The sequence below is a fragment of the Stegodyphus dumicola genome, chromosome 5, assembly GCF_044657685.1.
Source record: "Stegodyphus dumicola isolate Sdum_Otavi_A_Nest chromosome 5, ASM4465768v1".
Classification (NCBI taxonomy): Eukaryota; Metazoa; Arthropoda; class Arachnida; order Araneae; family Eresidae; genus Stegodyphus; species Stegodyphus dumicola.
The window spans coordinates 206,823,945-207,112,302 of NC_140772.1; the positions used below are offsets into that span (position 1 = coordinate 206,823,945).

The 288,358-nt window shown below is 32.9% G+C and overlaps 4 protein-coding genes across 7 annotated transcripts; all 4 read right to left on the minus strand.

Annotated features, from left to right (window-relative positions):
- Positions 1-8,474: 8,474 nt before the first annotated feature.
- LOC118196048 (cystatin-A2-like) lies at positions 8,475-25,281 on the minus strand. 2 transcript variants are annotated; one of them, XM_085817584.1, is made up of 4 exons: positions 25,096-25,187; positions 18,463-18,521; positions 12,324-12,425; positions 8,475-9,055 (listed from the first exon to the last, which is right to left on the minus strand). In XM_085817584.1, the coding sequence occupies exons 2-4, from the start codon at positions 18,469-18,471 to the stop codon at positions 8,933-8,935; spliced, it is 234 nt and encodes a 77-aa protein (XP_085673710.1). In that variant the 5' UTR covers positions 18,472-18,521; positions 25,096-25,187; the 3' UTR covers positions 8,475-8,932. The 2 variants fall into 2 exon arrangements, with proteins under 2 accessions (XP_085673710.1, XP_035223309.1); XM_035367418.2 differs by lacking the exon at positions 18,463-18,521 and having other exon boundaries at positions 25,096-25,281.
- Positions 25,282-43,428: 18,147 nt separating this feature from the next.
- Positions 43,429-91,152, minus strand: LOC118196051 (organic cation/carnitine transporter 2-like). Of its 3 annotated transcripts, none has more exons than XM_035367420.2 (10): positions 91,019-91,152; positions 82,836-83,230; positions 77,974-78,204; positions 71,638-71,834; positions 67,789-68,025; positions 62,515-62,649; positions 56,904-56,995; positions 51,029-51,152; positions 46,707-46,779; positions 43,429-44,041 (listed from the first exon to the last, which is right to left on the minus strand). In XM_035367420.2, exons 2-10 carry the CDS (start codon positions 83,160-83,162, stop codon positions 43,472-43,474), a joined length of 1,986 nt encoding a protein of 661 aa, XP_035223311.1. In that variant the 5' UTR covers positions 83,163-83,230; positions 91,019-91,152; the 3' UTR covers positions 43,429-43,471. The 3 variants fall into 3 exon arrangements, with proteins under 3 accessions (XP_035223311.1, XP_035223312.1, XP_085673712.1); XM_035367421.2 differs by having other exon boundaries at positions 82,836-83,191; positions 91,019-91,136; XM_085817586.1 differs by lacking the exon at positions 91,019-91,152 and adding an exon at positions 87,496-87,621.
- Positions 91,153-109,504: 18,352 nt separating this feature from the next.
- On the minus strand, positions 109,505-190,642 carry LOC118185719 (centrosomal protein of 95 kDa-like). Its single transcript, XM_085817587.1, has 17 exons — positions 190,483-190,642; positions 188,342-188,473; positions 182,638-182,850; positions 174,304-174,425; positions 174,118-174,193; positions 170,050-170,174; positions 161,548-161,681; positions 160,741-160,852; positions 154,387-154,479; positions 146,244-146,313; positions 141,229-141,330; positions 137,271-137,452; positions 136,611-136,685; positions 127,506-127,658; positions 117,459-117,592; positions 111,497-111,581; positions 109,505-109,784 (listed from the first exon to the last, which is right to left on the minus strand). The coding sequence occupies exons 1-17, from the start codon at positions 190,523-190,525 to the stop codon at positions 109,632-109,634; spliced, it is 2,004 nt and encodes a 667-aa protein (XP_085673713.1). The 5' UTR covers positions 190,526-190,642; the 3' UTR covers positions 109,505-109,631.
- Positions 190,643-200,713: 10,071 nt separating this feature from the next.
- Positions 200,714-230,395, minus strand: LOC118185720 (uncharacterized). Its single transcript, XM_085816377.1, has 4 exons — positions 230,250-230,395; positions 222,742-222,836; positions 205,765-206,113; positions 200,714-200,926 (listed from the first exon to the last, which is right to left on the minus strand). Exons 2-4 carry the CDS (start codon positions 222,815-222,817, stop codon positions 200,797-200,799), a joined length of 555 nt encoding a protein of 184 aa, XP_085672503.1. The 5' UTR covers positions 222,818-222,836; positions 230,250-230,395; the 3' UTR covers positions 200,714-200,796.
- Between the last annotated feature and the right edge of the window lie 57,963 nt (positions 230,396-288,358).

Here is a 288,358-nt window from a genome sequence, read left to right on the forward strand (position 1 = left end):
TTACATTATAACAAAGGTCTTCTTCAGGTAGCAAGAATTCTGGGAATGGCAAACTCTGAACAATTAAGGCATGTAAAACCCAGTTTGGAGTACTGGGAGTCGAGAGGGAATCGGAAGGAGGATGTACTACTGACTCGCTTACGAATTGGCCATTGCAGACTGACTCATCAGTACCTTTTGAAAGGAGATAATGATCCTATTTATGGCACTTGGAACGTTTCCGTTTCAGTCAATCACCTTTTAACCTGCTGTCCTACTTTTAGTCAGAAACGTGAATTTTATTTTAACTCTACGAATGTTAACTTAACAGATCTCATTGGAAGAAACCCTCACATCAACCTCATAAGTTTTTTAAAAGACATCTCTTTTTACCATATGATTTGAATTACATTTTATCCTGCTCTACCTGTTGCTAGAGCATTTTTTAGTCATTTCTGCCTGGACATTTTAAAGTCATTTCTCAATGCCTTCATCAGCTTTTCAGGTTCATTTCATCAATCCACTTGATACAGTGTGTTTATGCATCTTGAATTTTACTCACCATTTGTCTGGCGCATAATAACCCTCGAGGTTTTGTGCCATTTAAAAAATCAAACCAACCAACCAATTATGATTGACTGTAAAAAATTTCTCTTGATTTGTCCTGCAAATCTGTAACAGCTGCTTCCAGAAAATGCTACAAAAAGAAGTCGGGTACCAGTTGTGTGAAAACATTTTTCGTGAAGAGGTTCAAGCAGAATGCACAGAAAAAGTTGTGTTAGGTAGATCCAACCTTGTTCACTCCTTGACTTTAAATTTCTCTTTCATTGTTGAACAGGAAAGAGCTAAATCATCATGCACATATTCCAAACGTTGTTTTATTTCTTTGGGGCTAAGACTTTCTTTAGACAAAAATTTAATCACAGAACGATACTCAATTTCAAGACCTGTGTAGAACAAATTAGGTACCTTTCTCCATTCAATAAACAATGAAAAAAGAATGCAGCTGATTTCATTAACGAAACATTCATTTTTATTGCATTCAATATTCCCACTACCTGTTTGCTAGAGTAATTTACTGCCAAACAGTTTTTTATATGTAAGGCTGGAAAATTTTGGATCTACCTACGTACAGTAGCATAGCTTAAAAAATGATTTTGTTCTACATAAACTTCAGAACTATGTTTCAGACAGAGTCGTAGCTAGGGTTTTCAGCGCCCAGGGACAACTGAAGATTTCGCGCCCCCTACTGCTTGCCAAGGATGGAAAACATTTAATTCTAAAATGTCGTAACATCAGTTTGGCGCCCGTTGGATTCTGCGCCCGGGGACAGATGCCCCTGGTTTCAGAAGACCGTAGACCATAATGATTCAATGGGCTTCTGGCATAGTTATGCTTTAATACTCTAAAGGCCCTTATTTTCGCGAGCGCATCGTAATCGCGAAAATTTAAACTTCGCAAAATACTTTTTTTTTCCAACTTTCTCAACTTTACTTAGGTACTTTTGAAATTTTTTAACTTTCGGTTCTGTTCATATAAAATTCGTGAAGTTTTCAGCTCGCGAAATCCCCGATATATTCATTTTCGCAAAAATTACGGCCCCCGAAAATAAGGGCCTTTACAGTACATAATTTGGAATTTGCCCTAAGACAGCGTTGAATGTAAAATAATTTTTTGGAGCGCCTAGCGCTTCGCCGAAGAAATGGTGAGCTCGTGCCGCCATCTAGCGACATGAAGATGAAATGTCTGATACTTTTGAGGGAAACTTGTTCTATCCATCTAACATTCCGAAAACACGAAAACTACCATACGGTTAGTCCGCTCGCCAAGATTCGAACTCCAGACCGAATTACCCATGTTCAGAGACTTTTACCACTTAACTCGAAATTGAAACCTATCCTTTTACATTTATGTTGTCATTACAGTTTGTATACATTTTCTGAATCCTATGCATGTATACGGTAGTTACTCGTATACTTTCTTTCTTTCATTCTTTTAAAAAATATTATTCCTTAAAAATCGACAGCTAAAAATTACACAATATATGCCAATAATGAAGGGAGGGATTAAAGAAAATAGATATACTAATATGACTGCCTTTTTACACTTCTAAGAAATCAGTTAAAATTATTACGACCAGTATCATTAGATTTTGCTTATACATTGTACTTCGTCATCCATTCATGCCTGTTAGGTTGCTACCATAAAACCGTATCTTCTGAATAATATACTGGAAAGGTCAAGTTGGTGGCAAATCCAGGGAAAGGGTTCCTATGGGCCTGCAGCTTCACTCAGACCTAAACCAGAATCCTTGATTTTTGTAATTCACTACACTTGTTTGTTCTTAATCTCCTTTCAAATAAAAGGAAAAAACGAGGCAACACTGCTTTCTGGCTTGACAGGCTCAGAAATTTACCCACTTTTGTATTCATTCCACTTGTAGAGTTGACATAGTCGAAAACAATTTTTGGCTAGTTGTTTTGTGTTTTTATTAAATTTTCGAAAGTATTGTGTGTCCTTCATGATTTTTATTGTAAATTTTTGTTTTAATTCTGTAAGTCTGTGTTTTGATTTACATAACAAGCCACAAGATTTGATACTCAATAACTTTGGTACTTTGGCAATAAAGCTGAATGTTTTGCCAAATTTCTTAATTTCCAATATGCAACATTGCTAAAAATAACTATTATTATGATTGAGCATGATTTTATGGGAATTTAAGTATGTTATTATTAAATTAGTATGGTTACTTAATGGCCTCAAAAATTAAATTTTTCATTTTATGATAAGACTAATTCCTATGTGATTAACTATATTAGCATATTATTGTGATTCTAGGAAAAAAAAGGGGGGGGAAGCTTCTCTGTGTAATTTTTTCAAGCCCCCCCCCCAAAAAATAAAACTTGCAACGAAAAGTTTTCCAAAACATTTCAGGATGCATGGTTTAGAAAATATTCCTTGCTGGTGTACTCTAAAGTAGAAGATGCAGCATACTGGAAATTTGCATATTTTTGGCTATGCATTATGTTGGACACATATACAGTCAAAAGTCGTTAATTCGGACACCCATAATCCAGACCTCAAAGCTAAAATCTTTTTGCGCATGCGCCGCGTTTATGCGTGCGCGAAAGACCTTTACGACTGCGCATATGCGTCTGCGCAAGCGCAGAATACGTTTTTGCGTGCACGTTTAATGTATAACGGATGGTATAAGCTAAAATTATCTAATTATCTATTTCAGTTAATGTTGATGATTGCGTTGTTCTTTAATTTTCGAATTGGATCCGACTTATTATTTTTGCAGACTGTTAAGAGCCATTTTATAAAAGTAAGCTTGAACTTTCAATTATGTCAAATAGAATTTCCGATGCTGGAGCTCCCAAAGGATCTAAAAAACGAAAGTATGTTTCGATGTCCATCAAACAAAAAGTGGAATTGCTACAAAAAATGGATAAAGACATATCCTTTGTTTATCTAACCGTTCCGAAATCTGTTTATCACTGCGCGCGGAGGGGGTGGGGAATGTCGCGGCGCGCAATGAACTGGAAGTTGATCTGTCAGCACTATCCTTATCTTCAGGGCAGATGTTTTTATTTTATTCGGCTTATAATTCCTTACTAAATCTAGTATTTTATCTCGATGTACTCCGTCTTTGATATGATTTAAATCAAATTCCTCGTCATTATAAATATCACGAATACAAATCAAATAGTTTTCTGGTTCCAATTTTCTAATTTCGGCTGTGCGTAATGTATGCTTTACGCATGTGCGCATTGAAAGAAATGTTAAATAAAGCAAACAAATAAATATTAAGTTTTTTTTTTTTTTTTTTTTTTTTTTGTAAATTATGATACTCTTTAGATCATAATTGCTCATTATTTTATGAATTACGGTTTCATATTTTTAATTTTATAATTTCTGCATGCCATCTTACCAGATTTAAACTGATGATCTATAATCCGGAATCCCCCCCCGGGGGTCGACGTAGAGCATTCTGCGAAGCTACTGGCTAGGATCTGTAACTAGGCAGTCTCGGCCACGGGGTTATAAAATTTATGAACTTGGTGGTTCTGAAGTCTCCGGGAAAGGTCACTTATTGGCCGGCCTCGGAGTCTGGCACGTCCTAGCGCAGCGTAGTGCTAGTAACCCGGGGGTTTTCCCCCAGGGTCGCTGGGTAATGTCCCGCTGCAACGGGCTCGCCCGAGCGACTGGCAGTACCATTAGACGACCGGTGCTGCCTGGTGACATATCCAGGTGGTGCGCGGCTCTACTGGAGGGTAATAGTGGAGGTTGAACCTCCACGACGTGCCCAAAGGTAGAGTCGACCTGTAGTGAGATTGAGTTACTCGGAACAGGGCAGCCGAAAAGCTATAATCCGGAATCACGGAAGTCCCGACGAGTCCGGATTAAAGACTTTTGACTGTATATAGCCTACGGGCTATTTGGTGAAAGGAGGATTTAAAAAATGGGAACACATTCAGTACCTATAATACCTTGGGGTATCATCAAAAACTTGTTTTTGCATTAGGCCAACTTAAGACAATACACAAGAACAGACGAAAATCTGTGGATGTTTCATTGGATCAATATAAAATCAAAGAAAATCGACAGCAACTGAAGCCCATAATAAAAACAATATTATTGTGTGGAAAACAAGGTTGGGCTTCATGTGAGCATGTGGATCAGATCAGGACCAATTGATCTACATAACTTACCCTCATTGAAAAAAATTTCAGGGCTATCTTAAGATTTCCATTCAATCTGGAGACAGATATCTGGAAGATCATCTACTACAAAAAAAAAATGCGTTGTGAACTTTCAGTTCTCTGATACAAACAAAAATTATTGAATAAGTAATAAAATCGGGATCTTTCTCAGTTTTGATTAACGAAACAAGTGATGTTGCAACTATCGAGCAAATGTTTTACCTTGTATAGTTTGACCAGAAGCAATTTGTGAACTTTTTTTTGTGTTTTTCATTCCTCTTACTTTTGCAACTGCACAAAGTATTTCACAGATGATTTTGAAAATTTAGATGCAGATGATCATTTTGAGACACTTTTTTTCTAAAGCAACAAGTACATGTGAGAAACATGAGATGCTAATCATTATTCTGAGGACCAATAAACGATAAGTGGATTGGTCCAACAATACCTAAATCTTACCATCTGACAACTATTTATATTACTGATCTTACTATCATATCTCTTTTTGTCTTCCATAGATATCATGATAATAGGTTTTTAATTCATAAACATATTCTATCTTCCTTTTCCTGTTTGGTTATATGGCTCAGGCAATATCAATGATTTCAACATATTGACCAAATTTTTTTAGGATGACATTGATAATGGCGACTTCATCACCACCGTAACAAATACATGCTGAATATTTAATCTACTAAGGAAAAGACAAATGAGTAATTTTCCAGACATCAAATCATCAGTAATTGAAATGTTAAATGGATGTGAAAAAGAGGTTTCCCAACATACATGAGATATTTAGAATAGTAATAACACTAGTGACAACAGAGAGGAGCTACAGCACCTATAGAAGAGAGAAGATGTATCTAAGAAATGCGACGGAGGAAAACTGACTTATCTTCTGGCATTTATTAACATATATTATAACACAGTTAACAATGTGCGGGTTTGTAATAGCCTGAATACAAAAGTACTCGTACAGCTCTCCTCAGTATGATAGAACACAATCAATAGTTACCACTTTAAACTAATAAGAAAACTAAACACAAAGCATGTAAAACCAAAGCTCGTCCAACGATCTCTCAGTATTCCAACTCTGAACTAAAATCTGAAAACTGATGCTGTCTTCTGTCTTACATAGTTTACCATCAGTTGTTGAGAAATTTCCAGTACCAACAGTTTCTTGAAATTCCTAGAAGGCATATACAGTTACATGCATAGATAATTATAGTTACATAGAGTTCAGACTAAAATTAGTCACCCAAATCATCACCAACTTGGGACTATCATGCCAATTTCAAAAAATAGTTATTCACACACGCATGCGCATAGGCGTTTATGCGTGTGCGCAAGACCTTTACGAATGCGCATATGCGTCTGCGCAAGCGCAGAATACGTTTTTGCGTGCGCGTTTAATGTATAACGGACGGTATAAGCTAAAATTTTCTAATTATCTATTTCAGTTAATGTTTATGATTGCGTTGTTCCTTAATCTTCGAATTGGATCCGGCTTATTATTTTTTTGCAGACTGTAAGAGTAATTGTATAAAAGTAAACTTGAACTTTTGATTATGTCAAATAGAATTTCCGATTCTGGAGCTCCCCAAAGAATCGTACAAAACGAAAGTATGTTTCGATGTCCATCAAACAAAAAGTGGAATTGTTGCAAAAAATGGATAAAGACATGAAGAATGTGACAGAGAGGTTAGTGAAAACAAAAAAAATTTTGATTGACAAGTTAGTCGGTATTCTCAGCACAGCAATTAAAGGGACTTGAACAGCGGAACTTTGTAACTGAACAAGAAATCATATCTGTTTATAGAATTAAAGAGAAAGTATTATCACACAAAACGAAGCAACTTAAACAACTTACATTGAAAGAAATGTTTAATAAAGTAAACAAATAAATATTAAGTTTTTTTTTTGTAAATTTTGATACCCTTTAGATTATAATTGTTCTTTATTTCATAAATTACGGTTTCATATTTTTAATTTTAGAATTTCTGCATGCCATCTTACGAGATTTAAACTGATGATCTATAATCCGGAATCGCCGAAGTCCCAATGAGTCCGGATTAACGACTTTTGACTGTATTATAATTTGCAGTCATTTTCTAACTTGTCAGGTTAATGTTAAATGTCAATGTATTTTGTTGCAACATTTAATAATAAATAAAATTCGACACTATTTTCTATATTTATATCTTCATTGTCAGGTCTTTAATATAGGACATTGATATTTTTTCAGTTAGGCTAAGCACCTGATATATGAATTTAAGATACCAGATTAAAAGAAACACCTTCATTCACTCTAATAAAATTTGGGAACGTCACAAATATGCAAAATTATGACCTCAGACTCCCACAGACTTCCCGGATTCACCACTGGAACAAGTAAATACAATATATTTTAAAAGTGTGTTTGCATATGTATTTACAACTGTCTAAAATCTTCTTTTTAATTTGGTTGTTTGTTTTTTTCAAAATTATACAATATTTGTAAAGAATTATTTTGAAATACTTCATTTTAAAATTAACCCATCATGTGATTGTCATACAATACTAGTAACACATTAGTGAAGCTTAAGTTTTTATGCAATCATAAATAAATAACAATTTAGTAATAACCAATACTATTGTTTATTATTGTTGTACATTTAAAACTATGTTCCTCTGCTGAGAAATATAGTAATTTCACTATTCTTAATCTAATATCAGAAACACAATTAAGCTATTTTAACAATGGCCATTGATCTGTTAAAATGCAGTCTGTCACTTCTCTTTATTTCGAATTGTTATGCTATGAATATATGAAACATTTGCTAAAATATATGAAACGTAAATTATACTTAAATAAATTAAAATTAGTTACATGTCAATGATTGTGTATCAGTAGAACAAAAATGCACCAAACCATTCAGCTTCATGTTCATCTATATGTCAACATCAACTTAAATTATTACTGAAGATAGTATTATTACTGTACATCAGAGTTTGTTAAACTGTGGGTCGTGACACCCGTGGGGTAACGAGACCTGCAGCAGGGGATCACGAAAAATTTTAGCAGTTTTGATATTTTTTAAACTTATAATAATTTTACAATTACCAAGTATTTTTACACAATGTATCTGAAAAATAGACAGAGATAAGACAATACAGGCAGAGGAGAAAAAACGAAAACGTTTCGACACATTCTTTTTATAATAGTATAAATATTCATTTTACTTGCTTTACATGTCATGTTATCGTTTCGTCTGTAACTTATTAAAAATTTTCACGGTTCTATGTCTTAAAATTACAAATTAATGACCTAAAACTGTAATACTATATTACAGTACAAATAAAAAACTTGACTGTTTCACTCACGTTTGTGTCGAATTTGCTCAATGCTTATGGGGTCCCAAGAAATTTTTCGTAAATATTATGGGGCTCCTGGGGCAGCAAAAAAAATCTCAGTGATAAAAAGGGAAAATTTTAAGAAGCCCTGCTGTAAGTAAATCATTATTTTTTATTTATATTTTCATTATAACAATTTACTGTATATATATATGACTGAAGACAGTACATTTATTGCACATGACTATATCTTTCACAACCCTATAATTTGTCTGAAAAAGTCCACCATGAAGACATTTCATCTCAAGCAGATAATCCTTATGCACTTTGACCAATATTGATAAGCAGTAAAATTATTTTGATACATTTTTGGATTTGCCATTTACTGAAATTAGCCTATGCTGCTTATTTCAGATTTAAAGTACTTCAGTATATATTTGAAATATTGCTCACACATGCTTCTATAAAAATATTTATTTTTCTCATTCAAAAAATACACTGAATTCTTAACTGCCAAAATGCCCTATTAATTTACGAGGGCCTTAAAAAATCTTGACTAATAATTATTATTTACTATACACATACATACATACATATATATATATAGTATATAATAATAATACATATATATAGCATAAAGTTTTACTTTTATCATGAAACAAAATGTGTTTTATAGTAAAACATATGTTGAATACAAATGATAACATACATTTCAATTAAAAAGAAATCCATCTAAGAAAGTTAAATTTTTTAGTATAAATAGCACAAATAAATTACATAAAAAAATAATTGCATTTTCCTTTTGATACACTTTCTGAGTAACCATAACTATTTAAGATACTTCTGCATAATAGTTTTTTTTTTTAATTTACTTTGAAATAAACCCAGCTTGAAAAAAAATCCCATTTAAGTTTTTATTGGAAGTACTCCAATTCATCCTCCAATGTTTTATCCAATTGGAATGCAGCAAGAGTTACAGCACCCTGGAAACTCCTGTGGACACGCAAATGCATATGTTGGTTGGGTCCATATTTCACCTTACAAAAGCAAAATAAAAACAAGTGAGGGAAATATGAATTATTTATTATTAAACAATCAAACATACTATTAAACCATATAATGTAATAAACTAAACAACTGCTAAACATGGAAGTGAAATCAAGCCATAAAATCATGCAATTTTATAAGATATTTCAAAGGAGTCTGAGATTATATATATTTTAATCTAGATAATAGACACATAGATTTTTTCATAACTTATAATTTTTTTGAGTGCATATGTTCCATTTTTCAAAGATCTACTCTTTCAACATGTGTCAGTTATATTTAGAATTAAATGTTTTATCTACAATTTGCCTTATTTTTCATGATGATTTATAAATTCAAAGATGAAACTCCTCTTCTTCTAGTTTTTCCCCTTCAAATTTTATCGTAGTTTTGCATATTTTATTTATCTTTCAGAAGCATTCATAAGTAATACATAGAATGCAACAGGTAACCCTCGAATTACATGGCATTTGATTTGCATGATTTAAGTTAAGCATAGCTGAAGAAGAGCAGAACTTATCATTTACATGGCCTTGAATTTCGCTTTGACATGGTTGGATACAGCAAACGTAAAAATTATATATATATATATATGCATGCAGTATTACAACCATCAAGTTGGTACTATTAAAAGAACAGACATTTCTCAAAGATGCTTAAGTAAGACAGAAGCTAAAAACAAAAAGCAGATAGGGAAAAAAGTGTATTCGCATGGCACATCATAGTTGTAAATATTAAAATGCAAAAAAATTCAGAATTCTATAGAATTGAAAATTTGTCTGTCAAAAATGATCCACACATGGGAAAAAGTTTAAAATTTGGAAGGGAATTGTGTAATTGCTAGGATCCATATCAGGAACTTTATAAGCTGAAGAAAGATTTGAAATTATTTTCGATTACAGGTTTTATAAAATTCATTTTATTAAATTGTCATTTTTCTGAATTATGATAAAATATGTTTTTCCTGCCATACTGCAGGAAAATGAATTAGAAGCAAACCTTGAATTTGAGCAAATTAGCAGCAGCAGCAGTAGCCTAGATATACCACCAAGAAACAAAAGAAAAGCTGTTGTGTTAATACAAAATTAAAAACAGAATAAAAATAGTAAAAAAATTCATTCCTATATGCAAAAGATGTTGTATAAGTTAAGTAATGTTTGTAGCAAGATATTTCAGCCTTCCATATGACAGAATATTTTATACACCATTCAGTGTTCTGTTTTGGGAAGCCAAAGCCAAAAAAAGCATCATAACATAAAGCAAGCAGTGGGCAGAGTTTTGTTGTGGTTATTTTATTAGGATTGAAATTACTTCTAATTATTCTGTATTGCAAGATGGTATTTCATTATATGTAAATTTACTACTAAATCTTCCAAACTGTAAACGATACATATATGTTAGCCAGCAGCAAAAAATACAGAAATGGAAACTAGTACCTTGGCTAGAAACAAATAATTACAAGCAAACAATTCATCCAATGTCTATGAATTTCTAGTAAGATGTTCAACCAATACAATAGGAGAATCTGATAAAACAAAAGTCTGATGAGTCCGTCTTTGTAAAATGTCAAAAGAAGAATGCAGAGAAAGTATCGCCATGGCAATGGATTTTAGGTGGCAACAAGAAATGCTTCTTCATTCAAGTAAAAACCCTTATAGAGAGTATTCCAGAGCATGTGAGTGAGTTACTGGTGCTTCAAGCAGACTGATGGATTAAATAGAATAATAAATATAGTTATGTTATTTACTTATGTTTATAAGAAACAGATTTTGCACTATAGTCACTAATGAATTGCTTGTTTATATGAAGGGGAAAAAATCAAGACAAACTATAAGACATAGCTATTCTCCAAACAGCACAAAAGTTATGGGTGATTTCACCTTTTTAAAAGCAAGAAAAGCCGAGAAAGTAATTAGAATAACAATGATGATAATAAAAGAAAGACTTCAAAATCACTGCAACACTTTTTTATATTAACTGAAGAAGAGATTACAAAATATATAAACATTATGTATTAAGATTTAAAACAGTTGTCCTTATTGAATATAAAAAGTATATTGCAGGGGTTCAAAAGTATATTGCAGAAAGCAGTCAGCCTTTTATTTAGCTGTTATGCATTTAGTTTTGATTTTATGAGTACAAAAAACTTCTTTTATTCAAATTCTCGTATTTATCAACATTGGTTAATCTTTGAATTATGGTAACTTGGCGAATTTTTGGCGAAAATTTGGCAACCAACCTTGCTTTAGCAACCTGCTAGTTTTTTTTGGACGCCATTTTGTTTTCACGAAATAAAGGCATGTTTTTATTTTATTTTATTTTATTATCATTTTTTTTTTTTACTCAAAATTTTTTTCCAACAATCTGTTAGCCGAATTACGCTTATGCTAGAACTTTTATGGAACAAAAGTGCTTAATCATGATGAAGATTAGGTGCGAAATTGGGAGAAAATGCAGAATTGCCCACTGCTTGCCGCGTTTTTAAGAATTGCACATTCACAGTATCAAGTGTACGTCGACCTATTTTTACTTAAAAAAACATCCCAGAATTGCACAAAAATGGCATTGCATACACACTTGACTTTATCCATGTACACTGCTGAAGTCCTAGCTAGTAACCTTTATTGCCTTACCAAAATGTCGCCAAACTACCTGTTACCATATTCCAAAGATTAGCCTCAACATTTTCTACACTTTTCATTATTTATTTTATAAAAAAAAAAATTTCTAAAACTAGGTAAGTGTATATATACTGTACAAAGTCAGTAATCCGGACTCGTCGGGACTTCGGCGATTTTGGATTATAGATCATCAAATTAAATCTGGTAAGATGGCATGCAGAAATTATTATGGTTATTTAAAGACAACATTAAGATATTTCATTGAACAACTTGAATGTAAACATCACAAATTTAAAAATTCCAATGTATTACAATAATTTATTAATACATTTTATATCACAAAACATATTCAGCTATTCAAAGATACTTCACATATTTAAAGACTCATAATACAGCATATACATGTCTAAACATGAGGCTTGCTTAATTTTTTATAAATGCCAAATACTTTTGAGATTTAAAGGTTGTATGACTAAATATATGCAGAGCATGATGAAAAAGAATTTTACAAATACATAAACACAAAAAATTATTAGCCCTCCCAAAAAAATAACAGTTTAGGCAAAACTATTTGGCACAAAATTTTGGTGTAAAAAGGTAGGAAAAAATATGGGTGATTGAAACAAAAATTATGTACCTTAATAAAATAATTTGTCCCATTTACCAACTGACTTCGATACTTTAGAGGGACAAACTCTTCAAACAGAAGACCTGTTTTAGACTGAACTTCATTTTTTATCTGCGAAAAGATACATATTTTTGAATCAGTATAAAATATTTAAACAAATACTTTGAGTCATTTTTATAAAGATGCATCTCAGTATTATTAAGCGCCTAAATTACAGTAGAATAATAAAATACAAATATATCTCACAATAAAGAATTCAAAAGCTCAGTAAGTAAGATGGTAGTCGTCCATTATCAGGACCATATTCAGAAGTGTATGTATGTATGCACATGTATATGTATGTATGTGCATATATGTATTCACATATATACATGCACATACTCATGCATACATATATTTCTGGACCTGGTCCTGATAACAGAACAGTACCAGTAAGATTAAGTCATGCTTCATAAAAGTTTATCTGAGCCAAAGGTTTTATAATAATCAAATACATTTTTTGATTTACAGTGGCTCACAAAAGTGTTCATACACTAACAAGTTTCAGTGAAATATTGTTTTATTCATTAATAAAAATTAATATTTTAGAATGAAAATTTTATAATAACATCTATGAAATTCTCTTAGCAAAACTGCATTAATTATTTTAGAAACACGTTAAAACTTTTTTTTTTTGAAAATCGATAATAAAAAAGTAACACAAAAGTTACCTCACAAAAGTCTTCGTACACTTTAAGGAAATCTGCACAAATTAGTAAATATTGCAATATTTTGTAGTATATACTGCACTATTTATGACACCTCACAAATGTCTGGGTATAGAGTTAACTAGTTTTTTTTTTTTTTTTTTTTTCGTAATATGTCCATCAATGTTCCTCCATTCATTGCTGTATTTAACTGGGTTTTTGTTTTAATGTTGCATCTTCGCACTCTGACCTCTAATTCTCTCCAGATCTGTTCTGTTAGGTTTAAATCTGGTAGGTGGTGTTTACAGAACTTGTGGACAATTATAAGATACCCAAAAAGCGAACGTTGATGGCCATGTGCTTAGAATCATTATCTTGATAAAAAAAAAAAGGAAGTTGTTTTCAGTATCCAAATTTTGGGCAAATAATTTTAAATTATCTTTTAATATATTTAAATAAACAGCATAGCTCATTGTACCATCAATAAATACTAAATCATTTAATTCTTATGCTGGCATGCACCCTCACACAAGAAAATCTCCACCGCCATGCTTTACTGTACCAACCAAAGTCTTGGGATTAAGCTCATTTTTTCCCTCCATACAATTATATGCTCATCGGAATCAAAAATGTTAAATTTGCTTTCATCTGTAACTAAGACATGATTCTAATATGCTTCGGGCTTATTTACCGTTGATTTTGAAAAGAAAAGCCTAAGCTTTCTATTTTTTACACTTCTAAAAAATTTTCTTGGAGCAGAGCTCCCTTGTAATCTAGCTGATCTGAGTACTCAGTTTCAAGTGAAACTGAAAGAGAAAATGTTTTAGCAAATTCTACAGAAATCTTTAAAACACTTAAAAATGGATCTTTTACAGATTTTCTAACTATACATCTCTGATCAAGCTGAGTTACGTCGAGTCCTCTTTGCCAGAAAACCTCTTTTTTGATCCGATTTTCTTCTTTAAAGAATTTTATCACATACTGCATGACAGAATTAGAGAAATTTACTAATTTAGTGATATCCCGAATCGAATATCCATACTTTTGATAAAAAATTATGAATTTCCGAATGTTGTTCGGTTTTTCTTAAGACTACAAGCCATTTTTAAGCATTAAATAAAATATAACGAAATAAGCAAGCAAAAAATAAATCCAAACAATTTTTTAAATGTCACCAGAATGCAAAAATAAAAAAAAGTGTTAGATGATAATTTTATTTATGAAATTTTAAGAAAATGTTTTGGTGTAAGATCACTTTAGCGGCATGTTTTATCTATGCCTCCTTACATTTTCAATTTTAGAAAAAGAAAATAAGTCAGTATTAAAAATTAAGAAAATTGGTTTTATTCAAAGTCATCTGGAGATGATATGAAAAAATATTATGTTTTATATTCAAATTCAGTTCCGGGTTACAGCGCTTTTTCTGCAAATTCCTAAAGTGTGCAAACATTTTTGTGAGACAGTGTATCATTAAGCAAAGCTATGATGTAATCATAAACTGATATAATGATCATATTGTAACAGAACTATTTAAGTGTAATTAAACTATTTTATTCAACGCCATGAACTCATGAACTGTAACCGAACTATTTCATTGAAACGTCATCTAGTGGCGTAGTGGAAAACGTCAGTCGACCTCCAGCCACCATGATGAGAGTTTAATATGTCTCTGTTATTCTAATGTTTGATGTTCCATTTGGTATATGTTTTCTTTTTATGTATATTTATTTTGCTTGTAACCGTTCCTGTGTTCTCTGTTAATAAATCCTTTTAAAGCTAGCCGACATTAGTGTATATTGAGGAACGGCTACATCACAATATTAATAATGCAAACCAGTAGAGAGCAAGTTAGCCAGATACAATAATAATTTGCTAAATATGATTTATCTTCATGTATTTGTAATAATCAATATAGGAGAAAACATTTCAAATCTTTTGCTTTTAAGAATTACAAAACATTCTATTTTTGAACTAACTTAGAAGTATTACAACATTGGTGAAAACTTGAATAAATAAATAGGTACAGTAAGAATCTATACAAGCAATATGAAGAAGAACAAATATTATGGCTGTGTTTGAGCTGACAATATTATAGCTAATTTGCTAAGGCAACTTGAAAAATACCTGGTACTGGTATCATTTTGAAATTTAGATCAATACCAAACCACACGGTAGAATTCCGAAAGCTAATTTAGTTTTTAAACAAAAGGCAACTGATTTCTTAAAAGTATGCAAAGGAAATACTTTGCACAAATACTGACACATGTTACATTACATATTTGCTTTACTGTCAAATGAGTCTACTTTTCTTTCATTTACTGCAAAGAAATAATAACTACTGCATTGAAAATAAATGCATAATTAGAAAAGAAAGTAGATATTAAATGTCATCCTCTCTTAGCTTCAACCATATGTCCTTACTGCATCTGCTTACAATGTGTAACTAGGCAAAAGGAATATACATATAAATGCCTGACAGACATTTAGGCTTTTCTAATAACACACCGTTTAAGGAGGAACTGGTTGCCAGCATTCATCATATTAAATAAAGAATAACCATTAAGCCAGTGCCAGATATAATTAATTTAACAACTGTTTTGAATTTTATCTTATACTCTTGATGTGAATCTTGTCTTACACTCTTGATCATTAATTGAAACTAATGATCTTTTATTGCCATTACTCTATTTTCCATTTCTTAGGCACTTTCTAACTTGTATCTCTTAAACTAGACATACAGGGTTCGTACACATTTCCTTACATGAAAATTAAGAACTTTTAAGGATCATCAAAGAAAAAATTAAGGACCTATCAGCAAACAACAACAACAGCAAAAAAAAAAAAAAAAAAAAAAAAAAAAAAAAACGAATAGAATAAAGCACTTATCCATACAACCGACTTCATGCTTGTAATTTCACTTTAAGAAACTAACAGAAGTGTGTATTATGCACTATTATTAAATTCACTTTAATACTTACCATAAAACAATTTTGAAAATTAAACTAACTCCCTACAAGTTATGAAGTAGATAACATTAAATTAGGAACATAATTTCTTTAAAAACATGTATAAGTGTATTTTACACTAATAACAGTCACTATTTTAGAGATTTACATGATTATTATTTAACTTATTTGATATTTATTTAAACACAGTCAACTACTATTATAATCACAATGTAAGAATATTTTGCAGATTAAAATAACTGATTTGTAAACATACAATTTATTTCCTTGGTTTTTTGAAAGATACTAGAATAATAAACTGTACAATAAAAGATACGAAACATTTGTGCTTTTTTTAAATCTGAAATCTTTTCAGCTATTTTAACATCTAATTTATTTATGTCTATTTCCTTTTCTTTAACTATTCTTCTAAGTTCATTTGCTTTGATAAACAAATCAATGTTCATGCTGGTCTCAGCTTCATCTGCTTCTACTTCTTCAGCATCTACTTCTTCATTAATATCTCTAATGTCCCTTTGAAGAAATTTTTTCTTCTGCTTCATATAATCAATTTCTTCCTCAATGATATTTCGTTTCCTCTTTGAATTTTCAGATTTAGTTAAAGATTTTTGTTCTTCTAAATACTGCATATATTTAGACCTTGCAGAAGCTGCTGCTGATCTCATTTCTTTATTAATTTCGATATTAAGAACACCTCCAGAAAATTTTATGTAATCAAATACTGTGCGTTGAAAAATGTATGATGAGTCACTTAAATTTTCAATTTCAATTGCATTATTTACAGAGAAGCCCCTTTCCACAGAGGCCTGTCCATGTGACAAGATAAGAATCATTTTCACTATTTTCAATACTTTTGAATAGTGAAAATCATGAAAATAAGAAGTGAGAAATGTGTCAAGAGAAAGATTTTGAGGATCAAAAGTAGAAAATTCATGTAAATTTGTCTTAACTACTTTGTCTAGAAACTCTCCAAACTGCAGCAGAATTTCATCCCAATCATCTTGTAAAACACGTTTATTCTGCATTAATACCGTTAGAACTATTTTCATTTTGTTCTGGGCTTTTTCTGGACTTTTAACCATCAATCGCGGGTCTATACAAGATGCATTTCGAATAAGAGAAAAATTTATTGGACATTTAGACATTAAGTGTTGTACTATTGTTAAGACACATTGTTGACCTTCTTGTTTCAATGCAAAACTTTCAGCTTGTGAAATGTCCTTCTTGCGGCATTTATCATTCATTAACTGCTCAGCAATGAATCCCAAATAAACTTTACTTTTATCATTATAACAATTTGGATCATTAAAATTTTGAAACTAGAATATTCAAAAATAACTAAAGCAGAAAATCTTTATAAATTTAATTTTAAAGTGAAGGCAATCATTTACAAGTTTTAAGATATCTTCAGCAAAAAAGGGAATAAGTGGTTTATCGCTTTGATAATATTCAAGGAAAGGCAATAATATTTTCGACAGAGAGAGAAAAAAATTTAATTTTATAAGAAATGTTTTATCTTTAGTTGCCTCCAAAATATTTGAGAAGGATTTCGATGAACTTTTTTAAACTTCCCCATTTCAACTTTAATGTACAGTAGCAAGTCATCCCATATTTCAATGGCTCTTTCAACTGCTGGGACATTTTGCAACCATCGGTAAAAGCAGAACTTCACAGGTAGCTTCTTTAAGCCAGATATACTTAAAAAATCTTCACGTCTTGCAGGAGAATCTTTAAGAATCCAATATAAGGAAGATAAGAATGATGGAATGTCCCAGCCAGTGGATGACATCCTATGCTTGAAAGCATTGTTAAGAATGTGTAACTACATGTCCCTAATGTCAAGCATTGAATGTTATATTCCTTGTCAAGTCCTGTTGCAATAAATCATAAAATTTCCAATTTACTGCAGGACCATCCATCGATATTTGTAAGAGTTTTGACAAGTCTAGTTTTTCAACACATTCATAAAATTTGGATAATAATTCCACTTGTTGCATGCCCTATAAATGCAGAAGTAAGGTACTGAGTTCTGATCTTATTTTTGTGATGCCAGTACCTCACATAAATATCTAGTTGCTTCTTTTGATTTGTCAGATTAAGAGTCTCATCAAATAGTAATGTAAAAAAACTCAGCATTTTTACAATGCTTTAGTAACAAAGTTTTAAAATAAGGGCCAAGACCAAAATAACAGATATAAGCACACTTCTTTTCACCACATGAAAACTATTTTGCAATAGAACTATCCGGGAACATTTTAGTGAATAACGGCCCAATATCATCACACGATTTAAAAGAATAGTGGCTTTTGATGCACTTAAAAGCCCACAATATTTCTGCATCTGTAACTTCAGATTTGAAAAGAAAAGAATTGATTTTATTATTTTCTACACTTATTGATGTTGAATTAGCAGTTACATCTTTTTAGATGTAAATGCTAATTCAACATAGATCAACATACATCCAGTAGATGGTTCTTCTAACTTCATGATACTTACAAAATTCATGATACTGTTAGAAGAAACTCTGCAGTTGAGAAGGGAATGATGTTTTGCAGCTAAAAGGGGCATTACATGAAAGGCATTAGTAAAATTAAGTATCGCACATATATGTATATAATGTATATATATATATATATAATAAGAAATCTATATATATACAGTACATATATATATATATATATATATACAGTACAAATTCCGAGATCCGGACATCCAATATCTGGAATGATCTAAAATCCGAACCTCAAAGCCACCACCAACCAATTTTTTAGGGCTTTTTTGGAGGGAAGGGATATGCTTTACGCATGCGCATTAGATTTTTTTCCTCATCATAAAAAAACATGCCGGAAATCCCGATTCTTAATCTCAGTTTGGCGCTAAATAAAATATCTCATTATTGAAGAAATAATTATTTTAGCATAAATTTGTGTGATTAGTAACTTGACTCCATAGCTGCGTATCTGCTTGGCATAATCTCATACCGAAACATTTATTAATTTTACAGCAACTAATATTTTATATCCTTGATGCCGAAATCGCGAATCATTATTTATTGTATTTTGCTTTCATCACCGCATGACATCTTGAGTGATGACTCATGCAGCGACACCAAATAACAGAGTATTATCCGATTACAGATTTAAGTTTAATGCGCTAAAATGTTGACAAGGGGAGATTTAACAGAAATTTCTTTCCTTATGCTAAAAATAAATTTTGTTAATGATACTCATAGGACAAATGATTATATTCAGTGCTATCTGACTTAAGAATAACTGATTTGTTATTCACATAAAGCCAGAACCAGCGCCAGAGTTCGCATGACCGCAAAAGGCGGCAGAATTTAGGGAAGTTAAACAGAAGTTTTTCATTGCGATGACAATGCCCCAATCATCAATCAATTAACGGAGGGTGAAACCTGTAGTATGGTTCTAAATCCAGAAAATACAGCTACCGATAGTGAAGAAAGTAACAGAGAGGTTAATGAACGAGAAAAAATTTTGATTGACAATTAACGAGAAAAAATTTTGATTGACAAGTTATTCGGAATTCTCGACACAGCAATTACAGGAACAATGGAACTTAATAACTCAACAAGAAATTATATGTCTATAGTATTAGTCTAAAGTATCAGCAGAGAAAACAAATCAAACACCTCACATTGAAAGAAATGTTTAATAAAGTAAACATATAAATATTAAGCTCTTTTCTTTTGTAAATTTTGATACCCTTTAAATCATAAATGCTTCATTATTTCATAAATCACGATTTCATTATTTTCAATTTTATAATTTCTACGTGCCATCTTACTAGATTTAAAATGATCTAATATCCGTAAAAATCTCAAATCTGGGATCACCGAAGTCCCGACCTCGGATTTTGTACTGTATATATATATATATATATATAATACAAAATGTATATTTTCAGTTAAACTTCTACCCAATAACTTTAGTAATTCATGAAAGTTAATTTTGCGTCTAGTTAATTCAGGAAAATTAGTTTCAATTAGTTGTTTTCAACTTTAAAAATATTAAAAATTTTTTAATTAGTTGTTTTCAACTAATAATTGTATCGCCATTAGCAAAAATAATGCATTACTATCAACAGCATAGGATTAAACCAAATACTTAATTGTCTATTGAAGCTTCAAAACGTATTTCCGAACTTCACTTTTTCTCGGCTAGCGTTACCGAATTTGCCTTTGGCGACCTAAAATCGAAATGGAGCCAACAGATTTCCCGCGAAATTGATAACAGACCCTCTGCAGAAATAAACTCATAATCCCGATATCCCATACATATAGTATGTGCAAAAGAGAATAAACTCCGTAGAAGGCGATAAAAAATTAATTTATGGCTTAATTGAAACAAACACAGAAATTAAGCTAAGCAAAACCGTGTAAAAACAAATTGAAATGATAAAACGAAACTTAATTTTCATGTGAATTTTCAGCGCTGATTCTCCCATTATAGAAATTTCAATTTGTTTCAGACAAAGACCACATTTAGCTTTATAAGGATTGTCATCCATCAATATCCAGTCTTTGTAGTCAGCTTGATGAAGCCACAGTTTATTGAAAATGCACTTTCCAGGCATCTTGTTCTGAGATTGCTCTAATTTTGGCAAATATTTTCAGAATCCCCCCCCCCTTTTTTTTCTTTCTCGAGCACCTTCATCATCACTTTCGCCTCTTAAAGAACTTCCGGCTTCACGCTTTCGTCACAATCTGCCTAAATTTATGGATAATACCTGTTTCGAAAGATTGGGTGAATAGCCAATCAGACACCGATACTTTCGTTCGGGTAGCTAATTGTTTTTTTTTTTTTTTATCGTTTGCAATGCAAATCCACCAACAGATTGGCTAAGAGCCGTGCAATTTTAATTCCATATTCACGAGAAATCGCAATTCACACATAGAACGGCAATCATTAGAAATGATAAGAAATGTCAAATGAGCAAAATTAAGGACGGTTTATTAATTTTGGCCAAAATTAAGGACTTTTAAGGACCAAAAATCATTTTTGACAAAATTAAGGACTTTCAAGGACCGTACGAACCCTGGACATATCATAGATTGGAAATCAATGTATTAGATTAAACAAAGATTATGGACTATCCAATTAACCCTATTTTCCCTTAAAACTTCTTTTACTTTTATAGAACTATTATTGGTACTATTCCGTTTTGAGGGCCGTAAAAAATTGCAGCAAAAATGTATGCGCAAAGCGCCAAATCTAGCAAATGTGTCCATTTAACATCACGAAAAATCTAGCGTACACGCTGATTTCAGATTGCATAAGTTTATATAGTTCTATATTTCTTAAGATGCCATTGAAATACTAGTTTAATTTTTGAATCCTTTTTTGATTTTAAATCCTTTTTTGATATCCTATGGGTTTAACAATTTGGGAATTGCCCATGAGGGAAAAGTCTGCAATAGAATTTTGGGTAAAGTGCCGAATCTTCCATTTCTTGACACGTTTTTAAGAATTGCACATACTCGTTATCGATGTACACATTGACCTATTTAACATATTAAAAAAAATCCCAGAATTGCACAAAAGTGGCACTGCGCACACCCTAACTTTACACATCAATGTATTTTCACTTACAAAGTAAAAGAAAACTGACAAAAACCCAATTGTTTTTACCCTTGTAAAAAGGGTATTTTTTTTCAAAGAAAAGGCATCATTCATTATAGAAAATTATGTTTGAACAACCAACAAGATGAAAATCCATTCAGCTATGTTTAGCAATTTTTATATAAATTATAATAATGATCTGAAATAGTTATTTACTCTTATGCTTCCATTTAGTCATGTTTAGCCTTTTTTATATAAATTATAATAATAAAAAAGTGTTATATGAGATTAACCTTTCATCTAAATTAAAACATCAATCTTAGATAGTTATTTACTATTATACTTCCTTTCTTGCATTAGGGTTGCTACAATTATTTTTGGCAGCACTGGCATCAACAATAGTTTGGCGATTTTTAACGGCCCTCAAAACTGAATAGTACCTTATTATTTTTTGTATTCTGTGAATTGAACACAAGCGTCTCTTTTTTTACAGAACAATAATATTTATAAATATTGAAATTTTGCTCTTGAAAAAGAATCTGCATCAGATTTTCTTAAATTGCAAAAGGTTCTATAAAATTAATGGCAAATTGAAACTGGAATTTTTTGGGATGGGCTTTCCTTACAGTTAATAGCATTTCATGATTCATTCACCACAATTCAAATCTAAATAACTATAAAACTAAAGATTACTGAATTTTTATATAATTAAAAAAATGCTTCATTAAAATATCATTGTGTTTTAATTTTACTTAATACCCTTAAACAAGAAGTAAAATTACAAATAATTATCTAATTGGCTTCATAAAATCTTGCAGCTATGATATTTACTGATGAAGAAATACTTCTTTGAAGATTTAATGAAACAAATTACAATACTCATAAAACTGAACATCATTGTTTCAAAAACTAAACCAACAACACACAATAAAGGCACATTTAGTTTCCTCGCCCAAACAAGGGAAGGAATTAAAGATGATAATAAAGAACTGTAAAAAGACTAATGCTATAAAGCTGTTCCAAAACATGCCTTACTCAAACTGCTATAAAAGCACGATTTAATAAAACATAACATACTGAATTGTGAAGAAATAATAGTTCAGCACAAACAAATTCACAGTAAAAGTTAGTTTAAAATTTTTTATCAACTGATAATAATTTTGTCATACTATAATAATCACACCTTGATATTGTCATTAATTATAGAGGTTACACTGATTCTAGTTCACTTACTAGGAGTACAAAAAAAAAAAAAAAAAAAAAAAAAAAAAGAGTGACCATATCAAATCAAACTACTTATATCGACTTTCTAGGTTACTGTTACTGGCCAGAACTAATAACGAAACTCTTATACTACATGTATTTTAAGCATTAAATATGCAGAACTGAATAGTACAATTATAATAAAAACGAGCAGGCTCAATTTAATAGATAAGTCCATCAACTTACTTTAAAACTCATTAGATTCAATCTGTGGCGTTAATTTCCACGTAAAAGGTTTAAAGTTTTCGAAAACTTTTCTATCCGATTTTTCCTTACAGGGGTTTTCATCCGCAGAGAACCCGTTGGCGCCGTTCCATTTTTACTCGCCAAGCTCGCGTTTCATCGACGCTTGAGGCGAGCCGTAAACGTGATACTTTGTAAACGTGATTTTTAGTGCATGTAAATTCTAGTTAGCAGACTAAACAATATATTAAGCATATGGTAGTAAAAATTCACAGATAATAAGCATGTAGATGTAAAACTAACAGGTTAAACGTGATATACGGAAATAAATTGGTATTAAATTTAAACAGAAATTAATTATTAAATTATTAACTTTTGTTATGAATTTTGCTGATTATGATACTTCTCATTTTAACCTATGCCATTTGACATAAAATCAACCTGCTACTTACTAAACCGCTAGCCTGACCAAGTATGTGACATTATGAGACAAAAAAAAAGTTACATAAAGTTAGTAAAATGTAAATGTCACTTCTTTCAAATATGCCCAACTATTATAAGTGTAAAATATTTAATGCTACTTGATCAATTACTTAAAGTTTATTTCATTTTCAAACTTATTAATAATTATGTTAATTCATGTTTAGTAATAATACATACTACTTATGGATCTATTTTATTTTTAGGATGGTATTACAAATGTGAAATGCAGGCATCGCTAATATTTTTAATTGAATTTATTCAGTTCGCGTTTACTCATAGGTCCTGAATTTTTTTTTCATTAATGGTCCTTAATTTCTGTGTGCAGAAATGTGTATGAACTCTGATTAACAGTTTTCCGTATTTTTTTTTTTTTTTTTTATGTTACTTGCATGCAGGTTAAAGCAATTTACATTGAAACAAATACCCATCCTTTTCATAATTTATTTCACAATACTAATAACCTTCAACAGTAATCAAATTTTCTTCAGTAGCATTGTTAATAAAACGTGAACATTACACATTTCATTACTTTTCAAGAGTCATTTGAACTATATTCCTTACAGTGGTTTGCTAATTTTGATGACCATGGGAATACATCAAACTATTCTGTCACAGATAATCAGTAATAAATAGTATTTATTATTAAAATTTAATAATCTATTTATGTCACACCTGCCATCCTCTGAAAGGTTATTGTAAGAAAAGCATTAACAATATATTGTTACAATTTTACGCCATAAAAATTGATTTATTATCATAGTTTTAGGTGAGAATAAACAATAATAAAAATAAAAGCATTACTTAATTATTTAAAACGCACATTTTTGCGGAGTACGAAAACGAATTATTTGAGCGTTTCGAACCTCATGGTTCTGCGTGCGTACAGCTGTTAATAATTAAGAACACAACGTGAACAGCCGTGTTACAAATTAGCGTTCACCCCTCCCGCTTTATTTTCTTCCTTCATCCCGAACCGAGAACCGGGATCTACGAAAATATTTCTATCTATTCGTTGTTAAAAAATTAAGAAAAAAAGTAATAAATAAAAGAAGAATAATAGAAATCTGCAAATGCGAAGAACCACAGTGATAACGAAACAAAATGGATGCAAAATGAATGGTTGCAACAAGCGAATAGGTTGAATCCGCTGGGTTACCAGATTTTAACTATTATCGCCAAATTTAGCAATGTTTACATTCACCGGGTTCTCTCCGGAAGTGCTTCCCATTAAAGATCAAATTTTGCCTTTTATCGTGGATACTTAAAGACAACATTAAGATATTTCAATCGATATACTATAACTAATGAGTTATACAAGCATATGAACAACCGAATATTTAACGTAAAACTGCAGCAAACATTTAATTCGAAATTAGATAACAACTATACCCATTAAAAGAATTTAAAATTTATAATTTAATACCATCGAGGAAAAGCTACGGCAAAAACAAACAAAAATAATTTAGCAATGATTGGCAAAAACAAATAAAAATCATTTAGCAATGATTAAGTTTATAATTAATCTATTAATAATTAATTATTAAATAAAACCGTGAAGAGAATAAACACTGCTATTTAAATGTACAGCTATCAATATTTATACAGATTTAAATATTACTTCTCTAGTAATCTGATGAATATTTTCGTCTGGTTCGCGAACTTCTCCAGTTCCTCCTACCATCGCCGACATTTTCAAGCTTCGGCTAAAGTTTACCGCACGAAATAAATTCTTAATACTGGCCAAAGAACAATTTAAATATGAAATCACTAAGCCACACCTATCCAGACGTTACTCACAAGCATGTGATGTTTGTAAACAAGACAAACAGACACATAAAGTAGACTGATGTCTTGTTTTGCATCCGCTAAGTCTTTCTGCACCGATGGGCGAAAAATCAAGCATAGGTGCGAAGGAAAGGTATATAGAAAGGGGGGCAATTTCGTATTTGAGGAGAGTAAAAAGGAACTTTGTACATTTTGTACGAGTTCAAAAGGCCAGAAAGTAAAGATGGTACAAAATAAAATTTAAAATAAATGGCCCAAAATAATAGAGGGGGGAAAAAAGGGCCTATAGAAAGAAAAGGAAGAGAAGTAGAAAATATCCTAAAATACGATTGTGTCCATGAGTGTAGTTAAAAGGAGTTCATTTGCAAAAATTAGTATCAAAGCAAACTTTAGCTAAGTTTAAAAAAAAATGAATTCCTACATGGTAATGTGTATGCCCTTATCTTGAGACCTAACTAGAAAAGACATATATCATCACAGAGATGTACATAATATTTTAACTAAAGTAACATTAACTATTACCGTTCCCAAAAAATTCTTGTATGTTTCAGAAAAACCGTAATTGACAAAATCATAAATCCATACACAGTGTGAGAGCATATCAGCAAAAATAAATTATACAGTTTATTTTTCTTAAATATTAGTTTAATATAAAATTAATTTCTTAATTTAACTATTGTAATTTATTATAGTACAAGTTTAACAAATTACGTCACACTGTATTTATATTTGCTCATAATTCTAAGTTTGATACCTGGAAAAAAAAAGTCGGGGATCTTAGTTACAAAAATCACAATCTATACTCATCGATGGTCAAGAGATCCCCATTTTTTCCTTCTCAAGAAATTCCTAAGCACGAAGAGGGGGGCCTCCGAAGGGTGTGAATTGCTGATAAGAACGGACTACTGATAAGGAATGTGGCGTCTCTACGGAATAGTTACGAAGAAAAGAACCACATGAGTTGCTACTATTACTAACTATTGTATAATGCTAGAATCTTATGAAAAAAATAAATATAGAAATTTAATGGCACTTTAGTGATAGAGAATAAGATATTGTATAGAGAACAGAATTTTACTTATCTGAATATTCCGTGTCAGGGTTTCTTTTGGATTTCTCGTGTGCGAACAAGATGTTTGAAGTTTCGAAGAAGCGAAGTTTCCTTCTTAATTTGATGAATGAGACATTGCATAGGAAAGGTGCATTAAACTTTTTAGAGAGTTGAAAACATTTACTGAAACACTTATTTAAAAAATTCGGAGCTATGTTTAGACACTGCCTCCAGCTTTCGTGATCTCAGCGCCAGCTCCTCTCATTCCATTCCATACAAATCATAAAAAAAATCTGTTTGTAAACAATGTTTCCGGTTACGCAGACTTCACATGACGGTTAAAATATTTTACACAACGTCCAGAGAAAAAACACAGTTACATATTTTGCGTAGTCGGCAATAATATTAGACGTAACTCCATTTTTGTCTTATATATAATAATGTCAAAGTTTTAACTCAATTTTCATGATAGTGATGCAAATTTTCATTCAATTGCTTTATTCATTATTGTAATGACTGAGAGATGACCCTTCTGCGACGGCGAATAGACTGAGCTGAATACTTCCCTGAGCTCGCCAAGATCACACCAATCTTGAAACCTCGCAAGTCACCAAATGTTCCTGAATCTTACCGCCTTATTAGTCTGTTATCATCCTTGAGCAAGATCACAGAGGCCATTATTCTGAAGAGAGTCAACCAGCATTATTAAGCTAAATAACATCTTGATACCTCACCAGTTTATATTTCGAAGCCAGCACTGTACGACTAACCAACTTAAGAGAGTGTTTAAAATTTGAAATGATCAGTGAAAGACTACAACGAAAGATGGGTACGGAAGACCTGTTCATGGACATTGCCAAACTTTCGATCGTGTGTGGCTGTATGTTCTCATGTACAAGTTACACAATCTGGGTTTCCCAGGACACATCACTAACATAATTAAGTCCTAGATGACCGGTAGATACTTTGTCTTTCAAGTAACAGGAACACTCTTCATTCGCAGGCCCATCCAGGCTGGAGTCCCCCAGGGGTCCCTTCTTGGAATTACACTTTTCAGTGTATGCGTGAAAGACATTCCCACTACACCAAACACGACACTCGCAATGTATGCTGATGACACTGCGATCCTCTCTCATTTGCATTTGTTAGTCCAGCTATACAACGCCTACAAGTTTACATACATACACTTGAGACTTGGCTGACCAAGTGGAAAATTAAAGTCAGTGTCGAGAAGACACAAGCTATACTCTTCACGAAGAAAACGAAGTTCAAAAATAACCTGCAGCTATATGAAGTATCTACCCCCTGGGCCAAGCAAGTCCTTTATCTTGGGATGATCCTCAGTAAAACTCTTTCATGGTACACATATATTACCTCTATCATTAAAAAGTTTCGAGTAGGTAAACGCTCAGTCTTTCCCTTAATTGCTCGAAATAGTGTATTTTCTATAGACAACAAGCTACTCATTTATAAATCCAAGTTGCGTCCCATACTTTGTTATGCCTGCCCGGTTGGGCGTATTCATACAAATCTGCCAGAAAAAAAGATACAAACTGGCCAGAATTGTGTACTGCGGCAAATTACTGATTCTGCGTGGTACATGAGAAATCTAAAGTTACACGAGGAATTACGCATACAGCAGCTTAAGTCATTCAATTGCAGCACTGCTCTCAAGTTCTTTAATGATCGAAGACGGATCAATAATCCTGTCATCAGGGTATATGATTGTTTACGTACCTCGTATTAGAATGGCGCCGACATGGATGACGCAGTTTCGACTTTAAATATCCTTAATAAATTCAGTCACTCTCGGTCTATTTCAACCAAACTGAATACATTTAATAATAAAACATTCACACGTAAACATTTAGTAATAATTCAGGAGTACAGATAAGCATAAAATAAGAATTACAACCGTTACAGGCCAGCTACGCTTTTAGCGACCGAATCCTACGAACGACAAATCTCAAAAGCGTGTTGCCAACGCAGGGCAACGAAAAGGTAGAAATTAATTCGATAGGCGTGGCAGTGACCATACTCCCACCCTATTAGGTTTAGTCCTGATACACAGGCAAAGGTGAAAGTTTATTAATTCCTCTCTTGAAAACACCAGTTTTAGTTTTGACAGTGGCTACGCGAGCTAAGCCGTCCTTGCCCAGATGGACATTGATGATCCGTCCAATAGGCCAAGCTAGCGGTGGAGATCCATCTTCGATGATAAGAACCACGGTGTCGATTTTTAGATTGGGTCTGTTGTACTGCCACTTGAATCTCTGCTGAAGCGAAGTCAAGTATTCCTTTTTCCATCGCTTCCAGAATCCCAGACGTAGATTCTGTACAAGTTCCCACCTAGAACTCCCTGTGCGTAAAGTCTGATGGTTCTCTGGAAAGGAAGTTAAAGTATCACCTGTAATGAAATGAGAAGGGGTTAAAACATTAATACAGTTAATATCAGTATCGTTCACGTAAGTAAGTGGACGTGAATTCAAAATAGCCTCGATCTGGGTAAGTAGCGTTGACAACTCTTCGTAGGTTAAAAGAGTCTCTTTCAATACTCTTCTTAGATGAAATTTCGCTGAGCGAATCCCGGCTTCCCATATTCCTCCGAAGTGGGGCGAAGCAGGCGGTATAAAATGCCATTCAATAGATAACTTAGTTAGTTCTCGGGAAACCGATTCCGTTGCATACAAGGAAGACCAAATCTGATTTAGTTCTTGTAGTTTTCGGCATGCTCTCACAAAATTGGTACCGTTGTCACTGTAAATGTGCCGTGGTGCACCGCGACGTGAAATGAAACGTCTAAGTGCAGCGATAAACGAGTCTGCCGTCAGGTCACTGACTGCTTCTATATGCACAGCTTTAGTCGACAAGCAAACAAACAGAGCTATATAGCCTTTCGTTGTTTTAGAGCCACGACCCTTATTAAATTTCATGATAATAGGACCATCGTAATCCATACCAGATGCGTAAAAAGGTCGTTCCAAAGTCACACGATGTTCAGGTAAGTCACCCATCAATTGCGGATTTGAAGCAGCTTTAAATCGATGACATATTAAGCAATGGTTGACACAACTGCGTATCAGTTTCTTTCCTCCAATTATCCAGTAAGATTGTCTGATGAGGTGTGATAATAAAGAAGGACCAGCATGAAGGTAAGTAATATGAAGTTCTTTCACAGGTAATTCGCTAAATTTATGTCGAGAAGGAAGTATGACAGGATGTTTGATGTTAAATGCTAAAGATGAATTTCGAAGACGTCCTCCCACCCGTAAGAGACCATCTTTATCTACGAATGGATACAAAGAACGTAGTTGGTTCTTCTTGGGTAAAGGTTTCTCTTCTTTAATACATTGTAAATCATCTTTGAAATGATGATTCTGAATCCAACGAATAATGAAATTTTCTGCTGCTCGAATCTTTAGAAATGTTAGCGGCATAAGGCAGCTGGAGTTAATGCCACTACGTGAAATGTTCTGAGTAACATGATGCTTCTTGCAATTAGTAATAAATCTTTGGCAGTAAGCCAGAATACGAGCAATTTTACAACGCGAAGAATAATGCTCGAACAAATTAGCTAATAAATCATTCGATTCACGTATATGAGAAATAAAAATAGGATCAGATCTTTGTTCGGCCTTTACTTCAGTATCATCTTCAGATTTTAATTCATATTCAGGCCATTTTTTCTCTTCCTGACGCAACCATGGTGGACCATTCCACCACAAAGTACAATTTGGTAGGAGTTGAGGTTCAATACCACGAGAAGCAATGTCTGCAGGATTCTGTTTAGAGGGAACATGATTCCAATGTTTAATAGGTATCACTTCTATGATTTCAGATGTTCTGTTTGCCACAAAAGTTTTCCACTTACGTGGATGAGCTGATAGCCAAGACAGAACTACCTTGGAATCCGTCCACGCAAAGATTTCAAAATCAAACTTCTTTAAAATGTTCAATAGAGATCGCATTAATCTGGTCAACAAATACGCAGCACAGAGTTCTAATCGAGGAATGGATACTTGCTTTATAGGCGCGACTTTAGTCTTTGATACCAAAAGATTAACCTTAACCGTACCATTGCAACTTTGGCGACAGTAAATGGCTGCTGCATAAGCCTGCGAAGATGCATCAGAAAATCCATGTAGTTGGATAACACTGTCCGTTGTAAGTATGACACATCTCGGAATTTCACAATTATTGATTTGACTGAATGTCTCTTGAAATTTAAACCAATCATCTGAGATATGCTGGGGAACAACTAAATCCCACTCGCCTTTAACTAACCATAGTTTCTGATAGAATATTTTAATCAATATAGTGCAAGGAGATAAGAGATCTAAAGGATCGAAAATGCGAGCAGATTCTGCTAATATGCGTCTCTTTGTTATTGGTGCGTTGATGTGCAGTGTAGCTTTAAAACTAAAGGTATCAGTAGTTGAATTCCAGAAAAGTCCTAAGACTTTCGAACTCGAATTAGGAGATATCTCAAAATCAGAATTCAATGAACAATGTTCCTTAAATTCAGTTAAGAATTCTACAGAATTTGAATTCCACTTCCTCAAATCAAAACCACGTGCATGTAAAATTGAAGATATTTTCTTGCAGACAAATACTGCATCATCAACTGTATTTGCACCTGACAATAAGTCGTCCATATACATATCCTCTTGCAATATACGAGATACATCTGAATCCTCTTTAGACTCTAAAGCTACCTGCTTCAGACATCGAGTTGCTAAAAATGAAGCAGAGGAAAGACCATAAGTAACTGTTTTCAACTTGTACGTGCGCATTTTATCACTAGAATTGTATCGCCAAAGTATTAATTGATAATTCTGATCTTCAGGGGCTACCATCACCTGACAATACATCTTCTCCACATCGGCTGTGAAAACAATTTTAGGAAATCGAAAATTAATCAAAATCTCAAAAATATCTCTTTGTAATTTCGGACCTACCCCTAAAAGAGAATTCAATGATATACCATTTTCAGATTTGCAGGATGCATCAAAAACTAGTCTTAATTTTGTCGTCGTGCTAGAAGGTTTAATTACCGCATTATGAGGAAGATAAAACTTTTCTGTATCCGATCTGTTAGATAAATCATCATTAATCACAGTCATATGTCCTAACTGTTCATATTCACGTATGAAATCTTTATACTGTTTTTCAAATTCCGGATTATCTTTGAATTTTCGTTTCATGGAACGCAACCTAGAAATTACTGCCGGTTTTGAATCACCCAACTTCAAATGCGATTTATAAAATGGAAGTTTTACAACAAATCGCCCATCTGAATTAACAGCATGAGTGTTTTGAAAATGTGATTCACAAAATTGTTTCTCAGGTGTCAGAAATTCCTTCTTCCCAACATCGATAATATCCTCCATTTCCCAGAAACTTTTAAGTTCGTAATCAATATTTACATTATCTTCTAATTTTATGAAGTGTGCATTTGCTGTTTTTGAGCCTTCCATATTATTTCCGACCTTCCCAGCAATCACCCAACCGAAAATTGTATTTTGAGCTACAGACTCATTTTTCGAACCATATATTTGGCCACATCTTAAAACGGAGAAAAGATAATCAGCTCCTAAAATCAAATCAATTTCTTTGGGTTGAGCAAAATTCGGATCCGCTAACGGAATAGATTTAATGTATTCTATATGCTTTACGTTAATCACTTGTTCCGGCAATGGCAAAGTTAACCTATCCAAAATGTATGCGTTAACATCAATTACTTGATTATTTATCTTTGACCGAACTTTAAAATCAACAAAACCACGAGTTTTGGAAGCTGGCACTCCGCCAATTCCACGAAAAGTAACCTTTGATTTGTTCTTTTTAATCCTAACCTTCGAACAGCTCGTTCAGAAATAAACGAACTTTCACTTCCGGAATCCAATAATAATTTAATTTCGATAGTTTCGCCACTGGATGAAAATGCGAGTGCGAGAACTGTAGGCAAAATCGCCGAGTTACAATTTTGAATCGTATTACTGACAACTACCTGACCTTGACCCTCGCATGATTCATTCGAAATTCTCTCTGGAGTGCTTTCGTTTTCATTTGGCGCTGTTAAAAGCTGTACGTTGTTAGCTTTAATATCTTCATGCAACAAACTATTATGCGTTTTTGAATTACACAAATTACACTTTAACTGTGAATTACAGTTTTTGATTAGATGTGAATTTAAACATAAAAAACAATCCTCGTTTTTTCACAAAGTTCTTTCTAGCAGTAACATCCAAATTCTTAAATTTAACGCATGAAGTCCGTTACATTTCGAACATTTAGTATTACTAAATTTAGAATTCTGTAATGTTTTAGAACTAACATTACTACTTTTATTAACAACTTTAGCTTCTGTTTCTTTATTTATGATAATTTCAAGAGAAGAACACCTTAAATTTAAAAATTCAAAAAATGATTCCAATGTAGGAAAATCATCTTCCGCTGTTTTCTGTGCCCATAACTTTCGAGTTTCTGAATCTACCTTTTGAAGCAACATAAATATTAACCATGGATCCCTAGAAATTGCTTCGTCACCAAGAGCTTTTAAACCTCTGATAACTTCATCGGAAGTATCAGCTAATTGCTGTAAATTAACATTATCAACCTGTGAAATACATTTTTGATCCATAAATGTTTTAATTAACGATTGTACGATTTGTTTCTTTTTATCGTACCTAGCAAGCAATTTTGCCCATGCTTCTTCATAAGAATTATTTGATAACGGAATATGAAAAATTACGTATGTTATGTAAATATGTTTGTTTTTCATTTGTTTTGAAATCATTTCATTTGTTTTTAAATTCATTTCTTGAATTTATTACGTGTAAGCTGTACAAGTTATTTTCCTGTGCCATTCGTAAACAACACTGTTCTTCGATGTGGGCTAGGGTCCTGGACCCAAGCACCCTGGTGCTACACATAAATTTCTCTTGGTAGACTGAGCTGAAAGTTGTTTCAGTTAACTCTTGCCCCGTGCTCTTACCCTAAGCAAGGAAGTTAGAACAGACCACGGAGTACAAAGACACCGTGGAATTAAACTCCGAATTATACTTTTAATACTCCGTGGAATAGACAGAGGAAGGGTGCGCAGTTTTTTCCACAATCCGAAAAAGGCCTAAAAATGTATGTGGGATCACATGGTTTATATGTTGTATACATGTATTTTTAACTCTATGCTTACAAATTTTAATATTTTTCAGTCCTATCTCAGTTCATTATACCAATACATTCAGTTTTCTTAGTAAAATGGATAACAAACAAACAAACAAAACAAAACAAAACAAACATAAAAACAAAAAAAGTCTTGCCCCTTTTATTATTAACTTTCATGTGATAACTCTATTTATTAAATATCATGTTCTTCATACTAGAGTGTTAAATGTTGCCCTACACTTTTTTTATTCACTATATTATTTCTTTAAGAGCCTCATTAAATAGTTATCATGGAAAAGAATATATATATATATATATATATATATATATATGTATATATATAATAGTAGTAGGTAGAAACATTGCAGCGATCTTGCTAAAAAGTTACCAGGAGCTGTAGCTCCACGAAATATTATAACGCAGTAATACATAAATAAAAAGAAATTTGTCCGGAAAAACGGGGAAAAAAACTGTAAACACGCAAAAAAACAGCCAAAATTAATGCTGAAAGACTTGCTAATGCACGAAAAAATTAATCTGACCGTTGTGATATGTGAAAAGTTAACTCACATGATAATTAGATCGACGGAAAAAATATATAAGTACAAAAAACACAGATTAAAATATGCCAATACATAAAAAGCAAAATTTAAAAATTAAAATGAAGACACAAAATGCAACAATACAATATACATTAATTAAATAGCGGAAAATGGTAAATTAACCCACTCGTACTCTCAATTGGCTTTTCAAGAGAAAAAAAATGATTGTCGAACTAGGTTAAATACCATTACGCGTTTCGCCGAAACAGACCATTGAAGCTCTTGTTTAATGCGAAAAAATTTTTTATAAAAGAACATTAGTATTCCCGAATATATCTTTTTTGGAATATATCCTTTTTTGGAGCTTCAGTGCTCTGTTCCTTTTTCCCGACGCGTCCGCTGAAATACACATTAAGGTGTCAAAAGCTATTGCAACTCCCAGCAATGTAAAATTAAAATCAAAATCAAAATAGAATAAAAGAATAAAATAAAAAATAAAATAAATAGCGGTCTGCTGTTAGTCAAAAATTACAACAACGTACGAGCTGGTCCTTTAGACCTTAAAGAAGATGTAACTTTTATAAAGAGAATGGTGCTGTAAACAAATAAAATGTAATTAAATTTGTAAGAAAACAAACGTCGCAGGGTCTTATTAGGACCAAAAACATAGACAATAGAAACGAATAAACTGACCTGAGTGGTTCCGTCCTCTGCATCCGAAAAAATGATTTTGGAAAAAGGGGTGCAAAATCCCTCCTTGCTCAAACCACCTTTCCTTATCGTCTCGTGACGTCGTTGGGCGAAACAATAAAAACTGTAAAGGCCAATGGGCTGAGATTGCAGGTTGGCGGGAAATCTTGTTCCCCCTTTTTTTACAGAAGGGGGCGACAGACGAGAAAAGACACGGAAAGAACTCAAAATGGGGTGAGCCAAGTTGTTAGAACAAAACTGTTAAAAATAAGTGAAAACGAGTGAAAATGGCTAATTAAGCTAAAAATACTTATTTTTGGCCACAATAGAAAGAGTAAATTGGAAAAAAGTCATTTGTTAATAAAAGTCGTCATTCTTCAAGCTAGAGGGCGGTCAAGTTACTCTGAAAAGAAATATATATATATATATAATGTTGTATGATCTTAAATTCATTTAGTGCGAAAACAAGTTATTACTACTTGCGCAATTGCTGCAAAGTAAGTTAATAATAATTTATTTACTAAATAATATTGATTAATTGATTATATTATCTCCTAAGTTTAATTAAAGTAGAATGATCTTAAAAGATTGAATCCATACTAGTAAGTTATATTTTGAAAGATGTTTTGAAGTAACTTGAAAGTAAAATGTTAATAATGTTTCAACGGGGACTGGAATTAAACCATCATGAAGAACAAAATTTCAATTGTAAAAGGAATGAAACATTATTAACATTTTACTTTCAAGTTACTTCAAAACATCTTTCAAAATATAACTTACTAGTATGGATTCACTCTTTTAAGATCATTCTACTTTAATTAAACTTAGGAGATATAATCAATTAATCAATATTATTTAGTAAATAAATTATATATATATATATATACTGATTTTAATAGGTGCAGCAATTATAATTTCAGAAAAATAATGATTATTTCTAATTAGATATCTCATGAATTTAATACATACTTATTTAAATCACTCACATTAAAATGTAGGAAAACAATGTTCTTAACATTACATTGCATATTATCACATCTCATGCTTTAAAATAGTATAATGGCTCTAAAAATGGCACCCGAACTAAAAGATGGTAAACAATTCATCAACAACAGGATTTGGCGACTGGGCTCCTAATTCCCAGTCGCCTTTTCAAAGAGGGAGTATATAGGTATTTCCTCCCTCCTTCCAGCATACCTTCGTGGTGTTGCAGTAGCACGCTTGACACGTATTCGAGAGGTCCGGGTTCGTGTTTCGGCGAAGGCATTGCTTCAAAATATCCCAATGGCTCTACGATTTTAATGACTTATCTGCAAGTTCGAGATAAAGTTTCTTCGCAAACCGTTAAATACACTGACGAGTCAAAACATTATGATCATCCATACATGTTTCAATGAACTCGTCTGGATGACGTGGAGGACACGTGATTAAATGGGAATAAATGGGAAAATTAAATGGGAACTTTTTACATCCAAAGACTTAATCTTTATGACATTGTTTTTCTTATACAGTAAGTGATTCATGATTATGTTCAACATAGAGACATATACGAGTTCGACATATAATAAAATTATTGAAGAGCTATTGGCAATTAAATCTAGCTGGCTGTTTTAGATAGTTATATTTGTTTCGTATCTGTTGGTTTAAATTAGATTATTTTGGGCAAGAAGAAATACTGTCTTTAGTAGCTGATATATTTAACGCTTGATTTTTAGTTTTAAATACGATTTTTCTGCTTAGTAATGAACTTATTCGGTATGTCGTAAAATAAAGAAAATTTGTTTTACGACATACAGAAGACAAGAACATTAACTTTTTTACAAGGAAAATAATAAATATATTTAATAATGTTTTATCGCTTAGTAAAAGCTGGTTTGCTTTTTTTTATTAAATTTTGAGAATAATTGTAATTTAAGGACACAGACATTAAATTAAAAAATATTTCAGTATTTAAAAAGTTTATACTTTTAAATGCAATTTTCAAACAAATTTATACACAAAAATAAGGACTTATTAAATAGAAAAATTATTAGAATCAGATTGCGTATAAATAAAATTAAAAAAACTGATTGGGTTGTATAAAACTTTCTCTAAAATATTCACCTCTACCTAAGGTGTTCAAAAATATTTAAAAAACGCAAAGCGAGAGTTAAAAAATATTAGAGAAGAATGGTAGGACATAAGTCTTACTATCTAAAATTATTCCGTCTGAAGGATTTCATTATAGTGTTTACCTAGAAGATAGAAACCACTTAACTTCCTCCTCCTCCGAATACGATATATATTTCTACACCAGAGCATCAATTCAGATATGCATTTTCCTCACAGAATCAGCACAACCTTCAATGCGTTTTCAAAAACTATGATTGTATTTCGAGTATATAAGTGTATTAGTTTCCCCAAGGCAATTAAAACCAACAATAGATGTGCAGTCTAGACGTATCCACTAGGATTACCTGGATTATGGCGAAGTACGCAGAGACTATCTACCTGAAAGAGGACATCTTCGGTGTAGGATTTTTAAAAGAAACAAGTTTATTTTTACATCACACAACTGGGAAACTCCTATGCAGTCAGCCTTTCTTCTGGAATTTGAACTCGGGTTGAACTACCAGAATTCTGCGATTTTACACCTCAACCGCTGTTGGATGGTATTCACCAGATAGACTATTGGGATATGATCCGCATGACAAAATAATTTAAATGATAATACTTTTTACTTTTAACCCATAGTTCGTAAGTTCGCCGCTGAGCAAGCTTCTGTCCTAAGGTGAAACCAATCGGAATTAATACCTGATCAGCGGCGCTAAAATCTTCTTGTGCAACCAGCAGCCACCATAACTAGGTGGACTGCCAGCTTAGCGATGCTTATTTTGTATCAACCAAAATAGTTGTTACAAAAATTAAAGAATATGTATCAATGACATCTTTGCACTTTGTGCGACATATGTACAAATGTTATATTACATAATCAAAATTTGCATACAAGAGCTAAGCAGTTACAACTGCTGCCTTCAACCATATTTATAAAAAAAATGCAAGTTTGAAAGTTATTAGAAACCTCTTAAAATCGTGAAGTCTTGAATTCATATATTGTTCTTAGCTAGTTGGGAACGGCTACACAATTGAATTCCAGTCAAGGCAATTAGATCATAATTACATAAAAAATGTGGTCACTATTTAAATTAATTTTTCATAAATTCTCAACTCTAAAAACCAAAACAATAATAAACAATTAACAAATTATCAAATTTCATTTTCATAGTTAATACGAAAAGCAGAGCAGTAAAATTTAATTTAAAGAACATTATCTATTTATTAATGATTCTTATCTATCTAAATCAATTCTTATCTAGGCAATGATTTATCTTAATTATAGAACAAATGCCCTGCTAATTAACATATTCTGGTTTGAAATACAATTATTCTCAAAAACTAAGAAAAGAAAAACAAACAAATAATATAGCAAAAATATTTAGTTTGCTATTTTAAGACATAACCTGTAACTAAGGACGTAACTCTTTTTTAAAAACAGGGCAAGCATAAGAATTAGAAGTGTGGCAAATATTGTACTGTGTGTGCGTTTCTAAATTTGATCTTAGACAGTTAATAGAAGATGACCCTCTTTACAGTTCGGAATTAAAATTATCATGCGTATGAGCGCAGCGAGAGCAAAATAAAGAATTTGTACAATTTCGAATATGGTGGCCAAAAGCCTGGCAACCATACTACCTTAAAATTCGAATATATTTACGAAAACTACAAAAATGGAATTCGACATAAACGCGACCCTTATGACCCAGTAATGTCAAAGACCGCTTGTCTATTTGTAGAATGAAATTCTTACTATTGTCTGTACATTTAAAGCTTGTGACAAAATTTTAATTTAAATTAGTATCTCTCGGCAAGAGCGCCTTAAAAGCATCTTCGATAGTAGTCTCAGTTACATTAATAGGAACTCCAAATAAAATAATTCTATCCATATGCGATCTGGGTACACGTGCCGAAATATTGGCATCTGGAGAAGATGATATCAAATGTTTAAGCTGTTCTTGATGCTCCTGTGTATAACAACCTAACAAAAGATCCTTCGAATGACTTAAACGCATATTCGTAATGTGGATTCCTGTTAATATAATTACAGAAAAAGAAACTATTTGATGAAAGAATTAAATTTTAAATAGTAGTAATGTTACTAATACAGCTTGTAAAAAGCGCACTCTTAAATACCTTTAAATGCTTACCTTGATACTTAAGCCTTACTAGACAGGTCTAAGCATTTGGGCAGAATGCCAAGGAAGGTCGTGTTATGTGAGGTCAGATAACATATGGTGTCACTCAAATGTATTATAAAAATAATACTGCATTTGCTTGCGATTACTTTATTTTAATAGATCACAAAGTAACATTCTTCACTTACAAAAAGTACATTTATTTTAAAAGAAAGGGAAGACGGCATATAAGCTCATATTATTTTCAAGCAGAATCAAATGAAGAGAGTATTAACTTAATGAGCAGAATATTCCTTATAGCACAATATTTCTTATACTTTAAAGTCATGTAAAAGTGTTCATAGTTAATTTTAGGCAGCTCAGGAATTCTTTTGAGGATTTTCACATGATAGTGCGAAAAAGGACTTTCAATTAAATAGTTTACGCAGAAATTCAGAAAAAAAGAAAAAAAGAAGATAACAGTCTTATCTAGTTGAATTTTGATTGTTTAAGTCGTAACTGTAAGCTTGGAAATTTTAATAAATTAGTGTCTTCTATTTTTTTTTTTCTGTCTTCCTCATTTATTTATTTATTATAGCTTTAAATTTACTCTTGATAGAAAGTATACAAGATAATTTTAAAGTATCTGGAAAATATGTAAAAGCAGGTAGAGAGGACTGAAATAAGCAGATTTTTCAATGGAATGTATGAACAAACTCGAAAATAGCGAGTTGAGGTAATAAAGGGTGCAATTTTTGAGTTCGATAGATAGAAGTGGTTCATTGACGCAAATCCCCCCCCCGGTGAGGATTGAGTAGTATCAACCGCTAAGTGAAAGTGGAGCTCATCGCCGTTCATTTTACTTATTGGGTTGCGGGTGGAATTGAAGCAGCTAACGCAAAGGATATGCAAAGAACGATTCCCGAATTGACAGCTACAGAACCGCCAAACATTCAAGCGTATTAATCGACCCTTGAATTAAGTGGGTCATTCCAATTTGCAGAATGTCAAAGAAAGATATTTCAGGAACTCTGCAATAGAAATAGTTGTAATATGTACATTTGAGGCTAATACTGTTCAACCACGAGAGTTTTTGAATATGAGTCGGATGTGAACCAGCCAACCGTTGTGAGTATTTTAAACGAGGAAAAAATGCATTCGTATCATTTGCAGACAGAGCAGGCATCTGAAAAACCGGATGATTATCCTCTCTGTGGTATCTTTGCCCGCTGTTACTTGTAGCAAGCTGCAGTAAATTCTGATTTCCATCCATATTCATTCAAGAGGCTACGTTTGTACATTTGTGTATGTTTAATACTCACAATTCTCCCATCTGAGAGCATGTCAATCTACAGAGCACGAGATCACACAACAATCAACAAAGGTTATCCTTTAACGTTTGGCCTAGCATGGAACAAAACTATTTAGTAAGACTGTACGTTCTGTGGCTGTTTAACAGTAACTGGGCTCTTATTTACTTTCTAACTGCAAATTTAATTAAAAAGACATCTTATGTATCTAACTATAACCGTATCTGTATCTTAATTAGTGGTGTAGACTATTCAGATGCATGCATTCTTGTAACGTGTTTTTGAAAAATATAAAAGTTGTTGCGTTGTGTCGATGACTACTGATTTATTTTACTAAGCGAATTACTACTCTTACAGTATCACGGAATTGTTGTATGACCTGGCACATTGGTAATTCCACAATTCTATCTAGTAATTTGAATGGCTGCACATACGCCATGTTTCCACAGAATTTCTCGGAACTTCTTGCCGATATTCCTCCAGCTTTTCAGGCATTAACATGATTTTAGCAGAATAGGATGATAGCTCACTTCAGCACAATACACAGCACCTCCTAGGAATTACCCTTACGTTACATACGGCTCCCATATTGGACAGGATGGGGTGGAACTGTTCTTTAGCCTCGCGATTACTAGATTTGACATGCACAGATTTCTTTTGTTTGGGGTACATTAATAGCAGGGCCTACGAAAGTCCCAATGAGTCCGATTTAGATTTAGTGGCCAGATTGTCAGTTTCTGCTGGAAATACGAGGGTTGGAACTTTAATAGTGGCAACCCAGCTGAAAAAACGCTACGTAACAAAACCAAAGAATATCGCGTATACCACACGTAAACTACATACCTACCTTACCTCTCAGCAAAAAGACTCGTCCTGCCTCACGCGCATGCGGAGTGACGCGAAGAAGGGATCCTTGTATTAGCTCGCGGTCTAAAGTAGGTGTTGTCACCATGTTTTCAAATCAAGAACAACGATGTTGGATAAAAATTTAATGTGCCAGAGGTCGTACAGCACGACAGTGTCATCAAGGGCTTCAAGAGGCTTGCGGGGAATCTGCATTGCCTTACAGAACCGTAGCAAGATGGGTGAAAGCATTCAATGAAGGACTCCAAAACGTGGCAGACATGCTGCGGCCAGGTCGTCCGAGTGTCAGCGATGCAGACGTGCAAGCTGTTGCCGCACTAATGGACAGTGATCGCCGCCAAACGATTCGTCAGCTGGCCGGACAAAGAGGGTTAGCGCATACGACTGTGCTGCACATTCTGAAGGAACGCCTGTCCATGAGAAAAATTGCTTCACGATGGGTTCCACATTAATTGACGGAAATGCAGAAATGGCTACGATACGATGCTGCCCGAACCCACCTGGAGCGCTATGAGCGCGAAGGAGATGCTTTTTTACGCCGTATCATTACGCTGGATGAGACTTGGGCCTGATCGTACCAGCCAGAACTGAAACGCCAGTCAAACGAATGGCGTCATCACGGGTCACCACGACGTTCGAAATTTCGTCAGAACCCCAGCAATGTGAAAGTTATGGTGATTCTCGTGTACGACTGTGATGTTGTCATCCAACGCATACCGTTCTCCCACAGTAAACCGTCACTGCGCAGTATTATTGCTCATTTTTGGAGCACAATCTCCGACAAGCTTTGAGAAAAAAACAGCGACACTTTCTGCAGAACGCTCCTCTCATTTTGCATGACATTTTGCTCGGCCGCATGCAGCGCAAGCTGTGACTGATTTGTTCAAGCGATGGGGCTGGGAAGTGCTTTACCATCCACCATACTCCCCACATCTAAGCCCTTGTGACTATGACTTAATTTCTAAGATGTAGGAACCACTTCGTGGCACTCGCTTCCAAACTGTTTCTGAGATTCTTGCGGCAGTAGACCGGTCCATTCAAACTATCAACAAAACAGGCGCTGCTACAGGTATTCTGCGACTTCCACATCGTTGGAAGCGGGTTGTACACAATGCTGGCGACTATATTGAAGGACTGTAAAACATGGTGACATGAATCACTTTTGTATTCCTTGTAAATAAATAGTTGCCACTATTAAAGTTCCAACCCTCGTATATGGGAAAGTTTTTAGAACTTTGCTAATGTGAATGCCAAATTTTTTTTTTATCTGTCTTTCTTACTTACCTGTTGTTTACATCTTCGCTATGTGCCATCATTCACTCGCACTATTTTACACACACATTGCATTACAAAATCTGTTTATTTCTGTCCGTTGTATCTACCTTTGCATTTCCCTCAGATATCTGAGAATCATCTTGCATGCATACTATTAGTTATCCGTGTTAAGAAAAATAAAAGACCTTTCAATTGAAATTGACTTTTCTTTTAAATTTGGTCGTGAAATGTTTTTACCATACAGTATAAATCAAAAGAAATGCTTTTATGCAATATAGCAATATATTTCCTGAAAGCATAAATTTCCATCTCGAATCGACCAACGCAGTCTAGATATATAGACATAAGTTACATAGATAGATTGTTCAATTATATGACAATTTTCGTTTAACTTTACCCAGCGCTATCAAAGCATCATAACTAACACTATCCCTTTACAGACTGAAACTTGTTTACAACGACCAATCGAAGTTTGAACGTAATATTATTACGTATACGAAGATATACTATATCAACAAATTCAATTCAACAAAATCTACCCCCAAAAATATTTCTACTAATCATCACTACAGGTTAATTAAAACAAATTTGTATATTATCAAATAATTTTAGCTTACACTTTAAAACGATAACCTCAATCACAACTTCGCAGAAAATTCAATTGACGTTGCTATTAGTATTAGTAATATATGCCATATTAATTGCTAACTCTACCAGCTAATCTGGTATTAACATTATTTATCAAGTTCGATTATTGTTGTAAAAATGCCTTATTATTTGCAAGTAGACTGAAAAAAGAAAGAAAAGAGAAACGTAGCACTAACTTTAAAAACTACTATTCATCAAAACATTCATGGTCAGCTATTGTTTTAATAGATTATTTTTGGCTGCTATAAAAATTATTCTTTTATCTTATTTGCAGTTGTTTTTTATCTCTTGTTTTGCAATCTTCAGTAGGAAAATTAGTGCTTCCAATAACATTTGTCACAGACCACTGTATTACAAAGTGAAAGAAGTTTATTTGATTAATTTTGTTAATAGGAAACACAAAATAAATTGTTCTGAAAAATTCATTATTCATTTATTTTATGCTAAAATTTCAGAACTGAGTCTCATGCATTCGTAGGTAATGGTCCCTCACATTAGTCCGTCGAAAATTCCCCGGTGAACCAGAAGCATTTTCTCCATCTCGAATTGCATTCTGCTCCCAGATTTTGCAAAGTTCTTCTTCCAGGTCGGTGAGTCTGGACTCCGTGTCATCTTTATCTGCCATAGATGAAGATTTATCGGAGGCCTGGCACAACCGACTTGGACCTGGAGCATCTCTGAGATGGCTTATTAAATCTTGAGGTGGTACCTGCAGTCTGTGTGGTTGAAATTCTTGTACGCTGAGCTCTAACAAAGTGTTATTCTTTTCATTTTCTTGTTCTTCCTCGAAATGAGAAGAATTCATATCGACCAACGCTACCATGCGTGGATAGGGTGTGGCGAGATGTCGCGATTTCTTTCTTCTCGATGAATCTTCGAGGATCAGCGATTTTTCCACTTCGACGGCTACGTTTGGGAGTGGTCTGTGATAGTCAGATGGAAGAAAAGGGGTCAAAATACCACCGATCATCGAGAGAAAGCCACACATAGCGAGAGGAAAATAATGGCGTACTTCCTGTTCCTGAAATGAAAACATAAAATGCACTATTCCATTCAAACATTTTTATAATTAAAACTATATTTAACAATACTAATAAGTAAAAAAAAGAAAAACAAAAAATCTGAAAAGTTTCAGATTTTAAATTACGTCCAAAGGGGTGTTTTTTTAACATTTTTTGTGTTACCTTTATTTATTTTATATCATTTATTTATCTAAAATTTTGAAATATTAAGTTACTTCATAAATATGATATAAATTTAAATGTACAAGTAGAAAAGTTTCTTGTCTTAAAATATTAAAATTACGATATTAGCTACCAGTCCTAAAACACTAAAATTACAATTTTAACAATTTTTTAAATTTAAAATTACAATAATCCCCCACTAAAAATTCACTTTCTACATTCCTAACTGGTACTTTTCCTTAAGAATTTAGTAAATATGAAGAGCAAGCCAGAACAAAGATTCCGTCAACATGTTTAGAAAATTGAAGCAGAGGTATCAAGGTAGATAGGATCACTAAGATGGCGGGTGATTATTGCTGGTTTTTAGTTAAAGAAAGCAACACCTTGAAAGTTGCATCAGACTTTTAGAATATTTTCGGCACTAGCGGCATGATTTATGGTTTAGAGTAAATACATGTATTACACACTGTTAATTCAGCAGATTTTTTATGATGGCATTTAATACTTTTATTTCTTATTTAATATATTTAACGAAACTTAAATACCTGAAAATAAGTGTCTTTTGCACATAGTATTGTGGTTAAAAAGCAAACTTCTAAATATATAATAAAAGTGGTTTGATACGTTCTCTATTAGCTTCTGTACAAAAGGAAAATATTATTTGAGCAGATTTTGTAGTTACATGAGTATGTTAATGATGTAATTAGTATTATCTACACTATTAAAACCTGTTTGTTTGTGGCATCATCTCCTTCGGAACGGCGGGGAGTTGAGATAGATATACCAAAAATTCGTGGAAAGCCATTTCGACAATTCTCATCTTCGTACGTCTTTAATCAAAGATATTAATTAAAAATCTGAAAACGCTAATTTTCGCCCGCATTTTTCCGAGTGGCAACAGTCTCGCACGCTGGAGATAAAAACCTGCTTTATTTCAAAAAGAGTTGCCACAGCGCGATTTCAAACCATAGAGTTCGTTACTAAATAATTTGTAAGTTTTACAAAATATGAAATAAAAATATTGACAAACATTAAATACATTATTGTTATATACGCTGATATTCTGACGTAGAAGAAAGCACCCGATTTCATGTGACGTCATTGTATATCGAAAATTTTTCTTAAATAAATAGCTGCTTTTGACAAGTTTTTTTGTTTCGGATTAAGATAACTGACTCAGTGTGTTATTGCTAAGTAATTTCTTTTATTGACATTGCGAAAAAGTTGTTATATTACATTAAATCATCAGGTCATATGTATAAGTATTATTAACCTGAAGTGTCTAAAGCTTTTGTTTTCTGGTTTGGCAACAAAAAAGTTATTTATGAATGCTGCTTGGAAAGAATGAACTGATTTCATTCATTAATGAAATGTTTTTATGCACTTTTTTTTCAGGATGACCACAGCAAACTCATAAATTTCGCTTTAATCACAGAAAGCAACTTTGTATATACTACATTAAATTAATAGATCATTTTATTTTCAGTTTTTTCGGTATAAATATTGCTTTGGCCGTGGCTCGCTCATCCGGTGGACTTGCCCGACAAATTAAAATTATTATATATTTGAAAAAAAAAAAAAAAAAAAAAAATCTGAAAGCTTTCAGATTTTACATTACGCCCAAAGAGGGCGTTTTTTAACGTTTTGTGTGTTACCTTTATTTATTAAATATGTTCTTCGCACTTAAACCGTAAAATTCAGTTCAACAGCAATATCGCAAAATAATTTTAAAATTAGCATTGCTTTAGAATTTCCGATACACAGTCTCGCGCTCTGGAGATATAATTTTTTTTTCTTTTTTTTTTCCGTACATTTTTGCAATTGATCCCTTTGAAATCGTTCAGTTTATTAATAAAAAATTCGTTAAAGTCTTAGAAAATATAAAATATATTATAGAACAAATTCGAAATTCCAAATTTTGGCTTCCAGATGCCCATGTTCGGGTGGAAACGTTCAATATTCAAAATTTGATGGCTTTAGGCACCGTTGTTTTATCCCAATGCGAGAAACATACATACATTTATACAGATTCTTCATGATTGAATTTCTTCAAATATAATACAGGGCGATAATATTTGGTGTCAACAGTTTGAAAAGTGAAACGGACATTCAGAGTGATTCGACGGAAAATCGCAAAACGAAAACAATAGCCCCTCAGGAACAAAGCTTCTTTGGACTAAAAATATTATAAAATTATTACTATTAAATATATTAAAATAATACAATAATTTATGAAAAAGAAGTTTCCAGAAGCCGGAAACCATAAATACAGAGTAGCTTTCTGAGGCCGTAAAAAAATTTTAACCGTGTAAATCTGTGTGTTTGTGAAACACCGGTGACTAACATGGCTTCAAACAATACAAAACCTGTGAATCACATTCGATGCACAGGACTCCGAAAAGTAAGAGCCCTGGGAATCCCTATTGATGCACATGGTAGTCAAGCTGTTAAGATCGAACAAAGTCTTCAAACTATGTGAAATTAAATAAATAATCTTTATACCAGAGAAGAAATGTGTATTCCAATCAGTTGAGCTGTTCTAGTCCAAAACAAGCATGAACCGAGACCGATGGCCCTGAAATAACGTTATTATTAATTTAATGTAATTCATTTTCATCAATCACAAGTTATAATTAATTCATTAGAAGAATACTTTATGTTCAAATTATTTGATTTGGAAAGGTACAAGTAGCTTAAAATTATGACAGATTCTAAGCATAAAGCTAAAATCTTAAAGTTATTAGTTTCTTTTAAAAATTAGTATAACCATAGACCTATAAAAAATTGTTTTCAATATAGTGCGGCTAGGATTATCCAGATTTTAAATATGCCAAAGTAAATTTTTGAATTTGTTTTTCCTCAGGGGGAAAATAAATAAAAAAATAAATAAATAAATAAAAAATAATAATAAAATTAAAAAAAAAATAAAGGCAAGTAAACTTGAATTAACTTTTTGTTAATTTATTTAACTACATTTACTCGCATATTTCTTCCCTTTGCATAATTTCCCTCTAGTTTTTTTGTTTTTTTACTTCCTTGTACGAAGTAAAAAGGAAGCATTGTAATTGCGAAAAGTTTCAGGTAGCATATTTCAACGAAAATATCCATTTTGACCGCTATCGAATGCAACTTAACAATGTTTTTGCGTGACATCTGTATGCAAGGACAGAATAAAAGACTCGTTTCCTCCAAAAAAATTATAAAACTGCTTTAAAATTAATTCTGAAGGGAATTTTTCGTGGCGTCTGTACGAACGCATGTACGTACGTGTACGTATGTACGTACGCATCTCGCATAACTCAAAAACGAGTAGCTTTAGAACGTTGAAATTGTGTATATAGGACGGCTATAACATGTAGATGTACACCTAGTATTTTGGTAGAAATCGGCCACACCAAACGTATATAAATATATTTATATATATATCCACTCTGTTACCCGGATCAGTGATCTGTTTCTTTACTCTTATATGTTTGTAAATTGCACATTTTTTTGCTTTAAAAATGATTGAATTATGTTGTTTTTATCTTCCGGTTAAGTTTTTTATGCCTTTAGTAAATCTGTATGCAATATTTTTAGAATTATCAACAATTTTAAAGTTGTTTAAGTGCCGCTAAGCCTAATAATTTTTTTGATGACGGCCATTGCTTGTTTACATTTGAAACAGCAGACTAGTGGATTTGTTGCCAATCTAGAGAAACTTAGCTTCGCAACAACAAAGATAACACCTTCATTTATTATTGCCATTTAAATCATGCTTAATCCTTTCTGGAATTTTTTCGAGGAAATAAGTGTTTAAGATTTACTTCGTAATTTTTAATATAGATATTTTGAGTTTTTATGTATTTTTGCCTTCTCGCGAAGTGAGAACTGAATTAATTGAATGAGAAATACTCAATCGTCTGTGAGAAACTGTTGCTTTTTTGTTTTGTTTGCTTAATTTCTTTTACACATCCTTCTAGATTTATTATAATAATTGAATAGAAAATGTGGCAACGATTAGATAATTCTTCAAATGATATAAATTTTGTTTATTCTGAGTTATAAAATGAACGAAATATAACGCTGTTAAGAGAACCTAGCGCCAGATTGTTGTTACGGTAAACCAATATAGTGAATTTTAATGAGTACATTTATTCTATTGTGGTTTATGCGCTATCGATGAAGTAAATTTAATTCAATGCAATAAGTTTAAATGAAATGCATGAAAATATGCGTATAATTTAATATTCCGTACAAGGAAGTTATGTGCTGTACACATCAGATATTTTTATATATAATTTAGAAATTTTTGATTTATGGAATAACTGCAAATGTAACTACACTAATAAAAAAGCATTTTGCGTATGTTAAAAAATATTAAAATTAATAAGATTTTGAAATACATAATATATTAATAATAGTGTCTCTTTATGTACGATTTTTAATGTGCTATGATTATCATTTAAGTCGTCTCTTCAAAAATGGTGTACACCTCGTATTTTTCTCTTCAAGTAGTAAAATTAGTAGGAAAAGGGGAAAAATACGAGACTAACGGTACTTATTTCCAATTTTTAGCTCTTCGAAATAACATAAAATATTATACAGTTAACTACGTAATTTTAAATCATTATTTAATGTCTTTAAAGAAATCAGACGATCGCATATTGCATGTTAGATTGCTTACAATGTTTAACAAATATGGCACTCATAAAAATTAATAAGAAAATTAAATTAAAACTGAAATTAAATTCAGGAATAAAATGTAGTGCCTTTGGGTAATAGAAATAAATGACAATAATAAAAAAACTTCCCCGATATAGTAACCCCTAGTGGCCTATCCGCTCAGCCAATGGAAATGAAATTTCAGTTATTGATATTGTTATTTGCAGGTATGCGGTCGAGACTGTGATGATTTAAAACAATAGAGCTCTCACGATTACTGTTACACTGAAAAATTTTTTTCAAAATTTCCGAAGGACAACAGCCATTTTTTTCCTGCGCAAATTGAATCAGCACACTGAAAAACACAAGTAGCGTTGGAATGATACACGTATGTTGAAAATTCCGGGGGTAAAACATTATCAAAGGAGAGCATTCTAAACAACCAATGATAACACAGAGAAAAGGCGCACTGACATACTTTGTATTTGTCTTCGAAGACATCACTTCCACAGGTATTAAAATGTGCTTCATCACAAGAGCTCGGTATACAACAATGCTGCAGAATTACGTAATTCTAGAACTGCAGTAACGAAATGTCGTTAATGGCATTGTATGGATGCAGGATGGTTCTCCTCCACACGTCGCCATATGTTTTCGGCAAGTGCTGAAGCAGCACTTTTGAGATAAAGTCATCTCCGTAACTTTGCAGTTTCGTGGCCACCGCGATCTCCCGACCTTACTGTGATGGATTTCTGGTTCTACGGTTATCTGAAATTTGAAGTGTACACATCAAGTCCACGAGGTTTGTCAGAATTGAGAAATGCTATAAAACTATAAAGTTGTGCAGATTGCTTCTCCGATGTTATGTTCGTTATTGTTGCCAACAATCTCCCTCATGCAATGCGTTATCATCTGCAAAGGTGGGCACATTGAAAAATTGTAATTTCAATAAAGTTTTTTCCCTTTCCTTCCTTGTGTTCTCACTGGTGTTTACAATGCTCATTTTTGCAAATTTTTTCGCCTGCAATTTTCATAATACATATATCGTTCCAAAGCCATATATGGTTTTCCGATTTGCGGAGTAAAAAGCGGGTGTTGCCATTCAAACATTTCGAAATATTTTCACTGTAACTCTAACCGTGAAAGTTCTATCATTTTAAATAATCACAATCTCGAGCGCATACCTTCAAATAACAATATCTGAAATTTCATTTCGATTGGTTTGAGCGAATTGGATTGGTTGAGCGTTAGGGATTCATGTATGGGAAGATTTGTTTTTATTACCACCCTGTATATAATCTAATTTGTTTTATATAAGGAAAAACAGTTTTTTTTACTGAAGTTTAATTCATAATTAAAATTAAAAAAGAAATTATATGATTAGATTTAAAGCCTACGTAACTAACTATTAATTTAATCGTTTCATTTTATTTGACTTCGGAATGAGTTGTGTATTTGAGGGAAATTAAAAACAGTGCTTTTAGAATTTACTTTTGGTTTCGGTAAGATTTTTCTTTGCAGATTTTTAAACAAGAAGTTGAAGTACTTTTTAAAATAAATTTAAATTCTGATTAAAAGAAAAAAAATTTTTCATTCATGGTTTTAAATTGAATTTGTATTCCTTGGAGATGGTATATGAAAAGTTTTCTTATTATAAATTTATTTTAATAAATATATATATATATATTAATATCTATATTCAATTTTAATATATGTATATAAGTATTTTAAATATTTGTTAAAGCAAAATATTTAATACGACGAATGTAATTTGATACTGGAAAGCAAAATATTTAATACGCAAAATACGACGAATAAAAAGTTATCATTTTCTTATGTATATTTACTTAAATAATATATTTCCTATAGAAAAAGAAATCAATTATTAACTAATTTAGTTATAGAGAATAAACGGTTACCTAAACAATTGAGAGCAGGAGGATTTCATTTTTGTAAGTTCATAACTTAATGTGAAGTTCCTTTGCCAAAAATACACATATATAGGATATTTTGGATTTATGTATAATATTATTTTAATGATCTTAGAAAGCAAGTAAAAAAAAATATAATATGTTAGTCTATAATTTTCCTAGAAACCATGAATTTTTCTTTATAAATAAACACTAATAAATCTAAACATAAATAAATGTAGGGAAAAAATAATATAGTGCACTTATTACCTCACTCCCGTTGGGAAAACTTTTATGGTGAAAAATATGTTGGTGGCGGTAGCAGACCTTATACAAGCCTTTCCTACAACAGAAAGGACTGGAGAAATCAAATACAAGGTGTGGGAAGAGCCATCTAAAAATGCAAAGAAATTACACTAAATTTTAGTTTCGAATTTATTAATTATTAAAAACTTTGTGAATTGATTGGCCATAATTCTGGGAAACAATTTTCTGGGTTTAAAAAATAATATGATATAAAAGAATTCTATTATTAGATAAAAGTATTAAACTTAGCATAATTATTTATTGAACACCTCACAAGAAACATTATGTTGGTGTGAAGGGAATTTTCACGCTCGTGCCATATATACTCTATTGATGAATTCATTTTGATCTTTCGGTACCCTCAGCGCCAGGGACGATGCAATCTGTGCGAATTACGCATTGTGTGGCAGAATTTAGTGGAGCAAAACTTTTAGCATTTCGGAAAAACCGGGCAGCAGAATTTGGAAACTGCAGAGTTTGCACCGGGCAGCAAAATATTTAGCGCCGACACTGATTAAGCACTCTAAAGTAATGGAAACCGTAGCTCTCTGAGCAAGAAGGAATGGACAAGTATAGAGGTAGAAGCTAGGCCAGCACCTCAGTAGTACCTACCTCAGGCGATTGAGGTGTTGCTGAATCTAGCTAACTGTTAAGTTTCCGCTTCAGTTTTGAGGGAGAACACCAGCAAGGGTAGGGAAAATGGACATTGCAGTTTTAAAATATCATTATTGTTTCATTATTAGATAATTTATTCATGTCGATGAATATGAATTCGTTTCCAAATTAGAACGTGTTCTTCTTTCTGCCGCACTGTGAACGAGTACTTTCGCCTATGTGACTATTTCCAGTTTTGGGCAGAAAACCAATTAAAGCGAAAAACTTAGTCTTATTGCATGATCAATACTGCCAGAATTATTTTCTAAAGCGGGAAGGAGAAGGATCAAAATTAGCCCGTGATGTCAGAGATCACGTGATTTTAGTGATGGCATTGGCAGATATGCTGGATCAAAACTTCCCAATCTGATCTGACTACTTGTGCATAAATTTTCTACAGTTTGCACAAGTAAGTATTAACCTAGTTGGAAAACTGTGAAAAGAAAAAAGAAAAATGTTTCTACTGAATATATCATAAACTGCGCAGAGTCTATGTAAATACTGTAAACAGTTTGCTTGTTTTTTTAAAATTTTATTTTGATTCTGTATTATACACTTTAATTTTTGAATTTGTATGTATGTAATTAGAAATTTATGAGAATTTGAACCTTGCATCCAATCAGACGGCTCGCGACAGCTCACATGACAATGAATTCTAACCAGAGAAGTTCTATATCTCGACCAACCAGATGCGGGCCTTTTACTCACGTTGATGATGGTCGCTCTCCTCTTCCAATTTTTATCAGGAACGCTATCTTCATGCGTTTTTAAGACATTACCTGAAAGATCCGGAATACGTCGGGCAAATCCAGCTCAATAATTTCGATATATAGTGGAACCAGGAACGTGAGCTCATGTGACCTCTGATGTCATCACAAATTCGGTATCCTTACGCTCCGTAACTTACTTCCTTTTTTTCCAGATATACTTTGTTGGTCGTTATTAGGAATATTAGTGATGATGAAAATCTTTAAGCCATATTGCTAATTTGCCATTGTTTAAATCTCCATTTCTTCTTTTAATTAAATCTCAGTTAATTAAAAAAGTTGTTATTTCTTTAGTTAACTTTTTCACCTCCATTGTCAAGTACTTCCTCACATTTCGATTGTTATTGCTATTGTTTTAATTCTTTTGAATTGGGTGTTTATCTTTTTAATTCATTGCGTAGAGTCATTAGGTTTTTTTGGAAGTAGGAAACATGAGAAATGAGCAGTGCCCTCTCTGGGGCTCGAACCCTGGACCTCTCTAATACGCGCTGAGTGTACTACTGTTACACCACGAAGGCATGCAGAAAGGAGGGATAAAATACCTTATAATTGTTTCTTGGTTGTGCTTTAATTGTAATAGCTTTTCAGTTAATTTTCCTTTAATGATTGTTGAACTTTTCATCAGAATCTGATTACTAATAAAAGCTAAGAGCTTTCCCTGTCAAATTTGTTTGTGTTGTTATTTAGAAATTGGATTTTAAACTTCAACGAATCTTAAATACTGTGTAGATAATTTATTTATTTTTCATTATAAAGCAACTTAACATAAGCACAAATGATTACAAATGTAGAATCATGAAGTGCTAGAGGAAACGATGATTCATTCATTTCCCTTATTTTAAGCAATTCAGGCGAAACAACTTTCTTCATGAAATGATATGCGTTCTGCAGACGTCAAATATAAGATTATGAATTTGATGCGGAATTTCTTTCTAAAACATTTCCCTCAAATGGTCGATAATACTTTTTATGCGTGATAAGCAAAAAATTCAGAAAATTTCAATTCAAATTGATCTATGCTCTTCACTTTCACAAATGCGTTTTTAACACTATTCTGAGGTAGGATTTGCTGAGAGTTTTGCTTGCTTGAAAGAATGATTGTGTTTTGTTTGCCTTCAGTTCACAATTATATAGTTTGTGATAAGCTTTTGTGTTGTCTGTTTCCGCTCTTTCTGGCCAGTTCTCAGCAAAGCAATCTCTAAAGTACGTGAAAATACCAGCGACTATATTGATGAAAAGTGAATAACACATGCACTACGATCACAAGATTACTAACTGGCAACTTTTATTAAAGCCTAAATGAATTATCCCATTTTATTATAAATTAATTTTAAACAGATAGACATTTAACATCGCATCATCATTTCAATATGTACGCTTTTCCCAATATATCAAAAAATTTAAAGTATGAAAAGGAAGCGCAAGGAGTAGTCACAGAAAATTCGCAAAACTGCATAAATATTAATTTTAATAGCACACGTTAGCCATAAGTAACAGATTTAGAAAAAATCGCCCGATTTGGCAACACCGTGCATAAACAATAATTTCGGAACAAAATAATAATACTGTAGAGCATTAGCACAAAACGAATATCACAAACAAAATGTTAAAGACAATCAACGTCATTCTGATCGATATTGTGGTTAGCGACGCTAACAGCCATCATCATTATCATCATAAGGGCACAGCCCCGGTTACAGCCGAAAACATCGCGGACGAATACGTTGCGAAGAAAACAACGCAAGGAGAAAACATCGTGGTACAAAACATCAGAGGGATAAAACATCGCAAAGAGAAAACATTGCGGTGCTAAAATATCGTGGTCGAAAATAAAGCTGTTCAAAAACTTCACAGTTTAAATACATCGTCGTCGAAAATATCATGGTAAAAAATAAAGTACCTACAAATCATCGCATGACGATAACATCACATACATGCGTTTTCAAATCGCATAGTGACATATTATGTAACTGACTTTCGTCATAACTAACAAAATCGACCACCAAAAAATTGATTGCGTGAAAATGTTAACGACACTTTAAACGGAAACAAAACAATATGTAATTTTCATTAAAACAATATCAGATTAACAAATGTGAAAGAAAATAATTTGATCATTCACTAAGCAATTTTCATAGAGGTAACCTCATGCAGTTATTTGTATTCCTTTTTCTAAGCCTTTTTAGACTATTTTTTTCATAAAAAATTATCAGTAAAACTTTATAAAAAAACGATTAATTTATTGTTAATTAAGCATGTATATTTAAAATTTTATTAAGCTTTTTAAGTTGCATTAATTTTCGACTCATTTTCAATTTTTAAAGGCTTAAGTTTGCTTCTTTAGTTCCTTCAAATATATGAAATGTAGAAGCAAAAGAATCTTCCTTTACTTCTCGAGCTCTATGATCTTTACACGAACATGCATTTACAACTTTCAAAACCTGAAAACGCATGTGTGCGATGTTATCGTCATGCTATGATTTCTAGATATTTTATTTTTTACCACATTTTTGACGACGATGTTTTTAAACTGCGAAGTTTTTGAACCGCTTTATTTTCGACCACGATATTTTAGAAGTGCGATGTTTTCTCTTTGCGATGCTTTCTCTCACGATGTTTTGTACCACGACGTTTTTTCCTTGCGTTGTTTCCTCCGCGACGTTTTCGTCCGCGATGTTTTCGGCGGACACCACAGCCCCGATCCTCCTGACCTGCACAAGCCGGCCGTATGATCAAAACGTGGGACTGGGCAGAAAATACAAATATAAGAAAAAATATATAAAGTTCCAAATCTGAGGTCTAACAGCCATATCGTTGGACTTGTATTCGAATCCCAGAGAAGGCAAGAACTTTGTAAATGTATTATATTTTCTTAGCATAAAGACATTTAAAATACCGTCAAGCTGGAAGTCTGTTCGAGAGGTTAAAGGAAGGAAAGGGGACAGTATGAGATCTTTGGTTTGATATAAGGTTGTAAGGTAATGATATGCTGTCTTTTGTTACTTGTATGATACCCAAGCTTTAGTCAACGACAGAGCGCTGTCTACCTCTTGGCAATGATGAATTCGGGAACCTGATAGATTATAACCAGGTTAGAAAAGTTAATCAACACAATGACGGGGGCACTAGGGTCTTTTGTGCCTGCCTGCGAATTCAGAATGAAGGAATAATAATTGAAAAACAATCTGTTATTTGTAATTTAACCGAAATTATTCTAGTGTCGTTGTTCAGTAATTAATGACAGAAAACAGAAACCATATGCCAGTTCATTACAGTTCAGTAGCTGAGAGAAACCAATCTGCGAAGTAGGATATAACCTTTCCTGATAATAGTACGGGAATCCTATTCAGAGTCAGTTTCTATATTCACTAGGGAAGGAAAAGATGGTAGGTCGCTTAAAGATTGCAAGTCCACTCGATAATTTTTATAAAGTGCTAATTTACTGGTTACAATATTCATTAAGTATTTATTCTTAAAGAAAAATTCGAAATATGATAGAAGATTTAAGTCTGGAAAACTCTCTATCACTTTTTTGTTATCATATTTCAGGAAGCAAAAGCGTTCTGTATCAGAAGGGATGATTTACTTTTCAAGCCATTCAGAAAATACCCGAAAGATATAAGACAATAAAAATAAATAAAAAATCTGAAAGGTTTCAGATTTTAAATTACGTCCAAAGGCGCGTTTTTTTAATGTTTTGAGTGTTACCTTTATTTATTACATGTCATGTTCTTTGAACTTAAACCATAAAATTCAATTCAGTAGCAATGTCGCAAAATAATTTTAAAATGAGCTTATCTTTAGAATTTCCGATACACAGTTCCGCGCCCCACTGAAGATAAAAAGTTTTTTTCCCCCGCCGTAGAGTGTTGCCATAGCTCGCTTTTAAATCGTTGAAATTGTTAATAAAAACTCGTTAAAGTTTTACAAAATATGAAATCGATAATAAAACAATTTCCAAATTTCAAATTGGGTCTTCCACATGCCCATATTCGTAGGAGGATTACCTCATTCAAAATTCGATGGCTCTATGTACCGTTGTTTTATCACAATGCGAGAAATATACCTACATTTATGCAGATTTTTCATTATTTAATTTCTTCAAATATGATGCAGGACTCTAACATTTGGTGGCAACAGTTTGAAAAGTGAAACGGACATTCATAGTGATTCAACGCGAAATCGCAAAACGAAAACAGAAGTCCTTCAGGGACAAATCCCCTTTGGACTAATAATAGGACACCTTAATGCAAGTTTTACAGTAAACGTTCGTTGACAGCAACACAAATAATTAATTCTCTGCGCATGTTAAAAAAAAAAAAAAAAAAAAAAAAAAAAAAAAAAAAAAAAAAAAGAATAAATGAAATATCAGTTATGTGTAGGAACTTAGTTATGCTGAACCTTAGTTTCTGACTTACAAAACCAAGAACTGTATCCCAAAGCTGCCGATCCCATACACAATAAACCTCCAAAAATGAGAACAGTCGCATGGGCTGCACGTGGTCCAAACCTGTAAAAAGAAATTCTTTAATTTTAATAAATGCTGTCGTAATAAAATTATTTGTAAGTTATTATATTTAATGTGATGAAGACAGAGGGAAAAATTTCTGGTCTCGAAGCACTGAGATAGCTATGATTATTTTGTTATTAATTTTTTTCCCTTTTCTTTAATTATTAGTTATGGTTTAGAAAATATTTGAACATTCAACACAATTACTATTATTCCACTCTAATTTCTGTGACATATAAAGACAGAATGGGGAGCACTACTTGAATACGGGGGAATTCCGAATTGATTAAAGTAGATTTGGAAATGGCTAGAAATATGAATTCTACTTTTCCCCCTCCAGAATCTTAGGGATTGTCCTCCCCGGAACGTCCAGTCCCTAAGGAGATAATGATGTTGTAAATATTTGAGTGACCTTGATTATTCTTTTTTTTTTTTTTTTTTGCATATTATTATAGATTTTTTGTTTTTATTTATTTTTATTACTTTGTTGCATTTTAGGTAATAATTTTAGAGTTTACTTTTGTGTAATTGAATTTGCGGTTGCGTATTTTTCATATAAAAGCATATTTCTTATACAGAATTGTAAATCTAGTGATATTAAATGCAACAACATTTAAATTGTGAAAATAGCTTACGTAGAACCCGAAATATAGGCAAAAACTCTCCTGACGGGTCTTATTGTCTCCTAGCGACATTTGGCAATTTCTTGTTAAACTGGGTTATTTCTGAAAATTTTGGGTAAAAGCATTTTTGAAGTTGTAGGAGCTCTACACGAAGCTATCAGAAAGCCAAGTTGGACTATCTTATATAAAAAAGAGCTCCGGCATCTGATAGCAGGTAGTCAGTCATTTGCCAGTTAGTTTTCATTTCAGAGAGTTTGCGTCCCGAAGAAAAAAGTTAGATGAATTTTGTTTTAGAGTTTACCCTTTATTCTGTTTTACCCTGTGATACTGGTAATCTGCACTATTTCACCTGCGTTAAGGATAATTGACTTATCTCTGTATTTTTCTTGAGTTAATTACTGCTGTTATTTCTGCTATGTAGGGCCATTTCAGTTTTAAATTATCAATTTCTTTTTACTCCTCTAGAGCAGTATTTCTTAATCTCTTTTATAAGTAGAACCCTTTTTAATTTTCACTTTTCTTGTAGATTTATTTTATTCTCCTGATTTGCTTCAGTAGTGCAGTTTAATGTAACATTTTGAAAATGGATTATTTGCATTAAAAATGACAGTTTTTCAAGTTACATTTATTTGCTTCGAAAAATAATTTCAGAATTAACCCGAAAGTTCTTAAAATAACATATTCAAAGAGGACTTTCAAATTTAAATTTAACCAGATAAGTGGTACTGTATTCTATTATCTCAGATAATATTTAATAGTAGGCTTAAATAATAAAAATTGAATTCTCATGTTGGGTTCAACATGCTTATTTTTTTGTCATCACATAAGCAGAGTCGTAGCTAGGGTTTTCAGCGCCTGGGGACAGCTGAAGATTTCCCGCCCCTTGCTGTTTGCTTAGAATGGAAAATATTTCATTCTAAAATATAGTAACATCAGTTTGGCTTTCCCTGTATGCTGCACCCAAGGACTGTGTCCCCCTTGGCCTCCTCTTGCTATGCCCCTGCACATAAGCTGAGAATCCCGTTTCGTACACACATGTAGTTGCAAATAGTAAAAATACCAACAGGCCTTTTTTGACACTTGAAGATATTCATTTTTTAAGTTGCATCAGAATTTCACTAGTTAATTGATTTTTTTTTTGCAACAATTAATGAGATGTCATTTCAGTAAAAGTTTCATATTCTTTTGATGACATTGTCGGGTACATTGACAATAAAAGGGTTTTTAGTACCCGATTAATTTTGACATTTAATCTGTTTTTCATTTAGAAAATACTGATTAAAAGTTTCAAATACTCACTCAGTACCAGGAAGATTTTGCTCAAACTTTTCACGTGCTAAATAATTTCTTGAACAAATACCTTCCTTATTTTAACCCCTTCTTCTTCTCATTTTCTTGAAAGCAATGATTTTTTTTCTCGAGCAGTAAAGTACATTTACTTGTTTGTCCTCAAGAGTTAAATAAAGTTCACTGATCTTCGTAAAAATATCGCTTAAAAAGGCAATTTTAAGCATCCAATTTCTATCAAATAGTCAACATTTCAATTTGAAATCGTTTTCTAAGAAGAAAGCATCCACCTCATCCCTTAGCTCAAAAATATGGGTTAGTCTTTCCTGAAGTCAGATGTTATCTCAAGATAACATCTGACTTCAGTATGTAAAAGAAGAGATATATGTATACTTCCAATGTCTTCCCATAGTATTTTGAATAAACGATTATTTTAGTGGCCGAATATTTATGAAGTTAAGGACACAGACGACCGACCTTATCAAGAGCAGTCTTAATACTTGAGGCTAATTTTTTTGTAGCAAGTCCCTATGTACTATGCATTGGCTACTAAGACCATTTTCGGCGATATTTTTAATAAGCTGTACCGTCCTGTTAATTATGCCACTCATAGCCTGTGCTCTATCTGTACAGATTTCAATCCAGTTGCCCAATGACATTTTATGCTCTTGAGGAAAAGTTCATTTTAAAAGGTGTCTTAGCTACCTCTTCCGCTGCTTTTTCATCTAAGATGAATTTAACAATCTCCATAGTAGAAGGCTTAATAAGATTTTCCCAAAATGGATAGGCTTCGCCTCATTAAGCTATCTGGTAGCAGATTAAGTAAGAATCCTAAGATGCTTTACATACACCGTTTTTTTGCTTTCGGCCACAAACGTTTTTAAGTATTCGTTGCACTTTTGAATAAAGAGTTCAACATATTTTACTCTAAACAAAGGATGGGCCAACTCCGGCCCGCGGATAGAATTTTAATTTGCCGGTCCGAGGCAAATTAAAAGAAATATATATTTATATATTATATACCCATCTCTTTTTCTACATTGTTTAAATATTGCTCTTTTCTTCCATTTATTTATTTTTTTCAAAGGACTGATGACCTTTTTACTTTCTCTATTTTTGTTCCACAGAACTTAAATCGACGGAAATAGCAAGCACAGACAGCTTTCAATCGTTAAAGTGTTAAAAGCGGAAGTTCCTAGTCATAGCTGTAGATTGGTGCCAACAAACGTTATCTCTTTCTTGGGAAGCAGACATATGGGAATCCAATATAAGTAAATTAGACCTTGCATGTGGCAGACTGCGCATTTTAAGCTCCAGTCAGCGGCTTTTTCTTTTGGCGCCAGTTCTAATATTATTGATTGCGTATGGAAAGATTGAGGATATACAGCATTGTGAATAGTGGTGAAATTATTAAAGTATAGCGTAGCTAGTGCTTGTTTTGGGTTATTCGTAAAATATTTCAAACCCAAAATGGCTACTAAAAAACGTAAAGTTGATTCAGAGCGCCGTGCTTTTAATGATGAATGGGCCTGGAAATATTTTTTTACAGTTGTAAAAGATAAACCAGTATGTGTCGTCTGCAATGAAACTGTAACAGTCTTCAAAGAATATAACATTTCCCGTAAATTTCACATCTAAGCATAAGAATTCCAATTACGATTCAATGTCCGAATATGAAAGAAAACAAAATGCTTTGTAAAAACTTTTCAGGCCAAAACAAAGTCTTTGTAAAAACTTTTCAGGCCGACAAAATTTTTCCAAGAAGGAAAATGGTATCCAGATTTCAAGATTTCAGTGCCATTGAAACAGAATTGGATATTTTTACCATCCCTTTCAACATAAACTGTGAAGCAGGGAGGTCAGATTTGTAGCTTGAATTAATTGAGTTGCAATCTAACAATCATCTCAAGCAGTTGTTTCTAAATAAGCCAAAGTTAGAGTTTTACAAATCATTATCGAAAGTAAATTTCTGGAATTTAATATCTCACACCCAGAAAATCAGTGCTATGTTTGCTTCATCTTATATATGTGAACAAGTGTTTTCAATTATGAACCTTGGAAATAAATTATTTCAGAAGTCGACTGACAGATGAGCATTTAGCCTCGTTCCTTAGAATCAGTACATCTCACTTCGAATCTCAATATAAGGAACTTTTAAAAATGAAATCGTAATTTCATTCATCCCATTAGCATATTTAAATTGTAATACTTGTATACTGTTTTTAAAATTTTAGAAAAATTTATCTTGGCCCGCCAAACGTTTTTCTTTTTCGATTTTTGGCCCGCTACCGAAAATTTTTGCCCATCCCTGCTCTAAACTATCCATAAACAGATTCCAAATGACGACGCATTTTAGTTGAAGGGGGGGGGGCGAATAGAGCTGTTTGAGAGAACTTATTACATAATATATAACATGTTGAAGATTACTGTTATTTATTGTTCATGAATCCTAAAGGACATATAACCTCCATCATATTTCCCAATTTTTTAGCTACTGCTGTGGTTTGATTACTTCTAGAACCATAACTTGCCTAACTTCTTTTGGCAATTTGTATCACTCTGATCATTAGCTTCATTATCTTTAGCAAAAGAGCTAGTTATTGGGTCTGAAGCAGGAGCAACAAGTCCTGCAGTAGAACGCTCCACAGTTCCTTTTTATAAGCCACTTGTCCATCTTGCTACAAAATATCGAAAACGGTGTTAAAACAAAAAAATACAGGGATGTAGTGCACTCGTTGATATAGTTCGCTCGGTGATTCACCAAGCAAGCATTAACATCTGCTACGGATCACATGATAGGAAAATATTTCATTCGGGAAATGCGAGTGATGAAATGTAACCGCAATTTTGATTATTTAAATAAGCGAATAAATGCTTGTCTGATTTCCTGGTTGCATTTCCTTCTAATTTACATTATGATCTGTGATACATTATGTTTTTTACTTCGAAACTTATGAAACAGTATGTGCAATTTGATATTATAAGAACAAATAAAATTTAAAAGTAAGCAAAAAGTTTAGAAAAACACTTCAAATCAATTTAATATTGTATGAGACCTACTACATCCACGAGTGATTATTATGCCCGGCTACTGGCACCACACTTTTATATCCAAGTACGCGGGATTCCCCTGTATTTCTTGATTTGTGGTATTCACCATGTAAAGCGATCAATAAAGAAATGAACCAGGGAATCACCCATATCAGGATTCCGGGCGATTTTCCAACGTGGCATCTATAATATACTAAATATTTTCCACACGGTGCCATTACAACTCGCAATGACGGACTGTTTGTTGCATCTGTATCGACCATCCAGATTAGTAAGTGAAAGTTGTAGTTCTTATTCTACTTTTTTTTTTTTTTTTTTTTAATTTTCGTTTCAGACGTTATTTTTTATTGCTTCTTTTTAAGTTACTTTCTTGAATCTTATGAAAGAAAAAAGCATGTAAATTTCTTGAAACCCTTGAGTGATCTACAGAGAATATTAGGGTTGCGTGGTACACAGTTTAAGAAACACTGATTTAAAGTAATTTTTGAAGAAGTCTCAACGAACCCGTAGCTCCGAACAGTATAATGTACAACGAATAAGAAACGGAATATCACTAACCTCTGTGCAAAGAAGTACAGCAGAATAAGGAGCCCCGAATCCATTAAACCTTTGACAAACAAGGATGCATATCTATTGTCTTTCAGCGCAGGAAGCTCCGTTGGATATGCTTCGGATTCTAGAGATACAATAAACCTATATGACAAATAAATAACATTTACTTATAGGTATGTATAGAGAGTAATCATATTTTACCAATATTTTATGACTTATAAATATATTGCATATAATGTAATTGAAAGTAAATTTGTTCTGATACCATATCGTTATGCTCGAAAACTTTTGCAAGAAAGGTACAGACAAATACTATCATACAATAAATTAGTGTAAAGAAGAACTTTTGTAAGATTCCAAGAAAAACGAAAAAAATACGTACTTTATATCTTGCAGGTGGGATTTGTGGTCTGCCAAACACGTAAGCTCTCTTCCAGTTGAGCTGCGAAATTAATGTCTACCCACTTTCTTTCAATTCTTTTGTTCAGTTTTCAACGCAATTTTTCATTTATATAATTTAAACTCAAAATTCAAGAAATCATTTTTCCAGATCTTATGAAGCGTAAGCGGGGCTTTTAATTCCCACTTTTTCTTTCCTTTTTACACTTCAAAATTTCCCAGATGAATTGTTTTTAATACTTAAAAGAGTTTTAAGGTGTGTTGATATTCACAATCACTCCCAATACGAAAACGTATTGACAGTTTATGTAACACAGATTTTTTTCCTTTATCTTTTTCAGATTTCTACTGTGCATGTTGCCCACCATTACGTCAAAAAGGATAACTTAAAAACAATATGCTTTTTTGAATGGCACTTTGATTCTTTCAAACTTTTACCATTTTACATTTAAAAAAGACACAGAGAAAAGAACCACTAGACATTTTAAAACAGAAATCATCATCATTAGTATTTATTTGTAGCCGAACTTAAATTACCATTATTCATCCGTTCGCTTAATGTCTATCAGTCGGCGAACAGATAGCTGACTAGTTTATTAAATACGGAATTAAAGCAGTCGTTTTTCATGTTTCTAGATACGAGTTGTTAGTGTTAATAATTTTTAGTCCAAAGGAGCAATTTGCCCAGAAGTGCTATTAATTTCGTTTTGGCATTTTGCGTTTGTTCAATATAAACGGAGTTTCTCTTTTCAGATTGTTGCCACCAAATAGTAGAACCCTGCATTAAATAATGAGCTTGCATGGATGTATTTATGTGTCTCGCATTGTGAAAAAAACCTAGAGCCATCCAAGTTTGAATAACGTAGTATTCCACTCAAATATGGGCATCTGTAAACCCAAATATGAAATTTGTCTTATTATATATATAAATTATTTATTTCTAAATATGAAATTTGTCTTTGTAAAACTTTAACTAATGTTTGATTAAAAAATTCCATGATTTCAAAGCGAGCAATGGCAACATTGTTCGAGGGGGAAAAAAAAAGGATTTTTATCTCTAGCACGCGAGATTGTACATCGGAAATTCTACAGATATTCTATTTTCACATTATTTTGCGATATTGCTGTTGAATTGAATTTCATGGTTTAAGTGCAATGAACATGATATTTCATAAATAAAGGTAGCACACAAAACGCTCCTTTGGGCGTAATTATAAAATCTGAAAGCTATCAAATTTATTAATTTATAATTGGCAGGTTAAAAGTGAATGTTTTTTAATCATAAAATTTGTTACGGATTTCCAGGAGTAGGGAATGACAACACTAAATATTCTCATTTTCAAGGAATTCGATTTTATTTAAAATATTAGATTATTGCTATCATATCAAAATGAGCATAAAAACGCATGGAAAACTAACTACGCTTTGTTTGGAGAACTAAAACGTGAATCGCTTTTTTCATAATCAACAAAGGAATCATTAAAGTTAGCTTTTTATTCATACTTATTACCTATTTAGTGAATATAAAAGATAAACTTGAAATTTTTCAGCTTGAACTCGAATCATATGATACATTAAATTTCATCTAAGAAGTCACGATGCGTAATTCTACAGGTAAAAAAGATTTAATATGATTATTAGTGGAATCTACACAGATAAAAGATGTGTGAAATGTAATTCGAATTTTAGCGCAGTAACTACTTTTCAAAAGGTAATAGGAGCAACTATTAAAAAAAAAAATTACGTGGACACAACGTGACTTATACGGCGTACTAAATTATACACATTTCTTGCTGCATATCATTCAAACTTATTTTCCTGAGTTATTCTAACTTGAATAACTAATCCATCGAAACAAATTGAAAATGACATAAAAATTGCAAATTTTAAGTTAAATATCAAGACCAATTTTCGTTATACGGGAGTTAAACTTCTTAATTTTATTTTTTCATAACAAGTGCAAAACTTTCCTTAATATAAGTATCGGACCCGGGAGACCACATTAAAAGTTAGATTTTGTTATCCGTCCAAAATTATTTTTTCTCTTTTTAAATTTGACATTGCCAAAACATGAATATTTTCATCGTTTAAAAGACTTCTGTAATTGCAAGTATATGACTACGACCATGGACTGCGAAAATAAAGGCCGGGTAAGAACTTTAAGGGGTTGAATACGCGTTTGGGATTACGGATTGCAATCGAAAGGAGAGGTGCACAACCAGTCCTAAATGCAAAATTTCAACGTTTTACGGATAATAGTTTTTGAGTTATGCGCGATACGTGCAGAAGTCACGAAAAATTCCGTTTTGAATCTATTTTGTTCAAAAGAGTCTTTTATGCTGTCCGTACATACAGGTATCCCTCAAGAGAAAAAAAAAAAAAAAAAAAAAAATCAAATGGATTCTGGAATGGTCAAAATGGATATTTCCGGTGAAATATGCTACCCGGTATTGTTCGCGATTACAGTACTTCCTTTACTTAATACAAGGAGGTAAAAATTTGAACTATTTTCTCTTCTAGTTACGGGACTGAATAAAATAAACTCTTAAAAGGCTAACAACTTGGCTATGTCAGAATCAGTTGAGATTTGGGAAATGAAAGTTGATAAAACTGCCGTGAACATTTTATTCACATTTATACTTCCTAGATGAGGAACTAATAGTGTATGAGAAACCATTATAAAAAGGAAGTTTTGCAAACATGGAAAGGACAGGAGTAAGAGCTGGAAAGTAATAACAAAGATTTAAAGAACGGGGAGTCAGTTACAGTAATTGTATACGATTTTGATAAGCTTTCTCAATTCTCGACTGATTTTAAGGCTTCTATGAGAACTCATTGTTCTTTTCTACCCTCTGTGACCTTCACATACACTGCCATTCAATTGTGTACGTGTTGAAGATAAGGAGAAATACAAAACAGATACGCAACATTAAAAAAAAAAAAAAAAAAAAAAAAAAAAAGTTTTTATTTTTATTTTCATAAATCAAAAACTTCAAATGGGTTTATTGCAGGAATGTGTATTGTTACCTGCACTCACATCGTGATCCTCTACTATATAGTATGTGTTATAAGAAACTGCGTTTCAAGGGAAATCAGCGTGAAATTGAAGGATATATAGTTTATACGTCTTTGAACGGACCATTCGCAAAGTAATGAGAAAGACGTACAAACGAAATTTTAATTTATGATGTGAAAAACATACATATAGTATATTAGCTGCACAATTTTGATATTTCTAACCTACTTATGACATAGCATAATTTTATTATCGTACTTTCAATTTTTTAAAAAATATTAAATATGTTCAAACAAATTTAAACACATTGGTCGATATGGTCGCACCGTCACCTATATGCGTAAAAGCATTCCTCACTATGGAATAATTACATTCTTTTAAAAGCCCAATTAACACTCCCCGAATAGGCAAAATAAATATTACTCTAGCTTAGTTTTATAGTTCAAACAGTAGTATTATCGATTACGCAGGACTGACTGATCTTTTTAGAATTAATTCATGTGGGATCATTAGCGGTGATTTCAAAGCTAAATATGTTAACTGGAACCCATGTGTTCTAATCGCAGAAACAGAGAAATTTTTGACGTCGTACAAGCTAAGCATTGCATTGGAATTACACTAAACCAACCTACTCATTATCATTACAATATTTCTACAATAACTGACGTTTTCCTTTTAAAAACTATTTCATGTTTGATTGAAATACTTTCAACATTTTCATCTGATCGTAATACGGTCTGCCTTCAAATTGAACCTCATTGTTTTTTACCACCAATCTACGAAAGCACTAACACCCCCAACTGGAAAAACTTCATCATAAATATTATCGGAAATTAAAGGAAATTATTAAAGGAAATTCTAAAGTTAGCAACGTGAAATTCTAACAAAAACCGTTAATGATGCAATAGGTTTTTCCTTTACACATTTTAAACAGTGTCTTAGTAAAAGATAACTCCACGTATGGACATTTCACTTAAATTACGCATGAAACATATACCTATTGCCGCCCAGACAGTATAGTGGCTACGGGAGCCTATTGCGGCACCGAATGGCCCAGGTTCAAATCCCGGAGAAGGCATGGATGTTTGTAAATGTATAGTGGCTTTGCGGCATGGGAGAGAACACTCTAAATATATGGCTAGCAGAAAATCTTCTCGTGCAGATTGGTGGTAGAGGTTTTTGGAGACCATTTGATCACGCCCTGGGGTGCTCTCTTTCAAAATTGGAGTGGAAATAGATATCTAACGTCCTTGAGGCTTTGGTAACCATTTTCCCATGAAATTCATCGACAGGACAACAACATATACATATTCCCCACTTTATGGCATGACCAGTCTTGGTTTCGGAGACACTTGCAGACGCCCTAGAAACAAGACAGCCATATAATTTCGTTATTGAAAAAAATGTTATCAACTTTTATGGAAAAAAAATTAAATCTTTCGCGAGATATTAGATTACAATCTGAAAATTTTCAATTACAACAGTCCTTTCACTTTTTTGTTCATAAAACATTGAAGGCCCTTGCTTCGCCTGGACTCAGTGATTCCAAACATGCAAGTTTTACTAAGATTCAAACTTTTGCTTCTAGAATACTTATTAGAGGGCATATCGAAGATTGATGCTTGTGTTTGTTTTCTTAAACGTTAATGTCAGCAGTTTTGGATAGAGACTCTAGTAACTTTCAGTTCCTTTTTAAAAATAAATGTATTTTGATTGCAGTCATAAACGTAATGCCGGCATAGAAGCTGGATAACTGAAAACTAATATAATTTCTATTTACACCAAACTTCACGTCAAGAAAGAATTCTCGTTGTGAAATAAGAAAGAATTCGCATCATACTTAAATAAAATTAGTGTAAACTTACCACATATAATAAAGGATGAATGTGTACCTCCTGATCTTTGCCGAGCAGACCACCGTTTCTAAACTGTGCTGCGATCCCGTAGCATAAGACTTAATGGTTTTACATAGGTTCAAAAGCTGTAGTCGAAAATTGTGGGGTAACAGAGATTTGTTGAAACGTGCAAATCGTAGCACTTGTTTTTCAGCTTCGTGAGCATATCCTTCAGCCAGAAGCCAAGGCAAAGATCGTGGAATCAACCTAAAAAATAAAACGGTGCACAGTAGAAGGTTAATGCTATTTCCACTTAATAAACCTACTTTATTCCTTCGCTTAAATTTTGCTTAGCTATGATACGATTTATTCTTTTTTCCTAAAAACACAAAATTAATCCTTAAGAAATTGCTTATACATACACATTACATACACAATTCTTAATATCATTTCAATTATATATATCTAATTTCCTGTATTTATAATTAACGATTACATTATATTTATACTATTTATAAAGAGACCATATTTAGGAGTAATTTTCTAGAACCCTGCGAACGAGCTGGCTGCATGGTCGTTTCCGTGGTTTCCACATGTGTAACATATATACGAGCCAGTTTCCCGTAGAAAGTCCTCTACGAAGGCATTCCTTGCCTTAGACAGATAGCCCTCGAGTGCTTTGCCGTAATTAAGTAATCCAAATCCAATCTAAAACATATCTCTAAATTTAGTTCCTTCAGAACTCGTTTGAGCATTTTTCAGTTTTGTAACTTATTGTTGTTTTAAAAATTGTTCAGATATCCGCTCTCTCGCATTTCAAACGTGCAGTGACATAAGCCAAATATGCAGATGGACAGGTCCATCGATATTCACCCCAAGAGTCCGATGATTGTCGCCTTAACATCGTTACCACGGTTACAAAGTAGTTAGTGATTTCTTTGGTAACTATGGCAGCGAGCAGGAAATTAAAAACTGATAAATAATTTGCTGCATTATAGAGTTAGTCATGTTCCTTACAATTTCAGCAGAGAAAGAAACATTCATCAGAAGGGAGCGAGTGAAAATGAGAATGTTTAAGCTTTTGTGAAACTTCTGTGGCTGTGGGTTTTGCAGTTGAGATACAATTATTAAGTACCGTGGGCTTGTAAAGCACATTGAAACTAACAACGTATTACTAGAGTTCCATATAAAGCTATTATAAATACGTTTGCGAAGAAGTGTGTTGAAATAGCTAACTTTGATAGCATTAACCTTTTGGTGGTCATTCATCATTGAATGAAGATGATATCAAGAAGATATTTGAAAGTATTTCTTCTGACGAAGATATTTGCAAATGCAAAAAATGGGTAATTGAAATTTCAATTCAAGAGTAGGTGATTAGAATAATAGCAAAGTGAATAAGATTTTAGGAATTGCCATCATTTATTGTACCAAAAAATGCAGCAAAATTATGTGTGTATTTCTGAACCTGATAGCTCTAGAAAAGTATGATGTATGGTGGTTTCGCAAGAGGGCAGAGGACACTTGATCTAGGAAATGGCCATTAAAAATTTCATTGCAACTGCTACAGGCAGCACTATTCTTGTGGCTGATATCAAAACGAATAAACAGCTGAGGGCATTTATGAACAACTGAAACCATATGCTTACTTTTCAATTTTAATTAGTTTTGCATACCATTGATTGTAGCTGGCGGTGTCTCACATTTTGCACGGTTCCTCACTACTTAAGCGTTAACCAGTAAAACAAACAGATGATTTATCGTCCTGTCGAAACTTCAGAGTATAGTAGCATGATCTAAGATGAGGGTATAAAACAAATCCCTTTGCTTACAAGTCAGTTAACGGTTCCATAAACTGAGAAAAGTAATAGAACATCAAGTCTTCGCAGCTCGTGCGAAATCTCGTGTCAGACGACTAAAATACTTGTATTAAATACAAAGTAACAATCGTTTAACTAAGCTTTATCTCAGGCCTCAGTATTCTCACGAAGCAATTACCGCAAGCGAAGCTAAATCTGATTAAGAGAGAGAGTAACGCCCAGCGATAACTGACAAAGACTCACTTTTCGAACTCAAGAACTCCGCGTTTACATATATTAAATAATTTGCAACCTGCTGGAAGTTGACTAAAATAGAAATGAAAGTACAGGTAAAATAATAAGGCAACTGGTTGATTAACGCAAAACTCTACAACTTAAGCAGATTTTTTCCCAAGAAACTTAAAACATTTTCATTGCTGAAATGCAAATGCTGCTTTTTCGTATTCTTCTTTGAGATGGATAATATTGTTGCGAAATGCCCAGCGGCTACGCGGTGAAATAGCTTACCTGTAAAGCGGGCATAATTTTGCAGAAAGTGGCAAGGAAAGACAGGGTTGACAGATTTGGGGTGAAATCGCGCATTTGGTGACAAAATTGGCGATGTGTCGTAACATTCTAGAACACATTTTAGCGGTTTTTCTCGAGAATGTTCTCGAAGGTAGGTTAAAGCTATATATGCCCTTCCTTTCCTGGGAGAGAGTAGTGTCTTGAGATCAGAGATTAGCTTGAGAATGATCTACAGAGTAGGTCGGGAGTTGTACTTTAGTGCCTTTCAAGAAGCTGTCCTCATCGTTGTAGCCTGAAGGCTGTGTTGCGGATTGTTTCAGCGTGTTTATCGTAGTTTTTCGACAACTGTAAACGTGTCTTTGGAAGTGTTCTGTGTCCTACTGGTGAACAAATTGTGTTTTAATTCTTCATCAAGTGTTATCATCAACTGCTCTAAATCCACGGACCCGTAGAACGCAACAATATACAATGAAGCTTTACCAAATTATTTACGATGATGGTACTCTTCTCTTGGGACACTAGAAGCAACTATACTCTCTGGATCCCTACTTAATCTGGATCTTTGATACATATCTCGTTCTCTGCTTAAACTGCGGTACATATCACTCTCAGAAACAGAACTAAAAACTCAGAAGTCATGAGTGGAACTGAGAAGTTTAACAAATCTTAAAACTTGTAGAAGATGCACAGAAAAAAAATTAAGCTGTCGTACATTCTTAGAACACTTCATAGTGTGTTATACCAAAATTTACAGAATGTATAGAAACTTCAATAGAAGTGAGCAAATCCGGAAGCATTCCGTGTTTTATTGGCTCACACTTTTAACGATCAGTAAAAAATAAAACTGAATTAAGTATTCATACCTCAAGAATGGAAGGTGCTTTTTAAATTTTTCTTGCAGATATTTAGAATGGGCAGAAATAAAAATGAATTACTTATATTTTGTTACAAAGGAGTGATTGTCTATTCAATATAGAATTCTTTTGAAGTTAACTTTGAGATATATAATTTACATTTACGTTTTATTGTTTTTTAGGTAATGCTGTTAATATTACACCAGAAAAAAATAAAATTTATTTGCTGTTTGAAAGCGAATAAATACCAACAAGTTTCAAAACTGATGATGATTCAAGTAATCAGTCACATTCTACTCTCATTAAATTACCAGTAGAGTAATTTTAGTGACTCAATAGCTTTCTATGTAGCCTATGTAATTAACATTATTAAGTTATTAAAAGGAAATAGTAATCAGAAATATTTTTAAGCGGAAATCGGAAAAGAGAAAAAAATTAAATCTAGTTCATATATTGCATTAATTTTCAAATGTTAGTGTGATTTGTTATAAAGCATATTTATTATAAATTATTTATAATTAGAATTTAAGGCAAGTTATAACAGTTTTTCGGAAAGAAATTTATTAAATTTTTTTAATATTTATATTTTGCATTTTGCTAAATATTTATACCCAATAAAAATTTAGCCCGTTCCGTCAGCTAAGGCTTTTGTATGAAATTTAAGCAAAAATTAAATTAGTTTTAATTGTTTTACTTACCAAAAGTAGCCCAAGCAAACAATACCAGGAGCTGATATTGCGAGCTGAATGTACCTCCAGTTTTTTATGAGCCATGACACGATAGCTAAAATGATAATCCCCAAAGGTGTCACGAAACACAAACATACAGTTGATTTTAGATGATAAGGGAAAGACACTGTTTCCAACAGCAATATGAAGGAAATGCATTGGATCGCCTAGAATATGAAGAGAAAATGGTTTTATAATATCTGAAATTTAAAAACGACAATCACTCATAAGTTGCAAAATGCACACCAGACGAGAATAGAACAAAACATAATGACAAATACGACTTAAAATGCGCTCTTTTCTTACTTTCTTTTACGAAGTAAACGAAGTACTGTAAGGGCGAAAATTGTCAGGTATCATATATTTCAACAGAAATACCAATTTTTATAGTTCCTGAATCCGTTTGGACGATTTGTTGCTTGACGTCCATACACACGGACAGAATAAAGGACTTTTTTTTTTTCCAAACAGATTGTAAAATGGATTTAAAAGGGATTTTTTTTTGTCCACAATGTACGTAGCAAAACTCAAAAACGATTAGCCGTAGAACGCTGAAACTGTGTACATGGGACTGCTGTTAACTATCGTTGTGTATTTCCCTTTTTTCATCGCAATCTACAGTACCAAACGTATGAATTATTTTGTTGTACATAACTTGATATTAGATTACAGCTTGATTCGAAAAAGCACCAATTCTCTTTTTAGTCATGGCCGAGGAAACTTTTGCCCGGATGACTGAAAACTGCTGTGTAGTGGAAAACTGGATGGAGTTTTAGAAGAAGCACACCAACTTGGTAGTTAAACATTATTTATTTCTGGATGATGAACTCCATACCTCATTATCTTTTGAATTTGTGGAAAACCAGGGATACTAACCCCCCTTCCACATTTCTAGATATGTAACTGCATCTCAAATAGAGGAGAATAACTAGCAGAGGCTAAGCGACACATTCGCAGCAGGAAGGTGAAATGGCAAAAAAGAATGCTTAGTTAGGTGCAGTACTTTTATGAGCTTGGAAAGTCTTTGTTTTAGTTCTGGATTGCGATCGGGCAAACGTTTACAGCAATGCGGATACTGCAGGGAAGGCAGCATGTCACATTTCCTAACAGGACATGCACTGTACAAAGCCTATCTGCATAGGTTTGGTCTATCTAACACAGACATTTGCGACTCCAGACCACTATTACTTTGAATGCCGCCTAACGGCGAAGTTCCATCTAAAAAAACCAGCACCCATGTTTCGCGCAGCGTGGTGGAATAATATTCAAAATAACAATGTTGCTCTATCGCAACTTCATGTTATCACTACCTACTGCGCTGCAAAAACGAAGTAACCTAGAACAGCTCTCATCACAGTCATTCCCCAAATAACTAAATTACTGTTTCAGCTCCTGTAATATAAGTATTTAATTTATATATATATATATATATATATATATATATATAATTTATTTCCTAAACAGTATTGATTAATTGATTATATTATCTCCTAAGTTTAATTAAAGTAGAATTATTTTAAAAGTGTGCATAAGGAGGCTGCTAACCTTCAATACAGTAAAGTTTTTGTATAAGAACTTTAAAACTTAAAAAGGTTGGAGATAATATATAAAGTGGGTACATTAGGTAAGAGATAAATAGCGCTAATAGCTGCTATTTAGCATATCAAATGTTGTATGAACTTAAATCCATTTAGTGCGAATACAAGTTATTATTACTTGCGCAATTGCTGCAAAGTTAGTTAATAATAATTTATTTCGTAAACAGTATTGATTAATTGATTATATTATCTCCTAAGTTTAATTAAAGTAGAATTATTTTAAAAGTGTGCATAAGGAGGCTGCTAACCTTCAATACAGTAAAGTTTTTGTATAAGAACTTTAAAACTTAAAAAGGTGGGAGATAATATATAAAGTGGGTACATTAGGTAAGAGATAAATAGCGCTAATAGCTGCTATTTAGCATATCAAATGTTGTATGAACTTAAATCCATTTAGTGCGAATACAAGTTATTATTACTTGCGCAATTGCTGCAAAGTTAGTTAATAATAATTTATTTCCTAAACAGTATTGATTAATTGATTATATTATATCCTAAGTTTAATTAGAATTATTTTAAAAGTGTGCATAAGGAGGCTGCTAACCTTCAATACAGTAAAGTTTTTGTATAAGAAGTTTAAAACTTAAAAAGGTGGGAGATAATATATAAAGTGGGTACATTAGGTAAGAGATAAATAGCGCTAATAGCTGCTATTTAGCATATCAAATGGTGTATGAACTTAAATCCATTTAGTGCGAATACAAGTTATTATTACTTGCGCAATTGCTGCAAAGTTAGTTAATAATAATTTATTTCCTAAACAGTATTGATTAATTGATTATATTATATCCTAAGTTTAATTAGAATTATTTTAAAAGTGTGCATAAGGAGGCTGCTAACCTTCAATACAGTAAAGTTTTTGTATAAGAACTTTAAAACTTAAAAAGGTTGGAGATAATATATAAAGTGGGTACATTAGGTAAGAGATAAAAAGCGCTAATAGCTGCTATTTAGCATATCAAATGCTTAAATCCATTTAGTGCGAATACAAGTTATTATTACTTGCGCAATTGCTGCAAAGTTAGTTAATAATAATTTATTTCCTAAACAGTATTGATTAATTGATTATATTATCTCCTAAGTTTAATTAAAGTAGAATTATTTTAAAAGTGTGCATAAGGAGGCTGCTAACCTTCAATACAGTAAAGTTTTTGTATAAGAACTTTAAAACTTAAAAAGGTTGGAGATAATATATAAAGTGGGTATATATATATATATATATATATATTACATATATGTAGTTATTTAACTTTTTTGTTATAAAAATCTTTGTTTCTTGACATATACAAATATTTGTACTCATCCGGTGTAATACATTGTTCATACAGTTATCTAACTTTATACACCACTTCTAGTATTCGTTTAATGCACTGCCAAATGCATATATGTGTATATATACAATATAATTTCACTTATATATAGTATTGATTTATGTTGTAAGAGTGTTCATATGTAATACTGTGCTATTCAAAATATCTTGTAACAAAAGAAAATAATATGTACTGAACAACAGGCCTTGTATGCCTGTAACTGATTGATGTATGTAACTGATTTCCGCAGAAATGACGGTCAATTCCGTACGGCAAGAACTAGGACGGATGTCATCTTCGCGGTATAAAGTCTTTGTGTTATTTTGCAAGACATAGTGATAATTCATTTAAAGTCTTAGAAATTTCGTACATTTGATGCTACCAAAGAACACGATACTTCACAAGGCTATTATTTAAAAGGCATTCGTTCCTCAAAAATGCAAATGTTATTTTGAAAAAACAGCCAGACAGCCATTAAAAAAACCTTTATTCAAAATACGTAAAATAAATTAAAGTTGTACGAAATAAAATTTGTGCCTTTCTTATTAAAAAAAATACTATGGCGCATATTTTGGCACTCATGAACAAAGCGCAAAATGCAAAGGGCAAATTTTGAACTTGAGCGGAGGAACAAAAGTCACGTGCTTTGCCGAAACGAACCGGGGATGTATTTTCATAATTTGCTGGTTTGTCATTTGGAAATGAGTGAAATGTTTAATTGTTTCACCCATTCCCGGCGATTTTTCGGCATCCTATAAAATTCCTAGGTATTCTATAGAATGCTGGATTTCATACTTTGTTGATAACATATATACCCAACAAACTTATCTTACTTAGAAATTCTTACTCGGCCTTTATTTGCGCAATCGTTGGTCGTAGTCATGTACTGCCAATTACAAAAGTGTTTTAAATGACGAAAGTTTTCACGTTTTGGCAATGCCAAATTAAAAAAAAATATTTTCGATAAGTAACGTAGTCTAACAACATACACAATTACAGTTTATATAAGTTGTTAGTCTATCAATAAGTATCTAAGAACATTTATTATCAGTTTACTGTTGTAAATATCTAACAATATTTAATTTCAGCTTATTGTTCTAAAAAGAATATTTAATAGGCTGTACAAGAAGGCATGTTGTGTCCATATAAGTCTTTTTTTCTTGCGGCAATGCCAACCGTTGTTGTTTTACTATTTATGCCGTACTTTGCCGGAAAGACTAATTTCTTTTCATTGGTTTGTAATACTGTTTCAAAACTGTGTATGAGATTATAACAGAATAGGTAGGGTAAATTTTATTGTTCGAAAATGTCCTTTTGAGGATGTCCAGCAGTAGAACTGGGCATCTTATTGAAACGGACGTTTTTCGAAGATGTAATAAAAATAACTAGCTTTCATAAGTATAAGACAATGATGCTATATAAAGTGTGAGATATAATCTGCAGCTGGCCTTGGAAAACATAACAGAGAATACTGGGCACTATTTTAGGGTTATAAGGCTAGATTTGTTTTTTCCGAGTCATATAATTTGATAAAATTTTTTTATCACTTTAATAAATAATTTGATTGATTATACATTGGCGAGAAAAATAAAAGAAACAATTATAAAAAGATGTTTTATCTTAATTCTGTTACATAAAATCTAATGAAAGATAGTTGGCAGCACAAGTTCAATACTTTCATGCAGCCCAATGGAATTCATCTTCGCTACAGAGACAGAGAAATATGCAAATTCTTGCACCCATCTTTCGGCACGTGAAGAAAAGATTGCAAGGGGTTGCTTCAAATTCTAAGGGCTATACAAGTAGCTGAGAGTTTAACATATCGTTGAGAAAGTATCTGATAGATTGGGAGAAAGGATGTGTGTTTGGGAGGATGGAAACAAGGCACACACTGACATAGATAACTAAGGAATTCAAATGTTATCATGTCAAGAATTTGGAAACACTAGCGACGTATGCAAACAACCATACCAATGCCGAAATGGTGTTACAACAAATTCTTAGAACCGTTATTTGCAACAATTTCTAAAGGAAATAGATAGTTCACATCAGCCTAGATTATATAGGAGTTCACTGCAGCCACAAGAACTCGATTGTGCAGATATACTGTGAGTGATAGGCCGCCTAAAAGAATGAAAAACTTGAATCATGTGACACTAAATCGAGCTGCAAAATGCGTCCGATTGCTTTGATACAGAGGTGATTGCGACTGGAGTGCCACGGACTGGAACTGAGATTTTTTTACTGATGAGTCTTGTATTTTGTCTAGAGAATTTCTAGACGTGCTACAGTCTAAAGGAAACAAAATACACCAAACACATGTAAGGCACGGTACAGAGATGATGGAATCATGATGTAGGTGGGCATCATTTTGAAAAGCCGCACTGATCTATACATTCTTGTCGAAGCAACTATGAATGCTGAAGTATGCAAAGATGAGGTTCCTGATCCTTATGTCAAGTCTTCAGGATTACAGTCGGTAATAACTTCCTCCTAATGGACGATATTGTTCTGCTCTATCGTTAATGACCGATTATATCAAAGGCGAAGGAATCCAGCGGATGGAGTGGCCGCATATTCTGTGAAATTAAATACAAAAGAACAGGTGTGGACGCACTAGAATACCGACTTGTATCACTGCAGCCTACATTTACATTTTTTACAGAAGACTCAAGGCACTGTTCATCATGAATTCACACTGAAAACATAGTGAATATAGTGAAAAGTCTAATATGCAGCATTGAAAATCACTGTAACGCTTGAATTTTAGTCAGAGCTGATACACACCTTATTAATTTTTTCTATGTACCTCTAAAATCTTTCAACACACATTTTTCCTACTCCACTTTATATCATATTTGCTACGCTTTTATTTAATTTTTTTTATCAATAGGCAGTTCTGAATATTGATATGTCGTGTATGGCAAAATAAAGATCTTGTACAAGTTTTATGTTCTTAGCTGGACATTATTCAATTAACATGAATTTTTAAAGTTTTTATTTCAGTTTTTCTTCCTAGTATTTTTTTTTTAAATTTCATAAATCTTGTATCTCCAAATAATATATGAATTGGAAAGCCCTTTGGAACTCGACGAGCCCTGGTAACTGCCAGACCCGCCATTCGCTTGATTCGTGTTAGAGCAGTGAAAAGGAACAGAGAGCATTTTGACTGTGCATCAAGGAAATCTCAGACATAAACTTCCCGCTTTTAAAATCGTATCTAGACTAAATGTAATTTGGACGAGTTAGCAGTGATATTAATGACAGTAAGCAGTGAAAGTTTTTTACAGTACGCTCCAGAGAGCTCTAACAAACTAAGATAATGGGCTGCTTAAAAGAACTCTGTAGCCATTACTATGTCAAAAGAAACTAACAGAAAAGGTAATTTATTTACCTACCGTTACCAAAACTCCTTGTACGGCATGACCAACTGCAAAGATCGTAAACAGCGAAAAGAAATGCAACGAGAGACCAAGGATGGTGTGAAAAAAAAGAGCTGCGAGCAAGTTGAATCTTCTTCCATAATGGTCCGCTAAAATTCCAAATAACAGTCCTCCAAGCATAGTTCCGACTGTGTACACATAGGGTAGGAGATTGATCAAGTATTCTCTTTCGCAAACGAGATTCCACTATATATTTTGAAAAAAAAAAAAAAAAAAAAATCATTTTATTAAAAAAGTTGTTTTACAGAAATGATACAATAAAAATAATCAATATTCACAGACTTTTAAAATGAGTTTAGGCACGAATATTTTAATTACATCAAACCGCAGTCTAGAAATGAGAAGTTGTTTAAAAATGATTACTTTAAACCTCAGCTTCTGTTTTATGTGTCAACTTCTGTTTGATTGAGTCAGAGCACTATGATTTGTTGTAAATTATTATCAACAAGCTGTCACAAAATAGTATGCAGAATAATTCTAGAATGGGTTAATATAAGTAGCATAAATTACTGAATGATAATAAGTGAGATTTCCTGTATATGTTTTCTCACAGCTTCAAACATAAAATTTCGCAGAAATGAAGGATTTGATTCAACATTCAGTATGTGGAGTCATAAATTATACATAATGAAGGAAAAAGAGTGAGAAACTAAGGTAATGAGTTGCTTTAAAACACTTTGTAACCATTACTGTGTCAAAAGACAACAGTTGACAGTTAAACTGCTGATGATGGACTTTTAACATCCATTGGCCCGCCGAACTAAGCTGTGCCATGACCTTCCTTAGAAAACTTTTAAGAACTTAGAAGTTTTTTTCCTCCCTCCTTCCAGTATGCCTTCGTGGTGTAACGGTAACACAGTCGGCGCGTATTCGAGAGGTCCAGGTTAGAGTCGCAGGAAGGGCATTGCACATTTTTCACGTCTCCAGCATCTATAAATCCTAATAACTCTACAAACTCTTCCACTCTGTTCTTCATTGCTTTGCCAGAGTTCTGCCCCAGTTGGTAATTTTAATAATCTTAAAGTAGCTATCGATACATTCCAACTATCGAGACCTTGGTCTTCCTCTAATTCATTTTCCCACGGGTTCATAGTAAACATTTTGAATATCCAAGGATAATATTCATTCGGTAAATGTTACCAGCAAACTTTATATTGTTAATTTTAATATAATTCGTGATATCACTTTCTTTATATGATTTGTGTAATTCGTTAATAAATTTGTGTCGCCACAAGCCATCAATGTTTACAATTACTGTTAATTAATAGCCTCAATGTAACAATGTTAATTTAATTAGAATGCATATTAATTATATTAATGAAGTCAGTTACGATACAAAGAAAATATCTGCATGATTTCTATTTTATTTTATTTTATTAATTTATTAATTTTTCTTATTTTTATTCTCAAATGTATGTAAAATTTATTATTACAGAATTTACTTAATGACTGATAAAATATATATTTATTTTAGACTTATTTGGCGCCATTACCTGAACCTCAGACTTTTGCTTCAGGAACTATGATCATTCATGAAAAATATAAATCCAAGGGAATACAATGTGCCTCGGAAATAATCTAGAAATTTGAAATTCCTAGGAATTAAAATATACAACAAAAGCACTAGTAAATACCCAGAAAAAGAGGTTACTGAAAAAAGGAAGATTTTTCTCTCCCTAACACTTTCTTTCGCATGTATTTGGGCGAATAAGAACCTTTCTTTTAAACCAATCTGAATATACGACGTGCATTTTAACGGTGTTTACCTGAAGATATGAAATATTATTTTAAAACAGAAGTATGCTGTACATAAAATTCACATATCCTCATATTGTATTATAAAAACGTGAGTTGTTCTACATGTAAATGTTAGCTCTTGTAGATAGAATTAATATATCTTGAATATATACAAATACGTGAATAATATATTTGAGAATAGCTAAGAAAAGTTAACTTTTATGAACAGTATAACTTATTTTTCATATAAGATTTATTTTCATCTTAAGATTTGTACATTAGTATTCCTAATAATATAAAATCAGGGAGATTTCTTAATTTTGGACCATGAAAATCATGCAACATTTCAAATTCAGGACTTGTGTGCAAAAGTGCTTGCATAAAATTCACATCTCAAGCCTGAATTTATGTTTGTAGGCTTATAACGTAAGTAAGTAAGTAAAAGAGTAAAAAGTATTAAGTAAGTAAAAAAAAATTAAGGGTATTATGAAGACAGGAATGCTTGAAACAGATTCTAGTCTGAAATATTTCAATTTATAGCCTTTTTTTTCCATTTATATTCAATTCATATATTGCATTTTTGCTTCCTGAATGATTTCCCATTCTTTCAGGACATTCGCTTTTCATCATACAGCAGTTAGTCATTCGATGAAACAGCTGGCAGCTGAACCGCTATTGCCTTATAGAGGTGTCATACAAGTAGAAAGTTTTGTTTCGTAATTGCCGACTTGTTCTAAAAAGCAGTTCCAGCGTCAGGCGTATTATAGTGAGTGAAAGCGTTAATAAAATGAAAAACTTTTTTAAGTTAATGGCCACAACAAAAATTCAAACCGGGAAACAACTTTTAAATACAAAGCTCGATAAAGAAAAATAATCTTATACACACACACACACACACACACGCACACACACAAAGTATCTCATAAAACTTCATGACTTTTTCCTTTTCCAAATAATTAAAAAAATAGAAATTCTGGTCTTCATTATTGACTATTTAGGTTAAAGTGTAAAGTTTCTCAATCATTTAAAGTGAGAAATATTTAAAATAATTTCCGCTCATCAGAAAAGGCGTACATGATAATACTACATGGCAATGCTAATTTATCTTGATTAGTATAAACGTGGATTAATTAATTTAAAATAAACTATCTCATGTAGAAAATGACTAAACATGAAGAATTGCTACAAATAAAACAGAAAAAAGCGGATAAAAAAGTGTATTATTGAGGCACTAGAGACTTCAGTTTTAGGTAATTAAAGGCGCATTTTGACTGAATTAACAGGTGATCAGTAAGGTGTAGTATTATCATTTCCGGTGTAACCAGTCGCCAATTCAGAGGAACCTTGATTCAGTTGGTACTCCAGTTCTATTTTGAAGTAATTTAGATCAAGCGTGGAATAGACCATAGTTCCCAGTTTAGTTTCATTAAGGGAGGACTTTGGAGGAGCATTCATAGAGAAGACGTCGGACACCACTCACAGGAGAACAAATCAATGGGAATCGCAGTGACCAAGAAATCAAATTTCAGCGCGTTCCATTGAATAACCAGCTCATGTTAATTATGCATATAACATGTGCTATCCTGATGGAAAATACCATTTGGCATGCTGGGAGTATACATACCAGGGTGGCAGTACAGATGGTGCAACTACTGCTGTTGCACCAGGTGATAGAATTTAGAAAAAGCAAAATTTTTAGAACTTAGAGGAGCACTCAACAGCAAAATTTAAGGAAGCAAAATTTTAAGGATTTAGGGAAGACAACGCGCGGCAGTATTTAGAAGCAGTAAATTTTTTAGAATTTTAGAAACGACGGGTAAAAATGAGTTTCTGCACCTTTTGAGAAAAGCTGTAAAGACAATTTTGTATACTAGCTTTTATTTTTTTAACACTCCCCTAGGTCACGTAACTAACGAGAAACTGCCATAATTCTTAAGTATGTTAGCCTAAATACATACTGAAAGTTTTATAGTACTGTGACAAAATTTTCAAAAACATTTCCATCATCCTGTGAGCCTTTAAATCGTGTGCAAAATTAACAGAATTTGTAAATTATGTCCGCTTACAAAAATATTGAAGCGAAGGTGTTAATTATGCCGTCTAAGAATTATGCAAACATTCAGAGTCGAATATGCAGATGAACTTCCATTTAAGTAAACCTATCAACCTAATAAGCATAAACGCTGATGATATTTTGATGCCATAGCAATTCCGAAACATTGAGACAAAGAAGCTATTAGCCAATAATCTGAAATGATAATTATTTTACAATTAATTTTGTTGCCGTTTACAGTTTTGGGTGCAAAATTCATGTTAAAGTGTAACCACATTCGTAGTTTCAAAAACACCTGTGTAATAAGTGATGCACTCATCCCCCCCAAAAAAAACTGTAAATGGATTATTGTTTTCAGGTTTCTCTTACCAGGACTTAATGTTCTAATAAACATTATGTCATAGTGGGTATTCAAAGAGACTTGATGTGGGATCCATAAAGCTGACGAAGTTTTTTGTATCATTATTTATAATTGAAATTAGTCTGGCTTATCGTGTTATCTCAGTTTTATTAACCAGAAATAAAATCATCAATGCCGAGATTCTGCTATATTACGCTTATTATGCCATCTCTTATGTAATGATTACTCATAATCAGACTTTAAGCAGCCATTAAATGAAAAAGATATTTATAAGCTTCAAGTCGTACGAAAATGACTATTTAAAACAACAAATTTAAGTTAGTAACAATAATTTAAACCTACTGATTTAACAAAATCTAAATTACATAACATTTATAAAACAGAAAAGTATTCTTTAGAAATCCGACTCAAAATTTTCTTTATGTAAAATTCCACTTCTTGTGAAAAATGTAAACGATAAAAGTAAAAAGTAAAAGGTAAAATCAAAAAGTAAAAAATAAAAGTAAAAAGTAAAATCAAAAAGTAAAAAATAAAAGCATAAAACATAAGAAAAAAATAAAAGTCAATAATAAAAGATAGAGGTGAAAGATAAAAGTATAAAGGGTATAAATAAAAACGTAAAAGATCAATGAATTTTCAAGAAATGTTTTAATTTCGAAAGCTTACTTCTGTTACCAGAGTCCACTCTTCTTCACTGTGCAAGAAATCCCATCCATAAACGCAAGGCTGAGTTCCAAGCGAGTGATCATGAGGATCCAAGTACATTGAACATGAGGCGAACATTTTACGGCCATGCTTTTCTACGATGGGCCACATCAGTGCATGTCCCAAAGTTGTACTGTTGTGAGGTGGTAATCGGCAGCGGTGTGGTGGCGTCCATGTGTACAAGTGCAACAAATGATCGCTGAATGTAATTGGCAACTGGATGCAGCACAAAAGGAATGCGGTGAGGACTTGGTACTTTCCGGAAGTTGTGCCGCGCCAATCAGGCATTATTTTAAACTAAAGAGTTGTTTCATTTGCTGAAATAGTACATGTTCATGAAGTACATTGCATCTTTCCTACATTTAGTGAATCACAAAAAAGAAAAAGAGGAAAAAGTAATTATTATAACAAATCATGGAATAAAAGTTCATGAATTAGTCACTCTTAAACACATCTGTGCGCGAAAGAGGTTCCTTATTAAATTTTAGTTGCAAAAGTTACTTTTTGACTATCATCCAGAATGTCTTCATATAACGCGCTGAATTTCTAAATTGCTTTACCTTTTTTCGTTCTCATTCTTAGAAGCATGTAGTTTAATTTAAGGTAAAAGAAGAATAAATGTTATAGCGAATTTTAGCTGAGACACTAAGCGACTGGTGGATTATAGAAGCATGCAGGTACTTTGTTCATGTGTTGCTATGCAAAGTTAAATTTAGGTTCTGTCACAGATTAACCAACAGTTTTGGTAAGAAAGACTTAAATTAATTTTGGAGAGTTAGAGTTTTACAAGAGTTAAGCTAGTAAATATTAGACTCATAAAAATTATTTCTACATATTCTATTTGTTCCGTGGATTTCTATACAAATATTGGTTATTATCAGATTTGAACAAAACAATTTACAGAACTGCACACTGAAGTTGAGGTTGTAATTAATTTGAATTTAATAACTAAGAGACTAATAGATACAGAAAATACTTTATTAATTTTTCACTTACTTCTATAATAAAATAAAGTTTTGAGTTAAATTCACTGAAACTGACAGCTCGCTCGTATTAGTATAATGTTAGACAGGAAATATCAAAGCTAAGGAGTGAGAGACTGCACCTTATATCATCACACTGAACAGAATATTTATTTGCAAAAACTGGCAAAGCTCTTATGTAGCCAGCACTTTTTTGCACGAATATAGCTGAAAGCATTTTTTTTTTGCACAAATAATAGCTGGATAAGATAAACTATATAGTAGCTTTTGACAGTTATATCTATAATACCACTATAAGCTTAATCGCAGAAAAACTAAATAAATGTGTGAGCAACTGTCTAGTTTTCTGAAGTAAGCTAAGCAAACGGAGATGAATGAGACAATTAAGACGAATGCCTTACATGTATAATAGGAAGTGTATTACCCAAACTCCAGTAACCAGAACTGTTCAATTATCCGGACCTTCCACTTTTAATACGAACACTTCACTTTTAAGGTCAAATCGCAAGTCAAGAATTTAGGAAAGTAAAGTTCCTTTATTTTTCTTTTTTATGATTTCTTGGGATGTCTTTATAGACACACTTCCCAAGGAATCAGAAACCTTTGAGAATTTCATCTGAATGCTACTGATGAAGTATACACATTTTTTTACGACATGGATTAATGTGGTTAGAATGCTAGTATAAGTGAGGTGTAACAGCACTTTCCACGATGAATGAAGAAAATGGGAAAAACGACAGATCTTCCATCACTTGAAAAAGGATTTTAGCAGGGGCCTCAATTCCGAAGACATCAAATCTCACTGAGTTCTCAAAAGCAGCCATATCACTTACTTCCTAGGTTAAAGGTTTTCAAAAGTTGGAAATAGAATCCACAGTCATTCTCTAGAAGACGTAACTGCGGTTCGAGCACAGTTTTCCAAGAGAATGATAGGCATCGTCTCCGACAAATTGTACGGCGGAACAGAGACTCTGATGTGCTTCAACTGACACAGCATCGTTAACCAAGGCTCTTTCCAACAAATTTCAGCTCTAACTATGTGCATAATCGGGTGCCTGTGAGAAAACCCCTCATTTCTGCCCGATATGAAAGAATTTGTTTGAGTGGTGTCGAGAAAGAAGACGCTGGACATCTGAGGATTGAAAAACAGATAATGTGGTAATAAAACGCTACATCTTATTTTGCCCTAATGTGAAGGCGTCGAATTTGGCGAGAATCCCATGAAGCCATGAATATATCTAAACTTACTAGGCCTTATCGAGCCTTACTCTTATCTCAGCCTCGCACTGTGCAAGTGTCTGGTGGGAGTGTCATGATATGGGGCATGTTCTGCTGGCATGGAAGTAGTGCCCTGGTGTTCCTAGACGGAAAACAAACAGCCATGAGATATCTAGATATACTAGCAGATCAAGTGCATCCTGAAATGTATTTTTACCTTGATGGCGATGGATACTTCATGGACGATAATGCAACTATACATCGTGCCAGAAGTGTTCAAAATTGGTTCTCCGAACACAAAATGCATCTGAAACAAAAGGTGTAGTTGACAGCACTCTCCTCTTTCATTTAATTTACAAGATCGAAAAAGCAGCATAGCCAATGCATAGTATTATCTGGACGTAAATGCATTCCAGACGCATGTAGAATTGATGCCCAAACGAATAAGAGCAGTTATCAGTGCAAAAAGGTGGTCCAATAAAATATTGATCTTGGGTTTCTGATTCATTGATCAGTGTGTGTAACTGTGCCATTATGGTACCAGAATGGTATTATTATGGCATCTCCACTTTAACGAACTCATGTACTGAATTTTCATGAATAGTTAAGGGTTGCTTCTGGCAGTTACTTATAAAGGCCTCCGTTCCTTGTTAAAGGCAACTTGCATTATACATTCCATTTATATATATATATATAAATATTAACACATTCCGTTTATTTATGAAAAATATTTATATGAAAAAATTATAAGGTACCTTCAAAGTTTATATCTTCTGATATGAGGGTAAAAGAAAAAAATAACAGAGGTAAAAACAGGGCCTCTCTTCTGAACCAGCTCTCCCTCATCATACTCTTTTCTTACACGCAATTGTTCTCTTTTTAGTATTTTTATATCCATCATAACTATGCTCAATATTAAACATTACATATTTTCTAAATTATATTCAAAACACCTCCGTACCAGTTCTTTCAAAATTAACTCATTCATTTCTCAAATAAATCAAAATTCTTAAACTTCAAATTTATAAATAGTAATGAAATTTCTAATTATTACTACAGTAATTTTAACAACCTTCCCTAAATAAAATAATTATAAATCTTTAAATTCGTTATTTAATTATGTAAAACAATTAGGAAAACTAAATGTTTAGTATCATAAAACTTGAATAAATAAAAATGGTACTAAAATTTTTAAAATCTAATATGAATAACATTAGATACCTAAATTTACAAAGCAGTACTTAATTAAAAATCACTTACTTCATAGCAATGAAAAACGTTTAACATAAATCATTTTCAAAATAATATTTAATCTAATTAATTATTTCACAGTAATGAAATATTTAAACATACTTTATTAGCAGAAAATATCAAATAAAATGCGCCAACAAAATTAATAAATGCCAAACCAATAAATGAAAATTTCAGAATACTCTTGTTTTCATTCCCTGAACACTATGTACTACGTTTTTATCTTAAAGCAATAAAATTAAATTGCAGGAATTTGAACTGAAACTTTTCACACAAAATTTAAAATCACTGAACCAGCATTTTGCAGCAATGACTTTTAAGTAATTATTATTTATGCGAAAGTAAGACAAGAAGATTGAGTACAAGAGATGAGAAAAAGTACAAGACTAGCGGTACATTTCAAAATGCTTATACATTCAGTAGTCATTTTTGATTATATATTCTGTTTTTCTGTTTGCATTGTAACATACCATTTGTCTGATTTTATTAATTTTTACACACATGAATCTTGTTTTACTTTAAGATGAATTAAGCTCTAATTTATTTATTATTTATCTATTTATTATTATTTATCTATCTATCTAGTTATTAAATATTCATAAAAGTATATTCAGATTAGTCTCATTTAACCGAAAAATATTAGATTGATTACGCTAGAATTAAAAAAGGGCCCGACAGAGTATTTTACTCAGTTTTGCTGTGGCAGTCAAAGTGTTAGTGAAGATTGTACTTGCATATTGTTTCTCTGTGGTTCATACAGTCGTGCGTATTTGGAACTGCAAGCGGATAAGTTGGATTCTTGTAGGACGTTTCCATCACAGCTTATTCCTATTGCCCAATCAAAATGCAAACGCTGAATGTATTATATTACAGGGACTGAGACAAATCCCAACGAACAGAACTTTTCTGCCAATAGACCATCTCCATTCATACCTGAAGGACATCTACTAAAATTCAGTCCTATTTTTCAGCGCAGAGCAGAGCAATTCAAAACTAGTAACATAAAGATACTGGCACAGTTAAGCAAAAAGAATATATGACGGGATAATCAGTCGCGAAACGAGCTATCATTGATGTACAAGTCAACTGACTTGCATAATGGTGCTATTACGAAAGTGATTTCGCATAAAGATGCTTCGATTTTATTTCATAATTAAATGCCTACTTACAAAACGGATCTGCCAGTTAGAAATCAAAAACTGATCTTAGTAAAGATACCGCAAATTAATGCATTTTATGCCGCACATTTGTAAATTTAACGCTCTTAAGCTGGGCATGCTTCGTAGAAATGTCGAAGCCATTACGCAGTGGCCCTGCGACGACACATCCTTTGATCAAGGTCGTACAACTGAAAAGACCTTGAAGGAACGCGATAGCGAATCTCCCACATTACCTTGACTCTAAAATTCTCTAAACTGTAACCTCATTAAGCATTCATGAATATTCTAGATCTTCTACAAGGAAATACACACGAAATGATAGTTTCTAATATGGGAATGAGTTGAATATAATACAAAATATTAGAAATCTTTTGAAATCTCTTCCTGAAGCGTCTTCGAGCCATTCAGTGAACATTGGACTAACGCCTTATAAGTTAGGTTTTATAATACAAAGCTAAATACAGCAAAGAAACTAATAACCAAAAATTTTAAATGTAAAAAGCTTTTTTTTTTTTTTGAAGTCATGGATGGCAAATACAGCATTAAATCATTTCTAAAATGCCGCAGAACTGAGTAATAGAAAGGAAGTATTTAGAAAAATGAAAAAAAAGTTTGTACAAAAGTTTGTAAATAATATATATACATATTTTATAATCTTCTCTGATTTAATAAAATGAATTTAGTAATTAAAATTAATTAATGAATTAGTAAAAGTAAGTTTCAGTTTAAAAATTAAAGTTATCCGAATTCCATAAAAAAATACCTTTAAAATCTGCAAATATTGCCCCAGAATAAAACAATAATTCTTACCGTAAACTGGATAGCAGTAAGAACGAGAATAATTTTATATCAAATCCACATCAATAGCTTAATAAACTCGTATTTAACGAAGCTATGATGATATACATTTTAAATTATGTACGCATGACCGGTTTAAGATATTATTGACCAATAAATTTGCACAAAATCTTGCAGCTATTCATCGTCTTTTACTGGGTAAATATCTTAACAATTAACGATATTTACTGGGTAAATATCTTAACAATTTACGATGCAATTAATTTAACGTTAGGTTAAAACTTTAATGCAAGGTGTAAATTACAATTGTTTTGAACATTTAAATGGGTTATTTCTTAAATTCGACACAGAACGAGAATCGAAAAACAACACAGTCTTTCAAAATGAAGCTTGAGTGAATTAAGTATTCTGATCACGCTTCATGAAAACAATTCAGATTGGTCTGAAAACCCTAATCATGAGGAGTTTAATAACTCATTGTGTTTTAGATTTTCTCCTCAACACAAGTCTGCAGTTGTGAAAATATATTTTACTTGTTTATTTACTTGTGTTAGGTACTGAGGAATGAGAGGTTGTTTTAAGTAATTCGGTACCATGTCACTAATAAATTTATGATTATTAAGAAATTAATAACTCGCATTTATAACCTTTGGCATAAATGTTATGATAACTTCAGAATAAGAGAGTTATTCGAATTGTGTTATGCTAACTCTCAAATGCGACTTTAGATTGACAGCAGAAGGAACCATAGTTCAAAAAGATAAGAACCATATTTCTCATTTATTAATTATATTTCCGAACTAATTATTTTAAGTAAAATCAATGCCAGTCATGTTTTTACCGAGAAGAGAATAATCAGAATTTAAAGTGATTTTCCAAAGCCGTGGTTGTCACGGGCAATTCATAGCGCTTTAGATTAAAGTATGCATATAATTAATTGCTTATAACTAAACGGAGGAAAAAATTTACAATTTTATTAGAATTATCGATATTTAGATTAAGCGAATTATTTGCTAGACAGTGTAAATTTTATGCGTAAAATACGTCATTAATCCTTAACAATTCATGAACGAAATCATCATTATTGAAACAATATTGGCTAATTAATAATTTATTGTTGTATGATTATTAATGATTACGTACTGAACATTATTATAGAAACATATTACATAATATAAACGGGGAAGGTGGAAAACTCTTCTACTCCTTCTCCAGAGGAGTCCGAGATTTTGTTTGCTTTTAGAGCTTTTGCTTTGGAAAAAGTCTTTCTTGCAAGCGATGTAGTCCACATTTACGTTAATCGCAGGTAAGGTTTCAGAAAACTCCATATTGTGTTGCAGAACGTAGAGGAAAGCTCGAGAAAAATTTCACAAAGCCAACTCTCTCTACCATAAATCGAGTTCCGTAAGAGAAGAATATCCAGTGCTTTAGAGATTTTGTTCATTCTACTAATTGGTGATTCAAAGAGGAAAAAAAAGAGTAGCGCTTAAGTTTGGTCAATAGATGGGGAGAGAAACACATAGGTCTGAATTTTAAACTTAGACAAACATTGGTATTGGGAAAAACTCTTTTTATTTCTTTGAAGTCTGAAATGCGCAGAGGATTTTTCCACAAAATGACAGAAAGTATTTTTGCTCATTGAAGAAGAGGGACATATACTAAATTCGCTTGAAATGCGTACTGTTTTTTAATGTAAAATTCACATCAAAGTTTGAATTTTCTTTTCTTTTGGGAAATCCTCCAGGGATAGCTGTTTTGAAGATGCCTTCGTGGAAGATTTTCTAGAAGATATTTGGTAATATTTGAGTTACGCATGGGAAGAGAGGAAAAAAAAAAAACCTGTCGATGAGCGATATGATAACTGTACGCAGGAGAGTACTTGGGAGTTAATTCTGTATTTTGAAATCAGTAAAATGCTTAAAAATTGCAGCAAATTATTTCGGTGTTACGCAAGTAGGCACAATTCTGGAACCAAATAAAATACCAAAGGTTTCATGTACTGCAGTTAACAAGCAATTACACATACATCATGAAAATGGAAAAGTAAAATTTATTTTTAATTCTGAGTTGAAAAATTTCAGGAACAGAATAATTTTGAAGAGGCGAAAGCTACATGAACTCAGTCACAGATGTTACAAAATAATTTTGAAATAAAAATAAAGTGGCTGAATTCATTAACATTTGTGGTTATAATTACACTAGAAAACTTATTAAATCCTTGTATCGTAACGTAAATAACAGCGGCAATTAAGTTGGGGAGGAGAATCGCTCATTACGTTTATTTGAACCGGCTAAACTACCAAATCTCAATGTTCTTATACTCTCGATTACCAATATCCAAGCTTACATGGAGACTTTATAAGGCTCTTAGCCGTCTATTCGTCTGCGTTCGCGGAGCAGGGTGGAGCAGAGAGTAGATGGTTTCTGCCAGGAAGATAAGACACCTTGGTGGCGCTCACTTATTCACTCTCGATTACCGCTGAACAAAGAAATGAACTGAAACAGCATTTGATAAAGCAATGAAGCAGAATAGTATTGACTGTTATAAGGCGAATATATTACGAAGGGTATTTTGAGTGATGGAATTGCTATAACTGTCATCAATCCAAAGATCATGTTTCAAATTATTTGGCAGTAGAGGAATGTATAATAGCAGCATTAAAAAGAGCAAATAAAAAATACAACTTATTTCATACTATTTTGAAACATACCTTACCCTATTAAAATACCTTACCTCATGTTAAAATGTGTCTATCCATATTTTTCAAGAATCCTTCAACATATTTAATACAGTGATAAGATAGAAAAGTCGCGGCATTTGAAATTGGATTTGTTGGAAAACTTTTCAGCATAACTGCCTTACAAAATGAGCGACATTGCGGAAAAAGCACTGAACCGTGCTGTGCACTAAGACCGCCAACTTGGCGCAAATTTTAAATCTGTCATTCAATTACAATTTAGAGCAAAGAAAGAAAGAGCTCATTATACGGAATATCCAGATTTTGACATTATTAAAAAAATATAAAAAATAAATAAATAAAATAATAATAATAAAAAAACTGAATTTATACGTTTCAGAAGTACATGATAGGGCTTTTCAGAAGTACAGAAGATAGGGCTTTTCAGAAGTACGTTTCAGAAGTATATGATAAGGTTTCAGAAGTACATGATAGAAGTACATGAAAGGGGCAATTTTCCCTGAAGCACTATTAATTTCGTTTTGGAATTTTGCGTCGAAAAACTTTACAAGGCTGTATCACTTTTCAAATCGTTGCCACCATAGATTATCGCCCTTTTTTATATGTAAAGAAATTAAATAATGAAGAATCTGCAGAAATGTATGTATGTTTCTCGTATTGTGATGAAACCACGGAGCCTAAAGCCATCAAAATTTGAATAACATAATCTTCCATAGAATATGGGCATGTGGAAACCCTAATTTGAATTTGAAATTTATTTTATTATCGATTTCAGATTTTGTAACACTTCAACGAATTTTTGATTAAAAAATTCAAAGCGAGCAATGGCAACACTGTTAAAAAAAGTCCCTTTGGACGTAATTTAAAATCTGAAACCTTTCAGATTTTATTATTATTATTATTATTTTTTCACTATCTTCCCTAAAACATACTGGAATTTTGAATTTTGAATACTCTTTGTGACTTTACCTAACTTATCAAAATTCTTTATTCAGTACAACTTAATTTATTTTATTTTATTATATTAAACGCTAAGAAATTTTATTTCTTAGTGTAATAATTTTGCAGAAGCTGACAGTGCAGCTTTTCTTATTTAGACATTTTCGCTTTACGTACAGTAAACCTATGATTATTCGAGATAACGTGCACCACTCTTACCTCACATAAATCCTACAGATATAGCGATTTTTAATTAAAAAGTAGGGGTGTAGGATTTTTCTAATTTAATGGTATATACTACCAACTGTAAGCTTCTATTTGTACAAGAGTATACAATAACAGTAATTAGTAAACAAAAACAACAACTCCCCCCCCAAAAAAAAGCATATTTATATTTACTTTTACAGAACCTCCTTTATAATTATCATTAATCGTTGATAATGTGCAAAATAGTTTTTAAAATGAAAATGCTAATTATTATTGTTAGTTTCCAATATAAACGGTCTGTCTCGAATAGCAGTTAAAATTAAAATAATAGAAAGTAATAAAAACATTTGAAATTGTGAAGTACATTTGAAAGTTTCTTAGAAATATCCTTTAAAGCAGTCGTCTTCATGCTTTGTAGGCTCAGCAAAGCCGTTAAATGATTTTGAAAACTCAAGGAAGTGGTTAAAACTGTACTTTTTTTTTTACTTCCTTGTACGAAATAAAGGAAGTATTGTAATCACGAGAAATTTCGGAAGGAAAATATCCATTTCAACCGCTTTCAAAACCATTTAAACGATGTTTTTGCGTGACATCTGTACGCATGGGCGTAATAAAAGTGTTTTCCCCAAAAAGGACTGTAAAATGGATTTAAAATGGATTTAGAAGAGATATTTTTTTCGTGACGTCTGTACGTACGTACGTACACATGTATGTATCTTGCATAAGTTAACAAGTTGCCATAGAAATTTTGTATATGGGATTGCTATAACACGTAGTTGTGCACCTTCCATTCTCGTTGCAATCCGCTGCACCAATCGTATTCCCACTCTGTTACCTAGCTCGGCGAGCTTAGTTGTTTTATTCTTACATGTTGGTAAATTGTGCATTTTTGCTTTATGTCCCAATCATATTATGCTTCGGCTACGCTGGACTTGACGTCGAAAGGGACAATTCTCAGAACCCGCACAATTCCAAGAAACCCATGTAGCTAGGTTACCATTTTCACTTACTACAAAGACTTGAACGCCAAACGCCCACCAGCGGCCGAGCGGTAAAGTCGCTGAACACTGGTAGTTCGGTCTGAGGTTCGAATCCCGCGAACGGGCTGGCTGCATGGGTGTTTTCGTGGTTTTCCCCATGTGTAACGTGTATACGAGCCAGTTTCCCTTAGAAAGTCCTCCACGAAGGCATCCCTCCTCTTAGGCAGATAGCCCTAGTGTGCTTTGACATAATTAAATACACACATGAACGCCAAACACTAATTGATTATCGCTCAGATTGGGATCTCGTGATGCTTCAGAAGCAGAACTTTCGTCTGATTGGTTGTCTCTACCCGGGACAGAGGTCCAGCCGAGACATTTTCAGAGAGGTTTGAAAAAAATCCCGCGTAGCCGTAACATAGTTTCCGTAGCTAGGAGGAACTTCGCTTCAGGTGGGGCTCTTTTTTCTAGAAATCCTTCCGGTTAAATCAGTGTCTCCAGAATCTCGTTTCTCAGAAAAGTCCCGTCTAGCCGGAACTGTAGCCAAGTGTGATAACCTCTTTACAAGTGACTGTATTATGTGGTTTTTATGCCCCGGTTAAGGTTTTTGCGTCTTTTATTAATCTGCATGTAATAGATGTAGAATTATCAACAATTTAAAAGCTGAAGTGGGAGTTAAGCCTAACAAACCGCCATTTGTTTACATTTCAATCTCAATAGAATAGTGAATTAAATCAGTTTCTGCGCTTTCAATGTTTATTAGCCGAGTGGGATCAAGAGTAAACTCAGCTTTGTGCATCGAAAAATCTGCCTTCTTCCCCGCTGGCCGAATTGCTTTTTTTTTTTTTTTTTTTCGTAGAAATTCTATTCCTTCCCTAGCGTCAATCTCTCCAAAGCACTTTTGTCTCGACATATATTTAGAGTCCCCCCTTGCCTCAAAGACACTATACATTTACAAACGTCCATGACTTAGGGATTCGAATCCTGGCCCTTCGGTAGCGCAGTAGGCTCCCCTAACCACTATACCTTCTGGGCGGCGAATACATATCTTACTTATTGTATTACACCTGAATGGCTTGTGTATTTATTAGATGATGATAAAGAACACTAGAGCTATTTGCCTAAAAGGATCTGTTTAATGATTCAGATTATTTCAAAGCACATTGCTATCAGCCTAAGAGAAGGAATGTCTTCATTTGTACTGCGATATTTTCTATGATTATGTTTTAAACTGAAGTTTTTCAACTGCTCTATTTCCTGTAACGATTTTTCTACCACAATATTTCACAACTGCGAAGTTTTCTCCTTGCTTTCTTTTTTCTCAAGTTGTTTCTGCGACGATTTTTCCCCTTGTTTCGTGTTTTCCGCTATACTTTTAAAACCATACTCCACAGTTTTCAAGCGTTAAAACTACTCTACACCTCCAGGCAAAGCGCCGAAGGATACACTTGAAAAGCTATTTGTATGGGAGATGTATTGATTCTAAATGATTTATTAAAAGTAGATAATTAATTTCAATTTATTATCACAGCAGAATTTTAGTACTTTTTTAAGTAAAAAGGGAAAGAAAGCGATAAAAAGTAGGTAAATTTTTTTTATGGTTGAAGCTTTTAAAAGTTTCTCAACCTTTTTTCTCGTATTTGCACTATCCATGCTGATACTGAAACCACCGTCAATGGGATGAATGTTGTTCTTACGCTGTTTTGCGTTTGATAAATAAATTATCATAACAGATCATTTTGTTTCATTGAAAATCATATTATTGATCAAAAGGAATTGTAATAGATTTTTGACTGTGCTGTCACAATTGCGCTAATGAAGGTTTTTCCTTCCCCGGAAGTAAACGGTGAAATTTCCGCTGAACCAAAGTGTCGCTGGAGAAAGACACTAGACTAGGAACATGTTCATGTGTATAGACACAATGGAAACATTAGCAATCACTCGGAATGCACCTTTGTATAAACTCTCACAAAACAGTCGATGATGGTTGATTTCTGTAAAAGAAAATTCACCATCTGATGAAAGTTAAGAAGAATTTTACGATTAATTTGTAAATCAGTAGCTTAAAAATAATATCATAACAATACCGATGTGAAGTTGCAACAGAAAACACACAAGACAAAAAATATTGTAGAAGGATGACATTATACAGTTATTCCTTTTAAAGGATTCGAAAATAACTATGGATTTAATATGAAAAAACACTTTAATTGCAGATATTTACAAAGCAGTTATTCTTACAGGAACGATAGAGCTTATTTTTAAAACATAAAACTTAAACAAAGTTGAGTTGTAGCTGGCATTACTCAAACAACCTCCTCAGCTGCTTATTTGCTCTTTGGGAGCTGAAAGATGATGGTTCGGTAAAAGCATCTAAACTAGTCCTGTGCAAAATTGCAAATATAATGCTGATTTTTGTTGTTTGACTTCTAAATAAATAAATATTAAGGAAGTTAAACTCTTTTTATGTTCAGTCTAACTGTAAGACGCAGATAACTGAAACCGCTGATACGGGTAACACGACTATATAAAAAGGCACGTACAACATGCGTGGTTCAAAATTAATGATATTCAGAATGCATCGTCTTGAAACATTTTAACCGATTTTCCTTCAAAATAACTGATATTTTAGTATTTTCATAGAATCTTTCTATTCTCATATTCTATTTCATAGAATTCTTTCATCTATTGCTTTTAAAAAACTAAAATTTTTCCAAAACATGTTTAGAGAAGTGCAGCAACTTATTGTTGAGAAAGCGATAAATACACTTTTCTGGAAAACTTAGCTGCTAAGCAGTCAATGTCTCCCAGCTGTAAACGTTTGTCGATGGGCGCGGTTTTTTCAAAGTACAATGCGTTTCGGGTTGTGACCCCACATGAACTACCGCACCTTTTGTTTCTTTCTTCATACATGGGACACTTGCGGAACGTGATTTTGTAAACCCGCTTTTTTTTTTTTTTTTTTTTCCTTACAGATTCCGCGGTTATGGTCTAAATAATGTGAGAGAAAGAGCTTCAAAATTCCATTATCGCTAAGCATCATGTGCTGCAGGACAGACAGCAAGCAGCGGTATCCGAGACAATAGCCTTGGTGACATTTATTTGCTAAGGAGAGAGAGAAACCAGAAATATTTTATCGATATCGGATTTACAGTACAAACGGTTAACGACGTAAAGAAGATAAATGACTCACGAACGAAGCGAATTATTATTATTTGACAAACAGAAATGTGACGAATAGAATTATCATAGGTTTCTTTAAGCAATATTTTCGCCATTACGATAAATATATGCAGGTCACAGGAGAGGGGGGGATAATTTAAATCTTAGAAGCTCAAATTAGTCTTCAAAAAAAAAAAAAAAAAAAAAAAAAAAAAAATTACGATTAAAAATTTAAATTTGTTATACTTATTATGTAATACATATTATAATAAATAAGATAATAATAAAATTATATAAATGTAAATGTTTTGCTACTCTTCATAAAAGTAATTCTGTTGTGCAATCATAAAATTAAATTTTTACCATTGAATAAAATTAAAACTAGTTTCACTTTTAAGATATCCGACTACGTTCTACTCGGCAATTTTGATAAAAATTTTCAAAAATTTTTATTACTTTATTTTAAAGCTTATATAGTAAAGTTCCCAAAACTACTTTTATTTTGTCTCTTCAGTCGTTAGAAGCAGAATTATAGCTTTCTTGTTCTGAGGTGAACGGAAGTTTCTGTTTGAGAGCCCGGATGCTGATGTCTGAAGGTATAAGGACTACTCTAAATAACTTTAAAATAAGAATTTTTCATTTGAATATTTTTCGTCAAGAAATATGATTGATAAAATTGATGAAAGATGTAAAGATAATTTTCAGCCTTTCTATTGGTTATGAAGTGCTCGGGAACAAGATTAATTTTGCAATTTAATTTTCATACTTAGCAATATTTTCCCCTTCTGTTTGTATTTGCATTACATTGAATCTATTTCTTGAAAACCTTAACTTTTTCCACTTTTCTGTTACGAAAAAAACTTAAAATATTGCTACAGTAATTTTATTAAACATTTAGAAAAATATTCTATGAAATATTGTGAATTAAATGGTCTAAAAATGTAAATTTGTACACATATCTAAAATTTTTTCAGACAATTGTGTAAATGGAAGGAAAAATTTGGCGAAAAATAGCTAGTGCCTGTACTCAAACAGGTGTATGTAATAGACATTTTACTTTATTCCTTAGATTTTAGTCCATTTAATTAATTATATCTTAATAAATATTAGTGACAAAAATAAAAGTAAAATATTGATAAATAGTTTTGTGGGAACGTATTTAGTAATCCTGAAATTTAACACATTTTTAACCAAAATGTAAGAAAAAAAATTATACTTTGATAATAGGTTTATCACTTGTTTTTATCATTTTAAGTACTATTCTGCTAAATAACACCAATAATAGATCCCTTTGCATTATTTTCTAAAATCTGGGTGCCGAACACAGTCGGATACCTCAAAAGAACTTTCAGGGAAATCCTACAGATACATAAATCCTACAGATACGCTCTCCTTGAAAGCCAATATGTAATTTAGCGCGTACGGAAAGCGGTTATATATTTAAATACGAATAAAGTTGGGGAAGTCAAAATGGGGAAGAGGTAGTTGCGAATATAGAATAGGCGAAGCACTATTATACATGTTACCTCCATACCATGTTATCTTACAGCAAGATTCATTCTTAGACCTGAAATATTACGATATACGGCTGTTTTGCCATTTTATAGCATTGATCTATGTATATCAATTATTGAACTAGAATTTTGATGAATTCGAACCTGCAAGATTTAAAAATTTTAAAGCATTTTAAAAGATATTGTATCAGTAGAAAATTCAATCTGTTTTTGCTAATACTTGATTTGCATGATGAATATCCACTGCAATAAGTTGGCCCCAAGTGATGGTTAATGAAAGATCGTAGACTGTTAACATTTATTTATCACAGACATAGTTTTATTTCAAACGCGAAACAATAAAATTCTTCGAGATGTTAAAAAATTGAATCGGTCATGGGCAGATTTTACCGTTTCCTAAGCCTTAAATTATTTCGTTATTTTCCTGAAAACGCAACGTTTGTACAGGAAAACACAATGAAACAAGATATTACAGGATAATACAATAGAATTCCTGTTACCCGCACTCCAGAAACCCGAAATACTCATTCCACAATTGACTTGTTTTTCTTTCTAAGCCATGCAAAATTAATCCAAAGAACTTAGTTAAGCTATAGTATTTCCCAGAAAACAAGACCTAGGACAATTTTTCAGGACGTTCGCTGATATAATTTCCATCTCCAATTAAGTTTTCTTTCAGCCAGACGGGAGCCAGACTTATTGACGACTGAACAGTCGGAGTGCATAGACAACTCACTTGAGTACTTATAACAGACGTGGTTGTGGTTAATTAGAATTTTTATAATTCAATAATAAAGTGTTGTAGTGATAATGGACATACGTAATGCGCTTGTGTAAAATAAAAAACGTTCTTAGTCAACGGGTGAATGAGCAAACGCTAAGAAGCGCAAGTGAGGAGCAACTCGACAATCATTACATTCTGAGTTGGTAGACATCTTGGCTTGTTTTATTTGGTTATGGCACAGTACACATGAGCTATCTGCTTAGGGTGAGGGATACCTTAGCTGAGGTCTCTTTAACGGAAACTAGCTCGTATCCACATTAACAAATGGGAAAGTGCACAGAAACGCCCAGGCAGCCTGTCCGTTCGCTGGGATTCGAGCTCGGTTGGAATTACCAGGGTCCAGCGACTTTATTGCGTGGTCGCTAGTGAGCCGATCAGAGGACATCACCTGTGTGAATGAATCAACTAAAATGTTTTTGACAGAAAAAGAAAAGGTGTCGGTTGTTCACAAGGCTGATATTCAAGCTTTCTCATTTGCATTGGCACAGCGATATAACTTATTTCCAGAAGAATTTAAAGCATACAACACTGGATGGAACGAAATGAACTGTCTCTAAGATCAACATTAGAACTTTCTCTAAGATCGACACTGTTAAAACTGGAAGATAAGTTTATCGTTGATGGCATCGACTTTTCTAAACATCAGATCTCCAAGATAATTGCTGTGCATGAAATTGCAGCGTTTATGAGTCAAAGATTTCAAACTTCTTCTAATTGTGCATCGTCAATCCATATTCTCTGTACTAGTTATGGAAGTGTTACCTTGTATTTTTGTAATTCATCTGGATAGAAGAAAGCAATGCTTATAATTATCATCAAGGACAAGTGAAATAGGATTGAACATCGTTCAGATTTATGTTCTTGAAACTAAAAAACCTGGAGCACACAAGCAGCTATAAAGAAGTGAATCGATTTAATGCTACCGCTTGTTTGCGATGTAGTCAAAGAGATCTGCTAATCTGAAGTTCAGCCAGTGGTCACAGTAATAAAGGCATGAAATTATACGCAGAAAGAGTATATCAAATATTATTTCCCGCACGAATGGTTACTATCTTCAGACACTTGATATTGCAATAAATTGCCCATTCAGAAATCAATGACTATAATGAAACTAAAATGGAAAGAACTCAGCTTAGAGAGTTTGTGAAGGTTAGCATGCAAGAGATTACCCAAGTGAAGAATTTATGGAATAAAATCATTGACAACTGCGTTTTTTATGCACTACGATTAGGCTACATGGAGAAGAATTGCGCACTTAAAGAAAACTCTGTTGTTAGATAAAGAGATTGGGGCCATGCTGCTATAGGAAATGGTGTTACAAAAAATTCAGACCATAGTTATAAATTTAGAGCTTTGGGAAGAATGAATGAATTTAGAGCTTTAGGAAGAATGTTTCTGTAAATTTCTGTGTGTAAATAAATGTAAATGGTTTCAAATAGATAAACGTAAATTGCTTTGCATGAAAAAGTAACACAGTTTTCTAGAGATCCTTTGAAAATAAACCCTAGCACGTCTTTTGCAGGAAAACTTAAATTAAAATACGGTCTTATTTAAAAAAAAAAAAAAAAAAAAAAAAAAAAAAAAAAAAAAAAAAAAAAAAATGAAAAGGGCATGCAGCACAACCTATATTTCTTAGAAGCTATTCAATTAATTTCAGTGAATGTGTACAAATGCAAATAGAACTATGAACAACAATGCAATAACAGGCTGTTATGTGTAGGCCTAATGTTCTTTGTTTAATTTTTGTGCTATTATTAGAAATGTGTCTTCTAAGCAAAGCATTTCTGTCCAAAATATGTAGCGTAATCACAGCACTATTTTTAGAGTGCACCTTTTTTTTTAATCAGTCTTCTTTTTTTTAAGTAAAAACGCAATAATTTTTTTAAACGTACTCATTACATATTAGTTAATAATAATGTCGTAGTTTAATTTTATTTAAACAGAACTGGGTTATACAGTTTGAGAAATTCTGGTGCAGTACAATCAAAGACATAATTATGTGTTTACATTTACGTCGTAAGTAAATAAAATTATACAGCTTTTTTTTTTTTTTTTTTTTTATTTTCCTTGAAATAGAATACGCCAAATTGTTTAATAAAGAAAAAATAATTTTATAGCTTAATTTTGTAGAAAATTTTTCAGTCGTTTGTTTCTGTAAAACACGCGGTAAAAGCAAATAGTATTATCTCAATTGCATTGCAAAAAACTCACAGAAAAAGGCTAGTTCAATTATCCAGATGATAAGATCTAGTTCGACTTTGATATTTGTAGTTCTATTATGCAAATCGTCGAATTCCAATAGAAAGAATAAGGATTTAATAAGGCTTTAGTTTCCTTCGTTTTCAACAATAGCGCAGAAAATTATTTCGATTTAAAAAATTTTCAAAATTCGAATTCTTCCTAATACGGAAGAAAAATTGTTTTCTCCTTCATCCAAAACTGTATAGTAGAATGAATATGAAGATAATTCGATCATGAAGTATTAAAAAACATAAGTCAAACGAACATTGAACCAGGCAATGGATGGCATAGAAAACACACCATCGTCCTTAAAGTGTGATGCTTTCATGGATAACTTCTTAAAATAAAAAATAATAAACAGCACGAGGAAAAATTATGAAGAAACTTCATACAATCAACCAGTTTAACTGCCACTGCCAGAATAGAATTATCAGCAAATTACCACCGTTCACAGCTTCATCGTAAAAGCCACTGGCCGACCTAAATGATTTGTAATCGAATCTCTTCATTAATTATTAACAGACAATACCAGAAGATGATTTAAAAAATCTTGGAATTTTATATGTTTCAATCGAATACTATCTACCGTTGTTACAAAGAACTTTAAAGATAGTGTCCAATTCAACTTTTGTAATTGGACAGTATCTTCACAGTTTTCTAGATCTGTCAATTTTTAGATTTCACATCATCAACATCTCTGCTGATGCATCTATTCTCTATTATGATTTAAAATCAATATTTCATTGGCATCTCTCATCATTCTGGTAGTACAGGTTAAGCGATCTCCGAGTTGCGTGTCGTAGGTGACAGCGATAGTTATGAGGTAAACAAAGTAAGTAAAGTTTGTTTTTTCAAGAAAAGTTTTCGTTTCTAAGAAATTCTGCGATCAGTGAAGACACGGCATCTTCACTACCACTAACGCGGAAATGTGAAATAATAGTACACAGTAAGAAATCAACAAAATCCACATAGTTCCATCTAGTTTAAATTCCATAACACGGAAGCGATTTGGACATAAGCACAAAATAAATAAACATAATGAAATTATACATATATCTCATCAGGCGGTGTTATGCGTATAATCTATTACCACGTTTCTGATCATGTAATCGTAAAAGAAAATTTTTTAAAAGAAAGAAATTTTTGTATGAAAAGATTTTATGTTTTTGCTATTTTGCAGTTGCGTAGGAGTAGACTTCCTCAAATGCGACTAATGTTTTAATTTTGGTTACTTATCCTTCCAAAAATTTTATTTTTTTAAAAAAGATTTATTAATTCTCTATGCAATTAGATATGAGTAATTGAAGGATTTTATGCATTTACACAAACACACATTTACATTATGATTACAATAAAATAATTAAAATAGGAGGGTCACTTTGAAATTTTTGAGATACATATGGCTTTTATACATAAGGAATTTTAGGAGTATTCGAAATAGTCTCCTCCAGCATAAATGCACTTCTGCAAGCGAATTTTATAAAGATTAAATGCCTCAAGCCATTCATTTCTTGGAATCGATGAAAAAATGCATTTATAGCCTCATCAATCCCATCTTCGGAATGAAAACGACGTCTACGTAAGTTCTTTTTTAGATTAAAAAAATTGCAAAAATGTCGCACATTACTAAATCGGCGGAATAGGATAAATGTTCTAGCAGTTTGATGTGTTTTTGTTCAAGAAACTCAACTGTCAATCTTGCTGAATGAGAAGCTGCATTGTCATGGTGGATCATGAGTCCTCTAACATTCACTTCTTGAAGAATTTCTGGAAGAGACTTAGTGATATAGCAGTCAGCAGTGACTGTCAACTGTCAATCTTGCTGAATGAGAAGCTGCATTGTCATGGTGGATCATGAGTCCTCTAACATTCACTTCTTGAAGAATTTCTGGAAGAGACTTAGTGATATAGCAGTCAGCAGTGACTGTCTTTTGTCCTCCCACTGTGATGACTTTGACCAGTCCTGTATTCCAAAGAAAACGGAATACATTACTTTTTTCATGACATGTTGTCTTGGGCATTTGTGGGCATAGGATCATATTCAATGACCCATACTTTACTTTCTTAAGGTATTGGAACGTCAAAAAGAGGTTATGTACGATTCATCACCAGTTACGATTTTAGAAATAATGTAGTGGCCACAATCTTGAAGTAATTTAAGGGTTTCTTTACTGATTCTGACATACTCCTCTTTTTGGCGTTGAATTAAATTATAAGGGAGACCAACGGCAAACTAGTTTTTACTTATGCAATTTTTCAGGAATAAATTTACGTATGGGTGGGTGCAGATCCAATGTTAGGTTCCTTCTGGATCATTTGGAAGATGCAGCGATTATCATCGATTAACATTTTCCGTATGGCAGACACATTATCCGAGATTACTACTGACAACGGCCTTCCTACGTGTTCTTCATCCTGAAGAGAATTGCGACTTCTGTAAACCATCTGAATACAGTAGCACGAGATACATCTTCATTTCCAGATGTTAATTGTAGAATCTTGAACGCATTCTTCTTGATTTAATCCCTATTTAAAATCATACCGCGATAATGCTCTCGCATCAGTTCCATTTTTGCATCTGCCTAAAATTTATTCTATACTAAATTACTTGAAATTGGTCACTAAAAAAATTGTTTGCTAAAGTAAAATAGTTCATATTTTCAAACAAGTTCATATTAAAATTTTTTTCTGCCATTTATTGTCTGCGCGTATCTCAAAAATTTTAGAATGATTTTCGTATAATAAAGTTTCATCTTATTTACGGCTGTGATGTACAGGAAAGAAATGTGTGTCTATGATATGCACATTTAAATCATTCTAAAAAGCTCAAATAGAGAAAGGGGCGAAATATAAATTCTAGAAAAAAAAAATAGTAATCAAAAAGAAATATATAATATATATTATTTCTATGATATCTCAAATCATTCATAATATATATTATTTCTATGATATCTCAAAGCCAAGATGCTAAAAATTACATTAAATTGAAAAAGTTGTTTAGTTACATCGGTTATTTACTATGATGTACACGTTGTGGTTGTACATCTTCATAAATAACCACACACAGAAATTATAAAGAAAAAAAGTGAAGAGTAGCTTACCAACAGAAACATAAAACAATTATGTGTCATTAATTTTGTTTCAAATACGAGGTGCGTAAAATCCTTTCTGTAACTAAAACACAGATTACTTACTCCTTAGTTTCCTTTCACTTTAGGAAGGGCAATTTTTGTTATTAAGCAATATTAAAACATGAGTTTTTAATATTTGAAAGTATTAATATGCTTTTAAAAAACTGAAATAAATCTATTTTCCGGGACATTTTGAAAAACCTATACATTTTTCTTGACTCTGCACAGGTGCGTGACAATCCTGCATTATAATCTAGGTATCTTAGCATTTACTTGCTGTAATTACAACGCCTAATTCGAATTAATTATAAAGATATTTGATTGGAAACACAACTGAAAATAATAAGAAACGAATTAAGATATTTTTATAAACTATGATTTTTGAATAATTTTAAATTTTTTATTGACTTTGCTAAAAGAAGCTTTACAGTATAGTAAAAGCCCGACTATCTGGTATATTCAACTAACCGTAAAGCCGTAAAATAATCCGTAAATATTTAAAAATTTTAGAAACTATTTTTCTTTCTTTTTAGGAAAAATTAAACAAATAAGACTTACATAGTCATCATACACTGCTCGACATTGAAAATTCAACACTAAGAAGGAGTGGTCAGAAATTTATGCAAATTTTAGAGTAGACGCACGTCATTGAGTTATGCGAATGATGTGAAATGCGCAGCTCTCCGACGCACGTGAAGTAAGATATAAGGGAAGAAACGTGCAGAATGGGCAATATTCGTGTCGTTATTTCGGCCAGAAGAATTATCGAAGAAAGTTGGTTTTTGTCCAGGAGAATAAGTGTAACAGAAGAGAATGGCCAGGCCGCCGTCAACGAAGGCACTTCCAGCAGATAGACAATTTTACGAGGGGTATGGTGATCGGACTGAGAAGGGTGAGTTGGTCCTTACGTGAAATCGCAGCTGATACCCACATGGATGCGAGCACGGTGCATCGGCTATGGTGAACATGGTTGGAACAAGGAAATGTGGGAAGAAGGAGCGGTGCAGGTGCAGCCAGAGTGACGTCAGTACGCGTGGATCGACGCATCCGCCGACAAGCTGTGGAGGTCCCGCAAGTCACTTATACCGCGATTCTGCACCACGTGCAAAATACCCTGAATGTTCCCGTGTCGACCAGAACCATTTTCCGTCGATTGGTTGAACGTGGCCTGCACTCACGGCGTCCGTTAAGAAGACTGCCATTGACCCCACAGCATAAACGCCAACGTTTAGAATAGTGCCCTCTGGAGCGATGTGGATGAAAGAATGGCGAAACGTCCTGCTCTCAGATGAGACAGGCTTCTGTTTATCCAGTGACAGTTGCCGCATACGTGTGTGGCGTCGACGTGGAGAGAGATCAAATCCGGCAGTAACTGTGGAATGCCCCACCGCGCGACAAAGTGGCATAATGGTTTGGGGCGCTATTGCCTACGATTCCAGGTCACCTCTAGTTCGTATTCAGGGCACCATGACGGCCCAACGATACTTGGATAATGTACTGCGGCCGGTGGCAATTCCCTACCTTCAAGGACTGCCTAATGCAATTTTTCAGCAGGATAACGCCCGGCCACAGAGTGCTCGCATCTGCCAACATGCTCTGCAAGGTATACAGATGCTTCCCTGGCCACCGTACTCTCCTGACCTGTCACCAATCCAACATGTGTGGTATATGATAGGACGCCGTTTGCAGACTCTGCCCCTGCCTCGTTCAGAAGACTAACTGTGGCAAATGGTTGAAAGGGAATGGAGAGCCATCCCTCAGGACACCATCCGCACTCTTATTGTCTCTATGCCTAGACGTGTTTCTTCGTGCATCGCTGTCCGCAGTTGTCCTACATCCTACTGAGCCGACGCCGTTCTCGCTCTGTATTCTGACTATCATTTTGAAATAAAGATCACTTTTTGCTGCTTGTTGTCTCTGTCTTTTTTTCCAAATTTCATCACTTTTTGACCACTCCTTCTTGGTGTTGCATTTTCAATGTCGAGCAGTGTAAAACGCGTATCAGACTACTACTCGAAATCAACAAAAATTGTCGCTACGACATGACTCACGGCAAATACGGAATAAATATGACGTCAGAATGCAATCACAAGATCTTCAATGTTCTTAGCTTTATTTGAACTCAATAAGCTTAGTTTCCGCGAAAGAGGATATAAATTAACTGTTATTTATGATTTTCCATCCTATTAAAAAACTGATTTAAAATTTGGGTCCTGTCTTTAAAAGAACGGAATATAATAGAGTAGTTAAAAAATTAGAGGATCCTGGCGTCAATAAAAGGGTGAGTTCGATGTGAGACTCTTTTTTTAAAAACGGATAAACAATGACGATAAAATGTAAAATACTCTGACAAGCAATTTAACTTTTTGCACTACTTTTTCTAGCGTAAAACTTTCAGCACCTCGTATTTTTTTTTTTATTTAATGTGTGATTTATTTGAAGGTAAAATTAAAAAATGCAAGACATTTCTAAAGTTAATTTATTATTATTATAATGTGAACATTTTGTAAATGAAAATTTTAACTATAAATTATTTGTAATTTTCGAGTGTATGATACCGTTTAAAACAAACAGCAGGATGCAGACCTGATTGACGATCATAAGTTTCACATAAATAAGCAGGTTGTCTTCTACCTTTTTGGGTTGAACAGACAAAGCAGTTTTCGCTAACACTATTAAAATATTTTCACAAGTTTTCACTAGAATCACTATATTGCAATACAATCTTTTTTCTTCATTGATGGAATAATGTTGCTGTCATCAGAATCATTTTCATATACATCCACACTCATTGCTATCTTGAAAAAAGGCATCTTTCATCACATTTTTCGCCATAGTTAATAGTATTTTTTAAATTTCTTATCGGCCAAGCAAATGACTAACTACTGAAAATCAACGAAACATTAAATCACATGCAACTAAAATCCTGTCCTGTGGTGTCTGTGCACTGTTACTCATAAAAAAAAAAAAGTCGGGATCAGTGGCATCCCGGAAAGACGTATGTAGGATAGGTAATGGATAGGTCCACTACAGTAATGATCTCCGAGAAGAAAATGTCAAAATGTGGAGCTCCATCTGTCAGTTCATCAAGATGCCTCCCCACAGAAGCACGCCAGGAACAACCCTATGATCCCTTTCCCTGGTTTGGTGAGATCAAAGCATATCTATCAACTGAGGCCAAGAATTGTTTGCCAAACTGAACGACTCTCATCGGTAAAAAGGATGTGATTCCACGGATGAAGTGCCCCCAGTGGGCTGCTTTCAATATTATGTAGCGCTCAGGACGGCGTGCGAATACAGTCAAAAGTCTTTAATCCGGACGTCCATAATCTGGACCTCAAAGCTACAAACTTTCTGCGCGTTCAATGTATAACGGACAGTATAAGCTAAGCTAAAATTATCTATTTCAGTTAATGTTGCAGATTGTGTTGTTCCTTAATCTTCTAACTGGATCCGGCTTATTATTTTTTGCAGACTGTTAGAGCAATTTTATAAAAATAAGCTTGAACTTTCGATTATGTCAAAAAGAATTTCCGATTCTGGAGCTACCAAAGGATCTACAAAGAGAAAGCATGTTTCAATGACCATCAAACAAAAAGTGGAATTGCTGCAAAAAATAGATAAAGGCATATCCTTTGATTCTCTAATCATTCTGAAATATGTTTATCAATTTCACGCTGCTCTGCGGGGGGGGGGGAACGACGCGGCACGCAATGAACTGGAAGTTGATCTGGCAGCATTATCCTTATCTTCAGGGCAGATGTTTTATTTTATTCGGCTTATAATTCCTTACTTAATGTAGTATTTCATCTCGATGTACTCCGTCTTTGATATGATTTAAATCAAATTCCTCGTCATTATAAGTATCACGAATACACATCAAATAGTTTTCTGGATGCAATTTTCTAATTTCGACTATGTAATGTATGCTTTACGCATGCGTGCGTTGAAAGAAATGTTTCATAAAGTAAACAAATAAATATAAAGCTTTTTTTTGGAAATTTTGATACCCTTTAGATCATAATTGCTCTTTATTTCATAAATTACGATTTCATATTTTTAGTTTTATAATTTCTGCATGCCATCTTACCAGATTTAAACTGATGATCTATAATCCGGAATCGTCTGCAGGTGATTCCGGTCCCGATGAGTCCGGATTAAAGACTTTTGACTGTACGGACCTTTATGAAGTAGTTTGGCCACAGTAAACAGAGACGCTGTTGTCCTATTGCTGTGCGCAACTGCTGAGTAAAATCCCCTGCGGCCTAGTTTCGATTTCTTTTCACCTGCAGGTCGATATATCTGGCATTAGTTGCCAATGTTTCCCTTGCGCGATCACCAGCAACCTTTCTTACAGCTGAAGGCTTTCCAAGCCCGTGAAACAACACTTTATCAATTCCAAACTCATCAAACTAGCCCCTCAAGTTTGCCAATCCTTCTACCCCGTGCAAAGGCGTCCTGATATTTTTTGTAGATGTACTGAAAGTACAATCTTGCTTTTACTTTCAGAAGGATATCTAGAAATGCCCTTAACTTTTTTTAAAATTGCCTTACGTAAATTGCTAGCATACTGCGCATTCTGACATACGATGAAAAATGCATTTGTTGCATAAGTTTTGCACACTAATGTATATAGGGATTCAAATGATCTTCAGTCCCTGTTGAGCACATCCAAATTCTTATTTGGTTCAAGGCACTTAATAGTGCCCATGGTACAAGGCTGAGACAGAGAAATAAAGTTTAGTTTTGTTTCTTTGTTTACATTTCAGTATACAAAGGCAATGAAGCTTATATAACACTCAACTTCTACATTTATGGAAATCTGACCTCTCACAATGCGTTTTGGAACATATTCGGGATATATGAAATGCCATTTGAACCTAGACATAATACTTTGCATTATTTTAAATTTCACTGCAACTTGGTGAGGTTTTCTTCTAGATTTCCTTTAATCTTTCTGTAAGTAAAATATTCAAAAAGGTTATATTCTTTTATGTTTAGAATTTTTAACAAACACATTTCATTGCCAGTATTAATGTCTCCCCCCCCGCCGTTTTTGAATTATCGTATGACTCCTAAATGCAATACTAGAAATCTGCATACTCACCAGTTTTGTGCTATGCGTAGTTTAACTCTGCAAATTGCAAGAAGTTGATTTACCAGATTTCATATTTGTAACTTTGCATCATGATGTTCGCTTTAAAATTCTGAACAAGTATTCATATTAATGCAGTAATTTATTCTCATATACAATATTTATTACTGATATATTGCATATGTACTAATTTTTCCTCCAGCCTCTCTTTTTACTTCTAATTTTCAGCTCAAGAGTCAAGAAAGAAAGAACATGAATTGCAATGGAATTTCACACAGAAAAAAAATATTAAGGTCATTTTCAGACCCAGGACACACACACACACACACACACACACACACACACAAAAAAAAAAAAAAAAAAAAAAAAAACTAATTTGGCTAAACAAAATTAAAAGCACTTTGACAAGTTAATAAGAAACCTGCTATTGAAATACAAATAATTCATTAAAAACCTCATTGCAAAGGATGTGCTTATTTTGCATATTTTAATTTAAAAACTCATTATTTAATTTATTATACATATGTTACTCTTTTTTACACATTAATTCACATCAAGAAATATACATATTTTATATATTTCATTTTACAGGAATTTAATGAAATTTTCGTCGCACTTTTGCTTTATACTGCTCAGCATCAAGTTCTCGAAAATGAGTATCCTGCATTATTTCAACCGTATTTTTCTGCATCTCTCGAATTTCCTCCTTGAGATTCTCACGGAATTCTTGTTGCATCATTCTCATAACCTAAAATAAAATTTTATATTCAGATTATTATTTTGAATCCATCGTAATTGCAATAAATTCAAGAACATATCTAAAAAATGTTAACATAGAAGAAAAGTAGAAATCTTTCAAATACCAGGTATCCAAAAAAGTTCATGCACTTTACACCGAGAAATAAAAACCTAGCAGTTGTGTGCAAATACTTTTTATTCAGAAAAATAATCTCTTTCAGCTTCAGTTACATGTTCCCAATAAGTTACAGGCTTAGTAATCCTGCATTTGTAAAAGTTTTTGCAGCCAAAAAAGCAGTGTCCTGTGGCCTGGGTGACATTATATCAGATTTGGAGCTGTTGCTCACGCAAATGGTTATCCATGGCCAAAATCAGGTGATAATCAGATAAAACAATGTTTGGAGAGTTCTATGGATGAGGTAAACCTTGCCAAATAATTGTGTTGATCAGAACTTTGCCACTTTTGCCATATGAGGGCTGGCCTTGAAGAATGGTAATTTCTTCCCATTGAGTAGTGCTGGCTGCTTTTGATGCAGTATATTTGCGATCCGTTGCAGCTAACAACATGCAGTTGAAACATGGGGAACCACTTACTGAGCTTCCATGTCTTACCAAGATTGTGCAGATGCAATCAAATGGTTTTCTTTGACACTCCAAACCCCAGTACAAAGTTCCTTGCACATTTGGTGTGAATTATGCTTAATGTTCTCCTTCAGAAAGGTTTCATCGATAGTGGATGGATGCCCAATTCGAGAACTGTCCTGGAGGCTCTCATCTCTTGATGCAAATCCACTAAAACCCTTTCACGCTGTGCACTTACTCGCTGACATTTTTAGACAAAAAGAAGCATTGGCCAGCAGACCAGAAGGTAGATTTTTCGGTGCACAAAATTGAAAGTTTACTTTTTGTCACACACGGCAAAAAGACACCGAAGGTGCAGAAACTGACTTAATTCACTATTCTACGGAGTTACAAATGTGCACAGATGGTGGTTCGTTAGAATTAACTCGTCACTTAAAATTTAAAATTGTTGATAATTCTACAGCTATTGCATGCAGATTAACCAAACACATAAAAACCACATAATTTAATCACTTTTAAAGCCAAAAATGCACAATTTACCAACATATAAGAATAAAATACTAAGTTCACCGAGTGGGAATATTTATATATATATATATATATACGATTGGTGCAATCGATTGCATTGAAAAAGAGGTGCATAACCACATGTTATAGCAGTCCCACATAGAAAATTTCAACGTTCTATTGCTACTCGTTTTTGAGTTATGCAAAATACATACATATGTACGAATAGACGTCAAGAAAAAATATCTTCAGAATCCATTTTGGCAAAAATTTTATTTATTCTGTCCGTATGTACAGATGTCACGCAAAAACATCAATCAAATGGTTTCGAGAGCGACTGAAATGGATTTTCGTTTAAATACGATATACAAAATTTTTCGCGATTACAATACTTCCTATACTTGATATACAAGGAAGTAAAAAATGTCATATGCTGGTAAGAAATTTCTCCTTCCATCTGTCTTCATTTTAATGGATTAATGATCAGCCTAGCATATCACAGATATTATATTTTTGATTATGTTCTTTCAGAATAATGCAGAACAGCAAAATGCTTTGAGCATTAATGAATACTGAAAAACAAACAAACCTCAAAAAAATTCTTACAGTAATATTAGTTAAAAGCATAATTACCTTTTTCTGAGCTTTCAGTCTCTCTTCTGCATCTTTTTTTTCAATAGCTAAAGATTCAGCAAGCAGAGAAAACTGAGTTTTATAACTGCCTAGGAGTTAAAGACTAATACTTGAAAACATTTTCATTCATCAACTTTTCCTTCCATCTTTACATGATATTTTTAGACAATTCCACACATTAACATGATCTAAAGTTTCATTTCTAACACCATCTTTAGAATTTAACATTTTGTGAAATATTAGTTCACCATATCAAGGCAATTTTATATATTTCACATAATTTAACATATTTTCTGAGTGAACTAAGCTCAAATGCTTTTAACCTTTTTTTTTTTAAACATATTTTAATGGCTAAAGTTTTAGTTAGAGTTCAACCATTTATTATCGAAACTTAGAGAGTAATAGAATATATTATACAAATAGTCAATTTAATTTTTTTTAAATGCTGCATATGTGATAAACATGGGTGAGAGAAAGTGATTTATTGAAAATAACAGATCTTCCTCTTTTAATGTATTATCCTTTCATACAAACTGTTCCAATAAGTACCTGAAAGTCACTTATATGATAAATGCTTTTCTCCTATGGGTGTTCATAAAAAATTATCAGATGGTTGATATAAGAAGTAACCATAATTGCAGCTTGAAGGAAAAAAAAATCTCTCAAGTCTGGTACTTTATATGCTATAAGGAAAAGGATTTTCAGATAAGATGGCTAACTAGAGAACCTCGTGACATTGAACTCTTTGGACACATGACATCATTTTTGCATGAACTGTGTACATTTATGTCTGAAAGAACATATTTGTAAAAATTTAAGCACATGCCTCTAAAAAATAAGTAAAAGAAAAAGAAATAAAGTCTTAAGCTCTAACTAATGTATAAATGACTTAGGCCTGCCTGACTTCTGATGCTGCAAGTGGCTGTGGCAATTAGGGTTTGAGAAAATTAGAGATTTGTCTCAATATGCAAACCAATGCTCTCTCTAGTTTCTGCGTGCTTTATCTCCTAAATTGACAACCTCTCCACAATATACCTATGAAGTACATTGTGATCAAGGTTTACTTGATCTGGTAAAAGTTAAATAGTCCAAAACCCTCCGGACAGATGTGAAGCAAATTATCGCTATATCTGAAAGTAACTACAAAGATTTAAATAAGCTTCTTTTTTAAAAGGAAGAACATAAAGCATGTTCTTATGCTAAAAAAATCAATTACAGCTCATGGTGATGTAATTAAACAAGAAGAATCAAATGCAAACTAAAAATATGGACTAGTCATCAAAGACTATACAATTTCATTTTACGCTGACTCAGTAACTATATTGTCATAACAAATTCAAATGTCGGCAGCAGTAATACAAAGACGAATAATTGCAAATTATCGGGGCTGGCAGAAACTAATGCAGGGAGCAAGTGGAGATCAGAAACACATTCTTGTCTTACACTCCAAAAATCTCAGTTTAAAAACTGTTTAAGTGAGAAAATAGAAATGGGAAATTATAGTAAAGGCTGGAATTGTAAACAACTAGGTAATTTACATAATAATATCTGTACATATCTTTGAAGAATAATTTTCCTTTCTCCTACTGTATTCAGTTTTTTCCTTTCCCGTTTCCTTTTCCCTTTACAGTTTTTGGATTTAATTAAAGATTTCTGTTATTCTAAAAATACTAAATGCATTTAGAATGTATAGACAAAGCTGCTAATTTTATAGTAATAGGAACATTCAGAAGAAATATGCAATATATATGGTAAGGTCCGGTTACAGAGCTGGTGTGGCAGAATTTTTTGAATTTATTCACACATCGAGCAACAAAATCTAGAAATGTCAAAACTTTTAGAATTTAGAACAGGCATTGGAAGCAAAATTTACAAAGGCACCAAGCAGCACAATTTAGTGTGTATGATGCATTAAGATATATTACATGATTTGTTTAAATTGTCAGTTTTCAATTTCTTTATTAATAAAAAAAATATTTTCTATAATGCCTGTCCATATGATAAGATTAGAAGCATTTTTGATATTTTATGCTTGTGTCTAGTGAAAAATAAAGAAAATAAAGGGAAGATAAAAATGTTAAGAAAAAGATTCTAGTATCAGAACTAAAACATTCAACTATTATGTTTTTATTGCTCTTCCAGATGTTCTCCAAAAAGTAAGAAATTATGTATTAATACCATGGAGACATTTTTCATTTTGCCACATTTTTCTGGAATCTTCCAGATAGATGGTCTATAAATCTTGCATTCAAATCTTTCTAAACTTTCCAAGCTGCAATGTCTAAAATCCTAAAGAAAAATTGCCCCTGCCAATTCAGTAACAGCAAAAAGCAAGAAATATTAAAAAAAAAAAAAAAAAAAAAATCAGATAAAAAATGGGTAAAATTAATTTTATAGAGAAAACTGATGCATATTCTGAGACAATTACATGAGGAAACTCTTACCAGGAAAAAGTTAAAAAGAAATTTTTAATTAATTACATAGGTAATTTGCTTTTGCTAAGAACTGTTTCTTAAATTGTGCTTTATAGCATTATACCTCACTTATTTTTCAGATTCAAAACATTGTATAAAAAGTGGCCAAAATGGAACTTTATAATACAGCAAAAAATAAAAATGCTTTATTTTAATGTTATTTCTTAAATGTAATTACAATATATTACCATTATTTTAATGAAACTTATCAATGTTACGTTTTAAAAAAATCGTCGAAAAATTCCCAGATCTCGGAATTAAAAATTTTCAATAGAAACTGATCTTAAAATCGCCAATGCTGATAAGTCGCCAAATTTAGAGCAATTTAATAAAAGAATTCACATCCCTAAAAGCAAAAAGTTGCTTAAGAGCTCTTCACTAGACAAAATGAAACAATTTCTAATACTTTATGTTTCACACTTGCTCAGAAACTCTACCCCACCCTTTATATAAGAAATAGGAACAAATTATAACCCATGAACGCATTCACCCATTCAAAAGACAATGATATTTGTCAGAGAATTGCCAAAAATATTCCTCCAAAATGCAAATTCACACTCAAAATGGCAGCCATAAAAACAGTCAGAAATTTTAGATGATTAAAAATTAAGGACCTTCTGACGGTTTTGGCCGAAATTAAGGACTTTTAAGGACCAAAAATCGATTCCAAAAAACTTAAAGACTTTTAAGGACCGTACGAACCCTGCTTAAAAGTTCACAATTTGAGTTTAGAAATAATTGATTTTAAAAGTTCAGCATTATGAATGGATAAATTCAAGACATCGTGGAAAGATTTAGAAAAATAAGAAGACTGTGACGTCTGAAAATCAATGTGCTCAGCATCATATCCTATGAAGCTTTCATCTCTGAAAAACTGGCTTTGCCCTTTTGTCTCCATTCAGCTCAACTTATAAATGCAAGCAAATATTTCCACACATGAAATTTATTATATGTAAAAATAGGAGCAATGTAGCTACACAGAATTCAGAAGAGTAATTATACGCCAGACTTGACAAATTCAAAATCAGAGGAGGTATTGATATCGATGAATAAAATAAAATTCATTGAGTTATGCTTGCATTTTTAATAATTAGAATTAAAATTTTAATTATTAAGTATAAAGCATAAAATAATTATTTCCTTGAAAAAGTTATATTATTATTCACTAAAAAAGACTGTTTTAAAATGTACCTATTGCTTATCTTGGCGAGATAGGAGCTAGTTTTCATAAATGAATTGGTTTTTAAATTTCTTATAATAATGAGAACTTGCTCCCGTTCATGCTGAATTTTGGGAACATCAATGAGTGAAAAATCTCACATCTCACAGCCAAAAATGTCATCACATAGCAATAAACTGACTGAGCTTACATAGTTCTCTGAATCTTTCAGGAACTAGGATTAATCTTTCAGGACATGTTAAACTAGGATTTAATATTAATTTCTTATCATTAATCTTATACTGGCAGGCAAAAATTAAAGGAACAACTATAACAGTTGATGTAGTTTGAATGACTTTGTAGCTAAGAACATGAAACTGCCCAAGATTTTTATTTCATCACACCTGACATACCTTTAAAATGCAGAATTGCGATTTCTACCTAATAATAATAACAACAACAACAATAATAAATAAATAAGAACATAGGAAGCAAGATATCATGCGAAGCACACAAAAAAAATTGATGTTGAAATTTTTCAGAGATTCATAAATAATTAATAAGATGAGCAGTTATTCCTGACTGAAATGTAAGCTTTACAGTGATTTTCTATGATCTACAAAGCATATTCATGATGAATAGTGAAGCTCATGAGTGCCAGATGGAGATTGCATTGATAAAACTTGGTATCTTAGTGCATTCCACAATTCTTTTATAGAATTTAAATCCAGAAAATATGTGGTTTATTCCTCCATTGGATTATTTCATCCTCAAGATAATCAGCCATTAGTGCAGCATGATCGGAATGAGTACTATCAGAAATTAAATGCAAGTTATTACCGATTGCTCCTCTAAAACAACTCAACATAAGGATCACAATCCTCATCTTTGTATATTTTGGTATTCATGGCTGCACTGGTAAAATAGCAGCTAAATCTTCAATGTGGCTATTCAAAATGATGCCCCATTTTTGTATTGATACCTTTCATGGGGATTTTCAGGCTTATAGTGTGTAATTTTTTTCTCTAGCTAAAACACATCTGGAATCGTACTCCAAATTAAAACAAGACTCATCAGCGATGAGAACTTGGCTCCAATCACTATTATCTCTGCATGACTACAAATGGGTGCATTTTGTAGTCTGAAGTTTTGCATGCAGCTCTCTTTCAAGTGGCCTCCTATTCACAGTACATCTGGACAGTTAATTTCTTACAGCTGTAATTAAATCCTTTGCAATTTGAGCGGACATCAACTGCCCCTTTCTTTTATCAATTGCTGTCAAATAATGGTCCTGAGAATCTGTTGTGGCATGTTATTTGTATACATCACCAGTATCTAAGGTCCCAAATCACATTATGTTTCATCTACATGGGACTAGACGTCGAAAGGGACAATTCTCAGAACCTGCACATTTACAGGAAACCCACGTAGCTAGGTTACCATTTTCACTTAATACAAAGACTTGAATGCCAAACAGTAATCGACTATCATTCATATTGAGATCACATGATCCTTCAGAAGCAGAACTTTCATCTGATTGGTTGATCTCCACCTGGGATAGAACTCCAGCCTAGACATTTTTGGTGAGGTTTGAAAACATCCTGCGTAGCTGCTGCAACATTTCCGCAGCTAGGCAGGTCTTTGCTTCCAGCGGGGCTCTTTTTTCTAGGAATCTTCCTATTTAATCCAGTGCTATCCAGAATCTCGTTTCTCAGAAAAGTCTGGTCTAGCAGGGACTGCCGTTAGAAATGATAACCTCTTAAAATCATTTCTAGATTCTTCGTATCATGCTTTTAGCTACTTCCAGGTCTTTAAAAATGTATGCCAGTGTCTGTCTTGCTTCCATTCTTCCAATCATATGCCATTTCTTGCAATACATCAAATGCTATCTCAGTAATATAATTTCATTTTCCACACTAAAAATATTATCTAACTACTTGCACAATCCTCAAAATTAGAATTTAAAACATCCCTTTAACTCCTTTCCTCACAAGCCAAAGGAAAAGGCATAAAAATCTGAATATTTCTATGCAATAAAGCCACCTTTCAATGGACGTCATTTAATAGAATTAAGAAAAGGTATCTTTTTATGGCTATTCTTTTAATTTTCCCTGCCACTGTATTACATGCATATACTTGCTATTTTAAAAATAACAGGTCACAAATACTGAAATCATCTGCTAAAATTATACTAATAAAAATATACAGGAGAAGAGATAAAGAGAGAGAGAGAGAGAGAGAGAGAGAGAAAAGATGCTGTACAAAGATAAATATTGAAAATAATTTTCAAAATATGAAAGAACAAAATTTTCATTTTAAAAAAGGATACAGATTTTCCATAGCATCGATGTACTTTTGATGTTGTCTAGCATCATGCTCCTCTGCTTCCTTTACATCTTTGCATATGTTCTGAACTTGTTCTTTCTCTATATTCAATGCTTCTTTAAAAGCATTTTCAACTATCTAAAAAGCAGTTATTTTAAAATGTTGAAACACGTTATATATGTATAAATGAAAAATTTTTGGTTCAGTTTTTGGAAAACAATTTTCTTTAACACAATAAAATAAATGTTATTTACTCAAATTCATATTTTGCTTTGATATTAATATAAACAGTGCAGTCTAATACAAAATATTACAAATAACAATATGCAAATACCAAATAAATTTTTTAGTACATTAGATCATTTTTGCAGAAAAGTATGTTCCAAGATATAAATAAAAACATATGTATTGATATAATGGCTTGGGATTACAGATAAAACACGATATTTGATGAATTTCTTATTACGATCTTATCAATGATAAGAAACAAAATATTTTAATCGTTTACCTATACATGAAAGTATTAATTTTGAGTAGAAATATGGCAATGAAGTTGCATAAAATTTTTAAAACTATGCCTTGAACGCCAAAGAAAACTTGAAAATATCTTTGAGTTTTTGAAAAGATATATCTACTTTCCTATAAATGGAAGACTTTTAAATGTTTGCTGTGCAAATTCTAGTAGTGTTTATGTACGCAATAATGTACACTAATCGAATCACGAATGTCGCTGCCTACACATCTAACTATCTAACGACGTATCTAAATGCCACATCTAAATTTCTGCAAGCGATGGTTCAGCTATAATTCTATGATCAAATACTCAATCTAGTTTTAAAAGGATTTATTAAAATACTAAAATTAATCTAATCTAGAATCTAGAATTGAATCTAATGTTACATCTCATGAGCATCATTCTAGCTGCGTCATAACAAATCGAAAGTCAAGTTCTCACTGTTGCCATTCTGAAGCAGAGAAAAGTTTGTTTCTAATCAAACCGGAACATCGGCATAGTGAAAGTTTCTAGTCAAACCGGAACATCCCGGCCCCCGTTGGACAATTGTCCAACATCATTTGGAAATGGGAGTAGACTGATATTGGAGACGGCTCGGCGAAAGATTCCATCTGAAGTTCTGACGTCTACGACTCGTACTAGTCCATCTGGACCAGGAAAGGTTTCTTCGATGCGAGCTAGTGTCCACTTCGTGGGTGTCTTGTTTTTATCCTTTAACAAGACTAGTTGTCCAGCCTTGAGATTGGATCTTACTTGATTCCATTTTGAGGGGTTCTGCAAATGATTAAGATATTCCACGCTCCAACGGTTCCAGAAATTAGCTCTAAGTTTTTGAATTAAAGTCCATCTAGAAGACAAGGTCAAAGAATCTACAGAATCATTCGGTTCTGGTATCGACAAAAGTGGAGCTTCTATTAGGAAATGACCTTTAGTCAAAGGCTGAAGATCTGTTGGATCAGCCGAAATAGGCGATAGAGGTCAAGAGTTCAAGCAGGCTTCTATTTGTGTAATTAATGTATACAGCTCTTCAAAGTTTAAAATTGTTGTTTTCGTGACCTTTGTCAAAATTCTCTTCATTGATTTTATATTAGCCTCCCATAATCCGCCAAAGTGCGGGGAAGAAGGAGGAATAAATCTCCATGTTATACCTTCTTCGGAATTAAAGCGCTGAATAGGATCCGATCTACAAATTCTAAAGAGTTTATCAAGAACATTCTTCGTTCCCTTGACGTTTGTAGCGTTATCACTCCAAACAATGGATGGTTTAGATCGTCTGGCAATAAACCTTCTAAGACATGCTAGAAAGGCCTCAGTAGACAAATCCGATACTACTTCTAGATGAATAGCCTTTGTACTAAAGCAAATAAATATCGCTATGTATGATTTTAACGTAACTCTAGATCTTTTCAAATTAGGCTTAGTGATAACTGGACCTGCAAAGTCCAGTCCTATTTTTTCGAATGGTCTAGTTATTATGACTCTATCTCTAGGTAAGTCTCCCATCATTTGGTTTATGGTTTGGTTCCTTGTTCGAAAGCACGTCATGCATTTACTTATAACACGTCTAACTCTATCTTGTCTGGAAGGTATCCAGTATAATTGCCTAATAAGAGAAAGTGTTGTTTGAACGCCCGAATGAAGAGATTTTTTATGATAATAATCTATGAGTAATTCAGTGAAATGATGTCTTTTGGGTAAAAGAAGTTGATGTTTGTGGTCTTCTGAAAGATTGGAGTAACGTAGTCTCCCACCAACTCGTAAAAGTTCATCCTTCATCCAGAAATACATTTAAGGAATAAAACCTTACTATTACTTGGAACTGATCGTTTCGACTGCAAGCAATTTCAGGTTGAAATTCAGAATGTTGTACACATTTCACTAGCACCTTTGTTGCATTCTGTAGTTCAGAAGCACTCAAAAAACTTTCTTTTCTTAATGGTGGATTGGTTCTACAGTTGTTCGCAAACCTTAAACACCACGCAGTAGTTCTAATCAATTTGCTGAATGACGAATACCTTTTAATGAATTCGTTCTCAATGGAATTTTCACCTGTGACTGTTGAGTTCACTACAGCTCCCCTTCGAAGTTCAAGCTCTTCATGATCCTTGAAATCTCTTACTGATTCTGCAAGTTTAGGCCACGAATCGATGCTCTGCAATAGCCACTTAGGTCCATGCCACTACATGTCACTATTTCGTACTTCAGACAACGTCATTACTTTCGTGGAATTTGTCTTTGTTCCTCTGGTCAGCATATCAGCCGGATTTTCATCTCCAGGGCAATAATTCCAGGACTCAGGTGATGTTTTCTCTCGGATTTCCATTACTCAATGTTGGATGAATGGCTTCCATTTATTTAAATCGCCCTTTATCCAATGTAACTTAACAGAAGGGTCTGACCAAAAATATACATTCATCTGGAGTCTTTTCTCTAACTGTTCTTTCACATTTGAGGCTAATCTTGCTCTGATGAGTGCCCCCATCAGCTCTAATCTTGGAAGGGACAGCTTCTTCAGTGGAGCTACTCTGGTTTTGGAAATGACAAAACTACTTCCTATTTCACTGTCTGTCATGACGTATCGCAGGTATATCACAGCTCCATATGCCTTCTGACTTGCGTCGGTAAAGCAATGCATTTCAATATCTCTCAATTCAGACTTGTTAGTCTTTCGGAAGTAATGTCGTGGAATGTTTATATCCTGAATCACTGACAGTTCATTAATCCATTTTTTCATTCTGTTTTCAAAGTCCAATGGTAACAAATCATCCCAATCTACCCCAAATTGCCTGCATTAGTATTTTTGCCCTAATGGTGAATGGACTTATAAATCTAATGGGATCGTAAAGCTTTCCAATGGTTTTAAGAACTTCTCTTTTTGTCATTAGCTTTGTTTCCCCTTGAGCTTGATTAGTTCGATTTTGTAATTCTATCTTCAGAAGTTCTTCCTTGTAATTCCATTTATATCCCAATACCTTCTGTTCCAGAACTTTCTGGATTTCACCATTTTCGTATTCGTCAAAAACTTCCTGCAGATTCCCACAATTTGTTTTCCATTTTCGCATGTTGAAACCAGCAGCCTTCAATATATATCTAATATCTTCATATATGAGTTTAGCTTCGTATTCGTCTTCATCCCCACCAATTAAATCATCTACGTATAAACATTCGTTCAATTGTTTAACTGCTTTCTGATTTGTTTCTTTAAAGGTATTTATGTGATGTTTGATAACAGCGGCAAGCAAAAATGGGCTGGATGTAGCTCCAAACAAAACGCGAGTCATCCTAAGTATTTTCGTGTTAGGTTTCCCATCCTTATCTGTAAGGTTATTTCCCCACAAAAATCTTACAGCATCCCTATCTTCAGGTGACAGAGAAATCTGAAGAAAGGCTTGTTCAATGTCGGCAGTGAATGCTATGCTATGTGTACGAAATTGTATTAATATCTCTAACAATGGTGGATTTAAATTAGGATCAGAATAGAGACAATCGTTTAAAGAGTATTCATTTTTCGAATGGCTGGATGCATCAAATACAACTCTTACAGGTTTATCAGGTCGAATAACTGGTTGGTGAGGCATGTAATAAATTCTTCCTGTTTCTTCAGAACTTGGATCAATTTCCTCAGATATACCCATTTTTAAATGCTGTTCTATAACTGAGTGATACTGCTGATGAAGCAGTGGATCATTTCTTAACCTTTTAACCACATACTTGCCAACCTATGACACTCAAAAATCAAGAGAACTTTTTAAGAAATCAGGAGATTTTTCACAATGTTAAAAAGACTTTTTAAATGATAAAAATATAGTTTTTAATAATGAATTAACTTTAAATAGTTACTAAGTCTTAAATGCAAGCAAAACAAAAATACCTTAGATATAAAAAACATTTTTATTACTTTCATCATTTAAAAAAAAAAAAAAAAAAAAAAAAAAGGCACTTTAATCAGTTTTCATACAAATGTTATGGACAATGGCAGATTTTGCTCTCGTTAAGAAAGAAACTTCATAATTTTGTTCATAGCAATTGCCACGTAGGCCTGCTTTCGCTAATAAAAGTTTTTCTAATGTGTCATCACTTATATTAGATCTAAATTTAGTCCTCGTTTTCGCAACAACACTGAAAATCCTCTCACACTCTGCATTACTATGGGGATCTGTCAAGATGGCCAACATAATTCTAGAGAGTTCACTATATTTTAAAATTCCATCAGCACCTTTCAATTTTCCAATTAACCTCCACTGGGTGTCAATCCTAGCTGATTTTATAACTTCATCCAAGTTTTCTAATTGTAAACTGCAAAATTGCGACTGCAGTATATCAGTAGCAACATCAATATCATCATCTTTCATGACTAAACGAAGTAACACAGGAAATCTATTCAAAAAGTACCTTGTATAAAAAAAAGATACATTTGCTAGAGCAGAAACATCAGCAACTTTAGCATGCAAAATCACTTCATCGTTGACTGGAAATTTATGTAGTGTGTAATCACATACTTGACAGAAGTAACTTCTAACATGAAGATAAAACTTATTTTTGTCTTCTTCTGAAAGTTCTTCCACTACTTTTGTAGTTGCAGCTCCTATTACCAAATCTTCATCTTCCTTCTGATTTTCTGTTTCACCATAAATCACATCATATATAGAATTACAAAATAAAACACAGACTGGTTTTACAAACTTTGATAAAATGTCTTTAAACAGATCATAAATCATTGATTGCAAAACATGAATTAATGGAATTCTGCTTTGTAGAATTGTGTTCAGAACATCGAATGATAGCAAAATGAATTGTAAAAAAAAAGCAAAAAGCTTTGTTAAGGTCCGATGAAAAAAACATAAATATTCGTTCTTCACAAGATAAACTTACAGTAATCGGAAAATGTTTCGTGTGTTGAGCAATTTTTTCTTTTATTTTGAGAGAAATTTGTATCAGCTTTATGCTTATATTTTGCAGTATTATTTTGAGAACTGCCAGTTGAATTGCTGAATGATGCAGAAATTACAAAAAATCAAAATTTTTCTCATTTCAGTATTATGCAGCTGTTGGAACTGTTTCAATTTTTCCTTTCTTTTAGAACTCCTTTCAAGATAATAATAAATATCAACAATGTGTTCATCCACATTTAATGGTAAAGAAGCTGCCCCTTTTTCAGCTGCTAAATTTAAGAGGTGACAGGTGCACCTCATAATCTGCAAATCTGAATTTGCCTTTCTTAAGATGCCTGCAACACCAGCCTTCAAGCCTACCAATACTGGTGCATTATCGGCACCAAGCGCTAAGCAATTATCCAGAGGGACTGCATTTTATTTTAAAGTTTTAATAATTAGCTGTGCTATATTAAAGCCTGTTGAATGTCCTTCTAAAGTGGGGACAGAAAGTAAACTGCACTCAATTTCTGAAGACTCTGGATTAAAAAAAGAAACAACAATTGGATACAGTTTTGAATTGGTATTATTGCTTCCATCCGTAGAGAGGCAGAACGGAGCTGTTTTAATGCAATCAATAACTGAAGATTTATTTTTCAAACCCATTTCTTTAACAATTGCACCTGTTTTGGTCCTTGCACTTGAGTATTTCTTAGCGATTTCACCATCGGGAAACATTTTTCTAAATAAAGCTGCAGCGTGATCCGATGCATTCAGTGGCAGGTTGTGCTCCAGTAAAAAGGCAGAGAACAGACATTCTGCATTAATCACTTTTTGGTCTTTTGTTTCCGAAGAAAAATTTAATTTTTCGTTTTTTCAAAACAACTCATGTTGTCCTTGTGTTTTTGTGTACGCACATGTTTGAGAACATCTGCCCTTCCACCAAGCGAAATCGAAAAATCGCAACGACAGATGGTACACCTCGCAAATTTATTACATTTCCTTGAAGAAATAATGGAAGGAAAGTCAACTGTGTACGATTTTTGAAACGTGCATGAGTATTTCACCTTTCTCGCAGACATATCAAAAGACGATAATTTCTAAAACTATTTCCTAAAGGCACGTGTACTCACACAACTCGGGACAGGATGAACGAAATAGCGAAAGAACATCCAAAGAACGGCCAACGGCCTTGAGCTTGCTTTGTGCTCATTGGCTAATATATGCCAGATGACACGCAGTGGAGCTCGATGCCCATTGGACAACTGGAGAACGAAGTTTCTGGATACGTATGCTGTCGATCACAAAGCAGAAATTCTCATTTGATTCGCAAGGTTTCATTTTAGATATAATCTAGAGAAAATTCAGTTGCTTTCAGACGTCCAAAATCACTTTTATTTTTGTTCATATAACGAAGTATTAAGCCAAGTTCTATAAAAATCGTGAGAAATATTAAGACTAAGAAAAAGTCGGGAGAAATATATTGTAAATCGGGTTGGCGGGAGAGCGGTCGAAAATCGGGAGTCTCCCGCCTAAATCGGAAGAGTTGGCAACTCTGTAACCAGTTTATTAAAGCGAACTTCTGCATTTACATAATTCGTTTTTAATTCAGACGAATGTTCATTCCAAGGGAGTTTAACCTCATATCACGTTTCTTTAAATTTGATAAGTTCTGTTAAAATTCTCTAAAATGTCATTATCTATTTTACTAATTTCCTTCCCTTGTTCTATTCCCAAAACTGCTTTAACTGTGTTGAGACCAATTTGTCATCAACAATAATGTCCATGTTTAACAATTTACCGTTAGAATCAGTCCGGCCTTGAAGGCACCATCCAAATATTTGTTTCGGAAACTATAAGTTTATTTTAAAAACATTTAAGTCTACCAATAATTTCTTCATGATAGTAATCTGCTCCGATCAAAACAGCAATATTTTTGTCACTGAATTCACAAGAATCAGCTAATTGTAGTCCTATTATCTCTTTGTTAATTTTGGAAACTGGGATATCAGGAAAAGGCAAATTAGTTGCACATATTTGGTTAGTTTCTAAAGCTTCAATTTCTATATTTAGGGATGGTTCACTTCTGTTTTCTAGTTTGACTTTAACAACATTGTGAGTTTGTTCTGTTGCCTGGTTAACCCAAAAGGCAAATACGGACAAAGTTTCCTTTCGAATAACAGGTAATTTACACTTCTCTGAAATGTCCCAAATTATAAAACTTCTCATCGATCCATTGTCTAATAGAATACGAACTGGTTCTAAATTATCTTTCTCAGAAAATGGACGTATCATCACAGTACACGTTTGTAGCAATGCATTGCGGAAAGTTTCGGTTTTTAATTGACTAATCTGAACATCTTTACTGGATGGAATTGTCGACGTGACCTTGTTTTTCTCCGATTTGGTTTCCAGTCGGAAACAAATAGACCTATTGTGTTTTTTATTACATATTTCGCATATTTTTCTTTTTTTTTCTTTCCTTACACTGCTTTATTTTGTGCTGAGATTTAAGGCACAAAAAACATCGGGCTTGAGATTTTAAAATATTTCTTTTCTCCTCCACAGTTTTAATTTCGCAGCGCTTGGAATCGTGTAGTTCGTCACAATATATGCATTTACTGCTAGAGACTGGAGCAACATAGTCATACGTTTTAGGCGAACTTCTTTCAAACTGTTTACTGCGCTTGTTGTTTACATTATCGTGAGCAGAGTGGAGACGATCGTTTGATTTATGCCTCCAGTTATGAATCATATCCGCTCGGTGTTTTGTTTTTGTTTCTCTACTCTCATTTTTAACTGCGTAGCTCTTTCGCGGCTTTCATTTCTTTATGAATAAATTCCATTAATTCGTTAACGTTCCATGTTTGGTCACTGTTTCTACTGTGACTGTATTCTAATGTTATCTCTGATGGAATTAATTTTAACAATATTGGGCAAAGTAAACTATCATAAGTTTCTGATACGACGTTCATTGACTTTAAGCATCTAATTTGAGTTTCACACTGATCATATAAATTCCTAAGTTTTTCTATATCCCTTACATTTCTAACAGGGGAAAGATTTAGCAGTTTATTCATGTGAGCATTTATTACCAAATCTTTTCTCCCAAACCTGTTAGTTAACAATTCTTTAGTTGAATCGTAGTTCTCATTTGTAAGCAAAAGTCTGGAAACGGCCTTATAAGTTACCCCACCTAGTAATGACTTTAAGTAACTGAACTTATTTACTTTCGATAATGAGTCATTGTTATGGATAGTTGCCTCGACTCCAAAATTCCTGCCAATTGCTAGAATCACCAAAAAATTTAGCAATAGTCAATTTTGAAAGGCAAATAATTTTATTATTTTCAAGTTTGGAATCTATAGCGGTTTCATTAGGATCTGAATTTTCGAATTTGTGTGATTCCCTCAATTTTTTTCTTGCTCTAAATTGCCACAGTTGGATTTTTTCTTCATATTCTAGAGCGGATGAAACTTCAAGTTCAAATTCATCCTCTTGGACCTTCAAATCCTGTTCTATTTGAGTGTTTAAATCACTCAGACTTTTTGCTTTCTCGTTTAATATGTCTAAAGTTTCTTCTATTACATTTATACTAATGTCATCTTTGCTTAATTCTGTCTCAATCTTCTTTAGAACCTTGGACACTGCGGTCCTTAATACTTTGCATTTCGATTTAAGCTTAGCGACAGGATCTTCCATAATTACTTTAAAATAGAAAACTTATCCTACCTGTATTTGCAGGCTTCTCACACTTCACACCATGCAATCCATACTTACGAATCCATATTTTCGAATATTAGCCGACTTCCCGGCCGATGCACCAAAAAATGTTTATGTACGCACTAATGTACACTAATCGAATCACGTATGTCGCTGCCTACGCATCTAACTATCTAACGACATATCTAAATGCCACATCTAAATTTCTGCAAGCGATGGTTCAGCTATAATTCTATGATCAAATACTCAATCTAGTTTTAAAAGGATTTATAATTTAATCTAATCTAGAATCTAGAATCGAATCTAATGTTACATCTCATGAGCAGCGTTCTAGCTGCGTCATAACAAATCAAAAGTCAAGTTGCCATTCCGAGGCAGAGAAAAGTTTGTTTCTAATCAAACCGGAACATCGGCACAGTGAAAGTTTCTAGTCAAACCGGAACAGGTAGTATGGCAAAAAAATCATAAAAGTTATAGCTGACTTGTCAAAAACAATAAGATATTTCGAAAGCATATAGCACAAAAATGCATTTCAAAAACATATAATATAAAACATAAAGTCCAAGTTGAAGAAAGGAAGATAACACATTAAAATGGGTAAAAGAATATTTGAAATGAGTAAATTCATTACAAATGTTAGTACAAAACATTCATAGAAATAATATACAACAGAAATTAATTCTAAATTAAATTAAAGAGAATTGTTTCATGCTTTACAAATGATAAAATAAACTGCTGGTCATTACACTGGTTTCAGAAGATTAAAAAATTTATTAAAAAATCAGCAGGGAGTAATCTATTATTAGAAAGAAGCATAAAACATGAATATGCTCTACTCTTAGAAAATGTATGACAAACAAGCCTGATTACAAGGAGAAGATATTATTTCATTTTATCCCAGAACATATTACTAAGGCACAAACTGAATTTATTCTTTACTTACTAATTCTTCGGTAAAATTCTTCTTTTGCATTTTCTTCCGCATTTCATCATGAAACTCTTTACAGTACTCTTTCAATTTTGCAGATCGCAGTCTTGCATCTCTTAACTGATATTTTATTTTGTTTTCAGTTTCTTTATGTTGCTTAACATCTTTCTGCTCAAAGAAATTAAAAATTTCAAGACTTTTATTTCAATATGCTATCCTGAAGAAAATATGTTTATTATAATATTCAATAGATTCACACTGATATTTTAATGTAGTATTCAAAATTACATTAATTAATAATGCAAGCATTTTGATAATATTAAAGTAGTTGATCAGGCTTGCTATTTCATTAAAAGATTTTTCATGCAAGGAGTATTTATACAGCACTCTTCTGTTATCGGGATTGGTTTCAGAAATGTACGTATGTATGTGCATGCATACACACATACATTCCTGAATCCTGATAGCAGAAGAGTACCAATTACTCTTTATGAGGCAAAGGGTTATCTACTTTGAGAGGAAATTCATGCAAAAGTTAATTAGTGAAGTACATAATAAAATCTAATGTTTAATTAAGAAATGAATTATGTACTTATTCTCATTAGGCTTGCTTTATGTTATTTATAGTTTTTCAATTTTTCTTTTACAAAGATAAATTTCTAAAATTTTATATTTTTACACATGCAAAAAGCATGAAAAAAATTTGATTTCTGTATGTATGTATGTATGTACGTATGTATATATATATGTATGTAGGTATGTATCTATAAATTACTCTATGTGTGATTTTTTTCACGGCTAGTTTTTGACATTGAGTTGTTGACCATGAAAGCTGAAAACCATCAAAACAATTGGCAGAGATCCTGCCAAAGTTGCACCAATTATACTTGTGAAATTTTAAAGAAACTGATGCTTCTTTATCTTATACATAAACAGTATTTAATCTTTGTAGAAGGCCTCTCGTTGGATTCTATTATTTTGTTATACCCTTAAATTTTACTCTCTTAAGAAAGCTATGAGGACAAACTTCCCACAAGTAAATGTTTCAGTCTGTTTTGTTGGGCATATTCAGCTGACCATATTGTGTTATAAATACACACTTTTCTTATGAAAGGCTCTCATAAATTTGAAAATAATTCATTGCTCATTGTTCTGAAGAAAGAGGTCCCAAATTTTTATAATTTTTTTCCCTTTTAAAAATGTATAAGAAAAATACACCAGTAACAGTTATTTAATATCCTTGTTTATAAAAACAAAAGATGGCCTTTTGAGAATCAATTGGGCTTACATCAAATAAAAACATAGATGTTGCAAGTGTATTGTAACATCATGATTATTCATAATTGGAGCTAAATCACACCATTTGGCTAAATCCCACAGGATAATACATCAGTACTGAAATTTTTAAAAACATTCAGACTAGAATCAGTTTATTGGGTCATAAAGTCTGACCTTGCTGTATACTTATTAAAGTATTCTGCAAAATAGTATACTGTCTGAGCTTTTTTTTCTTAATGATGTAGATTGAATTTTTACAATTTCTGTTATTAACTACTAAAATATATAGTTTCATAGAAGACACTTATTTCAAATATCTCTCAGCAAAGGCATATATTAACAGTTATGAGAATTACGTGTATATGTACCTAACTCATAAGTGTGAGGGATATTTTTTTAGAAAATTTACTATATTCTGCTCAGAAGGTATATGACTGTAGATATCTTTAAAATGTTTTATACTGCTGATAGGCCACTGTTATATTAATTCAAGATTTGAAGTTTGATCCTGAAAAAATTTACTGATATTACTTTTAATTGTGTATTAGTTTCTAATTTATCAAAATGTGTAAAATAACCACTTACATAAATATTAATTTAATGTATACCTGTATGAATCCTTAATTAACAATTAGGTATAAGTAAACAGAAGCTAACAGTAATCATAAGACTTTACTGGTGTAGTAATTTACAAGGGGTGATCAAATGAAAAGGTACGAAATGATATAAAAATGTAACAGTTAAATATTTACATATTCCGCCATGGGAGAACGTAACGAGAAATCTCGGGATGCAATTAGAGTCTCTGACTGGGATCGGAGTACGCGCGGGCGCCTGCATGCGAAGAGGGAGCAGAGGCTCTTATCAAAAGCGGCATCCAAATGATGCGGCAGGACGTATGAGGACAGGATGGTGTTTGCATTGCAAAATTTGACGACTGAGGAGCAGCGAGATGTTATCCGATTTCTGACAGCGGAAGGTGAGAAACCGGCAGCTATTCATCGCTGGATGGTGACAGTTTACGGGGAGAAATGGTCTCTGAAAAGTCTGTCAGAAAATGGAGTACCCGTTTTCGTGGAGGCCGTGACAGTGGGTGATGATCCGAGACCAGGTCAGGCAAACACTATCATCACAAGCGATCTCATAGACAAGGTGGACGACATAGTGAGAAGTGATCGGCGTGTCACATTGTGAATGTTGGCGGTGAAGATAGATTTCAGCTATGGAACTGTGTGGACAATTGTTCACGACAAATTGCGATATTGAAAGGTGTGTGCCGCTTGGGTTCTGAAGCAGCTCACCGACCAGCAAAAGGAAATGCGTATGGGGAGCACTGCAACATCTGTTTCGGTATCAGGAAGAGCCCGCTTTCATGGAGTGGATTGTCACAGGTTATGAGACCTGGTGCCATCACTACGAGCCAGAGACAAAGTGGGACAGCATGCGGTGGAAGCATGCATCGTCACCTCCCCCTAAAAAGTTCAAAGCCGTGCCGTCAGCAGGCAAGGTGTCGCTCACCATCTTTTTCGATGTTCAAGGTCCGCTACTTGTGGAATTCATTGAGCACAGAAAAACCATTAACTCCGATGTGTACTGTGAGACACTCCGACAACTATGCAAGTCCATCAAGAACAAAAGACTGGGGCTGCTCACGGTGGGTGTGGTTCTGCTCCATGATAACAGGCGTCCACACATCTCCAGAGTCACACACATGGAACTGGCCAAGTTCAAGTGGAAGACGTTGGACCATCTGCCCTACAGTCCAGACATGTCGACCTGCGATTTAAATGCGCTTGGTTCACTGAAGAAACACCTGAAAGGGAAGCGCTTCAACTCGGGCGATGTACTCAAGGATGCTGTGAAGGACTGGGTCTCGTTTCAGCCACAGGAATTCTGGGAACAAGGAATCCTGTGGCTTGTTCATCAGTGGGATCGTTGTGCTCAGGCGTGTGTATATTTTAAATAAATCTATGGTATATATTTTAAATAAAGTCTACATTTGTACCCACCGTGTCGTTTCGCACCTTTTCATTTGATCACCCCTTGTAAATTATGTTTGATTTTTATTTTTAATCAGACAGCCTGAATATCAGTTAACTTATGCTAATTGAAACAGTAGTGCACTCTAATTAATCTCACAAATTAAGTTTTTAAGCACACCTTTATTGAATTCTGGCAGCTATTAAGTGTAAAATTTTATTATAATTTTATGCTAATATTCTTTACAAAACAAGACTGAAAGTTAATGCATGAATTTCCGTTTCATGTGAATACAACTTGAAAAACTGAATGATTACTTTTATGTCTTTGAACCACAGCATTTTTAAGCATTCCAAAGTTTTCACTAAAATTTTTATCCTTAAATCTTTTCAATATTAAGGTAAGTAAATGAAATAGTAGTAATGAAGATGTTGAATTGTTGCATCATATTTCATTCTAGATTTTTTCAAAGCAAAAGTTGCTGTTGATCAGGTTATTAATTTATATACCTTACCCAGCATTCAATCACAAAAATTTTCATTGTGAATCTCTAAAACTTAAGTATGACATAAATGATCTTCATATTTCAAAAAACAAAAATTAAGCCACATTATGTACATTTGCAAGATATTCTTGGTTTTGTTCTAATGCATTATGGGACAACTTTGCAACTGTAAAAAGTTTGCTTAACTCCATGCTCTCGAGAAAACTATTATTATAATTAGATGAACTATATGATAAATATTTATAACTATTTGAATAACTTTTTAACTACATTTATAACTTTTAATAAGTATATGAAAACTATATTTATAACTAACAAAATATTATTATTCATAAATCTGATGAGATGTACAGAACTGCATGTTAAGTAAATGCTGTTTTTGTCAAAAAGCAAAATATTTTCTCATTGGGTCATTTTAATACATGCATAATAATGTTTTTCAGCTACATTTATATGATTAGTTGCAATTTATTTTCCTTAAAGCTATAATAAGAGTATTTTAATTCTCAGTGAAATTATTTTTTAAGGAATAGAGATTTCGTATTTCTAATTTTGTGTTATGCAAACTTCATAAAGATGTGGGCACCTTTATTTTCAGGTACTGTTATGCAGATAAATTTTTTCATTTGCTTTGCTAAACAGAATAGTACAGGAAATGAATTTATAAACATTCTATCTAATCAAGATAGCAAACTCATGAAGTAACATTACCATTATAAAACTGTGCCTAAGGTACCGGAACCAATATTAAGTCGCTCCTTCTCAGGTATTGAGGAAGCTGGCTGTCTTAGTTAAGTAATCTTTAAATAAGCATCTAAAATATGCTCAGGGTATAAAAGAATACAGGTATTAATGTTAAAACAGGGATTATAAGGAATTTATTTTAGGCATGCTATTGATTAGCGGCTGAAGAACAATGAAGAACTTTTTGTTGTTAAATAATTGTTTACACATTAATAAGAGAAAAAATATTGTACCAGAATATCATTTATTGGCATATGTAGCATTAAGATAAAAATATTAAATTAACTTACTACATAAGTTACTGCTCGCACAGAATTTGATTATGCTAATTTTGTTTTAAGAATATAGATTTAATTTTCAATATTTAATTTAATATTACTGAAATAAAAAATATATTAATAATATAAATGTCATCTCGATAATGTAAGTTTATGGAAATAGAGACTAAAATAAGCAATTACACAAATTTAGTTAATAAATGCTGTTTAAAAAACAGGTCTTCATGACAGATCCATAAACCTCCTTTGCTCAGATGGTTAAATAAGAAGTATAATATCTTAAATAAGAAATAATATATTAATTAAGAAATAAATATATTAATTAAGAAATAAATATATTAATTAAGAAATAAATATATTAATTAAGAAGTAAATACATTAAATAAGAAGTAAATAAATAAAATAAATAAATAAATAAATATATTAAACAAGAAGTATAATATATAAATTAATTGAAGAAAAATTTTAAAAATCTGATGTGTACACCACATGACTTCCTTGTACGGAATATTAAATTATACGCATTTTTGATTTCATTTAAACTTATTGGATTGAATTAAGTCTACTTCGCCGACAGTGCATAAACCACAATAGAATAAATGCATTCTTTAAAATTCACTCTAGTATTTGTTTACTATAGCGACGCTCTGGCGCTATATTCACTTAAAAATTATTACTGTAACTAAATTTGCATTACTGTTAGTTCGCGCGCAGTGCTTCAGTACAAATTTTAAATTTTCGGAAATTAAAGTTAGTTTTTTCTTTATAAAACAAATTCTTATACACTATTAAGTAAAATAAATCAAGAAAGATAATCATCTATGTATAAAGATGACACACTGAAAATTTCATATATGTATGACAAAAACAATCTGACTTATTAAAACTCGAAAATCAGCTAAGATTCTCACTTTTTGTGTTGCAAAACTGATGACTCCCTTTCAGTATTATATTTCGTTCACATTATAATTCATAATGCACAAAATTTATATCATTTAAAGAACAGAATTATCTAATCGTTGCCAGATGTTCTATTCAAATACTATAATAAAGCTAGAAAGATGAATAAACGAAATTAAGCAAACAAAACAAAAAAGAAACAGTTTTTCACAGACGATTGAGTATTTCTCATTTAATTAATTCAGTTCTCACTTCGCGAGAAGGCAAAAATACATAAAAACTCAAAATATCTATATTAAAAATTACGAAGTAAATCTCAAACACTTATTTTCTCAAAAAAATTCCAGAAAGAATTAAGCATGATTTAATTGGCAATAATAAATGAATGCGTTATCTTTGTTGTTGGGAAGCTAAGTTTCTCTAGATTGGCAACAAATCCACTAGTTTCCTGTTTCAAATGTAAACATCAATGGCCGCCATTAAAACAGGCTTAGCGGCAATTAAACAACTTGAAAATTGCTGATAATTCTAAAAATATTGCACACAGATTTACTAAAGGCATAAAATCCTTAACCGGAAGATAAAAACAATATAATTCAATCATTTTTAAAGAAAAAAATGTACAATTTACAAACATATAAAAGTAAAGAAACTGAGATCGCTGAGCCGGGTAATAGAGTGGATATATATATAAATATATTTATATACGTTTGGTGCGGCCAATTGCAACCAAAATACAAGGTGCACATCTACATGTTATAGCAGTCCTATATAAAAAATTTCAACGTTCTGAGGCTACTCGTTTTTGAGTTATGCGAGATACGTACGTACAGACGCCACGAAAAATTCTCTTCAGAATTAATTTTAAAGCAGTTTTGTAATTTTTTTGAAGGAAAAGAGTATTTTATTCTGTCCTTACGTACAGATATCACGCAAAAACATCGTTAAATTGCATTCGATAGCAATCAAAATGGATATTTTCATTGAAATATGCTGCCTGAAACTTTTCGCGATTACAATACTTCCTTTTTACTTCGTACAAGGAAGTAAAAAATAACAGTATATAAGAATCCTTTGAATTTCAAAAGTGTTAATTTAACTAATTGTCTTCTCTTCTTTTTTTCTTTTCAAGTGCTGTATTTGCAAAAATAAAGAATTCATCTTTCTAATATTTATATATATTGGATAATATAAAAATTCTAAAATCCTGAAAATTAATCTCAAAATAGATAATTGAAATAAATATATTATTATCAGGGCTTCATCATTTTTGAAATTTTTATTTATTATCTAATCTAAGTCAGTAAGAATTCTGAATTATCAAACATAATTTTTATTTATTAAAATGTACTTCGTAAGTTTAATGCTGATTTCTTATGAGTTAAAAATATAAAACCATTGCTATTCAAATGTCTTTTTCAAGTGTCAAAGTTTGGTCTGTAATATTTATTTTGATTTTATCTATGCAATTTTAAGTTTTCAAAATCTACCCAAGCCCTATATTAGAAATCAGAATATCTGTTTATAATGATACTGTTTAAAATTAATTAAAATAAAATTTAAAATACATATTAAAAATAGTAAATTTTAGGAATAAGAAATTTTGATTGTTATAAATTTTTGATAATCAGCTGAATTTTTTTTGTATTGTTTTTTAAATCAAGAACAATAAAATATGATGCCCAAGGTGCATTTTAAATTCTGTTGAATAGCATTTGATTTGCATTGGTTTTTCTCTGAATAATAAAATTAAGAAGTTTTTCTTTCAGTAATCATTTCAGTTCTAATTCCTGCAACCTTTTGTTTACATTATTGATTCAAAGTTTCTCTTGAGTTTCATGATATATATCAAACAAATAAACTAGAGTTTGCAGTTACACTATATTTTGGCACATATTATTTTTCACCTGGTCAAAATATGTACAGCATTAAATCATTAACAAAACAAATGCTCATTAAACATGAGCTATTAAAATTAATAATGGATTTATATAATTAAAAAAAATTAGTTGCCAGAAAAATTTCATGAAGATATATTTAGAGCTATAGTATCAAGAAAGAAAGTTACAAATATGTTTTCCTGAAAGCACATTAAATATAAGACATATATTTAAAAAAATTTTTTTTTCTTTGAGGATATAAAACACAGTTTTGCTTATTTTTGAAATTTACTAATAATTATTTAATCATTCAGCTCATGCATTAAATATGACTTTTAAATTATTAGCTAATATTTATCACAGTAATTACTTTAATGCAAAATCCTAGAACATTATATTTACATATTTTTAGAAAATTAATATAAACTGCATTATTTAATGAACTTTTCATATTTTTGTTTCCATTCATTACATTTAATAAATACTGAAATAAAGTGCAGATAATATGTTATAAATAATGTTAAAAGCAAAGCTATGTCTGAAACATATTCTATTTTACCCATACATAAATAAAAATGTGAATGCATCAAAATGATATGCATTTAAACTGATATTTGAATATGGTAATAACAATATACATACAGAAAAATATCATACCAAAATATGTATATACACATGTAAAATATATGTATATGTAAAATATATACATATGTTAAATATATGTAGGTGTTAAGAAGAATGTGTGTATAAATGCAATTGAAGATACATATAAATGTTTACCAAAAACGTGCATTTCCGCACACTGCAAAGTAGAGAGCTTTGCCTAAATTGTACTTAATTCAAAGGAAAAAGTAGAGAAGATTAGTATAAATTTGTGTCAAAAATATATGTATATGTGCATGAAAAAATAAAAGAGATTTACCCAATTTTTTAATAAACATGGATTTTTGCCTGTAATATATGTAAATTCTTGAAATATATGAAAATTTTACATAAAACTTATGAATAAAGTGTACCAATCGTATGAATATACTTAAATTTTATGTAGGTTAAATCACGAAGCTATTTTTAGTTGACTGCATTTGTTGGGCAATATTTTTATAGACACACACATAATATTACAACAGCATGAGCAAAATTTAGTCATTAATATGATTTAATGGTATTTTATACTCCAGCTCTAACTACCTACCATCAGTTGAATAAATTTTGAAAATCCAGTAGTAAGCTCACAACTAAATATTTATCTAAATTGCTGATCACATCAGTAAAAAAGTTGGCCACCCTAGTTCCTTAGTCATTTACAAAAATTAACAAACATTCAATTAACATTTTAAAATTAAATTGAAATCCTATGAAACTTTCATCACCCTATATCAAAATGCAGATAATTCAATTCCAATCTTCATATTCTTGATTAATTTGTAAGTAGTTATGAAACATGTTTGAATGATTAAGTAGACCAAAATCAATAATAACATCTTTTAGTTTATACATTATTCATAAAAAATAAATAAATAAAATAAACTGAATTTTTATAGATCTTGTTACTTACAAGTTGCTGTGTTTCTTGTATTTCCTTTTGCAGAATTTTAGACAAAAGAGCTTGTCTTTTTGCAGCTTCCTCAGCCTAAATAATGAAGTAAGAAATAAGATAATATTTTTGATGATATAAAACATACATATCTCCTGTGTGTACTACATAAGACATACATATGTGCTGTGTACACATATATAATTTTAAGAACCTAGAAGTATAGGAATCTATTTGCCACTGCAGACACCCATCAATAGCAAATGATAACCTGTGTGTTAAGATATACTAGACCTATCACATGATTGACATTACAAATAATTTTAGCTACAATATCTCTCCTGGTGCCAAAGACATGACAGTCTTTTTTATTACTGGTTAACCTGTTACAAAGCATAACCTATTTTTAACTATCTTTGATATGTACAACCGCAATGAGAGAACAGCCTCCCAGTCCCAGCTTCAAAGAGTCTCTTACCTCTTAGTCACCTTACTATAACAATCTGGCCTCTTTTAAAATCAGGCATAACCATAGCCTTTTCTAGTTGAATATACTGAAATATTGATTAGAAAGCTCCAATCCATATTTCACATACTATTTACATGTTTTGGACATGATGACCGTTGTTAGTAGATTATCATAATATTTCATACATTTGGATTCAAAATTATGTTACTTACTTGAACCTGAACTCTAGATTTTTTTAGAAGACAGTCTTTTAACTGTTTATGCATTGTCATCAGATGCTGATTGTAAGTTTTAGATATTCGTTTTAAAGTATCAGGAGAAAGAGGAACTCCTGGAAATTCTTGCTTTAGTTCTTCAATAAAAGCAGCTGATTCTTTAGGCATCCTTTTCTCTCCTAAAATACATTAACATAATTTTAATTCATTCATATATACACACTACTTTCATATAAATGTAATGCAGATTATAAATTAAAGTATAATTCAGAATATAATTTTCACTTGTGAAAAGAACATTTTTCAACATTTTATAAAATGTTGAAAATTTTTTTTTTTTATGAGATGGTTAATGGTAGTTAGGATCACTTTTCCCTTTTAACCCAATTTTCAATTATTTGACACCCATAAAATATGTCAATTCACATGCTATTCTATAAAACCATATAAATGAAGAAATATTTTCTTCTAATCAATCAAAAAGAAATAGTGCATAAAAACAAATTGTGGACAACTATGAACACATATAAACTTATGCAAATAAATATATCAATAGATTGCCATAAATTTCATACAAAACTCAATTCTGAAGGCAAGTGATATAAAAGCATCTTCTTCAAGGTGCTGTTCTGGTAGTGCAGCAAAGAGCCAAATAAATTGCAAAGGCCAGATGAACAGGCAGAAACAAACACAAAACCGACATAGTGCCAATTAATAAAAAAAGCAAGTCATAAGGATATATCAGAGCTACAAAATAAAAATTTTGGAACTTTTGGAAAATCGTCTTTTATTTAATGTTTATGAACTAAATTAGATTTTCTTCAAAGAAATCAAATTCACGAAGTGTGTGTGTGTGTGTGGGGGGAATTCTGGATAACTTTGATGGAAAAGTCAAAATTGTGTCTAAGTGGTCAATCCAGGTTAGATGCTGAAGATTTCCTTATATTTACAATTGTAATACAGTTTATGCTCTTTATTGAGTAATTTTTAATGCTCTTGCAGTTTGGCTGATATATATTAAATATTAAACCAACATTTAATTTCTAAAAGTCTCTTTTGAAAGGTGAAAACTATCAGCAAAAATAAATGAATAGAATAGTAATAAATAAAAAAATAAATAATTAATAATTAAAACTAAATAAAATGTAAAGACATAATAAATAAAAAAATTCTGAAAGTTTTCCAATTTTATATTATGCCAAAAAGAGGCATTTTTTTAACATTTGTGTTACCTTTATTTATTAAATATCATGTTCTTCGCACTTAAACCATAAAATTCAATTCAACAGCAATATCACAAAATAATTTAAAATGAGTATATCTTTAGAATTTTGAATACACAGTCTTGCACGCTGGAGCTAAAAATATTTTTTTCCCATACAGTGTTGCCACTGCTCATTTTGAAATCTTTGAGTTTCTTAAACGAAAACTCATATATGCTTTACAAAATATGAAATATATAATAAAAAAAGTTCCAAATTTGGGCTTCCAGATGCCCATATTTGGGTGGAGAAATTTGATGATTTTGATTATTATTCAAAATTTGATGGATCTAGATACCGTTGTTTCATCACAATGCAAGACACATATATACATTTATGCAGCTTCTTCATTACTTAATTTCCTTAAATATAATACAGGGCGATAATATTTGGTGGTAACAATTTGAAAAGTGATTCAGACTTTTTTTTAGCACAAAATGCCTAAAAGTAATTAATAGCCCTTCTGGGTTAACACACTTTTGGCTAATAAATCAAATGAAATAAATGAAAATACAAAGTATAAAGATAATATAATAAAAGTTAGATATGCAGATGAATGAAATGTAATGGAAGCACTTACAAGAAGAACTAAGAGATTTGTTTCCTTTCATTTCAGAAAATTTTCCTAATTTGCAGTTTGCAGTTTGCAGTTAATACAGAAATCAACAACAGCATTCAATTTCTTGATCTTTTAATTTTAAGAAATAGTGACACTTTTTAATGTACAGTTTATCAGAAACCAACTGGCAACCCAACAATAATCCTATTTAACTCTTTTTCATTTCAACTGCATAAAACAGTACTTTTTATTTTTACTTAAAATTTGCCAACAATTTTTGTTCTGCACCAAAATTTTACTAAAATGAATATAAATACATATTGTGGAAAATAACATCCTTTCAATTTTATGGAAATTTTACTAAGAAATTCAGCAGACAAGCTTCTATTATTTTTTAAAAAGTAAAGCTGATACTGACATAAGCATCAAATAAAAGTAAATCTATTAGGTCTCTCCTATTGCTCAATCACACTACGCATCTGCTTTGTGTTTAAAGGATTTGGCTATAAAATTGCCATTATCCCAGCTTCATCCATTTGGAAATTATTAAGATCGAATAAATCATGTGTTGACATAATAGATGCTTCAAGTGCATATACTATCCCGATTTGCAACAAAGACACAAGCATAGAAACTCAATATATATCCGTTCAACACTTAGAAACCAGCTAGCATTAAGACTTGCTGAAAAGGTATCTACAATCTCTGCCAACCAGGTCTTCTATGAAAATAGCATATCCTTGGTCAAATACTTCTCTGAGCATTCATGCTCAATAATTGAATGGGACAAGGTGAAGATCATCACCAAACCCCAGTATAAAAACAGCCTCAAATTAGAGAAGCATTTAAAATCGCCATCAAACCATATTGCAGTAGAAACTTTTCTTTCAACCTTTCATACATCTAAACATTGATTCTTGAGCACAGCAGCCTAATAAAAGAAAGCAAACTTGATCACCCTATCCAATAAAACTCTAGATGATGAAAGAGGTAGGTTGTGTTCGAGAGCTCCTTTATTATTATTATTATTTTTTTAATATTTAAACGTAATCCCACTGTGTCAATCTAGAGCATTTTATAACATTATTATACTATAGCATTTTTTCTTTTAACTGCATGTGCCACTTAATTTTTTAACAAGCAAAGTATGGTGGTGCAAAAGTATAACTTTTTTAAATAATTTAATTTTTAAATATTGCATGTAAATACCAGCCAATATTGGACTAAAAGGGTTAATCTTTTGATTTAGCAATAATTATTGTTTTCAGAAATGAAGTGAACTCAGATTAATTTTAAGCATAACAAATTAAGTTTTTAAGTTCAGTATAATTGAAGTATTGGTTTGAAGACCTTTTGTCTAAAATGTTAGTACAAAAATAATCAAAACAGCTAAAGATGTCTTATGTTCAATTATTTAATAAAAACAATAAGTGGAATTTTTTGTATTTATAAATACCAGTTAAGAAAGGTTAGATAATAAGAAAATTTAAATCAAAGTTAAAGGAACCCTCTGATCATTTTTAATTCAATTCTGTTATGAAATTACAGGAATACATAATTACAAAATGTCTATATTTCTGTATTTCTTTCTTACTATCTATTTTCCATGATTTGTTGACAGACTTTTATATGTTAAGGTTTAGAGAAACTGGAAAGGTATACAGCTTTACTCTTCACTTATCTAGCAAAAAAGAAAAGTTGGAACTTTAAAAAAACAGTGCTTTACAAAATAGCTCCTTTTTTTTAAATATTTTTTTTTTATTGCATGAGCCAGTTTACTTGGAAAAGTTTGCATGAATTTAATACACAGCACTAGCAACAACAGCTGCCAAAAATACTGACTGCTTCTTGCATATATATATATATATATATATGCAAGAAGCAGTCAGTATTTTTGGCATATATATATATAATTTCCAATCCTTAATTGTTATACCAGAGATTCTTGTGCAATATAACATTTATAAATAACCAATAAAAGTATCTCTCTTAATCGTACCACTTTTACAACGTTTCATTACATAAACAAAGAGCACAAGTGAGGTTTATGACAAAATTTGAAGCATATGAGTTACATTTAATATAATTAAGAATACACTGTATAAAATTTTGAAGCTTAAAATAAAACTAGTACCATCTTTGCCTATGTTTCCATCTGTTTGACCCCTATGTGAACGATATTCTTTTGCAGACGTATGGGAAAGAGATCTGTGTCTCAAACTGTGTGGCAGAAGAACTACATAAAAAGAGAAATATGTATGTATAATGTCTAAATAATATTAACAACCTGAAACAATAAACATATTTAGAAGCTGGCACTGAAAAATAATAGCAAATAATATAAAAGCAATGTAGCAAAACAACACAATATTAGTTTTATACTATAGTATAAACTAATACTTTTATACTATAGTATAAAAGATCATATTTATTAAACATAAGTTTAAATATCATCTAGTTCCTGTATGATGAATAAGAAAGCTTAGTACACACATAAAAAAATATTTAATATGTGAAGTATACAACTATTACATTAAATCCATGTTAGGAGAAAGAAAGCAAAAATAATCAGCTGATATCATTTCTTAAAAGTTAAATTTTAGAGTTGAAATCTAAATATTTTTTACATACTCCCATCTTTTAATTATAAAATGCATAGTTCACAATTGCAATGCAGTTTTTAGGATAATATTACAAGTCTAATAAATCTGTAACAATTATTTTCCTCCTGATCTGATCACTACAGGTGCTTTAGAAATCAATGGCAAATTCAGCAGCAGGAATGTCAATAATGTTGATGATGTCAATAATTCTGGAATATCTTTGTGAATATCAATATTTTTAGTAGATGCTTTTAATGAACAAAGAGTTTGAAATGGTTTAACTTTTTTCTTCTCAGATGCTCTTGATTTTTCAACTAAGGAAATTTTATAACTGCCTGGGATACACTTGGAAAACACCACCAAGTTAACCATTTAATGCATTTTGTAGAATTCACTCTTAATACGATTACATTGCTGATTTGAATATCATTACAATTTCCTGGTCATAATGGATAAATAATGACAAATATTCATTCCTGAACTTTGCCTCAAATTTTCCCACAATTTTTACAAATATCTAAATCACTGGATTAAAATTCACCTGAAAATAGCATCTAAATCTGAAATTTAACAATTAGAAATATCTTCTCTAAACACTTGTGATCATGAAATTAAATCTTTTGCATCATTAAACACATAAGTAAAAGGTCTAGAAATAATATTAGCTTTAGGCTTGTGAAGTACAGAAATTCTTCATAGATAATGGAAGCCTTACCAAGGATTCATCTCATTAACTCTTTAAACAGCCTGATCATTCATTCCCATCAGCTGCCTCACCATGTGAAAAAGGGGGATGAATTCTCACGTTATTTGTTTGATGATAGAAAGATTTATAATTTCATTCCAGTCTGACATTTTTACAGCACTACTTATGAACTTTTTCCAATTGTTGGAATAAAGAATAGACACTCTTCCTTTTCTAGAGATAAATCTTTTAAGAATGTGAAAAAAAAAAAAAAAAAAAAAAAAAAAAAAAAAAAAAAAAAAAAAGATCGAGAAGGACTGCACAACTTCTAAATGCACTGTATGGTAAACAGCATTAGTATCGACTATCCATGACTTTTCTCCAGAACTCAGGTTAAGCAAACCTTCATAATGCCTTTCAAAAGTTTTGTTTGGAATCTCAACATGCTAATTTCATCCTTACATGCTTGATATTTGTAAAAGTTTCATTTTCACCAAAACTTTCAGATTTCAGATCGGCCTAAGGGTATTTTGAGTGCCCCCTCGCAGCACAGGCACTATATGCTTACATCCATGTCTTCTACAGAACATGACAGCCGAATCGCTCTAAAATGTGTTTGTATTCGCTTAGCTCCATATCTTCTTTTACATAACATAACATAAAGCTAGTCCAGCACCTCTATAGTAGCACTGGTGATAGCTGTATTGCTGTGCCTACATAGCTAATCTTAGGATAATCAGGACATCCATCAGGGGGCTCACAAGAGCCTAGGGACAGGCGCAGAGAACCGATTCTCAGGCATCCTCTCCCCAAACCACCAGAAGCATAAGGAACATCCTATCTGCGAGCTGGAGTGAGAGCAGTCACATCCGTCGGTTCATTGAAACTTGAATACATGTTAATTATTTGTGCATTTTCTCTCAGAATACTTTTTTAGACCTGGAGGATCATTCTCTAAATTTGAATTCTCTCATGGACATCGATTGCTCAAGTGCTACAACTGATTTTCATTTTCTACATAAAATGAGCCACTTCAGATTTTTTGCAGTACCACTCAAAATGTCAGAAGAATTATTGAATAGATGATCTATGATTACATCTATGGCACTTCAAATACCAAATGGTAGTACTTCATGCTTGAACAGCTGACCATTTTTCTATCACAGAAGTCTCAAAGCATTTGTTTGCTTCAAATAACTGAAGTGCTAAAAAAAGTCTTATGTATAACTGATAAAATAAGAATGGCAAATTTTCAAAATCCCATGAAAATTTGAGGTCAAAATTAAATTTGTCTCTTCTAGGCAACTATTGAGAGAGTTTTTCTTCTTTAGATTAAAGCATTTAAAACAGGTCTGAACTTTGTTATTAAACTAATATTTTGGGTAACAGCATGATGGGGAAAATAATGCTCATAGTTAGTTTCTCCATCCTCAGGAATTTTTTCTGTAATGTTCTGATTCAATTATTCTTAAAAAAACTTAATCACAATCATCAAACTTATTTTATTTTATTTATTTATTGGTTTTTAACTCCATTGTAACTTTAAATAGTTTCCTTGCTGCTCATTAACAAAGGATGATCTTCTTAACACTAATCTTCAGTTTCTTTAAAGAACTTAGCATGTTATTTTTCATATTTTTATTTTTTCCCACAGCTACTAGATCTGTGATTTCTACAATCACTAGCTTCACTAAATCTACAACAGTAATAGCATTCAAACTCATCAGTGGCCAAGCTGAACACTAGTAGTTCAACCTGGGATTAAATCCCAGCAAATAGGCTGGCTGCATGGGTATTTTCATGATTTTTCCCATGTGTAATGTGGGTAGAGGTAAGTTTTCCTTGGAAAGCCTTCATGAAGGCATCTCTCCCTTTATCAAGATAGACCTTGCATGCAATCAAACAAACCAAACCAGTTAAAAGTATTCAAGCAAGTAACTGTGTTTACTGTAAAGAAACTATTAATTGTTTTCCACTGGCCCATCACAGTCCAACCTAACTTAGTCTATAAAGCAGTCAAACAATTTTTTTTAAATTTATGACAACACAAGGCAATAATTATGTCATTATATCAGTACCTAATAATATTGTTATTTTGGCAACATTCTATCCTACATCAATTTAGTTTATATTCTTGCTTTTAAGGAAAGGACAAAAACTTAGTGTTTTTAGTCGAGGAACATAGTTACATATTTTTTCTTGACCTAGCACAAGTATATTATACCCACACATTTCATCAGTATTTTTTAAATTAACCAAACATTATGAATATTTTGTTCTATCTTTATCCCCCCCAAACAAATGAAAAATTGTTTTTTCCCTCCATTTTTCTAAACAAAACTTATTTATTGCACCTCTTTTTACATAAGACTTTCACAATCCAGAATCTAGCACCATCCTAGCTAATTTAAAATTTATGTTGAGGAAATGTTTACTATTTGAGTTTATGACTGCATTTGCTTTTCCCCAGGTGACAAATTTTAAATTTTGTTTCATTGGTGTATGTTTATACTATCATGAAAATTAGTGGATTTCTTAGAGCCATTTAAAACAAATGATGACTCTACACACTCTATTTCTGTGCAAGTAATGTCAAGAAGTTCACATATTCGAAATTCTGCTTTAGACTGATGCCTTCTATTCAATTCTAAACTTATAGCTTTTGGTATAAATCTTAGAAAAACAGAACATAATATTCAAAATTATAATAATAATATTCAAAATTAATATATAATAATAATAATATTCCAAATGTCACTTCAAAAGATTGTAAATTTCATCTCTGCATCTCACATTCATTATACAGCTTTTTAAGTGTCGTAAGATTTGAAGTATTTTAAACCAGTTCCAAATTTCAAAACTTATTCATGTGCAAATTAATCATTATACTTTATCTGCCAAATTACTCTTTCAGTAACACAATGGATGCTCCATAGTTGTTACTAACTAGTGAAAAATCCATTAACAGCATTTGATGCAATATTACCTAAGCGATTTTAAGTACAAAAATTTTTTTGACATTATTTTGACTTTTGTGAACTGAATTTTCATACTAATTCCAAAACACTAAACATGAAGAAGAATCATCACAATTTATTAATATTTAATTCAGGCAATTTACCAAAGCTAGTAAAAGATTATTTTCAATCTGATAATTAATGCAGGAAGAATCAGTATTATTAGTTTTGCTAGAATTCAAGTGATGTCTTATGAATCTACTAACATTTCCTTTCTATTTAATAATTTTATTGCTAGATTCTTCTGATGATTCCACATTGGAATTCAGAAGAGTTCAGAATTCTTTCAATTTAGGAATTTAACACTTTTAAGCCTTCTGTTTTAATTATTAACTGATTTACACCTCTCAAATAAATATTCCAACTTTTTATCTCAGATTATAAGACAACTTCTATTTTATTTACATGTTTAGTAAGCATTGAATGAATTATGAAATGCCTTCATTTCATTTTATCTAAAATTACTGCCATTTTAAATTCAATTATTCTACATATAATATGCAATAATCTGTTTACCTTTAAATTTCCATAAATTTAAAGTTCCTTCAGCATAAAAAACCTACTATTTATGTTTTGTTAGTTCACTATTTTTGGTTCGAATATCTTGCAAACAAATTATGAAAATGCTTTTTGTAATCAATAAAATACTTAAATCATCCTATCCCAGTTAATCAGAATATTAAAAAAGTTCCATGTTCAGAAAAGCTAAGTAAACGTACCCAGCTGGTGGCAGTTCTTAATAGTTAAATTAGAAAACAAATCTAAGCATTCCTTGCAATATTATCAATTATGTAATTAAATAAAAATATTTGCAATGGCAATCTTTTAAGCAAAACTTACGTACAAGATTTCCTGCATGGTTTTATTGATGACCTGTGCATAGGTTTTTTCATCTGTTTAAGATACCTCTTTTTCTGCAAAGAAAGAAAGGCAATAAATTTGAAAACTATGTTCAACTAGCATTAAAAGTTATAGTTTCAAATTAAATATTTTATGTACATTCAATTAATAAATTTGTACAAAATATCTGAAGCAATGAAAGTTTCTTTCATATTTTATGCAAATTTAAAAACTTTTTGCATAAATAAAATTAAATCACAAGAATATTTCAGATTATATTAAAAATTTAAAATGAAATTCATAATTATTTTTGGTCTTTGTAAAATATTAGTTCTAAATTTTTTTATGTCTTTAACGATAATTTTTTCTGCAGCTGAATGCTGTGTGAAAATACTAACATGTTTATATTAGGCATGTTTATATTTGGTTTTCAAAAGAACTGTTTTGTAATTATATATATATATATATATATATATATATACATTTTGAAATAAGTACGAGAAATTAAGGCCATATGTTAAAAATATATAAATCCAGATATAAAGTACCAAAGGCATTTTGGAATTAAAATCACAAAAATACTTCATTCTTATGTTTTATTATTATCGTTTTCTTATGCATCTTACAGTTTTGGAAAATTAACACTTCTAGTAGCTGGAAAGTTAAAAACATCACATAAGGTGAAACCAATTTTTTTAAAGAATTATGAACTAACTAGAAGGTACAATAAACATACCACTGTATCTGGTCTCACTTTAAAATGGCTTCTCTTTAAATAGTGAAATTTTTGTTGAGATTTTAATCTTCAAATCACATTTCCTTTTTCAAGCTTATATTTCATATACCAGTTAGCTAGCTATTGTATTTTATATCTTATTGTTGCTGCTTTGTATATATATTGTTACAAATTTTGTATTTAGATAGTAATTTTAGTAGAATTATAATTAAAATTGTTGTATTTTTGTGTGTAATGTAGAGCAAGACAAATTTTAAGAGAAAGCTATGCTGGAAATGTAAGAATACGATGCACATGCATTTAATAAATAGGTATCTCTTTAATTTGTATTGAATAAATGTAATTGACCACTATATTAGCTGTAATTGTAATTCCACACTCTTATTGCTTTATAGTAAATCCAAGAAGCAGAAAGTACTAGAAAACTCTAGCAACCAGTTGAAAAATAAAAAAAAAGCCGGAGCGAGAGCCTCTCAGTTCAGTTGTTTAGTTAGCTGCTGTTATTATTGTTGCGAGTTCAGCGCGAGATCCAATTAGCTTTCTTTTTAGATGCACTTTGCATTGCATTGTGTTTTATGTTCTTAGTAGTTTGTTGTGTAACTACTGATTATACTGTATGATACTGTGAACACTTGTTCGAATATTTCTGTGAAAAATTCCAGAGTTCTGAAATATTTCTTTTGATAAAAATAAATTTTTATTAACCTATATCGGACTTGCGCATTCAATCTATTAGGAACGCAGCAATTTTTTTCATTAGATGCTCATTTAATTAAACTCAATAATGAACAAAACTAGTAGAAATGAAACATATTAATTATTTAAATGAAGCTTAATGCTTCAACAGATTAAAGCCTAAAACTAACTAAATAACTACAGGCTTATCAAAAAGCAGAACAAATCATCTGTCAGTAATATTTATTAAAAAATGATACAATTTTGATTCGAGAGCAGATTTAATAAATAAATAAATATATACATAAATAAATAAAATTACTGAGTAAGTTTTTTGGGATTGAATGATCATTTGTATGCCCAGTCTAAAAGAATTCAAAATTGTGGAGTCTAATCTCTTTACAGTCCAGGTAATCAGGAATCTACAAGCATTACATTAAAATACAGAAACAAGTTTTCTGCTAATTGCAACTGTATTAAAACTGCTATTTATATAAACATACAAGAAACCTAAAGGCATTTAAAAATATTCCTACTTTATTATACCTCATCTAAATGACTGATGATAAAATCTGGATTCTCTTTTGCACCCTGAAGACTGAATGAAAGAATTCACTTCTTAAAATGACAGTGGTTAAATTTATATTTTCTTTACATTTTATGATTATTTAATAGGAGAATTTAAATGGCAATTAAATTACTTGTAAAAGAGCTTAACTACAAAAAATATTTATTTGTATTTGATAAATATATATATTTTTTATTTTTATAAATATTTTTATTTATTGTCTCATAGAACATGCAAAAAAGTTTTACAGCCTTTAAAATATATCAATTAACAACGAAGTAAGATTTTCATAATTACTCTAATAAAAATTTGTTTCTGAAATTTGTGTTATTCATTATTTAAGACACAGATTTTTAATTGAAGTTTATTATTTTAAGTTACATTTATTCTCTGATTTCATTCGAGTTTTTTAAATTTAATTTAATATCAGAAACTATACATCTGACATGTAATCCATACTTTTGATCTATTTCAGCATACTTAACAAATTTAAAGGTAAGTTAGCTTCTGTCCTTTTTACTTATTTATTGTGTACGTGAAGTATATTAGCTAAATAACTACTATATAAAGATTTCAATTTTTGACAAAATTTTGCTTAAGGATGATGCATTAATAACAGCAACAGTAATGCAAACAGAATATAGAATATGCAGATATAATTAATGCATATTTGAAATTCCTACATCCTCTCAAACTAATACATTGTGTTGTGAGTTATTATATCTTTAGGTTCTTAACAGCAACATAATAATTATAACTAAAATATACAGCAAGAAATGTCAATATAAGTATTGACAATTGTTATTTATTAAACATATTCTCTTTAAGCAGAAACGAACTTTCTCTTGTATTTTTCTAAAATTGATGTTGATTAGTTTGTTTTTGAAAATTTGCATGATCTGAATCTATTTACAATGTCTGATTTCTGGGTTTTGATTATTAACATCTGATCTGGGCCACTACTGATTCTCTGACAGTGCTACAACCGAAAACATTTATAGTGTTTTATAACTGTTGTTAATTTTTGTCTTCTCATGGAATTTACACAAAAGAAGCAAAAATTTACATTTTGAATATCCTTCCTTACAATTTGGAATGCTGATGGAAAATAATTTTTCAAAAATTACAGTATAACTGTTTCAGTAATCGTTTTTCCTCTGAAAATTTTTAATTTAAAATGAAGCCTGCTGTGTAAAAGAATTGGCTGATTTAGTCATTTTAGGCAATACAAGTAATAAGTAAAGGGGTACAACAAACTCTAAAAAATTTTGCTGGTAGATCTTGGGATGAATGCCATCTTGATAGGCTTCTGAATTTTGCATTACAAAGTTTCTGGTACACAAAAATAAATAGCCCACTTTTGTAGAGCTCACCATCTTTTTCTCACAGTGAGTTTTGTATAAACTAGCGGGCTGAAGCCCACTTTTCATTGTTCAATGTTCATGAGTTCCCATTGTAAGTTCCCATTTTCAATTTTGTCGGTAATCGAAAGCTGGACCGAACTACCAGTGTTCAGTGGTTTTGCGCGGGCTTTCCCTGCTTTATTCACGTATGCATCAGGAAGACACTGCATACACGATACACATGTGTAAAGTCACGAAAACACTCATGCAGACAGCTCTTTCACAGGTATTCGAAAGTTGGACTACCAGTGTTCAGTGGTTTTGCGTGGGCTGCGCCCGCTATATTCACATATGCATACAGAAGATACTGCATACACGATACACATGCATAAAATCACGAAAGTACCCAAGGAGCCACCCATTCGTCGTTATTTGAAAGTTGGACCGAACTACCAGTGTTCGGTGGCTTATTATTCATGTATGCATCCAGAAGATACTGTATACACGATACACATGCGGAAAATCACGAAAACACCCATGCTGCCAGCCCGATCGCCTTTATTCGAAAGTTAGACTGAACTACCAGTGTTCAGTGGTTTTGTGCGGGCTGGGCCCGCTTTATTCACGTATGCATCCAGAAGATCCTGCATACACGATACACATGCGTAAAACCATGAAAACATCCATGGAGCATACCCGTTCGCCGGGATCCGAAAGTTGTACCGAACTACCCGTGTTCAGTGGTTTTGTGTGGACTTCCCCTGCTTTATTCACGTATGCATCGAGAAGATACTGCATACATGTTACATATGCGTAAAATCACGACACCCGACACATGCACCCAGCCTGCTGGCCGGGATTCGAAAGTTGGAACGAACTACCAGTGTCCAGCGGTTTTGTGCGGGCTGTGCCCGCTTTATTAAAGTATGCATCCAGAATATACTGCACACACGACACACATGCGGAAAATCACGAAAACACCCTTAGAGCCAGCCCGTTGGCCTTTATTCGAAAGTCGGTCCGAACTACCAGTGTTCAGCGATTTTACCCGGGCGGCGCCCACTTTATTCGCGTATGCATCCAAAAGATACTGCATACACGTTACATATGCGAAAAATCATGAAAACATACATGGAGGCCACCCGTTCGCCGGGATTGAAAAGTTGGATCGAACTACCAGTGTTCAGCGGATTTGGGCGGGCTTCGCCTGCTCTATTCTCGTATGCATCCAGAAGATACTGCATACACGATACACAGGCGTAAAATCACGAAAATACCCATGCAGACAGCCCTTTCACGGTTATCCGAAAGTTGAACCGAACTACCAGTGTTGAGCTGTTTCGAGCGGGCTGCGCCCGTTTTATTCACATATGCATACAGAAGATACTGCGTACACGATACATATGCGTAAAATCACGAAAGTACCAATGCAGCCAGCTCGTTCGCCATTTTTCACAAGAGTTGGACCGAACTACTAGTGTTCGGCTGCTTTACCGCTCAGCCGATAATGGACCGTTGTACGAAATATAATCTTGAACATTTTCGGGTTTATCATTCCAACAGTAGATTAATTGTTAAATTCCTTTTTTTAAACTTCAACAGAATCCGCACAAAATTACAACAAAATTGTTTCACAAGAATACATTGGGTTGTTCGGAAAGTAATTTCGTTTTTTCCCGTCAGAGGACTTAATTACATTTTTTCGAAACCAACTTCACACTTAAGCCGCATAACCATTATATGTCTTGAGAGTTGATATTACAAGGTTTGTGTGTGAAAAAGTTCTACAGTCAAAAGTCGTTAATTCGGACACCCATAATTTGGAATGATCTATAATCCGGACCTCAAAACTATAAACTTTCTGCGCATGCGCCGCGTTGACACATGCGCATAGGCGTTTACGTGTGCGCGTAAGACCTTTTACGACTGCGCATATGAGTGTGCGCAAGCGCAGAATACGTCTTCGCGTGCGCGTTTTATGTATAACGGACGGTATAAGCTAAAATTATCTAATTATCGATTTCAGTTAATGTTGATGATTGCGTTGTTCCTTAATTTTTGAATTGGATCCGGCTTATTATTTTTTTGCAGATTGTAAGAGCAATACTATAAAAGTAAACTTGAACTTTCGATTATGTCAAATGGAATTTCCGATTCCGGAGCTCCCAAAGGATCGTACAAAACGAAAGTATGTTTCGATGTTCATCAAACAAAAAGTGGAATTGCTGCAAAAAATGGATAAAGACATGAAGAATGTGACGGAGAGGTTAGTGAAAACTGTGTTTAACTCTTATAAACAAAAACGAACTTATGAAAACGAAACATTTTCGATTGACAAGTTAGTCGGTATTCTCGGCACAGCAATTAACGGGACTTGAACAGCGGAACTTTGTAACTGAACAAGAAATTATGTCTGTTTATAGAATTAAAGAGAGAGTATTATCACATAAAACGAAACAATTTACATTGAAAGAAATGTTTAATAAAATAAACAAATAAATATTAAGCTTTTTTTTTTTGTAACTTTTGATACCCTTTAGATCATAACTGTTCTTTATTTCATAAATTACAGTTTCATATTTTAAATTTTAGAATTTCTGCATGCCATCTTACGAGATTTAAACTGATGATCTATAATCCGGAATCGCCGAAGTCCCGACGAGTCCGGATTAACGACTTTTGACTGTATTAATTCTACGCAGTAGATTTTGGTTGGTGCCCTTTTAAATATGGAGAGCAATAAGCAGCATTTTCGTCATATTTTACTTTTTTACTTCAGAAAAGGTAAAAATGCTGTCCAAGCGAGAAAAAAATTGACAGATGTGTATGGAGAAGGCGTGTTAACAGTACGCCAGTGCCAGAACTGGTTTGCAAAGTTTTGATCCGGCAATTTTGATGTCGAAGATGCACCATGGTCTGGAAGGCCGGTCGAAGCTGACAAAGATGCGATAAAGGCATTAGTTGATGCAAATCGGCGAATAACCACACGAGAGATCGGTGAGAGGTTAAATTTGTCGAATTTGACTGTTTGTGGCCACTTGAAAGGCCTGGGCTTAACCTCGAAGCTCGATGTGTGGATGCCCCATGTTCTTACGGAGTGAAATTTGTGTCGCTGCGTTGACGTGTGTGATTCGCTCCTCAAACGTCAGGAAAATGATCCATTTTTTAAGTGGATTATTACTGGGGACGAAAAATGGGTCATATACAACAATGTGAAACGCAAGAGGTCATGGAGCAGAAAAGATGAACCAGCTCAAAGCGTTTCAAAAGCCAACATTCACCAAAAAAAGGTGATGCTGTCCGTTTGGTGGGATTTTAAAGGAATCGTTTTTTTTTTTTTTTTTTTAGCTTTTACCGAACAATACAACTATTAATTCGGAAGTCTATTATCATCAGCTGGACAAATTGAATGATGCACTTAAACAGAAGAGGCCAGAATTAACCAACAGGAAGGGTGTAGTGTTCCACCAGGATAATGCGAGACCTCATACAAGTCTGGTCACTCGCCAAAAGCTTTTACAGCTTGAATGGAACATACTGCAACACCCACCATATTCTCCAGATCTGGCGCCATCCGATTATTATTTGTTCCGGTCCCTGCAAAATTTTTTGGATGGTAAAACCTTTACCTCAAATGAAGATGTCAAAAACCACCTGAATCAGTTTTTTGCCAGCAAGGACCAAAACTTTTATGAGCGGGAAATCATGTTACTGCCAGAAAGATGGCAAAAGGTGTTGGACCAGAATGGCCAATATATAATTTAATAAAATATTTATTCATTATACGAAAATTGTCTTTCATGTATCCCCAAGAAAACGAAATCACTTTCCGAACAACCCAATAGTTAAATTAAATTTAAACAATTCTCTTGCGCCATTGCTGGAAGAAATGGCATTTGAGTTTAATAGATTTTTTCTATTCGTATAAAGCTAATATTCAATTAAATATTAGTTCAGAAATTTTAATTGTAAAAAAAATTAAAATAATTATTATTGCTGCGAACTAATTTACAATATCATTTAAATTCAAAAAGCATATGAAATTAAGTGGACGTATCTAAAACCATGAAAAAATATATTATTTGAAAAAATTAATTTATTATTCCAAAAAAATAATAACATATTTTAAAAAAATGGCGCTTTCAGGTTTATTTAATTAATATTTCAGCTGATTAAAGTTGTACAACTTCAAGAAAGTCATAATTTAAGTTTAGTGTAATATAACAACTTTTACTCAATATTAATAAAAGAATTAATGTGGCAATAACATATCGTGGCAATAATTCTAACCTGAAATTAAAAAAAAAAAAAAAAATTGCAAAAAGCAGCTGTTTAGAAATTAACGGATGATATTCTTTCTTACAGGATGATAGATGTAGAAGTTTAATTCACAGTCCACTAAGTTTACACAGATTTTCAATAAAAATAGAAAATGCAATGAGATGTTTTCCTTTGATTAGATGGGGCATGTAAGTTTCATGCATTTTCACAAGAATATAAAAAATTCAAGGAAGTTATAGAGTAGCCTCTTGTCAAAAAATTTTTTTCAGAAAGAAAACACAATTTGCTGCTTAAGAAAGTAAAACGTTTTGAAAACATAAAATAAAATATATACGTTAATGATATTAACAGAATATAAAATGAACTGTCTAATCATTTTATGATTTATGACAAATTCATTAAGAAAAACTTACCTTTTGTAAAATTATGAAAAAGAATAATAGTTAATTTGACTTAGTTAATTTGCCTTTTACTAATTTAGACATAAAAAAAAAAAAACTTATTACAAGTAAAAAATTAATTAAATAAAATTAAACTGACTTACTGTTTGAGAAGCATATTTCTTAACAGGACTATTTTTTTCCAGAAATAGCCTTATCTTATTTTCTAAATTTTTTTCATATAATTCTTCGACATCCTATGGGAAGAAATAAATTAAATTTAATTGAAAAAGTTTTATATAAAATTTACAATCCCAATAGCAAACAACACACCAAAAGATTATTGTTTCTTGACAATCTAAATTAACAGCATCAAAGAATTAAATAATATACAGTCAAAAGTCTTTAATCCGGACTCGTCGGGACTTCGGTGATTCCGGATTATCGATTTTTCCGGATTATAGATCATCAGTTTAAATCTGGTAAGATGGCATGCAGAAATTATAAAACTAAAAATATGAAACCGTAATTTATAAAATAATGAGCAATTATGATCTAAAGGGTATCCAAATTTACCAAAAAAGAAGCCTAATATTTATTTGTTTACTTTATTAAACATTTCTTTTAACGCGCGGATGCGTAAAGCATACCTTACTCATAGCCGAAATTAGAAAATTGGAACCAGAAAACTATGTGATTTGTATTCGTGATATTTATAATGACGAGGAATTTGATTTAAATCATATCAAAGACGGAGTACATCGAAATTAAATACTACATTTAGTAAGGAATTATAAGCCGACTAAAATAAAAACATCTGCCCTGAAGATAACGATAGTGTTGACAGATCAACTTCCAGTTCATTGCGCGCCGCGACGTGCCCCCCCCCCGCGCAGAGCAGCGTGAAATTGATAAACAGATTTCGGAACGGTTAGATAAACAAAGGATATGCTTTTATCCATTTTTTGTAGCAATTCGTTTTTTGTTTGATGTACATCGAAACATACTTTCGTTTTCTAGATCCTTTGGGAGCTCCGGAATCGGAAATTCTATTTGACATAATCGAAAGTTCAAGTTTACTTTTATAGTATTGCTCTTACAATCTGCAAAAAAATAATAAGCCGGATCCAATTCAAAAATTAAGGAACAACGCAATCATCAACATTAACTGAAATCGATAATTAGATAATTTTAGCTTATACCGTCCGTTATACATTAAACGCGCACGCGAAAACGTATTCTGCACTTGCGCAGATGCATATGCGCAGTCTCACGTGACTGGCAGCAGAGAAAGAATGTAATAACTCTTTTAGTTGAGCTTGAGTTTTGATGCTTGAAATGATCTGTTCTTGGCCGCATAGCGATAATAAAAAATTATAATAATTGTTCTTGATAAACTAATCTTGGCCCTATGATGGGGAAATTTATATTATATGTAAATTTTGTGTTTTGAATAATGTAAATAATGTACATACGCTCTTCATTAAATATTTCTGTGTTTCAACTGGAAGTTCTTATTTTTGAGTTTTTACATGAAATATATATTGACTCTTGAAATACTAGTATATTCTTGATTTAACTGATGCTCTCCCAACTCGTGAATAAAATAGAATCATGAATCATGATCATAACTTAACAAGTTTTATACATTTAAACAATATACATACTTGCCAACCTATGACACTCAAAAATCAGGAATTTTTTTAAGAAATCAGGAGATTTTTCACAATGTTAAAAAGACTTTTTAAATGATAAAAATATAGTTTTTAATAATGAATTAACTTTAAATAGTTACTAAGTCTTAAATGCAAGCAAAACAAAAATACCTTAGACATAAAAAACATTTTTATTACTTTCATCATTTAAAAAAAAAAAAAAAAAAAAAAAAAAAAGGCACTTTAATCAGTTTTCATACAAATGTTATGGACAGTGGCAGATTTTGCTCTCGTTAAGAAAGAAACTTCATAATTTTGTTCATAGCAATTGCCACGTAGGCCTGCTTTCGCTAATAAAAGTTTTTCTAATGTGTCATCACTTATATTAGATCTAAATTTATTCCTCGTTTTCGCAACAACACTGAAAATCCTCTCACACTCTGCATTACTATGGGGATCTGTCAGGATGGCCAACATAATTCTAGAGAGTTCACTATATTTTAAAATTCCATCAGCACCTTTCAATTTTCCAATTAACCTCCACTGGGTGTCAATCCTAGCTGATTTTATAACTTCATCCAAGTTTTCTAATTGTAAACTGCAAAATTGCGACTGCAGTATATCAGTAGCAACATCAATATCATCATCTTTCATGACTAAACGAAGTAACACAGGAAATCTATTCAAAAAGTACCTTGTATAAAAAAAAGATACATTTGCTAGAGCAGAAACATCAGCAACTTTAGCATGCAAAATCACTTCATCGTTGACTGGAAATTTATGTAGTGTGTAATCACATACTCGACAGAAGTAACTTCTAACATGAAGATAAAACTTATTTTTGTCTTCTTCTGAAAGTTCTTCCACTACTTTTGTAGTTGCAGCTCCTATTACCAAATCTTCATCTTCCTTCTGATTTTCTGTTTCACCATAAATCACATCATATATAGAATTACAAAATAAAACACAGACTGGTTTTACAAACTTTGATAAAATGTCTTTAAACAGATCATAAATCATTGATTGCAAAACATGAATTAATGGAATTCTGCTTTGTAGAATTGTGTTCAGAACATCGAATGATAGCAAAATGAATTGTAAAAAAAAAGCAAAAAGCTTTGTTAAGGTCCGATGAAAAAAACATAAATATTCGTTCTTCACAAGATAAACTTACAGTAATCGGAAAATGTTTCGTGTGTTGAGCAATTTTTTCTTTTATTTTGAGAGAAATTTGTATCAGCTTTACACTTATATTTTGCAGTATTATTTTGAGAACTGCCAGTTGAATTGCTGAATGATGCAGAAATTACAAAAAATCAAAATTTTTCTCATTTCAGTATCATGCAGCTGTTGGAACTGTTTCAATTTTTATTTCTTTTAGAACTCCTTTCAAGATAATAATAAATATCAACAATGTGTTCATCCACATTTAATGGTAAAGAATCTGCCCCTTTTTCAGCTGCTAAATTTAAGAGGTGACAGGTGCACCTCATAATCTGCAAATCTGAATTTGCCTTTCTTAAGATGCCTGCAACACCAGTTTTCAAGCCTACCATTACTGGTGCATTATCGGCACCAAGCGCTAAGCAATTATCCAGAGGGACTGCATTTTATTTTAAAGTTTTAATAATTAGCTGTGCTATATTAAAGCCTGTCGAATGTCCTTCTAAAGTGGGGACAGAAAGTAAACTGCACTCAATTTCTGAAGACTCTGGATTAAAAAAAGAAACAACAATTGGATACAGTTTTGAATTGGTATTATTGCTTCCATCCGTAGAGAGGCAGAATGGAGCTGTTTTAATGCAATCAATAACTGAAGATTTATTTTTCAAACCCATTTCTTTAACAATTGCACCTGTTTTGGTCCTTGCACTTAAGTATTTGTTAGCGATTTCACTATCGGGAAACGTTTTTCTAAATAAAGCTGCAGCGTGATCCGATGCATTCAGTGGCAGGTTGTGCTCCAGTAAAAAGGCAGAGAACAGACATTCTACATTAATCACTTTTTGGTCTTTTATTTCCGAAGAAAAATTTAATTTTTCGTTTTTTCAAAACAACTCATGTTGTCCTTGTGTTTTTGTGTACGCACACGTTTGAGAACATCTGCCCTTCCACCAAGCGAAATCGAAAAATCACAACGACAGATGGTACACCTCGCAAATTTATTACATTTCCTTGAAGAAATAATGGAAGGAAAGTCAACTGTGTACGATTTTTGAAACGTGCATGAGTATTTCACCTTTCTCACAGACATATCAAAAGACGATAATTTCTAAAACTATTTCCTAAAGGCACGTGTACTCACACAACTCAGGACAAGATGAACGAAATAGCGAAAGAACATCCAAAGAACGGCCAACGGCCTTGAGCTTGCTTTGTGCTCATTGGCTAATATATGCCAGATGACACGCAGTGGAGCTCGATGCCCACTGGACAACTGGAGAATGACGTTTCTGGATACGTATGCTGTCAATCACAAAGCAGAAATTCTCATCTGATTCGCAAGGTTTCATTTTAGATATAATCTAGAGAAAATTCAGTTGCTTTCAGACGTCCAAAATCATTTTTTTTTTTTTTTTTTGTTCATATAACGAAGTACTAAGCCAAGTTCCATAAAAATTGTGAGAAATATTAAGAATAAGAAAAAGTTGGGAGAAATATATTGTAAATCGGGTTGGCGGGAGAGCGGTCGAAAATCGGGAGTCTCCCGCCTAAATCGGGAGAGTTGGCAACTCTGAATATATATTCAAAATTATTTGAATAAGTTTACAACAACACTAAACCTTTTTTTTAACAGAGCTAAAACACGAAAGAAATATAGATTTAAAGATTTAAAATTTTTGCCGCTACGAAAAAGTATTTAGCATAAGATTATGGAGGTCAAACAATTAGTTAAGACAATAGTAACACAAATTACCACCCTCAAAAAAAAAAACTTTCAGATTTTATATTATATAATAAAGGTTCATAATAAAGTTTTTTTTAAATGTTCTGTGAGTTACCTTAATTTATTAAGTATCATGTTCTTTGCACTTGATGGGGAAATTTAAAATAAAGTGAACATCCTGTAGTGAAACCACAAAATTGAATTCAACATCACAAAAAAAAAAAAAAAAAAAAAAAAAAAAAAAAAAAAAGAGAGAGAAGAAAAAGAAGAGAAACAGAAAGAAACCTTGTGCATAAAATACCCATGCTGGAAGATGCACGTGATGTTAATGTTAATGGAATGATTTGAAATCATTGAGTTTTTTAATAAAAAATTCTTTAAAGTTTTATAAAATATGAAATAGATAATAAAACATATTTCCCATTTGGGCTTCCAGATGTCCATATTTGACTGGAGAGCAACCCTATTAAAAATTTGATGTGTCTAGATACCATTGTTTTTTTCACAATGCAAGAAACAAAACATTCATGCAGATTCTTCATTATTTAATTTCTTTAAATATAATGCAGGGCTCTAATATTTGGCAGTAATAATTTGAAAAATGATCCAAACTGAAAACCAGAATATATACACTAAAAAAAGCCTAAAAGTTGAATTTATAGAATAACAATTTGTCAATCTAAAAAAGGGCAAACATTTTAGTCTGACACCACATTCATGAGATGATTATGATTACATCACACTACCATACATATGTTACATATATACATATTTTATAGACACATACACACATATATATTTACATATTTCCCCTTTCATTTACTAACTTTAAAGCTTGCAAACCAACAACAAAAAATTATGCAATATATACTAGGCAAAAAAGAACCAAAATAACTAAAATGTGTTAAATGAATAGAGATACTCTACTGCCTTTAATACAATTTCCCTTCCCCTTATTGTACATTGCAACCTATCTCTTGGATTATGTATGAAAAGCATATTTCCTGTTAAGCTACATATATTAAATCTGAACATTCTTGTTACTGATAAAAGTTATCATAAAAAATTTGAAAAAGAACTTAAAAAAAAAAAAAAAAAAAAAAAGTAGAATGTTAGTTTTGCTACCATAGCATCTAGGAGGTGGACTGTAGGGAAAATGACATTTACAACCACTATGTACTTTGGAAGAACATCAGATTTCTACATCCTAACAGCATTAAAGAAATTATATATATCCTTTCTTTAACAATATCTCTTGAAGCCTGAACCTGTTGAGATACTGGCATGCTTAATGTAAGTTAACAATAGTTATAAACTGAAACTCCAAGGCATGCCTATGTTAATTCTACAGGATGTTCACTTTATTTTCCTTTTTATTTCTACAGAAAGGGTGAATGAATTGCTTTGAAATTTATATTCAGAGGATATCAGTGGGTGAAAATTCCAGGAACTGATCATTCTTGTGAAAAAGCTCAGTTCCTAAACTTAAGGATCAAATTAAAATTATATGAGAAAATCAAAAGTTCTTAAATCATATGCTAAAAAAATTATAGGTGGGGGAAGAATAAGATAAGAAAGATAGGGAAAAATTTGAGTAAATACAGTGTTTGGCTTTGTAAATCTTTTAAATTCCCTATCATATCAAATAGTACTTAATAAGCAGGTTTCGTATAGGATAGTACCAAAGAGACTAAATTCGAGAGTCACAACTTTGATAGCTGCAATGCACGTACAATCCATAACACAAAATTATTATTATGATATAACGAAATTTTTTTAACATCAATCCATCTTTTGAAATTACAGTTGGAAAGAGTACTATATATGCAAGTATATATGTAACTAATACATTATAAAAAAAATCCGAGATTATTTCATCATACTCATTTATTATTTTATTCAGGCTGGCTCAATTATATAAAACATAATATTACGAATATAACGTTTGCTTAGCATGCATGTAGTGTTTGTTATACCTTCTTTTTCAGCCTTTTATCTTCTTTTAAATGAAAAGGATCAGCAGTTTTAGCCTTCTTTGTCCTGATCTGAGAGGAACCTGAATTCTCATTTTTTCGTGCAGTATGTATTCTGGATAGAAAGAAAGAGCCATATTAACTTAAAACTATAAAATATACATAAAATTCTCTTTTTTGTAATAATAAATCATACATGCAGTACTACGACTAAATATTTTGTGAATTTCTTAAAAGCCTACATATTAAATTAAAAATAAATTTCTTTCTTATTAAAACGTATAAACCCTGCAATAATATGTGTGTGTACTCCTCAGGTGATACCAGGTGCCATCTCAGTAGCATTCACCAAAGAGACTAAATTCGAGACTAATATTTGAGAGTCACAACTTGAATAGCTGCAATGCACATACAATCTATATCTAATATATATATACTTATTTGAAACTTTGAAACTTTTAGGCATTGTGTACAACCCATTACCAACAATCTGGAAGTTATAGTATAACTATAGCAACAAATGTTCTGTTGATGATTTGAATGGAGATTGCCTATGACGGGGTGCACAACATGCATGATTTTCTGCAGACCATCACTCATCTTTTTAATAATGTAGCTTATACCCGGAAATTGGAGTTGATTAAATTTTTATTTGAAGGAAAAAAAATCGGTTTTGTTGGGGAAAAAAAAAAAAAAAAAAAAAAAAGAAGATTGCTAATACTATCAACAAAAATTTTTCAGTTTTACTTGAGTTAACAAAATCTTACTTAAAAAAAAAAATCAAATTTCATTACAAGAAATACAGCTTACAAATTTAAAATAGATGGTGATTCTACAAATTGCTGGTGTTCTTCCTTTTTTGTCTTTTTTCCTCTTTCAGATCTTTGAAAAGGATCACCAGGCACTTTAGATATAAGCTTAGGGTGGACAGATGATGTAACATCCTGTAAATTATAAAAGTATTTATTTAAATGCAATTAAAAGTAACATAGTCCATGTATTAATTCTTTTAGACATTTCATAGGTTTTTATGTTGGGTTACATGCATCATTGTTCTAGCAATAAATCATACATCAAAAGATGTCATTTAATGCAAAATGCTAAATGTGACAGGATGAAATACAAATGAATATAAAGGTATAAAAGTACTTCCCACATGGCTAAAATATTTATGAGCTGTTTTTTGCACCTCCTGAAGTGTCATTTTTTCCCCTCGCATCTTCCTAATGAATGCAATTATGAATATATTTTCAAACTCATATATAAAGCAAAAACTATTTGAAAGAAAACAGTATTTTAAAATAACATCTATAGGAGTGGCAATTAATAAAACACAGAAAGTTTAAAAAGAAAAATTAAATTATAATCACCCCCACAAGGAAAGCAATAACTTCAAAATATGTCCCCTGTCTCCCCTACAGGAAAACAAAAATGATAACAGCTGATAAACAAATAAAAAAAGTTAATAAAGAAATAACCAATATACAATTATGTACCTTGTAAAAAGAATACCATGAGCATGCAATAGGAAAAGTTACATAACTAACCCTTAATCTTGCTGCTTTCAGAAGTGCTGCAACAAGCAGGCATTAAGTATGAATTTATAACTTAATTAAGATACATTTTTGGCACTCTTCTCCTATCGGGACCAGATTCAGAAATGTATGAATGTATGTATTCATATATACATGCACTAATGTATGTAAGTATACAGCGTGGTTCAAAACTATATGTAAAAAATTAAAGGCAGGTAGAAGGGAACTGAATAAAAAAGAAACAATCAGTTTTTGAAAACTCTCTAAATTATGTGGTGGATCCAAAATTTATTTGGTAGATTGTTCTATTATTATTATTAATATAGAAACACAGTAGTCTATTGATTCTATACACTTCTATAAACTGCTTCATAAAATCAAAAGGAATCTAATTCTTAAATAGGAATGGAACTGAAAACTATAAAACCTTTCCTAATTAGCACAATTATTTTAAATATATTTTATTATACCAAATTTTGCTAAAAACACAAGCCTGGGGGGATGTTATCTTTCTTTGAATAAAAATGATACTGACTGTTGACATTTAAAAAAGTCAAACATAAAATATAATTATAGTAATAATAATCATACATAAGTGGGCCAGTACATACAGTGAATGAAAAAAAAAGGGGTGGAGTGGGGACTCTGTCCTGTTCTATTTGGCTAATTCATGAAATTCAACTTGCATTTCTCATGTCTCAAAAGCATGACTTGGTATATGTATTACATTTATATGTAACTTATTGTTGCATGGGTATAGGTTTGTAATGGAGTGAATGGACACAGAACCAATGATAGTTTGATAAAATTTATTTTACCAAAAGAAACACTTTATAGTTATGGGAGTTTGCACAAAAATACTTGTATACCTTTTCTCACTATCACAGAGCACAAACAGTAGTTACACTTAAAACTACTAAGAACCTTAAACACTAGATAATGCAAAGTGCATCTAAAGAGTTGAGTTCACAGGGAGAATCTCAATACTCTAATCTCATGTTATAAACACCTGCTATTGAGAAAATGATGCTCTCCCTGGTCTTATAGTTTTTCCGTGGTCGTTGAGAAATCTTTAGCACCTTCCACTTCTCAGTTTGGCCAATTTTGTCGCCAAATAGGCAATTTTGTGCTAAATGTGGTAACCTGTCTTCCCTTGCCATTATCTGCCAACCCTAAATCTGCTTTGTGGGCAAGCTATTTAACAGCGGCTGGGCATTTTTGTAACAATATGTATTTTCACACGAAAATCTAGCTTTCCATGAATTAACATGCTGACTATCTTTCCATATTTTGATTCCATGCCTCAAAATTATGTCAAAGCACCAGGCTTTGTATAAATTGCACCAGCACTTTTTTAAATTTAGCTCAATAATGTTAATTGAATTTGGTATATATTTAATAGCATCATTGTTTCAATTAAGCTTCCTTCTCCTATAATCTAAAATTTAGGCTTAATACAAATAAAATTCAGATATTTTTTCTAATTTATTTGAAACATTTTATTAAAAAAAAATTCTGTATCATTACCTATAAAAATTTGAACACCATTTAAAAAAATATGTTTTTAGGCATACAGTAGATACTGCTTTATCTGACAGCGTTTAATGATATCATTCAGGTATTGTTATTGAATTGCCAAAGTCCTACTTATTTGTATATGGAAACATGAGAAATACATTAGGGGGCTATTAGCAAAAGAAGCAAAACTTTTGCAAATGCAATAAGATCATGCTCTAATAATCCTCTGAGACTGCAGTCTACATAATCACAAAAGAAGAACAGGGAAAGCAAAAAAAGTCAGAAGCATGTGCATTAATATATCCAAAAACAGAAATTACTTCAGGGAAGTTAAAGACCAAATTGTAAAGAATATAAGTCAGATAAAATTAAAAGCTGGCATCAAAAATGTGAAAAAAATAAGAAAGGATGGCCTGTTGGTTGAGGCTACAAAAAAATATTATCTTGATGTAGAGTCAATTAAAGAAAATATGATACTAAAAGAAATCACAAAAGCAAAATACCCTCAAAAATTAAATCCATGGGTTATAGTGGACATTGTAAATAAAGAGACAGAAACAGAGATTTAAAAAGATTAATCAAAACTCAAAATAATGAATATGCTGAAGAAGAGATAGAAGTTCCATTCTCAATTGATGCTGGTTATAGGGTACAATCAGTGAACACACAGACTTTTAAATCTCTAACGAAAAATAGGAAAGCAAAACTTTTGTGGATTTGTGACAATGTTAAAGAATTTTTTTAAATTGGTGCAATGCATAAAATGTTTAGAACTCAATTATAATGTAAAAAATTTTAAAGGGAAAAACAATATGCAGAATATGGCTAAGAAATCCAAGAAGCCCGATAATGTAAAAAAAAAAAAAAAAAAAAAAAAAAAAACCAAATAATCTGTAAACTGTTCAAAAGCTATTCTAAAATATAATACAGAACACAATACAATAAGCAAAAAGTTATCTTCCTATATTAGAAAACTAACTTTCTTAAAAGAGAGTCAACTCATGAAAAAACAATTATACTAATTACCATATAGCATTCTGGGAGTGCAAAAGAATTACAAGCAAAACTTGACCTTAATGATAACATAAACATAGTAAGTGCGCAGGACCCAACAACATTATAAATAATAAACTGTATGGATTACTCCTTTAATATCAACGTATTATTATCTTCAAAACACCAGTAATTATAACAGATGCAGCACTATCAGCATTAGAAATATATAGTACACCCAAGTAGTAGCATTATGAGTCGAAGAAGACTCACTGTTCCAAATGATCTCAGAGTATCATTCTCCTTCACAGGACTTACAACCAATTATTGAAATCTTTGAAACATTAACAAAAGATGACCCAAACATCCCAACAATGATTAACAGAGATTTAAATGCAAAAAGGCTGCTATGAGGATTAAACCATGCAGATCCAAAAGGCTGAAAAAGTTTGAAACGTATTTCAACAAGATTCTCCCTTATGAGCAACTTTTTTGAGATACCAACTTTTGCCAGCTCAAGAGCCAACACCTGGAAAGCATTTACTTACCCTTTCCAGGAGCTCTGACATAACAGACTGGCACATCATGGACAAGGAAAACTCAAGTGCCCACAAGAATATCTACCTTGAGATTACTAATGTTCAACATATGAGATCCAAAAAATTATGATGAATCTCCTCCACACAGACTGGATTAGATTTAAACAAGATTACAGTATTTCAGAGACTCAAAGTCCAAGACAATTTAATGTTTAAAGAAGAAATAGATTTTCCCATCACAAAGAAAACAAAAGATTTGCATTATATCTCTGAAGATGAACACAGATGGGTAGAATGAAAAGTACAGAGCAAAGAAACTATTCATGGAAGAACAGGGTTCATAGCCACATTTTAGTTAAAAAAATAAGCACCTATAAGCACTTTTCAATTAGACTTGCAATTTAAAATATGAGCAATGCAATATTTATTAAGAGAATGAGTATTACCTCAACCATGGAAAACAATTAACTTTTTCTTTTTTTAAATTTTAAATGACAGTTCAATTTACACAATTAATTTACAATGAGAGAAAAAAAACTGTGCAGAACTAAACTACATTACAAGATTTAATGATGAAATTTAAGTTCAAAACATAGAAAATAAATAATAATAAGCCATATTAATTGTATTCACTTGGCACCTAATAATAAATACAATTTATTTTTCCAGTCATATTAATATTTAAATAATTTAACTTAAAATTCTGAACATTTTCTAAATTTTCATTGCATAACAGTTTTCCCTTAACATATATATAAAAGAGGAACATTTTTGAAATCAGGAGATGGGAAATTGCTTCATGCAGTCATCCTTTAACAGTAAAAGCTTAACTAATCTGCATACTCGGAAATTGTCGAATATTCCGTATAGTTGAGCATAACTGGAAAAAGAGGAGGGGGGAGATTGTAGCCGTTGTTTAGATTTCTCGGCTAAATAAATGATTTTGACATTTCGATATGTCCATCATACGAGAATCAAGAGTTTCAGTATGCAAGGAAATGTGTAACAGCACCCAGAAAAAGATTTTAAAAGATGACAGGACAAGAAAGGCAATAAAACATACAAAACAAAAGTAGCAAAATACAAATATACAAAGAAAAAAAGAGATTCCTGGGATGCCTTCTGGGATAAAATAACAATCAATTCTCTCTTTGAAACTTATATCGATCTGGTCAAAGGCAAAAGCTTAGACTCTTACAATTAAGTGTATTACTAAAGAAGATGTCATACTCTTACAATTAAGTGTATTACTAAAGAAGAAGTCAGCAAAAAAATTATCCTAGAAATATTTAATTATTATTTCCCACAGGAAATAGCAATGACGATACAGTGAAGCACACAGACTTGAGAATTCTACTCAAGTACTCCACCAGCAATGGAACATGACCCCCTCATTCTCAAAAACAGTTAAGGCAGATGTAACTCACAACTAAGAGAGGTGCGATCCCCCAGGTCCAGATAGCCTAACTATCAACTTAACTAAAGAATTGAGACACACTAACAAAGACTTACAAATAGAGATGTTTAACAAACCTTCATAAACGGGATACTTCCTGACTGAAAGGAAGAACACAGAGTTAGTACTTTTCCCTCAAGGAGGGGGAAAACAAGACACGGCTAGATTCTTATAGGCTCACCTGTCTGTTATCAGTTTATGGCAAATTACAGTCAAAAGTCGTTAATCCGGACTCGTCGGAACTTTGGCGATTCCGGATTATCGATTTTTCCAGATTATAGATCATCAGTTTAAATCTGGTAAGATGGCATGCAGAAATTATAAAATTAAAAACATGAAACCGTAATTTATGAAATAAAGAACAATTATGATCTAAAGGGTATCAAAATTTACAAGAAAAAAAAAAAAAAAAAAAAAAAGCTTAATATTTATTTGTTTACTTTATTAAACATTTCTTTCAATGTAAATTGTTTCGTTTTATGTCATAATACTTTCTCTTTAATTCTATAAACAGACATAATTTCTTGTTCAGTTACAAAATTCCGCTATTCAAGTCCTATAATTGCTGTGTCGAGAATACCGACTAATTTGTCAATCGAAATTTTTTCGTTTTCAATAACCTCTGTGTCACTTTCTTCACTATCGAAATCAAATTATAATGATGAGGAATTTGATTTAAATCATATCAAAGACGGAATACATCGAGATGAAATGCTACATTTAGTAAGGAATAAGACAAATAAAATGAAAACATCTGCCCTGAAGATAAGGATAGTGCTGACAGATCAACTTCCAATTCATTGCGCGCCGCGGCATTCCCCCCCTCCCCCCCTGCCGCAGAGCAGCGTGAAATGGATAAACAGATTTCGGAATGGTTAGGTCATTTTTTGCAGCAATTCCACTTTGTTGGAAAATATAGCTTATTTTTAAACCTTTTACTGCATCATCTCTCCTCCTTGAAATGTTTATTTAGTTTAGTCCTTATTTTAATGTAATATAGCAGTTACTTCTACTTCTTTTTCTTGCTGCCACTGTTTGCATTGAGAACGGACTGTTTCAACCTAATTGAGATGCAAAAACGAAACATGATGTTACGTCATCTGAAAAGCCGATTCGTGCCGATAGCTGATTTGTTGCCGTGAGATGATGTCATTCCTACTTCTGCTATAAGTATCTCGCGTCGCTCTGGCTCGATTCCTTCTAGTTCCTGGTTTCCCGGCAAGTGAGTGAGCGGTTTCCAGCCCCTTCAAAAGGATGCATGCAGTCCGGTGAGTAAAATGCCTTGATTCCGGTTTGCGAGATGATGGTTCCAGAATAAAGTTCTTCGGTTCCAGAGGCTACCATATGAGTGACTGCCGTGGGCGGCATCCATGTTTCTTCAATGAAGGCGGAATTAAAAATATGTGAGCGGCGACGAAAACCGCATTTGCGGTTTTGCAGCTGAAGATGGTGGTTCGGTAAAACCATCGAAACTAGCCATGTGAAAATTTTGTAAATATAACGCTGATTTTTGTTGTTTGACTTCTGAATTAGTATTTATTCGGCGTGTTATTGTGTCTTAATTAGCTTATATCGTCCGTTATACATTAAAAGCGCAAGCGTAAACGTAGTTTGCGCATGTGCACACGCATATCCGCAATCGTAAAGGTCTTACGTGCATGCGTCAACGCAACACATGTGCAGAAAGTTTGTAGCTTTAAGGTCCGGATTATGGGTGTCCGAATTAACGACTTTTGACTGTACTTGACAAATTAATCAATCAAGACTAATGTATCAACTGGAGAAAATTAATTTACTGACTATTGCATAATCTGGCTCTACTAAAAGAATAGTAGATGCACTAAATAATCTATAAGAAATACTTCTTCAATATCAAAGTGAAAAATCTACATATCTGTGTATTTTGCTTGAGATGGCATCTGCCTTCAATAAGTCATGGTGGCAAGTGATGAAAGTGCGGCTTAAAGACTTGAAATTGTCCCAGAAATCTTTTAAAAATAAATAATTACCAAGAGGGAAAAAAAGGTAACTTGTAAGAGAAATGGTGTAAATATTTCCAAAGAACACCACAAAGGAGCACCCGGGGTTAAAGCATCAGGCGTACTTTATGAAACATTACTTGAGATACCCCACTGAAGTTTGGCAGTGAAGCCCGAATACAGGTGCATGTGGATGATTTCATATTAATAATGGGCAGAAGAAATCACACCATAATAAAAGGAAAGGCTGAACATACATTAAATGTTGTATCCTGCTAAAACAGAAAATATACTAAAATTCAGCGTAGATAAAACACGAATGATAATGCTCCCAAAACAACAAAAGATCGAATTGAAGCCCTCCTTCCATGAATAAAATGTCAAAGATTCCTACTACATAGGCAAGATACAGTATCTAGGCTTTGTCTTTGATAAAAAGCACACATGGGCTGCCCACTTAATATCAGTAAAGAGATAAAGCAAACAAAGTCATAACAGCCTGAACAGAATGGTCAGAGCATTGTAGAATTTCATGGGAAAAGTATTAAAAGAACTCTACAAGAGTACTCTTTTTACTTTGATAAAATAACTCTCTATGAATATCCAGTATGAATGACAAACAAGGTCCGAGTCTGTCAAAAATTAAATCAACTATAGCAAATGGCCCTATTGAAGATTATAATGGCATACACCACAACATCATCAGTGGTACTGTAATCTTCACAGAAACACAAACGCTTGATCTAAAAATACATATGTCAAAATAATACTATAGATAAATTTAATATCTATTCTAAGTCCCACTTTTGAGACGTAAAGCAATAAAAAAAATTGTCAATCAGTTAACAAGAATAAGAAATAAAGAACTGTCACAATTCTTTGACTCCCTACATAAATTTACAGAAAAGGTTATGAAATATATTTTATTAATTATACTGATGGCATAAATATTTATAAAACAGTGTGTGAAATTATTTACCTTCCATAAAAATTATTTTAAACATGAATAACAATGAATTCATTGCACTTAGGCTGCTTAAAATTGTTTTCCATGTAAGCAACAAATACAATTTAATAAAAAAAAATAATTAAATATATATATTCAATATAATTAACCATTTTTATGTGAAGTGCATTTACTTCAGAATTAAATATTTAACATTCCTATACAGTTATCATGAATTAGATCTTTACTGAGGTTCTGAAAATTCTGTTTTTCATGATAAAGTTATAAAAAATCATTGTAACTTCGGTACAATTTTAATTATGACACAAAAAATTCAGATACTTACATCTACTGATGGTGGAGGGGAAATTTCTATAGAATTCAACTTTCTTTGAATATGTTTAGGATGAAGAATTTTAAGGCCAGCAGACAGGTGAGCATAAGCATCTCTTGATCTAACAGGAGACTTTTCTACACAGATTAGAATTAGAAGGCATATTTTTGTTCATATGTTATATAACAGCTATAAAAATACTTTTCGATAATGCATTATATACAAAGTAAAACTTTTTTTAATATTGAATTAAAAAGTATGCTAGCCATCAGTTATATTTTACTGAAACAAATGAATGTTTATCACAATTGATGATATAATACATGTGTAGCTTAGCTAGCTGTTTATTAAATACTGTAATTGTTAAAACTTGCCTGTGTGTGCTGGGGAGGGGGAACTAAACAGAGGAATGCAGAATGCAAATCTATTGGAAAGTTCCTGAACTATTATTCTTATTAATGCCTTCTTGAACAGTAGGCAAAAGTAGGTTAGGAGCATAATTTTGTAATCAGCTACTTAACAACCAATTTTGAATGAGTGAATTTCTTTTAAACTTCTTTAGTTTTACCCACAGTTTCTGAAATGGGCAGTAAAAACATGTTTGCATCAAATTTTGAGTGAAACTCGATAAATTTGCAACCAAAATTCTTAAAGTTTCTGGTTAAGATATTTCAAACCAGACAACTGTTTTTGGATAGAAATAATTTCAAGCTAACTAGATGGGAAATGACTCGCTGCTGTACTAAAGGGCCCGGATCAAACAAGTGAAATTAGAACCAACAACTTTCAATGTCAGTAAGATTGGATTTGAAGATGATGAGCATTCAGCACAACTAAGTATGAGTAAAATAATAGAAAATGTTCATTAAGGCAAACCTAGTGTCTAGTAAGTATATGTACAAAATGTTTAAAATTTCAAAACCAGGAATATCATGATATAACAAGGCATGAATTTGTTGATAATAATTGAAATCAGTTATTATGTTTTCAAAGAAATTTTATCAAAAAATCTGAGCATGCACTGTACTGTCATAAAATTTATTTTCTGCTCTTAAACACACATCCATGAAAAAATAAGAAAAGATAATCTTCAAAGACATATTCAGTGTCTTATAAAAGTACATGATTCATCAACCTGTTAAAAATATATTTAGCATTATTTAAGGACAACAGAATAAATAGCTGCATGTTTTAGTATTTTACAGACAGTATTATTTAAGGACAACATTTAGCATTATTTAAGGACAACAGAATAAATAGCTGCATGTTTTAGTATTTTACAGACAGGGTTGAAAGGTTTCCTCTGCAGGGAAAAAAAAAACTACTTCAAAGAAATATGCATGGAAGAAGCTCATTTTTAAAATTACTTCATATTTACATTTTATTCATGCATAGCACTTTTTTATTACTTATTTAAATACCTTAATTTTTTACATAATTTAACTAGCCTCATTCATACGCTTGCAGTAACCTTTTCTTGGTTGCATGTACACACACACACACACACACACACACACACACACACACACATATATATATGTAATAATAAAATTCCATAGTCAAACTAGTAACTGTATGTTCTTTTAATTTTTAATGGTGACGTTCTCTTATTTGAAAGTACGTGGAATTAAATCCACAGCCCCGTAGTCAAGTTGTTTTTCCCGCCTTTTCTACCCGTACAGTTTTAGAATGTTCTGGAGATATTTAAAGCGAACTGGAATGACTGACGAGGCTGACGTCATTTCTTGGAAGCTCTGCCTTTCCAGAGGCTATAAAAAGACTCGCAAAAGGAATATCGGGGCTTTTTTTCTTAAATGTCACGATGTAGTAAACTTCATACAAAATGTTATTAGTAGATCTTTTTTATTTACTCCGCATATCTGATTTTGTAACTGCTATTTCTCCTGACCAATAATAAATGGATCCTGTTTTTTAAACTTATCATCTGATTATTTAAGCTACGACTACATCTTCACAAATCTATTTATTCCGGACAAAAGCTGATACATCATATATATATAAGATACAGAATATATAAGATACAAAAATGTGAAAATTCTAATTTATATTTGCAGTAGCCTCTTCATTCTCTAATTTAATTTAGATATTTCCCTTTCATAGCGATGATGACATAACTAATTATGAACTGAGAATCAAAATTTGCAAACCAAAAATGTTCTCTCTCTTTTTGAACTAAAACTCCATCTCGAATTACAACCGACTTCACTTCTGTTCCTAAACCTAGCTGAATTGCTGTTTCTCTTACTGCAAAGTTGTCAAAAACGAAAATATTTTGAAATAAGTACAATTAGTGAGCCATGTTATCTGTGGCCTTAAATGGCAATTAAAATAAAAAGCTATAACAGTTTATTTATATCCATACTCATACAAATAAAAAGTGGCTTATTGAGAATCAATCACCATTACATCAAACTAAAGTGTAGATGTTTTGAATATGTTGTTACATCACACTTACTCATAAGTAAATCAGGCTCCTTGGTGACAGGTTCACAATCAATGAGATAATACAAACATATTAGTCTGTCGACAAATATCTTGGTGACAGGTTAACGATCAATGGGATAACTTGTAATTAAATACCTTAATTACAAATAGAAAATAAAATTGAATTAAAAAATGAATCAATAGTTTCAGCTGTTTGCTATAGTGCAATGATTTATTTACTGTTGACCAGAAGACGTGATATAAATTAAGTGATAGGAGAAGCTACTCAGCTTTTATGAAAATACAGACATTGAGTGGTACAGTTTAAGAGAGACCAAATAAATATATGAACCTGAAAAAAACTATGAGCATAAATTAAAATGTATTTGTACAAGGAAAAAACAAAGCTGGCAAGGTTCTTCTACAATACTGGATATCTGGCAGGTTGTGTTGAGAGACTGGTGAATTCTTTCTCGTTTAGGTTCTGCAGAGATAGGCAAACAAACTCATGGAAAAAATTGTCAACCATGTATAAGAAGGATTTACAATTATACAGACTATTGGTAAACAACAGAACAAAGGAACTAGAAAACGCAGGTTAGCATTTTATTGATCCAACAACAGCTACGCATGATTAAAATGTTAAGATTGGCATTTTGCTAAGTCATGAGGCATGGTTCACTATCATTATAAGACTTACCTTACAGAGTTCCTATGGCTAAAGCCTTTGAGATGAAAAAATGTTTTTGATGCCATATTAAAAGCAAACATGGCAACTACAAAGTGTTTGTGAACATTATATATGAACTTATCAACAAGAAAACATAGAGCATATTCCAAACTTGCTCTGCAATGCTAAAATAATGCAGTAATAATAATAATAACAACAAAGGTGGGGGAAGAAGGAGAGGGGATGGGAGATAGCATCATATAGAAGTTTTTCATTTTAGATTCCATTTAAGAAGAATAACTATCATTCACATATTAGCGTACATGATATATTATATATGATATAATATATGGTACAATGCATTATCATGAGGTAATTTAATATGCATTAAACATTGATATATTATTAACGTATATTATGAATGTATTGTTAATGTATATTCATAATTACATTAATATTTACAATTGTATATGAAGTCCATTTGAATACAAAGAATGATCTTTTTATACATTTTAAAAAAAAATGAAACATTTCACTTCAGCATGCTGATACTCAATTGAAAGTCTAGATGATGTGTTGCGCCTGCGCGCGCTCTTCATTACTAGCGTCGGCGCATGCGTTTTGAGCTCTTGGAGTTTGTGACATGAGATTGTGAGCTAAGAGCGTGTGAGAGAATTCGTGGCTTCGAGTGGCCATGAACGATGTAAATTAATGAGAATTAAAGTGAGATATAATACAGTCCATTGTTCCCGAGTTTATTGAATTATAGTGTAGTGCCTGTGCAAAACATGATGCACAAGAAAACTGTTTATAATGCTTGTGCATAGAAATTTACATGAAATTTTTAGTAAAATTAAATTACAATAATTTCTATATTTACTACAAAACAGAAGCTACAGAAACATTTTAAAGAAAGTCACATACAAGTATATTTTAATTCATAGTAATATGTTCAATATTCTTACCCTTTTCATGCCCTAATGATGATGAGGTTGAAGCATAAGAATGTGTACTACCAAATGAAATAAAGCTGCTGTCTAGCTATTTAAAAGAATTACAGATTTAAGAAATTAATTAGATTCATAAAGTTTCTTTTTGTTTAATATTTGTATATCTTTAACATGTATGTATTAAGAAAACAAAGGCACTACCTTATTTCTCAGATTTTCATTATTTTCAGCAAATTCAATAGATCCAGGCTGGAGTTTCTGTTTTCTGCTAGATAAACGGGATATTTTTCTTTTAATGCCTTTTTTACTTGAAACAGAATAACCTACACATATGGGAAGCATATCTGTCAGATTATCAGATCAGTTTTTAAGTAAATAGCAGATATGCATTTACATATTCTGCAAAAAAGCTATCTCTAGAAATTTAGAAAGCAGATAATTATTTATTCAAATCATTAACAATTGAGAGCTCTGCAGCCTAAATAAATGTAAGACTCTCATTTATTAATGATAAGAATAAATTATCAATTTCATTTCCTTAAAATTTATAAATTTTATCTCCTAAAATGCTATTCTGTTCTCAAAAAGCAAACCACACTATCAAGAAAACAAAACGAGGTAAGTACACAAGCAATAAATAAATAAATAATAATAAATAAAATAAATTTTAGAATATAAAAGTTTTTATGAAATATACATGCAATTTTTTAAAATTAGAATTTAACTTGTTTACATTGAAGCTTGTTCTACACACCCAGATGGAAAAATCAGGTATGAGATCAGCTGTACTTTTAGACCTACTCAGATGTATGTCTTCCAACCCATATCCAAAATTCATTGTATGTAATAATGTTAAAAAGAAATGAATTTAATAAAATGGCTTTTGTGATACTCATCAATCATGTTTTTTAAATGAATAGAAGTAATCAGCTTGTACATAATGTGATTATGCTTTGAAAGAGATTGACATCAAACTGTGATATATCCATCTACTGACTGAGGCTGCTTTTCTATTTGAGTAAAATAGTTTTAAGAAACTGGACTTTAACCCTTTCTGCCATGCTACATTTTAAAGTTGGAATTTCAACAACAACAACAAAAAAAAAAAAAAAAAAAAAAAGGTAGGCAGTCTAATCATGCCTAGAAGAGTACACAGGTAAAATTTTGCAAAAATAGCACTTACCATTTTAATTCTATGGGTGTGCTGAAGCGGGCTCATTGAATGAAAAGCTTCAAAAAGAGTGCTGAAGCGAGCAATGATTAAAAAACACCGGACTCTGATTACCATAGCAGATTTAGCATTACCCAGGGTGCACCATGAGGGGGCCTGCTACTCTACCTCCTCCAAAAAGCTATTCTTGGTTATGTGATGATTACATGCGAATAAATTAAAAAAAAAAGGTAACTTGGTTATTTGATATTATCACTTTGTGTTATACTTAAAGAAATTAAATAATGAAGAATCTGCATAAATGTATATATGTTTCTCACATTGTGATAAAACAATGGTACCTAGAGCCATCAAATTTTGAATAACGTAATCCTCCACCGAATATGGGCATCTAGAAGCTCTACTTTGGAATTTATTATTGATTTCATATTTTGTAACATTTTAATGAAATTTTGATTAACAAACTCAACAATTTCAAAGAGAGCAATGGCAATACTGTATCAGAGGAAACATTTTTATCTCCAGCATGCAAGACTATGTATTGGAAATTCTAAAGATATGCTTATTTTAAAATTATTCTGTAGTATTGCTGTTGAATTGAATTTTATAGTAAGTGCAAAGAACATGATATTTAATAAATAAAGGTTACACACAAAACATTAAAAAACATCCCTTTGGGTGTAATGTAAAATCTGTTCCCATGGTGGTACATTTTGAAGCAATTGATACCATCTTCGAAAAAGTGCAACCCAACACTGCATGTTTTGCACAGGTACCTGGGGTCAGTATTGGATTCACTGTCTGAAGGCAATTTGTTTAGCACTTTCAGTGCTTCAGAAATGGTCATCCTCTCTGATCCATTTGCAAAATAATTAAAAATCAGAAAAAATAAATTAATACTATATCTACAATTAAGAAAATATAAACTATAAAATAAAATTAAATAAACATCTACAACTTAAAACTATCAAAATGTAGAGCTAACAAAACTTCTTTCAACAGAAGCAAAAGAAAAAAGAAAACTGCTCTTTTTCTCTTTTGCTTTAGTTGAAAGAAGCAAAAGGAAAAAGTTGTTTCTTTCTACAGAAGCAAAAGAGAAAAAAGAGAACTGAAAAATCAAAGAGCTAACTGATAAAATTATCACTGACCTTCAGAAAAACACCCCAACAATTTCTTCGCTGATAAAAAAACCTCTCCCTCAAAAAAAAAAAAAAAAAAAAAAAAAAAAAAACAGATGTGCACCAATTTTTCTATCTCACGGAAGAAAATACTGCAGTGAAATAAAGATACAGTTGTTGGTCTGATCCTGTTTTCAGTGGTCCCACTCTTTCAATAATCCACACCAGATACTATTCGTCATTTGATTTTAGGCAAGATTTCAAGGTAAAAATTTTGCCTTACAGCCCAGAAAAATAACATAGAAATTTCTTCTCAAGCAATTCCTTTTATATCTTAAAAAAATCTGGAAGATTTCTTTAAAAAATGAAGGTACAGTCAAAAGTCTTTTATCAGGACGTCCATAATCCGGAATGATCTATAATGCAAACCTCAAACTTTCTGCACATGCATCAACGCACGCGCATAATACGTTTACGCATACATGTTTAATGTATAACAGACGGTATAAGCTAAGCTAAAATTATCTAATTATCTATTTCAGTTAATGTTGCAGATTGCGTTCTTCCTTAATCTTCTAATTGGATCTGGCTTATTATTTTTTGCGGACTGTTAGAGCAATTTTATAAAAGTAAGCTTGAACTTTCAATTATGTCAAAAAGAATTTCTGATTACCATTCCGAAATCTGTTTATCAATTTTATGCTGCTCTGCGGAAGGGTGGGCGTCGTGGTGTGCAATGAACTGGAAGTTGATCTGTCAGCACTATCCTTATCTTCAGGGAAGATGTTTTTATTTTATTCGGCTTATAATTATTTACTAAATGTAGTATTTCATCTCGATGTACTCCGTCTTTGATATGATTTAAATCAAATTCCCCGTCATTATAAATATCACGAATACACATCAAATAGTTTTCTGGTTGCAATTTCCTAATTTCGACTATGTGTAATGTATGCTTTACGTATGCACGCATTGAAAAAAATGTTTAATAAAATAAACACATAAATATTAAGCTTTTTTTTTTTTTTGTAAATTTTGATACCCTTTAGATCATAATTGCTCTTTATTTCATAAATTATGGTTTCATATTTTTAATTTTATAATTTCTGCATGCCATCTTACCAGATTTAAACTGATGATCTATTATCCGGAATTGCCGAAGTCTTGACAAGTCCGGATTAAAGACTTTTGACTGTATTTAAAAACTAAACATAGCTAAAATGTATAGATTGATTTATGTTGTGCAATCATCTAGTATAAATAAAGAAGGTTAAAAGTAACTTATAGCAACCTATAAAGCCTTTTTTCCATTTAATTTTTCTGTACATACAGAGGGAATTTTTTGGGCACACCCTACCAGAAAGAGTTAAGGTTGCTTCAAACTACCCTTGTGTACAAGGCCTAAATTTGAAAGGAATTTACTCAAAATGGCTACATAGCTCTTTTTATATGAAAGATAATTCCAGATAATATTCTGTGAGATGTATAATAATCTGTTATGTACACATATGCATTACCAACATATGAAATACATTAGACTCGCTTCATATTAAAAAGTATACTTGAATTTAAAATTTCAGTGTGCACGTGAGAGAGAAAAACTATTACAAAAATATAAAGAAAATAAAATTAAATATTAAAAAAAATATTTATCTATATTTAGAAGTAATTTCTTTCCAATATGACAGCAACAAAGACAAAAAAGAATAATACTGAAATTATTTAAAACAAAATAAGAGTTTTAAAGTATATTTTTAAGTTTATGCTTAGAATGTAAATAAATGGTATTTATGAGTTATCACAACCACCTATAAAAATTTTCAGAATGTGACAAACTCTGGCAACCATGCACATAATGATTTTTCAGGTAACCATGCTCATAAAAATCCTTTAGTCAAGCAACGTCCTCATTTTCACATATACTCTTTTTGTTGTATGCCAATGGCTTTTATATATAGATATAAAGTGATATTTTATGTCTTAAATTTAATTTTAAAACATACACTTGTAGAATTTTCCAGTGATAGAGGAAACTGTGGTAAAATATCTTTAGGAACACAGAAGTTTGATGCTAAAATCTCTAAAGTGAACAACGAGGAGACACATTTGGTAGATAGCTGATGCTACCGAAATTTGCACAATGCCATATCTCTGCAATACTCTGATGTTTCTTTAAGCATAAACATATCACTATGTACTTGGGGAGAAGAATAGCACCGGGGGGGGGGATACAGAAAGATTCGGACAGCATTTTTTAATTTAAATTTTTTTTAATGTATCACATAATTCCTTACTTAATAATTAAAATTCGTATTTTCAGTTATTAATGTTTCTTTTTCATATGTTGATAATGTTTGCTAACTTTTACAAATATTGATAGTTTGGAAATATTTAAAAGAAAGTTGTGAAAACCATCAACTTGCAGTGGGCGAGTAACCTTTCCATCTGTAAAAAATCAACAAATTGTGCCAAGGTGGTTGCATTACTACATAAGTACCAAATGAAGATAGAGTCTTCCTAAAGATTATAAAACACATACACTTGAGAGAAAAAATATCTGTACATGCAGAGAAAAAAGTTGTCATATTTACCAAAATGAAATATAAATTTTACTTGATTTTTTTTCTTTTGAATACTCATTTGTTGAACACTCTTCTAAATTCCCAGCATTTTTTACAAGACTTGTTAGTTTAAAAATGTTCAACTCAAAAATAAATAAATGGTAGCACCTTGTGCTACAAAAATTTTCTGTACACATACAAAAAGAGGAATCCTCATTATTAGAGGAAACGCTTAAACTTGCAGTAAAGGTTCTAATTTAGTTCATGATCAATTTTTGTTTGAATAAATTGTGTTTGAGTAGTTTAAAATTTGTATGTTAAGAAATTAGTGATAGCCCCCAAAACTAAAGAAATTACAGCTGATGAGAGAAAAATTATTCTGAAGTTTTGAAACGACGGCAAAACTTACTATGAAATTGGACAGACTTAAAAACTGGACTCATTATTCTGTCCAGTAAGTCATATAATTATTTAGTTCCAATGGTTCTATTGTAACCACACTCTTGGTGTGGATATTTATCACACTCTATTTCAAGCCACATTCTTAGTGCTCTAACAAACTGACTGTACAGGAATAATGAACTACTTTGCAGTCAGTGAAAAATTATCTTATTGTAATTGCTTCCTAAGCAGGTGAAAGCATGCAAAACTCTTTTGGCAAGGATATCCATGTTCCTTGCCAAAAGAGTTTTGGATGCTTTCACCTGCTTATAAAGAAGTTACTGTTCGCAAAACTATAAAGAACTACTGTTCGCAAAATTATAAAGAAGACTACACATTGTGCCCATGTAGCACCTGAAAAACCATATATATCAGATGTTAACAGGAAAAAATGAATGGATTTTACTAATAATATGTAAATAATGATCGATATTTTGGAAAATTATCTTATTTTCAGACTAAAGCAAATTTAGTATCAAAAGAAAGGAAGCTATTATGGCATAAGAGTGGTACTGCATTTAATAATACACATATAGTACAAAACACCAATTGCTTATACTACCCCAATCCCCTAGTGGTCACTCACCCTTAACCTCAATCCCCTTGAGCATTAGTGAGATTGAGCATAGGAACCGTCAACACCACATAACTTCAAAAGAAATGCTCAGAAACATCATCATGAATGAATGGAGCAAAATAAATAAGGAAGATACAACAAAACTGGTTCAGCTTTATAACAAATCAGCTTGCAGAGATTCTCAAGCAGCAGTGTTAACCTACAAGTTACTGAGACCACTTATATCATAATGTAATATTGCTATGTACAGATACTTTTTCTGTTTTGTTTCAGTGAAGTCTTATGTCTTTTTGCTGTTAAAAAAAAAAAAAAATTGTAAACTTACATAAATGGGGGGGGGGAATACTGACCATTTAGTAAAATGACTAATAAATAATTGTTAAAAATTTGAAGGTCTCAAAATTTTGAAGTTTTTCCTCTTGCATATGGATATTTTTGCTGGCAAGCGTATAAAATGTGTCGGTTTATAATTTGGAAAATACAGAAAAGTAAAATAATTTGGAAGTGAATACATTCATTTCTTGCAAATCCTAAATATTTTCCAAATTTAATATAAAAATTGTAATAAATTATCTGAAACTGTTTTAGATATAGCAGACATGCAGAACTTAATGCCAGTTATATAAAGTAATTTTCATATTCAACTCATCTTTGTAACTTATTTCTATTTTCTAAAGAATTCAAATTCCTAAAGAGCCTTTCTGATAATGTTTTCAGTAAATTTGAACACACTTATATATTGATGACAATATTACTTTCAACAATTATAATCACATCAAAAATAGCAACATCTACCCAAACTGTCTAAAACGTAATAAGATCAATAAAAAGAAAACAAATAGTTTATATTGATCTAAGTATTCATAATCTTAAAAAAAAAAATTAAACTTTTTGATAAAAGTAAAAATTTTAATTTTTCTACTATTAAACTTATAAATTGGAACTCCAACATATGTAAAAAAGTTATTGAAAATACTATTATTAACCAAATTAGCAGAATTAAAAATGTTTGCACTGAAATAAAAATACAAAAAGAGAAAATTCTAATTCTCACCAAAATTTTAAAAGAAAATGAAATTCCAATAAAATTTATTAATGGTCTTTTAAAAAAATCTGGAGTAGTCTACACCCTATAATACTTTTTAAAAGTATGAAATTTTTATCTTGAAAGCTCCAAAAGAGAAGGATAAAGAAGGATGATTTAAAGAGTTTATAGGTTTTTATTTATTTATTTCTCTTAATTACTATTCTATTATTAAAAAAAGGTCTTCTATATTCAAAGTTGTTATGATAAACCCATGATGTAAAGGCTATTTTACTTTTCTTACAATAGTTCTTTTACTTCCTTTTTTAAGCTCTCTTTTACCTTTTTCTCGTAATTTTAAATAAAAAAGTTAAAAAATCTAACATTCAAATTTATACATTTTTTGACTCATTTTTACAAAACTATTATTAAACACTTTTTGAGCACCTCTTTTGAGTCTACTAATTTTAAAGAATAATTGATTCTAAAATTTAATTAAAGTTTTACACTTCTTTATTCCTTTTTTTGTTATATATATAAAAAAGGGGGGTCAGAATTTACTTAAATTTAATTTAAATTAGTAAAACATTCTTCCTTTTCAAAATTAAAATTTTAATAGAAGTATCAAAGTTTTTCTTTGGTTTCAAAATTCTATCTTATGTTCTAATTTTTAGCCTTTTGAGCATTTAATTTCTTGTCACAGTATTCTAGTTTCGCAAATGAAGACAAAGTGGCAAAGCTATATGTAACTACTGTAAGAATCTTATTCATAGTTTTGATTGTGTTCTAAAGAAAGTGCTCGAAACTTTTTATTACTTCTTGTGAGTTTTTATTCAAGTCTTCAAGTCTTTTCACTAAGGGTTTAGAATTTCACTTACGTTTTAAATTCTTTGGATTATGTGCTCTTAGTTTAAAGGTAAAATTTTGATTTGTATTTTTCACTAAACATTTTATTATTTCACTTATGTTTTCAATTCTTTGAATAGAATTCTCTTTATTCAAGATTTTAATCTGAATTTACCTTGTTTTTCCTTGCTTTGGACAGGGGCCAGAATTTTTGGGTGAACTATTATAATTAAAATACATTGAAATGGTTCATCAGCAAGGACTTTTGCGGAAGAGAGATTTCAATGTTCCTCCTCCTGACAAGTGGCGGTGAGGTTGACTGAATTCCTCTTCTATAATGTCCTTTTTTTTCTTTAAAAATTTCATTGATTTTTTTTTTAATTGTGATATTTCTTGCTTGAAGAGTTTTGGTTTTAACATTTATTAAATTCTTTATAGCATTTATGGGATTATTTGAAATTTATTACTTATGAACTTCAATTTTTGGTCTTTGTGAAAATTTGGGCCTAAATTTTTTACTTTATGTAAATATTTTAATATATAAAATATGATATATAAATATGTAACAGATTTTACTGGATTTCTATCGCTAAGTCTGTTTTCTAAAAAAAAAAAAAAAAAAAAAAAAAAAAATTTTTTATTTAGAACTTAATTTTAGATTATAAAGAAATAAAGCAGCCATACAAAATTTATATTAGAGTGTAGTATTCCTTGAAGTTATTATTTAAATGCAGAACTTCTAAATTATTTCAATCTGAAATAAAATTTGTAAAGGTTTAAAGATATAATTTACTTACTACTAGAAGTGCTATTATTTTTGCCACCAGATGTAAGTAAAAAAATTCCTTCCAAAATTTCAAGAAGATTATAAATGGCAGTAACATCTCCAGCTACTATGTCTTCCCCAGTTATGTGAGACAGGGATATTCCAAGCAGATCCAAAGACAAGGCATCAATAACAGCCTGAACATTATGTGCTTCATCTACAGCGTTCTCACAAGACAACAAATCTAGAAAAGTAATTTCACAAAATTCCTCAATCAACATATCAGGAAAAAATTCAATATTCAGAGTTATGCGTGCTCACGAAAATAAAATACATACATTCAACTAATATAACAAGTAATAAAAAATAGGAAGAAATAAAAATTAAATTGCTAGTCTTTGTTAATTTTATTATTTTTACTTCCTCAAACCATATTACAAAGTTAAGAACTGCATACGGAAAAAAAAGTCAGATATAATTTCCTTACTTTGGCCACCACATAACTAAAGATAATTTTTAATTAAATTACAAGAAAATTCTTAAAACATGCCAAACAAAGAATTTACTTCCATTACTTTATTATTTATGAAAGATTAGACTTAGTAAACCAACAAAGACTTATGTGAAAAATTTTGAAATATGTTTTGATAAAATTTTGAATCGTGCTGCTTTTTCATAAACAGTTGCTAGCTAAAACAACAAAATGTTCTTTTGTTTCTCAAAAGCCTTTGAATATGTTCCAGATGCTTTTAATATCAAAGACCCCAGAGATCTCAATATTTCACAAATTTTACAGAAGACATATGAAAAATCTAATTTAAAATGACTACCTTATGATAAACAAGAATCATTCTTTTTCTTTTCCAACACTCAATAACCTCCCAAAATTATTGATGATAAAATTCAATATTTTTCAGCAATAAGTTATTTATGAATTATGTCTATAATTAAAAAAAGATAATAAGCAATACTTGAAATTGATATTTACTATTACACAGCAATAATTCTGAAGAATCACAAGTCAAGTAAATTAAATTACGATTCATGTAGACACTCCGATTTAAAAACAGAAAGTTAGAGATCACACATTTAAAAAGATGGGTAAGATAGTAGTATAACTTAAGAAAACTTACTTAATATTCATAACTCCAAAATTTGATTTTAGATTGGCACTGTAACCAATCTGAAAGACTAAGTGCATTTTTGAGATACAAAAAATGCAAACACCCTTTGAAAAAAATTTTTTTTAAAGGAAGGCAGTATTTTTTACTTTTGGAAAGAAGAATATTGTTATTGTGTTTCCCACTGCAATTTAACCTTTTCAAAAATAACAACAGCAGTCAAACTCTGAATTTTGTTAACTAGCAAACAAGCTAGCATTTCAGTATTAATTTGGAAGTCAAACACCAAAAATCAGCGTTATATTTTCAAATTTCACAGGACAAGTTTCAATGCTTTTACCAAACCATCATCCTCAGCTGCAAAAGTGCAAATGAATGAGATAGCATACAGTGATTAGATAAGATAAGAAAGATTGGACAGGAGTTAAGCTAATATATATATTTGAAAATATAACCCTGATTTTTGTTGTTTGACTTGCAAATTAATACTTGTTCGATGTGTTATTGTATCTTAATTAGCATTTCAGTCTTAGACTATGGACTTCTAAAGATAACATAACCCGGTTGGTGTCTCGAAACACATATGTCACTTCAATAAGATTAATGTTAGTTATACTTCGTTAAATTATAAAGATGAAATTAGGTTTAAAGTTGAACTAAAAAAAAGGGGGTTGGTTTGTGACAGCCAAAAAAAGGGAGAAATCTATGTCCCCATTCTCTTGAAATTCATAAGCCATTATTATAAAGTAGCGTTAATCATAGAAAATGCTCTAAAACTATGCCTTCATGGTTTTATTTTAAAGTGAATGTTTTTCTCTATCTCTGCTATTTACTAGTGAAATTTAGAAGATACTTATTACTTGTGTAAAATAATCACCTTTCACAGAAAGTTATAATGAAGTTATTTAATACAAATTCAGACACTAATTTTTAAGTACATTTTTTTCCAGTTTTCAATGGCATTAATTTCTTTATCTTACAGAGAAAGATGCAAATGTTTTTTTAGCTTTTATTTGCATTAAACAGAATTTTTATTAATTAAATCAAGAGAAGCATAAGATGTGCAACAATATTTGATGTCATTAAATTCATTAATACATATAAATTAGAGTGGCATATATAACAACTAAAGCACTCACAGCTCTCCTTGATTTCAAGCTAGTTTTTGAAGATAAATTCATATGTTAAAATACATATTATTCATATATTAAAATTCATATGTTAAACATACATATTATTCATATATTAAAATTCGTATATTATTATTCCTTTAAAACAAAAAATACCATACACTACAAAAACAGTTATTTACCATTTAATTAGATTCTACATTGTATCAGACTACTCATACAAGCATTTTCTTGTTTTTAGCACAGTGAAATCATGGACTAAAATCTGTCTTTATTGCAAGTTAATTCTCAGTATAAAATTCTAGAAGGAAATTTCTATAGATTTAAAAGGAATCATAACATTATGATATTTGTTATATAGCTCACAACCAATATAAGCAAATATAGTAGATAATTTTAAAATTTATTCCTTAAAGGAAAATGACAGAACGGATTTCTAAATTCTTAAGATAATACACTTATTTCAAAGATTTGATCAGAAGAATATTTAAATTCAATACATGAAAACAACTGCAACTTGCACTTTTGGCTTATTTAAAAACTTTTTATATTTTTGCTGTGCTTGGGCTCATGTAACCGAAACTAAAAGATCATGTAAAGCAGCAAAATGTAATCCAGTAGAATTTACACAAAATACAATTCCTTTTTCACTTCTAAAATAATCTTGGAATTGAATTAAAGTTCCTAATGCTAAATTTTCTCTTCGAGACTGCAAGAGGAAAAGGATATCAAATTCTAAAATCTCAAAGAATTATAAAAGTGACCACTAAACTTATTATGGTAAACATCATGGACTAAAAGAAGAATATTCTCCTCTTTTATTCAAAGCCAGATTTGACAAGTGTAGGAATTATTCCATATTTATATTCTTAATTTCATTTTATATCTTGACCATGAAACTAGCTGAGTTTACCAGCTACATTAAGAGAAATGTCATTGAGTTTTACACTAAATCTTTACTAATCAATCAAATCTATACAAAAAATGAAATAAACATTTGAATCAGTATTTAAAATATTTCTGAAATACATACACATACATGAATTACCCTTTTTATCCACCAGAAATTCTAAAAATTTGCTCCACTTTTTGGGCATAATTCTATGATGTAGAGAATGCACAAGCTCTCCTTTCCTGGTTAGGTGTCTATATTACTGTTTAGATATTTTAATAAAAATTGCATTTTTCTCAGATACTTTTATAAAGATAAAGGACGATTTTCACATAACAGTACATAGAAGCTTATTGCATTCAGAAACGTTTTTGCAATTAGAAGGGGTTTTTTACTTACTCCCTATTTCAAAAGTTGCTTTAAGCAACTACTAATGGTCTTACCAGACATGAAATGCAATTAGAAATTTTTACTGAGAAATATTTCCTTTCCAGAACTAATCTGAAGACTGTGTGCTGAGCAATCTGTTTCATATATGCAATAGCAATATTTTATGACATTGAGGGAAAAGAGAATTGTACTGGAAGCTCTTTTTCATATTCTCAACTAATCAGAGGAAGGCTCAGCTTCTGTACAGCAAATTTTTGGGATGTCTTTCTTTATATTTCTCAAAGAAACCTACTTCTTCAAAATGTTTCTTACTGTGTTTCAAGCCATCCATAAGTCAATAATGATATTTTGAGTTAATGCTTGAAAATTGGTGTCCGTTTAGTGCCAATTTAAGTCGTGAAAAGAGGAAAAAGTCTGCTGATCAGGGGAATAAGGAGGGTGAAATAACTCTGTAACCTTTTGCTGCACGAGGAACTGTCTAACACACATTGCAATATGGTGTGAATTATCATGCAACAGAAACCACTTGCCTGATGCAGCGAGATGGGACCAAACACGACGAATGCGAGCCAAGAGACATTTCATAAAATGGCAATAAAATTCACCATTAACTGTTTGATCTTTCGGTATGTATTCTTTATGGATATTCCCCTGTGCAATGAAAAAGGTAATCAAAATTGTCTTAACCTTTGATTTTTTGAAACAAAACATTCTCGATTTCGGCAATGAGGGACCGTGCCACTCCACGCTTTGTCGTTTCGTTTGTGGATCATGCACGAAACACCATATTTCATCTCCTGTGATAATTGACTGTAAAAACATGTCATCTTTACTTGCTATATTGAGGAAGTCACACAGGAGTCCAATCACTGCTGTTTTTGTTCCTCGCTTAAGTAATAAGGGACAAATGTCACACAAAGTTTCCGTTTATCCAAAGCCTGTGTCAATATTCTTCGGACGATTTCATGAGGAAGATTCAATTTGTTTGCCATTATTCGGACGGACAAACGGTGATCTTGCAGCAATAACTTCCTAACTCTTTCAACATTTGCCGTCGCAATTTGTCACGTTTAAGAGACTGTATGAACAAACAAGAAACTTTGCAAATGACCCTGAACTCCAACGTTACATACTGAAGATTGCAATGCGCATGTGTCAGGTCGTCGGGCTGTTCTCATTTTTGAAAGGAGGGGTGAGTCACCTTACTTTTCGGTCTCACCTTGTACATTAGTAAGGAATTCTGTACATACTCCAGGAGTTCATACACGAAAGGGGTCCATAAATATGGAACTGTGAATTTTATTGATGGAAGGGGGAAAGACATGAAAATTTAATTTCTGTAAAATAAATGCAATGTTAGAGCAAAGTGATGGAAATGGAATAACGATAGAATTTTTATAATCTCTTAAAATCATAGAGTGCTTTTTGATGTGTTGAGATGAAAATTTTTTAACTACTTGATCAATAATGTTAGGTGAAAAGCAACTCTCAATACAACTGTTTTTAAGTAATTTAGTTCTTAATCAACAACCGGGATGGCAAACAGATGAATATTTACGGTAAACAGTAGTACTAAAGTTGGATATGTCGTGTGTGAACAAGATGTTGAGGAATGGAAGAGAACTGGATGTCTCAAGCTCAAGAGCGAAATGAATAGCAAAATCGAAGGAAATGAATATAAAATTGAAAGACCTTTACTTAAATTATCTTCTGATCAAACAGATGAATATTTACGGTAAACAGTAGTACTAAAGTAGGATATGTCGTGTGTGTAGAATCAAAGTAATATTCATAAATTTGCAGAACTAGTTTCAAAGGTTTAAATATATCTCTTTTTTTCATCTGGAGAAGTGCAAATATGGAACCTTTGAAACTAGTCCTGCAAATTTATGAATATTACACTGATTCTTCTTGTTTTAACCCCTCCAATAATGTAATAATGATACCAAACAGGAGCAAAAAAATAGAGGGGATCACATAAACTTGTTATGCAGTTAACTAATAACTGGTAAGTTTTATTAGTTAGTCATGCAAATGATTAATAATTGGCAAGCTTTTTATGCACAGAGTTGAACAACAGGTTTCTAAGTTCACTGTCTTTTGTAAGAGGCAAGAAACTGTCATAACATCTTTTAAAAGTATTAATTTTTCATTAAATTATTACAAATGCAACTATGTAAACAAATACGTTATTAAACAAACCTAGAATAGTGAGACCTGTAATATTTTCATATAATGACACTATTAGATTACAGTTGATATCTTTCAGACATCTGACAGCTGGAAAAGACAACTTGCATTTCTCAATTAAACAATTGGCAAATTTCAGACATTCTAGAAAATAATAATAAACAATTATTAATCAAGTATTATACTACAATCTGGGTATATTTAAAACATATATTATCAAAATTAAACACAACTATGATTAAGATTGACATCTATAGTTATATTTAACTTATACTGTATATATATATATATATATTATATGATCAAACATCCAACTTTTGCCGATTAAATATAAATTCAGGATTCTTGCAACTAAAAAATTTAGTTATTAAGTAATGTCTGGATTAATACACAATCTCCATCATTATGAAATGCTAATAATTTTCTGTCAAACAGGATATTATGATATGATTATGAATACTATTGATATTCTTAAATGGATGAATATTCTTATCAAGAGACGTAAAAAAACTGGAAGAGTTGACAGGTATGCAAAACCATGTGCTTAGAAGTTAACTATGAGGAGTTGCTGAGGAATTACTAGAAGACCATAATAGAGCATAACAAGAAAGGAGTGAAACAATTTCAAAAGCACCAAAAGATGACTGCTGAAGAAATGCCTTCAGAGGAAGAGGAAGAAAGGACAAATGATCCTAGTTTCTTGATTTATGAGAGCTGCACAAAATGACATACATTGCAAAGTTTCATGTAATGATATCACTTTGATAAAGCAGTGGCAAGCTGTAATATAAGCATTTATAATGATAATGTCGCATTTCATTTTTGAAACATTTAAAAACATAGACAACAACAAATCACACTGGCCAAATTTTGAGTGAAACAGAAGTCTAAAAAGTCTCAAGAAGAGGCCTAGTGGCACAAAGACATTAAGAAAAAAATGGAAAAAGATACCCCAGAAAGTTACCTCCTTTTAGAGGAGGGAGGGATCTCCATACAAACAATAACATCTTTTCCCTTTATCAATACTTTTTACTTACGTCACCCAGTCTTCTTCATTCAGGTATATTTAAATTAAATTAAACCTTCATCCATTTATTCTATCTTATTTTTTTTTTTTTTTTTTTTTTAACCTTAGATTAAACAATCTCTATTGTTTTTATGTTGTTAACTTATGTACAAAGTATCATTTGTAAAGTTTAAAGAAGAAACCCTTTGTGGTTCCTGAATGGATTAATACATTTTATATTGATTTTTATGAGGAAAGTAATTTTAGTTTACACATATTTTGGAAGACTAATGACCTTCTGGAGTGAATTACAATCATGAATAGAAATTTATCTGCATTATTTTATATTAAAATTTTTAAAATTATTTTTAGTGCAAAACAATTAATCTATGGCAACCAAACAATAAAATTGCAATTTTTACTATACTAGCACATCAAAAAGTTTGTCATCCCTGCTCTAAAGAGATATTACTCGGTGATGGCTTTTGTAACTTTTTATTACTAACTTTTCATTTAACTAAGTCAGCATTTATTGGGGATGAAGTTAGAGATAAAGATTAATTTAAATTAACAACACATGTCAAAGCATCAGAAGTACTTCTTTAAAAAAAAAAAAGGGAAATTAATCAGCAAGATATTACAGCAAAACATGCTGATCATATTTTAAGCACAATTAATGCTTTCTATTTTAAATAAATTTAATTATCGAAGTTGCTTTTATCATTAAGAACAACAGACAGAAAAGATTTAACTAAAATGATATTAAAATCTGTTGCAGATTTTACTTGCCAAATATTATTTCTAACTTCTGTACTCTTTTGGATTTAGTTTATTTAGCATAAAGGCTCAGTGGTTGAGTGGATGGCTACTATTCACTTCAAACATATGCAGTTAAATTACTCCGCTGGAAATCGAATTCTGAAAGACGTTATCAGTTTTCTATTAGTTCGAACACAGGATCACGTATAAACTTCAGTAACAGAAAGATGGTCGGACCAGACATTTATTAATTTATCTACATAATACGTCAGGCCTAATATAAACAATCATAAATAATATAAACAATCGAATCAACGTAATATAAACAATCGAAACATCGACATATTTTTAAAAATATGATAAAGCACCAAAAAAAAAAAAAAGACACCTTCTTCCTGACGTTCATAGATGCTATCGTAGTGTTGGGCCATTCAGATATTTAATTAATTACAAAAGGATTTCAATAACTTCATACTACAGCCACTTTAATATTACATTTTACTGATGCACTCTAACTCAACATGACTTCGAATCAAAACAAATTCGCCGCGTTGCCAGAGTTTAAATGTACAGTTACAGAAGTTAATTTTTTTTTCTTCTGCTACTGAAAAGATAGTAGGACGATTTTTGCTGCTGAAAGTTCGGTATTTTAAATAATAATTTTATAATTAGCAATTCATGAGGGTAAAAGTATATTTACGGGTACCCCTTGGGGAAAATTGGAGATTTTTGGCGGTACATGGATACCGAGTTTGTACAATTCTTTGACTTGTTATTTTGGCTTTGCGTAGCGGCAATTTTAGCGCCAAAAATCACCGCTACACAAACACAAAATAACAAGTCAAAGAATTGCACAAACTCGGTATCCATGTACACATTGACCTATTTTCACTTCAAAAAACATCACAGAATTGCACAAACTAGGCATTGCGCACTCCCTTGACTTTATTCATGTACTCGCCGACCTATTTTCACTTAAAAAAAAAAAAAAAAAAAAAAACCCAGAAAATTACACAAACTTGGCTTTGCGCTCTCCCTTGACTTGGCGATAAATGAAACAACAGCTTCGCAATAATACAAGGGGTATTCTTCAGTCTACTCTAACTTTCATGAGTTCTGGTAATCACAGTGAAGCGGAACACTACTCATATTAACGAAATATCATTAAAAAAAAAAAAAAAAAAAAAAAAAAAAAAAAAAAAAAAAAAAACCTGGTTAGATTAGATTCAAGGGTTCCCCTTAGATTATCGCGAAGCTTTTGTTTCGTTTATCGCCAAGTTGTTGTTTCATTTATGGTAACTTGAGTAGGTGAATGCTATGCAAACCCAATTATGACATAATTGGTTGCGTAATTGCGGTGAATTTGAATGATGGGAAAAGATTTGTAAGGGCTTGTGGTGTATTGGTTAGGAAGTAAGTTGTTGTCTTGTGGTTTAGACGATAAGATGGTTGAATGTGGTAAGATTAATCTGAAGTTCTGTACGATTTGGAACGAAAGAGGAAAAGAGCATTAATTGACTGGCGTGTAAATGAAGGTTTATTTAGTTGCCATTATAAGTTTCCTGTATGTTGGAAGGAAATGCATATAGTCGAACGTCGTAGAATACCGGTACTACGGAGGATATTTTTTACTCTCATCTTTGTGAATTTATGTGGCGAACCAGTATACAGATTCTAGGTCAGGGAATTTTAGGAAGTTTTTGGATGCTGTTAAGGAAATTTTTTTGACTGAATACAGGGAAATTTCTAAATAAGGTAAGTGGATATTTCCTTTGTGTAGTGCTAAGATGAATTTTCTTTTTTATGTTATGTGATTGTTTCATTTAAAATATAGTTTACTGAGATTATACATTTTTTGTTGGCTGCTCCTTTGATCTTTTTAAGTGAAAATACATCCATGTGTGTGGGTCAAAGTCAATGAAGTGCGCAGTGCCAAGTTTGTGCAATTATCTGCTTTTTTTTTAAGTGCAAATAGGTCGATATATGCATGGACGCCAAGTTTGTGCAGTTCTTTGGCTTGTTATTTTGGCTTTGTATGGCGGCGATTTTTTGCCCCAAAATCGCTGCTACACAAAAACAAAATAACAAGTCAAAGAATTGCACAAACGTAGTGTCCATGTACCGCCGAAAATCGCCAATTTACGGTAAGGAGTACCTGTAACTATATTTTTACCAAAAAACTTACTATCAGTTACATACATGGAAGTTTTCCAACCTCCAGACCTCCATGTTATGCAACAGAGATGGTTATATATTATTAGCCAGTTAACTAACAGCTAGTGATCTGAACTTAATAACGTCTGATTTGGAGCGCCGCTGCAGTTTCTGAAAGAACGTCATCGTTCACCAAGCGTTCTAGATCGTATGAGAATTAGATTTTCGATTTATCTAAGTACATGGGCTTTTCCCCCACCAATACGTTGTTAATTGCATGATTAGTGTGATACACCTTAACTTCCAATCTCCGTTCCTTTGCAAAGTATAATTGTCCGTTCTTTTTATCAGCTTTTATTTAGTTCACTCATGGTATTTGTCGATATGATCGCAATAAACTCTAGTAGACGCCTCTTAATATGACAGAGGTTAATGTTATCATTTGAATATCGTTATTGAACTGCTAAAGTCCTCCCCGCCGTATGTTTACATAAAACATGGAAAAGACGTCGCTTGCTGTAATCAACAAATAGGTCAATATAAATATAATATTAAAGAATGAAATTTTTAAATCTAAGTTAAATCGCCAAATACATTCAAATTAACTTATATTAAAAACTGCCAAGTGACAAAGAAATGTCGCCAAACAGCTTGGTTTCGATTTCAGTTAAACATTTAGAATAAGGCAAAAATAAATAAACTCTTTGCTTGACATATACTTTTAACAGCTCTCTTCGTTTGAGCGTGATCAGACGCCAGATCTCTCTTTTTCAGGAGCTTCCTTCCCCCCGAAAAAATATCCCTGAAGACAATCTCTGTTAAATTAAGTTTGCTTTCTTGAATTATTTTAAATATTTCACTGATATATTCTCTCCAATGATGGATGCTCTCTGAATATTAAGGTTATGGGTAGAAAATCGGTGAAATAATTGTCAGCAGTATTATGAACACTTCTAGAAACATATAAATAAGCGCTTTCACAGCATTTCAATTTGGAAAATTCAAAGGTCTTTTATGAGCTTTCAAAGGTTATTTCCAAAAGTTAGTTTGCTTTAATAACATTATAAACAGTTCATATAAGGCTTTTGCCTTTTCCTAATTAAAATTCTGTGAAAGTACCTATTTATATGTTTCTAGTAATATTTATAATAAAATTAGTTGTTTTTCGTTGCTATTTTGAGCGATAATTTTTTCACGTCATTGAATATTATCATTCGGCTAATGTTATCAAAATAGTGGCGAGGAAACGTGGTACTTACTTTACTTCTTAATTAAGTACTTTCAAAATAGCAATTAGTTAACTTTATACTATTATTTTTAGCTAGCTGTATTGTTATAAGCTTCTATTTAATTCGCTCATACCATTGCACCCATAATCAAAATCGTGACACCCAGTTTTTAAACTATTCCCTTATAAGCTCTCGAATTGACATTTTGCATACACACTCAGTGTGGACAGTGTCTAATGTAGTGAAGAAACATACACGGCCACAACATAATTCCATTTATCTTCTGTTAAATAATTTTCATAGAGTGTTCTACAAGCTGCTCTGCGTTGAGCCACATGCCTTGGCAATAGCTGGAGAAAGTTATACTTTTTCCTTTTTTATGGTGTAAATCTTGGTTTATTATTTTATTTATTTTTACTTTAGATGTAGTTAAATACCTTGCAAATGATTTCTGCGTTAGGGAATTTTCTCGTGTTACCAATGACTTAACTTTAGAAACATTAGAGACAGTAAGTACCTTTTCTGGGTATTTGTTTGAAATCTTTTTCGTGTATATATAGTTTCTGATGATATATAGTTTCTGCATTTTCGATTAATAATGTCACTTATTTTGCCCTTAGAAATTTTAATACCATACATTTTCGAATGTTTAAATTATGGAATCGAAATATTTCCCTTCTAAAAGCGTAAAAACATACGCTTTATTCTACAGCTTGTTTACTTGTGATATTTTGAAAGAAGAATAAATTTAAAAGTGGCAGATGATATTTCTCATTTCAAATAATAAGCTGTTGCCAGAAATGTTTGTTCCCAAACATTTGCTTTCTTTTTTTAAATTCTTTGTCGACATCGTTCTAAAAGTATGTAAACAACCTCTGTACAATTTCTGCTTCCGGACTAAAATTTACCTGAAGAATACCGTCCAATAATTTTAGTGAATGCATCAGAGATTAGGAATTTTACCATTATATACAATGAGCTTTACTCAATACTGTGTATCTACGCTTTATATCTCTTCATGAGCCGCCCAGACGATATAGTGGTTAGGGAAGCCGACTGCGATACCATTGGGTCTGGGTTCGAATCCCGGAGAATACATGGATGCAACTTGTTTGTCCCCTGTCATATAGTTTGCCTCATATAGGCAAACTATATGAGAAGTTGATCACCCTGAGACTAAAATACTTTCTAGCGCAGAGACAAATTCTCTCAGAAGCACAGTTCGACTCAGAAGCACAGTTCGACAGAACACCGATCAACACTTAACGCATTAGATTTAATATGCAGGCAGGTGAAAAAATTCCGTAATAACAAGCTTCATGCAGCAGTCTTAAGTTTGGACCTGAAAAGTGCGTTCGACTCCCTGTAGTGGCCGGCAATCTTAAAGGCACTCCACAAAGCTCAAATACCTGACAAAATATTTTAAAGAGCTATCTGAGTGAAAGGACCTTCTTAGCAGTGCATAATGGAGACTTTGTCAACAAAAAGCAATTAAGGACATGTTGGATGAGGCTTTCACTTGAATCCCCCTTCTACGGGCTCAACGTGAGAAAGCACACCGCATTGCAAATAGCCTCAGAAGAATGCAGGGATCAAATTGGAGTTTACGTCCTCACATTTTATAAATTCTCTACTCAACAGTCGTAGAGAAGATAATTACATATGGAGAGGCGATCTGGGCTGCCCGATGAATACAAGAAAAGCCAAAGTGCTAAACAACTTTCAGAGACCTTTCGTTCTTTTTGTAACTAGGGCGTACCGAACGACTTTAACAGCGGCCGCATCAGTCCTGGCAGGGCTAATACCACTGCCAATTAAAGCGATGCAGGAGGCTGCAATAGACTCGGTTTTCCTATTGCAAATATGTAAGATTTCCGAGGACGTCACCTATAAATTTTCTGAATATGAGTTCAAGAGTTCCCAGCTGGAAACACACCCGTCCCTTTTTAGGAAGGGAGTCTTCACGTACTACGACCTAGCTCTCGCACCAAACACAGACGGTCCAGGAGTAATCATATTTACAGGCGGGTCCAAATTAGATGGAAAACTGGGCTGCGCTTTTGTAGCTTTGTACGCTTTTGTACGTAATAAAGGAAATGTACTAGCAAGCTGGAGAGGACATATGAACCCTAGAAATACAGTGTTCCAAGTTCTGGCATGGCATAAGACAATAGGTTGGCTAACAGAAACCCGCCAACGGTACGCAACAATCTTCACCGACAGCCTTTCAGCAATTCATACAATTAAAAACCCACGACATTCAGCACATCTTATTACGGAGATGCAATAAACTCTAAGAGAGAACACCCCCACTTCAAATATCCGCATATCCTGGGTAAAGACACAGGCTGGAACCCAGGGTAATGAGAAGGCAGACGAACAAGCAAAGGAGGCAGCCCAAAATCAGGACGCAGAAGAAGTTTCGATTTTGATACCGAAAATTGCACCTAAAAAGGAAAGCGCGCGAAACAGTTCTAAACCTATGGCAGGAGGAATGGGATACAATCAAACAAGGCCGGCGGGCTCATGACTTTATACATAGAGTGACGACAGACCGGGTTACCACCGCACCCTACCTCACGCGCTTCATAACGGGTCATGGACCCTTCTCGTCTTATTTCAAAGGCAGAAGCATTTCTACGACCAATATCTGTGTGCGCGGCAATGAAGGGACGCCCGATCATTAACTTGCTATAATACCCTTTAACACAGAAATGGCACATTAGTGTCAGTGCTTCTGAGGTCCTATTCAAGCGCTTATTAATAAAGCAACCAGCATTTCCAAAGAAAATCAAATGTATGATGGATAAACTCGATGCGCTTAGACAAGTGCTGTGTTAATCAAAATATTCGCCTAGTCAGTCTGTTTTTATTGCCTGATAACGCTCCATATGTACTGCTTGACGTCCTGTTGTTGTCTTTATATGCTAATTCACAAAAAGTCATGTTTTTATATGCAATGTTGTGTAGGCCATGTAAGGTTGTTAATACTATACAGCAGAAAGTTATGATTTGAAATGTATTTAAAGTGTACGATACGTCATGCAGAGAATGCCATATGGCAAAGTGTATAATAATTATATGCAAATTTGGGTAGATTATGTAACAAAGTGTATTTTATGTTGTAAATACATTATGTCATGATGTTAAGTCGCCAAGCTATGTCCGTGTACTATGCTATGTCATGTCGCTATGCTATGCAAAGTTATGTATATGCTATGCTATGTTATATCGCTATGTTATGACTATATGCTATGTTATGAATATATGCTATGCTATGTTCTATCCCTTTTGTCTACGCTATGCTATGCCCATCTGCTGTATAGGTCTTTTTACGCTGTTTACTTTTTTATTATCTTTTTTGTTATAAAATGTTCTGTCAATATATATGTTACCATGCTATGTTCATATGTAGGGCTATGTTCCATATGCAGTGTTGGTTATATGATGCTGTGTATTTTATGTTGTAAATTTGTGACATCACTATGTTATGACGCAATACTATGTATGTTATGTCTATGAGATGCTATGGTATGTCGCTACGCTATGTCCACCTTTCGTGTAGATTAAGTTACGTTGTATATTTAATGCTATAAATATGTTATGTCTTTATGCTATGCTATGTCATATCATGTCGCAATGCTGTGTCATGTTATGTCTATGCTAGGCTATGATATGTCGCCATTCAAAGTCCACCTGTCGTGTTGGTCATGCCAGAATGTGAATTGCATGCTATAAATATGTAACCTCAATATTTTATGTCGCTCTGCTATGTCCATATGCCATGCTGTGCTATGTTTTAATCCTATGCTATGTCTTATCTATGCTTAACTATTTTATATCGCTATACTATGTCCGCCTGTCGTGCAGGTTATATTACGTTGTGTATTTAATGTTGTAAATAAGTTATGTCGCTATACAATGACTATATTATATAATATGTCATGTCGAAATGCTATGCATGTCATGCCTATGCTGAGCTATGTTATGTCGCTATGCAATGCCCACCTGTTGTGTAGGTAATGTTATGCTAGGTATTTTATGTTGTAAATATGTTATGTCGCTATGCTATGCTCTGTATGGAGCGGTTGTCGGACTATACCGGATTAGTCTTTGAAAGTCGGGTGTTCGACCCTGCTGTCACCTGTCACCTCTCTGTCACCTCTGAGGAGGTAACGATGGTCGCTTATTAGGTGCCTCCATAAAAATGACCACCACTTCTGGCCTTAGTGGCGAAAGCCTAAAAATGGCTAATGCCCTCCATAAAAAAAGAAAATATTCTTTATGCAATCAATATTTCCTTCTAAATCGTTCCATAATACCTTCCTATGTATTACACATTATTGTCTTTAATGGGCGATAGAAGCGACTAAAAGGACTATATAATCCAGCTGTGATAAAAGTAAATGTCTCGCCCTATCTGATCTGTGAAGTCCAGCTGTAATCGATAAATGTCTCGTCCTATCTGATCTATCTGAGTACCTTGATAAGAATTCTAATAGCTTGTAGTTATCTGTAATGAGCAGTCTGTTAGAAGTTTGCAAAATTGAATATTTGATTGAATATTTGAATATCTCCTTTTTGTTAAAGTTCTGAACACTGCCCAAATGCAAGCGGAATTTCATTCCAAGTTAAATTCATATCTACTTAATATAACTACTATTCAGTCGTCTGCTGGAAAGAAGAAACAAGCGCTAAAATTCAGATTCTTCTTTGCTTCAAACTGAAGATTTCAGTTGCTCTGATTATTCAATAAAAGCCACCCAGACGGTATAGTGGTTAGGGAAGCCTGACTGCGATACCAAAGGGTCCCGGTTCGAATCCCGGAGAAGGCATGAATGCAAAATTGTCTTTCTCTTCATAGGAAGTAGCGGTGGCCGCCTATTAGTTGCCTCCGTAACAAATTGGCTACCAATTCTGGCCTTAGTAGTGGCCAATGCCGTTATGGGCAGGTGCCCGCCATTGGGAAAAAACAAATATTCAAATGCATCAGGGATAGAAACGCGACAAGTTGCAATTGGTAATCTGAAAATATGAACAAGTTAAGTCTTATTATTAGAAAATACTGTAAGCATCTCTGCTTTTCGTTTTTCCTCTTAACTGCGGATTTTTTCACTGTCTGCAGATGATGCAATTAGAAAAATTCGAAATTTTATAACTACTTTAAGTAATTCTGAATGAGACTTTGAGCTAGTAAAAAGAAAATCATTTTGGAAACTTATTACTATTTTAAACAGATGGAGTTTTACTTATCATACTGCTTCTGTTTTACTCATTTACTATTCTATCTTTTCAAACAATATGCACCATTTTCTTTGAATTTGTTTTTTAGAGAGATAAATCTATTAAAAAAGATAATTCTAAATAGCGATTTATGTATTGAAGCCTTGAAGCTACCAGTGTCCCATATTCACTCAAAGGTTAAGTCAGGCGAGCGGATGGATGCATCTTTACGTATTTTTACTTCCTTGAATTTTGGTATTCCAGTACGTGTTAACTGAATTAGGATCAGCATTTCATCCGTTGAATGGATTCCAGAACCAAAATTCTATCGGATGCAGATTGACTTAAGACACTGATGCAACATGAATGCTGACAAAATACGTGTTTTATGTATTGCTAGGGGTTATAAATAAGCTTGTACTCCATCCTATCTAAAGATTCCCGTATGTCGGCAAAGATCTTTTATATATATTAGAAGGCTTGAAATATGTCTCTGGAGACTGCTAGCTGATGCCATAGCGTAAGGTCATGCAATGTCATTTGGGTATTACATTTTTGCATCAGAGTGCCTTTTCTGTCGGTATGTTTATCCTTATTTGTCTGTCTGCATTAATATTTATAAAAATACTATGCTGATGTTAATAAAGGGAAAATATACGAGAAAAGCTACTGCTAACTGCTTTCGAATTCTATACCAATGAAGGAACAACCTAGAAAAATAGGCGACAGTGAATATGAAGAATCGTTTTCTTCATATGCGAACGTTAACAGATTGGAATTCTTGTTTCCAACTGGACTGATCGCATCGGAAATGGCCGTTGCTCAAATAGTCAGCTGAAAAACGTGCTTCAAAGCTGAAGATAATGTTATGTTTATTAGGCACATAAATTTCCCTCTACAACAGAATTTATATTAGGACTGCGGTGACTAACTTGCGCAAATATATATACATATATATTCCTAAGATATGTTCTCGAAGGGTTCGAGAGTTTCTGAAGCCTGGATTAAAGAGAAATCGAATGGAGTTTTTTGTGAACTATATTTCATAATTAACATTGATGAATAGGCCTTATAGAGATTAACTTCATCTACTTAATTATTTATAGAAGCACATGCGAGGCAACTAATCTGGTGATGAAGAAATATAAAATTATTGAAAGCTGTTCTGCAGATTTTGGCAAAACCGTCGCCTCACAAAATCACGAAGCTAGTAGTAGCTAGGAAATCTGCTAAGTATACTGATAGGGACTGGGTAGAAAAACATGGTAAGTTTAGAACTTATTAAGTACTTTTCATGAATATGTAAGATATGATTTAAAATTGCTTTATATGGATGACTGCCACTTTGTTCTGAAAATTTATTCATTTTAAAATCGGTTGGATTATTTTACACTAAATTAATGATGGATATTTGTTACTTGGTAATAAGCACAAATATAAAAGTACTTACGTAGAAATACTTAGCGCTTGTCTATCTTAATAATTATTTTATGTATAAACATGATTTTGAATACTAACGAACTTAGTCTGAATTTATTCTTTTTATTAGCGATCAAGTAAAATTTCTGTGTATCTTATTGCATTTGTGCAATTTATTCAAGTAAGTTCAAGTAAGTAAGTTCTTTTAAAAGTTCTGTATTGCTATATTTCATATTTATATCATAATTTACAGCATTTAAAAGCTAATTTTAGTAAAGTCTAAAGAACTAAAAATAGAAATTCTTCAGTACAAATACTTTTTACACCAAGTGTAAAACTCATTCTTTAATGGAGATGACTGATTTAGAAGTTTGGTATTAAAAACCTCTAAACCTCTAATCCTTCTTAATTACTTTCTAAGTTAAGATAGTAATTCGATATCCGAGTTATCCATAGTGAATTACTTTGTATGTAGTAATAAGAATAAATATGAAACCTAACATGTACTTCAAACAGAAGAATATTAATATACATATATTATATTTGATTATTATCAAAGAGAAGTTTAAATAGAAAATAAATGCAGCAACTAAAGAAGGTTTCTGAATACATAACTTTATTTAAACTCTTAAATAATGTTTCCCATGGACATTTATGGGTTATGAATATTTAATTTGTTATGTCACTATGCCTTTTGGAGAGCATTTACAGTTGCCACCAGTAAAGTCGCATAGACACTGAGTATCTTCTCCGCAGCATTGTTTATGAAGCCAACAACATTCCCCTAAAACTCTACACTGCTTGGCTCTGAAAACGAAGATGCACAATGAGTAAAAACGAGAATGTGTTCCAATATGCGTAATTAGATTGAAAAATAAAGTTAAATGATCTATTATTAACAATTTTATAATATGCAGAGTGATTTGCCTCAGGAAGCTAACATAATGCTAAATTTATATAAAAATTAAAAAGCAGAAACCTTAAGCATCGCTTTAGTTTATGTTTCTGATACCTCGTTATTCTTTCACATAAAGTAGGGCCCACCATCGGCTGAGAGGTAAACTCGTTGAATACTGGTAGTTCGGTCAGAGGCTCGAATCCTGCGAATGGGCTGTCCGCATGGGCATTTTCGCGGTTTTCCTCATTGTAAAGTATATACGAATCAAGTTCCCTTAGAATGTTTTGCACGAAGACATTCCCGAGGGCAACAGCGCCTGAGGTTAATAGCGAAGAACTCCAATGGAGCCATTACTGATAAAAATATGTTCGAAAGCAATGTAATTAATTGTAACTAATCCCATCAGACTCTAATTATATTTCTCGATTCCTCCCTTACTCGTCATATTCAGCCAACCTCTTTCCCACTTAGTCAGTCGTATAAAGATTGGCAGCCAGAAGCATTTTTAACATTGGGTAAGTTATCAAGTCAGGTTTGATAACTTACCCAATGCAAGGTTTGAGCTGTGTTTCTTTGCAGTTATATTGCAGTCAAATTTTTACAGTGTGGAGTCCTTATCCTTTTCAGAATTGTTAACTGTAAGGTTCGTTTAAATAAATGGTTAGGTGATTAAAAAGTAACGAATTGCCAAGGATAATAGCTTTACTCTAGCATCTGCGCCAAGCATTGGAAAGCATCACCTGGAATAAAATTATTGCTCTGGTAAGAGAGAGGCTGAATAGTAGCAAGAAAATTCCAAAAAATAGTTCTTCTTAGAAGAAAAGAAAATAATCTGATGAATGTGCAATATGGGTTTTTTTCATAAGATACCAGGAAAGCCCCAGTTCTCTTTGTGTACATACCTACGAGTAAATAAGTTTTATCAAATGGAAGTATGCAACCTTCGTTGCAGTTGCATCATTTAGAAACTAAATACTCCAATTATAAATAAAAATTAATAAACTTCTTTTCTGAAAGACCTAGTGTAAAGTTTTATCTGTCGTCATTTAAGATCATGAAAATGTGATTGAAGCGTCCTATAGAATGAATTATAGTACCATTAAAAGTGGTACCATCAAAATAACTATTTTACAATTGCTGAAAATTTGACGTCAATGCAAGTTTTCAGAAAAATGTATTTGCAATATTAACAATTTCTTGGAGAAACAAGAACACGTCTGATGATTTTCGAATAGACAGTAATTAGCAATTAGAAAACGTCCCCCCCTTTTTTTGTACATGTTGACGAGAACAATCTACTGAACCTTCCGAGATCTAGTCTTAATTTCGATCTTTAATTTAGTATGTTTGAAGTTATATATTAATTCACTTTAAAAATTTACAGACTTAATGTTTTACTGTGACATAACCCTATTTCTAGAATGCTTATAGGCTTACATCCAGGGCCATTCACTACAGAATCGGTGGCTTCCTTCTGCATTATTTCTCCCAACATGAACCTGCTTTTCTAGAGATATAGCTGATCATGTTCTTAATTAATAAAGTAACTTTATAAGGTATTTCTCCCGCCTTTCTAGCGTGCCTTTGTGGTTCTGCACACTGGGCCGGTATTCCAGAGGTCCGTGGTTCGATACTTGGAGAAAGCGTTTGCTCATTTTTCATCTTCCCTACTTTCAAAAAGAAATCCTAATGTCTCTACAACTTTGCATATTTTAATGGAGCCCCACTAGCGGCCGAGCGGTCGCTGAACACTGTAGTTCTGTCCGAGCTTCAAAGCCGACAAACGGGGTGGCTGCATGGGCATTTTGGTGGATTTCCCATGTTTAACGTGTATACTGGTCTAAGCAGCGCATGAAGAAAACGAATTAGAGAAAACACAACAAAGCTCAATCCATTCTGTTTTAAATTTCTGATTATAAATAAAATCGATGCCGAAATGCAAAATTGCGTATTTAAAGTAATTAATAAGGATTTTATTATACGAATGAGTTAAAAAATAATAATTATTTTTATATCATTTCAAATTTATACGCATGTCCGCATGCATGAGATAACCTGAGTAACGATAATGAATAAGATATATTGCGGGAATTCTGTAAGAGGGTGAGGGAGGTGGGTCATAGTTCTGAAAGGGAAGGTTAATGGGTACTCTGAATTACAAAATTATATTAAGAGGTACGAGAAAGTGAAAAGTTTGTGAATCGCTGATCTTATAGCTGAGATGGATTAATATACGTGACTGCCACGATAATAACAGCATGAAAAGAGCACAAACGATAATATCTCGATAAAACAACTGTAACAATACTTAATTTGCAGAACATAGTTAATTTCACTCAGCTGTAACAGTTCAAGAATTTTATACCAGTGGGTAAGCTCAAAAAACCGCAGGATACTTGTAGTTTGACCTAAATTCGAATCTAAATGTTTGGGTTGGTACATAGACATTTTGTGATTTTCCTTAAATGTAAACGTAATTACAAGCCAATGACTCTTAAAAAGGTTTCTCTTCCTCTAGGTATAAAACTTCTGTGCACTTTGGCATAATTGATTAAGCAAACTTCGCTTGATGAGCTTTCTTGTTCCAAACTCGAACTGAAGTCATCCTAAGAAATTTGAAAATAATTTTACACATATGGATATAGTTTGATGATTTTTCTATTTTGTAAATTAATTACTACGCAATGATATTTTACGCAGTTTCCAATCTTTTTCGTAAACGATTTATTAGAGATATCTTCAAATGCTACAACACTTTATTGGAGAAAATTTAAAACTTGCTTCACATTTTTTATTAGTTGTCATTTCTGACAAATAAGTGGCATACGAACATATACGAACATATATGAGCTGACGAGAATTAATCTCTTGCTAATATATGATACAATGGTGTTTCCTCTCTGAAATATGCATCTCAGTGCTGACTGTATGTCAGAATTGTTTTTAACACAGTCTGCATCATACAGAAAGTTTTGGCTAATGGTTTTATCGTGTTTCGCAGAAATAACAACATTATTATTTTTTAAGCAGGTAACACAATAAAATATGCGTTTTATTGTATTTTCTACTGTTAAACTATACTTCTTTCGTAGATCATCATAATATAGCTCTTTAACCTCCAAGAAAATTAAATTCTCTTTCTGAATAAGATTAATGAATTCCACAATAAGCTTAAAAATTAAATTGTTAAACTAATTACATGATCAGGTATCAAAGTATTATTTCTGAAAATCCAGAAAAGAAAGAACATTTTTTTGCATCACTTCTTTTAATTTTTATAACAGAAGGCACAACAGTAGCCAATTCAAGAAACAAAAGAAGGCTATGAAGATGGTATGACACCGTAAGACTAAATAAGATATAAACCATAAAAAAATGAGAATAACTTACAAATAACGAATTATCAGAACCCAAGTGAAATTACGCTCTATGGTAATTACATCATTATTTTATACACTAATGATGACGTGTCTGAGGATAAGTAACATTCTTCAACTATCACAGAGCACTTACTGTTCTTTTTATTAGGCCTTCACTTACAAACTAGTGAATTCCTTTCTCCTAGAAAGGTACTCAGCAGAGATCCACATAATAATACTGATCTAATCAACGGGAAACATACCCTTCTTCGATTATTCAGGTTGAGAAGAGATTCGTAGCTTCATCTTGATAATAAAAAGATCTGCTTCACAGCCTGTGAATCTTTCTAGATTTTTATACGAAATCTACTGCTGGCACATAACAGATAATATTGTTACGAATTTGGTATTTAAAAAGCTAATGTTAGTTTAATTATAAATTAAATGGTTTTATTTCTCGCGCAGTGCAGCGCGTGACGAATATTAAAAGAAAGCTAAGCCGGAAAATTGAAAATACAAGAGCGCGTGCATTAAATAAATAAATATCTCTTTTTGATTTCGAGAAAGTACTGGAAAATTCTAGCGCGTGATTTTAAAATCTTATAAAAGGAGGAAAACATCTCAGTTTGGAGTAGTTGCTTAGTTTGTTGTTGTTTAGAAAACTGCTGTTGTTGATTATAGCGAATTCGCGGATTAGCGTTCTTTAGCTGTTTTGAATTACGTTCTATTGTACATTTGAGTAGTTAAAAGATAACTACTGTGAGATATTGTAATACTGCATGATAATTTGAGAAAATTTAAGCATTTTTGTTGTGATAATAAAAAGTTTTGTTCATTTTTCATCGGACTTGTGCATTCACTTCATAACGAACCCGTACGCACGCAACAATATTAAAATTAAATGAAGTAAGTACAAAATCGTTTTTACAATTTTATACGAATATTTAGACTACTTATTTTATTGCTTTGTATTAACTCTCCTTTATGAAGTCGACTAAATTAAAAAAACAATAGCTTTCAGATATATTTCTTTTACAAAACTTATCAAATTACTTTAATTTACTTTCTTATTAGACTATATCAATTATTAATAATTCCTTTTACACTTTTAAATATTCTTCCTTTTAAATCTTATTCTCTCTACCACAAATAAAAGAAAATATAGACGGATTATAATTAAAATAAAGTATTACGTTTTAAATTCCTCTTGTCCTTCACTAAAATATAGTTGTTACATAACAAAATTCCTAAGTTTTCTGTGAGGCAGCACGAGTAGTTGATGAAGAAAAACCGACTGTCTTCTTGAGCTTTGTTTTACATACTATAATGAAGTCATCATTAAATATTTCAATTAATTTAAATATACAAGTAATAATATCACTACTTACATTTTCTTAGAATAGTCCTGATCATGTTCTTCCTCATGGTATTCATATGCTTCTTTCGGAGAACATTTCCTATAATTTTCTTCCTCAGAATCATCATCATCATCTTCTTCCTCAAAATCATCATCGTCATAGTCTTCCTCAGTATCATAGTCATATTCTTCCTCAAAATCATCCTCATCATATTCTTCCTCAAAATCATCATCGTCATAGTCTTCCACAGTATCATCGTCATTTTCTTCCTCAGAATCATAACCATTTTCTTCCTCAGAAAGATCATCATTATCTTTCTCAGAATATTTATCTGATACTTTCTCAGGATATTCATCTGAGATATTTTCAGGATACTCATCTATAGAAAAAACAACAACCACAAAAAAATCATTGTACTTTCTCTAGGATATTGAGCTTCAGGATATTAAGCGGTTAATAAATAAGATAAAAACCAATGAGTATTTATTAGACTTAAATATACAAATTTCAAATATATAAATTTTATAAAATTAAATATTTCAATATATAAATTTCAAAATATTTGTATTTATTCAAAGTTTGTCTTTTGAAGTGATGAGATAACAATTTATTTACTTTAACTCCACATTTTACATAGTACAAATCAGATCAGCTCTTTTCCAATGTCTCTAAATTGTTCTTCAATAATATTACCTGCAATTACTGCTGAATTTCTTAATTAAAACTGGTTATGTTAAATATTCATAAATTTTTTACTATTTTTGAGTTTCAAAATACATTTTTCATAAAATAATTATTTCTATTATTTATTTGCTTTTTGATTTTTGCATGAGATTTTTAAATTATTGGTTTAGATCAGGAGCCCTTTTCACCATTGCTAGAAGATCATTCTTTCCCTCCTTTCCCAAAACTCGAAAAACAAATGCATATATTTATCTATATTTAGATGACTTATTAATGTGTTCTATAAATTAAACAATCAAAAGTATAGATATTGCTGATAAATATCAAGACCTTGTATAAAATCAGTTTTTTTTCCTTGTACGAAGTAAAAAGGAAGTATTGTAATCGTGAAAAGTTTCGGGCATCATATTTCAACGCAAATATCCATTTCACCGCTATCGAATGAAATTTAAAGATGTTTTCGCGTGACATCTGTACGTAAGGACAGGATAAAGGACTCTTTCCCCCCCCCCAAAAAAAAATTGTAAAACTAATTTAAAATGAATTCTAAAGAGAATTTTTCGTGGCGTCTGTGCGTACGTACGTACGTATGTATCTCGCATAACTCAAAAATGAGTAGCCTCAGAACGTTGAAATTTCATATATAGGCCTGCAATAACATGTAGAACTCATATTTTTATTGCAATCGCCTTCACCAAAAGTATATAAATTTTGTATACTATATATATATATCCAATCTGTTACTCGGCTCAGTGATCTCACTTTCTTTATTCTTATATGTTTGTAAATTGTGCATTTTTTGCTTTAAAAATGATTGAATTATGCTGTTCTTATCTTCCGGTTAAGGTTTTTATGCCTTTAGGGAATCTGTATGCAATATTTTTAGAATTATCAACAACTTAAGAGTTTTTTTTAACTGCCGCTAAGCCTAATATTTTTTTCCATGGCGGCCATTGCTTGTTTACATTTGAAACAGCAAAATAAGAGATTTGTTGCCAATCTAGAGAAAGTAAGCTTCGCAATAACAAAGATAATGCCTTCTTTTATTATTTCGAATTAAATCATGCTTAATCCATTCTGGAATTTATTCGAGGAAATAAGTGTTTAAGATTTACTTCATAATTTTCAATACAGACATCTTGAGTTTTAATGTATTTTTGTCTTATCGAGAAGTGAGAACTGAATTATCTGAATGAGAAATACTGAATCGTCTGTGAAAACTGTTTCCTTTTGTTGTTGCTCTTTGCTTAATTTCTTTTATACATCGTTTTAGATTTATTATAATATTTGATTAGAATATTTGGCAACGATTAGATAATTCTTATGATATAAATTTTGTGCATTCTGAGTTAAAAAATGAATGAAATGTAACTGTAACAGCTTTAATATCGTTATTAATCTCTCGTGCATTTGAAATAGATGAATAATAAATAATGTACAGATTACTGGCAATATTGAAATGCAGGCTCGAGAGCTGCATACATTTTCTCGCACGAAGCATGTAATTATTTTTTTTTAAAATAAGTTTATAGAATATGTTTTCTCTTCTTGTTTGTATGTCGCCATTTTTTTGAGTGTTAAATAAAAGTTATTGCTGTGTTCCATCATTGGAGTTGCTTCATTTCGCCAAAGAAGTATCACAGTCTTAATTATTTTGGAGGCACCGGCGAGATCGAATAATCGTGCGTATTTTTATTTTATTAGTTCATCACTGAACATAATATTAGTGATACCAGATTATTACTTCCTGTTCATAAAGAATTGCTTTATTTTATTAGTTCATCACTGAACATAATATTAGAGATACCAGATTATTACTTCCTGTTCATATAGAATTGCTTTATTTTATTAGTTCATCACTGAACGCAATATTAGTGACACCAGATTATTACTTCCTGTTAATAATAAATTGTCTTATTTTATTACCGTATTTGGTATTATATTTAATATTCATTTTAGTTATCCATACGGTAGATATATATATTGCTCTATGTTATTATTCTTATTTTAATCACAATTAATGTGGTAGAGAGAATGAACTTCATATAATTTAAATATTTCATTTTGGAGCTATTTTGAGGAAATATAAGGAACACAGTGTTCGTTAATTTTAAACATAGAAACAATGTCTTACTTAGGAAGAGCTCGTAAAGAAGATTTGCAAAATCTCGCAGCTGAACTGGGAGTTCATGTGACTGCAGATTTGAAAATAGTTGATTTAAAACAGAAAATTGTTGAAAGTAGAGATTATGATGAAGTCTTCGTCAAAGGAGTCTTAGACACAATAATAGAAGAACGGAAAGAGAGGGAGGAAAGGGAAAGAGAAGAAAGGAAAGAGAGGGAGGAAAGAGAAGAACGGAAAGCGAGGGAGGAAAGAGAAGAACGTAGGAGACAGGAAGAAGCAGAAGAGCGGAGAAGGAACGAACAGTTTGAATTAGAGAGATTAAGACTTGAAGCAGAGACAAAGTCTCAAAATACCGGACAGATCCGGCCGAAAACGGAGCTGCGTCACCTTATGCAGAAATTCGATGACAAGAAAGGAGATATCAGTCTATATTTGCTATTGTTTGAAAGGCAAGCAGAATGGGCTAAAATTGATAAAGAAGAATTTGTATCTCATTTACTAGGACTACTTCCTTACGAAGTAACCCAGTTAATAGCTAGAGAACCCTCCGATAAAGCTAAAGACTATGAACACGTGAAAAATTTATTGTTAAGACGGTTTAAACTAAGCCCGGAAAAGTTTAGGCAGAAATTTATGAAACATCAAAAAAGTACCGAATCCACATGGGTGGATTTCAATTATGAAATAGAAAATTATTGCAAAGAATGGGTGACTGGTCTAGGAGTTAAGACTTTTGATCAGTTGCTAGATTTGATGGTGCTTGACCAACTTAAACGTCGAGTTCCTCCTGAAATTCGAGATCATTTTCTTGATGAATGGGTAGAGATGATTTCATCTAAAAAATTAGCTGAAAAACTTGATGCCTACGAAAATGTTTGCGGAAACTTTCAAAAAAGGCCTGTAGTGGATCGGCAGAAAGAAAGATACAATGCACTAACTCAAGGTAAATTGAGTTCAGATAATAAAAATAAAATTGAAAAAAAATTGTCATCAGGATTTAATTCGCAAAGCTGGTTTCATAGACCTAGAAGTCCACGTCTTGATGATAAATATGAAAAACGAAAAATGCCACAATGCTATCAGTGTGGGTCCTATCAAGATTTAAGACCCCAATGTCCAAAACTTAAGAATAGTACTGAATCTCCTGCTAATCTTAACAGAATTAGTGCAAAACCAGAGGATAAATTTCTATTACCTTATACTAGTATGGGTTACGTAAATGGTCATAAAATTCCTATATTAAGGGATTCAGGTGCTAGTATTGATATAGTTTGTCGCAAATACACCACGCCGGGGTACTTTTCCGTTTTGCCGGCGCAAACGATAAAGTCGCCAGTAATGGTACAACTGATGCCAAACGGAATATCTTCACTGGTAACCTTTTACGGCTCATTTTCAAAACAAGTCGCAGCCATTTCTTATCAGACTGATTGTTTCTTTCAATATTGGTATACAATTACATAGCATTTTTGCTAGATAGTTAAATTTTATGCCCCAAGAACATTCGCGGTAATTAAGTCAATTAGGATGCAATTAACGTACGAATTAACATTATTCTTGCATTTAAACTTGTATTCCAAATTAAGATTTAACGTGAAATTAATGTAGACAATTACTGAGAGAATTAGTTTTTGTAGCGTAGTTTACGTCAGATGAGATTACTTGGGGTCACGTGATACGAACCGGCGAATCAGGATGTTGAAGCATGAAAGCATAGTAAATTTTAAATTAATGTCTTTTCACAAATGTATTGTCTTTATTTACTAGCTTTTTTACAAAATTTTAAACCATATTGAAATGTTTATGCCTTCAAAATAAAAAATTCTTAGAACTAACATTTATTAACATTTTTTATATGTATACTGTATGCTGTCGCCAACAAAGTCTGCTTGGCGAGACTTGCGCCGGCGAAACGGAAAAGTACCCACGCTGGAAATGCTGACAGGTGAAAATGTGTGGGTGCAACAGCCATTAGATTTGAATCCAACCTGTTTACCATTGGCTGAGATCGAACTCCTGAGGCTGAGATCGAAAGAGAATTTGCTAGAGGAGATTTAGTTCTTGTTTTATGAACGAATCGTCAAAATAAACTAGAAGTACAGTGGAAAGGACCTGGAAAAATAGAGCAGAAAATTTCAGAAACCAATTATATTGTAAGTTTCGAGGAACAAAATGAGCCAAATCAAGTACAGGGTGATTATAATTAAAGTTTAAGTTTCAAAACGCTATAAAAAAAGAACCACTGATGAAAATGATGTGAAATTTGAAACGAATGTTATTGAAGAAGGCGGAAAGCGTATGGCAGAAGAAAAAATTTAGTTTCAAAAGTCAGCAACAGATGGCGCTGTAAGCAGCAGAATCACGACGAGAAACGAGAAATGATTCGTAAAACAACGGCTAAGGTGGATGTTACACATTAAAACGCATTGAAAAGTTAGACTTGTTGAATAATTTTATATGCATGACTGTACATATCACATCGAAAGGGACAAATCGGTTTCAAGAGTTTTGCGGCGACATACCGCATAAGAACAATTCATCAAAGAAGTTCGTAACTGTCGCGAGACTGGCGCAAAACATGTTCAATATGGTGTCCACCGTAGTGTGCAACAAGTTGAAAGCGACAAACAGCATGTTCCACAACTAATCGCAATGTCTCCGGGGTGATGTTCAGAATGTGTTGCGAAATGCGTGCCTTTAATTCCGCTAAATTTTCAATTGGAGCACGGAACACAACATCCTTCAGATATCCCCACAGCCAGAAATCACACGGAGTAAGATCAGGCGATCGGGACGGCCAGGTTGTAGGGAAATGACGGCTGATAATTCGAGCATTTCCGAAATGGAGCCTCAGCAGCTGCTTCACGGAATGCAATGTGCGGAGGAGCGCCATCTTGCATAAAAATGATTTCATCCACACATCCACGTGGTTGCGCAAAAGAGACGCATACCTCTGACCAGTGACAGTTGCGGTAACAGGACCGGAAGCACCCGTCTGCTCGAAAAAATATGGTTGTAGGGTGAATGATGCCGTAAAGCCACACCATACCGTGACCTTTTCAGGATGAAGTGGTACGGGGTGCGTTGCCAATGGATTTTCTGTTGCCCATATTTGACAATTCTGGGTATTCACGTATCCTGTCAGATGGAAATGGGCTTCATCTGTCCACACAATTTTCCACGGCCATTCATTATCCACTTCCATGCGAGCCAGGAATTCTAACGCAAACGTCTCCCTAGCTGTCAGGTCAGACGGAAGCAACTCCTGCACATGGCCAATTTTGTACGGATAGCATTGCAGGATGTTTCGTACAATTTTCAGCACCGTGCTCGTAGTCCTGTCCAATGTTCGGGCAATTCCTCGTGCACTGCACGGTTGCACACCACCGGCCGACCCCTCCTGTAATGCTGTGGCCACTTCTTCAACTACCGTCGAATGCACTCGTTTTCTCCCTCTACCAGATTGCACATCAAACGAACCTGTCGTTTCGAATTTTTGCATCATTTTCTTTAGACCTACGACACTCATTGGACCAACGCCTTCTTTTATACCCTTCAGTGTCGTGAATTTTTGCAGAGCTACTCTTGCACAATCATCATTCTTGTAATACAGCTTTACCAGCAGAGCGCGGTCCTGCAGTGAAACACCCATGGCGAACGTCTAAGACGCGAAATGAGGAACAGCCGATCCGAACAAGTATGGCTGGAGTAGCGCGCGAAGCGCGCTGTTTCCAGCTCATAAGGAGAGCCCAGTAGGTACATGACGGCAGGAAGTCTGACGTGGTAGGAGTTAAGAGAATGAGGTGAAGAGGAACAGCTTGGTACCTGGCGGCTTTATAACACTGAAATTTAACTGACATTTTAATTTACGTCTTCTTTCGCTTGCAGCGCCATCTGTTGCTAACTTTTGAAACTATTTTTTTCTTCTGCCATACGCTTTCCGCCTTCTTCAATAACATTCCTTTCAAATTTGACGTCATTTTCATGAGTGGTTCTTTTTTTATAGCGTTTTGAAACTTAAACTTTAATTATAATCACCCTGTATATCACATTAACATGCTTAAACCATATTACAAAAGACCAGAAATGATTAATATGATAACTGAAGTGGAAGGAGACTTAGAAATGGACATTCCTCGTTTACCTTCCAATCCAAGTATATTAAATTTTTCGGACATCATAGAGGAGAATGAACTCGAGAAAAGGTTGAAATCCGAGCAAATAGAAGATTTACGAAAGATTTTATGGAAATATTCTGGCCCAAGATCGAACTAAACTGCGATCTTGGGCGAGTAATAACTAAGGCTGCCATTATTAGAAATGAACTCGACAAAGGAAGGTATTTATTAGGCAATCGAACTTTTGCACTGTTGAATAAACAAGGAAAGGAACCTGATAGTTGTCCTCACCAGGTTAATGCTGTCTCTACTAGAGCTCAAAAGAAAAGAGAAATAGCCGAAGAGAAGATCTTGGAACCGATGAAGAAAAAAAAATAAAGCATCCAGAGATGTTTTTGAAGAAGAATATAATTTATCGGAGCTAAATTCGGAAGATGAAACTCTCATGAAACTGGTAAACATTGACTCAGAAGAAATTGCACAACTTCAGCTTGCTGATAAGGAACTGTCTAAAATCATCCAAGAAGTTAAAGAAGGTACATGCAAAAATGAGAACTATAGTCTGACAGGAAAAGAACTTTTAGTTAAAAAAACGACGGATAAAATGGGCTTTGAAAGACAGCTTGTCGTTATACCTGAAAAACTCAAGCTGTCAATTATAAAGATGAGCCACGAAGGAACTTCTGGTCATTTGGGTGTCAAAAAGACCAAAGACAGACTTGCTAGATATTTTTACTGGACGAGGTGTTACAAAGAAACTGAAGATTTTGTAAGAACCTGTGATGCTTGTCAGCGCGCTGGAAAAGGAAATGACAAAAAGAAGGCTCCAATGACATTAGTACCAGTAATTTCCGAAATATTCACTAAAATAAATGTCGATGCCGTTGGTTCGCTAACTATTTCAAAGACTGGAAAAAATATATTATTACAGCTCTGTGTATGTCGTCCAAATATCCAGATGCTGTTGCGGTGACAGACATTTCTTCGCCATCTGTGATTGATGCTTTCTTACAGATTTTCAGTCGTATGGGTTTCCGAAAAGTGATCCAAACAGATCAGGGGACCTCTTTCGTCAGTGCTTTGACAGAGGAATTTTTGGAGCGTTTCGGCATTAAACATGTAAGAAGCTCTGTGTATCATCCGCACAGTAATCCCGTTGAGCGATTCCATAGAACGCTAAAAAGGGTGTTAAGAGTCGTATGTATAGGAGCGACTTCAGATTGGGAGAATTATCTACCATCAGTTCTTTTTGCTCTCAGAACAGTCACACACGAAAGCACTGGTTTTACACCAGCAGAATTAGTTCATGGCAAAAACCTACGAATGCCAGTCACTTTACTTTATGAGTAGTGGCTAGAACCGATTGAAGAAAGTAATAATGTTGTCAGTTACGTTTTCGAACTTATTAATCGAATGAAGAAATGCCAAGAACTTGCCGTGGAAAACATGAAAGAAACTCAACAACGGAGGAAAACATGGTACGATCGAAACGCAGTGAAAAGAGAATTTTCTAGAGGAGATTTAGTTCTTGTTTTATCAACGAATCGTCAAAATAAACTAGAAGTACAGTGGAAAGGACCTGGAAAAATAGAGCAAAAATTTCAGAAACCAATTAAATTGTAAGTTTCGAGGAACAAAATGAGCCAAATCAAGTATATCACATTAACATGCTTAAACCATATTACAAAAGACCAGAAATGATTAATATGATAACTGAAGTGGAAGGAGACTTAGAAATGGACATTCCTCGTTTACCTTCCAATCCAAGTATATTAAATTTTTCGGACATCATAGAGGAGAATGAACTCGAGAAAAGGTTGAAATCCGAGCAAATAGAAGATTTACGAAAGATTTTATGGAAATATTCTGGTTGTTTTTCAAATAATCCTGGACTAACAAACTTAGTTTGTCACGATATTGAGCTATTAAATAACGAACCAATACAAATAAAGCCATACAGACTGTCACCCCGACAGACTGAAATTCTCAAAAGGAAAATACAGAAAATGTTCTATCTTAAAATTATAGAGCCGGGAGAATCGGACTATACATCTCCCATGATTTTGATAGAATCTTCATCAAAGGATCCTCGGCCTTGTATTGATTATCATAAACTCAATGCTGTTACTAAAACTGAATACTATCCTTTGCCTAATATTGAAGAACGTATCGAAACTGTAGCAAAAGCAAAATATATTACCCTATTAGATTTATCTAGAGGCTACTGGCAAATTCCGTTAACAGAAAGAGCCCAAAGATATGCAACATTTGTAACTAGTTTTGGAAGTTTCAGGCCTCTACGTTTACCCTTTGGATTAAAAAATGCCCCATATTTTTTTAGCAAAGTTATGACTAAAGTCCTGGCTGGATGCGAAGGTTTCGCTGTACCATACCTGGATGACATTGCCATTTACTCAGAAAACTGGGAAGAGCACCTTAAAAACTTAACTTCTGTTCTAGAGAGAATAAAGAAAGCAAATTTACGACTAAAACCATCAAAATGTAAATTTGCACAAGATCAAGTGAGATACCTAGGCCATGTTGTGGGACAAGGACAACGAACCCCGGATGAAGTAAAGATCCTGGCTGTAAAGGAGTATCCTACACCTTAAACCAAAACAGAAGTACGTGCTTTCTTAGGACTGGTAGGGTATTATCGCCAGTACATACCGAGATTTTCGGAAATTGCTTCACCCCTCACGGACGCTTTGAAGGGGGTAACAAAAAAAAAAGGAAATATACAATGGTCTGAAATATGTGACAAAGCTTTTAAAAATTTAAAAGAGTTGCTATGCAAGAAACCAATTCTGTATGCTCCCGATTTTGATAAAAGGTTTATTATACAAACCGATGCCTCAGACAATGGCATGGGTATAGTACTACGCCAATTAGATGATGAACAACGTGAACATCCTATCTTGTATATAAGCAAAAAATTTACTAAGTTTGAAAAGGTGTGGTGTGGTATGGTGTATTTAATTATGGCAAAGCACACTAGGGCTATCTGCCTAAGGGGAGGGGGGGGGAGGGATGCCTTCGTGGAGGACTTTCTAAGGGAAACTGGCTCGTATACACGTTACACATGGGGAAAACCACGAAAACGCCCATGCAGCCAGCCCGCTAAGTTTGAAAAAGAATTATTGTACTACTGAAAAGGAGTGCGCTGCTATCATCTACGCTATCAAGAAACTGCATTTTTATCTGGATGGTCAGCAAGAATTCTTGATTCAAATTGATCATAATCCTTTGGTCTGGCTACAATCCAACGCCAAATGTAACTCTAGATTGATGCGCTGGGCACTCTCATTACAACCTTATAATTTTAAGGTCATTCATCGCAAAAGATCTTTTCACAAGAACGTAGATGTTTTGAGTAGAATTAAGTAATGTAATAACTCTTAGTGTATGTAACTACGTTCAGAATTTATTTTATTATTTAATGTATGATCAACTGATGTATTTGAACGTTCTCCATTTTTTTTCTTTTTAAATGTGGTGTAAAAGTATTTGTTTAAAACTTTAAATTTTTGATCTGAAATTTGGAAACTTATGAGAGAAGTTACCTTTTCTCTTTAAGCAAATGAGCAAGCCGAGCTTATTAAACTGTCAAATTTTACAGAACTTTTCCCTTCGGAAAAAGTCTCTCCGTTGGGGGAGAGGTTGTAACAGCTTTAATATCGTTATTAATCTCTCGTGCATTTGAAATAGATGAATAATAAATAATGTACAGATTACTGGCAATATTGAAATGCAGGCTCGAGAGCTGCATGCATTTTCTCGCACGAAGCATGTAATTATTTTTTTTTAAATAAGTTTATAGAATATGTTTTCTCTTCCTGTTTGTATGTCGCCATTTTTTTTGAGTGTTAAATAAAAGTTATTGCTGTGTTCCATCATTGGAGTTGCTTCATTTCGCCAAAGAAGTATCACATAACGCTGTTAAGTAAACCTAGGGCCAGAGTGTGGCTATGGTAATTATTTTAAAGAGTGCATTTATTCTATTGTGGTTTATGCGCTATCGACGAAGTATATATAATTCAATCCGATAAGTTTTATGAAATGCAAGAAAAAATGGGCATAATTTAATATTCCGTACAAGGAAGTCGTGTGGTGCACACATCAGATTTTTTGTATTTATAAATTAAAACTGAATTCTATTACGTCTCATATACTTTGATAGCATATACTAGCTAGGCGTTAGAAGACTGTGTAGAGTTATCTCTAAGCACGACAAATTCGAAAGGGTGTAGATCCTTTTATTAACTCAAATTAAAGTTCGCTAGCACCGACTCATGCTTACAAAAGCCAGCACTTTTGGCTTAACTCAAAAAAGTAACGATTAACATAATATTGAATGAAATAAGTTTAGCCAAACGGCTCACATGATTAATTAACGCATAGGCTGGCTCTGACTCGAAAGTGGGTGTAAACAAGCCTAATGCCAAGAAGCGCTCAATGCCATAGAAGTCTAATCACCAGTAAATAAATAATAATAATAAAAAAAAAAAAAAAAAGCAAAGTGACCTTCAGGCTGGCAGAACATGCTCTAAATCCACCTTAGACTTAGTCACATCTATATTACTGAGCTATTGCAGACGCAACGTTGTCGGTTCCTTAAATCAAGCCCAAGAGCACATGGCATAGTGAAATCTGGACATGGATAACATCTCAGAAGAGAAAACAGGGAAAGAAAAAGGGAGAGGGGTACCAAAAGGAAAAGACCAAAGGCATCTGGCAGGTGAACGAAACTTGACAAGCTGAAGAAAAATCCGAAAGGATCCATGACAATTCAGTGCAATGACAAATGCAAAACATGATTCAAAATACTATACAACAACAGCAAAAGTTCAATACTACTAAACAACTACACAAATACAGCCCATACAACAGAAAAGCATCATAGAACAGTTAGTACAACGTCACATGAGCAATTCCAAACAACTTAGAGTACAGCATAGTCTACATCAGATAAAATGAAAGAAATTACAGCCACCAACTGAGAAGCAAGAGAAGAAGCAGTGACTTCATTTCATGAAAATGTGTGCTACAAGTTGTCTTATGTTGCGGTCTTTATTAAGTTGAAGACTTGAGAATAGTTCAAAAGTCGCATTGAACAACTTTAGAGAAGAATTTCTCATTTGTTCTTTTAATAAATTCTGTGATGGGTCCAAGCTTAAGATCTCTATGAAGAAGTTAGTTTCGGATGAGATAGTCAGCATCAGTGATAATACGAAGAAATTTATTCTGCACTACTTGAAGTTGATGTAGTTGATTTGGAGAAGCAGTGTTCCAAGTAGTAGATGCATAACAAAGGATAGGACGGATGCAAGTAGTATAAATATGTCTCTTGATTCTTAGACTAAGGTTCTAAATTCACCTTCCAAAACCTTCTCTTAAATACTAACTTTCTTTCTTTCTACCTTATTTGAATACATACGCGCTAGATCGTGGCAAAAAAGAGTGAGTTGAAAGCAAGAGCTCTAGGAAAGGTTGCTTTAAAATAAAATTAATTAATTAAATTAATAAATAGAATTATCTGTTAAATAACTTAAATAAATTCTCGCAGTTTAATAGCTAAGTAAAAGTCTGACCGCATCCGACCTGAAACTATGGTCTTCCCTCCAAGGCAGGAAATCTCCCTTAGTTGAGAACCCCAGGTTTAGATTATTTTATCAGGATAAAGCATCCGAGGATTATCTATATTATTTTCATGCGAATTTTATCAGAACTATCTTGGGGGATGGAATTCGAGCATTTCGTATTCTTTGCAGTCTAGAAAAGTCTGTCGCATATTTTCTACTTGTTACCATCTTAAAGGCAGTTCAATGCTCATAATTTATTTTTTCGTATTTTATTACTGATTTTTTTCTGCCAACTTCCAAATTGAATAACACAGAAAAAAAATTTAATTTTCTTTCCTGCAGTTCGGAGAACGACAGTGATAAATGTATTCCGGATGCAACCGGAAATTCATTACGAGCAAATTCTATTTGTTTGCAAATGCACTTTCATTTGAGGTACTTCTTAAATATGAAAATAAACTCTCCAAAGGTGTTAACACGAAGCATAGCAGAAAATCTGAGTTTGCTTCGCTTGCGATATATAATAATAATAAAAAAAGAAAATCTGAAAGGTTTCAGATTTTAAATTACGTCCAAAGGGGAGTTTTTTTTAACATTTTGTGTGTTACTTTTATTTATCAAATATCATGTTCTTCACACTTAAACCATAAAATTCAGTTCAAAAGCAGTATCGTAAAATAATTTTAAATTGAGCATATCTTTAGAATTTCCCATACACAGTCTCACGCGTTGGAGATAAATTTTTTTTTTCCTGTACAACGTTACCATTTCTCGCTTTGAAATCCTTGAGTTTGTTAATCAAAAATTCGTTAAAGTTTTACAAAATATGAAATCGACATTAAAACAAATTCCAAATTTCAAATTTGGGCTTCCAGATGCCCATATTCGCATTCGGATTACGTCATTCAAAATTGTATGGCTGTAGGTACCGTTGTTTTATCACAATGCGAGAAACATACACATATATTGTTATACTCGTATATTGTTTCTAATAGTAATTTTTTGACCAAAAATCTAAAAAAGGCTATGAGATTAAGTTTGAATTAAAATCACGTCATATTTCAAAGTTTAGCATTTGAATTAAAATAATTAGCTGAAATTTCTAGGATTTGATGACTGTTGAAAGCTTTAAAGTTTCATAAAGAACTTATCATCGAAACTGGAGAATAAGTACTCTGTAGAACATGTTCAATATCCTCGAATATTCCAATTTTCTATCAAAGTGGAAATGCCATTGTTGAGGCAAGACCATCTAAAGCAAGGGCTTTCAACCGTGGCCTTCGAGAAACAAGAAGGCCTTCGAAGGCCACGTTTCAACAGGGTCTGTAGTGACCTCCTGAGGGTCGATGAAACTTTAAAGGGGTGTCAATGATGAGCAAGGTATCGATTGGGAGTCAATTCCCCAACATGCACCGGCAATTGATCGGTATAACCAAGATTCCATTGGTTACAAAAGAATGTAATAATTAATTGTTTATAGATATAAAAATACACTGACTACCAATAAGTATTTGGACACCTATGCAAGTGACAATATCTGCGGCCCTAAGGTACGTCACGGACTCCGCCGTTATATATCGTGTAGGGAACAGCATCGGCTTTAGTCGCATGCAAGATGCCTCGCAGTTCGGAGCTCTCTGATTTCGAGAAAGATATAATTATCGGGTATCACAAATGTGGCCGATCCTTAAGGGACATATCTAGCGATCTGAAGTACCCAAAATCGGCAGTGGCCTATGTGATTAAGAAGTGGAAGGTGAGCGGTGATTGTCGGAATGTACCCCGAGTCGGCAGACCAGCGAAACTGGGAGATAGAGACCGACGAGTGCTGCCCAGATAAATTCAGAAGAACCGCACCCAACCGATGGCCCTCATCCGCGAGGAGTTTCAACAGGCATCCGGGAGTATTGTTTCAATTAATACCATCTGTAAGGAAGCACATCTGCTTGGTTTTCATGGTCGTGCTGCTGCCCATAAGCTTTTGATCACAAAGTCCAACCGCGCTGCTCGGTTAATGTGCAAAGCACATCGAAATTGGACCGTAGATCAGTGGAAACGGGTTCTTTGGAGTGACGAATCAAGGTTCACCCTTTGCCGTTCGGATGGCAGGGTCTGGGTCTGGCGTCTACCTGAAGAACGTCTCCTGCCAGAATGCATTGTGCCAACAGTCAAGTTCGGTGGAGGTGGAATTATGGTCTGGGGGGGTGTTTCTCCTGGTATGGGCTGGGACTCTTGGTCTCCATTCATGGTAAGGTCAACTCCGATGCCTACTGCACTATTTTGGATGACAATGTGCTTCCTACGTTGTGGCAGTTTTACGGGTTGGACCCCTGTTACTTTCAGGACCACAATGCGAGCTGTCATGTTTCGACGTTAATCAAGGCTTGGTATGGTGCCAATAGAGTTCATCGAATGGACTGGCCTGCCCAGAGTCCATCGAACCCTATCGAGAACCTCTGGGACGAGTTGCATCGCCGAATTCAGGGGTGCACTACCCGTGCAAAATCGGTGAAGGAACTTCTGTCTTCTCCAAGCCGAGTGGAAGAAATTACCACTAGCTGTCATACAAAGACTTGTGGAAAGTATGCCCCGGAGGGTCCACGCTGTAATTACCTCTCATGGAGGCTCTACCAACTATTGATTTTGAATAAAGTTAGTTTTTCTTTTCTGTCACAGGTGTCCAAATACTTATTGGTAGTCAGTGTATATTATACAAATAAATCAAGGCTTATTCAAAACACATGGGTACGCTAAGTGTGGAATTTAAACGTCATTTGAGAGAAATGTCCCAAAATAAAATATGTTACTGGGCCAACATTATTGAATTTCCTTCTTCTTAACTGCCCACCAGCAGCCGAACGGTTAAAAACGCTGAATACTGGTAGTTCGTTCCGGGGCTCTAATTCCGGCGAACGGTCTGGCTGCGTGAGCATTTCCATGGTTTTCCGCATGTGTAACTTGAGCCAGTTTCAATGTGAAAGTCATCCCTTACATTAGGCAGATAGCTTTCAAGTGCCTTGACTTAATAATAAAGAAAAAAAGAAATTAAACCAAACCCTCTTCTTAACTAGTGTAAGCAAACACTAATAAAGTCAATAATTTATTACGGTAAACAAGAAACAAGTTGAATATTTTTGAACAAAATGCTTTCATAATTAAGTTAAGCAGTTTTATGGCACATATTAAAAAGAATTACCTCAACATTTCAAGTACAGTCCTTCCATTAATTAATATCGAACTTTTTCGGAATTAGAATCTGTATTAGAATCGGCGATTTTTTGTTTCTGAAATCTTATCAAGTTATTTATGTGCAATAATTTGTACCATGATTTTGTTCTATGCTATATATTACAGCGAAAAATGTGACGTGGTCAATGAAGAAAACGATTCTTTTAAAAGGGGTTGATGCAAGAAAAAGATTGAGAATCCCTGCTCTAGACGGTATCTTTATTATTTTTTGCTTCCAGCTGAATCTATGAGGGATGCTGGTATTGATAATAGTATACAGAATTTTAGTTACACCAGATGATCACATTCGTGTGATTGATATCACTATTAAAGTCAGCCAGTACGCTGTAGATAAAAGTATTTAAGAAATTGACTATCCAGAGCTCCGTTCTCCGAATATTTTTACCTGCTCTATCTTTACCTTTGACCAAAAACTTACAAAGTCGTTGTTATTGTTCCATCCTCCAGCAGTATTGCTCTGGAACAATGTTTGGAGCTTAAATGGTATTTACTTTCAAAAGTAGTACTTGTTTACCTTGTAGAGAAATTAGGTATTTTTGAAGTAGGAAAGATGAAAAATAAGCAGCGCCTTCGCCCGTAATCAAACCACGGACATCTGGAATACGTGCGCAGCGTGCAGGTGCAAACCACCACACTACGAAGGCGTGCTAAGAAGGCGGGAGAAATACCTTATATACTCTCCCTTTTAAAGGGCGACTGGGGGTTTAGGGGACCCAATCACCAAATCCTGATTGTGGAGAATCATCATCCACCACCCTTTAAGTTCGGGCGCCACTGTAGAGACATTAGGTATTTTTTGGAAGCAAGACAAATGAAAAATGAGCAACGCCTTCGCCGGGAATCGAACCACGGACCTCTGTAATACGCGCCCAGCGCGCTAACCACTACACTGCACTAAAAAGGCAGGAAAAATACCTTATAACCTAATTAGAGGTAACGTGGAAAAGATGGATATCAAACATATGTAAAATCTAGTTTTGAGCTCCTATTCTTTAGGATTATTATTAATTTGAAAATTGTCATAAATGTCATCTTATACCCTTCTGGATTTTAAAATTTTTAGGGTTTTTATAAGATGTCTGAGGTGTGCAAAATGCACTGGGAATGCAAACTTTTATAAATCATTATTATTAATTCATAATTATTATATACAAGTACACCCATTTTATTCAAAGATATGATTACTACAGTTTATTACTGATCTATAATTAATGGTCAAATGCTTTTCAAATGATAGATATGGTCTTACCTTTATTTGGTAAGGAGATAATGGGTTCAACGATGAGAAAGATCACAGACAGAAAGAAAAGTTGTCTCAGATGCATCTCTATCAGTTTTCGGCGTCTGGAACAAAGAGGGCATTAATAAAATTTAAGTAGATTTAAAGTTGCTAGATGGAATACTGACAGTCGTAATTTTCTATAAGAAATTTATTTTTTTGGAATGTTACGATTAAATTTAGAATAATCCCGCTACTGTGGTGAAAGAATGCATGAGCTTAATTTCGTTTAGCCGTTTTCTTTTTCCTTCATAGGGAATGCATACTTCTTGATGATTTTACTGAAATATATCTCTATAATATTTAAGATTGCATAACTTAAAGGCGAATAAAAATTAGTATACAAAAAATATATAAAAATCTGAAATGTTTCAGATTTTAAATTACTTCCAAAGGGCCATTTTTTTTTAACGTTTTGTGTGTTACCTTTATTTATTAAATCTCTTTGCACTTAAACCATAAAATTCAGTTCAATAGCAATGTCGCAAAATAATTTTAAAATGAGCATATCTTAAGAATTTCCGATACACAGTTCCGCGCGCTGGAGATAAAAAGGTTCCCCCCCGTAGAGTCTTGCCATTGCTGGCTTTGAAATCCTCGAGTTTGTTAATCAAAAATTCGTTAAAGCTTTACAAAATACGAAATCGATAATAAAACAAATTCCAAATTTCAAATTCGGTCTTTCACATGCCCCTATTCGTAGGAGGATTACGTCATTCAAAATTCGATGGCTCTATGTACCGTTGTTTTATCACAATGCGAGAAATATGCATATATTCATGCAGATTTTTCATTATTTAATTTCTTCAAATATAATGCAGGACTCTAACATTTGGTGGCAACAGTTTGAAAAGTGAAACGGACATTCATAGTTATTCAACGCAAAATCGCAAAACGAAAACAATAGTCCTTGAGGGACAAAGCCCCTTTGGACTAATAGACTGATACAAGATTATCAAGTCATGCATCATAATCATCTTGAAACAAAAATCTTGTTAAATTCTCATTCTGTTGTTACGAATCTCACTTGTCTGATGAAGATCAGGCCCCACGAGATTCATCGTGGCAAGGAGTGAAATGCTCCTGTCGTTGGCAAGAATATTGAGCACCATATAGGCGACAGTTCGAGTTTAATTCAGTTCCGTTCCCAGTTTTGAGAAACCCGGAGAGGAAGCTTCTTTCCCTACCAACTACCTCTCGAGAAGACTTTCGGCTCGCCGTATATTTAGAGTGCCCCATGCCGCACAAACACTATACATTTACAAATATCCATGCCTTCTTCAGGATTCAAACCCGGGCCCTTTGGCACGGCAGTCAGTGTCGTTAATCACTATCCCAATTGGATGACAATTTTCATTCTAACTTATGTAAAATGATGAATAGAATTTCGGCTAGTTCTCTGCTTCAGGGAATTAAAGAATCCGAACCGATTGTTAAATTGAAACTGTTTAAACAACCATTTTACCCCAAACCAAAGAAAAATAAATGTTTTAAATGAAAAACGAAATAGCAAAAACAACTGCAAAATTTTGCGATACATGATTTAGATTCTCCGTATACAAGTACATTTAAAATTTGGAAAATACATTGTTTACTAAAGTGGCTAATAACCTTCACACGAACTTAATAATTAATTTAAGAATTTAGCTATTAAATTCACAGTTTCATCCTCATTAAGATGCTAAAATGCATGTGCAGCGATTAACCATCATGGCATCCGAAAAAGCAAAATGTGATTAAAAAAAAAACAGAAACTAACTTTTAATAATAAATAGAACGCTAACTTATAAATCATACTATGAGTTATGAAATACAGAGGTAGAATAATGGTATAAAAAAGGCACAAAGTTAAAAATTTAAGACTTCAATTCAGAATTTCGTCTAATCATCTCAGTCAGTGACCACATTGCGAGGAATGAAGCTGTTTCGCATAGAAAATTATTATAGTCGGGTGTACTGAAATTTTTTCAGCCTTACAGAAATTTTTGTTCGTTGGTAAACATCCGTTGCTGTCAATGCATTTGCGCGAACTCTAAGGAAAAACCTCGCTATTTCGTTTTTTTTTAATTGAGAATATGATTATTTATTTACTTTCAGGCTACTAAGTGGCTAATTGATTGAAGCAAAATATAAAGAGCTGTTTGTCTAAGGAAAGTTATGCCTTACTAGAGGACTTTTTAAGAGAAATTGGTTCGTATTTACATTTCATAAGGGAAAATCCATGAAATCGTGAATGCAGTTAGTCATTTGTATCTTCAGAAATTTTAGCTGGGTAGCATTGCGAGTGTTTAGCGATCTTACTCAGCCAACTTTGAATGTGTTACTTTAGAACTACAAAGTATTATTTACTTCAGATCTCTTAGATTTTTTTTATCTTGATAAATGTAATCAATAGAATTTATCTCTTTTAGTTATTACACTACAAAACATGATTTAGTAGGAGCTTGGCCTCTGAATGGAAACAAAAGTACAAGATGGCGGTATTGGACAAGCATGTTAGAAGTCCATCGGTTGTACGACGAAGTGGGGAACATTGCAGTCCGGAAAATTTCTCCATATTACAGCTTGATATCTTGAAAAAGATTTTATTGTTAAAAATTCCAAAAATTAAAAATACAGATTTCACGAAAATTAGAGAGACTCGATCTTCATCTTCATATTCTGTTTCATTACTTGAAAATAGTTTTGAGCTATACAGTTGGAGAAACATTAGGTTATTCTTTTTTAAATCAGGAGAGAGGAAAAACGAGTAACGCCTTTGCCGGGACTCTAACTACAGGTCTCTCGAATACACGTCGAGGGTGCTGACCACTACACTACGAAGGCATGCTAAGAAGGCGGGATAAATACCTTATACAGTTACTATAGAAAAATTAGTTTAAGAATGAATTTAAAGGAAACTAATTTATGCGGAAGATCTTTATTAGAAAAAATAGGAAATTATGCTTTTTTTTATCTACCTGTTTCAATTATGTTGATTATACTAGAATAGTGCGTCTCAACATCTTCAAGTTACTGCATACCTTACAAGCATAAATAGTTTTAAGGCTTACCCCAAAGCACTAACATGACTAGTTTCTTCTAATTCATACTCATTTTAGGGATTCAATTAATAGGATATTTTTTTCAAAGGTTTTTAAAATATCGATGTGCCATCTTAAACTTGTGCCTGCCAATCTTGCGTACGGTGGTGTAGCTTCGCACATCAGTTGGGAAGCACTGCACTATGAAATGTTGCTGATTTGAAATACGACTTCGTTTTTCTTTCATTTTACGGGAAGACTAATTAGGCATGCAAAAATTACAATATTAATATTTTCAGTAAAAATGAAAGCCTCTCATTGTTTCTTTAATCGATTTTAGCAAAGCAAGCGATTGCTAACAAGCTAAAGAGAAAGATGTCTTCATGAAGAACATCCCAAGCAAATTGGCTCATATTGAAGCCACTGCATAGAAGCTGATATTCAAATGCTGAAACGGTGGCTTTTGTTAAATTTTTGTTGTTATTAGTAGGAGTTCTCAGCAGGAGTATATCCTCCTGAGAAAAATTTCATAGTTTCTAGGAAGAAGGCATCCGTCTTCATTTAGGTTTTAAGTATTTAGCTTTAATTTATGGATATATATATATTCATAAAAGTTCTCTCTCTATGTACATATATGGAATGTTTTAGTGCAGTTCGTGAAGACAATATTCCTTTAAACAAGGAACGGAGGCCTTTAAAAGAAACTGCCGCGAGCATCCCTCTACCAGTGTTGAAAATTCATACACTAATTCGTTATTGTGGATTTGCCCATAAGATGAAAATGTTTGTATTAAGAGAAAGCTGTGGGTTCTTCCAGTTTGTACAAAATTAGTAAATTAGAAATTTTGATAATAATAGTATATTATTTCAAATGATGTTTCAAATAAAAACTTAATTACATTATAAAATTTTTAAATTTTTTGCGCTTTTGTAATGTTAATGGATGTGCTTGAAATTTTTACATTTGAAGCGTTTTAAAAGCCTTCCATAAACAGATGAATTTAAGGGGAGATCTCCAAATTTCGAATGTTAATTTTGAGGTCGCCAATTATTTTTGAAAGCAGCTATCATATTTTGTTATATCTTACATCTATACTACATATAAAACTTTTATTCAAGTTTTGGTATCTATCGACATTTTCTACACTCTTTGTTGCTTAATTTCTTAAACACATTAAAAATAATCTAAATCTAAATAAATTTATATGTATGCTTCCAGTTTTGGAAAGAAGGGAGCATGATCTTGCAGCAATTGAAAGGTGCGCGTGGGGCAAAACTGGCAGAGAAGCAATGTTATTAAGAAGTCTTAAAATATTACTTGATTGCACTTTAGCTAACTCTGTTGAACTAATAAAAAATATACCACTGCAATTTGAAAGATACTTTACTGTAGCCATATGTTTGGAAACGGTTAATCGATTTCATAATTTACGATTCATCGATTTCACGATTTTACGATTCATCAATTTATTTCTTTTTTTTTTTTTTTCTGTTTAAAAAAGACGTAGTGACTATTTCGAGCTAAATATTTTGTAAATAGAGAGAAAATTTGTATTATTTCTCTTATCAGATACACAAATTCAGAAAGTTTTTTGTTTTACACAATATCTGGTAGCCTAGTTTTACATTTGGTATTTGAAATATATGTTGTTTTTTGCACGTACTGTGTAGCTTGAAATAGAACTTCATCTTCTGAAAAGAACAAATAGTTTTTGCTACAATTTCGTAAAAAGCGAAATGTTTTAAACATAAAACTCTGTCATAGTTTCAAATATTTGCTATTTAAAAAGTTCTATATATTACCCCAGAGAAGATTAAATTGCAATAATATAAAAAGTTATATGTATAATATTCCAATTTGTTTCTTTATATAAAATATACTTTATATAACTTTATATAAAGTAGTTGTCAATACAACATCATCAAAATTGATTACTATGTTTTGCACTTATATCTTTCTCGTTTTATTTTATAAAGGATATTATGGCTTAAATTTAGTTCAAATGCAAAACCTAACATTTTAATAGAAATTTCAGAGCAGAATTTTTCGAATTAGTGAACAGGATCTTTCAAGGAACTCATTAAAATAATAAATCATTAGAATCATCAGAGAATCATTAGAAATCATGAAATTTAAAATTTTAGCTTCTGTTGTGTATAGGAAATTGATTTTTCTAAGTTACATCATATTTTTGTAAGAAGACATTCCAGCTTCTTTTCTTGTTTTTCTGCTTCTAATTAAATTAAAGAGTAAAGTTTTTAGAGAATTTTGCATTAAAATTCCATTTGTTTGTAAATTTATGCAACGCATACTGAAGAATTTTAAGATTGCCATTTTCTTTCACCATTGTTCTTATTACGATATAATAATTATTTTAAATACCGTCTTGTCATCCTATTTCTTCGCGTCACATATATTTGCACATCCTAGAAGTTTAGGTGAATTTTAAGAGAATGCTAAAAGGTAGTTTAAAAGTTAGTTAAGTAAATTGCAATTCATACTTGAATGAACGGGCGCCATAGTGATTGGGAAAACTAGTATTTGGTAACTGTAATATTCCTAGGTATTAAATATTACATTCGATCAACAATCGAGCTTTTGGTTCTAATCTACCGTGCGTGGATAAGTAATGTTGAATTTTAAGTCTGTATTTGTGTGCAAGTTGATTGATGTCAAGACAATTACTTATCAACAGGGAATACAAAACTCCACATGAGTTCCCCTTAGGTGAACATGTTTAAATATAGTTTAAACAGCAGAATTACAACTTACTTTTCATAATTGCATTTTTTAGTTGATTTTTCAAGCGTCGTCGAATATGTACGTGAATTCATGCATAAACATTAACCTCGTTTTTTTCAGTATGTTTGACTGTGAAGGAATGATTACACATTAGCCCGCATTGGCTAATTTCATGGTTTAAGAGCAATAACAATGTAAGCACACTTAGCTATGTGCGTAACTCATTTGCACCAGGGTCGTAATATCATAGATTTATAACAAACTTCAAAAACGATTGTTAATTTTACTCAAGTTCTATGAAATAAGATATCAGGCTAACGATTACAACTCATCAGGGGTCAGAAATAGGATCATGATAAGCACTGTTGATACGAAGTCCAAGGCTGGCAAGAATTTCAGTATAAAGATGATAAATGTTATACAGTAATGCTTCATGTAATAGATAATTGATCAAATATTCGAACAGAACACTTTTAATTGCCAAAATAAAAGTTACACAAAACTGTGTAGGGTAAAAATAACATATACTGTATACGGAATATTCGCAAGTATATACTTTTTATACTGTACATTGTTTTCAGTATACATTTACATTATCTCCAGCAGAAAAGTTATCTATGATGAAAACAATGTGTACCATTTTTGAAATCACAAGCCCAAATAGTTAGTTACTTATGTTTCATTTCCGATGATTAAAAACACTTTTAATTAATCCATCAAAGTTATTGGATTATTATAGTGGAACATAGTGTAAAAAAATTGATAAATAAGTAGTAAAAATCATTAATTTATTTATTCTACCAATTCTGAAAACTATAAAGTTAATAAACTTATTTTTCTTCTAAATATATTTATTTCAATAACATTTAACGCTATTTAAAACGAAATAAATTGCTAGAAAAGTGCGAAAGTTTAACATCAGTTACTACATCAGTATTCTTATTTATTAATAGCAATACAAATTAAAACACGCTTTTTAATTTACTTATTTATCTATTTATTATGATTGTTATTTATTGTAATAAACGTGCAGCAAATTGCCAAATTAGTTATGTCAGATAAAGATCTTGGAATCTTATGTTTAGTAATAATAAAAACACAAATATCATCCCATGTTGCTTTACCAATGAAAATTGTTTGTCCAAAATGATATTAAAAATTAAAAAAGCAAAAATTTATATATGTTTAAATACGACACATTTAATTTTTGTTGCCTGTATATAATTCAGTCTGTAATTTTAAATCATCTAGTTTGAGTTTTATCATCACTGAAATGCAGGTCAAAATGCTCTTTCTAATACACCGAGGCAAATAATTTTTAACAGAGCTGAAAATAGAAACAAAATTTTATTTTGGCCAAACGTAAATATAAATGATGAATTATTATAGCGGAATATAATGTAGAAACCTTGATCAATAAATCGTAAAAATTTTCTAAGTCATTAATTTATTTATTTTAAGAATTCTGAAGACTATAAAATTAATATACTTGTTTTTCTTCTAAATATATTTTTTCAATAACATTGACAATAACTATTCAATAACTATTTAAAATGCGAGAAATTCAAATGTGCTTCTGAAACTGCATATGAAAATATGATTTAACTCTTTGCCCGAGGAGGAATATGTCAACCAAAAGCAGAGACTTGAAAATAAATAAATAAATAAATAAATAATGTTAACACAAATTCGATAAAAAGAACATAACGTACCAAACTAAATTCAAAATTTTTCTTCTCTCCAGTATTTGAAATGATTTGTCTCTTGCAGGCTAGTTAGATCTGTAGGGATGAAATATAAGCACTGACGACGTGTGATTTTTCATAAGTAAGTAAAAGGGAGCCTTTTTTTTCCCGTCTATTAAAACACCTGTTATTTTTAGAGGATGATATCGTTGAGCATCTGTTAGTAATTGACATTATTCTTTATTGTAACATGAAAAAATACAGTTGTAAGTATAAAAAGATATTCCTTCCTACATATAAATAGTTATTTGACAATGTTATAACATATCTGTAAAATAACAAGACAACTGATGAAAATTATAAAAACGGTAAAAATACATTTACGGGTGGCCCTTGACGAAAAACTGGCGATTTTTGATGGCACACGGATACCGAGTTTGTGCAGTTCTTTGACTTGTTATTTTGGCTTCGTGTAGCGGTGATTTTTTGCGCCAAAATTCGCCTCTACACGAAGACAAAATAGCAAGTCAAAGAACTGCACAAACTCGGTATCCATGTACACATCGACCTATTTTCATTTAAAAAACAAAATCCGAGAACTGCAAAAACTTGACATTGCGCATTCTCTTGACTTTATCCATGTACACATCGACCTATTTTCACATAAAAACATCAGAGAATTGCACAAGCTTGACATTGCGCACTCCCTTGACTTTGTCCATGTACACATCGATCTATTTTCACTTAAAACGTCAAAGGAGCACCCAATTCTACAGTAGAGCCAAACAAAAAGTACATAATCTAAATAAACTATATTTTAAATCAAACAATAAAATAGCATAAAAAAGGAAATTCATTCTCTGCATCTAAGCACTTTTCAAAGCAAATATATTACTTTATTTAGAAACCTTATTTACCTTACGTTATTTAGAAATTTCCGAGTCCTTCAAACTGTGGAACACAAAATTTCTTGACAGCATCCAAAAACTTCCTAAAATGATCTGAAATAGAATCCATACATCGGCGTCGCCGCTTAATTGACAAAAATAAGAGTCAAAAATATCATCCGTAAGGCCGATATTTTCCGACGGTCACATGCGCTTTTTCCTCTTACAAACAGGACTCTTATAATGGCTACTAAGTAAACCTTCATTCACACACCAGTCAATGAATGCACTTTTCCCCTTTCGTTTCAAATCGTACAGAAATTCAAATGAATCTTATAATATTCAGCCATTCTACCGTCTAAATTACAAAACAAGCAATGTACTTTCTAACCAATACACACTACAAGCCCTTACAAATCCTTTCCCCGTCATTCAAAATTTAAGGCATCACGCAATCGATTTCATCACATTAGGGTTTCAATAACATTCAACTAACATAAATGAAACAACAACCTGACGAAAATAAAACAACAGCTTGGATATAAATGAAACAACAACAACGCGATAGTACAAGCGGCAGCCTTCAATCTACTCTAATTATAAAAACAATGCCAATCCAGGAAAAGAAATGATCGTATCTTCTAAAAAGCATAGCGATGTAGGAAATGTTTCTTTGACACATAAAAATTAAATAAAATTTGTGATATTTACCTGGTTTAAGTTTAAATTTATTCTAGTAATGAAAAAATTTTAAGAATGTTAAAAAGATATTTATTATTTTATCAGATATTTATTTTTCTTATTTTAACATTTTTAATTTTTTATTATTTTATCAAAATCTGATTAGAGTTTTCAGATAATCCATTTAATAAAATATGTAGACTCAATTAATATTTATCGACTGTAAATTTTGCAGAAATACTACACTATTGAAAATTAAAATTACGACTCTAGGAAGAAATGCAAATAACAGGATGATATTTATTGGACAAATATATTACAGTCGAAAGAACAAGTGATTAAATTTATGGGAAATTAGGATGTATAGAATCTAAGAAATCAGTATGCATAGCAGCTACCTCTGGCAGCAACAATAGCATTTATCCGCCTGAGCATGGATAAAAACAGAGATTTATGGCAAGTACGGGGACTGCAATCCATGCAACTTCAATACTATGTCTCAGTTCATCGATAGTACACTATTTTGGTCTTTTTGGATATTAAGGGCGCCTTCGACTATGCGTGGTGGCCTTGTATTCTCAATCTTCTCAAAAAAGTGGAACTTCCAATGAATATTTTTTCACTTGCTGCTGACTTTTTAAAGGATCGGACTGACAAACTGCAATTGGACACGGCTTCTGCAATCCGTCACCTTAAAAGGGGTTGCCCTCAAGACTCAGTTTCAGGACCTACGTTTTGGAATATTATTATTAATGATCTCCTATCAAAACTGGAAAATCTTGCTTGTTGTGATACCTTTGCGGATGATGTCTTATTTTGCTTCCAGGAGTAGGGACCTTTCTGCTACTTTTTTACAGGCACAAGAAACTTTAAATCTCGCCTCAGACTGGTCAAAAGGATTTAAATTAGGCTTTAATCCTGATAAAACCAGGGTCATTATTATTGAAAAGAGAAACATCTGTTATGATGCATTTCAGTTATCTCTCGACGGCGCCCCTTTGACTGTGGTAAAGCAAATGAAATATCTTTTTCTCTGTAAAGTTGCGCGCTTCCAATCTGCACGCAACAAAGTGGTCACTGCTGAGAACTGGAAATAGACCAAAGTCTTGAAAAGGGGTTTAAATCCCTTTTTATTCAACTTTAGAAATTACAAATGCGTGCTCTTGACGCTCACAAACTACGCCGACTCGGCGGTAAAATAAAAATAAGAAACTGAAAAGAGATAATAACAAGTGACTAACTACGAGGCTCTCTAAGCGTAACTAACCTCACCGCGTTCTAAAATACCGCTGATAATTCAGCAAACTCTGAATCAGGGGCGTAGCTAGAGGGGGGCAAGGGGGGCATCTGTCCTCGGGCGCAGAATCCAAGGGGCGCCAAACTGATGTTACATGACATTTTAGAATTAAATCTTTTCCATACTTGGCAAGCAGTAGGGGGCGCGAAATTAACAATTTGCCGAGCAAGCACACAGGCCGAAACGCGTGGTTCTTCAATTTCTAACTAGCCACCTCCCCACTTGTGAAGCAAGAAAGCACACCTTCGAACTCGTTTCCTTTCTATTTAACTCAGAATACTTCCGCTGATAATTTGAATCCTTGCGCGTTCTACTAAAATTTACATACTCTGGCATTGGCAATTCCAGGGGAAAGTAAGGCTTGACAGGAAAGATAGTTTAAACTTAAAATAAATGTTAGTTAAAATAAATATAAACCCTACATTTGCCGCTGCCAGAATTTGGTAAATTTGGAAGCAGGTCCTAGAAACGACATGTTGAAAAGTTTCCACAATTCTGAACTAAAATTTAAGAGCCTCGTTTACATAAAAAAACTGTTTTCTCACAAAAGTTAGAATAAATTTCTGTAGATACTTATTTAACCCTCTCTTCTTACAGCAACCTTTCCTGGACTTTATCAATCAATCTGTTCTCTTCCTTCCAGCATCTGGAAGGAATAAGTATCAGTATCTTTCTAAATACATTATAATTTACACTTTCTTGACACTGAATAAAGTTTGTTTTTGATCGATTTATTTTCCTTAATTACTGCTTAATTCCCATTCATTAAAGTATTCAAACATGAATTTAACTTTACCCTGGCTCTCCACCATGTGTGGTGTCAAACGGAAATATTCGTGTTTTAGTATTGCAACACTTCCCCTAACCACAATGATTTGTTAGAATTCAACGACCAAATAGACACACCTTACTCGATACACATTCTAAAACTCGATGAGCTATTTTAACATTCTTAAAATTCAAGTGTAGGTGGAGAGCACTACAAAATACATTCATTCTATATTTCCCCTCATTCATCTTTAGACATGCAGGCTTTCGCTCTAAAGCATGATTTTATCTACAGTTTAATACTTAAATTTGAATTCATTTCTTTTGAGCATTTACTTTTAGCATCTAAAATTTTATGCTTCTAGACTAAATTCTACTTTTACATAACTTTCAAGTATTTACGTATATTTACAAAATTCTAATACATATGATTTTTACAATTTACCATAAAATGAATAAGAGAAAAATAAATTTTTACTTTACTTATTCTTCGCCAAGCTGGCGGCACTGAAACTAAAGTTCTTATTAACACAAGAATACGAAGTTATTTTTATCTTCGGCCAAGTTTTGGCTTTAACATAACAGAATTGGTCTTTCGACCAACAGAAACTGCTTGTTCTTAGATTTTATACTTAAAGAAAATAATACTTTTGCCTTAGCTAAATAAAGTAAAACAAAACTAAGTCTCAACCGAGACAAATTGACTTCCGTCAAAACATAGAACTTCGTATTTACGCATAACATTTCGGAACAAAAGAAAAAAAAATTATAGAAGATTTTAACTTATCTTTGAGTTTTCGATGATTAGAACTCCGACATTCTTTTCTGGCAGAACTGCTCCCACGTTATAGGTTTCATGGACGTCAGTCTTCTCCTTAATGTTCTCCGAGTGTCGTCCACGTTAATTTTTCTTTTTCGCCCTCTGCATGCTGGCCTCTTGGAGTGGTAGTCGTCGGGTTGCTCTCTTTTCCGTTTTTCCCCTGGACGGCTGGTCTTGGCGTCCTCCGGTCTAGAGTCATGCTTGAATTTCTTCTGTTGGTGGTGGTCTTTTCGTTCCTCCTGCTGTCTTTTCATTTTCGGGAACGGCGGCCTTGTTTGCACCTGACTCTCTGGCCCTGGGAGCGTTCTCCTCGATGTATAATTTCTACTGCGATACGTTGTAAGTGGTGTTTTCCTCTTCACCAAGGTTTCTTTACGCGGCGGCTTTGCTTTCTTGTTTTTCTTAAATGCTGGAGTCTGAAAGTTTTCGTTTCTTCTTTTCGGTACCGTCGCATGCGTTGTAGAAGGGCTAGGTCGCTCTTCCGTTCTCTGCTTCTTGGGTGGTGGAACGGGTGACGTTACTTCTGGACCTTCTACTTCTTTTACGCTTGAGTCCTGCAAGAAACTTTTAAGGATTTCAAAATCATTTTGATTATAATATTTTTTCACCTGGTCGGGACTTGCTTTACAGATTTCCCCTCTCTCGTTCTTAACGTACAATACGACTCCTTTGATTTCCTGAATTAGATAGGGGCCTTCAAATTTTGGAGCCTGTCTGGGGCACTTGATAAAGAAAATTTCCGCTTCAACACTTTATCCCCAACTTTAAAATCTGCTTCACGGCGTTTTCTATCATAATATACTTTTTGCCTATTTCTTGCCGTATCCGAGCTTTTAATCGCCTGGTCAATAAGCGTTTGCACGTCTTTCTGTTTAAATTCTTGCTCTCTTTGTTGCACAAAGAATAATTTATCTAAAGGCGTAATTAACTTTCGGCCTAAAAATAATTCTGCTGGGGTTTTTCCCGTAGTATCGTGATTTGCCGTTCTTAAAGCATAAGCTAACTCATTTATGTAGCCATACCAGCGCTTGTGATGTGTGCTAACGTAACTGCGAATTATTTTTACAATGTTTTTATTAACTCTTTCTGCTATGTTTGCCTGTGGTCTATACGGAACCATTTTGATATGGCGTATGCCAAGTCCAGTGCATATGTTTTCAAATATTTGACTAATGAATTGTTTACCGTTATCGCTAATGACTTTTATCGGTGCACCGTATTTTAAAATGTATCTGTGTAAGAATGCATCTGCGACTGTTTTGGCTGACGCGCGTTTAAGTGGAACAATTTCTGTCCATTTTGAAAAATGATCTACAATTACTAAAAGAAAACGATTTTTATTTAACTCACTCTGGGGGAAAGGACAAAGAAGATCTATGCCTAAAATTTCATTCGGAAATGTAGCGCAAATGCTATTTTAGTACCCGGCCGGGCTGTAATTAATATCATTTATTAACTGACATTGATTGCAGGACCTAACATACGCAGTTACTATTTTGTATAATTGCGAGAAATATACCACCTCGCGTACCCTTTTTAAAGTCTTTCTGACCCCTAAATGACCCGCTGTTTTCGCGTCGTGTAATTCCTTCAAAATGCGTAATCGAAGCGAGGCTGGGATGACTGGTTCGTACTCGAGATTTTCGTTTGTTGTTTTCGTATAAAATAATAAATTATCTATTATTTCATAGTTTTCTGCTCTACTTCTTATCGCATCGATGTTCAAAGCTTTCGGGGTCTTTCAAATATGCATAGATACTTCCAAATTCAGGATCAGCTTTCAATTCAGCAATAATTGTATTTTGAAGAATATGAAAAATTAAGAGTATATTTTGGTATATTAATTTCTGAAACCAGATAAATAATATTTGATGAAATCGAAACATACATATTTTGTGGAATTTCATATTTGGTTCAAACAAAACTGATAACTAATGGCTACACTTAACGATTATCCCAACATTGCACAGTCATTAAACACTGTCAGTACAAAGCACATCAAGCTTTTACATCGTTTAGTTTTTGGCTCAGATGGCGATCGGCAGAATCGTGCTAGTTTAGGCAATTTTTCTGGTTTTCCCAAACCATTTAACTTTGAAGAAACGAAGCAAAAAATTATAAAAGTATTTTCTCTTCCAGATTTAATTGCCATATGTAGCGTACTGCATTTAGAATTTTTCACCGATATTGAAAACTGTGCTAACAATATTCTTACGAATCTTGCTGATGTATCGTTATTAAAATCAAATTCCGCTGACCACAGCGACCTTGAAGAAGAAGCTTTGGTGCAAAGTTCACCCTCGACGCATAGCGTCGCCCAAACAGCCATTAATCACACTCCAGATCACTGTTTATGTAAACAAATGGAGGCAAAAATCTCTCTTGAAAGTGCGCCTGCAAATTTATTGGTATCGACTAACCCGCAAACACAGACTGTTCCGTTTCAATGTTTTGGCTTAAAAGCATTGTTGATTTGATCAAACCTTTTTCCTCTCGGGATAATTACAGGGTTGAAACTTTTATTTCTGACATAGAAGATATTTTTAATCTCTATGAAATCACGAATCCTGTACACCAAGTAATTTTTGTTTAAATATGTCTTATTAAAAAGGTCCAGCTTTAACATTAATAAGATCAATTCGTGGAATCACTAATTGGGAACAATTATAGCGCCATTTATTAGATGAATTTTCGGATAAAATTAATAGCCTTCAATTACATAAAATAATGGAATCTCGTCACATGAAGCCATTTGAAACCTTACAAGAATATTTTTTAGCTATGAGAGACCTCGCATACAAAGGTTCTATGGATGATTCTTCTTTGATTGATTATATTATCAATGGTATTCCTGATTCATCAAACAACAAAATAATTTTATACAGTTGTAAATCCATTCCTGAATTTAAAGAAAAACTGAAGATTTATGAAAAACTCTTTAACAATTCAAAACATTTGAAGCAAAATACTCCAAAGAAATTTACAAATTCCTTTCCCAATGTTAAAATTGATGCTAAACGTACATCAAATACACAGCCAGTATGTTATTCTTGTGGTTAAAAGCAATACTTGTCCAAATAAATCTAATGGCAAATTATGTTATGGCTGCCAAAATTATGGTCAAGTTCATTCCAACTGTCCCAAACGTTCTGGTAGTTCTACACGGAATCTGCTCCTAATTGTTCTACATCTGATAGTACTGTAAATGCACTTTCCACTCAAAATTTTTCTAAACATCCGATGCATGTTGATATTCAACTTAAAGGAACTCAGTTAACTGCTTTCTACGACACTGGTTCACAAGCAAAACTTATTACGGAAAAAACATACCGCAAAATTGGTTCTCCACCATTACATCCTTCCAGAATTACATTCTCAGGACTTGGCCGAGACACAGTTCAAAGTATTGGATTGTTTCAGGACTACATTCAAATTGAAAACACTATTTTACCTGCTAATATCCATGTAGTAAAAAACTATATGATTCCTCTTGATGCCATTATCGGAATAGACTTTTTGCAACAAACTCGATTTACATTTGATAAAGATGGTATTCATTTATGCAACAATAATAATGGTCAAATTTTTGTTAATGTTGCTAATGTAACTCATGATCACACATTTCCACCTGATCTTTCACACATCTCAAAATCGGAAATTTTCCAAGAAGTTCAACATATCATTACTCCTCACCAACCACACGAAGTTAACACTGCTATGGAAGATTTTCAGAAAATAACAGAAATTGAAAATCAGTTGAAGAAAACAAGTAAGGAAAATGATGATGCTACACATGACGATTCAGAATTGGATTTAGATAATGACAATTTGCATTTGGATGATCACGATGACAAAGATGATGCTGATCATGGAGCTCATGACGATGATGTTGATGAAGATGGTGATAATGATGTTGATCAAGATGACGTTGCTGTTGTTGATGAAGATCATGTCAATGAAGATGATGTTGATGACAACGAAGATGATGATGATGACAGTCATGAAGCTAATGATGATGATGATGATGTCGATAATGATCCAAGCGTGCAGAATACTGACGAAACTGTGAAAAATAAACTGAATCAATTTGAACAAGAATGTGCTGATCAAGCAAACGAGAAAACACCTGCTAAAAGTGCAGAAACTCCCAAAGAACAGACAAATAATCCAAGGAAACTACTTGTCTCTGGCATTCCAGTTGAAGTTTTTGAGGCAAAAAGAATGCTGAAATATTTGGAAGAAAAATTACTGTTTCATACACTTTATCCGCTTCACACCCAAAGATACGCAAGAAGAAAGCCTGGAAGTATAAACGAAGAAAATTTAAACGACCTTCAAAGAAAATGAAATTGCTGACACAGCAAGATGATGAAAAAGCTGCATTTTGCATTGAAGCTCAACGGAACCTCCTCCGTTTACAGCAAGCATATATACGACAGTATAAGAAACATCGCAAACGTCCCTGCAAATACAAACTTGGACACCAAATACCAATCCAGCCTGAACTGAAACTTCCACTTGGACTGAATCTTCGACTTGAACTGAAACTTGGACTTAAACTTCGTCCCAAATTATTCGGTCCTTATAAGACAGTTCATCCCTCTGATTGTTATGAAGTACGAAAGATACGCCATGACGACACCATTATGATGTCAACCTGTGATGATAAGATGAACTGGTGGTGCACAAACCTAACATTCGCCACTTGGACATTGAGTTTTTTTTTCACTTTCTCTGCTTTTTGGTTTTTTTTCTTTCTTTTCAGATCAACCCCCAGGCGAGGACGCCCGGCAAAGCAGAATGGCCGTGTGGTAATTCGCTCCTATAACTCGTCCGCCTTTTCCTAAATCTGGCAACAGCGACAGCAGCGAGATACTTCTTCAAGCTGTGTGAGGAAATGCCGAGTCTGTCTGTGATTGTAGCCTCGGTGGAGAGGAGAATGTTGAACATGTGCTTCTTCTATGTCCTAAATATAAGAACGAAAGAAAAGTCTTGAAACTGGAACTGAAAAACTTATTAACTGGCCTCCAGAATTTTATCAATTTATTTCCGAGAGAAGTGCTTTTAAGTGCTTCAAAGTGCGGGAATTGAGATCGACACGTGTATTCAATGGCATCCCATACCATTGCTCCAGCTGGCGGGTCAGTATGACGATATCCAATGCAAGATGGCTTTGTGCGTTCTCCGTGATACCGACAAACACGGATGCGGCCATCATGGTGCTGTATACAGAACCAGAATTCGTCTGTAAAGATGACGTGACGCCATTTCTGATTTGCCGTTGATCAAACCATTGAAGGTACTCCTGTCTGTGACGCAGCTTCAAGGTATAGCTGAAACTATAGTCGCGGTGCTGACAATCCATGCTGCTGCAAACGTCGTCGAACTGTTCGAACAGAAACTTGGTGTCTTGAAAATGACTCCCTTTCTCGACTTAGAGTTCGTGACTTAGATATACGATCTTTGTGGCCATGCAGATAAGATATCTGTCTTCTCGGCTGTTAGTGATGTGGAACACTGAGATCCTGCATAACATTCCGAACAACTATCCTGAGTCCTTCAATTCCATATTCTGCGGACATTCATGGGGTATCGAATGACACGAGCAGAAATATAGCAGTACGATAAATCGCAATCCCGGTAGTCTATAGCTCTTCCTAGATCAAAGTCAGAATTGTACTGATAGGCATTTCTCCTCCTTACACCAGACATTATAACACCTTTCTTAGTCGAAAAAGCTTTCAAACGCAAATCCGGTATGAGAAAACTGCTGTCAAATCTTTGGTTTTACACAGTACGTGTCGCTACTGCCGCATCCTTTGCATGAATGCGCTGAAAATCTAATCATTTGCACATAATAGCATGTTCCATTTCTCATGCAAATTTCACGTGTGTGGTATGCCGCCTTCCCAGTGTAGCAATTTTCAGTGGTCTGTAGTGTACATAAAGCAGTCAACAGAACCAAAAAACAGCAATTGTAATAAGTCAACAAGTCGCGTGCTCTTTGTCTTTTATGATTTAGTGGCCACAGTGAAACAATGTTTTGTTCTTAAGATTTTAATTCAAAGATCCGCTTTGGGATTTTGGATATTGAATTGTGATAAAATGTTGTTATGTCGATGCTTCAAGGGAATTAAGCACTACATGCAGAGCAATGACATATTTGCTGACGGTGCTTCGCCCTTTTGAAGCCTATCTGTTTCGCTTTGAATTGCTCTACAGAGGTTCATGCATATGCGGCTCAACAGGTAGCATCGATCACTGCATGTTCAAGTGCGAAATCATCAAAGATCTACATTTCCGGCCGTATACAGCTGAAAATCTTCAGGGATAGCTGAAACAACTCCAAAAGAGTAAGCTACTTCAAAGCAAATTTAAAACTCTCGTAGGCTGCTTGGCAATAAACTGCGAAAATCTAAAAGCAATCTAGACTAAAAGCGCTCTCACCACAGATCTAACAACTGAGTGGTGTTAAAATGAAATTTATACTTTCTAGTTCCATCTTCAAGTATTCTGTATCAGTAACTGGTACAAAATGCCAAGAAGATATAAAATGGTTGCTCTGTATATAAGTGAACCGCACACGTTTTGCAATAAGACAATGTTTCAGCTCTACTTACTGATTTGTATTTCTCAGCGTCACCTTTAGTTATCGATCAGACGAGCTACACATAAGGGAATCATAAGCGAACAGAAAAATAAGTGAATAACACAAGTGACTACTATGAACGCAATAAGCAAATATTACATAGGAATTCTAAAAATATGCGAACAACACATGTGATGTATGTAAATATATACCCAATTGATAATGTTCAGTATAATGCATCTGAATAACTTTTTATATCCAAGTTACCGCAGACTTCTAGAGCAAATTTTATCTGTAAACTCAATCACAATGCATAAAAAATGGCTAAAATCCCTATCCAGCACAGTCAAAGCCTTGACATGGTCACAATTTACAGGTGAGGAAATTTTCAACACTTGGAATGAACTTACGCTATGCTGTAACTACTGTTTTATTTTATACACTAATGATCAAGTGTTCAAAGGGAAAAACATTATTCAACTATCAAAGATTACTTAAGATTCTTATTAGAACTTTACTGAAACTCATGAATTCTTTTCTTGCTGGAAGGTACACACGAGGGGGTCTAACCAAGAGCAGCGCACAGTAAGAATGATATCGTAATTGAGAAATGCACTCATATTTTATTACACATATTGAGGGAAGAGCCATCTCTATCTGGATCAAAAAAAGATCTCTTTATAGCCTGTGAACTTAGGAAACTTTCTGAGTCTCAGTAGTACATGCAGTGGCAGATAACAGGTAGCATGAAAACTAAATGAAATAAACACAAACATATGTTAATATTTTCACATTAATATATTCATGGTGCTGTATACAGAACCAGAATTCGTCTGTAAAGATGACGTATTATATACTCTTTTTGTTTTATCTAGGCCTCATAATAATTTTGACTACGTTACTAAAAATTCTGATGCGGCCAGCATATGACTTCTTATCAACTCCATATTTCACTCCATAAGTCACTCAGAGCCTTCCGTTGATTACGAAACAATATATTATAAATTATATACAATTATTAGATTACCCGTTTACACAAACATTACGCGCTTTCCTTCGTACAATCTTTCTAGCTCTTGTTCTAATTCTAATTCAATGCAATCAGAGTTCTATTGAAGTTTTTGTTAAGGTTATTCTAGAGTTTAGATGTCATAGCCCTGATAGTCCAGAGTTTAGATATAACGGCGCTGGTAGTCTAGACTTTAAATGTAAGAATTCCTCCCATCATTAAGGTGCGGAGGAACTCAATACATACAGATCCAATCGATGAGAAATGGTAAGCAATGAAGCATCTGCAAATTTCTTTCGCATGCTAGTCTGAATCATGAGTTTGTAGGTCAATTTCAGCTTTAACTTCATTAAGAACTAAAATTTTAGTCTTCTTCAGTAGTACTCTGGCTAAACACACCAATTGTCTTTGACCAACAATTAGATTTTCACCTCCTTTTGAAATTTCATGGTCCAGTCCATAATCCAAGCTAGATACAAACTTTTTTAAGTGTGCAAGATTTAATGCTGTCAGAATCAGCTGCTTCAATAATTATGAACAATGACAGTGTCAGAGTTGACTTTCTTGCCACCTCAGTTTCATCTTAAAATCATACTTAAGTACGATTTCAAATAACTAAACTTCTCTACGTTACTAAGTGTGTGTTTGTGAGTATGGCAAAGCCTCGAGGGCTATCTGCCTAAGAGGAGGGATACCTTCGTGGAGGACTTTCTAAGGGAAACTGGCTCGTATACACGTTACACATGGGGAAAACCACGAAAACGCCCATGCAGCCAGCCCGTTCGCGGGATTCGAAACTCGGACCGAACTACCAGTGTTCAGCGACTTTACCGCTCGGCCGCTGGTGGGCTCTACGTTACTAAGACTCGTGTTTTTGTGGATAGTTACTTCAAATTGAGAATAAAAATTAATTAAACCTTGATATATTGCCATCGTACTTAAGTATCTGGAAGCGTGGAAGTTTTACTGTACTTTGTAGCTCGTTTTTGGTTTCTACAGCATTCGTTCTTTCAATTTTTTAAATTTCTCTTTATCTGATTTTCAGGATTCTATTCACACGAATTTTCTACGTAATAACATAATTTTTGTATTTTTGTTGTTTTTCAATTTCCTTTTCTATTACATCAGTTTTGCACAGTTTTAGAATTTCATTATCAATATCTGTCAAATTTGTTTCCTTGTCTGAAAGTTCCTCAATTAAATCAACTCACTTTTCCTCTTTGTTTGTTTCACTTTCTAATAATTTCATAGTGCCAGTTGCCGCTCGTCTGACAGGACCTCTACTCTTTTTCAAATTTTCAATATTCATTTTGACGATTTAAATTTATTTTTAAGTTTTGTACAAAATATACATTTTTTCACATCAACAATAAATGCAGAAGTTGTAAAAAAGTTCGAATGTAATTTATTTTTTCCGCTGTTATCAACTTTTGTGGGCCCACCAGCGGCCGAGCGGTAAAGTCGCTGAACACTGGTAGTTCTGTCCGAGGTTCGAATCCCGCGAACGGGCTGGCTGCATGGGTGTTTTCGTGGTTTTCCCCATGTGTAACGTGTATACGAGCCAGTTTCCCTTAGAAAGTTCTCCACGAAGGCATCCCTCCCCTTAGGCAGATAGCCCTAGTGTGCTTTGCCATAATTAAATACACACAACTTTTGTATTCTAACTCTTTTATTCTAAATTCTTATTCTTAGCTCTGTCATCCCGAACAGGGATGCCAAAAATATATGTACTTTCTCAATCAAAAATTAATATTTATAATTCTCTATAAAGGCAAGAAAAATGAACTATCTTTTCTATCATCCGGATGGCCGAGATGATTACTCCAATTCTTTTCTACTGAAATAGCTTAGAAAATTCAAGACCTCTTAAAAGAAGTCACTCAGAGCATTTCTTTTGATTACAAAACAATATATTATACATTATATACAGTTATTAGATTACGTTTAGCTGAACATTACGCGCTTTCCTGCATCAATATTTCTAGCTCTTGTTCTAGGTCTAGTTCAATGCAAATCAGAGTTCTACTTACGTTTTTGTTAAGATTATTCTACAGTTTAGATGTCATAGCGCTGATAGTTCAGAGTTTAGATGTAATACACATACAGATAAACAAATATCACTGTAAAAACAGAAAAACGTGCCGTGCGGACCCTAATTTGTGCGTATTCACTGAAAACTAAATATATCAAATTTGTGGACCGAAAACATTGCTTCTTTACATATGTATATAATTTTGCAGGAGTTAGAAATCTTAACTTTGATATATATTCATCTAAAAAATTTGTTAACTAATCAATTCAATTTAATTTATTGTCAAAATATAGCAATAATAAAGATTTATTTTGACACCCTTTAATATTTTTAATGTACCTTGTCTTTGATGCAAATTTTAGAAAAGTTGTATGTTGATCATAATTAAAATTAAGCATAAAGTTTTAAATCATCATGTTTTTTCAAAATGAGTTTATTTTATAACCAAATTTCTGTGTTTTCTTAGAGGCAGTGTGAACGATTAATAGTGAAAAACTTAATTCTTGAGCATAGTATAATGGCGTCACCATTAACTTCAATTAATTTGAGTATTCATGTAATAATATCCATACATAAACTTTCTGGTCTTTTTCATAATTAAAATGAAGCATAATGTCATAAGTTATTATTTTTTAAGGCAATATGAACGGTTAATGGTGAAAAATTACATTCTTGAGCATGACTTGCATAATATAATGGTTTGATCATTAAATATTTCTATTAGTTTAAATACCCATGTAATTATATCCAAGACATATAAATTTTCTGGTCTTTTTCTTATATTGCTTGGAATATTACTAGCAATATTCTTTGTCATGTAATTTACTTGATTCTTCTTCAGAACATTCCTCATCATGTTCATCCTCAAGATATTTATCTAATTCTTCCACAAAATATTCTTCAACATTTTCTTCCTCAAAATATTCCTCATCATTTTCTTCCTCAGAATATTCATCCTCGTCCTTTGCCTCATAATAATTAATCATCATTTGTTTCTCCTTCGGAATATTCATCGTCTACGTTATAACGTTGCGCGCCTCTAACTAGCACGCAACCAAGAGGTGACTGTGAAAGCTTGTATAAACCACAGAGTCTTATAAAGGGTTTAAGTCCCTTTTTATTCAACGTAATAAATTACAATGGCGTCCTCTTGACGCTTACAGACTGTGCCCACTAGGCAGTCAAATAAAAATAAGAACCTGAAAAGAAAGTAAAGACAATATTCTAACTACGAGGCTCTCTAAAATAACTAACTCACCGCGTTTTACAAATACCGCAGCTAATTCAGCAGACTTGAAGCTCACTGGAACAATTGCAACTACTTCCCGCCAAGCACATAGGCCGCAACGCGGGGTTCTTCAATTCTCGATTTCTACCTCCGCGCTCGCTAAGTAAGAATAACTCTCTCACCGAACTCGTTTCCTTCTATTTAAATCATAATACTTCCGCTGATAATTTGAATCCTTGCGCGTTCTACTAAAATTTACATATTCTGGCATTGGCAGTTCCAGGGGAAAGTAAGGCTTGACAGGAAAGATAGTTTAAACTTAAAATAAATGTTAGTTAAAATAAATATAAACCCTACAACGTCCTAAATTTCTTCTTCCTCAAAATATCCATCATTATCTTCCTCACAATATTCCCCATCATCATCATCATCTTTCATTCTAAGAATATTCATCATCATCATCTTCTTCATATTCCTCATAATTTTCATCCTCAGAATATTTATCTAATTCTATTTTTATTTAATTCGTTTTAGGACACTCATCTGTAAAGTAACTAAAAGCAGACATATTGTAATTTCTCTAGATATCTATTTAAGCAATTAATAATAAGATAACAGTCGAATGAATTTTTATTAATATTTTATATTTAAATATATTAACCTCCAGTTGTGTTCAAGGTTTGGTATTTTGAACTGATGTGATAACAATTCATAACTTCATCCAGCTCCAGTTTGCGTAATATAAATCTGATCTGCATATTTTCGACGCTGCTGAATTGTTCTTTACTAATACTGCTTGAAATTACTATTGAATATCTTAATTAAAACTGATTATATACTTTGTTTTTCTTATTTTTCATTAATTCTGAAAATTTCTATTTAAAATTAATTAATTATTTCCACTATTAATGCTTATCAAATGTTTTCGTTATTTGTTTACTGCTTTGAGAAATTATATTTTTGGTTTAGACCATTAGTTCTCAACGGGAGCTGTTTCGTCTTCCGGGGGGGGGCTGTAAGAGGATGCTGAGAGGCGGTGGGCATTTTTTGGGCGATAGGGGGTGATGAGCATGTTTTGGCATGCGGACTTCATTTTTAAAACTCCTCAAAAATTATTAAATCGATTGTCCAGGTTACATCATTTGTACCAGCAACAAAACGAACTCAGGAGACTGCTCCTAAGAATGGGGAGGGGAATTTGTATTCCAGGTAAGTAGGTAGGCTACGGAGGACGGGGACGCCTGGTGTCTAATAGAGGTAAACAGGCATGTTTACATTATAGGTAGGATGATCTTGAGGAACTCGACACTACGGTTTCTCTGCTATCTCAGGAATTCAATCGCTTGCTTTTACACACCGAGGTTCGCTGGCTCTCCAAAGAAATTGATTTCCTCGAAGAAAAAGATGTAGCTCTGAAAGACAGCTTGCTACAATTTAAAATTGATGTTGCTTACAGGACAAATTTTTTCGGAAATTCAATGACTGCAAAGCAAAATGTTTAGCAATAAAGCAAAATGTTTTAATAAGTAATGTATTTAATTTTTCATCTTGTCTTTAATGTTTGATTTTAGATCATAAATCCGAAGCTAAAATTTTATCACCAGTGAAATTTCTGTCAAAATCCTTTTCTCAACTGCCTTAAGAGCAAGCGATACTGTAATACCAGGAAGTTAAACTATATTTCAGAACGATGCAGGTACGTAAGTTGGGGTCTTTTTCCCTTGAAATTTTCCCTCCATTTTAATTAAACTGGACTAAGGGCTGAAACATCTTTGTTTAAAAGAAAAGTGCACAATAAAAGAATGTAGTTTTCATATATTCTAATACAAAATAGTAATAAAATAAATGCGCTCTATGAAACGGAGATATTTCGATGCCGGGAACTTCATAAAATTTAACAAACGTGTCTGACGATTCAATTCGTAACATAACGCTAGGGAAAAAAGGATAAAATAAAGAATATCGAACTCTTATTTTTTTTTAAATTGTACCAGAGAATAAATAGTGACTGTGTTGTGTGCAAAAGTACAATAACTGGATTCTCTGTGAACTCAGTTTTAATTTTATTTCACTTTTAAAGAGAGGGTGAAGTTTAGAACGTTTAGCATAAATTATTACGCTTTAATGCACATCATTGCCATAAAATTAGTTCTAATAAATGTTTTGTTTATCAGCATTTTCTGAATTTCTGACAGTTTCAAATGCATATTAATTATAAGAAAAAATGAATGGGCAAATTAAAATGAGGAACCGCGTAATTTTGAGTTCGCGTAAATCAGAGAACGTAAGTTAGGACATTATAGCACTCAAATTAGTTCAACAAAAACATTGAAACAAATTTTAATTTGATCAGTCCGAAATACGTATCATGCTATATTTTAGTGCATTCTCGTAAACTGCGTATTATATGATATGAATTATCATTTTGCACAAGCACCAATATTTCCCTTAAAAGTATAGATGGTCGAAGAGAAAAAATAAATAGAGCTCACATAAATCCGATAAAAAGGAAGTAATTTAACAACTTCAAAAGAAAATGGTATTCTTCCAAAAATTTAAAAGTGCTTGTTTCACTCACTATAGCATTGATATAGATGAAAGAGAAGAGAAGAAGGAATACGTGTTATTTGCCATAAATAACAAAATAAAATAATTTTTTCCCTACTAAAACATCTGTTATTTTTACTATTGACAGCACTGTACATCTGTTAGCAACTGATATATTATCACTTTTTATTATACAAAACGTAAAATAAAAATGTTTTATAAGAACAATGAACAAAGATAATTCCTTTTACAAATAAATGAAGTATGTGACAGTGATATGGCACAGGTGTTACAAGACAACTGATTAAAAGGGTTTAATAAAAGTGATAGAAATCTTTAAAAAATGGAACAGTAATAGCTCAAAAAAAAAAAAAAAATTAACAGTATGTGTTAAGAATGAAAAGCCAAAATTCAATGATGAAGAGTGTTTTGTAAAGTTCATAAGATAGAAGCCATTCAGTTAACATAAAACACTTTATTGAACAAGGACAGACAACAGCAAATGTTATCTTACTAGCTAAACTAAGATCTAATTTCTTCACCAATGTAGAGACCATTCGGTTTTTAGAGTCAAGAAACATGGAAAATAAACTGTTTCTTCTTCGGATTTTAACTACAGATCTTTCAATTGCTAGCTGGATGTGTTAACCACTTACACCTGAAAGCCTGCACGGAATCTACACTAGTGTGCAAAAATTAAGGACGAGACGGTTTTTTCAATATAACTTTATACAAAAGCTTTCCAAATCAACACATTTAATACCGTAAGATCCCCAATACGTAAGGCCATGAGTAATGTAAGCAACACTTACTAAAAGAGAAATTAGAGGGATAAAAAGAAGCTTTATTGAAAAAGTAGCATGGAGCGCAATGCGACTGAAGGCCGAAACATCCCTGTGATGGGTGTCCAGCAAGAAACATCCGGTCTTTAATAGGAGATATGATCTTCCCTGACTGCTAGGCAGGTTTCACAGCGTCTGCCCATGCTGAGAATGAGGGTGTCAATGAGTTGTTGAGGCATTGCTGCCCATTCGTCTTGCAGCGCCAATCGAAGCTCCGGAATCGTTACTGGTGGTAAGGTACGAGCTGCCAAGCGTCTGCCTAGAAAATCCCATACATGCTCGATGGGATTGAGATCCGGAGATCGTGCCGGCCAATCCATACGTTCAATATCCTCACTCTCTAAGAGCTGTTCGTCAGCTACTGTACGATGACATGGTGCATTGTCCACGAAAAGGAATGCGGACCCATAGCGCCACTAAAAAGACGCACATATGGAAGAAGAATCTCGTTACAATAACGGGTCCCGTTGACTGAACCTGCGTCGAAGATGTGAAGGTCTGTACGACTACCAAGCATGATGCCTCTCCAAACGAGAACACCGCTATTTCCATACCTGTCCCTTTCAGTGATGTTCGAGGGATGATTGCAGCTTCCCCGCTCTCTCCAGATGAGTATGCGATGAGAATCGCTACTCAGACTGAATCTGCTCTCATCTGTAAAAAGTACTCGTCTCCATTCATTGCCTCTCCAATTCCGGTGTTCCCGGCACAACAGAGAACGCTTTCTCCGATGGGCAGGCGTTAGAGGTACACACCGTACAGGGCGTCGTGCAAACAGACCACCACCGTGCAGTCTTCTGGCCACGGTAAAACGCGATATCGGTCGTCCAGTCGCCTGTGTCGTGTGTCTAGCGATTTCTCCCGCTGTCTGCCGCCTGTTTCTTCTGGCCTGTAAGGAAATATACCGGTCATCTGCGGGTGTGGTTCCTCGTGGACGACCACTACTAAACCCCCGGATAGCTGTTCCTGTAGTTTGAAATTGTCTCCAAAGTCGTGAAACGATGCTGTGAGTAATTCCGAACTCTGCAGCCACACTTGTCACACTGCGGCCTTCCTCCAACTTCCCAATGATTCGACCTCAGGTAAAAGCATCCAGATGTCGTCTAACAGATTGATTATTCGCCATTTCTCGCTGAGGCAGCAACTCGGTGTGATTTTAACTGCTATACGGCGTGCAATCTCTTTGCCAGAAATACTGATCTTACACCGACAACATGCTTTATACTACTCAGACACCCCCCCCCCATTACGTCTACCTGCATATCTGCGCATGTACTACCGTACATCACCTTACTTAATCTCCTGATTGGTCTTTGTGTCCGCTCTGCCTCTTCGTTCAGCTGATATGCTAATTTTTCGACTTCGTCCTTAATTTTTGCACACCAGTGTACAGTGCGTACTTCTACTGCAGAAACAAGAAGGTGAAACATTTGACAGACTGAAACAATTTACGACTTAAGGTATTTAAGACATTCCTGTTAAAGGAACGTAAATAAGGAGGATACAGAAACTATACTTTGCTATGAGTAATCAGCAACATTTCCTTTTCCAAAACAGGAAAACAGGTTCAGCAGAACTGTACTCGCCTGAAAGATAAAAAGACATTTCTCTGAAGATGTACTTATCAAGATGCAGTAGGACTTAACACTAGATCAAAAGAGAAATTTATGTGTTACGAATATCCTTGATTCGTAACACATAAGATCAAGAAACATCACATTTAAACTAACAAACATCACATGTAAAATTGTTGACAGAATTGTGTTTTATGAAAGATACGGAGGAGTTTTGAAAGGTTTAAAGCAAATATGAACATTTTTTTGGCTTTACGAGTGATACATTGCTATGCATACATGCAATTCTGAAAGTATTCTTTATTAATTTTTTTTGGATTTAGTTTATTTCGGGGTTCCAGAATTAAAAAATATTAATGTGATTCATATAGCGCCTGGCAGAAAAAACACCACGAAAATGCAAATGCAGTGCCATGCGAATTTTAGAGTGTAAGAGCATATATGAATTACTCAAAAAGTCTGACCAATTATGCGAACAAAAAAAAAAAAAAAAAAAAAGTACATAACCTGCACATAAAACTATTACTTAAAACGGGTTCACAGCTTCACATGTGTGCTTTTTTGCTGACAACTGTGTCTAAAGGAAGAAAAAATGGTAATGCTTTTAAGATGCTACTGAACGTAATTTGTTTCAAACAGAATTAATCATTCTTTCCAAGAGTAGTTTGTCATAGGTCTTTATACAGCTAATTGCTCTTTGTACTCTTCAGCAGAAGAAATGCATTGTGATGGAGAGCAACTTTCGTGCGCCGCATTTGAAGATGTTATTGCAAGGAGTAAAATATGCAATGTTAATGCGATTGGGGATCATATTTTCATATCAGAAGTCATAATATAGCACAGCCACAATCCACAAGAAACAGCATTTTGAGAAATGAATAGGGAATTTTAGCTGCTGCGTCATGATATACTTTAGCTCTTATTTCGGAATCTGCAGTTACGTTTGAATTCGAAAAGTTATTCCAATTAAAGAAAAAATAGCGCAAGCTTTCAGGATCTCATTTTGAAAGTTCAAAGCAGAACCTTGAACATCAGAACTCTCATAAGCGCACTTGATAATAAAGGTTTCTGCTCAATTATACATTTTATACATACACTTCTGTCTTGGCCTGTTATTTTATACATAAAAGCTTTAAAATCTTGCTGATATACCTGTCAGCATTATCAGTATGTATTATTAAATCTATATTGAAACTTTCTCTACCACCTGTTGTATAGTATAAACTGCTTTAATTTCTGGTACAGGTGTTGTCAGCCAGGTATGTTTCTGTTCTGACACCGCGTTTGAATAGAACATTGTTCTAATTCCTTTTTATGGATTCCGTCATCTGCAGACCTGTCTTGCGAAAAATGACAATTACAAACAATACATTACAGATTTAATAAATCTATACGTGGCATAAATGTAACACAACTAATAACATTCCTGCACCAACTATTATCTATTGCTCAAGTAGCAAAAACTGCTTTTGCTTTCATATTATCGAGTGTAAATTGTGCAGCTCGTAATAAAAACAAAAGTCCTTACTTGAGCATCAATAATACCATGAAGCTGTGCTGCATATAATAGATTCAAAATGCACGGTGTGGTGAACATTGACGTTCTAATGAAACTCGTTTGTTCAGCGTCCTTCTTAAGTGATAACTTAAGTAAGTGCCCCTATTCTATATATAAAGCTATTTATGTCTTCATAAGTTGCTTATTTTACTTTTGAAATTATTCCTTGTATGAGTGAAACTATTTAATTTGTATGTACAAGGCTTTAAAAATATATTCACATATTTAACAGTCACTACTGTTTTAAAAGAATGACTGATTCACAAGAGACATCACACTAACATATTGTTATACTGCATGTAAACCTCAGCATACAATAATAAGTAAAAATTATGTGTTTTAAGCACAGAAAATAAGAATTTATTTTTTATCAATTCTAATAATTCTACCAATTTTTCTTTTAACATCCTGTTCCATCCGAATATGACCTTGAGACTTAATTTAAAATCTTGAGACTTAAAAATTAAAAACCAAATCTGCCTCAAGCTTACGTTAAAATGATACTTAAGCTTTAAGAAATACTTCTGATGTCAAACTCTACACTAAGTAAATACAATATAAAAACTAATTTATTTGTTTGAAACTTACAGACGAACCTCAGGACGTAAGCAATACTATTTGAATAATGTCAAAATACATACTATTTCAAATAATGTTAAGTGAACAGTTAAATACTCGTACTATTCAGCTGAGGTCAAAGGAATAGGTAATGGCAAAAACAGTGAAGATCTTAAAAATAATCAGCCCAGTTTATAAGGTATTTCTCCCACTTCCCTAGTGGGCCTTCGTGGTGTAACGGTAGCACGCTGAGCCGGTATTCCAGAGGTCCGCGGTTCGATTCCCGGCGAAGGCGTTTGCTAGTTTTTCCTCTCTCGGCTGTTCTAATTAATCCTAATGACTCTACAAGTGTCGCCCGAACTAAAAGGGTTGTGGACGATGATTCTCCGCACCCAGGATTTGGCGACTAGGTCCCCGAAAACCCTAGTCGCCCTTTAAAAAGGGGGAGTATATAAGGTATTTCTCCCACTTCTCTAGCGGGCCTTCGTGGTGTAACAAGTTTAAAATTTTAACTATGCAAAACTCAGGCCAATTACACTTGACGTATTTTTATTACACTGATGTTATAGGTAAATGATATGTATTTCAAGGGAAATGGACACCTATCCCTCTTCTTCAATGAGTAAAATTATTAAAAATAAATAATTTAAAAATTAATATTCAGTTGTTATTTAAGAAGAAATATCTTATTTATTATGTCTACTCTTATTTATGGCAAATTCGCAAATTCTAGTTTGCGATTGAAACTTGACGAATTTTGTAAGTATCGTTAATTCGGCTAACCTGCCAATTTAAACAGTTTTCCCAATAACTCAGTGGTAACTGAGTATTTCTTTAAAAAAACTTATAATTAATTTTACAAGATTACATGCTGATGCACATGAAGACCATAATTTTAATTTTGGATTCTTTAAGTTTAATATATATATATATATATATGTATATATATAAAATGCAAAATAAAATCCGTCCCATATTCAGTTCGGAATAAACCAAATGCAAAAGCCAAAACGCAAGAGAAGCATAGTGGCAAACTACAAGAAATAGGTTGCAAAATATTCCAAAATCCAAAATGAAATATGAAATTTACATCTTTTGCTGCATTGTCTTGAGAGGGTTGCTGGAACTAAAGTAGTAAATAGATAAAACAGCCTGTTTCTCAACGCGAATTAAAGATTGGAATTTAAAAATAATCCCAGAAAAGCAATCAATGCAATCTGTTTCTCCAGCAGTCAAAATCCTACTGGCCTAAGTAAGTAGTGCAAAAAATTGTAAAACTATTGCATCAAAAACATTGGCAATTTAAAAAGGATGGCGAATAATAGACTGTTTTAAAAAAAATATTTTGAGTAGATCGAAACCAGATATAAAACTTACAAGAATAATTAATCCAATACTTGGAAAAACGAAACGCTATGCAAATTTGAATCCAAAATTTGAAATCTAATCTAATATCTTGTTTGTGAGAATCCTTGTTACCGCTCGGGGAAAAAATGTATCCCTTTATTACCTGTATATACTTGCGCGAAGTTTATAGGTGAAGACACTCCATACTTTCAGAATTACGGATAAAATTATGAATTACTCGAACTGCCTTAATACAAAATGATTACAAATTTGTAATTGTTCACGATTACAAATTTGTAATTCTAACATCGGAATGCAGAATACTGCAAAACAAATAATTGGGCACAAAATGAAATATCTTTAGAGGCTAACTTGAAGTATTATTATTGATTATTAATAGAAATTTAACGAAATTCACAATAATTTGGAAATGTTTTCCTTCACAAGAATAATTCTTTAAAAAAATTGTTATTGAATTTTGTTTTTTTACTATAAATCTTTTAAAAGGATGTCACGTATATTTATTATGTTTCCAAAGTTAAATATGTTTGATGCATATTTATGGAAATTATTGAAAAGAATAAAAAGTAACTTTTACAAAAATTTCTTCTTGAATCATACTTAACCATTTTAATATGTCTTAGTTGTAATAATCAACCTTTATAACCAGCAGTCTTGTATTTATTAATAGATGGGCTCAAAAAAAATGCTACTCCATTTTACGTGATGTACCTAAAAGTTCTACTTCCCACATTTTCAAACATTTTATAAAATTTCATAAATATGAGGAATTTATCACATTTCAGTGAAAGCTGGTAAGAAGGATTCGAAGCTTTCAGTGCTGTTTAGGAATTGTTAATGTGCAATTTGGAGCCCCCTCCCCCCCCCCAAAAAAAAGGGAGGGACAGTTCTAAATCTCTCATTCAACTGGTCTTATTGAAGAAATTGCGTTTTACATGTTTCGAAAGCGCGATTTAGGATTTATATTAGACTTATGTATAATATTGATCTAAATAATAGGGATTTTGACACAAAGTCAGACTTTCCTAAAAGGCCATTTTAGAAAAGTTTTTCCGCATTTTGATCTCATTTTAGAATGCTTTTCCATCTTTAGATTCTACTACTCAAATTATGGACAAATATTAAATTTTGTAAAATTTGGTGAGAAACTTACCGAGAAATTTAAAAATTTATCTTGACGTACTTTTTTCGTTTTCCCTCAGACTTTCCTCAGACTCATTTATAATTAATTTTTTAGTCATGTTTTAGCAATAAAAGAAGGAATTTAAATGAAAGAAGTTAAAGTAATACCATATTTAATGAATTAAGATATATCTCAATAATTATGAACTTCGACGTGATTCACCTTATGATTGAGGCATACCTGACACTTTTTCAAGCACTTAAAAGTAATTTTTCCCACTCTACATTACATTCATTAAAATATTTTCAAACATTTTTCTATTGTTCATACAGTTTTGATTTTATAACAACTGTGGCATCAACATTTAAATGATGATCTGACAACGTTATAGCGTGATCTAGCTTGTTAGGAGATTTAAAGAAGTATCTGTGATTATTTTTGATGAATTTGTGAGAATGGTTGGTTTTATTTTTCATTTTCTGAGAGGTTAAATGAAAATATCTTTCCCTTTACCTATTTGAGAATTCCAAGTATCATACTAAATTCTAAACTTTATAAATATAAATATTGTTGTTTGCGTGCGCGTTCGTAATGGATTGAATGCACACAGAACCGATAAATTTATTTTACCAAATGAAACATTTCATAGTCCTGGAAGTTTCGCCAAATTACTAGTACAGCTCTTTTCAGTATTATACAGTAGTTACACTTGAAACTACTATGAATGCTAAACACAGTGCAATGCATCTAAAAAAGCGCATCTGAAAAGGCGAAGACTCCGAGGGGATCTCTCTGAACTAAGGAACTTAAAAACTGATGCTCTGCACGGGCATATATAGTTCCCCCAATGAATTAATGATAAGTTTATTTAATAATTATTCGAAGTCCACTTTTCCCTAAATTTTATTAAAATCATTCCGAAAACATTAGACTTGAAGAAGAAAATTTCTCTCCATTTTAGAAAGCTCACGAGTTCAAATTTATATAAGAACCAGATGTTTTCCAGTTCTGCTCAGATATATTACAATTTTACAATACGCGTACTTCATTTCACTTTTTTCAGTGCATATTCTGTTCTTTTACTGTTAGCTGATTACTTTTTGTTTGAAATAAATTGACAGCGTGTTTTTTGTAAAACTTTTGATATGCAATTCATAAAATTTTGAATAATGGGGAATATCTATTGACAACTCTGCTTACTTTTTCTCTCCTTATTTAGATTTAGTAATTTTGGCAGTTTAACCTGTTTGTTATATCACCATGATAATTTATTTATTTTTTTATTTTTAGTCCAAAGGGGCTTGTCCCTGAAGGACTATTGTTTTCGCTTTGCGATTTTGTGTCGGAGCTCTATAAATGTCGTCTCACTTTTGAAATCGTTGCCACCAAATGTTAGAGTCCTGCATTATATTTGAAGAAATTAAATAACGAAGAATCTGCATAAATGTATGTATGTTTCTCGCATTGTGATAAAACAACGGTACCTAGAGCCATCAAATTTTGAATGACGTAATCCCACTGCGAATATGGGAATCTGGAAGCCCTAATTTGGAATTTGTTTTATTATCGATTTCATATTTTGGAAAACTTTAAAAATTTTTTGATTAAGAAACTCAACGATTTAAAAGCGAGCAATGGCAACACTCTACGGGGAGGGGGAATCCTTTTTATCTTCAGCGCGCGGAACTGTGTATCGGAAATTTTAAAGATAGGCTCATTTTAAAATTATTTTGGTACATTTCTGTTAAACTGAATTTTATGGTTCAAGTGCAAAGAACATGATATTTAATAAATAAAGGTAACATACAAAACGTTAAAAAAACGCGCCTTTGGACGTAATTTAAAATCTGAAAACTTTCAGATTTTTAGTCCAAAGGGGTTTGTCTCTGAAGGACTATTTTATTTTTGTTTTTTTTGAAAATGTTTTTAATTTATCATACGACTTGAAATTTTCTAATTTTTATTACTGCTTCTTAATAAAGCTTTCAGGTCAAATGAAGATCTCTTCTAAATAATTCATTCGCGGAAAGTTCTAAAATTTTTCTAATAGCAAGCATTAGAACAATTTATAATTACGGTTCGTTATAACAGCTACATTTTTCGTATTTTAAATTCGATTCCGATAATATAATGAAGTTGTTAAATTCCTCCTTGGCCTAAGCATTTATTCTCTTACTATCAAACAACCGGAAAGATCAAAACAAAAGCCTTTCTTTAGCACCATAAACTACAAAATGGCTTCTTTTTTACTTTACGAAATTTCAGAATGACTTCTGCTCGTATTTTAAATATATTTTAAATACTTTTATGTAACAAAAGACAAAATTTAAAAAAGGATATAAAACTAGTCTTAAAACATTAATATGTGAAAAGACGAAAAAGGCAGTTTTGAAATATTTGTAACTTTTCGCGTAAATTTTTATAATATAATATTGTAAAATCAAGAAAGGATTAGAAGAAATGTGCTGTAAAATATTATATATTGTAGTGAGTTCATTCTCTAATATATTCTATTGGATTAAGCTTATTCTTTATACGCTTTAAAATTCTGCATGTTGAGACTGCTAAATATATTATAGTTTTTAATTTAATGAAAGGATACTAAACTTTTCTCACTGAAAATATTATACATTTTAATTAATGTTACACAAATGCTGCTTTACGTTTCTTAAATTTCTATTATGTTTGGTTGTGAAAACCGACATTATTCTGAAAATTGTTAATTTACAAAAAATATTTCATAAACACGTATAATTTTCATTTCATAATGAAACCCTTAGCTAATTTTCATTTTTTTAAATTAAAACTCCCTGGATGAAAGAAGTTGAATAATTTAGGTTTTAGCCTTGTTCTTCCAACCATGAAAATAAACACCATATATTAGTAATAATAGCGGTTTTTCAATTTTCGTAAGAAGATCACTTAGCTTTCGTTCTTGCAGGTATCGATAATATAATCAGAATCTCCATATTCTTTAAAGCAGCGTTGAAAATAACTGCCTCTGATTTTTGTGAAACTCCGTTTTCGTAACATGTCTGAGTTGAGCCTTTAAGTTTCATTCTCATTTGGAAAGTTTGGGATTTATCGTTGAGGTACCCATATTGTTGTCTCAATGGCTGCATGACAATATTTATGTTGCCTCCATAGCGGCATGTTTACAAGTCAGTTTTCCTTAGAAAGTCCTCCATGAAGGCATCTCTTCCTTTAAGCAAATAGCTGCCATTTGCTTTGCTGTAGCCGAAATAATCCTGAAATACTTGAGGATGAAAACGTATGGAAGATTTTTTTTCTTAAGTATTACAGGGAAAAGACAAGAAACGACTTACGCTACAACTACTTTCTTGCAAATGGGTACTGTTTGAATTTTTTTTTCGATCCTGGCTTTATACTGCAAAACCTTCTAAACAATTTTAATAGTTTTTCTGTGGACTACTGTCATTACCATTTTTTTTTGGTTAAAAAATCTAGTTATATGTTAAAAAATCTCTTTCGGCTATGTACTTCTGTTTACAAGCATAAATCCAGTCTTTGCATTTACATAAAGAAATTCCCCTCCTTTTTTTTTTGACGTACTGTATAAATGATACGACTTTTAAGCCTATAATCACATTTTTTCCAAATCTTTTTTAATGCCTCATGTTAGCTATGGATGTTTTTATTGAAAACAACAAGGATCTTATTCTTTTTCAATAAAACTTCGAGATTTCCTTTTCATAGTGATCACATAACATCTAAATAGTGTTCTTGTTTCGATTTTAATAAGTACTCTTGATGATCAAATGAGTAAAACGTTATTATGTCTGTATAGGCCCGCAGCAAATTTTTTCACAATATTTTGACCCTCTAAACACAGTGCAGCTAATCTTGTCGGAGGCATTTACATAGCTTACAAACCAAAACTAATTAAATTTGTCTATCTTAAAAATTGTTGCTAAAAGCAGCAGATTTAACTCTATTGCATAAATAACAAATTAAACAGAAGAGCAATATATCGCTGCCGCGGATGACTATCAGTATTCGCCGTAAAAAACAATATTACTGTCGCTGACATTCTAGGACCTTGCACCCAGATGTTATCTAGAATTTCATAAGCGTTCTTTAAGACTGAAGTATTTTACGTTTTATGCAGAGGAGATATAAGTAGAATTCCATATAGGCTTTGCGATCACAAGTGGCATATGCCGGACGCCATTACTAGGAACCAGACCTTGCTTGTCCCAGAAATCAGTACAAGAAGTTTGCCTAAATGTTCTAACAGTTAAACCTTATGGAAACCTGCTGTAAAAAACGACCAGTCACAACGAGGAAATACGAAATGACATTCTGCCGACAACTTAGTTGAGCCAGGTGCACATTCACGCATGCACAACTTTACCTTCCTAATTGGCTAGTCTTCAATCTTGTTCCACAGGTGTAAATGGCGTTAACGACTTTTACGCCTAAGGGCAGTGACAATAATGACGATTAGACCATCGGTTGAGTCCTTCCTAATATACCAGTTTTGATGTAATAAGCATAATTAATCATGAAATTTTTAGAAGGATTTCTGAAGCCAGATATTACATTTAATTTTCGCGAAATTTTGGATTTTATGACAGTTATTACACGTACAGGAGATTTAATTTTTTAAATCAATTTACTCTAATGTATGTTTTATGTAAGTTCATATTACATACAGTTGACAAAGGACATGAAGAAGGAACTTTTAATTGGAACAGTGATATCTTATTAAAAATAAATAAAAAAAGAGTTTCTCAAATCAGTAATGGAAGTGGAATCATTTTCTAAAATGTAGCTTTAATAAGTTTTAAAATGTTTTTCGCCTTCCTGAAATGATAGATAGGTATAAATAGCTTTGTTGTCGATACACAAATTGAGTAAAATGCGTATTTTACAAATGGTATTTTGGCAGTTATAGTTTATATATGCGTAGATTCAAATCATGCATAGTACAATAAAATCAATTAAATTTAATCAAACAATGTGTTTCACTGGAATAGATAATTACCTTAACTGTGATAGCTGGAAAAGTCTTAAAGTTTTAATTTGATTTGCATTTTAAGGATATTTATAAGGATATTTACTTAGCGTCTTTACGAGATGCAGTAACCGTGCTGTAAATTTCAGAAGTTAAATGCGAATTATTTAGCACCCTTTGATTTAAGTGACTTTTGGATCCCAGATAATTTCAGTTAAGTTCTATAAAAAAGAGAAGAGCAGATTGTAATTCAAAATAACTAAAAACTGTAATTCAAAAGAGTTAAAATTATTTATTCAACCTTTGGCTAATAAAGTCATAATGATGATGGTATGTGCATAGCGAACCACTCTGTCTTAATAAAAGTTAATTTTGCAATACTTTCATTCTTCCTGAAAAAAGGAAACTTTCACTTTAACTACAACAATTCACACTGCATCTCAGGGTGCTTGGTAAGCCTACGCAAAACTTCTGTCACAATTGTCACAATTTTATTCTCCTATTGTTCAGTTTTTATGTTTCAGTCCCTACTTTATTCTCTTCGCTTAAATATTAGTGCAGTATTTTGCCTTTTTCACTGAAAATATTTTCAGTGGATGGAAGGGCAGAAGTCAAGTCACCAAATAATTTGAAATAAGCCTTAGGATGATGAAATATTATTTTTGCTATAATTGTTAATGTGGCTGTGTAAAATTTTTTTTTCAGTTACTGGAGATAAATAAATATGTTTATCAAGAAGCTATAAACATGCTAGAAAACATTCCCTGGATTGATGAGAAAACTATGGAACATGCCAAGTCTAAGGTTTTGTTATATTTTCTTATTTCCTTTGCATTATGTTAGATCCTAAATTTCATAAAATTCAAAAAACTGAATTGCAAAAGAATCTCGTAATAGTCTGTGTTCGTTTCAAAACGAATTTTACTGAGATATTTCAAGGTGTGGAAAATTATCTTAAAACACTGTCTGTATTTATAAATCAATGAAGTTGCTCTCAGAATATGTTTAAATTTTACTTGATCTTTATAACTGCCTGTTTTCTTTTATTTCAATAAAATTAATTTATGAAGCCTATTTCTTCGCTTAAAGCACGATTGGTTAGCTGGTTAAATGTAATAGTAGAAGTTCGCAGGGTCTCTCTCCTTCGCGTTAGAGATGCCCTTCCAGTTTTGAAAATTTCGGAAGATCACAGTGATCAAATTAGAACCATGAATGTCACTATAGTATCGTTAAGTAAATTAAATGTTTTTCTTCTAAAAAGTAAACCTTTTTACTTCCTTGTACGAAGTAAAAAGGAAGTATTGTAATCGCGAAAAGATTCAGGCAGCATATTTCAACGAAAATATCCATTTTGACCGCTCTCGAATGCAATTTAACAATGTATTTGCGTGATATCTGTACGTAAGGCCAGAATAAAAGACTCTTTTCCTCCAAAAAAATTATAAAACTGCTTTAAAATGAATGCTGAAGAGAATTTTTCGTGGCGTCTGTACGAACGTACGTACGTACGTATCTCGCACAACTCAAAAACGAGTAGCCTCAGAACGTTGAAATTTTGTATATAGGAATGCTATAACATGTAGATGCGCATCTCGTATTTTGGTTGCAATCGGCCGCGCTAAAAGTATATAAATATATTTGTATATATATCCACTCTGTTACCCGGCTCAGTGATCTCAGTTTCTTTACTCTTATATGTTTGAAAATTGTACATTTTTTTGCTTTAAAAATGATTGAATTATGTTGTTCTTATCTTCCGGTTGAGGTTTTTATGCCTTTAGTAAATCTGTATGCAATATTTTTAGAATTATCAACAATTTTAAAGTTGTTTAAGTGCAGCTAAACCTAATAATTTTTTTGATGGCGGCCATTGCTTGTTTATATTTGAAACAGCAGACTAGTGGATTTGTTGCCAATCTAGAGAAACGTAGCTTCGCAACAACAAAGATAACGCCTTCATTTATTATTGCGAATTAAATCATGCTTAATCCTTTCTGAAATTTTTTCGAGGAAATAAGAGTTTAAGATTTACTTCGTAATTTTTAATGTAGATATTTTGAGTTTTTATGTATTTTTGTCTTGTCGGGAAGTGAGAACTGAACTAAATGAGAAATACTGAATCATCTGTGAAAAGCTGTTTCTTTTTGGTTTTGTTTGCTTAATTTCTTTTATACATCATTCTAGATTTATTATAGTATTTGAATAGAACATGCGGCAACGATTAGATAATTCTTCAAACGATATAAATGTTGTGCATTCTGAGTTACAATATGAACGAAATATAACGCTGTTATTAAGTGAACCTAGCGCCAGAGTATCGTATCGTAAACAAATATAGAGAATTTTAAAAAGTGCATTTAATCTATTGCAGTTTATGCGCTATCGAGGAAGTAGATTTAATTCAATCCAATAAGATTAAATGAAATGCAAGAAAAAATGCGTATAATTTAAAATTCCGTACAAGAAAGTCTTGTGGCGTGCAAATCAGACTGTTTTTCTTTATAACTTCAACAAGAGATGAGATTATCTGGAAATTTTGATAAATGTTCTATAACAGGAACATGACCTAAGGAACGGTGCAAAATGTTCGCATTGTTTGGAATCAGAAAGTCGTTTACAGCAAGATTTCTACTAGTTTTTCTTAATGCTTCCTTGAATGATCTTAAATCCTAAATATTTTTATTCTTTCGAAGAAAATTTACATGATTTCTCAATAGTTACCTTTATTCCTGCATCTTTTAATATAATGTTATTTTCTTGTGATTCCAAGTTTACAAGTCTATCATCCAGCTATATAAAAGAATTTTTTTTCTCCTGATAGGCCCTGAGAGAAAAAAAAAAAACATCACCCTGCTTTATAGTGAAAGGTAGCTGGCTACCTGATAATATAATTGCCATGCGTCATGTGGTGTACCCATCAGATTTTTTAACCAGTTATAGCAGAACCCTTGAAAAGATACGGGAGCTAATAGAGACGTAAGAGTTTTTCAAATAATGTATGAGAAAGATGTTTTGCAATAAAACGGTAGACATAAATATTCGTGATACCAAGAAAGAGGAAGGAAGAGGTAACAGCAGTGTACTAAATTAAAACATCAGGACACAAGGAAAAATATTTTAGATTGATGCAGATTTAAAATAAAACTCCAGCGACTTCGAAGCTGGTCTGATATACACAATTCTGCTTCAGGCGCAAAACATTCTGCAGGGTGTCTACAACGATATAATACATATACACTGATCACGGCTGAATTCATTTTCAATTTACTTCCAATTCCTATAAGAAAGGGGATTCCAATAAGAATACGTTAGGGTACAGAGATACAGATAGAGGCGCAGCCCCCCATCCACCTAATCGATTTGATTTTATGACTTTTCCAGGGGGGCGCCAAGTTAAAAACCACATAATAAAATACGACCATTAGGATATAAGCTAAAGGACCTTAACGTCAGAAAAGGAAAGCGAGAAGAAATAATAATAATTAAAATAAATAAAATCAATGGTTAGTAACTAATTAAACAAAAGGAAAGGACAAAACACAGGACACAGATCACGCTCTACCATAAAAACACTAAACACATGTTAAATCAAAATTCCGACATTAACACGATTATTATTAATAAAATTCATTAATTCCCTAGCAAATTCAAATTCAATGTGTTTTCCAGTAAATGTATTAATATGTCCAAACTTTTTTCTTATATCATAAGTTAAATGACATTCATTTACAAAATATTTAACTGAACCCGTAACTCCACAATTATAACATAACTCATTTTCTTGTAGACCGAATCTCTTTAGGTATTCCGGGAAGCGTCCATGTCCTGTGATAATTTGATTAAGATCCAGGCAGCCTGAAATACATTTATTATATGTAGGGATCAAATTATAACTGTAATCCTTTTTTCTATTAGACTCATTCCAATCCTTTTTCCACATATCAGTATAAAATTGTTTTATTTTATTTACAAGAATTCTTCTGGGTGGTTGGACAATGGAACACTCCCCGGATTCGCCCAAAACTGCCTCCTTGGCCAACACATCGGCCCTTTCGTTACCCAAAATCCCAACATGGGACTTAACCCATTTAAATTTCACAACGTGAATTTTGGGGATTTCTTCATAGAGACATTTAATATCAACAATTAATGAGTTTTTACATTCGTAATTTTTAAGTCCTGGAGACCAGACAGACAATCACTATAAATTGATATTTTATAATGTATAAATAAGTTATCCTTTATCCATCTCAAAGCATAAAAAATAGCTGTCAATTCTGCCTGGAACACTGAATTAAATTTTTCCAATTTAATTTTATTATTGTAAATTTCAGTGTCATAGTAATATACAACATAAGAAAAACCTATCTTACCATCGATTCCAGAACCATCTGTAAAAATGTCAATTTCACCAAATTCAACAAAATGAAATTCATAATCAATAATAAATCTTTTAGCAGGGTGTATACAATAAGGATCCAAGTTATAAAAAGCAGTACAACAAGCAAAAAATTCCTCATAATGAATAAAATCAATCTTATTAGTAGATAATAAAAATTTATCATAATAATACCCATAAAATATAGACCCATAAAATTTATCATAATAATACCCATAAATATAGAAAGAGGCGGTGTGCCGGCCAAGATGCAAAGAATTTCGGATGGAGTAGTTTTGAAACACCTAGTCAGTGACAGAAGCCATGGCCGCTGAATTGTTAATAACTTATTCCTTATTCTTTGGAGTTCCGCCGCCTTAGAGCCCCAACTGCCTATTCCTTACATTATTATAGGTATAATAACAGCATTAAAAATCATTCTGAGTATATTTCTTTTAGTAATCAATATTTGTTTTGGGAAATTTCTTTTATAAAATAATAAAATTGCATCAGATTTCTTCTGAGTTTCTTTAAAATGAAGTTCAAAATTCAATTTATCATCTATAATTACACCTAAATATTTCATGCGATCTACTCTTTTCAACAAGGTACCATGAAATCTTAGTCTGGGTGGTCTAGTATTTTTGCCGGCCTTAGGGAAAAACATATATGAAGTCTTTCGCAAATTAAAAATCAACTTCTCATCCTCGGCCCAGTTCTTTAGAATATCACTCACCAGTTGAAAACGCTGTTCTAATTTTTCTAAAGATACATTATATATTACATATAAAATATCGTCTGCATAGCAGATCACATTTACGTATTCAGGAAGAGAAACATTTAATAACTTAAAAATAACGGCGCTCCAGAGCAGCGGAGCACTAGGCGAGCCCTGAGGGCATCCTTTATACACATTTTTAAAAATTTTAAAATCAGCATCATAAGAAAATACAACTTTTCTGTTATTAAAATAATTACACAAAATAGCAAAAATATTTTTAGGTATTTTAAAATTCTCAAGGGTGGAGAGCAATGAATTCCATATAACAGAATCAAAAGCCTTTGAAACGTCGAAAGAAACAATTATCACATGAAAATCTTTCTTCTTTTGAATTATAGTGTTTGTTAAATCATAAAGTGCATCATTTGTTGACCTTCCCGAAACAAAACCGAACTGTCTATTTGAAATAAAATTATTCTCCAAGAAAAAATGATATAACCTATTGGTAAGCAATTTGTCCAGAACTTTTCCAAAGAATTTCAATAAACAAATAGGTCTAACTGCCTGGTCACCCTTTGGAATGAATATTACTCTTAAGATCTTCCACACTCCCGGAAAAATCGACAAACTAAAACATTTATTATAAAGTAGAACGAAGAATTTCTCAAAATTTTTAAATAAACATTTAACCATAACAGCATGTATACAGTCAATTCCAGGAGCACTTTCATTTCTCAATTTTCCTACAACATAACGAATCTCATCTATAGAAAATAAAATATCATCAGCACCACAGTTCGGAGATGTTAAAAGTTCATCTTTAACAATACCATCCTCAGGATTTCCACAATCAAAGTTTTCCATAAAATAATCTTTAATAACATCAGAAAATTCATGAGTACTCTGCTCATCTTTCCTTATAATCATTTGGGAAGGTCTAGATTTACGTGTTGCCAACTGAAAGTAGCAATCATAGTAGTCTTTATTATCCAAAAAATGTTTCATCTTATATTAATATTTTGTCTTTTTAATCTTTTTTCGATACAGAGCCATTTCCTTTTTATATAATATTTTTCTTTCTCTTCGAGTGTCTTCATCAATTTGTCTAACTTGATAATGTTTTCTTAAAGCCCTTATTCTTCGTTTACATCTCTGCAAATCAGCGTTCCACCAATATGTCATCTCTACTTTCCTTTTAATTAAAATTAGATGTTTCTTAGCATTCTTTACTATTAAGTTTTCAAATTCCTCAACAAATTCATCAAGGATAACAGGATCATAAATTCCATCCAGTCGTTTTCTCATCCGATCTATATTTGGTCTTAGTTTTTTGCAAAATTTATTCAGTCTATAAATATTCTTTGTGAACACAATATTTTTATAATATATTGGCTGGACATCACAGATTTCAAAGGAAACATACCGGTGATCGCTTAAACTTTCCTTTTCATAAATCTTCAGTTCGGTATTAAATGTCAATAATGAGGAAGAACCTAGGACTAAATCTGTCCAACCCTCCCCGACAGCAGATACAAAAGTCGGTAAAGAGTCCATTTGATTAAATAAAATCATATCATTCTGTAATATAAAATCCATAGTTAAAGATCCCCGATTATCAACTATTCTTGCTCCCCAGTTAAAATTTTTGGAATTAAAATCACCAATAATAATAAAATACTTATACATTTCCAAAACTTGTTCCAACCTTGTTAAATGTAAATGTAAATTTTCTGCAGGGGAGAAATAAACGGACACAATTCCCTAAACAAATTGATCCATCCTTAAAGAAATGGCTATAATTTCATTCATTTTACAATCGAAAATATATTCACTTTCATCATTTGTGACAATAATGGCTGATCTGCCTTTCTCATCATATATCGTTCTCCACCCTTTATTTAAATATGGCATCTTATCATCTATAAAATAAGGCTCTTGCACTGTAATTCTTACGAACAACACAGAAAATATATAAATCAAATATATTCAAAACAGTTCGTTCAGTTGCGGGCCTGCCTCTACCCGAGGCTGGGTGCATTATGAATAAAGACAAAAAATTCTTAATAAGTCATTCTTTATTTCCATCAAAACAGTATCACTCTTCCGAGATCAGCTTTCGTTCGTCTACAATTAAAACATTCCACGCAGGCTGACGTCACAAACACCAGCGCCTCGCGCCGGTTATTACTTCAGTTCATTTCACAACAACCTCCCCCCCCCTTGAGACTCAGGTTGAGTCTCAAACTCATAACACACATTATTTAAAAGATCAAGTCTTTTTGGAACTTTTATAAGTCGTCCAGAGGAGGAATATTGTTGCATCACCATTTTATCAGGTGCAATTCCCTTTTTTAACGTACACCCAGCATTAGAATTAGATTCCTCTGTACCCAGTTTCTTATCAGGAATTATGTTTCTATCATTGGACTGTATCTCCAGAGGAAAGATGCGTTGTATTGGTCGTATAACTATTCCATGCCGGGTCTTAAGTTTAACCGTACGAATCTTTCCATCACGTCCAGGGATTAATTCTGCTTTACCTGTCCGTGGTTAAAATCTTTCTTCCGATGGTTCTGTTGGGAAGCGAAACCAGTTCTTGCTAGGAGAACCATCTCTTCCCCCTTAACTTCCTGTTTTAAGAAATTCATTAAATATTTCAAAGATCGATTTCCTTTAGTTTCAATGGAGTCGTGATTTCTGCTTCTTTCCCATGCCATCAATACTTCTTCTGGTAAGCAACTTTCTACTAAGGGGGTCAAAAAATCCCCATATTTTTCTTGAGTTCTCCCCAAACTTTCCAACGCTCGCAATTTGCCTTCTAGTTCATCATACAGGGAAGGTAGATCCGTTTTTGCTCTTCCGGTTACAGCGTTCTTCATCACTAGGCTTAACAAGTCTCTCACATAGATTTGCACAAGTAAATCTTCGCGTCCAAAGCGCTCTCTTAGTTGTTCGATGGCTTTAGGATAATTAGCTGCCGTTGCCGGGAAGCTAAGGACTAGGCGTTCTGCTTTCGATTTGGGTTCCATGGCCTGCAACAGATACTGCATTTTATCTTCATCCGCGATACTTCGGTCGTCGTGGATTTTCTGGAACTGACTCCAAAATGTCAGGTAATCTTTAGCTTCACCACTGAATTTTTTAAGCTCAATTTTAGGCAATTTAAATTTCCTAGATTCGGAATTATTTGAAAGAGAGGAGGCTTGTATTTCCGCATCTATTTGAGCACACTGTTCTAGAAACTTATCTCGATAATTCTCCGCTTCTTGAAAATCATCACTAAATAATTTTTCTCCATCTTCAGTCTGCAAAATCTGCTGCGATATAGCACTCTGGCATACGTCAAGTTTCTGGAATTTATCACAAAGTTGACACTTCAAAACCGAAAGTATTTTTAAATCTCTTACTTCTTTAGTTAATTCACTTTCGGTTTTCCTTGAGGTTTGCGAAAACGCAATTCTAAGTCCTTTTCTTTGAGCCTTTGAAGCGATCAAATCCATCTTCAAAGTATATTCAAAATCGAAATTCAATATCAAAAGTTCAATCGGAAAATTCTAATTCATAGCACCCGGTCCCACCGACGGTACCACTATATTACGAAGAACACAGAAAATATATAAATCAAATATATTCAAAACAGTTCGTTCAGTTGCGGGCCTGCCTCTACCCGAGGCTGGGTGCATCCCCTTGAGACTCAGGTTGAGTCTGAAACTCATAACAAACATTATTTAAAAGATCAAGTCTTTTTGGAACTTTTATAAGTCGTCCAGAGGAGGAATATTGTTGCATCACCATTTTATCAGGTGCAATTCCCTTTTTTAACGTACACCCAGCATTAGAATTAGATTCCTCTGTACCCAGTTTCTTATCAGGAATTATGTTTCTATCATTGGACTGTATCTCCAGAGGAAAGATGCGTTGTATTGGTCGTATAACTATTCCATGCCGGGTCTTAAATTTAACCGTACGAATCTTTCCATCACGTCCAGGGATTAATTCTGCTTTACCTGTCCATGGTTAAAATCTTTCTTCCGATGGTTCTGTTGGGAAGCGAAACCAGTTCTTGCTAGGAGAACCATCTCTTCCCCCTTAACTTCCTGTTTTAAGAAATTCATTAAATATTTCAAAGATCGATTTCCTTTAGTTTCAATGGAGTCGTGATTTCTGCTTCTTTCCCATGCCATCAATACTTCTTCTGGTAAGCAACTTTCTACTAAGGGGGTCAAAAATCCCCATATTTTTCTTGAGTCTCCCCAAACTTTCCAACGCTCGCAATTTTCCTTCTAGTTCATCATACAGGGAAGGTAGATCCGTTTTTGCTCTTCCGGTTACAGCGTTCTTCATCACTAGGCTTAACAAGTCTCTCACATAGATTTGCACAAGTAAATCTTCGCGTCCAAAGCGCTCTCTTAGTTGTTCGATGGTTTTAGGATAATTAGCTGCCGTTGCCGGGAAGCTAAGGACTAGGCGTTCTGCTTTCGATTTGGGTTCCATGGCCTGCAACAGATACTGCATTTTATCTTCATCCGCGATATTTCTGTCGTCGTGGATTTTCTGGAACTGACTCCCAAATGTCAGGTAATCTTTAGCTTCACCACTGAATTTTTTAAGCTTAATTTTAGGCAATTTAAATTTCCTAGATTCGGAATTATTTGAAAGAGAGGAGGCTTCTATTTCCGCATCTATTTGAGCACACTGTTCTAGAAACTTATCTCGATAATTCTCCGCTTCTTGAAAATCATCACTAAATAATTTTTCTCCATCTTCAGTCTGCAAAATCTGCTGCGATATAGCACTCTGGCATACGTCAAGTCTCTGGAATTTATCACAAAGTTGACACTTCAAAACCGAAAGTATTTTTAAATCTCTTACTTCTTTAGTTAATTCACTTTCGGTTTTCCTTGAGGTTTGCGAAAACGCAATTCTAAGTCCTTTTCTTTGAGCCTTTGAAGCGATCAAATCCATCTTCAAAGTATATTCAAAATCGAAATTCAATATCAAAAGTTCAATCGGAAAATTCTAATTCATAGCACCCGGTCCCTCCGAGGGTACCACTATATTACGAAGAACACAGAAAATATATAAATCAAATATATTCAAAACAGTTCGTTCAGTTGCGGGCCTGCCTCTACCCGAGGCTGGGTGCATTATGAATAAAGACAAAAAATTCTTAATAAGTCATTCTTTATTTCCATCAAAATAGTATCACTCTTCCGAGATCAGCTTTCGTTTGTCTACAAGTAAAACATTCCAAACACTCAGCTCGCAGGCTGACGTCACAAACAGCAGCGCCTCGCGCCGGTCATTACTTCAGTTCATTTCACAACAGTAATCAAATCAAAATTTTTATTCAAAATATTTTGAACAGCGGCCAACTGGCAAGCTGCCACTGCACAATGATTCAGATTAATATTTAATATTTTCATATCCAAGGGAATAACAAAAAATAAAACAATTACAAATATAAAATTACATACCATAAAAACAGATAAAGCAGTTAAAATAATGACAAGCACAGAAAAGACAGGCCAATCGCAGTTACAATTAATTAAAATCCAAAACAATACATTATTTTTACAATGTTTAGTGGTGTGTCCAAATTTGAAGCAACGTAAACATCTCTTTGGCCTAAGATAAAGTTTTGCTACATAGGCTTTCCATCCAACACGAACTCTGTTATCCTCTAAAACTGAGGATTGACAATGGGGATCTACACGAAAAACTCTATGAGTAACTTCACTTGATTCTTTACATTTTATCCTAAATAATGGACGCACACAGTCGCCGGAACAACCACACTCACTCCTCATTTTATCAGGAATTTCATCATCTTCTACATAGTTGCACACATTATATACAATAATTTTTGGCTGTATAAATCTTTTTTTCTGTGTATACAACTTATCTTTTAAATTTTCTTTAGAATCAATAACATTTTGAACCATATCAACTTGTTTACTCTCTTTAAATCTCATAACTAAATCACCGTTTCTTTTAACAAAAGAACTCATAATCTGTGCATCTATATCATCAGGTTTTACATTCACAATTAATTTATCATAGACATCAATTCCAGGCATCGCTGGTCTAACAACTAATTCATTTTCTTTCCAATTCTTATTATCCATAAATCTATTCTTTTTATTCTCTTGTTTATGTCCATCTTCCCGAAGAGTACTGTTAATCTCATCAATGCCTTGCTTAATGTCCAATAAAACATCCGTTTTCGAATGTATAAGATTATCTTCAATACTTCTTAAATTCTGTGCAACAAGTAATTCAACAACTTTGTGGATTCCCCTTGCCAATCCTTCAGCAATCTCACGTGAGACCCTTCTAACTTTTAATTTATCAACAAATTCATAGAGGGCCCTAACAGCAGAAAGGACGCTTCCCAATTTCTCATCATTATTTAATTTTTCATTATCACAATCCATCTTTTCTTTCGTTATATCAGAACCATCTAATATTTCACTATCAACACCTGTAAATTCTTTCTTAACATCATCTTTCAAATGACTCATAATAACAAAATAAATAAATATCGAGATTACACTACTGCGACACAGCCGTATATAAAATATTCAGAGTTAAAACATATTTACAAATCTAAAATACAAAGTAAATATATTTAAAAACAATAAAAATCACAAAAAATGGTCTGTATCACACAAAATTCAAGTTTCCAATCTCTTAAAATTCACAAAACAGAGGGAAAAATATAAACGTTCTGCGCAGAAATAAATAAATCGACCAATGGGCCGAAAAGCACACACAATAATGCACCAAAAGATCGATCAGTTATTCCTGGTAATATTCATAAACTCAGATCAAGTTTTTATCAATTGACTAAAAGTCTTAAGTAGGAAGTGCAAAACACGAAGCCTTCAAAGGTAAACAAATAGCGGCCACATTAAGCCTAACGTCACTCAAAAAGTTTAAGTGCAAATATTAAATTAAATATTCAATCAATCAGTATGCTTTTAACCATGGACCTAAAGTAAGTAATAAAGAGTCCAAAGCATAAATCAGAAGTCATTTGCACAGTAAATCCATGAAATAATAAGCAAAAATCTACTCATCGTATGCCAATGATCCGGCTAGCCCTCGCAGAAATTCCTTCAAAAATACGACTTCTAATTCGAAATAAAGTTATAAAACACAGATCGAAACACAAACGAAGTCAGAAAAACGCACTTTCACTCACTTAATTCAAATATTTACTAAGATATAAGCATTTTATTTCTCCACTCAAACAATACCATACATCATGACCGCAAGCATACCAAGCTTCAACGTTAGGAACATTAGGGTATGTATCCTTGCATAAAGTCACTATAAATATACGGGAAGAGAGTAAAAGGGGACAAAGAAGGGCGTTGCTTCTTGTAATAGACAGACTATCTAAACTGAATTGAAAATTCATAATAAGTAATATGAATTTGCATGAATACATTCACATCTTAGAAAATCTACTTTCAGAAGTCCATCGCGAAAATTACCCCCGCATAGGCAGTCAGGAACCAAGGTATTAATGCAGTTGAGGTTTCACTTAGAAAAATGTTCATGGCCGACAAACTAAAACCTTATATTCTGTGTTGCATTTCAGTTGCATCCAAACAGTGTTGCATTTCAGAAACACTGGAATGTATTTCGTTACACTAAACAATAGAATACACTCTATGCACAAAAAGAACATCTAAATAATGTGTTAGTAAACATTGAGAGCATATACTTTAGGAGTCATGGGGTCAGCCTCTTGAATGCAGCCTGAGCTGCTTGTAAATATGAATTTGCAAAATCCATAAAAACTCTGTAAGTTAAATTTTAAAAATCTAGAGCACAATTTTAAGAAAGGTGGAATACATTTTCGCTAAGGTAGAACTCTTTTGTAAGCAACTCACATTCTAAGTTACTGAAATAGAATTTTTCATTGAAACAATGTAAGTACTTTTTTGGGGAGTAGGGCTGTGTGAATCTTGACATCCTGATTTAGTGCCGTGAAGGAGATATGGGATATTTATTTTAAATAATCAGCTGTTTACTGACCGTTTCATAGTAGTAACCCAAGCAGAAGAGGAAAAGGTAATTATCGAATGAATGACTGAGGGGAAGTTATACTTTTCCTTAGTAAGGTTATAAGGTATTTCTCCCGCCTTCTTGGCATACCTTCGTGGTGGTCAGGACACTCGGAGTATATTGAGAGGTCCGTAGCTCGAGTCCCGTCGAGGGCATTGCTCATTTTCCATCTCTCCTGCTTTCAAAAAACACGAAATGTCTCTACATTGGATGATGATGATTAACCACCACCAGGATTTGGCGAATGGGTCCCCTAATCCCAGTCGCCCTTTAAAATAGAGAAATATATAAGGTATTTCTCCCGCCTTCTTGGTATGTCTTCGTGGCGAAATGGTCAGCACACTCGGCGTGTATCGAAAGATCAGTGGTTCAAGTCCCGGCGAGGGAAAGATTTTTCATCTTTTCTGCTTTCAAAAAATGCCTAATGTCTTTACAAAGTTCAATACTGAGCTTCTGTCCAGGGAAGGCTTGACCATCACAGTGTATGGCTTACATGTGATGTGTTTGGCCCGTGTAAAGTTCCAACTGAAATAATTCCCTAGTAATTTGTTCTATCAAAAAGGGGAACAAGCTTGTTAAGTATAATAATATTACTACTGAATCGTTATAAAATATTTTATTTTCTGATGACAAAAAGTTGCGTTTTCTTGGACTTTATTAATTTTTCACAAAACGTACCAGATTTCTATGTCGGAAATTTTACTTTGAAGTCTTGTGATGATATGGTTAAACAATGTTTGACGTAGCTTTGAGATGTATGCTTGATACTTAGGATGCCTTGACTTGAAGACCAAAGTGATTTGTGAAGTTAAAATAAAATTTAAAAGATATTTTTACTATTGCATATATTTTAAAAGATACTTTTGCTATCGCATATCCTTAAAAAGATATATAAACATTTTTTTTTTCAATTTGTATTATGTTTAAACATCGAATAGAATATTTCAAAATCAATTCAACATCAAATCAGTTTTCAAGTTATTTATACAGTAAATCAGCAAATTAACCTTTTAAGTTTCGCTTCGTATTCCTCGTAAAAACTTAGTTTCTCTGATAAACTTCTTTTTCATTTATTTGCCAAATTTCTTCATATTCGACATTTACAAACTGCGCCTTCTTAATTGTTTTATAATTACATATTTTGACATTAAAACTACGTATATTTAAAAATTAGATATTTACCACTGTTTTAGAGACTGTTTTGTTTTTAGAATGAAAGTACCACTGTTTTTGTCTCTTATAGGCTAAGGCTTTGAAATCACATGTTGAATATTTGCAGAAGCTTCTAAATTATTCTTATGTCTCTGAAATGTATTCAAGTGTGAGTACCTTCTTATTTATTATTAAGTTTCCCAAACATTTTTATCTATTAAATTTAAGTATTTTTGAAGAACTTTTACCAGCGAAGTTTAATTTATGTTACAGTTAAAACTTACCGGCAAAAGTTATTTTGACAAAGTATTGGATGTGCGCGCATGGTCAAATCGTCATGCCTTGTCTGGGAATTTTTTTATTAAAGTAGGGTATGTATCATTTTAATTAATAATTTGAAGTTTCTTTCACTCATTACGATTCTGTATGACAGGAAGATTGTCAGAATTTAAAACAATGTACCAAAAACCTGACAATTGAAAATTCGGGATTATATGGCTTCCCATAGTTATTTTAAATTTTACTAAGAGCTGAGCTTAATTTAAAAACTTCTATAGCTTCTCTTTGATTTAAATCACATATATTATTTCAGATTAAGCAAATTAAAACACGTTAAACAGAGTTAAAAAATCTAGCAAAATTAAATTTAAACTCCTCCCTTGTAGAATGAAGAGCCGCCGTGCTGATCATAAGATAAAGCGCCAATCTATCTGCAAAAAAGCTAAGTACTTGTCTGAAGTTTCATCAATTCTTGTTGCCCGTTGAGATCGTAATTGGCCCTCTTCTATAGTGACTGGCCGAGAATTAAATCGGGATGTATTGTTTGAAAGAATTTGATTTTGATATGTGTAAAGTTTCAAGACATGCAGCTTCCAATGTTACAAATTATCATGGATAAGTACCCTAATTATTCAAACATAAGAGCCCATCTCCCATTTTTTAAGTACTTTTCTTCTAAAATTTGGTAGATTCTTATAAAGGAGTACTTTAATAAAAGGAAAATTGCAAAGGGAGAAGAAACAGTATAATTTTAATACCATAAAGAATACTTATAAGTTTAAATAGTAAATAAACCGGATAGGTTGTTACCATGAATATTAAAAAACCTCGTTTAACTGAGCAATTTCAGTTTAGCCATGCTTCCATCATAGTGCAAGTGGTATGTTTAAAAGCAAATAAGCAACCGTATATCACTAACTTCTCTAATTTTCTTTTATACCATAATAAAATGTCGCATTTAGGTAGCTTAGCTTGTATTCTAATTGAAATCAAATGACTTCTGAACAGAAGCCTACTCCCATCAAATATTTATAGGGTTCTCATTGTATAGAATCTTAAATCAATGTCCTTTAGACCTTCCTAAGCTGATAAGCAAATTATCACTCCAGTAAGAATTAAGATGACAAGTTGATGACAAGTAAGATTGACCTGAGAAGTGTAAAATAACTTTTTATTACCCCTTTAAATTTAATAGAAGGCACCGCCTGAGAGTATAAACAAAGCTCCGCCAGTTGGAGGTGTTTAAAATATATAAGTTGAAATTCAAATTAAAGTAACGTAGTCGTAGACTACACAAAATGATCCATTGAAAGCTGGTTCAAGTATTCAAAGACGCATTTTAACGTCGGCTAGCGAAATTGGCTAAAGCCGGGATAATCTCTGACAGAGCTGGTGATAGTACGTAACTCCAGGCAAAGTTGACGAAAGCTTTATCTCTGAAACATTAAAAATCTTCAACTTATGTACTCACACGACTAATTTGCATTCTGATAAGGACTACGGAAAAAAGTTATAATAAAGTTTTAAATCGTAATAATTGGTTAATTAACATAAAATCCTTGCATATCTCCCAAAAAAATTTTAAGTAGAAACCAAGACCTTGACCTAGTCTAACGCTCGACTTCGCAATGTACCAATTCAACGCTTGACCGTTTGAAACTTCAAAATGTTTCACTGTAACCGTAACTGTGAAAGCTCTGTTGTTTTAAACCATCACAATCTTGAAGTCGTACCTTCAGATAAAAATATCTGAAATTTCATTTAGACCAGTTGAGTGAATACGCCACTAGAATTTTATATATATGGGAAGTTTTTTTATGACTACTTTGTATCTCTAAAGCCAATTTGTGAAATTCTGCAGAAAAACCAGATCACCTGATCGATAAAATTATCGATATAAATCCGCAAACGAAACGAAATCGCTCATTCTGCAGGGTATTTTGTAAAAATATAAATAATCTGTTAAAAATTGTGTGGAATTCTGACCGTATTTATGCCGTTAAATGAGATTTATAAAACACAGTGAAGTTCAGTAGAGAAAATGATGAAGATGCTCATGCAGAGAGGGATTTGAACCTGGGTCGAATACTAGTATTCGAAAAAGGGATTTCGCATTAATGATCAACTGTTGATTTAATCGATTCAAGTAACACTGTAATTCTGTACTAACTCAAGCATACTGTGAATTAGAAAACCGCGTTTACTATATGAGCCTTGACAATTATGGTGCTAGCTCCAAAATAACGAAAATATTACTAATAAATTAAATTTGGCAAGAAAAAGTAATATTCCTAAACAAAGCACTACAAACAATTTATTGGTACAGTTTTTTTTTTTTTTTTTTTTTTTTTTTTTTTTGTCAGGTCAAATTTGCAAAATTAATCTACAAAAAGTAACTGCGCAAGATACTGATATCCATTTTTTGTTTTTCATTTTTTCTTTAAATGAAGATTGTAATGAATACTTTCATGATTCATGGAAAAAGGAGAGTGGTACAGCTTCTTTCGTCAAAAGACGTGGAGCACCAAAAGGTAGAAGGCTGACTTCTCTCCGACTTCGCCTACTAGTTTTAGCTGGGCTAAGAGGCCTTCATGCCTATGGTGGCTCTGCCAGGAGAAACTCCCGACGTACTTCGCACGTTCTGCCCATTGTCACCCCTTCCCCACGATGAGGAAGGAAGTCCAATAGGACTTGAGGACTTGCCTCTTCTTGGCATTATCCTCCGCCGCATGACTAATACTTTGGCACGCAGTCGGGAGGTGCATTTGAGGATAATCGGACTCAGCAGACTACTTTGGCAAAGCTTCTAAGTGGACATCTGAAATGCCTTAAATATTACCAGGGAAATAAGATCTACCCGATCTTTAAGATCTGTACTGATCATTTCACTTCTGAACATCTTCTGACCTGTCTGGGACTTGTAAAAGAGGACCTATTGAAAAGACCTACTTTTGTTTTGGATTTATTGATGGTTCTTGGACTCATGGATATAGTCTAGCCCTAGCCTAATGGCTTACCAGTTAGGATAAGTAACAACAACAGCAACATGAATATTACGTGTAAGCAACATGCTAAACTGTTTTTCCTTAACACATTTATTTTAGTTGCTCTAATGGAAAATAGTGTTCCAACGGTCCAATCTATGTATCTTTTATAAATTTTCTAACTTTTTAAAATGTGACTAGATGTAATTGATTTTCTGAATTGATACAATCATTCTGGTTATTTACAGAGGTTTTGTGGGAATCACGGTCGGGTAAAATCTCTGTAACTGAGAAACCAAACAGAAATGTCTTTATTTGCAGGTGGAAGAATTCAGCAGATGAGGGTACAACAGAAACCACTTACGATCCATTACATAGCGGCATCGGTAAATTCAAGTTTCTTTCTCTTTTATATGTGATAGCATATGGTCTTATTAACACCACAAGTTATAATTTTTTAACATTGAACTTTTTAAGATCAGAAACAGGAAGAATAATTGAATCAATGCATCTGAAAATTAGTCATTTTCTCCATTCTTAATTTTATAGCAGAACTAAAAATATGATTATTTTTTAATAATAATAACGGAATAATAATATAGAAAGACAATTATGCAGTTTTTTTTTAAACTGAAACGAGCCAGCCCATTTGCTTAAGATTACATTAATGCCATCTGAAAACGTATATTGAAAAGAAAAGAAAAAAAAAAAAAAAAAAAAAAAAAAAAAAAAAAAAAACGCAATTTTTTCTCCAAATTTGAGCATGACGTTTCAAAATAAAAAAGGACTTATCTTTGTGTCATTTTGACAGAAATATTACATTCTAGAACGTTTCATGAAATAAATTTAAAAACTTTCATTTTAAACCTTTTTTTTCTTATTCTCGAAAGTAAAATACTACGTATCCTAGACTGAAAAAAAATATTGATTATAAATTGATTATTATTTTCAACAGTTTTCAGTTATTAAAGAAAGGCTGCTTCTGATAAACTTTCTCTAAAGCTTTTGATAAAGTTTCCTAAATACACTCTTAGAGAGGGGGGAAAAACTGATGCACCACGACGCACCGAGAAGGTATAAAGCAAATTAGACATAAATTTATATGCATACAGGTTTCGAAGGAAAATGCAAAATTTTACATTTTGGCTGCCAATGAATGAACGGTTGTCGCTGCAGCGCATCTGATCTGCGCCACTGGCAAGATATTTAAGAGGAGAAATTACGGTTATAGGTCAAAAATTCTTCACGAATTTCATTCCGTGTACTCTGGTAGACAGTACTATGCCTCGCATACAGTGCGCGAACAATATGCACAGATGTCAGATTTTGAGAGAGGTCGTGTAGTACAACAGAAGCAGGTTGGTTTTTATCGGCGAATAGCTCTACATTTGAGCAAAAGCGATGCCACTATTAGACGATGTTGGCAGGAATGGGTGACACAGTGTCAAGAAGGAAGCGGTAGGCCTAGAGAAACGACAGAAAGTGAACACCAAGCAATCGTCAGAGCGGCACTCACAGCTCCAGATGCATCATTATCATCGAAAGTACGTGCTTCAGTGACCGCAAGGACCATTCATAGACGGCTTACAGAAAGGGGGCTGAGGTCACCGCGCCTCTTGCGCCGACTACCATTGACCTCTGTCCAACGTCAAGCCCGTTTGCAGTGGTGTCGGGCTCATTCGCACTTGAATGTCACTGATTGTCTTCAGTGATGAGCTTTGAATTGAGCCTCGATGGCCAGCGAAAGCGAGTCTGGAGACGCCCCGGCCAGCGGTGTGATACCAACCTGACTGTCTTCCGGCAGACAGGCCGACAACCAGGAGTGATGGTCTAGGGTGCCATTTAATTTCACAGTAGGACCCATTTGGTTGTCATCCTTACAGCACAGCGGTACGTCGACGAAATTCTGAAGTCCGTTGTGTTGCACTTCATGTCACGCTACCCTGGGCTTACATTTCAGCAAGATAATGCCCGCCTCCACTCTGTACATGTTTCTACTGCTTGCCTTAATGCTTGTCGAACATTAACTTGGCCAGCAAGGTAGCTGGATCTCTCTCCTATTGAGCACGTTTAGAGCATTGCAGGGCCCTCCAACCAGCTCGGGATGTTGACGATCTAACGCGCCAGTTGGACAGAATTTGGCACGATATCCCTCAGGAGGACATCCGCAACCTCTATCAATCGATGCCAAGCTGAATAACTGCTTGCAATAAGGGCCCAGAGGTGGACAAACGCGTTACTGACTTTTTCACTTTGTGAAGCTCTATTACTTCAATAAATCATCCAATTTTTCTCAAACTGTATTCATTTTTTTTTTTTTTTTTTTTTTTTTTTGTTGTTGTCTATGAGTGTATTATTTTTAAACACTGCGTTAAAGAAGTCAAGAAAGTGCATGTTAAAAGTACCAGTATTTTAATTTAAATATTGAAATGTAAAAAAAAAAAAAAAAAAAAACTATATTTTTCTAAAAATTTATTTCAATAGCTAATAAAACTGCGTCTCTAAACAACCCTCAATTTCTAGTTTTGAAAATCCTGTTTTGGAATGCTACGAATATACGTAACTGACAATTTTCCTCATTGAACGGCAAAAATTTCTTGAAATATTTATTTATTTGTTTATTTATTTGTTTGTTTTAATATAAATAACAAAATTCTTATAATGTCTTTTTTATTTAATTCTGCGATTTATTGTAATTTTTGACGTATCATACTTTCCGGCGTATAAGTCAATATGTTAATAGAAATTGCACCCCTCAAGAGCTGATAAGCTGGATATAAAACTAACAATGGCTAAAATAACAATTGCTTATATTTTTTAATGAAATTCAATATTATATTCATTAAAGAGGTTAATTATGTATTTTACCATTCTTGATGAAATTGTAAATAAATGAAAAATACTTTTAGTCGTAAAAATGAAATCCATTGTATGAAATGTTTATGAAGCGAGAAAATAATAGTGGCCATATGCAAAGCATGTTACAAAGTAAATTTCTGCAGGTAAAACCACTTTTATGAAACTTTCAGTAGTATGTATATACTATTACGTTATTTTCTTCCTTCGCGTTCATACAGGGTTCGTAGATTTGTAGAGAATAACAACGACACTTGTTGACGTATCGAAACACACTTTATTTAATATTAATCAGGACAGCTCCAAAGTCACGTTTTACAGTCGTCGAAGATCTACTATACACTCGCTGGAACAATCAGTGACACAGCCTTCCTGTTATCAGGCTATAAAGGTGGAGACCGCTTCATTGCAAAGCACCAGAGTACAGTTTCCGACTCCCTTCGGTCGTTCTAGGAACTCCGAGAATGAGTTCCGAGAGTGTACTCGAGACTCCCTACGCTACAACTCGCTATGCAGTCGACTACACACAGAGCACAGCTCCCAACTCTTCGGTTCAGTCGTTCCCGGAGCTCATCACGCTCTCTCGACGATGCACTAAGAGACTCTTTCGATGAAGTCGGCGACCTACCCGGCACTCGCTGCCCGGCTGTTAACTCGATCACTCACTGCACGGACTAACTAACTAACTAACGAGATACACTAACTATCTCGCACTCATTCTCCGCGTACCAGCAGGGTTTATATATTTTTTGACTTGTGTTCGAGAACATTTTGAGCTAAACCGGTAAGAATTCGTTCCAGAAGCTTCTCCATCCGTCCATAGCATATCGCCAATTTTGTCGCCAAATGGGCGATTTCTCGCCAAATGTAGCAACCCTTCCTTCATTTGCCATTGTATGGCAACCCTAGATCTGCTTTGCGGGGAAGCTATCTTACCGCGCCTGGACAATTCATAACAATACCTGAAGTCAACTATCATCAACTTAAAATAAACTTCCTTTTTAACCTTCTGTTGTGTACCATTGTAGGATCCCATCCTGTGTCTGAGTTACCAAAAGTTTACCAACCATTAGGCTTACCAAAGTACCCAACCATTAGAAAAAGTAACCACCAAGTTTATCAAAGTAACCAACCATTAGATTTAATTTTTTATATGACTTTATTATGGCATCGGTTCTTCTGCTTTCAGAGATCGAAAACCTAGATCAATTTATATAGGTACTGGTAGAAGCTAGGCCAGCACTTCAGTATTAACCCAAGTATTTGAAGTATTGATGATCTTAGCTAACTGTTAAGTTTCCACCCAGTTTTGAGGAAGATCATCTCAGGTGACTGATCCTACCATCTACCTCTCGAAAGGATTTTCGGCTCGCCGTGTATTCTGAGTGCTCCCTTGTCGTATAGACACTATGCGTTTACAAACACATATGCCTTCTCCAGGGTTTGAGCCCGAGCAGATAGATAATGCAATCAGCGTTATTAATCACCATACCGGCTGGGCGACTGATCAACTTATATGCCAGATGTACTTAGAGTTATTTATTCATTATGTAGGTTAAAGCTGAGGGTCGACTTATAGCTAGGAATATTATTGCTAGAAAAATATATGTCTTGCGTATCATAATTATATAATTAGGTTTGTCTTTCTTTTTTCTTAGAATTAGAATTTTGGGAAGAACATAAACACCAACGTTCTTTTGTTAAACATTTAAGTTCGCTGTAAAGGTTAATTTGGTTTCGTTTAAGTTTGATCAAACACATTGTATATGATCTAAAACTTGAACAGATTCTAGAAAATGCCATCAATTTAAAAAAAAAAAAAAAAAAAAAAAAAAAAAACTTAATGTTGAGTACAAAGCCACCGCCAGATTACCGCACTAGGCTAGCAAGAAGACTAACGCCAGGCCTAGTTAGGTGACAAAGTGTTTAAAATCAAAATGAAGGCAACCTTGTGTAAAATCACTTTCGAAAAAACCTCGTTCAGTCTTAGAATTTCTATATAGATATACAATATCAACTGACATTAGGGGAACAAATTGTGGAAAATTCTAACAAAAATTGTGCAGCGTACGTTGCTCGTTCGCTCTTTGTGTTATGTAACTTATGTCATCATTCCGTATTTCTTTCCTTTATTTAATATAAAAGATTTTTAAAATGTTTTTTGATTTGGTACATAACATTTGCATTTTTCGTTATTGTTAAAAGTGAAACACTTATTTAAAATTTGATATTTCGTTTTTGTAAGACGAAGTTCGAGCACTTTTGATAAAATGTTCGTAATTTACCACTGCTTACACTACGCGTCGATTAATATGCTTCGACGCGGTAATATTTCTTGATTAATAACGCCGTAATACTTTTTGTGTGGTATATGATTCTTGTTTTTTTGCCTTTGTCCAATCTGTGCAATTTTTTTAATATGTTTTAATGTTTCAAGACATTGAAATCAAAACACATTTTATTTTTTATTTTGAGTCTATTCTTGATTTACAGTATTCTTTAACACGATTTCTTGCAGAATATTTCACTCATCCTTTGTTCAACAACGACAGACCACAGTAAGATTTTAATATACCTCATATACTCCTTTCATTCAGCGAACTGTGCTAATTTATATAGCTATGGTTTATATTTAAAATTTTCTTAAATCACCAGAAAAGATTTGTATTAATTCGTGTACTTATTTCAGTTCTCTAAATTTTGGAGCCATAGGTTTCGTGATCGGTCAAGCAATAATACATGGATTCGATGAAGCAGGTGGGGTAATTTTTTATGTTTAACTATCAATAAATAAAAAAAAAGAGTAAAGCATACAATATATATTGCTTTCTAAGAAGTAAATAATAATTCTAAGAAGTATGAAACTTTAAAATATTGTAGTCATCAGCTTTTCCATACCTTTAAAAAACCGGATGCTGGAAACAAAAAGAACACTCATTGTTTTATTATACCATAAAATTAAAAAAAATTAAAAAACAACATAAACCCAAAAAATCTGAAAACCTTCAGATTTTATATAACGCTCAAAGGAGTTTTTTTAACGTTTTGTATGTTACCTTTGTTTATTTAATGTTAGGGTCTTTGCTCTTAAACCGCATAAAATTCAGTTCAACAGCAATATCACAAAATAATTTAAAAGCAGCATATCTTTAGAATATCTGATAGACATTCTCGCGCGTACGAGATAAAAACGTTTTTTTCCGTGCAATGTTGCCATTGCTCGCTTTGAAATCATTGAGTTTGTTTACCAATAAGTTCGTTAAAGTTTTACTAAATATGAAACAGATAATAAAGCAAATTAGAAATTTAAAATTCTTGTTTCTAAGTGCCCATGTTCGGGGGTAGGATTGCTTTATTCAAAATTTGATGGCTCTAGGTACCCTAGTTTTTTCACAGTCCGATACATTCATGCAGATTCTTCATTATTTAATTTCTTTAAATATAATACAGGGCTATAATATTTCATGGCAACAATTTAAAAAGTTATTCGCCATCTATAGCGAAATGTCACAATATGCAGTTTTCAGACTAATAGACCTTCTGCTCTACCGGTCTTTTGGCCTAATAAATGAAAAAGATTTGAAGACACAAATTATCATTTACAAAACGTTTTTGTTACGTGAGACATACATGTCAATGATGCGTTATTTTTTATTTTGAAAGAACAACTTTAAAATCTTTTAAATGCTTGCTTATTAGAGCGATATACGTATATTAAAATGACACGAACATTGTCATCAGCTTGAAAGTCATTCAGCTGAAATTATTCAGAGCACGTTTTAATTTATGATTTCAGTTTATGATTTGTAGCTAGAGATTAACGATTATTCGTGAACTGTGAGGAATTCAGATACCATTAGCAGAAACCTCATCACTCATTATAGTATCTCTAATGCCCATAACTATCACTCCACAGCATGGAAATGTAGTAGAAGAAAATGATACTGTAAACAAAGTTAATGCGCATACCTCGAGCAGGTAATGACAGGCTGGAGACATAAATAAAAGCAGCTGCTTAATCTTCACTCAGTCAACAAAAAGAAGATAGACAAATAAATTTAAACTATGTAAACATTCTGCACTTTAAATTTACTTATTTGTTTATTTTTACCCTGAAGACTACTAGTTAATAATTTTCGGTTTCTCTCTGCGGAGATGGTTCGCCGGCTGCCGTGTTCTGTAATGGAGAACCCAAGGTATCACTTGTCCGATAATAAGATCGATGTTCCATCATTTTCATTCTTATGTCATAATATTTATCTTTGCTTTATCTAAGCACCTCCTTCGGGGCAGTGCTCCAACAAGCTAATTTGTCCTTGTAATGTCTTTGGTTAATGTGCTATAAGGTATTTCTCCCGCCTTGTTAGCATGCCTTCGTGATAGAGTGGTCAACACGCTCGGCACGCATTCGAGAGGTCCGAGGTTCGAGTTACGGCGATGGCATTGCTTATTTTCACTTCTTATACTTCGAAATAACCTAACGTCTCTAAAGTGGCGCCAGAAGTAAAAGGGTGGTGGATGATGATTCTCCACCACCAGGATTTGGTGACTGGGTCCCCTGATCCCCAGTCGCCCTTTAAAAGGGAGAGTAGGTATTTATCCCGCCTTCTTAGCATGCCTTCGTGGTGCAGTGGTCAGCGTATTCGAGAATTCTGAGGTTCGAGTCCCGGCGACGGCATTACTCATTTTCACTTCTTCTGCTTCGAAGTAACCTAATGTCTCTAGGAGCCAACTCTGTTGCCAACCTGGCTATATCTCATATATAGACAGACTCGGTGCTCTGGTCACATAAATAAGCTTCACAGGGACTAGAGCCACCGATTTTTCGGTGGTCCGTTCTGGCTCGGCAGTGACCTTACTGGTACTGCCAAGTCTTGAACCGGGCTGTGTGTAAGCGCTGCATCGCCGATAGAATTCTAGCGGCAGGTGCATATCCTAATATACACAGTGCATTGGAGCTATATCGTATAAAGGATATTTCTTCATACCTCTACCACTAATATTTACCCGACTAGTCTATGTAAGCCGTCCGGGTGTCCGGACCTGCTCTTACCACTAATATTTCTGTGATACTGTGAAGATTAAAAGGCATTTATCTAATAATACAGCGTACTTATTGTTTGACACAACTATAGCCTGTTATTTTAGACACTTCAAGGCAAATTCTTTTTCCTCTACCTTGCCTCGTAACTATGGTGACAACTGCTGCGGTAAATGGTATAGCTCTTTAATTTGCTAAAATCTTCTAATCCTTTCTGTGTGGTGATGAGGCATAGGGAAAAATCATTATGACCTTGAAGTGTCCATTTTAAAGTAATAGAATTTAGCTGTTCGCTGTCAAACAGGCTCATGCCATGTATCTCATCAATCAAACAATAGTTATTATCATACCAAACATATGCTATTTATCAGGCATGAACCTTGTCACATAATGACCTCGTAATTTAAAGTTGCAGTGAAACTTCTTTAACATTCACTCGGTTAAACCATCACCCCGCTTAAACCATTGCTTTCGTAAAGATCTGGGCTTTCGAAAAGAAAATAACGATAAAAACCTGATAAATCTACATTTCAAAAGTGTCATATCGGCTTAAATCGTTAGCTTTTAACGAGATAATATTTATTAACCCACTCATCCGCTGGTATGAAAAATGTTCATCTTTTTAACATGGTATTCCTGAAAAATCATGTTCGTGCCCTGCTTCCTTTGTTTCAGTTAAGCTTTGCTAACAAAATGTTATTTAACTTAATTATTTTCTCTTTGCCTCTTTTCGGCCAAGAGGTTTGCTCATTCTATAATATATATAGATTTGAGGGGAAAGCAGTTGATTATAGCAAAGTTTTTGCCAGTGCTAATGTTGGTATTGCTGTGAATACGGTAAACTGAGATTAGATCATGTTGTGGTAAGTGTGCATTTGAATCTCTGCTGTGATCTATATAAGATTTTTCTTTGTTCAGGTTAGATGCAAGCTGCTGAATTTATATCCGTTTTGAGAATCCGTTTTGTCTTGAAGCTAAGTACAATTTTTTTTTTTCAGAAAATCTCCGTTTTGTCTTGAAGCTAAGTACAATTTTTTTGGCAATTTTATGTTTGTATATTTTATCACTTGCGAGTGATGAGGTAGAATAAACTGTTTCAGTTCTGTGTTTGTTTGATGGTTAGTATTCTGGTGATGATAATTCATTTCCCAGAATGTGAACGGCATCTTATTGAGAGTTAATTGCCCTAAGTAACTGAAATCCACAGCAGAGGTTGCAATCTACTGGATTCACCTTAACCCACTAGATTGAGATTTATATTTACAAACTAAGCCTTATTACGCTTTAAATAATTCACCGATGAACTACCTTAAACGAATTGGCATAAATTACATTTATAAATAGAAAAAAAAACACTAGTATTAAAAAAGGACATTTAGAAACAAGGTTTTCTCTGTTCGGCAAGGTGTTGTTATTTTTCCTCCTGATCTGAACGTACTCTAAATTAGATTCACTACTTCTTCGGAGAAAGTCTTGCGCCTGTCATTGGGCTTAGCTCTCTTATAGGTCAAGCTTAACTCTCTTTATAGGTGACAATCCGAGTTTGCCAGCTCCGTTTCAATTTTTTGATGGAGAAAGCTTCAGAGGATGGATCCAAGGATCTTCTAATCTTCCCTCTTACCATTAATCTTTTGAGGGGAATTTTAACTCTTGTATTTTAAGCACCCCTATGTCGCATGTAAACTATACGGTTATAAATGCATTCTTCATAACTCTAACCTGGGCCCCATGTGGCATGATGATTCTGTAGCAGCCTCTGGAAAAGTGTTTTCGACTGGCAAAGAGATTTCCGTTTCATTGTGGTAATCAGCTGTTTTAATTTGTTGCTTCAGTATACAGATACATAGATATAAAGCATAAGCAAATGCAACTAATGCCCCCATTCTAACATGCAATAAGTCAAAATATTCACATAACAATTTTCTTCATTATCTTGAAATTCAAAGCAACATATTATGGCTCGCCATTATTTTCAAAGAACTTTAAGCTCTTGTAAACAGTTTTAATATTCACCAAATGTTCTACCTAATTCTACAGGCAATCATGTGATTAACTTGGGACCTCTTTTAAATACTTTAATGCTTATATGAGCATTAAAACGAAAAGAGAGTCGCAAGTGTTCTTTTTTAATGTGTCAGAGAGCATTGTTGGAAAATTCTTGCAGTAAAGTTAGGCTCATCCCATTCTGAAAGAACATAATTTGTATGCAATTCCTTCTAGTATTTATGTGATGTATTTTATGTATGTGTGCATGCTTTTCGTAGATAGTTTGAATGTCATGTTTACAAAAGCGCTTTGAAAGTTTTATTGACTGATATTCTTTGAAAGCATTTATTTTGAAATAAAAGAAACAAAAAACTAACTACATTTCATACTATTACACCAAAGTCGTATTGATGATTTTTTTAAGAGAAAGAATAGTATAAGAAAGAATAAATTTCTTTATATTATTAATAAAAAAATAATATAAAGAAATTCTTTATGTAAGAAAGAATTTTTTCAACAGTATTCGGTTGAATTCATCATCAAATTAATAATTATGGTTCAGAGAAAATTGTATAAAAGATGGTATGTTTTCTTATATTACTTTTAATACTAATGACAATGTTACAGTTCCGGTGTATGATACAGATCATAACAATGCCAATGTTATGGGATACTTGACAGCCGACCTATATCATCATAAAGCCCAGTGTATCCAAATACAACACTGTTTTTACTTGGAGGTAGAGGCCCACCAGCGGCCGAGCGGTAAAGTCGCTGAACACTGGTAGTTCGGTTCGAGGT

Excerpts from the sequence above, each read along its gene's own strand:
- LOC118196048 (XM_035367418.2), bottom strand. The coding sequence starts at position 25,167 with ATGTCGGCGATGGTAGGAGGAACTGGAGAAGTTCGCGAACCAGACGAA. Across the intron at positions 12,426-25,095 it reads TTCATCAGATTACTAGAGAA|ATAAAAAATGAAGTTCAGTC; the intron begins GTAATATTTAAA and ends ATCTTTTCGCAG. Across the intron at positions 9,056-12,323 it reads GGACAAATTATTTTATTAAG|GTGAAATATGGACCCAACCA; the intron begins GTACATAATTTT and ends TGCTTTTGTAAG.
- LOC118196051 (XM_035367420.2), bottom strand. The coding sequence starts at position 83,162 with ATGCCTGATTGGCGCGGCACAACTTCCGGAAAGTACCAAGTCCTCACC. Across the intron at positions 71,835-77,973 it reads TACAAGGAGTTTTGGTAACG|GCGATCCAATGCATTTCCTT; the intron begins GTAGGTAAATAA and ends TTCATATTCTAG. Across the intron at positions 68,026-71,637 it reads GTTTGCTTGGGCTACTTTTG|GTTGATTCCACGATCTTTGC; the intron begins GTAAGTAAAACA and ends TTTATTTTTTAG.
- LOC118185720 (XM_085816377.1), bottom strand. The coding sequence starts at position 222,817 with ATGCATCTGAGACAACTTTTCTTTCTGTCTGTGATCTTTCTCATCGTT. Across the intron at positions 206,114-222,741 it reads TATCTCCTTACCAAATAAAG|ATGAGTATCCTGAAAATATC; the intron begins GTAAGACCATAT and ends TTTTTTCTATAG. Across the intron at positions 200,927-205,764 it reads CAGGACTATTCTAAGAAAAT|AGCCAAGCAGTGTAGAGTTT; the intron begins GTAAGTAGTGAT and ends CTTCGTTTTCAG.
- LOC118185719 (XM_085817587.1), bottom strand. The coding sequence starts at position 190,525 with ATGGCCCAACACTACGATAGCATCTATGAACGTCAGGAAGAAG. Across the intron at positions 154,480-160,740 it reads ATAAAAGGCTGAAAAAGAAG|GATGTCGAAGAATTATATGA; the intron begins GTATAACAAACA and ends TTCTTCCCATAG. Across the intron at positions 141,331-146,243 it reads AAAACCATGCAGGAAATCTT|TTCTTCTGCCACACAGTTTG; the intron begins GTACGTAAGTTT and ends CTTTTTATGTAG.